The 288,358-nt window shown below is 43.1% G+C and overlaps 4 protein-coding genes across 6 annotated transcripts; 3 read left to right on the top strand and 1 right to left on the bottom strand.

Annotated features, from left to right (window-relative positions):
• Nucleotides 1–47,531: 47,531 nt before the first annotated feature.
• On the bottom strand, nt 47,532–251,957 carry SDR39U1 (short chain dehydrogenase/reductase family 39U member 1). The gene is made up of 7 exons (XM_063457114.1): nt 251,844–251,957; nt 250,526–250,632; nt 248,727–248,809; nt 245,290–245,411; nt 242,682–242,837; nt 241,911–242,481; nt 47,532–47,544 (listed from the first exon to the last, which is right to left on the bottom strand). The coding sequence occupies exons 1-6, from the start codon at nt 251,857–251,859 to the stop codon at nt 242,060–242,062; spliced, it is 906 nt and encodes a 301-aa protein (XP_063313184.1). The 5' UTR covers nt 251,860–251,957; the 3' UTR covers nt 47,532–47,544; nt 241,911–242,059.
• ADCY4 (adenylate cyclase 4) lies at nt 91,233–138,145 on the top strand. Its single transcript, XM_063454827.1, has 26 exons — nt 91,233–91,548; nt 103,914–104,320; nt 107,121–107,318; nt 111,808–111,972; nt 112,207–112,356; nt 113,932–114,077; nt 114,179–114,290; nt 116,672–116,799; nt 117,071–117,229; nt 117,324–117,456; nt 117,905–118,087; nt 118,470–118,513; nt 120,635–120,712; nt 120,799–120,868; nt 121,562–121,659; nt 122,234–122,318; nt 124,039–124,176; nt 126,412–126,504; nt 131,270–131,448; nt 131,576–131,660; nt 132,448–132,606; nt 132,787–132,933; nt 133,107–133,214; nt 133,316–133,430; nt 134,913–135,037; nt 136,591–138,145. The coding sequence occupies exons 2-26, from the start codon at nt 104,138–104,140 to the stop codon at nt 136,741–136,743; spliced, it is 3,234 nt and encodes a 1,077-aa protein (XP_063310897.1). The 5' UTR covers nt 91,233–91,548; nt 103,914–104,137; the 3' UTR covers nt 136,744–138,145.
• LOC134611193 (ubiquitin carboxyl-terminal hydrolase CYLD-like) lies at nt 147,850–167,002 on the top strand. Of its 3 annotated transcripts, none has more exons than XM_063454829.1 (15): nt 147,850–147,970; nt 149,348–149,925; nt 150,818–151,133; nt 154,130–154,195; nt 154,532–154,806; nt 155,892–156,060; nt 160,434–160,575; nt 163,053–163,175; nt 163,342–163,433; nt 163,953–164,016; nt 164,502–164,634; nt 165,048–165,132; nt 165,218–165,336; nt 165,447–165,654; nt 165,869–167,002. In XM_063454829.1, the coding sequence occupies exons 2-15, from the start codon at nt 149,473–149,475 to the stop codon at nt 166,051–166,053; spliced, it is 2,430 nt and encodes an 809-aa protein (XP_063310899.1). In that variant the 5' UTR covers nt 147,850–147,970; nt 149,348–149,472; the 3' UTR covers nt 166,054–167,002. The 3 variants fall into 3 exon arrangements, with proteins under 3 accessions (XP_063310899.1, XP_063310898.1, XP_063310900.1); XM_063454828.1 differs by having other exon boundaries at nt 165,024–165,132; XM_063454830.1 differs by lacking the exon at nt 154,130–154,195 and having other exon boundaries at nt 165,024–165,132.
• On the top strand, nt 194,536–219,248 carry LOC134611191 (protein KHNYN-like). The gene is made up of 7 exons (XM_063454825.1): nt 194,536–195,300; nt 196,467–198,034; nt 203,986–204,116; nt 208,674–208,770; nt 218,470–218,577; nt 218,708–218,815; nt 218,905–219,248. The coding sequence occupies exons 1-7, from the start codon at nt 195,055–195,057 to the stop codon at nt 219,191–219,193; spliced, it is 2,547 nt and encodes an 848-aa protein (XP_063310895.1). The 5' UTR covers nt 194,536–195,054; the 3' UTR covers nt 219,194–219,248.
• Nucleotides 251,958–288,358: the final 36,401 nt, after the last annotated feature.

The following is a 288,358-nucleotide window of genomic DNA, read 5'->3' as shown; positions in this document are numbered from 1 at the left end:
CAGCCCCATCACTAGGCACCAGCCTTGCGGTATGCTACACATAAAGCAAGGAGGTGATCCATATCCCCAGCTCCTCCACACAGCCTGAGTCATGAATCAGAGCCGGAGGCTGTGCTGAAAATAGCTGCTGGAGCTAAAACACGCTACATGAAGTGACTAGCAGGACTGCAACGCTGAGCGCTCTCTTCCAGTCTGTCACCCGGACATTGAGACCCCCTGGTGGGTGCGCCTGAGGCCGGTTGTCCTTGCTGCCTCATGGAAGCCCTGGCCCTGCTTCTGAGATAGAGTAACTTAATCTTGATTTTAGATATTGGGATAGAGGAATGATAGTAACGACACTGGAATTGCAGCAGTAACACACGTGGGCCATATGAGTGCAATGACACAGCTTCTTTCACAAGGATATTTCTTTACTGAGTCAAACAAACTAATAGCTTGCCCTGACGAAAGGAAGCTGCCTCTGAAAAAAAAGCTCTGCAGAGTGCAGTGTATGATAACACACACTAACAAGTGAAAATAAGTAAATAGCACTTAAAACATCAATATGTACAGTCAGATACTCATAAAATGTCTCCAGGAAGTCACCGAACAATATAGCACATTCCTGAAGTGTAAATGTTTTTTTTTCCGGAAAAATATATGTATGATTGGTTTTACAGGAAAGGCACGGCCACATGTATACACATATAAAATATCCATTTAGTAAGTGACTAAGCCATAACTAATGCATACCTTCCAACATTTCAAATGGGCAAATAGGGACACTTTCATTTTAGGGGTGTGAGTGGGGGTGTGGCTGTGGCTGTTCTGAGAAGTTTTAGGTGTTTTACTAATAACAATTTATATAACTAAAATGTAATTTATTACAAGAACAACATATCTTATTTACACTGATTTCTAACTACATCTATTGTACTTTAAAGACACATTACTGTGAACATCATTGCTGTGGAGCTCTGTTATACAATCAGACACACCAACAATATTGAGGTCCAAAAAAAGAGGGACATTGTGCCAGAAAGAGGGACAGAGGCATGGCTAATACAGCATTTTCACCTCTTTCAGAAGTGACTCCTTGTACTAAGACAGCACTGCCCCCTACCTGGATAAACATGTGCACTGCAGCTTCCTTTTCAAATTATGTTACTGTGGAGACATTTGTGAGCATACCGAATTATGTTTGATAGTGTACGTGTACGTTATCTACTATATTCCTGTTTTGTTCACAAACATGAAAATGTGCTTTTAAACTTGGCATTTGCCGTATTGATGCATGATGAAATACTATGCACATTTAAATAAGACAAATTGAGTTTTTCCCTAAAATATAAATTGGCTATTCACTAAATGGTGAATTTTTTAAATTTTTACAATCCGTGAACTAAAAACATAGCTGACGTAGAAAATGTTCATAATTCAAAATGTAAAATTCTATTTAGTTGCCAAACAATTCACACTTTAGTAAATAACCCAATGTACAGTCTGGTTTCTTTGTTAATTAGAGTCCAAACTTGCCAAATCCCATTTCCCTAATGGTTCCCCAGCCCACTCTACATTTAAATCAGCTATGTTACCCCACGCCCCCAAAATGTAAAGTTTTTTTGTAAAGATTAAATCTTCATAAAGACAAGCCTGGAATTTTATTGAAATTCCAACATAGTCAAAAGATATCATAAGACAAAATAGAGACTACTTTGTCATATAGTAAACCCTACGCTTGACAAAATTTGACAAAAGCATCTACCACGGGAGGGTAGAGCTAACAGCCATCATGCTAAGTCACACTCACTGTGAGCTCCGAGAGCTAAGAGTATATTCTGAGAGTATGCAGGGCCAGTTACTAAGATGACAAGTGGTGTATTCCCTGAAGAATAATTAGAATGGCTAGTGCTGACTTCTAAATTCTTGCTTCTTTGCTTTCTTGTTTTTGTTTGTGTCATTGTGTTTTCTGTACAACAAAGCACTTAGTCATTACAGTAAATTACCACGTCTTTTTCTCCAAAAAAGTGTGCAATGGTTTACAATTGCATGGCTCACTCTAAACACCATCAAAATGTATGCTTATTGCAAAACTGTAACAGGGCTGTGAATAACCTAAAAAGGCTGCGGTATAGCTGTTGTCATCTTACTGATCATTTCAACTGATCAGATCAGAGGAGTGTAATATTGGATGGGGAATAAAATAACCCTTTATCCCATAAACCTCTGCAAGGCTGTTGCCTATAAAAATTCTGAGACACTTTCCTGAATGGGAGGGGTCCCTCATATGCAAATGCATTGCTTTAAGTTTGTTAGAATTTGATTTTTTATTTTATTTTGTTATTTTCAATTCAATATATTTATGGTGAGGGTGTGGGAGATATATATATGCCCTCACCATAAAGTGCTTGGTGCAGTAGAACACACAAAAAAACAAAAAACTAATCTTAAAATGCTTCTCTATGGGGCTTCCCAGGTATATCACCCCTCAAAAACAGCCAATATACACAAATACACTGCTCAAAAAAATAAAGGAAACACAAAAATAACACATCCTAGATCTGAATGAATTAAATATTATTCTGGAATACTTTGTTCTTTACATAGTTGAATGTGCTGACAACAAAATCACACAAAAATCAAAAAATGGAAATCAAATTTTTCAACCCATGGAGGTCTGGATTTGGAGTCACACTCAAAATAAAAGTGGAAAAACACACTACAGGCTGATCCAACTTTGATGTAATGTCCTTAAAACAAGTCAAAATGAGTCTCAGTAGTGTGTGTGGCCTCCACGTGCCTGTATGACCTCCCTACAACGCCTGTGCATGCTCCTGATGAGGTGGCGGATGGTCTCCTGAGGGATCTCCTCCCAGACCTGGACTAAAGCATCTGCCAACTCCTGGACAGTCTGTGGTGCAACGTGACGTTGGTGGATGGAGCGAGACATGATATCCCAGATGTGCTCAATTGGATTCAGGTCTGGGGAACGGGTGGGCCAGTCCATAGCATCAATGCCTTCATCTTGCAGGAACTGCTGACACACTCCAGCCACTTGAGGTCTAGCATTGTCTTGCATTAGGAGGAACCCAGGGCAAACCGCACCAGCATATGGTCTCACAAGGGGTCTGAGGATCTCATCTCGGTACCTAATGGCAGTCAGGCTACCTCTGGCGAGCACATGGAGGGCTGTGCGGCCCCCCAAAGAAATGCCACCCCACACCATTACTGACCCACTGCCAAACCGGTCATGCTGGAGGATGTTGCAGGCTGCAGAATGTTCTCCACGGCGTCTCCAGACTCTGTCACGTCTGTCACATGTGCTCAGTGTGAACCTGCTTTCATCTGTGAAGAGCACAGGGCGCCAGTGGCGAATTTGCCAATCTTGGTGTTCTCTGGCAAATGCCAAATGTCCTGCACGGTGTTGGGCTGTAAGCACAACCCCCACCTGTGGACGTCAGGCCCTCATACCATGGAGTCTGTTTCTGACCGTTTGTAGCCTGCAGTGTGCAGCACTGCCCCAGGAAGCACCTCTAGCAGCCATCTAAGGAGTGGCAAGTGGAGTTATCACTAGGCTTTAATGTAAATGCTGCATTTTCATTAAGCTAAAGTTGTTTTGGTAACTATAGTGTACCTTTAACCAGAAACACACTAAAGCGAAACTTAATAAAAAGTCTCTGGGATCTCCTTTCCTTGGGCAGATACAAGGCCTTCTAACCATCCTAATTTAAATGGGACAATCCCATTTTCCAGATTCTGTCCTGCCATCCTAAATTCACTGGTGTCCTGATTTTGGAAACACCATGAAACTGTCCCCAACAAGCATATCACAAATGCATCATCATGTTCAGGGCCCTAAGATCATGCATTGAGAGAACACTGAAACAGCTGTTAGTGGGCTGACCCTAGATGGTTTGTATTCACACCAGGATTACCTGCCAGTAATGTAAGTGGACCCACCCTCTTTCCAGGCAGTTTGCCCCCCTATGGCAGAGCCAATGACACAATCGCATCGCTGGTCCCGGATATTAAGTGATTCACTAATTGGTTTACCCTTAACATGTTTTAGGAATTTAGCATTTTGGAATTCTTCTCAGTAATATGTTCTACGTTTTAGGTGGCTCTATTTGTGTCTTTCACTCCCATTACACGTATTACACTCCCATTACAGGTATAGCTTGGTTTTTGCCCATTAAATTATGCCGCTATAAGTTGATCAGGAAAACAGAAATTCATTCCATAAATACTGTCAGTATTACAGTCACCCTCTTCTTCTATGAGAATTGTGGAGCTAGATACACAGACCGCCTGATTGGCAATGGACTGCACTATTTATACTTATTTCATATTTTTGTCCTTTCTGCTGTGCACTACCTATTAGACAATGCTTCCATGGTTATCAATCAAGGAAATAAATTACAGTAAACATGGAACAATTTTCTGTTATCTTGTATAAGAGAGAGTAATGACATAATTAACTAAGCAAGAGCTTTAATTTGTAATGGAGCACACAGGAAATTAACACTGGTACCAGGCAGAAATTCACTAAACTGTTTTAACTTTTTGTTTGTTTGGTTCCTGGACATGTGCCAAAAATGACTAATTACTCAATGTATCTGTCAACAAAAGAAGTGTGTTTATTCCCTAAAAGTGATGATCTTTTACTAAATGGTTGGTATACGTTTTGCTGATTGGTGGATGTATTTTAAAGTGAATAGAAAATTGGCTAAGCTGGAAAAACTATTAACCCAATAACTAAAAAAATGAAATGGGAAATATATACCATGCAACAGTTCATTATTGATAGTATCACCTGTATAGAGCAGTGGTCCCCAACCCAGTTCCCATGGGCCAGCAACAGTCCAGGATTTATGTATTTCCCTGTGTTTTTTTTTTTTTTTTTTTTTTTAATTCTTTTTATTAAGTTTTATAATAATAAAGGACAAAACTAAGAAGAGACAACAAAAAAGGTACAATACAGTAACCGAGAAAGGTATTACAAAAGAACAACCTTTCTCGGATAGGACAACATCACATAGGGTATAGCAACTTAAGTCATGTATAATAAGCTATAACTCTTCAAGTGCATATAGGTTTGAAATACATTATCGATAAATTGAATCCTTAAAAACAAATACATAAAACAAATACAACTGGTCAGAGATATTAAGATAAAATAACAGGTCAAGAGTTCCGTATAGAAAAGAAAAAAAAAAATTGGTCAGGGAGCCCACAAGATGATAACCAGTACTGGATATCGAAATAATCCATATATACTCCTTAGACACGGAAGGCTACTCACCTGCTTTCTCTCCCTACCAGCGACTCCCTAGAAGTACATGTTTAAACGCACTGCAATATTTAGCCCTAAGGCGCAAGAAGCCTAATGCAAGTGCCCCCCACATCCTACGCCTCATAGCAGCCCATAGGTGAATCTGGGTGTCTTAGCCCATAACCAAAAATTGAGTAGGCTCAGCCAAGTGATGTATAGCCAGCTATGATGTATTGTTTACAGTTACTCACGTGACAAGTTGTATTATTTGCATAAACTCACAAAAATAAAGAATTATAAAAAAAAAAAAAAGAATCCATATATAATCTTTTACATTTGTCCAGTGTTTCAATAAAGCCCTTTAGTCTTATCAATAAGACTCGAGTATAGCGTCAGAATATCAATATTAGGGTGATCGTTCATAAGGATGATCCCTTTTTCCATCTCTAGTTGAAATAATAATTGAGCCTTGACTTGGACTCTGTTGGGGATCAAGGTACTTTTCCAGAATCTCGCAATTAGAAATTTAGTTGCTAATAAACAGTGTATAGTCGCAATTTCGCGAGCATGCTTTATTTCTTCACTCACAATATGGAGAAGGGCAATTTCTGCTTTATGCTCCAATCTAGGGCCTCCAATGCTATATATTAGATTGAATGAAATATTCCACAGAGGCTTAATTCTGGGGCAAGACCACCATATATGGAGCATAGAGTCATCTTGTTGGAAGCACCGCCAACAATTTGACGGATTAGAGTTGGATATTTCTGCTAGTCTAATCGGTACCAAATACCATCTGTACATCATTTTCGTAAAGGTCTCTAGAATATTCAAACAATGAATGTTTTTTTTAGTCATCATAAGGGATTTACACCAAATATCGAATGGAATAGAGATTGCCAAATCAATTTCCCATTTAGTTAAAGCGTTGGGGATATCTGGTATTCCCTTAAGTTTTATTAATTCTATCGCCAGAGAGAACACCTTTTTTACCCTCGAACTTGAAAAGATTTTCCTAAACAGTTTTCCCAATTGGCCATCTAAGACCAATAAATTATCTTTAAGATAGCTCTTTATATGAAGATAGTTAAATATTTCTCTAGAGGGTAAATCCAGCATATTTTTAAGAACTTCAAAACGTTTTAATTGTTGTTCATTATAAAGATCTTTTAACTTATAATTAGGATTTTTATACCAGTTTACCAGATTAATCTCCAACATATAGTGTTCTAAGGAACTTAAACTCAAATTCTCATAAAGTTTTTTGTTAATTTTTAGTTTTTTCTTTATAATATTCCATTCTTTAAGTGTTTGTAATAAGGAGATAGGAAATTGAGGTGGATTCTCAAGCATTTGATTATTCTGACTTGCTTCTCTCCACAAGAGAAGTTCAAGATTATCTCGTCTAATTCTAGCTGATTCAATCTTATACCAAGCTTGATTTTTAGAATCACTTAATTGGAGATTACTGGCATGTACCAGCATATTGGCCTGATATATTTGGGAAATTAAAGGATATCCTAATCCCCCCTGTTGGGCCTTCCTAGATAGGGTATACGTATTAATTCTTGGTCTCTTCCCTCTCCAAATATAAGATGTAATACAACTTTGTAGCATACTTAACCAATGTGTAGATATCGAGAGAGGGAGCATCCCAAAGAGATAAGCCCATTTTGGGATTATATAGGCTTTAATGGTGTTGATCCTTCCCCACCAGGAGATTTCATGCACTCTCCATTCTTTTAATAGGGCATTCGTTTCTTTTAACAATTTCAAAAAATTAATTTCCATAGTCCTTTTTGTATCTGCAGATATAATCACCCCTAAATATGGGAACTCTTTTTCCGTCCATTTAAAATCAAAATCTTTCTTTAATAATATTAGTTTGTCTCTTTGTATGTTAATAGACATAGCTATTGTTTTGTTCATATTTAAGCTATAGTTTGAGACACTACTATAGTTATCAAATTCTTGCATTAAATATGGGAGAGAAACATGGGGCTCTGTAATAGATATTAAGATATCATCTGCATACAAACATATCTTCCATTCATCATCTTGTGTACCCATTTCTCTAATCCTATCATTTTGTCTGATATTATTCACCAAAGGTTCTTTTGATAACACATATAGTAGGGGAGAAAGAGGACACCCCTGCCTTGTCCCATTATTAATACTGAACCAGTCTGAGCATAGATCACAGGTTACTATACGAGCTGAAGGGTTCGAGTATATAGCCCCAACCGCATCCATGAACCACCCCTCAAAACCGAATTGTGAGAGAGTTCTCCTCAAAAACCCCCACCCGACCCTGTCGAATTCCTTTTCAGCATCCACATACAGGGTCAGGAGGGGGGTTCCCTCAGCCCGAGCCCACTCCAGCAGATTCAGAACTCTACGCGTATTATTAAATGAGTGCCTGCCCAACATAAAACCTATCTGATCCTGATGTATAAGTGATGGCAGTACTATTTTTAATCGTTCCGCTAAAATTGCGGCATAAAGTTTAACGTCAACATTGACCAAAGAAATGGGATGATAATTACTCATTTCATAGGGGATTTTACCTTGTTTCAAAATTGGAGTGATATGTTCCCTTAATAGATCTAAAGAGGCAGACCCTTTAGTCGCCATTTCATTAAAGGTGTTTTATTCCAACGGATATACTGACAAAACCTGGACTGTGGGTGGTCCATGAGGACTGAGTTTGAGAACACTGGTATAGAGGATTACGGTTGTTTAAAGATCCAGTCATCCCCATACACAATATAAAGAAATGGTATGAGGCCATGGAAGACTGATATTTAGTGTATGAGTGTAACGCATGGTATGGAGCTACAGAGGCTATGCCCCTAAGTCAATACCAAGATACACAAAAACCATTATGGAGGAAAGCGAAAGGAACTGAACCATAACTCAATTCCTTTTCTAGGGGAAGTTCAAGGACATATGTCAGAAACATCCATATGGGCAACAGGAATCAAATAAAGATGAACCAAATGGAAAATACATAGTACATGTACCAATGAGAATCAGTATAGGAGACACTGACATCGAACAACCATTCTTGAAAGTCAAAGACACACAACAAGGTACTACTAATAATATGCTGGTCACAACTAAAGTACACAATGTCTCAAGAGAGGAGGTGTGTGAGAAAAAGTCTCAAGACAATTCACAACTTGGTTCTGTCTGGTGACCCCAATGAAACGCAAATGGAGAGAATCCAGTATAGAGGTGTTTGATTTGTCAGTTTCTTCCAATTCATAGTATGTTATATGTTTTATGGCGAAACGTAGAGCTTTCGGTATAGGACGTCTTTTTTGTTTTTGCCATTTTGTTGCCATGATTTATGGGAGTTATGGGATTAATTGGATAAAGTTTCCTTAGAGTTTGCAGATAAAGATTAGATACATCGGGGTTAGGGATTCAGGGATTAGGTTCATAGACTTTAACATAGAGGTTATAATAACAGCTCAATTGAAATTGTGAAATATAAAAACACTTTTGATTCAGGGGATCCAGAAAAAATTCCAGATTCCAGTTACAGAAAATGATTAGCTTCATTAATGAGGTGACCTGGAAGGATCATTAGATGCTAACAGAAGCCATTAGATTGAGCTGGAGTGCAACAAACTCAAGCTAAAATATGGTTTTACATAAATTTGATTTTAAAAAAATATTATTTTGGTTTAATTTATACAGAAGAGTACATAAAATGTGTACACACTTTTGTGACGAAACTCCTTTTGTCACCGGATTTTTAGGTGACAAGCTGCCCTTTTCCCCTGGCTGTTGGAGGAGCCTGATTGCCAGCCTCCTGCCTCATGACTATGGCCCTGGGTTGTATGGCCCTTTACAAACATTATTTGGGCTAATGGATTTTTATTATGCTGCTGCTAGCCCTTTAAGAACCATCTGGGGACATACTGTGACTTTTGGGAACAATGCCCCTTTAAGACTATGGCCCCTGGAGGATATTGCCTGTTAAAGACTATTTTAGCAGATTGGATTTTAAAAGGCTTGCTGCCCATTTAAATTGTATTGGAGCAGTTCTGCAGCTTTAAATTTGCACTTCGGATGCAGCCGAAGTGCTGAAGTAGTCGAAGTGGCCGCCATTCGACAAACCAACATGTGGCAGCGGCCATCTTTGTTCATTCGAACGAGGTCAGCGGTATGTGTAGCCAAATCCATGGAACTAAAATCGGCTACACATTTCAACGAACACCGCTGACCCTTACTTTCTCCTACACTGAATTTTCAGCTGCAGAGACTAAGTCCCGTTCGGCAGTTTGAACTCACTGCTATACTAAGCTAAATGCACGAACGGCCCCGTTCATGCATTCGAATGGGACTTAGTCATTTTTCTGTGTAAAATAGACCGACCGCACAGCCCAAATCTATGGAACTGTTTTGTGTAGGAAAATGTGCTTGCAGTCGGTCATAAAGGACTTCCACCTAACTTTTTATGTACTGGATGGATTTGTCTGATTTTTGGTTATGTTTATATTTAAAGTATGCTGATTCTGAATATTTATGTGAATATGATGCATATTTTTAAAGTTACAGTGTATGTATAAAAAGTGTATTTTTCCTGCCTGTGATAAATTACATTAACCCATTGTGTTCAGTAATTATATCACAGGCAGAGGGGAGGGATTGTATGTTTGTGCTGGGTGTGTTTTACGGTGTTCCTATAAATGATTGGTTTTACTGTGTCCCACCCTGTGGGATGTCCCCTTGCATGGGGACTTGCATAAAAGCGAGTTTGTAGTCATTAAAAGTTCAGATCATCTTGGACCTTCATGAAGTTTCGACTCATGTTTGGGGGATTGGAGAACTACACTCTGGGGATTGCTATAATCAATATACTCCCCAGGGTATAATCACTAAGCTCTGCTAAGAGCTTGTTCTTGTTCCTGCTCTCTGGAATTCGGAGAGGTCCACCTACTGGAAGCTGGACCCTGGTCTTGGGTCCAGAGTGGGTGGAGACGGCGAGACCCCAACCATGCTGCGGCAGTTCGTGGGGTCTGCAGTGGTTATGGTGTCAGGCAGAGTGCTTGGAGTCCTCGGAAAGCACTAGGAGCATCCGTCAACAGAAGGTACCCAGTCGGGGTGCCAGCAGTTCCGTTACAACTGCGAACATTTTTTGAATGCTTTGTCTCAGGGTCCCCTCAGTCCCAGTACTATTAGGAATGACAGACAGTCAACAGCAGTCTGAAATTAATGCAGCATGGCTCACAGCAGGGCCAGATCTGTGGGCATCAGATGCGGGCTTGTGTAGTGCCCTGGGATTGGTGGAGCAGAAATAGCTGGACTTGCTTATATGCTTAGACTCTGTATTCATTATAACTGAACATGCCAGAGGTTGGAGTGAGCTGGAGAGCCATCATATTGGGCCAGATCGCATACTAGCCTTCTACTGCTATTTACTTATATAAATAGCCCTTTTAGCCTTTTTTTTTTTTATATTTCTTTATTTGTTGCTGATTTCACTTTCCTTTAATGTTGGCTTTGTTTAAGCTTTATTTAATCTGATTTTAGTGCTTGGCACAAATATTTTCTCCTTCCAAATTAGCACATGTTAAACCAGTCAGGTTCATCCTAGTATTATTATATTGACAATCTCCTGGATTCATGCAGTGTCCGATTAACCATTTGCCACTATGCTATTAACAAACATGGGTCATTAACCTAACTCATCCTGGCAATTTTTTTCTTAGGCACTGCGTCGCTAGGGAAACATCGGTCATTTCCTGTTAATTTTTACTCACGTTCTTGCATGCTAGTACTACCTGTGCTAACCTGTTATTATTACTCAAAGCAATTTGTAATGATTCCTCATGTTATTCTAGCATTCACATTGCTCGACTGTTTACTCTTAAAATCTCACTTTAAAAACCTCATGATCGGTGTATAGTCGCCATATGGACAGTCGGAACCTTGGACAACCCCCCACATGCCTTTCCCAATAAAACACGGACACTAGGGTATATGCGTCAAAATTGTCCACAGCTTTTATTAAATAATAATAATAACCTTCAGCTCCCTATCCCGCCGCTGTGACAAAACGGGACAACTGTACTGAAAACCAAACCCAGGGAGGGTGGGTGGGACAAACTCAGCTAGGTAATAGCCAAACCCCCTTACCCACAAACAGCAATCCCTGCTTGCTTCCTCCTATGCCCACCGCCTAACCCCTGTCAAGGCCCTTTTTCGCTAATTTACGCTTTTGCTACATGGGGCTAAAGTTCACTAATCCTCGCTTATACCTTTCCTATACACACTAATATAAATGTGTCCAGAGAGGTTTTTTTTGCTAAAATCCTTTATCCAGCGACAGAGCTGCGGAGCAGGATCCAGATACAGCAAATGGCTAACAGACCCTGGAGATTTCCTTTGGCCCTGTGTAACTGAATAGTGGTAAGGGGTATACTCTCCCCTCGTATGGAGCATGAGGGTCATGGGGGTGTCAGCCCTCTGGGGGAAAAGTACATTACATTTACATACACTGCTGAGATGCATAGGAGTAGCCAAGTAGCCTTAGACCCGCAGCCCACGGTGTAATTTGTAAGTGAGTGGGCTATTCATTAGAGAGTACCTATATACCAGGCACTGACAGTATGCAATGTACCACCTCATAGCCAGACCACTACTGATTAAGGAGTTTGAAAACGTTTTACAAGGGACTGTAGTGACCATAATGTGCTAAGAGACCAGACAGGACAGGAGTACATTCTGGTTTATGCCCTTACAGACCTCGGAGACTGTTTAAGGCCTGAGTGAGGCAATCTTGTCCAATCATATATGCCCCTGTTAAAATGGAAGCGGGGGCCACTCCAAAGAGGCTCAGCTGGGTGTTATCTATTCACCCCAAGAGGAAAAGGAAGTCACTCCCAGAACCTCTGAACATTCACAAGCTACGTTTCATAGACCGAGCAGTGTGCATTAAATACAACAAGTTCTTGTAATAGAAATATACAGGATGTACTGGGTAGGTTATAGTGACAGCCAATCCCACTCATTGCTATTGCAAGCTGAGTGTATTATCTGGGATTCAAGGAGAATCCACCAGCAGAAGATAGTTTTGAAATGTGGAGGCAGAATGCAGTACACTTGATGGGTGAATGGACCTGTACTGATGCCATAAAATGACAGAGAATATAGTGGCCTGCGGTTCCCAGCTACCGAGATTGTGAATGCACATAAAATCTTAAAGGGAGAGATTGATACTCAGGAGTACCTGCTGGCACTACAAAGAGCATATGGAGAAGTGGAAGATTCTTAAGGTCTTCTATACTACCCTGCAAAAAAAACTTGAGTGGTTGTCCGAATATATAACCCGACTACAGGTGTTTTCAGGGAGGTTGATGGATAAAGACATAGTGCTCCCCGTGCAAGCCCATGTGAAGTTGACAATGCAAGTATTGCGGGTTGCTTTACCTGAAGACCTGGTGTTGGGAATAAAGCAAGATATTTACTACTAAGTTCTAAATTACACATTACTATGCAGTTATGATCCCCTATTTCCTCTTGAACATAAACTGTTACACAGCTCATTAAACACTCAGAAGTCACTTTGAACCTTACCTTGTCTTGTATCTTCCATTGGGGCTACTCACCAAATGGTTTGGGGACAAGGAGAAATACAGAGAGTTGCAAATTGATACAAAAGGCCATGGCAAGGGAAAAGGCCTGACAGAGAAAATTTCTCACTAACACCCGGTAATTGTAACTCTGCGAGCAGGGCTAACCAAAGAAGCCCTAGATTGCATTTCATTTACTACCCAAGTGAAGGAGCTTGAGATTCTCCTCCTCTTGCTACCCTAAATGAAAGTAGGGGAAACCTGCGGATAAAGACAATACAGATGTGGCTAGCCTCAAGAAGAGACTAGCAAAATTAGAACTACAGTCCCAACCTTAAGACCCAAGCATGGCCTGAAGATGGCAGGCCCTCGCTGACTGTTCCAAAGACAACAAAGGGACAGGACATGTTTACTTGCAGACAGCCACAACCTTTTGCCCATGAATGCCCCACCTCATGAGGAGAGAATCAAAATGATCTAGTAATAGAACTCCTGGAAGCCTAGTCAGTCTTCCCCAAGCAAATAAAGAAGAAAATGCGGAAGGTGTTGAGGCTCATGGCTGGCTGGCAAGCCAGAGTTGGGCCCCGGTCTATCATTCAAGTGCTGGTAAATTAGCTCCATGCTAAAACACAGTGTCACAAGTGACTATATTATACCAGTCATTATATGATCATCATCTAAAGCATCTGCCCTTGTTGCCAGCCTGTGGCGTACTAAGGGGGGGGCGGGTGAGGCGGTCCGCCCAGTGTGCCACCAGGTAGGGGGTGCCATGACCCTGGTCTGGGGGCTGGAGGGGGCTGTATGAGCTGTACGACCGCACAGTGCCCCATGGTAGTTAGGGTGCCGGGAAACCAGAAGAGCTCACACACGCAAAGACCAACTGAACTGGCCACACGGAAGGGAAGTGGGGGTGGGGCTAAGCAAAATTGGGGGCGGGACCCACCTGGCAGTGGGGGTGGGGCTTAATACAGCCCTTACCCATTGCTGTTACTGCTGCAAATGGAGGTGCAGCAAGAAGGAATCCCTGCTACTCCACCTAACAGGCTCCAGGGAAGGACTCCAGGGAATCCAAGCACAGGATGCCAAATGCTCTAGGTACGCTCCTGCTGCCAGCTGAGGAGATGCAGCTGTGGGGCGTGGGAGACCAAGCCTGCAAGATTGATGAGAGCATCAAATTTATCCATGAAGGAAGAGGATCAGGAAAAGACAGCCTTTATCTTCCCAATTCACAGATGCCCCAAGCAGTCACTAGAGCCCCAGTCACCCTCCAATGTATCATGGAGAAAACATTTGGGCACATGAATCCTCGAGAATGCCTGGTGTTCTTGGATGATCTCATAGTGGTTGGAAAGACTACAGAAGAGCATGAGCACAGATTATTGAAAGTCTTGGATAGACTTCAAGCAGAAGGGTTAAAATTGTCCTTAGACAAGTGCAAATTCACCAGAAGCTCTGTCACTTATGTATGGCATATAGTTTCCATCCAGGGAGTCTCTACAGACCTGGCTTAAATAGATGCTGTAGTGAACTGGCCCAGGACTGAAAATGTTGGAGAACAAAGGCCATTCCTTGGATTCTGTGGGTATTATCGCAGGTTTATTATGGAGGGCGACTCCAAGATAGTCCGCGAAATACACAACTTTCTTAAAAGCTCCCTGGATACAGAAGATACAACATTCTAAACATTCTTTTGAGGTGAAATGGACTACACAGTGTGAGGAGGCATTCATCACCCTGAAGAAGAAGCTCATAGAGGCCACAGGGCTGGCATATACTGACCCAGAAAGGCTGTATGTGCTCCATGTGGATGCTAGTCTGGAGGACTTAGGGGTGTACTAAACTAGAGTTACACTGAAAGACTGAGATCAGTTGCCTAGATTAATATAAGCCTCACAGGAAGTGAGAAGAACCACTCAGTTCACATGCTAGAGTTTCTGCCCCTTAAATGTACAATAGTATCCAAACTTCTTTATTACATATATGGGACAGAGTTTGAGGTGAGAATGGATAACAATCCCCTCACTTATATACAGACTACAGCTAAAGTGGATGTCATGGGACACTGATGGTTGGCGGCATTGTCAAATTATTGTTTAAAACTAGAAATACAAACAGGGCCCCCAAAATGTTAGTGCTGATGTACTATCACGTCAATGTCCTGCGGTCCCTGGACCTGGAGTTAGTCTGCTGGTATTGGGAATATCCTGGTTGTCACTGATCACTTCCCCCACTACGAAGAAGCATTTCCCACCAAAGACCAAAAGGAGGTGACTGTTGCAAAGATCTTGTGGCAAAATTACTTCTTACATTATGGACTGCTCAATCAGATACATTCTGATCAAGGTAGGGATTTCAAAAGCCGGCTGATAAATTAGTTATTGAGCATCCTCAATGTTAATAAGTCAAGGACTACTCCCTTCACCCAGAAGGTAAGCTCAACCTGAGAGATTTAACAGGACTGTAGCAGACCCCGGGTAATCCGACTGGTTACCTCCTCTAATTTCTCCTCTCAGCCAGACTGGAACTGTTAAACACACAAGCATCCATTCCCCCAGTAACTATACGAAACATAGTTCTGAGAGTCAACTGATTTTATTTTATCAACACACAGCTTTTATGCACTGACCCCTAGCATGGTGTCTCCAACACAACATTACATGGTTTTTCCTCCCAAGAGCCTCTGTGCCTGAGAGATAATTGAGTGAGAAAACTATAACAATTACAGAAAAAAATACACAAAAAAAACAATTCCCCAATAGTACCCTCAATATCAACAGAACACCCCACAAATGTTATATCCCCGGAGAGCCCTGGTCTGAGTGTCCAACATAGCCAAGTATCACTCAGATCTGTTTGGCAGAATTGGATCACCATCGGGGTAAAGTTTTTACCAGCCGGCCACGAGGTGACAGCTCAAAAAAAGTTCCAGGGAAATAGGTGCCCCGGCCGGTCTTTGTTCGATGGTTCCTGTCAGAACACGGTTCAAGGGATTCTTCTGATTTCAGGGAGCGAATGCTCCCCCTGGTCAGTAGTTCCCACCTCCTAAACATCATTCGCATAGCTGGTCAGGAAGTACAACAGGCAGCAGTATAATCTTTACCAGGGTTCATGTGAGTGCCTAGGAAAAGAGTTCCAGGCACTTGACAGCCGGGAGACAAAATGGCCACCATGCTTTTGCCGATTACGTGTATTTGATTATACAAAATGTCCACACAGGGGTAGCATTCATTAATTACTCCCCTTGTGGTTTCGCATTTAAGTTACTGGTGGGAATGTTCTAATGGCGTACAGGGGAGGTCCTTGTTCGGGAGTCGAATACAGACTGTTCGGATACAATAACTCGAGAATGTATAAACAGAAAAAGCCACAAAGACCATTCTGGATATGTTGGGCACTCTGCAGAAAGTAGAGAAAATGGCTTGGAGCCGACATATGGAAGCTCTGATGCATGCCTACAACTGTAACAGTCATGGATCTACAGGATTTTCTTTTTAATGTTTAGTAGAGAAGACTGCTTGCCCATAGAGCTGAGACTGGGAGTTTCTACAGATGGGTTGAGTCCTGCTCCCCATTATCAATATGTGGAAGAACCTTCAGGGAGCCCATAAAATACCAGTCTGCTGCTAAACTAAATTAACAAAACAGGAGGCAATATGATGCCAAAGTAAAACATAGAAAGACACTGCCTGGGGATAAAGTTCTCCTTCGTAATCTGGGCAGGGCCGTTGCAAGGATTTCTGCCTCCCTAGGCAAAGATCCATTTTGCCGCCCCCTCATGTCACTAACTCACTGACAGACACACACTGGCAGAAACACACACTCACTGACAGATACACAGACACACACACTCACTGACAGACACACACACTAACTGACAGACATACAATCACTGACTGACACACACTCCCTCACTGACTGACACACACACACACACACCCACAGAGACACTTGCTAACAAACATACACCCACTCTCTGACAGACAGACAGACACACACTCACTCACTGACACACATTCACTCACTGACAGACACACAAACACACACTCACTGGCATACATACACTCACTCATTGACAGACACACACACACACACACACACACACACAAACCCAGACACTCACTGACATACATACACTCACTCATTGACAGACACACACACACACAAACCCAGACACTCACTGACATACATACACTCACTCACTGACAGACACACACAGACACTTACCATCAGACAGATATACACTCACTGACAGATACACAAACACACACTTACTGACAGACATACACTGACACACACACACAGACACTCACTGACATACATACACTCACTCACTGACAGATACACACACACACACACACACACACAGACACTTACTCACAGACAGACATAAACTAATTTACTGACACACACACAAACACAGACACTCACTGACATACATACACTCACTCACTGACAGACACAGACACTCACTGACAGACACACACAGACACTTACTGACAGACAGACATACACTCACTTACAGACAGACACACAAACACACACTCACTGACAGACATACACTCACTCACTGACATACACAGACACTCATTGACAAACACACACACAGGCAGACACTCACTGACACACTCAAACACTCACCTCCCTGCTGGGGTCCAGTGTGGGGCAGCTCCTCACTCCTCCAGTGCGCCGTTTAGTATTCTGGGGCCGGAATGACGTCATATTCCAGCTCCCGGCAATACAGAGGGCGCGCGAGAGAGGAGTTAGAAGCTGCAAGAACAGCCTCCCTTACCACCTTCCTGCTCCGTTCTCCCTCTCCTCCAGTTAACGGAGTTTTTTGGCAGAGCGGGCACCTGCCATCAAGTAAAGCAGGTGCCTGCTCTGCCTTGCCTAATACAGGTTCGGGGGCGCCCTGAGGTGGCCAGATGGCCAACTCCTAGGCCCCCTGTGACAGGGCTCCTCTCGGGCGCCATGAGGATCGGCCTGCGCTGGGGGCGGCTCAAGAGCCGCTCTCCCAGCACTGTGGCCCCAGACAGGGGGAGCCCACCAGGAATCTTGGAGTCCCGGGTTAACACAAGCTTGCAGATAGATAGAAAGACATATTTTTTGAAGTGGTCTCCAAGTTACCAGGACTTCCTGTTTACAGGATAAAAGGGCCAGAGGGTCACCTCAAGGCGTGGCACAGGAACCACCTGTTAACAGTGCTATACTCCAAAGATGGAGAGTTTCAAGAGAACAATGAAGAAAGTGAGCAAATAGTCTTATCGCAGACTCTCAGGACGGTCATACAGGACTGTCTTGAGGAAAGAACTGAAGAAAGGGTCCTAGAATCCACTGACCCCAATGAAGAATGGCGGATGGTTCAAAAACACCACTCCTACTCCCTCTACTCCCGTAGCCTCCTCTAGATTGGATCCCAACAGTCCTAGATTTGTGCCTGGGATGCCAGAAAGAGACTCTTGAATCATAGGAATGCCAGAGCCTCAAGTCTCTGGTGACCTCCTCACCCAAGTGTCAGGAACTGAAGACTCCCATGCACACCATGGACTTCCTCAAGGAGAATTGAGACAGGGTACTAGAGTATGGCAGCCTCCCATGGTTATTACTTATGATCAAGTTGGAGAACGCACCTATATTTCAATGCCCCAGGAACACTCTAAAATAATTAATTTTATAACATGACAGGAGGCTTCAAATTTGCATAATTTTTCTTTACTCACTCCAAAGCAGCAAAGAAATTCATAAAAAACTGAGAACCAATCAAAAGCCAGTAACATATATTAGAGGCGTGTGTAACCGTAGTACTTCCTCTTTCTTTGCTGCTCCATCACAAGATAAGTACTGAATTTGTTCTCCTACACTCATTCTATTTAGGGTTTAATTGAATAATTGCCATATAGTTTGGGTTCTTTTTTCCTTTTTTCTACCCCCCTTTTCTGTTTATTTCTTATTGGGACTTCCAGCCACATAGAGCAGCACTATTCTGAATCAACATAAAGTTGGTGGGTTTAGGGCCAAGGAATTTGGCCCACTGGCACAGGGTAGACTTTTTGGAGAGGCCTTCACCAAGGAACTCAATAAGCATGTGAACATATTACATAGTTACATAGTTACATAGCTGAAAAGAGACTTGCGTCCATCAAGTTTAGCCAGACTCACATATGTTTTTGCTGTTGATCCAAAAGAAGGCAAAAAGCCTAATCTGAAGCGCTTCCAATTTTGCAACAAACTAGAAAAAATTCCTTCTTGACCCCAAAATAGCAGTCAGATGTCTCCTTGGGTCAAGCAGCTATTACCCCACTAATTAGAAATTATATCCCTGTACCACATCCATGAATAAAGCCCAACACTCCATGTGGAAGGTCTTTCGGGATAACACCTCCAGGAGTGTTTTTCACAGGGCTAGTCGGCAATGGGGCTATTCCAGGGGCTTGGACTGTGGTAGAAGAGGCAGAGGACGTGCCCGAGCAAGGTTCACCTCTGGTAAGTAATTTTTCTTCTATCCCTCTTCCTACTGTTCAGATTTTTTTCCAGAACAGGGCTGACCTTTCCACAGACGCTTGGATCCTGCAGACTGTCCGTGGGTATTAAATAGAATTTGATGAGGTTCCTGTTCAGTCACACCCTCACCTACCAACTGTGGTTCGTGGCCGCCAATGCCCAACTGATAGACTTAGAACTTTGCTCGAAATGGGCAATCTAACCAGTAATGGATGCCGGAGGGTTTTTCAGCAACATATTCTTGGTCAGGAAACAATCTGGGGAGTTTTGTCCAGTGATCAACCTACAAGAGTTGAACGCTCACGTTTTTTACAGGCACTTTTACGATGGAGGGCATCCATCTCCTCTGGGACCTCCTTCAAGACAGAGATTGGTTCACCCGTCTGGACCTCAAGGAAGCATATGTTACTATTCCTATTCACATCCAGAGCCGCTCTTTCCTGTGCTTCCTATGGCGTGGAGGAGCCTGGCAATTCACCTGCCTCCCATTCGGCCTCAGTTCGGCTCTGTGGTGCTAAAGCCAGTGGTTGCTCACCTTCGTGCCCGAGGAATTGGTTGGATCATCTATCTGGACGACATTCTCCTCTTTGGTGGAGACAGGGGAACATTACAATTCCACACCACCTACACCATGCAGCTGCTGGAATCTCTGGTCTTCGTGATCAACAGGCCCAAATCCGCCCTGAACCCAGCGCAGACAGTTCATTCGTAGGGTTTGAGATAGATTCCAGGACTTGTACCCTGCAACTCCATGCTTCAAAAATTGCGTCCATTCGCAGGGAAATCCGCAAAGTGCCAAAACATCCATTCATACCTCTCTGCCTCCTTGCATGGATAGTAGGCCTTTTGTCTTCTTCCATACAAGTGATATTCCCGGGACCACTACACTACTGGGCTATGCAACGCCTGAAGGCTCACATCCTCCGCCGAAACCCCACATATGACCAGCCGGTTCCGGTATCGGATTAAGTTCACTCAGAGCTCCGTTGGTGGCTGAACTGCATGCAGGCCTGGAACGGCCAGGCCACCTTTGCCAATCGCCCAGACTTTGTGTTGGAATCAGATGCCAGATGTTGGGGTTGGGGAGGAACCGATGGCATGGCCTCCAAAGGAGGTGTTTGGACTTCCCAAGAACTTTAAAAGCACATCAATTACCTGGAACTCCTGGCGGGATCTTTGTGATCCACAGTGACGAAAGGGAGATCGAATTGTTACATTTTGCTTTGGATTGACAACATCTCGGCAGAGTGCTATTTCAACCACTTCAGAGGCACCCGGTCTCATTCACTGGCGGTACTAACAGAGGAGATCTTTTAGTACTGCCTCCATCGCAACATCACCCTGATAGTGGTACACCAACCTCACGGCAGATTGTTTTTCACGACACTGGAGGGACGGCAGTGACTGGCAATTGGATCCTCAAGTTTTCGCCTCCCTGGAATACTGGATCGGTCTGTTTCACCTCAACTTATTTGCCTCTTGCAACAACCACCATTTATTGGACTTTTGTAGCTGGCTTCCGGACTCAGAGTGCTTTGCCGTAGACGCCTTTTTGCAGTCATGGCAGAGTTGTGGGGCTTACACCTTCTTGCCCTTCGTGATGATAGCGAGGGTTCTCCACCAGATTTGCCTACAAAGAATGGCGGCGGTGATTCTCCCAACACTGCGGTGGCAGAGTCAGCAATGGTTCCCAGACCTTTTGAAGCTGTCCGATAAGGAACTGCTGGAAGAGCAGATGCTCCTCAGGAATCCGAGTGGGGAGCCACATCCAATGCTCGTGGATGGCCGTCTCCTCCTGGTAGCTTGGAGTCTTTCAGGAGTTCCTGGCGAGTCAGAGATCTATCACAAATGGCTAAAGACCTTCTGTGGGACTCATGGGCACCAGGGACAAGGAAATGTTACCTTTCTGCCTGGCAGTCTTGGACTAATTTGTGTGTGGGACAGGGTCACGATCCCTTTACTGCCTCCGTTTCCACGATCCTGAATTTTCTCTCTTCTCTTTTTTTCCTCTGGGAAATCCTACCGGTCTATTAATGTAGTTCGTTTGGCCATTTCAGCTGCTCATATCCCATTACAGGGGATGCTGGTGGGCCAAGATCCTCTGGTTTGTCAGTTGCTCTGTGGGTTCGATTACAGCGACCACCTGGCCCTAAATATACTCAACTTCGGGACGTTGGCACTGTTCTCCAGTTTTTACATGACTGGCCGACAAATGACAAACTTTCTTTGCGTCAACTCACAGAGAAGTTTACAATCCTTCTTTGCCTGGTGATCCGCAGCTCTACGTATCGTTTCTGCGCTGTGTTGCTACATTGAGGCTGCCGCGACGTTGTGGCCCTCTATGCTGCATCAGTTGATTGACCCGTGTTTTGGTGCACATTCCGTCTGTGGGGCGGCGGCCACCTCTGCTTTCTCGGTGGGTGCTTCCTTGCTCGATATTCTCCACGCTGCAGATTGGACACGTGAGTCTACGTTTCTGACTTTCTACTTCAGACCTTCGTCGAACGCAGCTTTTTCTCTTCTCTCTCAGCATTAAAATTGCAAATAAGAAGCCTCCTGTCATGTTATAAAACTGAATACTTTGCTAGCTTTAGTGTACCTATAATCTTAATTTTTTTTCCAATCTTTTTTTTTTTATTGAGGCATAAAATTATATGGGGTACAGAATGAGAAAGGGGAGACGATAAAGTTTCATACATAACGGGTATAATACAATGCAATTTATATCATCTCTGAGTAACTGTTAGCCTCATTTTATATTAAGAAGAGTAGTTCTAGTAAGTTTAGCGTAGTAGTAATGTAAGTGGTTAGACTTAAGTGAGATATCAAGCAGAGTTATAACAACAGTAACACTATACAGACTAAACAGATAGGTATATTTTAATCGTCGTTACCAAGTATAGTCGAGTCTTAAGAGTCTACAAGGAACTAAAATAAAATACAATGACATACAAAGGAACACTTGCTCATGTGCCTATAGAGTGAGTAATAAAGTTTAAACATTACGCTTTGCCTAGACGCTCTACATACATGCATGCTATGGCTAATCATTGTTTTAAGCGGTAAGTTAGTTTGTGATGTCCGAGCAGGCAGTAACAAAGTTAATGAGTGCTAGAAAATATGATTTAATACATGCTAATCTGAGCTGTGATCATGTTTAAGCATAGCACTTGTCTGAGTAGTCGGGTAATGTTATCTGGAATTGCAAGGCAACTAGGCATGTGCTGAATATGCAATTAAGGTGAAAACCACAGAGCTAATCTTCAGTTGTAACTGGCTGCACCTTGCTATATGTGAGGGAAAACAAATAGATAACGGACTTAATAATAGCATATCAGGCTTTGCGAACCCGGAGCCGGTATGCTGGGTTAAGTCCCTGGTACCCGTAGATGATCATGAGGGTAGTTGCCAATCCGTCCGGCGACTTGGGTGCCCTTTCGGGGTCACCTGGAGGTTTAAGCATGAGTGACTGCCGTCTACCACTCCCGGTTCCCTGGTTTTGAGTACAAATTTTGGCACGTCGTGTTTGCGGAGAGGGTAAGGTGAGTTCAAACGGATGTATATCAGAGTGAGTGTGTCCATTAAGGGAATCCTGTTGCCAGAGACAGTCCATTTGAACTTGCAGGGGTTCGGTGCCATAGTAGTGGGGTACAGTGGTGTGCGCCAGACGACCCCTCCTAGCTCACCCGATGCCCACGTGCGGAAAGTTCTTGATGGCGGTAAGGAATTTACCGGTTGTTTCACCGTTGCAGCTCAGTCGTGTGTTTTTCTTCCGCTCGTGGTCGGTGTCAAATGGAGTAGGGCTTGGAGCAGCGTGTGCGGTTTGGTGGGGGCGAGGTAAGTACACCCTTCAGCCCTGGACCCTGCTGAAGGCCGACAGCTTCGTTCCACGGACCCAGTTTCCGAGTGGCCGGGTCCCTCTCCCTGTGGGAGGGACGGGGGGTCTTGCCGGACAGCCCCTGGCTGCGGCGGTGGGCCCTCCATCTTTGTGGGCGATGTCTTTGGGTCATGCCCAGGTAGGCCAGTAGTGGGAGGTTTGGGCGTTTTCGTGCAGCTTGGCCCGAGGGGGTCCTCCGTGTCCTCCGGCTCACTCCTCTCTGCCCTTCTACCTGAGCTTGTGCTGGTAAGGCGGTGCAGTGTTTCATCAGGGCCTTCCTGAATCGTTGGAAGTGCCTGTCTAACTGCTGCATAAAGTGGTCTACTGAGCTGTAGAGGGTTGCAGTGTGCTCGCTTGCAGTCTCTGTAGGCCAGTGTTCCGTCGTCATTTTGGTGAGTGCAGCTAGGCCCAGGTTATGCTGTATGGTTAGGTGCGGTGTCAGTCGATTAGTACAGTCCAGTGGGGACCAGGATAACCCTCGCTGATCCAAAGGGGGGGGAATGATTTACCGGGGTTTCAGCGCTAGCTTATGAGCCCGAGGATCGGCCGCTTCCTCGTGGCCTGGCCGCGTGTAGGCCTCAAGCCCCCAGTGATGCAATCCAGTGTCCCAGACTCCCCAAAAAGGTACCGTCAGGTGCAGCTTCTTCTCCTGTTTATTAGCTGTGGGGACAGTGATCTGTGAGTGCGGGTTCTCAAGTAAGGAACCCCGCTTTTTGTCTCCAGACATGGGAGCTTGTGTCAAACACGTCTGGGTTGCTTGGCCGCTAGGCTCCGCCCCCTATAATCTTAATTTTAATAATGACAGGAGGAGAATATTTCTCACCCTGTTTCTACTATCTGTTTTTCCCACCCTTCCGAGAGGTTCTCTCACCTCTATTCTCGTTTTCTCTGGATACTCTGTGTGTTTTCATATTTATGGATTGGTTTCCCATGGACTTTGATAATATTATTACTATTTCATTACGGTGGGTTTGTTTCCTGTTGTACCTAGTTAGGTATCATTAGGTGTGTTCTTTTACTGGGTTATAGTTTAACCCCTTAAGGACCAAACTTCTGGAATAAAAGTGAATCATGACATGTCACACGTCCTTAAGGGGTTAAATAATTTGCCTAGTACAGATCAGTCAGGTTACATGCTTCTCTTTTTGTATTTGTATTTACTTTGTATCACACAGCCTGGTTACAATGCTGCCGCCTATCCCATGTGTTCCCTATTAAGGGTTAATAAGTATATAGGGGTGTATATAAAAAAATACCCTTCTCTGTCTCATTAGAGATATCTTTGCCAGAAGCTCAAGGAAGCAGGCTGAAGGGTCAGTGTTAGGACCCGCTTAGGGGGGGTCTGCCTTGACGTTGGCCAATGGCCATTGGAGCAACTAAATGACCTCCATTTGTCTAAATATACATAGGGATTAAGGAGAGAGTGCAGGTAACTTTTTATTTTCTCAAGTTACATGCTTCATATGTTTTCTGCTGTTGTACTAACAATCTATAACATTCTTGCCCTTTCCATTTTGAATCGCTTCTGGAATTGACACTCGAATACATGTTCGGGAGCCGTTCAGCCACACACTTGGTTTCTGTTGTTTCTACTGATTCCGGTTTTCAAGGATGATGAATTGTTGGACTTGTTATGTACCAGACTAGAGGAATTACTACGGTTACAAACGCTTCTTATATATGTTACTGACTTTTGAGTGGTTCTCAGTTATTTTATGAATTTCTTTGCTGCTGTGGAGAGTAAAGAAAGAGTATGCAAATATTAGCCTCCTGTCATTATTAAAATTAAGATTATAGGTACACTAAAGCTAGCATAATCTTCACATTTCTGTATACAATAGCGGAAATGACAAATATCAGAACCACTCTGTACTAAAGTAGACTGCAATACAGTTGTCATTTTTCTAGTTAGGATTGTTAGTGACTATTTTTGTTTTGTTTTTCTGTATGTGTTCTATTTTCAATTTGCCCCTTGGTCAGATCTTACCAGTGGAAGGCAAGGATTTTAAGAGGGGGAGAATGTAGCCCCTGACATTTTTACTCCTGCATCACTGGAAATGTTGAACTTTGGCACCTCACTGGCAGGGGTCATGTGACCAATTCAATCAATGGGGGATCCCTGAGCTGGAGCTCTCCAGAGCAGTGTGAGACACTGGGGGAGAAGGGCATGATGTATCAGTGAAGGTGTGTGAGTCCTACCTGTGGAGTAGTGTGAATCCAGTGTGTGCTGCCAGCTGTACCCTGATCCAGTGACAGAGGTGTGTGGAGCATTGTAAATCCAGTGTGATCTGCCAGCTGCAGCCTGATGCAGTGACTGTGAAGCACTGTGAATCTAGTGTGTGCTGCCAATCTCCAGAGCAGTGTGAGACACTGGGGGAGAAGGGCATGATGTATCAGTGAAGGTGTGTGAGGCCTAGATGTGAATCCAGTGTGTGCTGCCAGTTGCACCCTGATCCAGTGACAGAGCTGTGGATCCAGACACAGCAAATGGTGTAAGTGAATGGTGGTAAGGAGTATCCTCTTTCCCTGTCACAGGGCATTCTATCTTTCACATACAATGATAAAGAGTTACACAGTCCTCCCATGGCCTTTCAGCAACAGCCTTCCTGTGATTACCTTAAACGGCCCCAACACTTCACTGCACCCACCGGTACCCATCAGCCATTAGGGTGAAACCTGAGGGTGGGTCTGCAGGTGGTTTGGGAGGGTTCTGGACCTGGTTAGACAGATTTTGCTGTGTTTAGTCAGCCACTGCATTACTTGCCTTATTTTTTATCTGCCATTATCCTTTAATGCATGTTCATACTGTTTTACTGTTACTGCTCTGTATGGTAGTTATTTATTATGTTCCTGCCTGGGAAACCCGTCCATGGTCTGGATGTTCAGGTGGTCAGGTGGAGGCACTGCCAATTGTAACTACCATATAGCAGTGTCTCAGGATCCCCTTGTATAAAGAACTGAGCATGAGGGTTACGAAGTTGTCAGTCCCCTCGGGCAAGTCCATTACATAGGGAATTGGGGTAGTGTGCTAGTAACTTTTTTGCTTTAGTTTTTTTTTTTACAATTAGCTCACTGGCTGCCAGCGACCAAGTAATTAACCCCTAATCTTTTTGGTTGCTTTAGGATTAGTTCACGTTTCTGCCTGGAGTCTGGTTTCTCTGCAAAATTTGGGCAAAAGGTGGAAAAAAGCGATACTGACAGGGTTATTCACTGCTCTCAGCATTCGAGGTGAATTCAAAGTGAGGTCAAAATAGCTGAAATAGAAACATTCTATATGCTTTCCATTCACTAGTCTGGCCTTAAATTTTAAATTCACTTTACATTCACCTTGAATTCTCACTTTAATAAGTAACTCTGTGATTCTACAAGACTAGTATGTACTACTATGGGAAAAGGTAAAAATAAAACAAATACATGTGTTTCTTCATACATCAATCACAAAATACAATTTGGCTTAACTAGTTTTTAAGAGGGAATTTTTGCCTAAGAAAATAGTTGATCTAAAATGAGAGTGCGTATAAAAACACCCTATGGGGCTGCTTGTTTCATTTCTGTGCAGCATATCAAGTTATTTAGAGCATACAATGATTTGCCCTGCTGCTAACATCCACTTCCACATAAACAAACAGCTAGCCACACTCCACTCCCTTGCCCTCGCCAAACAGTCCTACTTTTCCTCTCTCATTAGTTCATGCTCCCGCAATCCCAGACGTCTCTTTGACACTTTTAATTCCCTTCTCCGCCCTGCTGTGGCCACCCCCCAAACTAACCTTACAGCTGATAGCTTTGCATATTACTTTACTGACAAGATTGAACAGCTAAGGAAACAATTCTCCCCTCCTTGCCGTTCTCTTTCTCAACCACACATAAATCATGCTTTCCCTACCCTTCAGACTTTCTCCCCAGCTACTGAACAAGAGGTGGCTGCACTTCTCCATTCCTCTCGCCCCACCACTTGCCCACTTGATCCTGTCCCATCTCACCTCATCAGATCTCTCTCCCCTTGTCTTGTGCCTATCCTAACACACATCTTTAACTGCTCTCTCTCTTCTGGCACTGTTCCTGCTGACCTTAAACATGCCACTGTAATACCTATCCTGAAAAAAACATCTCTTGACCCGTCCTCCCCCTCGAACTATCGTCCCATATCCCTGCTCCCTTACTCATCAAAGCTTTTGGAAAGACTTGTCTTTACCCGTGTGTCTCACTTCCTTAATTCCAACTCTCTCCTTGACCCTCTTCAGTCTGGCTTCCGCCCTCTCCACTCTACTGAGACCGCTCTTATCAAAGTGACTAATGACCTAATCTCCGCTAAATCCAAAGGTCACTACTCCATATTAATTCTCCTTGACCTCTCTGCTGCCTTTGACACAGTTGATCATTCTCTCCTCCTTCAAACTCTTCAATCACTCGGTCTCTGTGACTCTGTCCTCTCTTGGTTTTCCTCCTATCTCTCCCAACGCTCATTTAGTGTCTCCTTTTCCAAGGATACCTCCTCCCCTCGCCCTGTCTCGGTTGGAGTTCCCCAAGGCTCTGTCCTTGGTCCCCTTCTATTTTCTCTTTATACTGCCTCTCTTGGAAAACTTATTGCCTCTTTTGGATTCAACTACCACCTGTACGCTGATGACACTCAGATATACCTCTCCTCACCGGACCTCTCCCCGGCCGTCCTGCAACGTGTCACTGCTTGCCTCTCTTCCATCTCTGACTGGATGTCGTCACGCTTTCTCAAACTTAACCTCTCTAAAACTGAACTCCTTGTCTTTCCTCCTCCTAATACTGATCCTCCTCTCTCACTCTCCCTTCAAGTCAGTGATATCCACATAAGTCCATCCCTACAAGCGCGCTGTCTTGGCGTCATACTTGACTCTGGTCTCACCTTTGAGTCTCACATCCAGTTTGTTGCCAAGTCCTGTAGGTTCCAACTCAAAAACATAGCCCGCATCCGCCCCTTTCTTACGCAAGATGCTACCAAGGAGCTTGTCCATGCTCTAGTAATTTCCCGCATGGATTACTGTAACCCTCTCCTGATTGGTCTCCCCAAAAGCCGTACTGCCCCGCTACAGTCTGTAATGAATGCTGCAGCTAGACTGATTTTCCTATCCAGTCGGTCCTCTCACACCTCGCCCCTCTGCCAGTCCTTACATTGGCTCCCTGTATCCTATAGGAGTCAATTCAAAGTGCTAACCCATACATTTAAAGCACTGAACAATTCCAGCCCCTCTTATATCTCTTCACTGATCCAGAGGTATGCCCCTCCTCGTACCCTCCGCTCTGCCCGCGACCACCTCCTGACCGCTGCTCGCACCCGTACGGCCAACTCACGCTTGCAGGACTTCTCACGGGCGGCTCCTCTCCTATGGAATAACTTGCCTACTGCCATCAGACTCTCCCCTAGTCTTCAATCATTTAAGAAGGGCCTTAAATCCCATCTCTTCAGGAAAGCGTATGGCCTCCCAGAGTAATCTCTCCCTTACATACCTGTCCCTATGGGATAGTGCTTTGCTCTCTCCTCCAGCTCTGCTTCACTCCTACTTGATATTTCCTATCCTAATGTTTCTAATACCCCACCTCCTATAGACTGTAAGCTCATTTGAGCAGGGTCCTCTTCAACCTATTATTCCTGTAAGTTTTCTTGTAATTGTCTTATTTATTGTTACATCCCCCCCCTCTCAAAATATTGTAAAGCGCTACGGAATCTGTTGGCGCTATATAAATGGCAATAATAATAATAATAATAATAATAATATTAACACCAGTTCTCTCAGTAGAGAGGCAAATTGACTGTACATTGCACAATTTCTGCCAGATGGACACAGCATGCTCCACCTGGACAGCAAATTAGGTTTTCAGCATTGGGGAAATGTGGGTGATGGTAAAGAAGACAAAACAACTATTGAAATGCATTTAAATGCTAGGGATAAAACATTTAGCAATGCTGATGAGATTGCATGTTTGTATTATATGTGTCAAACAAATCTACCATTGACGTTAGCCATCAGTCATATCATAGGTAACTTCCTTCACAAAACCAGAATAGGTTTCTAGATCAGACACAGTGCAGGGGTGAGAAGATTTGTGGAATGCCCTCATGGTGTCTGCCATCTTAACAGATACTCCAAAGAGGCCTGTTGAGTGCAAAAAAACTCCCAACATTTCAACGAGGAAAACTTTAATGTTAGGGTTGTGAGTGGGGAGTGTGACCAGGGACACGGCTGTTCTGAAAAATGTTGGGTGACTTACTAGTAATAATATATGCAAGTAAAATGTAATTGTAGGATAAGATCGAATCATTTTTGTATGTATATTACAAATTTTTTAAAATTGGGAAGGGGAGATCGAACACTGCAAATTTGACTCCTATCCTTTGGCTATTTTCAAGTTAAATAAAGGTTCATGTGTGTTGATTAATTTGTAACACATGGAGATAGGTCGGCACCACGCCTTTAACCCTTTCAGGACCGCTGACGGTTCAGGACCGTCAGCGGTAAAACATGCGTTTGGACCGCTGACGGTCCTGAACCGTCATAACGGTCTGGGGCTACTTACCTGATCGCCGTCGGTCCCACGGCGGCGATCAGTGCTCCACCCGGTCCAGGGGGGTTGCCTGTCTGCCCGGGCAGTCCCCCCTCGGCAGATCAGGACCCTGCGGCCATGTGATCACTCGATCACATGACCGCAATAGGTGTCTGTGTATCTGCCTGCAGGGGGACTGTCTGTGCTGACAGGCAGTCTCCCTGCAAGTGAAAAATCCAAAAAATAAAGTTAAAAAAAAAAAGTGTAAAATCAGTGTAAAAAAAATAATAATAATATGTGTATATATATATATGATATATATACATGTATTATATCTATATATAATATATGTATATGTATCATATATATAATGTCATATTAAGTGTATTTTTATATTTATATATACGTATATTAATATAAAAATACACTTATATTTAAATTACACACGAATATATACAATATATATAATTGCTATATATATGGTATATATATATTATTATAAAATACAAATAATATGTTAATAAAAATAAATAACAAAAAATAAATATAATTTTTAATAATTTAAAAAAAATTATATATACATATGCAATTTTATTCTAACAGTATTTTGATATTGATATATATATATTTATATCAAAATACACTTAGAATGTAATGATATATATATCTATGTATAAATAAATAAATAAAAATAATACGAAATATACATATGTCCACATACATAATTACATAAATAATTTCATAAATATACACGTAGACGTCAAATATATAAATATGTATATATATTAAAATTCTACGTGCATATTTATGTAATATTTTTACCTAATTAAGTAATTTTAATGATTGCAATTTGAGGGACCTGCCTGCCAACCCAGGCCAAAAGTCCAGATAATTTAATTTGCTAGCACTGTGTTTAACCCTGTAACTTTCTATGACACCCTAAATCCTGTACATGGGGGTACTGTTTTACTCGGGAGACTTCGCTGAACACAAATATTAGTGTTTCAAAACAGTAAAACATATCACAGCGATGATATTGTCAGTGAAAGTGAAGTTTTTTACATTTTTCACACACAAACAGCTCTTTCACTGAGGATATTATTGCTGTGATATATTTTACTGTTCTGATACACTAATATTTGTGTTCAGCGAAGTCTCCTGAGTATAACAGTACCCCACATGTAGAGGTTTTATAGTGTTTGTGAAAGTTACAGGGTCAAATATAAGGCTTGATTTTACTTTTTTTTTTTTTATTGAAATTTATCAGATTGGTTAGGTTGCCTTTGAGAGCGTATGGTAGCCAAGGAATGAGAATTAGCCCCATGATGGCATACCATTTGCAAAAGAAGACAACCCAAGGTATTGCAAATGAGGTATGTTGAGCCTTTTTTAGTAGCCACTTAGTCACAAACACCGGCCAAAGTTAGCGTTTTTTGCATTTTTAACACACAAACAAATATAAATGCTAACTTTGGCCAGTGTTTGTGACTAGGTGGCTACTAAAAAAGACTGGACATACCCCATTTTGAATACACTGGGTTGTCTACTTTAAAAAATATGTACATGTTAGGTGTGTTTCGGGGATTTATGACAGATAACGGTGTAACAATGTCACTATTGATACATTTAAAATATATATATATTGAAACCGCAATTTCCTACTTGTATTTACAGGCCTATAACTTGCAAAAAAAAGCAATAAAGCATGTAAACACTGGGTGTTTTTAAACTCGGGACAAAATTTTGAATCTATTTAGCAGTTTTTTTCATTAGCTTTTGTAGATAAGTAAAAGATTTTTCAAGTAAAAGTCCAAAAACATGTTTTTTTTTTAATTTTTCACCATATTTTATTATTTTTTTTAAATACAATATTGGACATAATACAAATAATGGTATGTAAAGAAAGCCCCTTTTGTCCTGAAAAAAACAATATATAACTTGTATGGGAACCGTAAATGAGAGAGCGGAAAATTACAGCTAAACACAAACACCACAAAAGTGTTAAAACTGCTCTGGTCCTTAACGTACAAACATCGCAAAAACAGGCCGGTCCTGAAGGGGTTAATACTAATCTGTTCAATAAGTGTTCAAATATTTGTTAATTTAGGGATGAATGTCCCTTGATTTTTCATTGTTGTAAGTAATGATTGTAGTTGGGAGTATGAATATAGGAAACTCTCTGTAATTGGATTTTGAATTCTAAGGGTTCGAAGATCCCATGGTTCTCTTTTTGTATAAGGTTAAATAATAAGGTCAGGTGTGCTGTACTGCAGTTTATATGATTACATTTTGGGATTAAATATGGTAATGCTGAGATCATTGTTGCTAGGGATAATTGCCCAAACAAGCTAATATGGCCTCTGTATTTGTCCCATATTTTAAAACCAAGTTTCAGTTCTGAAGAGGCTTTATGAATGGGTGGGCAAAATTGAGGTGAAAGCCACAATAGGTCGGTGATAGGGTGTGGGGCTAGAGTTAGATCCTCCTCTCTAAGTCTATTCATTATGGCGGTTCTTTTAATTTGAAAAAGAGAATTAGTGATGCTAAAATGGCGGCATGATAGTATCCCTGGTCATCTAGAACCCCCAGTCACCCAAGCACAAGTGAAGATTGTAGAAACTACAGTCAGACCCATGGTTTCCCCCTTGTCCAAATAAACTTCACTATGTCTGATTTTGTTTCTATTAAAAAGGATTTAACACCAACGATGTTTATGTACATGTACAATAGCCAAGTGTCATATGTTACCAAATTTTTCTTGTTTTTCTTCTCTTATGAAACACAAAACTAAAGTTGACAACATGTAACTCGCAATATCAGAGAGGATTGAGGTAACTAGTGCATCAGTTTAGGGGGCGATGGTGGAGATGTTTAGGCTACCATCCACCGCATGACTATGCGATTGATAAGTTTCTACACTCTGGATACAATGCGTATGTCAATCTTTGCTTGAAGTTACGAACTGTATTTGATCTATGCATGTTATCTCTATCAACATAAATAAAAAATAAAAAAATAAAAAAAGGATTTAGGTGGTGTCAGTGGGAGTGTATGAAATATGTATTGAGTCAGAGGTTGGCTAGACATCCTTATAGCTGCTATTCGGTCAGACTATGTTAGGTATATTCACTTATGTAACTGTGATCTACAGGATTTCCAAACCTTAGTGTAATTAGTAGAGCTCTCTTGCTGATTGTTTGTATTGTTAAAACTACGTATATGAGATGTGTGTTTCCCCACTCAAAGTGGAAACGGGATTTCAGGTTTTCTTACCCAATGCCTGTGTTTTTGAGGTATTAAATGAGTAATACGATAATGCTCCATATGTTTTAATTTCTTCCATCAAATTTGGGTTCTATACATTTGGCTCCATTGTCTGCAATGACGCTGAATTTGAGCTTTCTCAGGCCTTTTACTACTCTTGAAATGTTTAGATTATATTTTATTTTTTGCAGAAATGGCACATATAGACATATAGAAGAGGAGAGAGATGACATCCCTTTCTATTTCCATTGGATATTCGGAAGGTGGTGGATATGAAACCTAATGCAGGTTTGGCACACAGATTTGTATAGAGTGCAAACACAGTAGAAAAAAACTTTTAGAGAAGCCATAAATTTCCAATTGAGATTATTAAATGCTTTCTCTGTGTCAAGGGTCAACAATAAACATCCTTGTTGGAAGATTTCAACATTTGTAAAATTAGTTATAACTTCCTAGTGCTCTCTACTACCCTGACTTCCATGCACAAAAGCTGTAAACTCATAGTAGGTAATAGAGGGCTTAGTCCGAGTGCTAAAAGTTTGCATCTAGGTTTAACAAAGAAATAGGTAAAACGTTTGGTTTTGGCAGTGTGATAATTGTGTCCAGTAGCATGTCACAAGGTAATTTACCTACTTCTTGAGCTTTATTAAAGCGGCACTGTCATGCCGAATCCCGTTTTGTTTTGTTTTTTTTAACCCCTCTCCCGCCTCCACTACATCCAATTGACCCCTTATTCACGCCCCAAATGCCCCTAAGCCCCCCATATTACCTATTTATTAATCTTTATTTTCTGCCCCGATCTTTATTCCGGGCGCCGCCATCTTTGTGTGGGTAGATGAAGTCCCTGTGGGACACGTCATCTGCCCACACTAGATAGCGCTGAGATTCCCGCACATGCCCAGTGAAACAGTTGGACATGCGAACGGGAATTTAATCTATTCATTCATTCATCAGACAGACGAATGAATGAATAGAAAAAGTATCAGTGATCGTTTGTTCGTTCAGTTTATTACAAGGAGGGAGCTACCGGCTCGCAGCTCCCTCCTTGTAATATGCACAGACAGAAGCGACAGGGAGCAGTGCTCTCCGCCACTTCATAAGCCCCCCAGGTCCCCCTCTCACTCTATGGGGGTCAATATGACCCCCATATTAGCATAAAGGAGATTAAAATCTCCCGAATGCCCCTACTCGCTATACCGCAAGTATGGGCATGTCTACTAAACAGTGAGCAGCCTGTGGCTGCTCACTGTAAAATAAAACCCTACTATCTGGCCCCCACTCCTGCGCGGCGGGTTGGGGCCATAAATTACAATGGAGGGGACGGGGACCTACTGTCCAACCCACCCCGGCCCCCACCCTTGAGCAGCGGGTGGGGCCATAAAGATAATGAGGGGGAGGGGACCTACTGTCCTCCCCCCCCCAGGCCCCCACTCCTGTGCGGCGGGTGGGGGCCATAATGATAATGGGGGGGACCTACTCTCCTCCCCCCTGGCCCCCACCCCTGGGCGGCGGGTAGGGGCCATAATGATAATGAGGGGTGGGGACCTACTCTCCTTCCCCCCCCTGGCCCCCACCCCTGGGCGGCGGGTGGGATCCATAATGATAATGAAGGGGGGGAACCTACTGTCCTCCCCCCCCACCCGGCCCCCAGCCCTGGGCGGCGGGTGGGGGCCATAAAGATAATGAGGGGGAGGGCGTACTGTCCTCCCCCTCTCCGGCCCCCACCCCTGGGCGGTGGGTGGGGGCCATAATGATAATGAGGGGGGGACACACCTACTGTCCTTCCCCCCCGGCCCCCACCCCTGGGCGGCGGGTGGGGGCCCTAAGTCAAATTCCCCCCCCCCCCATCAAAGGTGACTAGGGGGCCCTTAGTCACCCACCCCCCCACCCAAATAAAAAGGCCCCTACCTACCCCCCTCACCCTAAATAATAGTGAGGGGGGAATAAAATTACTACCATGTAAAATAAAATTAAACTTGCCATTCGACGTCTTCTTTTTTCTAAAATCTTCATTTTTCAGCACCAAAAAAGACCAAATAAAAATCCATTATACCCGTCGAACTTAAAATAAAAAAAAAATTATTTGGAATTTTCCCACGCTGTGTGAAATGACACAGAGCACTGTGATTGGATGTATTTCAAGCCATCCAATCACAGTGCTCTGTGTCATTTTACACAGCGTGGGAAAGTTCTTTGGAATTTTCCCATGCTGTGTAAAATGACCAGAGCACTAATTGGATCCGGGGTGGGGTCCGGAGAGGGTGAGGACAGTAGGTACCCCCCCCCCCCTCATTATCATTATGGCCCCCACCCGCCGCCCAGGGTTGGGGTCCGGAGAGGGGGAGGACAGTAGGTCCCCTCCCCATTATCATTATGGTCCCCACCCGCTGCCCAGGGGTGGGGGCCGGAGAGGGGGAGGACAGTAGGTCCCCCTCCCTCATTATGGCCACCGCCCAGGGGTGGGGTCCGGGTGGTGGGGAGGACAGTAGGTCCCCCCATTGTAATTTATGGCCCCCACCCACCACGCAGGGGTGGAGGCCGGGGGGAGGACAGTAGGTCCCCCCTCATTATCTTTATGGCCCCCACCCACCGCGCAGGGGTGGGGGCCTGGGGGGGGACAATAGGTCTCCCCCCTTATTTTACTTTAGGGCCCCCACCCGTTGTTTAGGAGTGGGGGCCAATAGGTTTTTATTTATTTTTTTACAGTGAGCAGCCACAGACTGCTCACTGTTTACTAGACATGCCCCTACTCGCGGTATAGCGAGTAGGGGCTGAATTTACTAATACTAAGTAATGTTTACTTAGTATTAGTAAATGTGGCTGAAAGACCAATTTAGGTCTTTCAGCCTTTTAGTAGATAGCTCCCTGATACCGTGGGAATTAGGGAGTTATCTACTAAGCGGCTGCATGATGCAGCCACAGCACGAATTGAATCGGAGTTTCATTCATTCAAATGAAATTCCGACACGAACAAAGTGCCGAATTGCGTTCTGAAACAAACGAACATACTGTTCTCATTCAGTTAGAACGCGATTCGGCAGTTTCGGCCAAAATGACAGGAAGCATCTTGGGAACAGGGGGAAAGGTGAGAATTGTGGGAAAATTGCTCTGACCAGCAGAAATGAAGCACACTTTGCTCCTCCGCTGGTCAGAGCTGGTCAAGCGGAGGAAACCTCCATAAGGCAAAGAGTTCCTACTTTGTCTTATGATTTTAAAGAAAACTATAGCAGACAGGAAGAAACGGAGAACAGATCCTGAGAGAGGGGGAGAAGATGAAGAGATTGAGGAAAGGTAAGTTCGGCATGACAGTGCCGCTTTAAGGACTTGGAGGAGGTATGGTGCCAGAATAGGTGCTAATATTGTTTTTCCCCATTCTTTATTTTTCTCAGAATAAGGATAAAACATGTATTGTACACCTTGATGGCACTGAAGGCAGTGGGTGACATTCTACCTGAAGTTGGGGGCCCAAGGAGTTGTAGTGGTTTCCATAGAAAATGGGTGTGGTTAGAAGTGTTATGTTTGCGAAGTTAAGTAGTAAGGGATATAGCCACGCCCACATGGTGCATTAACAATATTATTGCACCCAGGCATCAGTGACCCTAGTATAGTTGTGTAAATGTTTGTTTATGTGTGTAATGCTGATGTTTGAATGCAGGGGTGTAGTATTGGCATTTTGAATGCAGGATGTGTTTTTTTTTATGTAATATTGATGATTGCATGCAAATGTATATGCATAAATACGTATGCACTGCCACACACAGTCAGGGGCACATTACAATACACAGAAACACACATACACTGCCACACAGATGTTCACAGACATATATTCACAGATTGACTACATATACACTGATATACAAAAACACTGAAGCACATGCACATATCCATACACTGACACACACAAACTCTGACAGAAATGACAAATGCATAAATTGACACTCATAGAAACACTTACCCTCTTTATCTATCAGTGTTTGAATGCAGGATGTGTTTGTGTGTAATATTGGTGATTGCATGCAAATGTGTATTCACAAATACATATGCACTGTCACACACACAGTCAAGGGCATATTGCAATACACAGAAACACACATACACTGCCACACAGATGCACACAGACATAGCTATACACAAATTGACACACATACACAGTTATATTGACATATACTGATATACATGCAAGATTCACACACACAGAGCCACATGTACAGATGCATACACTGACACAAACACTGACATACATGTTCAGATACATACACTGACAGACGAACAGATACATAAACACTGGCACATATGCACAGATATATGCACTAACATACATGCACAGATACATGCACCTTCATGCATGAACACTGTCACACACATGCACAGATACATACACTGATTTACACAAACACTGGCACATATACACAGATGCATATACTAATACATTTGCATAGATCCATATAATGATATACACAAACACTGACAGGCATGCACAGATCCATACAATGACACACACAAACACTGATAGACATGCACAGATGCATACACTGACACACATAGAAACACTTACCCTCTCTGCCAGTACAAATGAGCCTGCTGGTGCCCTGCCTCCATCCCTTGCATGCAGAACCCCACAGCCCCACTTGCACTAGTGGTCCAGTGCTGCAGTTGCTGTTACGTGGCCCGGTGATATAATTTACGCTCTGCAACCCTTTTGGCAACTCTCTATGATATCCTCTCAATGCGATTCCAGCGTTCTGTATTGAATGAGAGTGCTGGTTGTGAATCCTTACTAGCTAAGCACTGGAGCAGCGAGGGAGAGGATATCATAGAGGGTTACCACAAGAGGTGCAGAGCATCAGTCATATCACCGGACCACCATGGACCTGGCTGAGGAATGTAGTCAGGTCTAGACTCTTTGCAGGGTAGCAGTAGGCAAGCAAATTAGTTAGAGTAAGCTGCTTGCAATTTCCATCCCCAATGGGTCTCCAGAGGCGGAACTCCAGGGACCTTTCACAGCTGAGACCTTTGTGACCCTGGTAGTTCAGCCACTGGTTAGTAAGCTTGTATCTGTGTGTGTGCATTAGTACGTTTGTCTGTAACAAGCTTGTGTATGTTTGTGTGTTTCAGTGAGTTTATGTATTTGTCAGTGAGCTTGGGTGTGTAATTAGCTTGCGCTTTTGTGTTGTTGAGCTTGTTTGTATGCATGAGAGTGGGCTTGTTTGAAAAGAACTTATGTGTGTACTGTAGTGAGCTTTTGTGTGTCTGTGAAGTTGTCTGTAGAAGGATTTTGTGTGTCACTGAGTTTGTGCATGTGTAAGAAAGTTTGTGTGTATGTGTCTGTGCCATTAAGCTTATGTGTCAGCAAGTTTGTTTGTGTGTCCGTGTGTCCGATCACATGGGTAGGACATTGTGATGCCACACTAATGTGGAGCATATGGGGCGTGGTTCAGGTGATGTCACACTATGGTGGTATTTATGGCAGCAAAATGTAGGGTAATAACTGCTTGATTCAAGGATAAATCTGACTGCCATTCTGGGGTCAAGAAATAATTTTTTGTCCTAGCTTGTTGCAAAATTGTGCTTCAAACTGGGTTTTTTTTTTTTTTTTTTCCTTTTGGATCAACAGCAAAAAACAGGTGTGAGGAAGGCTGAACTTGATGGACGCAAGTCTCTTTTCAGCTATCTAACTATGTAACTATGTAACTATGTAAGATGTTTTGCCTAGGGTAGCAAAATTCCTTGCACTGGCCTTAAAAAGGACTGTGGTTTTTGATTAAGCATTAAACAGCCTACATTTATTTACAGGAGAGCAAAAGTTTCTGTCCTCTACTGATAAGGTTTTATACTGGACAAAAATCTTCTTACGCCATCAGTGAGCTAAAGGATATATTGTAAAAAGCCACACGATTCTGAAATGAATCCTCTTGAATGTTGTTCTGGTTTTAACTACTGTATAGATTTTGTTAATGTAAACATTTCAGTACTATAATCTTGTTCATTCTGATTGCAGTTGACTAAAATGTTTAATTTAAACTGACATCATCAGGATAACAAAATTTGAGCTATGTTGAAATAGTCATGTGTTCATTGGAGTACTTACAGCTCCATTTTAATTGTTACTATTGAACTTAGGTGTTTTGGGAGTTAAAGGGACTCTCCAGGGAGGAGATTTTACTCACCTCGTTCCAGCGCCGGGAGCCTCGTGAAGCCGCGCCCCCTATTTTAGGCGGGCGCGAGCAGGGAGCAATCAGACGCTTCCATTTGGATTCATGCCGCCCTCTGAAGTGCTGAGCGCACTACTGCGCATGCGCGCGGTGTGCGCGGCCGCGAGCTGAGCTGAGTGACAGCTCAGCTCGCGGTCTTTGCCCGCCCCCCTCCTCCGCTGACAGGCTGGAGAGAGAAGGCGTGCACACAGTGCCTTCTCTCTCCTGAACACGTCAGACGTATTTTAATACGTCTGACGTGTACAGGGCCTTTTTAGGGCCATGCGTGATAGGAAGTCCCTCTAGTGGCCGTCTGAGTGACGGCCACTGGAGGTATTCCTATCAATCAATGTAAACACTGTATTTTCTCTGAAAATACAGTGTTTACATTAGATTGCCTGCAGGGAGCTATAGATAATACCTGAACAACTACATTAGGCTGTAGTTGTTCAGGTGACTATAGTGTCCCTTTAAAGGGTATCTGCATTATAGATTATGGGGACTCTAATTATGATAATTATCAGCCAGGCAAAGCCACAGCCATTCTCATAATTATCAGCCAGGCAAAGCCACAGCCCTTCTGGTGTCCACTAGGATATTGATAGAGCTATAAATGGCGTTGCGATCTTTTCGCCATGATAAATCTCCCTTACATGACAATCCAAAGCTCCTTAGCAGCAGGTAGAACGCAGGCGTGCTTGTGTTTTGTTAATTATTATTATTTTTTTTAAATATAACTCTCCCAACAATACAATAAAGGAAACCTTTTGAAACTACAGCATTTTGCCTTTAACAACCGGTTTGTAAACTAAAACATTTTTCAGTAGCCTGATGAAATCCAGCAATTTCCAGGAAGAATGACACGGGATTACACTTTTCAGGTGATTGATTAGCTAAGATGTGTATAGCAGTAAGTCCTTTGTAGCTAAAACGTTATAAAGATTTCTTGGCTTTTAAAGATACAGTGCAATACATTGCTAATCTCTTTTATAGATTAATTGCAGTTCAGCTACAAAGTACAGGAGATAAGCACCTACTTTTGAGAAACTTGGTTGGATTGCAAAAACTCCCAGTCATGCCGTATGTTTGATGCTATAATGTCTTATAGTGTGTCATATATTGATCCCATTTATTTCTGCGGATTTCTTGCAGCCAATGGATTGTGTGATCTATATAAGATACAGTAAAATTAGCTGATCTACAATATCCATAACAAGAAAGCTTTCTGCAAATATTGAGAAAAAGGTTGATTTTGAAAAGGCTGATTCGTGAGATAGACATAGTGTGGTGGAATCTCGGTAAAAATAAATTTAGTAGGCCGAGATTACCACGTGGCATGTGTACGTGCATATGCTGACGTATCGATCAGTTGGTTGCACGAGGCAAGATACGATCAGTAGTGTACGGAGCATGTGCAAGAATACAGGATGTAGTATTCCCCCTCCTCCATTGTGCTGGACAAGCCATGCGGTCAAACAGGAAGTTAATTCTTATTTGTATTGATTGGTTAAGAGAATGTGCGGGTGGAGCTTAATATGGGAGGAGTTATGTGCCTATATAAGGAGCCTGCACTATTGTCCGGGGCTCAGAACTTGCTGTATTTTGGTGACGTTAGTCCCTCTGAGTCCCGATCGGTGATCCAATAAAGAATCTCTTCCTTCCTGAAGAAACCTGTGTCCATCTCTCTGTGCTTGGCTTCCGTCAGTTTCTCCGGTATCATTTGGTGCATTGGGCCGGGAAGCTCATCGTTCAACGGTAGCTGAGAAGCAGAGGCGTGAGACGGTCTATCTTTGCCCACGTTCTCTACGGCTGCACCCCTGAACTTCTGCGTGGGCCTCCCTTCGTCTCGGCGCCACTGGTCTGTTGTCCAGGAGATCATCGGCCTCTACGTGAGAAGTGCTGGGGTGTCCCCGTCGATGAGTGTGAACTCAGGTTCAGGAACGAGGAGGTAAGACAACTGCTGTTTTAGACGGCAGGACCCACTAGGGGTATACCGATTGTGCGGTAGGCCCAAAGGGGTTTTGAATCTGTGTATCTGCCCCCTCTGTCGGAGGGAAGGAGCGAAGGCGCACCGCTCGATCGAACGCTCTTTAGTCAGACCGTTTGATTTTGTTAGTCAGGCGGGGTCCTGGTGTAAATAGCCCTAGCCGGACACCGGTGTCTTGTCTAGACTAGCGTTCTAGGGTGTATATTACGTTCGCTAGGTCGGAGGGACCGGGAGACTAAGCGGCGCCTGTGTAAATTCGGTTCGCTAGCTCTCAACCTATCTGGGCTAAGTGGGAAGGCGTGTAAATTTGGAACCCACTAGACTTTTGATAGTGCGACTAAGAGGCGCCTGTGTAAATTCGGTTCTCTAGCTCGCTATATGTGGTGCTTGGGCAGTGTGGCTAACCAAAACGGATGTATATAGTTTTAGGTAGTCCATTCAAGGTACTGGCCAATAGTTTAGTTGGGATTGTAAATGTGTTAAAGATTGTTTAGTAAAGTGTATATCTTGTTAGATAGCGCGAGCTCAGCCGTCTAGCGAGAGTGTTAATAGTGTGTTGCTGTATCATAGTGCACGGTACCATAACCCTGTATATTTACTGACACTGTATATAAGTACTAATCATTGTCGTCTAATGCATGTTTCACACCATAACCACTGAAAACACCATAACCACTGAAATCACTGAAAACACCATAACCACTGATAATACCATAACCACTGAAAACACCATAACTACTGAAAACACCATAACCACTGATAATACCATAACCACTGATAATACCATAACCACTGAAAACACCATAACCACTGATAATACCATAATCACTGAAAACACCATAACCACTGACATAACACTATAATTACTGAGCCTTGTGTGCCTTTAGTAACAGTAAATTAGTTTTGAAATACAACTGGATGAAATGGTCAATGGTATAGGACGCTGGAATACACTTTTACCATTTTTGGTTACTGGTCAGGCTCCTCCTAGCCCTGTCCGAAACATTTTGTTAACCAAGTTACTGACCAGTAAAATTAATTTATCCATTTCCACCTACCTCACCACTCCCCGACTGGAACCTATGACTAAACAACCCTATCTAAGTCCCACCCTAACCTGACAAATGACCGGTGCCCTCCAACTTTGACATTTACAAATGCCACTGTAGCTTACCCCTGGTCCACCACACATTGATATTAATGGTCAATTACAGTTGGCAGACCCTGTATTTGTTTATGTCCCGTTCACCATGACTGATCTGTTTAATTGGAAGACCCATAATTCCTTTACGAAAGCCGACGAGTCACCTAGTGCTTTCTATGAGAGATTGCTGGAGTCATATAGATTATATACTCCTTTTAATCCAGAGGCCCCTGAGAACTCTCGAATGAACAACTCAGCATTTGTCAGCCAGACCCAAGGTGATATCAAAAGAAAATTGCTAAAGTTAAAGGGATTTGTAGGAATGTCCATATCACAGTTCAGGTGTATATGAACAGGGAGATTGAAACAAAGCAGGAGGAAGAACGTAAAATGAGGATGAAGGCAGATATGCTAGCTGTAGCCATCATAAGTGTAGAGAGACAGGGAAGGGAGGTGAATAGAGGAGTTGAGAATAGGCTGAGTAAGGGAGGAAGTAGGAATCACTGTGCGTATTGTAGAGAGGAAGGATATTGGAAAAGTGACTGCCCACAGAGGGAATATAAAGCAAGTTATAGATAAGACAAGAGAGAAGGTTACGAGATGGTTACAGAGGTGGCTATAGAGAAAGTCTTGGAGGGAATGACAGTAGTAACAGAGGAGGTGTTCAGGGAAGTAGATACTATTCCCCTACCCAGAGATTAAGGGATAGAGAAGATAGAGATTTTGTCGGTCTGGCTGACACTGTCATGGAAGACTATTGATACCGACTGGGCTCCATCCCCCTTTAGCCGAGTGCAGCCTATGGTCGATGTATCAATAGAGGGAAAGAGGAGCTCTTTCATGATTGACACTGGTGCTGAGTACTCTGTGGTAACTAACCTAGTTGCTCCTCCTTCAGGAAGACTATAATTATGATAGGAGCTACTGGGAAAAGCGCTGCTAGACCAATTCTCAGGAGTCATACTTGTATTCTAGGAGGCCATTTGGTTAAGCACCAGTTCCTATATATGCTGGAGTGTCCAGTTCAGCTTCTAGGACGAGATCTATTATTAAAGCTTCAAGCCCAGATAACTTTTAAACCCAACGGATCAACGTCTCTGAAGTTTAATAGATCACCAGGCATAATATCAGTATCGGTGCAAAAGGAAGAAGAATGGCACTTCTACTCTATAATAACAAATACAGACCCTAAGAGTGATGAATCCTTATTTGACATTTCAAGAATATGGACAGAGAATAATCCTCCAGGACTTGCTCGCAATATTCCACCAATACACATTGAATCAAAGCTTGGAGCATATCCTGTTAGCCTTAGTTAGTACCATATATTATAGAGGGCTAAGGAAAATATACAAACCTATGTGGATAAGTGTGCAAAGTATGACATCCTAAAATTCTGTACCTCCCCTTGGAACACTCCATTATTACCTGTTCAGAAGCCGGGATCAGATGAGTATCATCCTGTACAAGATCTAAACGCAGTTAATAATGCAGTAGTCAATATACACCCAGTGGTACCCATCCCCTATAATCTGCTTGCTTTAATACCAGGTGGGGCAACCTACTATACCTTCCTAGACCTCAAAGATGCTTTCTTTTGTTTCTGGGGTACTGCTGAAAAATTATGTATGGGCATCCACCTTCCATACTTGGTAACTTAACGGGGGATTTGAGTCAGTTGGGAGAAGGAATTACCCGGCAGCAGGTTGTAGAGTTGGGTAAAACTATGGAGGAGGTACAGAAATGGGTACAAGATAGATTACCTGTGAATATTTATCCACCTGTTCATTCTTGCCATCTAGGGGATCAAGTGTGGATAAAAAAATGGAACACTGTTCCATTAGGTTCCAAGTGGAGAGGTCCCTATGTTGTTCTTTTATCTACCCCAACAGTTGTAAAGGTTGTAGAAGTGACTCCGTGGATTCATCACTCTAGGGTAAAAAAAAAAACAAAACAGCGGCAGATTCCTGACAAGCTACCATAGATCCAGAGAATCCTTGCAAGATCCAGTTGAAGCGTGTGACCGAGTTGGATTAAAAGTGTTTTTTTTTGCGAAGATAATATTGTTAAAAGGGAACATCAACAAAGATCTACAAGTGAGTGTTTTTGACGGCCATAATAATGCCTGTCCGCTCACCAACGTGTTATTAAAAGCCAGGAAAGTCTCGAAGGGACCCCTGTGAAGACGAGCAGAACTCCATTCCCTGCAGCCCTTACATCCTGGAAGCTGAGGTGCCATCGCACGGACGAAGACTGAGGATGAAGACGTCGAAAGAAGTGTTTTTGATAATATGTATTTTTGTGTCTTTTTATATTCAGGAAGGTAGAGGTACCAACACTCCTAGCTGTGAGGTATGCATTAAGACTACAAGAACAGGTAACCATATTTCCCAGACCCTAATTTGGCATTCACAATATGAATGTAACGGAGATGTATCAAGATGTAGATACTTAAATATAGAATATAGTGTGTGCCATTTAGGAGTAGGAGAACCTAAGTGCTTCAGTCCAGAGTATCAACCCCGTACAATTTGGTTGACCCTCAGGAATGGAGATCCTCAGGGGACCCTAATTAATAAGACGGTGTTAGAATCCGTACATTCTTCGGGTGTCCTACTATTTGATGCGTGTAAAGCGATATCGAGTGGTAGAAAGCCGTGGAATGTATGTGGGGATCTTAGATGGGAGAGGACGTATGGGTCTAATGATAAATATATTTGTCCCAGTAGTAAAAATAAATATGTAAGTCCTAGATGCCCAAATAAAGACTATAACTTTTGCCCATATTGGTCTTGTGTGGGGTGGGCGACTTGGGGACAGACAGTAGACAAAGACATGATAGTGACTAAGTTGCCGACTAGCCCATATTGTAAGTCTATGGAATGTAATCCCATCCATATACTTATAAATAACCCCGATAAGTTCTTAGACAAATATGGCAATTTATTTGGGTTTCAGATATACGGGACGGGTTTAGATCCTGGGACATTATTGTTTATAGGGATAGAGACTGATACGGTATCCTCCCAAACTCATCAAGTATACCATTCCTTTTATGAAGACATGAGTATAGATAATAAGATCCCCCATAATGCTAAAAACCTGTTCATCGATTTAGCCGAAAGTATTGCCGGTAGTCTTAATGTTACCAACTGCTATGTGTGTGGAGGTACTAACATGGGAGACCAATGGCCTTGGGAAGCAAAGGAGGTAATGTCCGGTTCTGAGGCAGTTGACCAACTAATATCTACACAAGCCGATTATCATATGAGTGTTAGAGGTAAATCTGAGTGGAGATTAAAGACCTCCATCATAGGTTATGTTTGCATAGCAAGGAAAGGAATAATGTATAACACTTCTGTAGGAGAATTAACTTGTCTAGGGCAAAAAGCTTATGATGATGATACAAAGAATACAACTTGGTGGTCGGCTTCAAATGTCTCAGAACCATCTAACCCGTTTGCTAGATACGCCAATTTAAAGGATGTGTGGTTTGATTTATCCATCACATCTACCTGGAGAGCCCCAGCAAATTTGTACTGGATCTGTGGTAAGAAAGCCTATTCGGAGTTGCCACAGGACTGGGAAGGGGCATGTGTGTTGGGTATGCTCAAACCATCCTTCTTCTTGTTACCGATTGAAACAGGTGAGACTTTAGGTGTTAAAGTGTATGATGTGAATCATAGGAAGAAAAGGGGACCCATAGAGATAGGCACCTGGGAAGATAATGAATGGCCTCCCCAGCGTATCATAGATTATTATGGGCCAGCCACGTGGGCTGAGGATGGTACCTTTGGTTACAGAACCCCTATTTATATGCTCAACCGAATTATAAGATTACAGGCGGTGGTTGAGATTATCACTAACGAAACATCACAAGCGCTCAATCTTCTAGCGAAGCATAACACCAGGATGAGGACAGCAGTCTACCAAAATAGATTAGCCTTGGATTACCTTTTAGCAGTAGAGGGAGGTGTATGTGGGAAGTTTAACCTGAGCAATTGCTGTCTTCAAATAGATGACGAAGGGCAAGCAATAGCTGAGCTTACAAGCCATATGGTTAAACTAGCGCATGTGCCTACTCAGGTATGGAAAGGGTATAATCCAAGTAGTTGGTTTGGTAGCTGGTATGAGTGGTTTGGAGGGCTTAAGGCAGTGGTAGGTGGAGTCCTACTGATTTTAATGTTGTGTCTAGTCCTGCCGTGTCTTATACCCTTAGTAGTTAGGTCTGTGCAAAGCCTGATAGGAAATATAGCAGAGAGGAAGGCTGCTGCACAGATAATGGCGATTTATAAGTATAAGGCTTTAGATCAGGGAGAACCAATGCAGGAAGATGAGTGTTAAAAGATTCACATCATATGATAAGTCTGGTCTGGTTCAAGGTAACTTGCGGTGTAAGCAAACCAAGGTTAAGTGATGCCTCAAGTAATTGTAAAATATCAAGAGGCATCAAAGGGGGGAATGTGGTGGAATCTCGGTAAAAATAAATTTAGTAGGCCGAGATTACCACGTGGCATGTGTACGTGCATATGCTGACGTATCGATCAGTTGGTTGCACGAGGCAAGATACGATCAGTAGTGTACGGAGCATGTGCAAGAATACAGGATGTAGTATTCCCCCTCCTCCATTGTGCTGGACAAGCCATGCGGTCAAACAGGAAGTTAATTCTTATTTGTATTGATTGGTTAAGAGAATGTGCGGGTGGAGCTTAATATGGTAGGAGTTATGTGCCTATATAAGGAGCCTGCACTATTGTCCGGGGCTCAGAACTTGCTGTATTTTGGTGACGTTAGTCCCTCTGAGTCCCGATCGGTGATCCAATAAAGAATCTCTTCCTTCCTGAAGAAACCTGTGTCCATCTCTCTGTGCTTGGCTTCCGTCAGTTTCTCCGGTATCAATAGAATTCAGGAACTGTTTGAACATGTCCTTACTTATGAAATCTCTGTAATGTTTATTTTACAATACTTTATTTTTGTAAGTTTAACCCCTCAAGGACACAGCTTCAGAAGCTGGACTTACCCTTAAGGACACAAGAAATTTTTGCATTTTTTGCTGGTTGTGTTCAACCGCATTTTGCATCTCTCTCATTTAAGGCATTTAAGGCGGTATTACATACCGTTTTTAAGGGGCAAAAGGGGCTTTAACTCGATGTCATATATACATATATAAATTCTCATTAATTATTTTAAAAAAAACTAACTGGAAACAAAACAAAAAAAACATTTGTTTCTCAGTTTAGGCAATAATAACGTGTGCATAATATGTCCAGCTTAGGAAAAGTAATTCAAAATAAATTCATTTATTTCTCTTGATTTATAGAGTACATAATATGTATAGGATTTTAGCTTATTTTGAATGTTTACAAAATACAAGGACTAAATAAAATTTTAATGTGAAACAATTTTAGAAGTTGGCATGTTTGTCTTGTAGGTTTAGTAGCCATCACAAGCTCGTAGTAAAGGGAAGCCAAGGTCAGGGGCAAGCAGCATAGGTTCAGGAACGGTTAACAGGCAAACACAGGTCAGGTCAGAAGGTAACAGCAATCATTGATGTAGATGCACCAGGGAGCACAGTATAACTGAGCTGTGATTAGCTGTGATTAGATAGGGGAGAGGTACCCACCTCTCCCATACTATTGGTTCAGTGATCTGGCTCTTTAATTGTTGTGGGACACTCTAACCCGTTAACAGGTGGTCCTCCTGGCGCACACGCGCCAAATTCTCCCCCTGCCTGCTTGTATTAACTGCTTGGCCGTGGCTGGTCTGGGATAGCTGTAGCACCGCTTTACTGTGAATAATGCCGGACTCCCTTCTCTACTGCTGAACATGCTGGGGCCTCTGGCGTGTAGAAAGGAAAGACCATGTCGGTCTCGATATGAGATACTGCGAGGGAGTTCCAGGTAAGTGGGAACGTGAAATTCTCTGCCTTTTTGACACACAAACTGAGTTTGCACGGTATATTTAGCAAATCTTACGTGTGCTACGGTTGTATAATATTTCAAATGTTGCTCAGCTATGTCATCTGAGTACAGCAATACCCCGTATGTACCTTTTACAGTCCACTTATATGTGGACTTTGAAGGGGCACATTTGAGACACAGCCTTTCCAGGTTTTTTTTTCAAACTTTTAATTTTTACGCTTTGTCCATGTCCCATTTTGGAGCAGTTGAGCAGGTTGGTTATTCAAACTACCCCACAACTACATAGCATTTCTTAAAGAATACACCCCAGGGTAATTCAAAAGGCATATTTTGAACCTTAGATCATTTGTTCGCTATTGTGTACCAAGTGTAGTGGTAATAAGCATTTTTTTCTGCCTTTTTAAAACCACACAGTGAACTTTTGCTGTATACTACGCAAACCTTGTGTGTGCTATGGCAGTATAACACTTCATAGGTTGCTCAGCTATGTCATCAGGAATACCCCTGTATGTACCTTTGCCAGGTATATGTGGATGTTTAGGGGCATATTTGAGACGCAGCCATTTTGTTTTTTTCAAAACTTTGAACTTTTACGCTGGGTCCATGTCCCATTTTGGAGTAGTTGAGCCAGTTGGTTATTCAAACTACCCCACAAACGCAGGGCCAGATTAAGACCCCAGTGGGCCTGGTGCAGACAATTATGATGGTGCCTAATTACAGAATCGTATCGACCAAAAACACTAAACAATCATACCTCTCAAGCGTCATATATCTGATGGAGATGGTGGGAAACTCAAAGTATCTTGCAAGTAAATCCATACGCCCTAACAGCAGTGTCCAGTGAAGCAGGAAGCCAATGGGTGGGATAAAAGGGTGGGCCACTTACGCGAATCACGTGACCAGAACTGCCAAAAGGGGCGAACATGCCCTAAAAGGGGGCATGTCTGTCCAAAGAATTGGAAGTCCAGCCTGGCATCAGTGTCCCTATGTATCACAGTGTCAGTGTCCCCATGTCGCCAAGTCCCCTAGTCTCCCAGTGTCTCAGTGTCCCCATGTCCCAGTGTTTCCCGTGTCACTAGATACTAGTGGACACTAAGAGACATGGGGACACAGAGACCAGGGGACACTAAGACACATGGGGGCACTGAAACACTGGGAAACATGGGGGCACTTGTGGATTCAGACATGGGGACACTGGGAGACATGGAGGCACTGGGAGACAAGTGGACACAGACATTTGGGGACTGGGAGAAATGAGGACACAGACACTAAGGACACAGAGACATGGGGACACTGAGACATTTGGGGACACTAAGACGCTGAGAGACATGGGAACACAGACACTGGGAGACTAGGGGAGGCATGGGGACACTGAGACACTAGGGACACTGGCTGGGAGGCATGGGGACACTGAGACACTTGGGGACACTGGGGCACTTGAGGACATAGACATGGGGACACTGAGACATTTGGGGAGACATGGGGGACACTAGGAGACATGGGGACACAGACACTGGCAGACATGGGGACACTGAGACACTAGGGTCACTGGCTGGGAGACATAGGGACACTGAGACACTAGAGACACTGGCTGAAAGACATGGGGACACAGACATTTGGGGACACTGGGAGACATGGGGACACTGGGAGACATGGGGACACAGACACTGGGAGACACTGAGACACTAGGGACACTGAGACACTAGGGACACTGGCTGGGAGACATAGGTCTCCCTAGTGTCTCTATGTCCCAATGTGTATCCAAATGTCCCTATGTCTCACAGCATCCCCATGTGTCTCAGTGTCCCCATGTCTCACAGTGTCCCCAAGAGTCTCAGTGTCCCCAGGTTTCCCAGTGTCCCCTAGTGTCTCAGTGTCCCCATGTGTCCCTTGGTGTCTCAGTGTCCCCATGTTTCCCTGCTGCCTTTCCCCTCATGCCTCACTTCCCTGAGCTGTAGTCTGTCTCTGCAGACTGGCAGCTGCTGTCTGAACTCTCTGTGCTGTGTAGCTGCTCCTCTGCGGATTAGTGAGTAGAGAGAGGCAGGAAGGGATATGCTGTAACTTCCTATCCCTGCCTCTCCCCACATACATTGAGGCTACTATGGTGCTGGTATTGCAGAGTAATCTCTACCTTTACTGAGAAATGTATCTGCATTTGTATTGCCGGTATTACTGTGGTGGCAAACCTTTTTTTTTTTTTTTTTTTTTTATTCGGCCTATTCCATGGGCCTGGGCCTGGGCCCATCAGCCCCTATGTTAATCCAGCCCTGCACAAACGCATATAATTTTTTAACCCCTTAGTGACCAGACCATTTTACATTTTTTTACGTTAAGGACCAGGGCTCTTTTTACATTTCTGCGGTGTTTGTGTTTAGCTGTAATTTTCCTCTTACTCATTTACTGTACCCACACATATTATATACTGTTTTTCTCACCATTAAATGGTCTTTCTAAAGATACCATTATTTTCATCATATCATATAATTTACTCTAAAACTAAATTATAAAATATGATGAAAAAGTTGGAATAAAAACACACTTTTTCGAACTTTGATCCCCAAAATCTGTTACGCATCTATAACCGCCAAAAAACACCCGTGCTAAATAGTTTCTAAATTTTGTCCTGAGTTTAGAAATACCCAATGTTAACATGTGCTTAGCTTTTTTGGAAAGTTAAGTACAAGTAGCACTTTGCTATTTCCAAACCATTTTTTTTTTCAAAATTAAAGCAAGATACATTGTAACATTGATATCTGTCAGGAATCCCTGAATAACCCTACACATGTATATTCAAAATATGGTATGTCCAGTCTTTTGTAGTAGCCACTTAGTCACAAATGCTGGCCAAAGTTAGCGGTTTTCTTTGTTTTTTTATAAAAAAATTATTTTTACATTTATATATGTTGGAAGGTCATTTGGCCTGAATTTGTGGGAGGAGTTATGATCCTATATAAACCCTACCCCCCTACTTACCTTTGTCGTGCAACCATTACGTATTAGATAAATTCTGAGCACAATATATATAATACGTGCGCGTGTATATAATATATATATATTTGTGCTCAGGAAAATAAAGCCGTATGTGTATTGATACCTTATCATACTTGTAGAGGTATATAAAATTCGGCGAAACGCGTCACATACACGTCACTAGAGAGGTGGATCCGGAAGTTGATCACGTGATCGGGACGGACAAAACCAGGAAGTGACTTTCTGTTTGCCGTTTATATGCTTTTATGTGGGTAGCTATGTCAGCATAACCCACCATTCATAATGTAAGAGTTTTTAACCATTGTTTTTAAATAAACTGTGTTTGATTCTATTCAATTGGAGGTCCTGCCTCTCTCTACCCTATATTGCACAGCACCACAAGCTTCCAGTGAATATACTGCTTGGAGTGTTATCAGTGCGGGGATTTTCCTTCTCCAGTGGAGCATTGAAAACCCAGAGCCAGGGGTGATAGGGCTCTGGTACATGTGAGTTTTTTCCCTCATACCCCTCTTTTTATATATTTTGTCTAGTCCAGATAGTCTGCACTATTATTTGTCTCTTTTATATTTACAGACTAGTTTAGCGCGCTTTTTTTGGTAATTATTTGTTTGTATATAAAATTCGTTTGAGGTGTGCTGAAACCGACGTATCGGTAGACCTGTAAATAAAGTGGGCAAAAGATGTATGCCAAAATAATTTATTCAATCAACAACAACTTATTACAACATAATATCATAATGCTAAATGTTGGAATGCCTGTCTAATTCCTTCTCAGGTTGTGGAATGTATCTACAGTAGGCTGTAGATTTCCAGCGCCCCAATGAGTTAATAATATAGGTAGGGCTGTTCCTGTAGGAGGCTGCTGAGGCTGCCCCAATCCTGAAGGAATGTCCGGAGTAAAGTGAGGGGTTGAGGACTAGTCTCATCAACATAATTCTAGCATAAAGCATGAATTTGCTTGTAGTGAGGATGGTGTCTTGTAAGGTAGGTAAAGGGTGATTTGCTGGTAGACATCTAGTGTCTTTACTGGACACCATTTATTAAACGTGGGGTAATAGGGAATTATGATGGTTTGCCCAGGTTGACTTGTCTTGGTATGTAGTAGTTAAAGAAAATAGTGGTCTTCATGTTTGATTATATGAGCAATTTTGATACATGACCTTCATTCTGTAGTATTTATGGTAGTGAATACCCTGGGCCTAAGGAATCCCTAAAAGGCTAAATATATTGCGGCTTTTAAAGTTTGATTGGTCTTGGGTTCAAATGGGGAGTTATCCAAAAGGTCTGACAGTGACCTGAACAAGCTCCCATTAATAGGTAATCTCTGTGGGGTTTGTGTTGTACTCCACCTCTGGATTCCTTTCAAAAAGGTCTTGATTTGGTAAGATGATATGAAGGTCTGTTTGTTTGGGAATAGTGTCAGCATGTGGTGTTTTAACCCTGTGAGGTAAAGTTTGATTGTGTTGTAGGACAGATGTAATTTGAGGTGGCAAAAGGAAGCGAAAGCCGCCAAAGATTCCATTGTAAACATATCTACCACCTGGAAGTACCTAGTAAATTTCACAAAAATATTGAGAGCTTGTTTGTATGCCTGTCTGGTGTTTTCAGATAAAGCCCATTGCGACAGCATTCTGCCGTGCGCTAGGAGTTGGCCTAATCCAAGATGAGCTCTTGAAACTGAGGGGCCGGAGTTGCTACCGTTGAGGCATTGGGATGTAGTTGGAAAAATTCCTGAAAACGGAAGCGGGACAAATGGTCAGCTGCTGTGTTGTGAACACCAGGCACGTGTGTACAACATATAAAGAACTGATGAGCGAGCCAAGTTAACCATCCAACAAAGCTCATGATAACTAGAGAAGGGGACCGGCCTTTGTTAATGATATGACAAGTAGCTTGATAGTCTGAAAAACAATGCACCGTGTGTCCTGACCAGGAGTGTCCCCAGGTTGCTGCCGCTGCCACAATAGGGTAAATTTCCAACAATGCTTAGGTCTGATCAAAGGCTTCCAATGTTCTGGTCTCGGGCGGCCAACTGCCCCACAACCACTTGTCACCACAAACGGCTGCAAAACCAGTAGAAGCCTCCGCATCCGACCACAGTGTCAGGATATTTATATCGGCAGACATTTTGTGCTAAGATAGAAATTAAAAGTGTATATTGCCAGAGTCACTCAGAACAGAGCGGACTCAATTTTGGATTTCAGGCAAGACAGACACAAAATTTCTTGCCTTTCTGTAACTAGCCACTAGCCTGAGCTAAGGAATGCATTATGTAAACAAGCTAAGTGATAAGCAATGAAGCAGGGGGATGGAATGCTCTGTTTAAATGTTAATGGAATAGAAATATAATTTTAAACACATACACTAGTGACAGAGAAGACTAAGTAATTAATTTTACTTTTTAAATCTTACAAGGTCCCATTGTAAGTAAGGGGTGAAATTGAGTTTAGAACTGTCAATTTTAGAAATTACAACAGGAATTGTCGACGCGCTGTCTGGAGAAAATCCAAAGAAACGCTTTGAACTGACAGCAAATTTAAGTTATGGTAGTCATTTTAGATAAGCCAAATGACGTCAAAATCGTCATCAGGAAAAGTTAACTCTTTCCTGGATAGGAAGTTTAATTGGGCAATTGCGCCCTCTATGGACCAAATATCTAAATTGCGATCTGCAGGTTGACCACACCTTCAGTATCCTATTGGTTCTACCAACTAATGACGTACAGATAATCTTTCCCTTTAAAAAGTTAGGACAAAGGGATAGAGGTTAGTTTTTGGGCATTCAGATTCAGACATTCAGAGATATTCAGGACACTTGACTCAAACTCTCTTGGACACAACTCAAGAAACTCTCCTTAACACTTAGAATTTTACTATTACTTTCTAACCAACATCACTCTTCTCTATTACTTACACACCTCCATACAACCAATAATACTCGCATTCAAGTTCCTGGGACTACCTACTCATCTGATGAGAACATCTACATAACTGGTAATTATGCTGGTTTTATTTAATTAATCTAATCTAACTGAACGGTCGCCATTTCTTTGAGCTCCTCGCAGGTCTCACAAAATCTGACAAATATCTCCTTCCTGACACGCCATCAAGCTACAAAACCACGAAAACTGAACACAGGCCACCGTCCCGCATCGACAGATGCCCTTTCAGTACACCCCGGGGAAAAACAAGCAGAAGCGCAAGTCTGGGGCCTACCGCCACCAGACCTAAACTCGTTTCTCGACTCCCTCATCGGAGTGCACAGCACAGGCACTCCGGAGCAGCTCTGGTCACCCCCGCTGCCAGAGAACCCAAATATGAAATGCCGAACACAAAAAACTTGACAGAGACATAGGAGCTATGCTCCAGAAACCCGCAGCCCCGAAGACACCAACAGCAGAGGCCGCCTACGCCACAGCGACGCCACTCCCGAGAACCAAGAGCAGAGACAGGGAAACCGGGCAATCGCCCCACCCTTGGACATCCCTAAGCCTACAGAAGGAAGACAGCATGGCACCGACAACTAGAGGTGACCTCAAATTACTCCTCGCAGACCTCCACAAAATGATGGCTGCCAACCTTGCACGGGTACGCAAGGAAATACAGGCAAACACAGATCGCATCAAGGCCATGGAGGGAAACATCATGGATGTGCAAACTGAAATATCCCATCTCAAGACCCCGGTACAACAGCTCAATACTCACCACCAGGCACTGGCACAACGGCTGACAAACCTCGAAGACCGGCTACGGCGGAACAACATTAAAATATGAGGCATACCAGCGGCGGTAGGAGCTGAAGAACTCCCACACTATGTCAGGAGGCTACTGGCAGCCCTGCTCCCACCAGCGGTGGCCAAAAAAGTCACACTTGATGGCATATTTCGACTCACCAGCATGGCCAGGTCCTCCACCCCTGAGCCGAGAGATGTAATCATCCGCTGCATCTCCGCAAATGACAAAGGCCATATTATGGCGGCAATACGAGGCAAAACTCCACTGCAATTTGAGGACTCCTCAATCAATTTCTTTCAGGACCTAACAAGGGCAACACTGCAGTGGCACAGGCAAATGGGCCCCATCACGACTCACCTCCGGAACAAGGGAGTGCCGTACCGCTGGGGAACACTAGGCACCCTACTCGTCACCCAAAATGGAGCTACCCATACAATCCAGGCACCCACGGAGGCGAATACACTCTACGCGGCCCTTGGGATAGAAGCACCTGTCCTCAGCAATCCGGGAATTACCACGAATGGATCATGGAACCCCGACACGGTGACCCCCTTTGTACCACGACAGAGGAGCACCTCCTCATCAGAGACTTGATCAGGGGACGAAACTGACCCAGCTCACGCACAGATAAGGGACTGAGCCATGGATGAACCTACCGTATATATATAATAATTTCCTTTTTTTTTTTTTTTTATATTTTTGTTGTTGCCCTCGCAAGTTACATAGGGAATTTCTCCCTACCACGGAATACACCGAAACCCTCTCCCTCCCCCACCCCGGGGTTACGGGGAAATACACGCACGGATAAGCTCGCAGCACTCAACCACCCACGCAAGCAACAGTCACAATTCGCAACATAAAGCTGGGACACCAAGGCACAGGTAGAGGTGGGTTGCACTCCTTCTCACAAACCCTCATACACACAACCACCACGCCACTAGAAACACTCTGGGATCTACCCCTTGGTCCCACCCCACATGGGAGCAAACCACCCCCCCCGGAGGCCTCACGATCGACCTCCCTAGTTCTTACACTTACCAATAGACCCACCGGGGGGCAGAGGGCTCAGAGGGATGAGAAGGGAGAAACTGGACGGGTATAACCTATAGAAACAAAGGGGATGTCCCCCGCTCTAGTGACAGTAACTACATGACGCTGCCTGATTGCATACAGTCTACATCCGACACGATTTATTCAGGGGAATCTCCAAACTCTCCCTTTCCCCGCAGGGTACCCCTCTCCACAACCATTCACGAAATCCTGGGCTGAACCCGATACTGCCTAAAAAGACTAACCTGACACAACCCGCTGAACACCCTCTAGCCCTTTAAAATAATATATCTGCAGCACAGACTAAGCTCCGACACCTCACTAGGTAGTGCCCACGGGAACAAAGCTCACCTTACCTTACCTGACCTATCATTTGTATTGCTACAAACGTATGAGAACCCTGACAAACAACTTACTGTAACAGTTAACTCTTCATGTTATTCTTACAAGTTAACCAAAATTAAAAAAAGAGTGCAATGTTAGTACAAGCCATAACTAGAAAATCTATACTGTATCTATGTAATTTTACTCTATGTCTCCTTCAGCATGTACATTCATTCTTGCACTGCAAAAATAAAGAATTTAAAAAAAAAAAATTTTAAAAATCGAATAGCATGAAATATGACTGGATAAATCACGGTCAGATTTCAATATTTAGAAATCTTAGTTAACTAAACAATATATAGTTATAAACATTCCATTCTGCAGGTGGAATTAAGAATAATTATATATTAATGTGATATTATCACGTGTTAGCATACCGTTGTTTTTATCCAGGTGTATTGATTTGCTCTAAAATAAGATAAGATATCATTTTAGGCAAATAAAAATTCGGCTTTTGTAAAAATCTGGTAGATTATTCTTTTGGATGGTTCCAGGAAATGATTAATGAGCTGGTTTGAATGTTCTTTTAATTGAAAATTACATGAGAATATGATATTATATGCCTAGGAAGACCTAGCCAGCATTGAAAGGGTTACTCAGTTGATCTAACTGTTAGCCAAGGTTTTACGACTTTTCGCTGTGCTGTGTGAAGTTTAGCTTTCTGTGTCTGTGAAGTACCCTCATAAACCAGTTGATGCTGTTAGCCATTGGATTGTTTTAACATTGCCATTGTATTTCATACTTATGTTATACTAAATATTCACTGATTATTATCATGCATGTTGCCTAATATTATTATTATTTTATTTGTCACAATAAATTATATCTATTTTTTTTTAACAAATTGTAAAATGTTATTTGTATGGAATACATTTCACTTACATGATAATGATCTCTAAGATCTAAGAGAATTGAAATAGTGGGCAATTCTCAACTGTATAATATTATCATCCCATAAATATCCCCATAACAGCAGTGGGGAATCAGGGGACAGTGGAGGTATGAACATGGATTTCCCATTCCACTGACATAAGAAATTCTGCCACATGCGTAAATCTGCTGTGGCCTGAGAATCCAGCGAAACCTCACTGTCCTCGGAGGGCAGACTAGGTAATAGACATGAAAGCCTAGAAACGAAAGACCTGCCTTGCGGGATGACCCTCATAGTAAAATTTAAGAACCTCAGCAATGACTGCAACTCCTTACGGCTACAGTAACCCAGTTGCAAGTAATCACTAATACTTGCTAGGATACGCTCAATTTTGTCATATGGTAAGCTGGCTTCCATAGTCACAGAGTCAAGTTTAATGCCCAGAAAATTGACTACGGTGTCGGGACCTTCTGTTTTGGAGGGGGAAATCGGGATACCCAAGCTCCCAAACAGTTGTCTGACATCTTGAAGGTTCTGTGGTGGGTTATGGTTACTCTCTGGGAAGAGAAAATCACCCAGATAGTGCAGTACTGATGGATATCTACATGAGTTCAGGAGCAACCAGCATAAGGCCTCAGCAAAGGTGTCAAATATTTTCGGGCTACTTTTTGACCCAAATGTTAGCCTGTTGAAAAAATAATATTGGTTTCTCCACTTAATACCATGTAAGGAAGGGTGAATTGGAAGTAGCTTGAAGGCATTCACAATATCAGTTTTGCTTAACCATGCCACCACACCCGCTGATATGATAGCTTGAACGACATTATCTATTGTGGTATATTGTAAGGAGAATTCTTCAGATGGAATCAACAAATTTAAACTGGGAATGGTGGAGGAGTGAGGTGCTGACAGATCTATAATTAGTCTCTTTTTTAAGGAGTGTTTTCCCATAACAATGCCCATCGGGTTTGTTCGCCAATTAGAAAAGGGGGACGTGGAAAAGGGGCCTATGATAGACCCTTGATTCAGTTCCTGTATTAACAGTGTATCAACTGAACCTGGGTCATTAATAGCTGACTGTAAGTTTTTACTTTCCACGATGCCGGTGGGTAATGCTATGATACCCATGTGGAAGCCATCAGAAAAACCTGAAACCAAGAAATCAACAAACTGTGGAGATGGGTGTGTTGCTAAAAGTTGAGACAACTGAATGACATTTACAGATGTGAAGTACTGTTTGGAATGCAGTTTATTAGGGCACATTGTCTTTGAATGTGCACAGAAACATAGGGTACATACATGCAATAATCTACAGACGCTAAACCCGCAGGCCCCCGCATTAAAATTATTGCAAATAGCCAGTAATTGCTTTACCTAAGGGACTGGAGAGAGCGGGGAGATTTGAATAAAAGTCACAGGGGAACGTACCTGCAAGACTCTGAATTTGAGTTCGTAAGCCAAGTAATTGGAGGTTCAAAGGTTAGTGGTGCACCTGAACGTGGAAGGGAGAATTATGTCTGAGAAAATGAACCTTAAACACCACAGTATCTCAAAGGAGTAATGGCCTACTGGGTTTTGTACAGAATCAATATGAGATTTGAATTCTTAGGACAAGGCCTATGAGTTGTAGTTGTAGGAAAAGTCAGTGAGCCAACGATAGTCTATAAAAACCGTAACAAGACATTCTATAAGACATTTGTATTAACGACCGAGAAGTGACAACGTATAATATGACTTATGCTACTATCCCTAAGGTGATTCCAAGACTTTGTCGTTATCAGTACAAGCCTATTGATATGTAAGCCAGCCAAATCATGCTTTTCCCCGGGAACTAGTGTGAATATTGTATGTTCTAGAATTATCACCCTAGTTCTACCAGTGTAGCCACCGTGATATTTATACTTATACTTTAACAATATACAAGTAGATGTGGCCCCCCTGGCATTGCTAGAGGACTGTTTATTTGTAAATAATATGTATGGAAGGAAGGGAAAGGGGAATATGTTACAATCACCAATCTAACAAACAGATTACCGTATTTTTCGCTCCATAAGACGCACTTTTTTTCCCCTCAAAAGTGAGGGGAAATGTCTGTGCGTCTTATGGAGCGAATATGAAGTTTTACTTACCTGTCTTGTAGCGTTTCTCGGCAGCACAGGGCGCACCGCGGTACTGGAACTTGAATTTCATGTTCCGGTTTCCGGCGGGACTGAAAGGAAGTGCGCACTCAGCTCAGTGTGCGCACTTCCTTTCAGTCCCGCCGGAAACCGGAACATGAAATTCAAGTTCCAGTACCGCGGTGCGCCCTGTGCTGCCGAGAAACGCTACAAGACAGGTAAGTAATTATGGGACAAGGGGAGGGGGACAGTATGGGAGAGAAGACTATGGGGAGGGGAGGGGGGATGAAGACTATGGGGAGGGGAGGGGAGGGGGGGATGAAGACTATGGGGAGGGGAGGGGAGGGGGGATGAAGACTATGGGGAGGGGAGATGAAGACTATGGGGAGGGGAGGGGAGGGGGGATGAAGACTATGGGGAGGGGAGGGGAGGGGGGATGAAGACTATGGGGAGGGGAGGGGAGGGGGGATGAAGACTATGGGGAGGGGAGGGGGGATGAAGACTATGGGGAGGGGAGGGGGGATGAAGACTATGGGGAGGGGAGGGGGGATGAAGACTATGGGGAGGGGAGGGGGGATGAAGACTATGGGGAGGGGAGGGGATGGGAGGGGGGATGAAGACTATGGGGAGGGGAGGGGGATGAAGACTATGGGGAGGGGAGGGGGATGAAGACTATGGGGAGGGGAGGGGGATGAAGACTATGGGGAGGGGAGGGGGGATGAAGACTATGGGGAGGGGGTGGGAGAAGACTATGGGAGGGGGGACACTATGGGACAGGGGAGAAAAAAAATATTCTGAACAAACTGTCCCATAGTAAGAAACACTATGGGACAGTTTGTTCAGAATATATTGTTTTCTGGGTTTCTTCCTCTAAAAACTAGGTGCGTCTTATGGTGAGGTGCGTCTTATGGAGCGAAAAATACGGTAAATCTCAAAACTCCTCATATATATCAGCGGCTGTTAAAGAGTTGTAACGTGAGCGCCTGCTGGCTTGCAACAAGAAACATATTTTTGATTTGTACACGTACCCCAGGGCCAGATTATGAGCCCAGTGGGCCTGGTGCTGACAATTATGAGGGGCCTAAGTACAGAATCTTATCGACCAAAAACACAAACAGTCATATCTCTCAGGCGTTATGTACCTGGTGGAGATGTTGCTGGAGGGATCTATAAGAAAAATCAGATTCTCTTAAAATATGCTAACCTCTCTCTAGTTCATGCTTTCATCTTTCAAGTAAATCCATACCCCCTAACAGCAGCGTCCAGTGAAGCAGGAAGTCAATGGGCGGTGTAAAAGGGTGGGCCACTGACGCGGATCAAGTAACCAGAACTTGGACGAACATGCCCAAAAAGGAGGTGTGTCTGCCCAAAGAATTGGAAGGCTAGCCTGGCATGAATGCATGTCAGGCTGCCTGCCAATCATGCATGCTGGCCAACAGCTCCCTGAGCTTGGCATAAATGCGTCCAATGAAGCGCTCGCTCTATGCTTTCTAAAGACTGTCCCCTAGCACTCACATGTCCACTTGTCTCCTTATCTTCTTACTAGCAGGCAGAAGCTCATGGTATACAGACTGAGACAGAGAAAATGTGGATGTAGTGAGTGTAGAAGAAAGGGAACATGCCACAGTGTTAGAGAGACTAAAGTCAGCATTACCTTAACTAATTTCATTTCAGCTAGTCCACAGAAGTTTTGTTTCCACATATCGCTCTTAAGTTTCCATACTTAAGCAAGAGTATGTGAAGAGTAGTTAGGGTTGCCACCAATCTTGGAAAAAAATACAGGCCTTACTAATTTGCATAACTAATTATGTATGTGTGACATCACATGATGTAAATCACAAGGAGTGACATAAGAGAAAATTCTGTGAAATTACCAAAATACTACTTACAGTTTGATTCTGCTGTATAGATGGATTGCTCCCAGTGTCTCCCTGTCTCCCAGTGCCCCCATGTCGCCCAGTGTCCCCATGTCACCCAGTGTCCCCTAGCGTCTGTGTCCCCATATTTACCCGTGTCCCTATTTCACAGTGTCTCAGTGCCCCATGTCTCCCAGTGTCCCCATTTTGCCCAGTGTCCCCTAGTGTCTGTGTCCCCATGTCACTAGGGGACACAGAGACATGGGGACACTGAGAGACATGGGGACACTGATACACTTGGGGACACTAGGAGACATGGGGACACAGACACTAGGAGACATGTGGACACTGGGAGACACTAGGGACACTGGAAGACATGGGGACACTGAGACACTAGGGACACTGGAAGACATGGGCACACAGACACTAGGAACGCTGATTGACATGGGAACACTGAGACACTGGGAGACATGGGGACACTGAGACACCATGGACACTGGCTTGGAGACATGGGGACACTGAGACACTTGGGGACATTGTGTCCCTTGTGTCTCAGTGTTCCCATGTCTCCCAGATTTCCCAAGTGTCTCAGTGTCCCTATGTCTCAGTGTCTCCATGTGTGTCTGTTTTCTCATGTCTCAGTGTCCCCATGTGTGTCTGTGTCCCCATGTGTCCAAGCATCCTCTAGTGCCTCAGTGCTCCCAGGTCTCAGTGTCTTCTAGTGTCCCCATGTGTGTCTGTGTCCCCGTGTCTCTAAGTGTCCCCAAGTGTCTCAGCATCCCCAGAGGTATCCCTGTGTCCCCATGTCTCACAGTGTCCCCTAGTGTGTCAGTGTCCCCATGTCTCCCTGCAGCCTTTACCCCATCCCTCACTTCCCTGAGCTGTAGGCTGTCTCTGCAGGTTGGGAGCTGCTCTCTGCACTCTCTGTGATTTGTAGCTGCTTCCCCGCAGATCAGTGAGTAGAGAGATGCAGGTATATGCTGTAACTTCCTATCCCTGCCTTGCTCCACACACAGTGACCCCTAGTGGTCGGTGATGGTATTGCAGAGTAATCTCTGTTTATACTGAGAAAAATACCGGCATTTGTATTGCCGGTATTACTGCAATATCGGCACCGGCCAGGCAGCCTCAATAAATACCGTCCAGATGGCAACCCTAAGAGTAGTGTGTAAAAAAACAAAAAAAGAAAGAAAAAGTTATTTTTTTTAAATCAATGGGCCTGGAGCTGCAGCTCCATCAGCCCCTATGTTAATCCGACCCTGACGTACCCCTTTAATAAGTAGAAAATACAATTGGGCTTCTGATTAGCTAAAGTTCATGAGCTACAACCTAGAGCCTAAAGCAACAGAAAGGGAATACAGGGTTAACAGGGATACGAATGAAGTTGTAGAAGCTAGAGTGTTAAAACATGCTTCTACCTCCCTCATTCTGACTTAAAAAATCCCTCAGTCAGAACCTACCCCTATTAAACAGAGTAACACAGTATTTAAAACAATATTGTATCAAGCCAAAATGTGACAATCCGTTCCAGTAACTGTCCATGATGGTACATGACAAGCTAGGCACAGCTTTGCTGGGGAAAATAGTGGTGCCCAGCAAGAGGTATCAAAAGGGAGCGTGCATAGGGAGATTTCGCTGCATGTACCGTCGGTAAAGGGGTTAACACGATTGAACTGTTTGCATGGAACTGCACCGCCGGTATGTGGCAAGCATCAAAAGGGATTCCTTCCCCGCCGTGACCCTGCGTTTGTGGGGGTATGAAAAGAGAGTGACTCTGCCCGGGGGGGTGGAGGGGGTTGGGGGCCCCCCGTTTACGGTACCGTCGTGGTATCACTGTACTGCTGAAATATCTCTGTACTGCTCTGTCGGGTAGCTAGGTGTTTTACCGCTGCAGGGCCTGGTGTCTCCTCACTCACTGTTTACCTGGAAGTGACATCACACGCTCAGAACGGAACGATGCCTAGAAGGAGTCTAGTGCCGATGGGGAGTATTTATATCAGCACTAACCCCTCCCACAACTCCAGGCTCTGCCTTTATATATATATATATATATATATATATATATATACGCACATAATACGTGTCTATGTATGTATGTGTGTGTGTGTGTGTGTGTGTATATATATATATATATATTTGTGTTCGGTGCTATTCTTGTAACGTAAACATATGTATTGTATGGTGTACATTATAGATATAAAACAAGTCGGTTGAAGTGTGCCGAAACCGACGTATGTGGTAGGCCTGTAATAAAGATGGCCCACACTAATTATAAAATAATAAATTAAATTTGAGTAGAGGGAGTGGCGGGTGGGGCCTGCTGAACGTCAGAATCCACGGTAATGCAGGTAAAGGGGGGAGCTTAAATAGGATCAACAAGCCCCTCCCAAAACTCCAGGCAAGCCTTTACATTAGTGTTCGGTGTTATTCTTGTAACGTAAACGTATGTATTGTATGGTTTACATTATAGATATGAACAAGTTGGTTGAAGTGTGCCGAAACTGACGTATGCGGTAGGCCTGTAATAAAGAGGGCAAAAATTAGCAGTATCTTGCCAAAAAATATTTATTGCATAGATGAAACATAGTGCAAAGAAAATACCTTAAGATGACAATTTAACAAAGGCAGACCTCATTTCTAACACAGGTTGAGTTATATACAAAGCAAATGCTGATGACTTCCATTGGCCCAAAGACTTAATTACGTGTATGGGAATATCGTGACTAGAGGCTGTGGAAGCTGCCCCTATCCGAAAGGAATGGCCAGAAAAATTGCTAGCGTTCAGACCTAGTCTGGTCAGTAATATACGTACGTATTGTATGTATTTTGCTGTAGTTGAGACGGCTTTGTGTAGGACTAGCAGCGAGATGTCAGACTGAGGCGGTAATGATTGTAGATATGTATCCAGTACTTTTACTGGGCACCATTTGTTTGAAGTAGGATAATATGTGATATGCACCTCTTTGCCCAGCTGACCTGTTTTAGTAACAGGTAGTGATAAGATATACTGACCTTGTCGTTTAACGAGATAGGACCGTTTGAGGGAGTCTCGTGTGTATTTGTTACCATGTATGGTAAACTCGCCAGGTTTAAGAAAACCGTAATATGCCAAGTAGATGGCTGTTTTGATTACGAGATTTGTAGTGTGTTCAAAAGGGGCAGTATCCAGCAAGTCAGACATGTCTTTAAATAACTGTTTATGCATTGTTAATCTTGTGGTTGGAGTAGTGGTACTGGTTTTCTGTATGCCTTTGAGAATGTTTTTGATAAAGTAAGATGATAAAAAAAACTGGGGTTATCTGGGTATAAGGTATACATAATGATGGTGTTGGATGCCGGCTAAATATAATTTAATGGTGTTGTGTGATAGTTTGAGTTTGAGACAAAATTATGCAAAAGCTACCAGTGTGGAAATGGTAAAAAACTGTGTTCTATTTTCTAACATAAACCTCTCGTACAGTTTGAAGGCTCTATTGGAGGACAGTTTAGTGTTTTCAGATATGGGCAAACTAGCCAAGGCAAGACTATGCCAATTCTTTTAGTCCATTACAAGATCCTGAAAACATGGTGCTGCAGTGGCTGTTGAGGAGGCCGTGGTTAACATGTCTCTGAAGGCCTGGAATTCAAAGCTCTGCAAAGCCTATTGATTGCATTTTTTGATGGAATAAAGATACTTGTTATGAAAATCTGAATTGTAGGCACTATAACCATTTTATCTCATTGAATTGGTTATAGTGCCTGGAATCCTCTGGTGCTATCCCTTAATTTAGTGTAGAACCATTTTCAAGTAGTTTAACATTAAATAAGGGTCTACGGCCACCGACTGCCCAGTTCCCATTGGATTTAGGGCTAAGACATTACATTCTTCCTTCTAACCATACCAATTCATACCAGCAATAAGAATTGGGATGAATTCAAGCAGTCAGCTGACACTCTCAGCCAATCACAGCTGCTCATTGTTGCTCAAGCTAATTTTCCCTAATTAGCCCAAACAGCACAGGTGGGATGGGATGCTGAGGATTCTTGGTTAGCTTTAAAAACAGTTAAACACTGAAAGGATGGCCCTGAGGACCCCAGATAACTGTTTTAATGAGCTGAATAAGTTACATAGGCTGATTGACAGACAGAGAGCCACATTACAAAAATTAGACAGACAGAGACAAGCAGATATGTGAAATATATTGGATGGATGCTAGGATGGAGAGATGGATGGATCAGACCCGCCTAGGAAGGACAAAGGCATAATTTATATTAAAAAAAAAAAAGGCAACAAGAGACATAGATAGATTAGATAGCTAAATAGACAGATAAATAGATTAGACAGATTAGATTAAGAGATAGCATAGTAGATGTGTTAGACAGGAGTAGTAGTCAGATTTCTAGATACATGGGTAAAAAGATGGGATGTACAGATCAGATACACATGATATGATAGATGCTACATTATGATATACAGACTAGTAGATCAGAGAGATAATTCCATTATATAGACACACAGATCATTTCACTGATGATTTCATTGTCTCCTGATAATACAAAGTGTGTCTGTTTTATAATTGACTGCCATGATGCGTATTAGTTTATAATAGAAGTTTTAGTAGTCTGTTTTCTTGCTCAAGAGCTGAAAAAGGTACAAAGATAAGATGCTTATTGCTCGCAGATACATGCTGCTATTTCGTTTTGGTTCTGTTGTGTACAATACCAAATAGTGCAAATCAACACATCACAGTGTTACATCAAGGCATAGCAAGAGATAATTGCTGATTACATGGTCCTGTGCTGTAAATTCAAGCTCATGCAGGGTTAATTTGTGCTGGCAGGGGAAGCGACAGTGATGTAGGGACAGGCGTGTGCTGCTCACACACAATCACAGGAAGGACACGGGGATCATGTACCCCCCTTCCTGCAGAAACATCATCAAGTGAGGGAGGTAGAGGGTGGGGGTGACTCAAATTACATTCTACAGACTTGATTTTTAAATCTAGCAGAACATCTCTCCAGTCTCCACCCTACATATACCATAACTTCTGTAAAATGTGGCCTTTCCAGCATTTAACACTGCAACCTGTGCAGCAAAGGCCTATTATCTATACTCTATTCTTAGATCTTCCTAGAAATCTTTCTTATTAAAGATGTGCAGAGCATCGCCTCTTCCTTTAGACATGCATGCACAGCAGTTATACTTCCTGTTTATGGACTGCAGAGCATTACATAAACAATACCAAGACATGAGCATAAATCGGGGACTGCTGATACTAACTTGTTCACCCATCTGCTCTGCACAGTTTTAAACCTTATACATATTGTTTTGGTGTATATTTTTCACATCCAAAGCATTCTTATAGTGGCAATGTCACGTTTTTTTTTTTTTGTTACCTTATAACCCATTATCATTAGATAATTATTAGATACTTAGGTAAATTAGTTTAGCACTTTAAATGGAACTTTGCTTAAATGACCACTGTAGGCACCCAGACCACTTCAGCTCAATGAAGTGGTCTGGGTGCCAGATCCCCCTAGTTTTAACCCTGCAGCTGAAAACATAGCATTAATGCGAATTCAGCTCCACTCGGGAGCTGATGTCGATGGAGGAGAAGAGGTCACCAGCACAGAGGGATTAAGGTAAGCATATAAATGGTTAATTAAGCATTTATGCACCTTGTAACAGGGCCCTAATCACTGTTTAGGTGACTATGACTCTATAGCGTTAGGAATACATATTTGTATTCCTAACACTATAGTGTTCCTTTAAGCTTCGTCCATTGCAGCAAATAAAGTTAATGTTTCCCACAAGAAAACATAGTCCCTGCTATTTCTTATGTATAATTTAAAAAACAACAAAAAGGGTAAATTGAAAAAAAATAATAATAAAAAAAACAAGGATGAAAAGAAGTACAAAAAACTAATACTCTAAAAACAAAACATGATACAAAGAAACACTTTAATTCCTTTACCACCTTACAGGATTTATTTACTAAACTGAGGATTGGAGAGGACAGACAAGAGCTAGACCAAAATATCCAAACTAAATAAATTCTCAAACTAAGCTTTGCTATGTGTGCCTCAGTTCCCTTGTTAGTTCTCCATGATGTTCACAGGGTTATTTACTGGCAATGATTTGTATAAAAATTTAAATCAAAAAAGCCAAATCCAAAAAAATTCTACAGCAGATCTATTTTTCTAATTTTACTTTTCTGGCCTATAACTTGCAATTTTATTAAAGACCCGGAGGCTCCTATTATGCTGCACTCTTTCTTTATTTCCCTCAGCAGCAAAGAAACATTATTGAAAAAAAACATTAAAACAGGTCTGCCTTCCAACAGGCAATGTCCGCCTAGCAACATGATCATCCAATCAGCGACATCCTTTCCCTATAGCTGGCTGAGTGTTGATGACCATTTCCTCTTTCTTTGCTGCTTTCCCTCAGATAAGTAGTTCTCTCACAGTTCTCCAACTGTGGGATACTCTAATGCTTATTATAATTGATTTACTATTTGTAATATTGGTACTTTAATTGTATGTAATTGTTTTTTGCTATTACTGTATTACTTATTTAATTATATGTAATAGTACCCTGTACCTTTATTGGTACTAATTAGAATCATGTTTCAATACTTCTCCTTTATTCAGGACTTAACCCTGTAGTGGGTGCCCTGATTGCAGGACTTTACAATCCTGGTTACCACTTAACAAATACCCGCTAAATTTTCGCGGGCATCTGACCCGACCGCGCATGCGCGCCCTATCAGGCAAGCCCCAGCGGGAATCCTCCGGTCCGGCTGTATGCCGCGGTCGGATTTAATTCTGACCGCGTTGTCAGCCGCACACCACCTCTCTCTCCCCTGCGGCCGGGTAATTAACAGTACCGCGATCGGCGGTTACCAGCTCTGTCTTTCTCTTCCGCGGCGGCCATCTTTTTGGTTTCCGTCGTCGCGGCGGCCATTTTCTTCTGGATTTTTCCCGCCCTTTAACTCCGGAACGCCCACTCCATCCCTTGATCGGAGTTGGTGTCCAGTATTAGTGGCGGACGGTCCCCCCTTTCTCCTGCTCTCTATTATTTGATAATAATTGTGAGTAATTTGTATTTGCCTGTTTTTACAGTATCGTGTATCTGGTAGTTTTTTCTGGGTTACTTAACCCTGATCTAAACTTAGTATTAAAGTAATTTAACAATTTTCTGCCTGTCATTACAATTGCAATAATGCAATCCCCTAATGATTTACCTGGTCCCTCAGGTACAAAAGCTAACCCTCAAACAGCCTTGGGTTTTCCCCCTGTAGTTTCTGGGGATGAATTGGATTTCCCAGCATCAGAGGAAATTCAGGCTATTATGGACACTACTGTGTCCAAGTCTGTCTCTAAAGCCCTGGCATCTGCCATGGACATTATGTCTTCCTCCATATCAAAATCATTTACCCAAGCATTAAGGCAGGCCCAACAAATGGTCCCTCCGACCGCCATGCCAGTCGCGATACCATCCACTTCTCACCCACCACGCCCCGGCCGCAAAGCCTCGGCAAAAATAAAGCACTCCTCCAAACCAATGATGGACAGAAAAACACCTGTCACAGATGGCGCGAATATTAATCCACCGCGCAAAAGGGTATCTTTTTGGAGAGTCTTTTGTGAAAGACCTGGGCTCATATGTCCAAACATTCACGGCCTTGGACAAGGCACAATCAAATCTAAAGAGGGTGTTCCACCCAAAGGTTTTTGTTGGGGCCGGCAGAACAAGGGGCCGTCTGTCCGGCAGAGTCAATAGAGGCTCGCGCCCGAGCCGAGGCTCCTATATGGGGAGAACCCCCTTTCCTGACCAGAGGTCCGCTCCGACCTTCTTCCCCCAACGAGGCAGACCTTGGGTGTCGAGAGGTGCACGAGGCGCTCCTTCAGGAAGACGTCCTTACGGTAAGCTACCTTCCTCAATTTTCTTCACATGTGGCGATAGGGGGCAGACTCACACATTTTTCCCACGTCTGGGCTCTAATTACGTCAGATGTGTGGATCCTCAAGGCAGTCCAAGGGTATCTCATAGATTTTGTATCCCTGCCTACTCAACTCTCCCCACCCAGGGAGATTGTTTTTTCCCCAATAGACATGACCCTCGTCTCCGAGGAAGTTCGAGATTTGGCACTCAAAGGTGCTATTCAAGAAATCCCTGGTACCCCGGGTTTTGTGAGCAACTTATTTATTGTCCCCAAAAAAGGGGGCGGATCCCGCCCGGTCATCAATCTCAAACATTTAAACACCTACGTAACCTACCATCACTTCAAGATGGAAGGCATCCATTGCCTACGGGATCTGCTCCAGCCAGCGGACTGGATGGTCAAACTCGACCTAAGAGACGCGAACCTCACAGTACCCATTGCGCAGGCACACCAAAACTTTCTGCAATTCACATGGCAGGGAAGGAAATGGCGGTTCCGCTGCCTTCCCTTCGGGCTCTCTTCCGCACCTTGGTGTTTCACCAAGCTCATGAAGCCCGTTATCGCACTACTACGCAGTCGGGGGATTCGTCTAATCATATACTTAGACGACATCCTGCTGTTATCCCAGTCAGTATCCCTACTCCATATTCACCTCGGTTGGACCACAACCTTGCTACAGAATCTGGGCTTCATTATAAATTGGGAAAAGTCCATCCTAGTCCCCACTCAACAAATAGAGTTCCTAGGACTCCTGGTGGAAACGCAAACATTGCATTTACCAACCTCCAAGATGAGAAATATCAAGAAAGAGATAAGACGAGTTCTTACCTTTCCGCAAATATCGCTCAAACACCTGGCCAGAGTGATTGGGCTTCTAGCGGCCTCCATACAGGCCATATTTCCGGGACCCCTTCATTACAGAGCCCTACAGCGCTTACAAGCGTCACACCTCAGAGGCGGCGCCTCATACGAGGATACTCTGACTCTAGACGCAGAAGCGAAAAAAGAACTCCAATGGTGGCTCCTACACATGGAGGCGTGGAATGGAAGAGCCATCTTCGGCTCAGCCCCAGATATAGTCATCGAGTCGGACGCGAGTTCTTACGGTTGGGGCGCACGCTGCGGAGATATCTCCACAGGCGGACGATGTTCGGAAGCGGAATCCAGGCTCCATATAAATTGCTTGGGACTCCTAGCAGGATCCTTTGCGATTCGCAGCCTCTCCCCGACACTGCCCCAGTGTTCAATCCTACTGAAGATGGACAACATATCGGCTGTCCGTTATATCAACCACCTCGGTGGCACAAGATCCAAAGTTCTAGCGAATTTGGCTCGAGATTTTTGGCAGTTTTGTCTGCAACACAACATGACGGTCAAGGCGGAATATTTGCCGGGGTTATGCAACACTACGGCAGATTGGTACTCCCGCCACCTGCGGGACTCCAGCGACTGGCACCTCGATCCCCAAATCTTCCAACGCATTTGGGATCTGTGGGGTCCTCTAGCAGTAGACTTATTTGCCTCTCGCTTGAACTCCCAACTTCCGACCTTCTTCAGTTGGAGGCCAGACCCCACGGCCGCGGCTACGAATGCATTCTCACAAGACTGGTCAACAACCAGGAACTATGCATTCCCTCCATTCGCCCTTATCCCTCGTTGCCTCCTCCATCTACGGCGCCACTTGGGCTGCCTGGTTATGATAACCCCCCTATGGCCCTCGCAACCTTGGTTTCCTCCTCTGCTGGAGATGGCCATAGATCATCCACGACTCCTCCCGGATGCCCAATCTCTCCTCCGGGACCCCGATGGGAACCCCCACCCCCTGATACTTCAGGGTCTCCTCCGCCTCATGGCATGGCTGATTTCCGGGGACCCTGGTCAATCGAGGGAGTTTCGCAATCGACTCTACGACTTCTCGAGGGCGCATGGGCACCCGGCACGAGACAGTCTTACAAGTCTGCTTGGCGCACATGGGATGGTTGGTGCGTGGCACGGGGTGTGGATCCCCTATCAACTCCTGTGACAACTGTCCTGCAATTTTTGACCTCCCTGTATGATAACGGGAAAGCATACAGAACGGTAAACCTCTACCGATCAGCTATCTCAGCCGGCCATACCGGCATTGACGGGGTTCCAATAGGACGACACCCATTGGTTTGTCGCCTTCTAAGAGGCATCCGCTTCGCAAGGCCACCCTTACCTCGCTATTCCTCCCTATGGGACGTTTCCCTGGTACTAACATTCCTGACTAGGTGGCCAGACAACGAGTCTCCATCCTTAAAACAACTCTCAGCTAAACTAGTTATGCTGTTGTGTCTAGTCTCATGCAAAAGAGTGTCAGATGTTCGAGCACTCGATGTCACTGCCCGATCCTTCACCCCAGAAGGAGTCGTCTTTGACATCTCACGGAGGACGAAATCGTCCTCCAGATCGGTCCTGTATCCAGCGTTTCCCACGACACCGATCCTCTGCCCAGTAGCATGTCTTAGGGCGTACGAAGCTCGTACTGCATCTCTCCGGATGGGGTTGGACCCCCAACTCTTCATCTCCTTCCGTAAACCACATGCTCTGGTATCCTCTCCTACCTTGGCCCGCTGGGTCAAATGGATCATGTCCTTGGCAAGTATTGATACCTCCATATTCTCTCCTCATTCAGTTCGCGGTGCCATGGCCTCCAAAGCCTCAATGGCGGGTTGTCGCTTAGAAGATATACTGAAGGCGGCTGATTGGTCCGCAGAATCTACTTTCCGTAATTTCTATTTCAAACCAATTCAGCATTTCGCAGAAGCCGTGATATCACAGCTTTGAAATAGCATAATAGGAGCCTCCGGGTCTTTAATAAAATTCAAGGATTTTACAATTATCATGACGGAAAGTCATGATTTTATTAAAGACACGGAGGCGAGTATTATCCCACCCACCCACCCTCGGACGGCTCAGTGGTGGGTCGAGGTAAGTTTTCAGAGAAAAGACCTCCAAGGTAAGTTCAATTTGACGGTAGGGATGATATCATATATCTACATCGCTCTAGAGCACTATATAATGATGGGACTTTATTGCCATTGTTGTCCTCAGGTTGGTAGTTGCCTCTTACTACTGATATGAAAAGTTATCACTGTTCATGCAGGCATTTAGACCTATATATATGCGGACAACCCATAACTTTCAAGAAATTACCATATTTCTCTTGTTTCTTTAGCGTGACCTGGCTAAAAGACCTCTTGGAATCACGTGCTTTGTTACGAATCGTTTGGTTTACTCTGGTTTCCTGTTCCGAGTTTGAGTTTCTTCGGGAGTCGCAAGAAAGAAAGAGGAAATGGTCATCAACACTCAGCCAGCTATAGGGAAAGGATGTCGCTGATTGGATGATCATGTTGCTAGGCGGACATTGCCTGTTGGAAGGCAGACCTGTTTTAATGTTTTTTTTCAATAATGTTTCTTTGCTGCTGAGGGAAATAAAGAAAGAGTGCAGCATAATACTCGCCTCCGTGTCTTTAATAAAATCATGACTTTCCGTCATGATAATTGTAAAATCCTTGAATTCCCTTGTGTGTATGTAGTGGGCATTGGATGAGATATTCCCCTCAAATCAGCCATGAATTCCCCAAATAACGACAGACACTAAAACTTGGATATAACAGGCCACAGCAATTATTAAAACAACTGAATACTGTATAACGCATCCAAACGTATAAAACTGTACATAGTACAGATCATAAATTAACATATAAATGACGTTGCATAATGTCATACAGTAATGTAACCAAAACGTCCTTGCCAATGTAAAACACCCCTTCCCAAAGGCTCTCACCTCCCCCCTCGGCATAATAAATTCCTCTTCCCTTTTTGGGTTCCCCATCAGCCGTCTTTTAACTCGGCGAGGACACGCCTATCATGGTACCCCTTAGGGTTCACCATAAGAGACAGGGGAGGATGAGACCCGGCCATTATCCCCTTACTCATCTACCTGCAAACCATCTCCCACCCTATCTGGCAAGGACATGCCCCCCGCCTCACTTTGACAGCACCCCGTGCCTAGATCACAAAGGGAGGGTGGGCGGGAAACTGTTGCTGGCCCGGCTCCTCAGTGGCACTGAGGTCAGCTTGATTTGTCACCACCCACTTCCTCACATACCATACTACCACACATAAACAGCCAATCATGTTTCATCCATTCCACACTCATACATGTGCCCTTGTCTGCTCAGCTGCGCACTCTCCCTGGAGCCTGGTCAGTTCCCAGCAGACTCAATTTAGTGAATAACCCTGTCTGTCAGTTTAGTGAATAAACGCAGTAGCTTCTACTACTTACAATTACACAACTATTTTTCTTTAAAATAAGTGAAGGGGCACTGCAGGCATCCATATATGTTAAGTGCAGTGTGTGGTATAGATTACAGTCAGTTATGCTATTTTTACTCAGTCTTTTTTTGTTAATAATAATTAGTTTTGCTCTGTACGCCTACCCTTTCTGTCCCTCCCTTTCTCCAAACCTGCAGTGTTTTTCTTTATGGTTGCATAAATACCACAGTACATAATGTCATGCTTACTACTGGAGGAACATGACTACTGGACTACAACTCCCAGAAACCCTTGCACTGGCTATAAAGTAATACTTAAGTTATCAACTCAACAATGCTGTCCTATTCTCATCTAAACATGTTGATGTTTCATTCCGACACTGGATCATTTCCCTAACATCTAAGCAAGCTTTTTTGTTTTAATGGTTCCTCTTTTTAAAAATATATTAATAAACATTTATCTTGAAGTTCATTTAATTATTTCATGTAAGCAGCAGCAAACTGCAGCAGAAGATAGTTCCATACCGCACACCCAAACCTGAATTATACAGTGTGCTATCTTTAAAGAAACACTCTAACGGGGGGCGGAGTCTGACCGCCGAGCCGCACAGACGTGGGAGAAAGGAGCTCCTGCCGGGCGGGCAATATACCGGGCATAAACGGCGGCTAAACAGCCCACAGCCCACCTAAGGGGCACCACACACGTCGGGGGAACACCCCGCTATCGGAGGATACCTTTTGCGAGCCCGGCGGAGCCACGCGACCGAAAAGCAGGCTGCGGCCTAATAGAGATGGAGTCGGAGAGAAGCTCTTACCGGCACCAAACCCCACAAGACACGCTGAGGGTCTCCTACCCCCCCCCCCTCAGGACCGGCGGGGGTCATCCCGGTCCCCACAAGACAGGTGAGCCGGGTTGGCGGAAGAGTCAGGTCAGCCACAAAGCATGCCGAGACACAGGACCAGCGAGGCACACCTAAAATGGACGCCAGGCGAGACACAGGGAGAGGGAGCACGAGGGTACCCTTCCACCCCCTGGAAACCCTGGACCGACTATGCTTGCACTTCTGTGCGATATTGTGCAGCAGGGGAGTGCCTTATCACCAAGCTGCCAAAACGGTGGCCTCATGGATCCGGCCTCTCACCCGCAGACGACAATATGACATTCCAACAAGGGTCTTCCAGGCGACCTCCCGGCCCTGTGGGCGCCAAAAGCAACCATGGAGGGACACAAAGCCCGGCCACTGGGGCGCAGGCACCGGCTCCCAAGCACAGCCAAGAGAAACCGGCAACATAGGCAGCTCGAGCGCAAACGTCTGCCCCCACACACACGAGAGCGATACGGCTAAGCCAGCCGCACCGAACCAACGCACCCGCGCCCATCACGGCTCAACCCAACGCTCTCCAGCCGTGGATGCGAGCATCGGCACCAAACGAGTGAACACACCACGGATTACAACCAAGGCTGAGCCTCCGACCGGAGAAGCCATCCGAAAGAGAACCAAAGGCCTGATCAGAAGCACCAGAGGAAGCGGTCAAGGGTTACACACCTCCCCGCAAGCCGAGGGCTGGAGGATCCCCTCACCCTGCTGCGCCACAGAGGATCCAATTGGGACACTCATTACAGACGGAACTCTGATAGCCACAACGGGCATTGGGTGAATAGCAGCCAGTCGAGGGGAGGGGGGGATATGCAGAAGCATTAGCTTAGCTAACTCTAACTGCTTACATCACAATGTCCCCCATCGCCCGAGTCCGACCATAGAGGTCCCACACACCCAGCAGAACCTGTCCCAAGTTAACCCCAGCATTTAAGTTACACATGTATCCCCACACCACCAGTTACCATCTCACTCATGTCAGGGCATCCTATAAAATACCAGGGGTTAACCTACTAATTGTTACTGCCAACGGTGTTCCTTTGACTTATACTAGATATTAGTTGCTAACTGCCTGTATAAGCAACCAAAATCATTTAAGTTTACCAGTATTGATGCGACTCATAACAGTAGTAAAGCGATTGAGCACAGTATTGATGTGACTGATCACAGTATTGATGCGACTCATAACAGTAGTAAAGCGACTGAGTATTGATGCGACTGATCACAGTATTGATGCGACCCATAACAGTATTGATGCGACCCATAACAGTAGTAAAGCGACTGATCACAGTATTGATGCGACTGATCACAATATTGATGCGACTCATAACAGTAGTAAAGCGACTGATCACAGTATTGATGCGACTGATCACAGTATTGATGCGACTGATCACAGTATTGATGCGACTGATCACAGTATTGATGCGACCCATAACAGTATTGATGGGACCCATAACAGTAGTAAAGCGACTGATCACAGTATTGATGCGACTGATCACAGTATTGATGCGACCCATAACAGTAGTAAAGCGACTGATCACAGTATTGATGCGACTGATCACAGTATTGATGCGACCCATCACAGTATTGATGCGACCCATAACAATATTGATGCGACCCATAACAGTAATAGAGCGACTGATCACAGTATTGATGCGACCCATAACAGTAGTAAAGCGACTGATCACAGTATTGATGCGACTCATAACAGTAGTAAAGCGACTGATCACAGTATTGATGCAACTGATAACAGTAGTAAAGCGACTGAAAATAGTATTGATGCGATTGATAATAAACACTGACCAAGTTTTATTACAATGTAAATCTACTTTTACTCGACAGTACCTGTTTAACCGACACAGCTTCTAGCCCACACTGACATAAGTACATGTCCCAGACTAATCAAAGGCATAACTCTTGAATCGCTGTTCCTTTTCCTATATAACCTGTGCCAAGCTACTCGTAAGCATGTTCATAAAAACAAAAATTGTGCTGTATTTCCTCTTGCCGCATAATGTCTACCTTAAAATGCGAGTAATTGCTGTTGTGGCATTACTGGCACGCATGTACCTTTTAAGCACATCAAAAATAAAGAATTACAAAAGAAACACTCTAACGTGAGAAACACCAACATTTATTCCTAACGTTAGAGTGATGTATGGGCTATATAGGTTAAATCTCTACCCCTATAAGTGATAAAATAAAGAGATTAACTTACCTCTAGTTCTTTATTTTCGTGCAGAGAAATACAGTATGGTCTGTGATGCCACGACAGCAGGGCAAACTGTGATGGTCATACTGTTATACAATGTCATGGTACATAAAAGCAATGCACATTTTTATATTTTAGTTTCGCTTTTACAACGTAGTTACATAGCTGCCCTGCACAGGACTAGTGATATTAGTTATTAACAAGAGAAACTGTAAGCAGGGGGTGAGTGGTTGCTCAGGCTAGTAATTTTTTAAACAAGCTTAGTCTAAACGTTTAGGTTCTATTGAGTGTTTGAGTATACGTGTGTAACAAGAGTGTGTTACAGGGTTGTAGCATGTGTTATACAGGTTAGGTACAAGCTGTGTAATAGCGACCTGCTCGGCTGTCCTATAATGTGGGCAAGTCTACAACACAGTTAGTATAGTCTGGTGTAGTATAATGGCGTTTATAACTTTATGGTGTGTGTTGTGGGGAAAACATTTGAAGTGAGCCGTGGCAGTGTCACTAGTGTTACAAGCTAGGTTGTTTGCTTATGTAGATTAGCAAGTTTAAGCATTGTATAGCTTAAGACATATGGAGAGTCCTCATGAAGTATACCCCGGCTCAGGCTATGTGTGTGGTAGAGCTAGTCAGTCCCTGTGGGGTCAGCTGATGCCTGCGCTGGAGGTTTCAGATATTGATGCACAGGATACCTCGTTGGTCTGGGTCAGCTGCAAGGGCAAATAGATCTTTAAAAAATTAAGTCGTGCTTAGAGTGTACCTTTAATGTTGGAATTGCGCATTCTAGATTTTAGAATTCCAATAACTTTCAATGTGACATAACTGCAACCCATTGCATAATACCGCATTAAATTAATGTGTTGGGCACCTCTGATTTTTCCAACAATAAACTACAGCTTGAGACATCTCACAAATGTTTCACACTGTTGTTAGAACCACCATAGATTATAGCTTCATATTTTGTTTTGTGGTTTTTTTTTTTCCGGTTTTTGTTTGTTTTTAATTTGGCACCAACTTGTTCAACACTACTGTCCCCAAGGAAAGGCAGGGCAGATAAAATTGAAGATTTCAGTTTTACTCTTGGCTAGCCCTTGTCAGCCTGTGCTGGTCTTTTGCAGAGCACTTGACTTTCAATATGTGTCAGACAGGTCTTGGAAAAATAAAATTAACCTTGCCAGACAGCACTGCAGAATAACACAGAGGGTATTGAACCTTTTCTTACTTCTGGCTCATACAGTTTGTAATTTACTATTTTTTCAATTTTTTTTTTGCCGTGCATAAGTATACAAGCAGGCTTGAGGTGCCCCAACAGCATTCCCCAAGCATATCGACATACATAGAACAGTGGGACATATGAGATATAGTGCACAATTTTATGAATAAGATAGAAAAAAAGCTAGGCATTTGTGTCTAAACTCATGACAAGACTTGAGGCTCAGATAGTAATTCAATGCTAACACATTTGAAAAAAGCACTAGGTATTACCTCAGGCATGAGAACAGGCTATATCACCATACCCACTACATTATGAAATAGCTTGATGTCAAGTAGTGGAAATAATGGACTAGTGAAAAAACATAAATGATGAAAAAACTGAAATGAAACCAATCGCTAGGTGGTTGACATTTGCAAAAATTAACATCACTGCTGTTATCAAGTGGCAGAAGGATTATGCATCAGTCCCCTTTCAGGATCAGCCAACTCCAGTCCGCAGCTTTTTGCCTATCCCATCTACCTGGTCTTGTTTACAGGATCTAGAGCCCCTCCAGGCCTGTGTGAGGGCTGGCATCCATATACCACAGACTTGGGTACCATGGCAGTCTAAGCTTATCCCCTGCAGAGGATGGTTGGAGGATGGTGATGGCATCCTCTGCTTTTCACGGGTAATCCTTCTTCCTTGTGGGCGATGCGAGTCAGGTAAGCCTCTTGTGGCTCTCGGCTTGGGAGGGTGCGCGATAGGTTGTGCGGTTATCGCAACTTGAATGTTGCCCTTTCACCTCCGGTGGCAGTTTGTAATTTTTCAATTTTGTAAATAGACATTACTCTCATTTACTTGAAGGGTCATTTTTGTTATTACTATTATTAGGTTTTGTGGTGGAATCTCGGTAAAAATAAATTTAGTAGGCCGAGATTACCACGTGGCATGTGTACGTGCATATGCTGACGTATCGATCAGTTGGTTGCACGAGGCAAGATACGATCAGTAGTGTACGGAGCATGTGCGAGAATACAGGATGTAGTATTCCCCTCCTCCATTGTGCTGGACAGGCCATGCGGTCAAGCAGGAAGTTACTTCTTATTTGTATTGATTGGTCAAGAGAATGTGCGGGTGGAGCTTATTATGGGAGGAGTTATGTGCCTATATAAGGAAACTGCACTATTGTCTGGGGCTCAGAACTTGCTGTATTTTGGTGACATTAGTCCCTCTGAGTCCCGATCGGTGAACCGAATAAAGAATCTCTTCCTTCCTGAAGAAACCTGTGTCCATCTCTCTGTGCTTGGCTTCCGTCAGTTTCTCCGGTATCATTTGGTGCATTGGCCGGGAAGCTCATCGTTCAACGGTAGCTGAGAAGCAGAGGCGTGAGACGGTCTATCTTTGCCCACGTTCTCTACGGCTGCACCCCTGAACTTCTGCGTGGACCTCCCTTCGTCTCGGCGCCACTGGTCTGTTGTCCAGGAGATCATCGGCCTCTACGTAAGAAGTGCTGGAGTGTCCCCGTCGATGAGTGTGAACTCAGGTTCAGGAACGAGGAGGTAAGACGACCGCTGTTTTAGACGGCGGACCCACTAGGGGTATACCGATTGTGCGGTAGGCCCATAAGGGGTTTAAATCTGTGTATGGAATCTGCCCCCTCTGTCGGAGGGAAGGAGCGAAGGCGCACCGCTCAATCGAACGCTCTTTAGTAAGACCGTTTGATTTGGTTTGGAGTCAGGCGGGGTTCTGTGTAAATAGCCCTAGCCGGACACCGGTGTCTTGTCTAGACTAGCGTTCTAGGGTGTACAATTCGTTCGCTAGGTCGGAGGGACCGGGAGACTAAGCAGACTCTGATGTACATTATCGTTTGCTAGATCTCAACCTATCTTGGCTAAGTGGGAAGGCGTGTAAATTTGGAACCCACTAGACTATTGATAGAGTAGAAAGACTAAAAGGGTTCTGTTGTAAATTCCGCCCTCTAGTTCGCTATATGTGGTGCTTGGGCAGTGTGGCTAACCAAAACGGATGTAGATAGTTTTAGGTAGTCCATCAAGGTACTGGCCAATAGTTTAGTTGGGATTGTATATGTGTTAAAGATTGTTAGTAAAGTGTATATCTTGTTAGATAGCGCGAGCTCAGCCGTCTAGCGAGAGTGTTAATAGTGTGTTGCTGTATTATAGTGCACGGTACCATAACCCTGTATATTTACTGACATTGTATATAAGTACTAATCATTGTCGTCTAATGCATGTCTAACACCATAACCACTAATAATTGTATTGTGACCTTAAATTGTACTTTGACCTATGCTAACCGTACTGTAACTACTATTTGTAAAAGACGATGTTACTGGGGTGTTTTATAGACGGGTAATTCATATATAGAGAATTATAGCGTGGGTGACTGTATAGTTTCGCCAAAGGGCATAATATTGATTACTTAGTGACTGGTGTAACAGCTGTGTGTGCACGGGAATTCCCTGAGTGTTCATTGTGTTATTGTGTACGTTTCACTTGGTAACTGTACCACGTGGTGCTGTTGCCGGAAGAAACGGGTGTGACTGTTGAATAGAGCGTGTGTATAGTATTCGTTGTCAACGACGCTCCATTGATAAGTATGGGCGCGTCGGAGTCAACGATTTTGGATCCCTTAGGTTGTATGGTAAAGAATTTTAAAAAGGGATTTACAACATGTGATTTTGGGGTTAAAATGTCTCCTGTACGTTTGGTCGCTTTGTGCACTAGGGAGTGGCCTACTTTGGTTGCGGCATGGCCGCCACGTGGCAGTTTGGATCCAACTCTGGTACAGCGTGTACACGTGGCTGTATCAGGTAGGCCTGAACTTTACGGACAGTTTCCATATATTGATTGTTGGAGACAGGCCGTAAACGACTCGCCAAGATGGATTCGGATATGCCACGAGGAGCAATGTCGCCTCAACTTGTTTGTCCACTAGGACTACGGTTAGGCCCATTTTGGACACGCCCCCTGAGTCCGAGATCCCTATGCCGCCCCCTTACTTCCCTGTAGAGGGAAGTGATACAAGTACAGGAAGTTCCACCCCCACTCGCCCATTGTCCCCATCCACTTCCGCTTCCTCCTCCAGTTCAGAATCCACCCCCCGCCATACTAAACCTCCCCTTTCGGAACCAACCCCCGTTAGATCCAATTATCCTGATTTGGCGCCACTTCAAACTTCCGGTCAGGCTTCTTCTAGCCCGGCTCGGAATATTTTATTCACCGGCCTTCCCCACAATAGAGCCTCTACATCCCCACGTCTTACTACCCCCCGACCGGAACCCATAACCGACGTCCCTCCACGTAGCCCTATACTAACCCGACAACTGACCGGTACCCAACAACCCAAACATTATCAGATGCCTCTTCGTTTGAATCCTGGGTCAGCCTATCTCGATGCCGCAGGTCAAATGGTATATGCTGACCCAGTCTTCGTATATGTCCCGTTCACGACTACCGATCTCTTGAATTGGAAGACCCACAATTCCTCGTACACTGAGAAACCACAAGCTATGACTGATCTGTTCACCTCGATAGTTCAGACACATAATCCGACATGGGCTGATTGCCAGCAGTTATTAATGACATTGTTCAATAATGAGGAAAGGACTAGGATTAACCAAGCGGCCATTAAAGCGCTAGAGGAAGAAGCCCGTACTTTAAATCAAGCCAATCCAGCAGCATGGGCCGCAACGCATTATCCTAATACCGATCCCGAAGTGATCCCGAACTCTTTAATCCACACTTGGTCTCCTGGGTGGTAACTATGAACTGGGGATAAATATTCACAGGTAATCTATCTTGTACCCATTTCTGTACCTCCTCCATAGTCTTACCCAACTCTACAACCTGCTGCCGAGTAATTCCTTCTCCCAACTGACTCAAATCCCCCCTTAAGTTACCAAGTACGGGAGGTGGTCGCCCATGCATGATTTCAAAAGGAGAGAGGCCCATCCTTCTGGTAGGTGTACTGCGGATTCGTAACAGAGCTATGGGCAAAAGAACGTTCCACTTAAGTTGGGTTTCCTGACACATTTTTGCCAACTGGTTCTTAATAGTTCTATTCATTCTCTCTACCTTACCAGAACTCTTCGGGGGCACTGCTCCACGTTAGTCGACTAAGCACCAACATAGGAAAACTCACGCCCTTTTAATTAATTCTGTTATCAGTCTGCATAGCCTATTTTGTACCTTTAAGAAAATGTCCCGTTTCATTCTTGTTTCCCTCTCCCTATCCACCCTTAAAATGTGCAGTCTAATCAAAATGCTGATCAATAGTTATGTTTCTCTATGCTGTGTGTTAATCTTGAACCTGCATGTGCTGTTGGGGCATCATAAGATCTGCTATGTTATTACCATGTATGACAAAAATAAAGATTTACAAAAAAAAAAAAATTCCTTCACAACAATATGAAAGACTGATAAAAGTCAGACAACGATTACTTCAGATTATTACTGCTAAAGGTACACGCTATTGAATCATAAGGTGTACTTTTCACACATGGCTTCTCCATTATTTGTAGTTAAATAAATCGTGACAGTGTGTAATATGTCATGTGTTGTTGTTCATCTGAGTTTGTATTTACCTAATTTTAAGACCTGCTAAGAAACAGATGATTGTTATTATGTCCTGATATGTAAAACCATAGAATTATAAGAGAGTGTACTTTTCTTTTCCAATGACTGTATATAGATAATGATAATTATATACCTCCCAACAGTCACAGATTTGGTGATTTTGGGATTGTGTCCTTCCATCCAGGGTTTGTTACCTTATGGAGGCAGCAGGGACCAGCAAGAGAACACCTTTGTGCTCAAGGTGTGCCCAGTACTTTTAGAGCATTCAGCTCATGGACAGAGAGTGTACTGCTGATCAATGCCATTGGCCATCATCCAGATGTGCAATAACTTCGGGCTAACACTACCTCTTCTCTTTCACAGACAGACCCGATCTTTGGCGCATAATCTGCTACTACCCTTGTGGTCATACCTTACTGTCCCCTGTTAAATTTCCCCAATGTTTGGAGTTAAGGTTATATGATACTAATGTAACTAATATAACTATTTAGAGTTTATATCTGTTTAATATAATTATAGCCATCCCCAGTCATAATAATATATATTATATACAAAATGCAGTTGGATCCTGCCACATCAGTGCATAGGGATGCATCCAGTTCTAGTGTTCCAATATTTTTGCAGGATGCTTATAAATCTGCATTTTTTCCAGCAGGGTTTGAAAGTACTTAAATTGACACTCCAGACCCCTAAAGCACTTTAGCTTGCTGAAAAGCTTTTTGTGTGAAGAGTGTTCTATTTTTTTATTTTATTTAATTTTTTTGCAAAAAGGGCAAATTTCAATAGAAATTAACACTTTTATAAAGTAACCCCTTAAGGATGGCGGAGGGTGTTCTATGCCGTCCTTGGGGACCCGGTCCTAAACGCCGGCAGGCGGCATAGAACGTCCCCGCCGTCCTATTCACTTACCCGGTCGCCGGCGATCGCGTTAGGGGGACTCACCTGGCATCCCAGGGAGTCCCCCTGCTTCCATTCCGGCCCTCCTGGGATAGCCGTCCATAGCAATGCCAGCAGGGGGAGTTCCTGGAATGATATGTACTCCCCCTGCTGCCTTAAAATAGTAAAATAAAAGATTTAAAAACAGTTTAAAATAAAAAAATATACATTATAAACCACTACGAATTTCTTGTTGTATATAAGCCAACATCACGCACCACAGCCCACTAGGTCATATATGTGTATATATATGATCTAAGTATATATATACACATATACATACATACATACACATAAACTGAATAAGTGTATTTTAATATTAATATATATATATATAATTTTATATATATATATATATGTATATATATATATAATAATAATACCAAAATGCACGTACAATGATATTGATTAAATATATATATAATTATATATAATATAAGATAAATATATAAATACGGTAAAAAATTAAAATAATTAAAAATAAATAATTAATCTATATATATTTGTGTAATTTCATTCTAACAGTATTTTGATATTAATATATATACATACTGAAATCAAAATACATGTAGAAGGAAATAATATATCTATATACAAGTATATACGTATATATCACTATATATATACCTATATATAAATAAAAATAATTTAAAAGAATTATATATATTAATATAATATTAATTATATATATATTAATTCTACGTATATATTTATGTAATATTTTTACGTAATTAGGTCATTTTATTAATTACAATTAATTACAATTAGCGGGACCTGCCTGACAACCCAGGCCGAAAGTAAAGGGAATTTATTTGCTAGCACTATATTTAACCCTATAACTTTCCAAGACACCATAAAACCTGTACATGGGGGGTACTGTTTTACTCGGGATACTTCACTGAACACAAATATTAGTGTTTCAAAATAGTAAAATGTATTACAGCGATGATATCGTCAGTGAATGAAAATTACCCCCATGATTGCATGCCATTTGCAAAAGTAGACAACCCAAGGTATTGCAAATGGTCCAGTCTTTTTTAGTAGCCACTTAGTCACAAACACTGGCCAAAGTTAGCCTTAATATTTGTTTGTGAGTGAAAAATGCAAAAAATAATTTGAGCGCCAATTTTGGCCAGTGTTTGTGACTAAGTGTCTACTAAAATAGACTGGACATACCCCATTTGTAATACCTTGGGTTTTCTACTATTGCAAATGGTATGCCATCATGGGGTTAATTCTAATTCCTGGGCTACCATACCGTCTCAAAGGCAACATAACCAATCTAGCAAATTTCAAAGTGAAAAAAATGAAAAATTTAACATGCTTTATTTGACCTCCTAACTTCCCAAAACACCATAAAACCTGTACATAGTGGGTACTGTTTTATATGTGAGACATTGCTAAATACAAATATGTGTATTTTATTGCAGTAAAAGCAAACAGTATTATTACATTCACAGTTAGAATGTCACGTAGAACTAAAAAAAAATTAAAATTCGTATTTTCTCCCATTTTTTTTTACATTTTATTCATAATAAATTATGTTTCATAGCTAAGTGTTTGATGTTAAATGACCTGTTTCCCCTGAATAAAATGATATATAATAAGTGTGGGTGCATTTAATGTGAAAGAGGTGAATTACAGTTGGACAGACATATAGCGCAAATGCCAGGTTTTGTTTATGTTTTGTTTTGATCACAACGTGTACATTTGGCTCAGTCCTTAAGGGGTCAACCTTGTTAACCTGTGTTTTCAAACAGATAACACATCATGTTCCTTCCTGGTTTGGTTAGTTAAGTGAATCGTAACCCAAGAGGCTGTCAACCACTGAGAGCACTTGCCTTACAAAGACTTCTCATTGAGCTGCACTAGGAAGTCTGTGATTGGACAGTTACAGAAAGTCTGGACAGGGTTAGAAGGGGAGGGTTTGCAAAGGCAGCAGACAAGACAACTGCAGGTTCTGTGTGCTGTTTTTAGATTTACCTCCATTGAAAAAATTTATAATTAAATGCATGCAAGTTTTCATTTGAGGTATATGTACGAAACAGGGATATTATTATTTATTTTGTATTTGGGCAGTGGATTGTCCCTTTAAATTTATTTTATTAAACATATTTTTTTCATGCAGGTTGTGTGAGTCACAGCCAAGGGAGGTGTGACTATGGCAGCATAAACAGAAACAAAATAAATTTAACTCCTAAATGGCAGAGAATGGAGCAGTGAGGCTTCAAGTGCATGATCTATATACAAAAACTGCATCATAAAGCTATAAGCTGTTTTGATGCCTCTTTAAGGCCAAAGCAGCCAAGTTGGAAACATAGCTGAATTGGGGAATTTTTCCAATTTATCTATTTAGATATTCACTTTGAATTATCTTTACATTCTCACTGTAGTAAATAACCCTGCAAATCAATGAACATTGGCTCCTGGCAAGTGAAGCCCTAGGAGCTGAAGAGAATCCATCGGATGCAAATAGAAGCCATGATGGACAGCTTCAGGTAAGTAGAACTCTGCTTACCCTGCACCCCGTGGTTACTGGAACTAAGTGTTGAAGTTACTATCGGGGGTCTTTACAAATTATGGAAAGACCACTGAAGGTGACAGAGCCACTTAGGCAAACATTGTATTGGTGTTTAAAGCTGTATTTTCCAAACCAGTCCTCAAGACCCACCAGCAGTCCAGGTTTTGTCAGTATTTCCATTGGAATACAATAGGGAAATGCATAAATCCTGGATTATTTGGTGGGCCATGAGGACTGGTTTGGTAACCACTGGCTTAGACTGAGTATCCCTTTAAGTAAAAAGTGCACTAATTAAATACCGATACATCGGTGACCTATACATAACCCAAAGGCATTTGGGCGAACTATACAAAGTTCCAGGGGTATTGTGGTAGCCTATGCATACATCCTTGTGTATTTAGCTGATCTATACATATACTAGGAAAGATAATATCACTATGTTAAAGGAGCACTATAGGGTCAGGAACACAAACATATATTCCTAACCCTATAGTGTTAAAACCACCATCTAGCCCCCATGGGCCATCATGCCTCCCTAAAGATAGCAAAATCTTACTTTTATTCAAGCCTGAAGCTCAGAATAGTCAGAACTTGTCTGCTGACATCATCAGAAGTGGTAGCCTGATCAAATCACAATGCTTCCCCATAGGATTGGCTGAGACTGACAAGGCGGCAGATCAGGGGCAGAGCCAGCATGATTCAAACACAGCCCTGGCCAATCATCATCTGCTCATAGAGATGAATTGAATCAATGATTCTCTATGAGGAAAGTTCAGTGTCTGCATGCAGAGGGAGGAGATACTGAATGTTTGAATGCATTTTAGGCAGCCATGACCCAGGATGGATCTCTAACAGCCATCTAAGGAGTCGCCAGTGAAGTTATCACTAGGTTGTAATGTAAACACTGCATTTTCTCTGAAAAGATAGTGTTTACAGCAAAAAGCCTGAAGGTAATGATTCTACTCACAGGAACAAATTCAATAAGCTGTAGTTGTTCTGGTGACTATAGTGTCCCTAAAATCTGTAAATCTCAGTTTTGCACAGCTCATTTCTGAGATTAAAGTGTCAATTGCATCAATGTCAGAGGTATTATAAACCACTGGTAACAAAAGTGTTAAATACATTCAAAGCTGCTCTTTCTCTCACAGTGCTGGCACCGGAAAATTATGCCAATTATTCCACTATTGTTCTGGAGATAGCAAGCCTGGCACCCTGATAATGGCTTACACAAAATAATTGTCTGTGTCCTTCCTACCACATCCCCTCGCTGATGTTTCTTCAAACAGGAAGGGACCCCACCCTAACACACACTTTAATCACAGGCACACAGGAGCAGAGGTCATCCTCCACCTTGAGGGGCAAAGTACAGACGAAGTGGTGTGTACCATTAAGCCATCATGTTCCATTATACTATTTTGGAAGAGGGCACATAGCTAGTGAAAGTTTAGTAGGATGTTTCCTGAATTAATTTGAGATATATGCATTGGACACATGCCAGAGATGCTCACACCTCCCTGTCCCAGGAGTGTAAAAAGCAGCAACGTAATCTAATATCATGTAGAATGCTATATATAATATCAGGTTTATAATATTCAAAACCAAGGAATCATTGGAAAATTACAACAGTTTTATTTATAGAATGTGTTAGTTTTTTCTAGGTGTGTACCAGGCTGTTACTTGTAAAATACAATTTTGCCTCTGTATGTTACTATTGTTATTTTTCCCCCTTTCCACTTCTAGCCCCAACCCACAGTTCCTTCCAGCCTTCTTGCATGTTCTGCTATTCCTGCCCAACACAGTTACCGCTGTTCTCTTTTCATTAGCAGATGGAACAGAGCAGAGGATTCTGGGAAGCAGCACAAGCCTTAGAGCATAGATGGGTTTAATTAGTGGCAATCCCAGCAATGAAAGGAAAGCGACAAACACCCATTGAGAGAGGAAGAAAAGAGGAAGAAAAAAAATAGAAAAACTCAGAGGGAAATGGCCGAGAGGTATGCTGTGTTTAGGCATTAAACCTTATGAGTCCTATAGGGATGGTTTGCTGTACTTCACTACTCCTGTGACCCTCAAAGGGTTAGCTGATAGTAAATTGTGGATTGAATAGTGTTTACATGTTTTCTTATCCTATCTTTTATGCAGAGTTTGAATAGTCTTAGTTATAAATTGAGTGTTATTCATTTAATTCTTCATGTGACCATGCTGCCCCTTTAATTAAAGGCACTTTTATAATGGTTGTTTCCTGGAGTGCAGCAATAAGTTCCATGCAGTGCTGTAGTATACATTACAGGTTAATGAGTGTGCTCTGTGGAAGGTGAAATTGGTAAGGTTTATTTATATTTTCATACTGCAAAACCAGATTGACATCCATTCAAAAAGTAACACCCTCTTTCAATTACAAAAATAAATTAATTCAAATTCCCAGAGGAAGGCTTTTTAGTTGGTTGAAATGGTGACGTAGTGCATTAGGGAGATTCCTAGAAGAGAGTGACATAGTTTCCAGCCCACAAGTAGGAGACAGTGCCAGTAATTTGAGTACCCCCTAATAAGCACAGATTAGGAATTTCTGGTGTTTTTGTTATATATATCATACTGGCAAATTATCAGTCTAATTGCAGTAACATTTTATGTAAACATGTAACCTATCACTTTTTAATTAAGATTTTCTGTGGCAAGAGAATCTTCTGCACTTTGATGGTATACACAAACATATGCACTCCCCTTGTATGCTGGACGAGTTTAATGGTTTTAATGGGTTTAATGACTAAACAATCAATTCAACAGTGAATTGCAAAGTGTACACTCATATATAGGATATGGAAAACTCTCCACCTCAAGCAGCTTTCCCCCAGAATGTAGTAGTTTGCTTTACAGTACACTAATTCACTGTTTAGTTAATAAACCTCACTGGTTTATTTAATGCATGGTGACATTAAATGAAGGAACTCCTATTTCTCCTGCATGCACCATTCCCCTAGTTTAAACATAGATGTTGACGGCAGCTTTAAACCACTTGGCAAATATAGCCTACCCTTCCAAACAGTTTAAGCTTTCAGCCATCACTGACGCTGTTTCTGAATCTTTTCAGGATATCTTGTCACATTCCTGGGCTTTTCGAAATCCCAACCACTTTACTCTGCATTGATTATGTGAGAGGTCCATTCTATCTACCACAACTTTCACCAAAAGGTAAAATGCTATTGTTTTGTTTAAATGCATTCTGATTTAACAAAATTCCATTAATTTGTGGTGGGGGGTGGGTTTGTTGTGTTTTTTCTTTTTTTTCTTTTTCTTCTAAACTAGAGTCTTACAAGTCTAACCATTTCTGCAGGTGCAGGAATGGCTTGAAAACAAATCCTATTAGCTAGCCGTGATGTGTGTGTGTGTGTGTGTGTGTATTCTATGAATGTAAAATCTGGTATTTTTGCTTTTACGTCATCTCCTTGAAATAGTTGTAACTGCTTGCCTGTTCATGTATTGCAGCAGTGAAGGTGTTACTTTTGTTCACAAAGGTTTCACAATAAACCTGCTTTTGCTTTATTCAAGTGACTGCTGCTGTAACGCGTGGTAACCCTATACCTACTGTTCCTTCTTGTTTTGCTACAACTGCTGACCTTTTCAGGGATTCCATCTGCGTTAGAAAGGGTTAAAAATAGACACCAGTGAGGAGAAATACTCAGTCTTTTTTAAAGCACTGACAGGTTTAACCTCATTCCAGAAGCCTCTGGCTGTCAGGTGTGGGGCGCATGTGTCAGTCAGATGATTATGATTTGGACACCCTAAACGGAATCCAATCTGTGCCGCCTTCTCCCCTCCTCTGTCTCTCTCCTTCCTGCCCAGGTGAGAATTGTGCTTGCAAGCAGGGTCCTGGAGATAGACAATGTGTGGTGAAGCCTGGACTGGACTTTGAGCAGGTTATAAACTGGGTGTCATTCCATCACTGAGAGAGAGCGTGTAAGATGTGTTTTGAAAGGACTGATTGGAACTGAAGCAGTGGCATAGAGAGCAAGGAGCTTTCTAGTAAGACGTTCAGAAAGGGGGGGGGGAACACAGAACATTTAGGACAAGTAGCGACTTGATAAACAGAGGAGGAAATATAGAAGAGCATGCAAGAGAGAAGGTTAGAGAAAGAGACCAAGAGTTGATGGCATTTTCCTTTTGGCTCATTTCCAGATGAATCTGGTAATTACAAATCAGCACATATAAATTGACTGCATCTGATGGCACTCTGCCAAGCTGTGTTTGTCTAATTGCATGACTCTAATCAATATTTTACCCTACCTGTCTTACTTTTGTCTGTCTCACAATGTAGGGTCCCCCCCCCCCTGTGAGTCTCTCTCTCTCTCCCTCCCCCCCCCCCTTCCTGCTTATCATTGATTGTCTATTTCACACTGTCCGCCTCCTGCATACCTGTATGTCTCACTGCCTGCCTCCTATCTCTTACCATGACATCGTATTTCAATTCAATCATCTGTACTAGAAATGGGGATATCAGCCGAGTATCGCTACTTAATGATTTCCACCTAGATGGCAGAGCCTTACAAAACATTGTTCTATCCTTATTTCACAGGAGGTGGCAGTTTACAGGTTTACTTTATTCAACTCTTATGTATCAGAAAGAACCACTTTTAGCCAAATACCTCTGTCATATGCCACTGCTGCTTTATTGGCATCCTTTAAAAATGTCAAAAGATGCTCTGACTTGATGATCTTGTGCCCATCCCAAAAAGACATTCTTTGACACGTCAACGTGTGGACAAAACAATGCATAATTATAATTTGCTCCTGTACTTTTCATTCAGCCAGTCCTTCAATATAACGATGCAAACAGCTGCATCTACTGTGAGCGAATATACCCGCGGTAGGTTAGTAATTGGGACAGAGAATTGCACAGCTCTGGAAATAAATTCTGTGGAACTAAGATGGCAAAGTGCCTCAGCTGCTGAAGCACCGTAGCTACGTTCATCCTTTGCCTGTCTTGCAAAGCATGATGGGAGTTGCAGTTCAACAGCTGATGGAGGTACTTTTGGCCATGCCTGCTTTTAGGTAAAATACAGGGAGTTTATTTGGATTTGCAAATGTAAAGCTGCTTCTTGAGGAGGTGTACTGGAGCAACAAAGTAAGAATCATAGACTGAGGAGCTTTGTGTGTTAAGGAATTTATAACTGGTATAACAGTAGACCTTGCAGAGCAGGATGGGGGGTATCACTCAACACACTGCAATTGAGCGTATGGTGTGTAGAAGGAAGGTTGTGTCAGTCAGCAAAAACCTAGATTAGATTTCAGAACAGGATGGAGGAGCGTCTGCAGAGCTGTGTGTAGACTGGAGTGGCACTGGAATTTCTGTGTATGTTTCAGTATTATGAACATAAACTGAAAGAGTTAAACAATGTTCAGGAAGCCACTGGGTGGGTCAGACTTCAGACAACCAGAAATAAAGATGGAAAATGCTAATAAACTCAGCTAATAAGTAATTATCTGCAGGAGCAAGTTCTGAAGACAGGGAAGGGGTACAGACAGACGTGGAGGGTGATGCACAAACAATATTGAAAGCCATACAGGAAAGGAAAGACCGTGCACACCCAGAGCAATGTAACTGAGATGGGCTAGTGAGGCAGAAGGAGGGATGAGGACTAGGGAGGGACTCTGCTTTGAGGATTCAATCTGAAAGGCAACCTGAACGGAAGCTCTGAGCAGAAATTGAGTAGAAGAAGGGAGAGCGTGAGACTTAAAGCTTGCTTCGACATCAAGTGAGAAGGTTTTAAGATACACTGTAAACTGATGTTGTGAAGTCACATATTATATGAATATGGCTAGAATTCAGGGATTCATATTTTACAGTTCTAGATAGCTGAGTTATGTTGTGGGGGTCATAACTGATGCCTAATTAGTTCTCCTGTTAAGGAAGATATCCTGCTTGTTGCTTGGATACAGCTAATATTGGGGTATCGAATAGGAATGATAATGTTTGGATACAACTGATATTGTGTTTATAACTCATGCTGATCGATGAGAATCTTACCTTGGTAAGTGTCTTACTTAAAATTGTAAAGGGCTTTGGTTAAAGGGGGAATGAAGTAAACTTGTGAATGAGGTCGTACAAGACTTTCTGGATTCACTGTATTCAGAATGGATGTATTGTCTGATATATCCGTGTTGTATGTGTGTCTTTGAGCTGGACCTGTGGATTTTTGAAAGGGGAAAATGAAGGAAGGCAGACATGGTTAATGATTTTAAGAGAAGCATGGTTCAGAAGAGGCCATCGAATGATGATGAGGAGAGGTGAGGTTTAATTTCATTGTGAGTAAGGTGACCTGATTCTGTCATGATATTCTATAGATGAAATGCGTTTCTGCTGGTGGCCTGATATGGCTTATTACATTTGACTAGCAGAATAATAGTTTGGTCCTGACATGGCTCGGTGTTATTTGTGTGTACAGTATTGTACTTTTAGCCACAATGTTGCTGCTTTATGTTACAGCTTTTTAACATTCCTCTGCTTTTGTTCTGTTGCTCTGGTACAGGAATAGTTCATTAGGGATATCCTGTTACTGAAAGTGTTTGCTGAAACTACTTTGGCTCTGGAGTAGTCCATTGAGAATATACAGGTACTGAAAGATTATTTGGGAATGTGCTGATACTGATCCTCATGTGATTTTTCAGAAAATGGTTCTGGTTCTCTTACAGGAAAATTTAGATATGTGCTCCTGTTGGAAGACTTGTTTAGTAACCACAAATATGTCTGTGTATTATTATGAAATGATTCATTGGTGCTAACTTAGAACTAGGATGGTTATAAATATTTTTCTACAATAACTATTTAATAGTGATTCTGAAATGACATGGTAATAAAGGGTGTGTGTGTGTGTGTGTGTGTGTGTGTGTGGTTCAGTAGGGGCACTTATTTATGCATTGAGGTGGTTTAGTAAAGATGTTCTATTACTGAAATGGTTCAATGAAGTAGCTGTTATATTGTCACAGTTCAGTGAGGTGGCCGTGGTGCTGGCATAGATCAGTAAGAGTGGTTTCAGTAAGGATGTTGTAATACTCCATTAAACCGTAAGGATGCTGTGGTAGTGAGGTAGTTCAGCAAGGATGCTGGGGTAGGTGGGGCATTCAGCAAGGATGCTGGGGTAGGTGGGGCATTCAGCAAGGATGCTGGGGTAGGTGGGGCATTCAGCAAGGATGCTGAGGTTGGTGGGCATATCAATAAGGAGGATGCAGTGGTTGCTCATTAAGGATGATGTGGCTGTATGGTGGCTCATTAAGGATGTTGTAGTTGTGTGGTCATTCCATATTGATGGTGATAGTGGGGTCATTCAAAATGGATGATGTAGTGGGGGGGCATATCAGGAAGGATAATGTAGTACGGTGAATAAATATGGGTGATTCTGAATCTCTTTTTGTTCATATTGATTCTCTACTACTTGGGGCATTGTTTAGAAGAGATGCGGGAGTGGTTCATGATGGAGTACCCTTTTTAGTTCTAGATTCAACAATGTTTGACTTTGCTTCTAAGCTTTCTTATTAATCAATCATATTAGAAAGACAATTCAGTAAAGATGCTCTTATCCTTAAACGATTTACCAAGGATGTACAGAAATAGATTTTATCTATTTATTTTTTCGTTTTTTTGTTTTTTTTTATATGAGTGCTCTAGTACTGGACCATGATCTTCAATATAATACTGTGCTATTGGTGTGACTTGGCAAGAAAGCAGTTGCACATGTTTAGTAATAACCTTCTGTTTAAGTATGATAAAATGTGCCTGCTTCGGGGGCCTGGCAGCCAAGATGGTCGGTCGCACAATCTAAGAGCTCGTGCACTACAGAGTACAAACACGCCACCACTGATCGACCCCGTAACGCAATCGACTCACGGTGACCAGGGAACCACTCGCAAACTCGTGAGAAACAGAATGGTACCGGTCCGGCACCGATGTGGGGCAGAACGACACAAAACAACCATGCGGCCTACACCAGAGCGGAGCCTAAGGCCTGGGGGGTGACGGCCGAACTCCCGGCACGGGACCCGCTCACAGGCATGAACCCAGCACAACCCTGCTAACCCCCCCTCTGGACCGGCTGGGGATATCCCGGTCCTCGCTGGGGACGATTACCCCCACACCAGCACCTGACCAAGCGACAAAGTCCAAAGCAAAGTGGGTCTGTCCAGGCCCACACAAGATGGCGGCACTGCTACAGCCTACTAAAAAACGCACACTGCTTAAGCTTCCCAGGAACTTACAGGAGTTCTTCGACCAGATCTGCGCCAGCCTGTGGATTAGGGTCCGGACCCAGAGACAGCCCTACAAGATGGCGATCAGAGAGGTGGCGGCGTGGTTCCCCCCGGCAATCCGGCTCCACATGGGCGGGAATCCTCCTCGTACACCCAGAGTGGCCCCCCCGATGGGACAGGAGACCAGTGCAGAGAGAAGCAACGCCAGGGGACTGGGGCACCAGCACTTGCGCACCCAAGCCCCGGAGGGGGTCCCACCAACAAGCCCGATCTACCTACACCCCAGCGGCACCAACCGACACCACCAGGCAAAGAGGTGCCCCACGTTTGAATAGAATACTCATAGCACCGGCCGCGCCACTGACAAGGGGGCAGTGAGGCTAGATACCGGCGAGAGACACGGGCAGAGTTTCCCACAGGAGACAGAACCTCGATCCAAGGGGCCCACGTGCAACGCCAACGGCCCAGCAGAACAGGCGTCTGCTGACAGGGAATATTTATGGGCAGAGGCCTAACCGCCTCTATTAACCCCCGGGAGAAGTACCAGCACCACCGCACAGACACTCGGTGCACCACAATACATTGCCCAGCTGTCTCCTGGACACTTGTATGTACATTTGGCTAGTAAAGGGCTAGGAGCAATGTCTTCGCCATCATTTCTTTGTTTATTTAGTATGCAAGATAGACAGATAGGCACCTTATACACTAGTTTGCAGACCACCACATAATGTTATCTCTGCTAGTTTATCAACTGGACAGCCCCATCACTATGCCTTAGCAGCAAATGTGTCGCATTACAAACAAGCTGCACATTCACTGCCATAAGCGTAACCAATCCAATTATCAGTGTCCCTACCCTAACAGGTTATCCCACACAAGCTAACTGTTAAACAATTACCTGGAACAAAAGCATTAGTCAAGTGATGTTACTAGCTAGTAAAAAATGCATTATCTGTACTGTTAATGCTATGCGGCTTATATTGCATACTGCTTAAAAATGTTTACAAAAAGCATTGTTAAATCTTTCTACTTAGACTTGTGCACATAACCTTACTATACCTAATACCCTTCATGTCAGCACGTAGAAGTACACACAGTATATCGTGGAACCAAACTTGTTATAAATATAAAAATTTGCAAACTCTCATGCCACAACCTAACCTTTGAAACATGCTGTTGTGGCGTATGTGATAGCCTGTAACCACCTGCACAATAAAAATAAAGAATTAAAAAAAAAATGTGCCTGCTTCAGTAAAGGTTCTGTAATGATATTATGGTTCTAGAATGACCCAGTAAGGACATTTTAGTACCAAGATGGTCAAATGTATACTCTGGTCTTGAAGTGGTTCAGTAAAAATACTCTGTTAATGTTATAGGCACAGCTACAATAATTTGGCATTATTTAGTAAAGCTGATCAGATGTTTAAACATTAAAGCTGCCTTGTACTGTGATGGCTCAATAATGATACTAGATTCTAGAATTGTCCATACTCTTCTACAAAGATGGTTTTGTAAGTATGCTTGTGTTTTGCAATGTTTCTGTAAGACTTCTGAGAGATTTTTTTAATAACGATGCTCTTGTTTTGGGATGACGTAGTAACATTCTAGCACTGAGATGGCCAATCACAGATGCTCTGCTACTGATGTGGATCTTCTAGTAGGTGGGACGAATTACCTTTTTCTGATACTGATTTAGTTATGTTTGGAGAATTTGGCATTAAAATGGGTCAGTATTCTGACTGTGGCATCAACATTGTTCAGTGCAAAATATTTTTGTATGGAAAACAAAATGGTTCACCATGGATTTGTTGCTGCTGCCTGCTGGAGTAAATGTTGCGTAGTAAGTTGATTCAGAAGAGGTTTGTTGATACTTAAGTGCAGGGCATTGTGCTGCCTGGGTCTAAGGATGATATGCTGCCCCCTCCCCAAAACCAAGATATACCCACTTCCATCATGTTACGTCAACATAATTTAAAACAAATATAAAACCTAATGGGACACATATAGTCACCCGAACCATTTCAGCTTAATGTAGTTCTGGTGTCTATAGCCTGTCCCTGCAGGCTTTTTAAAAAGGCAGTGTTGACAGTGCTGCCTAGGAACATTTCTAGTGGCATTCACTCAGACGGCCACTAGAGGTGCTTCCTGTGTCAACTGATTCAATGCGTCTCTATGAGAAGATGCTAACTGGAACAGTGTGTGGCATTCGCAATAGCCTCCCAATGCTATTCTTTTTACTCGAACCCCACCAATATGTTCTCACGTGCGAGTGCTCCAGACAGGCGGTAAAGCTGCTGAGAGCACCCTCTCTACCTAAGCTGGCCACATAGAAATCACACCTTTGGCCGAGAGATAATCGGTATGGAGACATGCAAAATGCTCTTAAAGTGCCGTCTGGAGCCATGGCTCCAATGGAACCTAAGGACAGGCCATCCTTGCTTAAGTGATTAATAATGATGATTTGTGATGATTTGGTTCTGGGAGTTTTTTTTGTTTTGTTTTGTTTTTTCAACTCTGATAACAGAATGTTTTAGTAAGCATGAGTTCTAAAACTGCTTCTATAATTATGGCATAGATCAATAAATTCAAAGATTGTGATAGCAGATATCCTGTGTGCTGTAGGATTAATATTGTAATGTTCTGTTGGGACGAACTGTGCAGAAGGTTTTATCATGCTCTCTTACGTGTTGTATTATTACTTTCCATTAAAAGCTATGCAGAAAGTTCCTGTGTTCTAGCATGATCTATTAATACTTGCCATTAGAGTTGTACACAGAGTCCTTCCATGTGCCCAACTCTGTTAACTCCTGCAATTCTTACTCCTTCTGATTTAGAGTGGAAATGGATAGAAATGAGAATATGTACAGTATCTTCATCTTTTTTTTTTTTTAATCTTCTGCAGTACAGGCTCCTTATGAGGAGCAGCAAAATGTTATCACAAGGACACTACTACCCATAATGAAATCTTCAATGTGTTATTTGATTTTTCCACTCAGACATTATTTCACACAAATACTTTTGTTTATAAGTAAAAAATATCTCAGTCATCCTGAATTCTTTTTTTTTTTTTCCACTAAACTCCAAATTCTAGAGAATTGAAATTCTAATAGCAAAGTTTAGAGTTAAAGATCTCTAAAAAATGTATAATCCGTTCCCCTCCCCATCACTAAATTTTGCAGTATGATTTCCCCACTCACTCTCCCCTCCCATAATGGTTATGTGCTTAAACCTAGTGCAGGAATATTTTTACTGAATCATCTGTATTAAAGTAACCTCATGTGTATCTTGATTGAGCAAATGGCAAGGAAAGCCATTCACCTTCCTACTTGAAATAATATTCTCTTGTTTTATGCTTCATTTTTAATTAATCCTGTTTCCTTGCCATTTGCTCAATCAAGATACACATGAGGTTACTTTAATACAGATGATTCAGTAAAAATATTCCTGCACTAGGATGGTATGTTAAAGTGGCTCTGTCCTCTTAAGAGGTTTTTGCATTCTGCAAAGACTCCCTAATTTGACATCTCACTTGAGGTGAAGATACCTAGGTGTACAGAGATGTAATAACTTGAAGCTGTTCCCCATGGGCATCTCCTTGTTTTTTTCTTCCTCTCAAATGCCAAGAGCCAGTACAGCCAGTGCTGTACAAGAGTTCAACACCAATATCTATAGAAGCCTCCATGGAATAAGTGTCGTGATCCATTGGAAGGCGCCTGATTCCCACAGTCCCTAGCAACAGTTGGGGGGAACTGACAGCGAAAGCACCTCCTCATAGTAGTCCCTACTTTGTCGTATATCTTTTCTTTATACACAGTCAATAAGCTTTTATTTTCAAAAAGTGTTTTTTTTTAACAGTCAGTCACTTTAAGGATACTTTGGTACTGATTTGGTTTATTGAGCATTCTACAATGCTGTTCTTCTTCAATACGGATACTCTGGTAATCAGTTCAGTAAGTATACTCTGGTGCTGGTATAGTTGGCAAGGATATATTTGTGTCAGTTGGTTGAAGAAAGGATACTCTCATACCGAGATGGTTCAGTAAGGCAGGGCCTGGGTGTTGGTCAACCTGTTCAGCAGAGGCGGTGAGGGAGAATGCAGGAGATTGGAGGCGGGCAGCCAGCTGGCTGTAAGGAGTGGGGGTGGAGAGGCAGCTGCAATCTTCTTCCTCCGCTCCTTCGCGTGCCATGCAGTGATGCCAGGAGTCGGAATATGATGTCACTCCAGCCCTGGCATCACTAAACGGCACGCTAGGGAGCAGCGCAAGAAGAGCTTGAAGATTTCAACAGCCACACTAGACCCCACTGGACCTCAAAGAACGCCGATCAAATCCAACTCTCTCTCAAAGGTAGGTTGAGGTGTGGGTGTTGCGCAAATCAGTGAGTGTGTTTGTGTAAGTGACGGGCCCCCCTCTGAAAAGGTGTGTTTACTCATGTTTTTTGTCAGTCTCGCTGTGGCTGGATCTGTCTCCATTGCTGAGATAATCACTCTTAACGGTCTCAGCCAAGCCAATGCAGAGACACTTGCGCATGCACTAATCAGCATCTCCTCATAGAGAAGCATTGAATCCATGCATCTCTGTAGGGAGCATTCAGTGCCTCCATGCAGAGCGTGGAGACGCTGAAGGTAGGTACTGCACACTGGGCAGAAGTGGACTATGCTGGCCATCTGTCACTCTGTTAATAGAGGTGTTACTAGGCAGCAATGTAAGCACTGCCTTTTCTCTACATTAAGCTGTCATGGTTCTAGTGACTATAGTATCCCTTTATGAATTGTATTTTTGTCACTTAAATTAAGCTTTGTCAGCCTTTGTCAAGCCCTGTAGTACTCTGTTGCTGGGATAAGGATAATCTGGTAATGGGCTAGTTTAGTGAGTATCCTATGGTGCTGGGATGGTGTGCATATCACTTTTCCCCACATACTGGCAATTGTTCATTAGGCCTGGGAAGGTTTGTGTGGGTGTTTATTTTTTGTGTTGTGTTACTTGATAATGATTTATTTATTACTTCTATTCTGCTATAATGATGATTTGGCATGGATGCATTTCACTCCTATGGCGCTGCTGTTATAATATTTCACAGAGGATATTTTATAGTGGAATCCAGCAGTAATTCTTCTTTAGTAGTGTAATTATTCAGAAATTGTAGTTTGATATTGGGATGATATACAAATAATTGTTATGCCTGGATTTTATCATTGGAATGGTACAGTTGAGGTGTATTAATATTGAAAAAGCTCTGCAGTGTAACATACATACCAGGTGATTATGGTATTAGGGGTATTAGCGTTGTTCTGATTCACTGGTGATGTATTTGTACTGCTTTACAATGTGATATATTATTTATAAACATCCAACAACTGTCCACAAACAAATTAGAAGTGGTTACAAACACCCTGATCAAACAAGCTTCTATCACATGGTGTAAAGTAGCACAGAAGCCAAAGTACAATGACGTTTGCGATTTTAAGATCTGTGTTTTAAAGGGACCTTGAATTGGTTACATTTTTACAGTGCCTACAGTGTCCCTTTAACAAAACCTATTCCTTGCATAAGAGATCTGACTAGTGTAGTATGGTCAGAGCAGAGTGAGAGGACAAATTACGTGACTCGATAATTGGGTAGCCCACTGCAAGTAAAGGTTCTACTTTGTAAGTTGATATGCATAGCTAAACAAGTGGGTTTTAGAAAAAAATGCCAAAGGATTGAAAACTAAGGTAAAGTTTGGAGTAAGGGGCTGAGTTACAAAAGAATGACGTTAACAAATGTTGGGGGTAGGCTTGGAGAACTGGTTAAATTACAATTGTTGGAAGAATGAAGGTATTTTGAGGCGTTTTAGACGCTAATCTCAGAGGATATGTAGTTTGAGGTAGGTTGCAGTACTTTAAAGGTAAAAACAAGGATTTCAAGTTGAATCAAGTATACAGAACGCAAGGATTGACAAAGGGGTGAAGTGGCACACCAGTAAAAGTACACTCTGGGTACCATAACACTTAATCGGAATGAAGATGTTATGGTACGAGGAGGTCATGGTTGCTGGCTTACCATCAGGGTAATGAATGGTTTAACCCAAAAATATCCAGTCTGGCACCTGTCAGCTGTTCCCTTTCACTTCCAATTTGAGACTGAGATTTCTACCAGAAAGCCTCAGATTGGGTGTAGTTTATAGGCTGAGAGTGTTATTCAGATATCATTTTTTTTTTTTATACTTGCTGCCAGTCTCTTAATTAAGGCGTGCAAAGTATAAATATTATTTTACTGATTTATGCTACTTAAAGGAGTGTAGGACTATTCCCCCAGAATAGAGCCTACTTAGTCATTTGTTTGTACCTTGATGTTGAAATGCAAGTATTCTAAACAAACAGCACTATCACACTTGAACACTACATGTATAGCTTGGAGGAAAGACCAGACAGGGGGGATATGATAGAAACATTTAAATACATAAAGGGAATCAACACAGTAAAGGAGGAGACTATATTTAAAAGAAGAACAACTACCACAACAAGAGGACATAGTCTTAAATTAGAGGGACAAATGTTTAAAAATAATATCAGGAAATATTACTTTACTGAGAGGGTAGTGGATGCATGGAATAGCCTTCCAGCTGAAGTGGTAGAGGTTAACACAGTAAAGGAGTTTAAGCATGCGTGGGATAGGCATAAGGCTATCCTAACTATAAGATAAGACCAGGGACTAATGAAAGTATTTAGAAAATTGGGCAGACTAGATGGGCTGAATGGTTCTTATCTGCCGTCACATTCTATGTTTCTATGTTAACAATACCTCTTTCACTTTAGTACTAATCTAACGAATTGTAGCCCAAAACTATCTCCATCATAGACACCAGATAAGAGCAGATCCACTTCTAAAGCGACTGACACCCTTGTGTTTAGGAATACTTACCCCAGATGTCACCATGTTAAAGGGTATCTGCGACTCATGCCTCTGTTTCTCCCACCCACAGCAGTTGGATCCCACCCACAGTCGATCTTTGACTTGAACATCGCTAATATTGAGGCATTTGTAGTCCCTCTCCCTTTTTTGGACTGTTGGAGGTTTTCACACCCCCCTTGGTAAGTTTCCCCTGGCTGAAATATAAGCATTACTGCTTGGCCGCTCGTGGTACACGTGGATAAACCGAGATGGCCTCCTTGGTGGCCCCATCTACACCAACTAGTGAAAATGCATAACGGAGATGGGGAAACCGCCTTTGACATGAAATATGACGCCATATGGGAGAAATTTGGAAACGTATATCTACACCCATTCACTCATCCTCATCTCTAATGCGGCTATGCCAACTCAGGATGCAATTGCATCCCATCCTTCTCTCTCTCTTTCTCAGGAACCCAGTTAGACGATATTCAGTCTGCCATCTAAATCCTCAAGAGACTGTGATTACGCCTTGAAAGGGAGTCTAAGTGGACTTGGGCCTCTGGTTCGCACAACAGCCTGTGCTTGAAGAATTGAGGGGCTGAGGCGCTGGACTCAGCCGATAAAGATATGCTCTCTTTATGGTGTGGCGTGGTGATGGTGCCGTCAACGCTTGCATGAGAAGGCTTCCCAGAGTGGCCTAGATGCAGATTGGCTGAATGTCTGAGAGATGCAATTTATATATATAGATTTACTACATATCAAGCAGTTTCTCTTTACTGTTGCTTTTAAGTTTAAAGTACCCCTCTCTCATCATGCAAGTCAATTATCTGCATAATGAGTCTTCTCTCAGTCAGCTATGTCTTACTTTAAGCGTTGTGTTAGTACATTTAATCTCATTTTAAAGATGCCATATATTTTACAATGAGTCAATGCAGCAACATGCAAACAACTTGGTGCTTGGTATCTTTATCTTTAACACCTACCTGTCTAGCAAATGCCAATTTATTTATTTTTTAATTCTATATTATGGTCTCAGCCATCGTTTGTGTGTGTGTGTGTGTGTATGTATGTATATCTTGATATCATTTTTATGCATACGACTGCTATCTTTCATGGCTGTAAATTTACAACAACAATGAAAAAATAAATGTGCTAGGCTTGGATTTTGAACTTGAAACCTTTAGGTCTACATACAACTGTATCCTGGCAGTGCTATAAAATTCTAGAGCTAGTTTGGACCCTAAAAGGCTGTAGGAAATTGATATTCGAAGCTTTATACTTCTAGGACAGCACAGAGCTAGGAATCTAAAAACAGAATTGTTAAAACTAAACAAAAGCAGGAAAAACATCCTAAAAGCATCAAATGAGAAGTACTTATATAAAAAAAAATAAAAAAAATAAGAAATCCTGAACCTCAAGTACCATACACATAGAGAGAGGCTTTGAATTATCATGGTGTTTGAATACTGCTTTGGATTTATTGTTTGCTGTCATTCTATCTTCCTGTCATTATCCTATCTTTTCACCGTCACAGTCTCATTATTCTTTCCCTTTGCACTCTTTCAACCAGCAGGAGACTAGGATCAAAGGTCCCTTCTGTTCTCGTATCTACGTACCTGCTTGCTTGCAGAAACACAGCTCCTTACCCACCCACTCTTTGAACTGGGTATTCCCAGTTTCCATGGGGTAGGCAAATAGTATGAAGAATTTTCTTGCACGTAAACCTTACAATTCGCTTACCTTTACATAATTCCTGGAAGCAGATGCCTGATATACTGTTTGAGGTACCCTTTGAAAGTCATGGATGGGCATCGCATGGTTCAATTGCCATGTATTTCAGAGTTGGGCTGAATGTTTCATGGATTTTATCTTATCACTTAAAGAACTATACTTTAAGTTCAAACGAGTTGAGGATAGGCAGTGAGCAGTGCTGGGTCTTGCCCTTGGAGGAAAAGTAGGGACTGTAAAGTGATTTACTGCACAGTCGGAGCACTTGCAAAGAATGGTGAGTGGAGGAAGAGAAAGTATAAAGAAACTTTGGGACAATGATTGGTATTGAAAGGTAGCATGTGAATGAACAAAGACTGTAAGAAGAGGCAGCATTTTAGAAGGTGAGTGTGACATGCGATATGGAATGCAACAGAAAGTGAGTGAGAGTATTGGGGAGGCAACTTAGCGAATGTGTGAGAGAAGGGGAGATGTAGTCTCCCTGCCAGCTTCATTTACACTCCCAGTGGTGGGGTGAAGTTGAGTATGAAGGAGATGAAGAAATGAACGGTAACAGAAAGCAAGTGAGAGAGATTGTAGCAGAAGGTTAGTATTAGAGTAAAGGTGAGGGGGAGTGTGAGAGAGATGGGGGTAGTAAGGAGCCCTGGAGTATATATTTACATGTTTAAAACTCACAACCACAAGTAAATCTGTGTTTTAGATGGGTATTCGGTAAGTGCTTAAAGTGTGCAATTCATGGATTAGCCATGACAGTTGGAAATTTGTAAGAGGTAGAATTGGGAGATTTTATTGAGTGAGACAGGTCATGAAAAATGAAGAAGAGTGCATGAGGATTGACATAATGCATTACGAGTGAGTATGGGTTTAGGAACAGAAGGGCCTCATGGGGAGGTAAGCCTGATATAGAAAATCAAAGAGAAGTGATTGTTAGAGGGCCTTAGTGTAATGAGAATGGAGAGGGGCTATGTCAGCATGATAATGAGCAGTGTACTACATATAGAGGTTGGCATGGGATGCAGTCAGTGAAGGGAATGGTTGAGACACAGGCAACATCTGAGGATCATGGAGACTAGCCAGTTTATGACTTGTGTAATGCCTTTTTTTCCAGGGCACTTTAGCAAGATTAACCGCTATTCAGGTGTTAAAGAAAATATTAAACAATTAAGGGTGTGCAATAAACAGAACAGACTAGTAAGACCTTTTAAAGGAAAATGCTTAGAAAAAGTTGACCATTTTTGTGTTTCCTCACATCTATATTTCGTTTTTGTTTTCAGATCTTTTTTGGTCCAGATTGTTGCCATTGCAAGATCTTTCCAGCATGATGACCTGGTCTCCGGTATCCTCTTCCTCAGTACCAGGGCCTCTGTGATGGGTTCTGTATTCCTTTCCATGGTGCTCCATATTAATTGCGTTGTTGGAGTTTTCATACTAGTAACCTGCACAGCCATACTTTGGCATATCTCTTCAAAGGTTGAGAAAGAACGGACATCTAGTACAGATGCCACAAAGCACCAGGGCTCATCTAGGGCACTATCCACAGCGATGTGGCAGTCAAAAGGATGGTGTGTTCTATGAAACCTATTATCGCCTGAGCCAGCAATACCCAGTTATCCTGCTCTTGCTATTCATCGTTCTGGCAATATGTGTCTCCCTCATTGCCACTACTTTTGGCAGTGGGCGGGTGAGTGGAAAAGCTATTTTCTTCTTTAGCATGATTGATTTATTTATTATAAAATTTGTGTGTGTATGCATATATATAGGATATAAAATATTTAGTTATATGATTTAATTTTAGTATGGTGAAGGTTATGTTGGAAATTCCAAAAATGCTAAAGTCTATGGAAGTCAAATATACAATGGTGAAGGGGCTAATGTTGCCAAATAAATAATTGCTACTATCACCCTGTGTTGGTCATTCCATGACACAAATACAGTGAAAGCACAAAAAATGTAATAAATGCAATATTACCACAAACTGAACAATTAGTTTTGCCTTAAAAACAAATTAAAAGGTAAATCGGTGCAGTAAATAACATATTTTTACACCTATGTAATTTAATTAGTCTACTCTACCTCATATGTTTTAGCAGGTTTGGTTTGAATCCCTAAATGAAATCAATGGTGAATTGTTCTTAGACCAGGCCCTGGATATGAAGAAAAATATGAACAAGACACTCTTTTAAACATTTAACATACTTGGTTTCTTTCCGACTTTTTTTTTTTTTTTTTTTTTAAGAAAGCGTTTATTAAATCCTGTTGACAAACATTAATAAGTAATGAACAAGGTTGGTAGTAACCATTGTAGAAGTATTACAAAGTATATAACATAAAGGACAAAATGTGGGTTTGAGATACAAGCACATCATGTTACGTACAGCGAGTTATCGTTTTGTATCATATGGTAAAAGACAATAAACACAATTGGGTGGAGTCGTTGCATAGTACAAGCTGTAGGGTTTAGACCTTAGCACAGTCGTGTGACATATGATTTACAACAAATTATTGTTTGGATCTTTTGTGATCATGCAGTATACAACAGGGTATGGTGGTTACAACTATCTCTGACAAGTAGGTTGGTTGCTCATTGTCAGGTGGAATATCGGGGAGTGTAGTGGCGAGGGGAAGTGGTATTAGATTGGAAAGGGGATATGAAAATCCCCCAGCATCTAAAAGGTTGCGCGGCATACTCGGTCTGTCTGTCTGTGGTATCGATTAACATGGCATCAAGGGATTGAGTGGTCTACTAGTGTAGGTATATGTAGGCCCTGGCGAGAGTGAGGGAGAAGCCGGGGAGGGTGGGCGAGAGGGTTAAGGGATCCTCTAGTAAGGGTGGGTAGAAGTGAAAGTTGTAGTGAGTGGGAAGAGGGGGGTGAGAGGGAAAAAAAGGAGGGGTGGGGGAGGTGGCTGTGTAGAATATAGGGTTTGTTCCCGCCCCACTCCTACGACTCCACCACCACATTGGTTGGCCTTCTGAGTAAAGAGGCCCTGGATTTGGTCCGGTGTTGTGTGGTACTATGGTGTTCAAGTACTATGGTGTTCAAGTTAAGGTCGGCTCCGCTGTTGCAGGAAGTTGCGGGTCAATCTCAAGGTTTGGTTATTTTGTTGTCAGCCACTGTATCCAGTGAAACCAGATCTTCTGGTGCGTTTGTTTCATTCCCCCTGCCATCAGGATGAGTTCCTCTATGCTCCTGATGTCTTCCACTCTGGTGATCCAGTCGTCGGTGGAGGGGACTGAGGTTTGTTTCCAGAAGGTCAGGATGATGCTACGTGCAGCGTTGATCAGGTATGGGTTGATGGTTTTCCAGGTATGGGGTGATGATCTCGGGTCAACGGATGACCCAGGTCTTTTTTACAATGCTTAACGAAGTATGGAAGAGTCTGATTAGCTAGCGGTGTGATCAGAAGGCGATATAGCAGTGAGATGGCATGTGGCGGGGGTGAGGGTTCAAATGTGGTGAGTGGTCTAGCAACCAAGGTTAAGTACTTGATTGAGCATATGGGCTATTTGGTGATGTCTAAATCTCGTCATTTGATCTGGAGGTTCTGATGTAGGCAAATCTGAGAGTGGTGTGATGGTACCATTTGTGAGTATGTGTTGTAGCCTGCAATGTAGTGGTAGTCAGAGGCTGGTCATGATCCGAGTAGAGTAGAGTCTGCAGAACGCCAAGGTTGCCTGTATTTATTTTTTTTAACATAAAAATACATTTATGTAAAAACAAGGTTTATAATTTAAACAAAATCCATAGCACTAATGCGTTTTAATGATAAGTCTTTATCAAATTCCGATTATAGTCCATCAGGGCAATCCTATTTAAAGGAACTCTATAGGGTCAGGAACACAAACAGGTATTCCTGACCCTATAGTGTTAAAACCATCATCTAGCAATAACCTCCTTTAATATAGTAAAATCTTACTTGTATTCAAATCTGCAGCTGTTGCCTCTGCCCTTGATCACAATGCTTTCCCATAGGATTGGCTGAGACTGTCAAGGAGGCAGTTCAGGGGCCAAGTCCGCACAAGTCAAACTCAGCCCTGGCCAATCAGCATGATTGAATCAATGCATCTCTATGAGGAAAGTTCAGTGTCTGCATGCAGAGGGTGTAGACACTGAATGGCAGTAATGGCAGTACTGCCCCAGGAGGCACCTCTAGCAGCCATCTGAGGAATGGCCAGTGGAGTTACCCCTAGGCAGTAATGTAAACTATTAATTTATGGCCTACCAGTACATAAGAGCAGTTGTGAGCCCACAATAAACAAAACACAGCCATATGTTGTAACTACAAAATGTGTTTAGCACTTACACTTCTGTTGCTTTACTCCTGTGGTGTGTGGACAAAATTGCTCTTTCTATACAGTATAGTAAATAACTATACTGTATAGAACGTGTGTTGTGGTGTTTTTTTTTTGTTTTTTTTTAAACCATAAACCATACATTCTGCCACTATTGGTCATTTGACTCTTCATATCTCTTCATTTTCAGACATTTTCCGACAACCAGGGTTTCCTGGTGAGTGTCTTCTGTGCTCTAGGGGTATTCACCATCTTGTTCATCTTGGTATGCATAAAAGCCGTGCTACAGAAGTGTATGAAGACCATAGCTGTAGTTATCTGGGCTTGTCTCGTTACCATGGGCTATGCCTTCATATTCACCAGTGATGTTGTTACTCCATGGGACCAGGTAAGGGGGGGAGGGGGGGGACACCTGCTATATGCAGTTATAAGGCTTGATCATTTCTAACAATCTCTAATACTCTTAATGATTTCTACAACTTTCTTGTTTCTAGCAGATGGTCTTTGTTGGAGATAATTAGTATTTTGTTTTAGGTTTGAGTATTCTCAGCCACAGCAGAAAAAATATTTGCTATAAAAAGGAATTTTGCACATATTTAAATTTCTACACTGTCTTCTTCAGTGTTATAAATTTACTTTGCAAATTGTAAATACCGTATTTATCGGCGTATAACACGCCCCGGCGTATAACACGCACCTCATTTCCAGAAGGAAATTCCAGGAAATTTCCACCTCTCCCATAGTATTCCCCCCCCTCATCCCATAGTGTTCCCCCCCCTTTCCATAGTAATCTCCCCCCTCCCATAGTATTCTCTCCCCCCTCCCATAGTATTCTCTTCCCCCTCCCATAGTATTCCCCCCCATAATATTCTCTCCCCCCTCCCATAGTATTCTCCCCCCCCATAGTATTCTCCTCCCCCCATAGTGTGTCCCCCCCCCCCTCCCATAGTGTCCCCTAGTGCACTTTCCCTCTGTCCCATATTTACTTACCTGTCTTGAAGCGTGGGCCGGCTTCACAGCGCGCACCGCGGAACTGGAACTTAAATTTCAGGTTCCGGTTTCCGGCGGGACTGAAAGGAAGTGTGCACACAATAGTGTGCACACTTCCTTTCAGTCCCGCCGGAAACCGGAACCTGAAATTTAAGTTCCAGTACCGGCGGGACTGAAAGGAAGTGTGCACACAATAGTGTGCACACTTCCTTTCAGTCCCCCTGGAAACCGGAACCTGAAATTTAAGTTCCAGTTCCGCGGTGCGCGCTGTGAAGCCGGCCCACGCTTCAAGACAGGTAAGTAAATGTAGGATATCGGCGTATAACACGCACCCATGATTTTCTCCCTATTTTCAGGGAGAAAAAGTGCGTGTTATACGCCGATAAATACGGTACATAGCAGGTTCAAAAAGTCTTTAAGTCCGCCTTAACATCTGGTTTCTAATAGATTTCCACAGTTAATTAAAATAAAATCTGCATGTTTTTTGCAAATCTAAGGCTTTTCTCAGAATACACTTTTTATTTCCATACCAAAAAAAAGTTGTTTAATGTTTGCCTAATAACCAGTTTAATTTAGAAAACTGCAGCTTTAAAAGACCCAAACCATCCATACCCGGCAACATGAAGGCAATGTAATTTTATTCGGCTCTACCTACCCACCCTGGTTCCTTCAAACTATATAGCATACAGCTCCAGCTGTTTGGAACCACCAGCCAATCGACCCCCTATTACCTTCACATGTTATCAACTGCTGCAGTTATACCATTAACTCTCTCTGCCATCACATACAAATTCCTCTGCAACCTCTTGTCTCATCTCCCAATGTTAACCTTTAGATTGTAAGCTCACAGGCAGGGCCCTCTACCTGTTGTATCGGTCTGTTCTTATTGTGTTTATCTTTTTCCCAATTGTACACCGCTGCAGAATTTGTTGGCACTTTATTTATTTATTTATTTATTTATTTATTTATTTATTTATTACTGGCATTTATAATCACCAGACCCCATTTCCATCTAGCTTATCCTATTAGCATTATTATCTAGTTTATGATGTGTATTAACATCTAAGTTTCTATACCTAATAAAAAAGGTCATTAATAATATAATTATAATAAAATTAACTGTATTTTAAGGGTCCCTAACACAACACACCTCCATCTACTTTGCTGGGCTTACCTGTGCCTGATTCTAACAAACCGCTAACCAAACCCAGGGCTAACAAGTCAGAGGTAACACACAAATTGTCTACCTAGGTAGCAAGTTATTTTTCCATTCCCCGTCATTCCAGAAGTATGGATTTTACAGCTATTTGAGTACATACCATAATCCATTGATCTATGGCCTTGACCCCAACTCCCCATCCAACTACCGCCCTATCTCGCTACTGCCATTTACCTCCAAGATCCTCAAGAGAGTTGTGTACACCAGACTGACTGACTTTCTCGAATCCAACTCTCTGCTTGACCCCCTTTAATCTGGATTCCTCACTGGTCATTTTGTCGAAACGGCTGTGACCAAAGTATCCAATGATTCAATTGCTGCTAAATCTCGCGGCCATTACTCTATCCTAATTCTCCTTGATCTTTCTGCTGCCTTCGATCATCAACAGCATCTTTGCATTCTCCGTAATTTTGGTCTACAGGATACTGCTCTCTCCTGGTGCTCCTCCTACCTCTCCAAGTGTTCTTTCAGTGTTTCGATCTCTGGCTCTGCATCTTCCCCCCCCAACCACTCTCTGTCGGCATCCCCCAAGGTTCTGTCCTGGTCCCCTACTGTTTTCTATCTAAACTGCCTCCCTTGGTAACCTCATCAGCTCCTTTGGCTACCGTTATCATTTCTATGCGGATGACATGAAAATCTACCTGTCCTCTCCTGATCTCTCTCCGCCCATCTTGACTTGTGTCTCTGACTGCCTCTCTTCGATTTCCAACTGGATGGCTGCTCACTTCCTTAAACTCAACCTGTCCAAAACAGAACTTCTGGTCTTTCCTCCCTCAAGTGTTACTACTCCCGTGTCTGTCTCCCTCCAAGTCTACGGTGCTACCATCACCTCTAGCTCGCTGCCTGGGTGTTCTTTTTTACTCCAACCTCTCCTTCACCCCTCATGTCCAATCAATCGGCAAATCCCATCGCTTCTATATCAAAAACATAGCGCGCATGCGCCCCTATTTAACCCCGGATGCGGCTAAGGTGCTGGTCCATGCTCTTCTTTATCACCTTGACTACTGCAATACCCTTCTCAGTGGTCTTGCGTGTTCCCAGAGTGCACCACTGCAATCTATAATGAATGCAGCGGCAAGACTCATTTTCTTGTCCGCTCGCACCTCCCACGCCTCCCCGCTCTGTCAGTCCCTTCATTGGCTTCCAGTTAGATATAGGGCTCAATTTAAAATTCTGGTGCTTGCTTACAAGTCCCTACATAATTCTGCTCCAACCTACCTATCCTCCCTAGTATGTCCCGTCGAGGCCCCTATGCTCTGCCAAAGACCTACGTATATCCTCTGTCCGTACTCCCACCTCTAATGCTCTCCTCCAAGATTTCTCCAAAGCTGCACCTCTTCTGTGGGACTCCCTTCCCTTCTCCGTAAGACTTTCACCCAGTCTCCACTCATTCAAAAATTCATTGAAAACTAATTTCTTCAAGAAAGCATATCAATTAAACTGTTAGCAGGTTTTTATCCCCCACCCCCATGACTCCTCTCCTGCAACTGTTAAAATTACCTACTAAGCCCTCAGTGAATACTTTTCTAACAACCTACTTCATACTCCTACTTTTACCCTTTGTGTCACTATACTCCACTCCCTCTAGAATGTAAGCTCATTGAGCAGGGCCTTCCACCTCTCTCTACAATTACATGTGTTAGTCCACCCACTGTACAGCGCTACGGAATCTGATAGCGCTATATATATATATATATATATATATATATATATATATATATATATATATATATATATATATAATAATAATAATGGCACCAAACTCCATTGGGCCGGCTTGGACTGTGCCAACCCCTTACCCACCCACCCAGCTGCTTAGCTGTTATTACCTTTCAGAGTCTCTGCTTTTTCTTATCCCATTTTTACAAACTACGTCTCTCCAGAAAAAATACACAGATTTAGCTTTCATGTACCAACTTTTGGCATTTCATTCACAAATCACACCAGTGAGTCGTTTTGTGGTAGATTTGACAGGTTGCTTGTTACCTACATGTGTTTCAAGAATCCTTTGTAAATGGACATTCATTGACATTTTCCCAGCTAGTCAATAAATAATTATTTATACCTCTTTCAGCGTCTAAAGAGATACCTGGAGAGCAGCCAATAAAACACTCACATATGCACACCTGCTGTCACATACAATGTTATGGTCTGTAGGAGTAGGTCTCCAGCAAATAATAAGTAATTAGTTAGTTACTTTCCCTACTAGACATTTTTCTCTGACATTTTTCTCTGTTTTTATTTTTTTATGTATTTCTTTTCTCATCATACTACACTGAAGACTTCCTTCCCATTTACTCTGTCCCACCAGATCCTTTTCAATCCATTACAAGTCTTCTCTGCCTCTTTTTTTTTTTTTTTTTTTTTTTTTCCATTCCCATGGATGCCTGAGACGTGTTTGAGCAACGTCTGCATGTAATATTTTATTATATTAGGGAAAAAATAAAATGGGAACTGGTGATATTCTGTATTTACTATTTCTGGACACTACATACATTTATAATATTATTTTAATATACTATAATCTATAGGGTTTTTTCCTCTCATATGTAGATGCCTTAATCTCTTCTGTGTAACAAACCTGAAACTGTATGCAACAAAGAGGCAAATCTTGACTCTTGAAATTAAGTTTGAACAACTTTTCTGTTATGTTTTCTTTTGTGTGTAGGTTTATTGGACACTGTTTGTGACTATAAGCTTATACACCATGCTCCCTTTATGCATGAAAGGGGCTATTTTCGCTGGAGTCTGCTGTTCTGTGTCCCACATCATCGTGCTGAGCATTTATGTGTCTTTAACGCGTCATCCACCTGCGGGGAACTTTGCTGTGCAGGTGAGAAAAACATTAACCAAACATGTTTTTGGTTTTATTATTATTATTTTTGTAATAATTAATAAATATAGCTTCATACCATCAATAATGTATTTACAATCATCCAAATGACTAGATGTTAAAATGCCTAATGACTGCTATTATAAGTCCCAAATGCTGTCCATAAATCACTTCTTGTATAGGAGAAAGGTAGTCATGCCTGCTTTCTTTCTTCTTTTTCTCCCTTATTGACAGATGATTGCTGATGTTGTCATCTTGCTGTGTGGAAATGTTGTGGGGGGATATCACAAGCGTGTCACTGAAAGCGCCCTGAAGGATACCTACCATGAAGCCATCAACTTCATTAATTCTCGACGGAAGCTGGACTCCCAAGAGAGACAGCAGGTGAGCTGTAAAGCGGGTCTAGTGGGTGACACCAGAAGAGTTGTCTCTAAACTGAATTGAGCATACCATGCTTACATACTGAATTAGAAGAATAAAATTGGAGGGGAAAATAAAAATGAAGAGGAAAAAGGCTGAAATCGAGAAAGGGGCCAGTGACTGAAGTTTATAAAATTGCACAAAGCAAAAAATCTACCTGATAATAAAATATAACTTATTATTCCTTTTTAGATGCAATAATAATAAGTTATATTTTAGCTATTATAAGACAGATTTTTTGCTTTGTGCAATTTTCTAACATTGCACATTGAATCTTGGGCATTTCCATCCAAGATGGAACCTAATTGTAGGCCATGAGCACAGACCACTTCCTCTGAATGTTTTATACTTACAGACAGAAGATGATGTCCAGATAGGAGGGTGATATTAGGCCCTATTTCTATGACTTTAAATAATTTCAGACAGCTCTTGACCACTGAGGCTGCCAAAGTGAGTACTAGCTCTTATACTAGAGTCTACTAGAACAGGAGCTGTGAGTTGCACTGAATCCTTTTGGAGATTTCGAACCTCTTCACTGCATTAGAATTATAGATTAAATTGCTAATTACATGACACTATGCCTGCAGTGTGTGGATTTGAAATATACCGAAGTTGGGGGCTGAACTCTTAGGGAGTTACTTTACCAAACCATCCAGTGAAGCCACCAGTGCTCCTCAAAAACAGTGTGTGATCTAGTACCACTGGGGCTCTCAACAAGGCATTATGGCATATCAGGTATTCAAAGGTCAGCTTGAAGTGCATCGGAGACCCAGAGTTGTTTTTCAAACTACTTGGGTTACACCCACAGGCACCCTCTTCAGTGAATGAAGTGATGAGTATTAATGGCGACCCTGACAACTCTGAAAAAGCCATTAGACCATGCACTGAAGAAGCTGAGAGGACTGAGACTTGGTGAAAAAAGATGGTAGTCTGATCAAACCATTGTCTTGAAACCTCTCCAATCCACAGCATAGTGACATAGTTTGACTAGAACTCAAAAGGTAATTGTGCTATGACCCTCCTAGAGATGCTATGCAGCTGATTCTATGCTGCCATGATAGGCTATTTTTTCTAGTCTACATGAAGAGACTAGTTTTCAATAATATACAGATTTTTATCACACTTTTACAGGAGACCCTTATGATGATGCAGCCATATGGTTTAGTCTTTAGTCCATGTGGTCATGTTGAGTATTTCGACTTCATATTTGTTTAAAAGACTATGGGATGTTTGATACTAGGGATACATAAGGCATAATTGTCACTGGAATTCTCAGGACCCTTATTTATAATAGCTAATAGTACATAAAAGCATGTGTTAAAAGCTATATGTCGAAGTCAGATTATTATTCAGACTCCGTTATTGAGGAGCATTTCATATACCACACAGCCTTGGTTTGATGAGGCAGGGGTTTACACCAGCAAATGCATTTACTCTATCAAGGCATGTGGATTACAGTGCATTAAAACTTTATTTTTATTTTTTTGTATTCATGATCTGGAGATCTAACTCCTACTTCTAATGAATTGTTGCTTCCAGGAGCACCTGCTGCTATCAATCCTTCCCCAGTACATTGCTACAGAAATGAAAGCGGAGATCATAGAGAGACTAAAAGAAAAGAGACCAAAACCGGAAAATACCAACAATTTCCATAATCTGTACATCAAGAGACATAAAGACGTAAGGTGAGAGACACATCATCTAGCCTCCTGCATGCCCCTATTATGTGATGGCCATGAGGTATGATACAGTTAAATAGTACCATTGACGTGTTCTTGCTTTGCAGCATTCTTTATGCAGACATTGTGGGCTTTACCCTACTCTCCAGTGAATGCTCTCCTAAGGAACTGGTCCTCATGTTAAACGAGCTGTTTGGAAAATTTGACCAGATTGCAAAAGTAAGAGACCATTAGTTTGGCTAACTTATGATGCTAGCCATTGATATTGAATAAGGGGAATAAATATACATGGGCCATTCTCTTCTCATATCACTTTAACTATGTTTCTAATCCCTCCCTACATTTTTTTTTCTATTATCAGGGCTTTATTTAAAGTATATTCTCTGCACACTGCTGAAAGCCATCACACGCCAGCATGTATAGGAGCTGCTGGTCTGATTTTTGTAGTGGAGTGTGCAATCAACATGATGTGAGTCTGTTTCCTATCCTGCCAGCTGGCAGAGTGCTTGGTTGAATGTATGTTAAATTGTTTTGAATTGTTTGAGAGTGATTAGTCCTGAGACTTTTGGAAATCATGTTAGCAACCTATGTAAATCCTACATACAGTCACGCTTGAGCAGCGATGAGCATTTTGTCACACTATAGCATTCCAAATGTATGAAGCCGTGCACTGGAATCTGAAAAATGGGCAAATGTTAGTTTTCACTAATTACATGTTTTCTGTCATTTTGTTCTACATCCAAGGTGTCAAATTGGCAGCAGCAAATTCTGCCCCCAAATTTGGGTTAGTTTGGTTCCTTCACTTTAATCAATATTCACTATATTTACAAACAGCTGAATTAAATATTGCAAACTTAATTTTAATATAATTGAGCCAAATCAAACCTTTTTAACTGGCCCAATTGGCAGCATGTAAAGTTGGTAAACACAGGACTAATACAAGGGGAAAAAGGAACTAAGGTCCTTCATAAATAAAGCATGGCTTCCTCCTGGTGGCTAGGGGTTTCCTGCACACCTCCAAATTAGATTGTCATGAACATTTCATTTGTAACATTTCATTCAGACTCTCCATTGAATTTCTCTTTTTTTTTCTCTCTCTCTATCCCTCTGTTGCAACACCATAGGGTTTTTTTTTCCATATGCCTTTGTAGTTTGGGAGGGGCAGGAAAATGAATCTTGAATATTTTTCTATTCTTAGGGCATTTTGAAGTCTACAATTGCAGACTTGTATGTGTGATAGTTTTGTTTTAATTCCTAATTAATAAGTATCTGACCATGTTTAATTTCAAATAATCTAGCAGATGAGAAAACTGTAGACTTGTACATCTTACAAGGTTATTTTCTTAAAGGGACACTGTAGGCACCCAGACCACTTCCACTCATTAAAGGGACACAATAGTCACCTCAACAACTTTAGCTTAATGAAGCAGTTTTGGTGTATAGAACATGCCCCTTCAGCCTCACTGCTCAATCCTCTGCCATTTAGGAGTTAAATCCATTTGTTTATGAACCCTAGTCACACCTCCCTGCATGTGACTTGCACAGCCTTCCATAAACACTTCCTCTAAAGAGAGCCCTATTTAGGCTTTCTGTATTACAAGTTCTGTTTAATTAAGATTTTCTTATCCCCTGCTATGTTAATAGCTTGCTAGATCCTGCAAGGGCCTCCTGTACGTGATTAAAGTTCAATTTAGAGATTGAGATACAATTACATCTGTTTGAAAGTGAAACCAGTTTTTTTCTTCATGCAGGCTCTGTCAATCATAGCCAGGGGAGGTGTGGCTAGGGCTGCATAAACAGAAACAAAGTGATTTAACTCCTAAATGACAGTGAATTGAGCAGTGAAATTGCAGGGGAATGATCTATACACTAAAACTGCTTTATTTAGCTAAAGTAATTTAGTTGACTATAGTGTTCCTTTAACCCCTTAAGGACCAAACTTCTGGAATAAAAGGGAATCATGACGTGTCACACACGTCATGTGTCCTTAAGGGGTTAAAGTGGTCTGGGTGCAATGTCCCATCACTCAATCCTGAGCAAGTAATTATTGCAGTTTTTATAAACTGCAATAATTAGCTGCTAGGGTTAACTCCCCCTCTAGTGGCTGTCCCATAGGGAAATCTAATGCACCCACTGCCATGCATGCGCATTAGGTCTCCCCTGCCGGCTGACGTTAGTGGGGGAGGAGCCTGGGCAGAGCCGAACCAGCGCTGAGGGACATCGATGCTGTACTCAGGTAAATGATGGCGGGGGTCCTTAACCCTCTCTGCACCAATGGGAGGGGGGGGGGCTTGACAGAGGAGAAAGCTAAAGTGCCAGGAAAAGTTTTCCTTTAAGTAAGAATTGTCAGAAGTGGAAAAGAAAATTTAAATTGTAAGGCAAATCTAGCCAAAAGGGAAGAAGCATAAATGACTCTAATAATTGTTTTTATATTTTAGCATTAAATTTGAAATTCACTTTATATTCCTGTCAATGCTCACTTTAGTGACACCCAACCGTATCTCATTATCAATAGACCTTGTCTATGTTTTTTGTTCCTCTTTATGAATTGTTGCTTCATTACACGTACTGATCAATGATTGTACCTTCTGCCACTTTAGGACAATGAGTGTATGCGCATTAAGATTCTGGGAGACTGCTATTATTGTGTATCAGGTCTGCCTGAATACTTGCCAGATCACGCCAAGAACTGTGTTCAGATGGGATTAGATATGTGCCAAGCTATCCGGTGAGCATCTAGTTCTTTCCGTTCTTAACAAAGCCGTAAACTTATTAAAACATGAAAACAATACCTTGACATACTGATTCTATGCTCTACTCTTTGTTTCTTTCTTCACTGTATTTAGCAATTGTAGATGATTCCACTCACACTTTTTGTCTTGGTGAATATCCACTAATAAAGGACATGATCGTTTTTGCTCCCTTGTATTACACGGAGTACATTTTGATAAAATGTGCATGCTGCATTTGTTAAAGCTGCCATTGCTCTGCCTCTCCAGGAAGTTACGTAAAGCCACTGGTGTGGATATTAACATGCGTGTTGGAGTACACTCTGGCAATGTTCTCTGTGGTGTGATTGGGCTCCAGAAGTGGCAATATGATGTTTGGTCACATGATGTAACACTAGCAAATCACATGGAAGCTGGAGGTGTCCCAGGGTAAGGAATTGAGACTCTGTGCTGATTATTAAAAACCTTGATATCTCCTCTCTATTGCTCCTCATTTTCTGCCATTATTCTACTCCTCATGTAGGAGAGTCCACATTACAGAGGCTACCCTGTCACACCTAGACAATGAGTATAAAGTGGAAGATGCAACTTCAGCACAGAGAGACCCCTATCTGAAAGAAAATAACATTAAAACATATTTGGTTATTGACCCAAGGGTGAGTCACAAGTAAACTATTGTTCGTATTAGACACTTAACGACTTGAGAACTCTTTTAAAAAAATTGTTACTGATATTTTCCTGTAAAATTTTCAATGTTGTCTGCACATCCTCATCTCAAAACATAGGAACCTCTCCTTGCTAATTTTTTTTTTTGAGGGGGGAAATGCTTTGCAAGAGAAGCAGGTATCTGCTGTGTGACTAGACAAGTAATGTCTGATTAGTAATCCTGCTGCATAGTAATATATAATATTATAAAATACTAATGGAGGGGCGGTACTCTTATTTGTTTCTAATCTCCATCACATGCAGTTTTGTTTTCTTTAACATTTTATTGTCAGAAAGTACATTTCCTATCTTCTGCAGCCATTTTATGTAAATACTTTTTTTTCATATATGAAGATGCACACCATATATGTAAAGCTTACATTTTGTCTTATTATTTAGGCTACTGATTGTGAAGGTGAGGATATTCTAACTCAAAGACAGTCAGACAGTCAGGCCCCCAAAACGAGGGCTTCTGTCCGTATGACACGCTATCTGGAGTCCTGGGGAGCAGCTAAACCATTCGCTCACCTCAATCACAGGGACAGCCTGGTCCCAGAATCCACAAACACATCATCAAATCGGGTAAGGAGGCATGCTTACAGGGCAGTTTGGCCTTGCCATGTATGCATTTGAAAATGCAAACAAATGAGCTTTTCTCCTAATTTAGTCTTAATGATCTAGCAAAAGGCCCGTATTGCAATACAAGCATCTACAGCTCATTACAGTAGTTATGTTTTTTGTGGTGGTGGTGGTGGTGGTGGGGGTGGGGGAGGTTATTAAAGTGTTGACTTCTCTTAAAATAGCATTTATGTAAAATAAGGGTGTAGAGAAACTATTAACCTGTAAAGCACTTCAGCAAGCTGAAATGCTTTAGGGATTTGTGGTGTTACTTTAAAAAAATAAACAATGTATACTATTTTATTATTATTTGCATTTCTGTCCTCTCTTTTTTTGAATTCTGCAGGACCTTGCAATGTATTCTCTACCAGCAGTGGGGAACCAGGACAAGTAGGGATAGTAAAATGTTTTTCTACTTCTGTGTGCTTCATAATTCATTCCTGTTGTCTCTTGTCTCTCTCCCAACTTCCTCTGACAGTGGGCTATGGATCTTCCTGCAATTTTTCATTGTGTGACTATTGCTTTCTAATCTGTATGTTGCTCTAAGAACTATGTGTTCATTTCTCTGTTCTCCTCTGCGCTTCATTGTGTCCATATGTTTATATACCATGTACAGGGCCAGATTAAGAGCCCAGTGGGCCTGGTGCTGACAATTATGATTGGCCTAATTACAAAATCTTATTGACCAAAAACACTAAAACAGTCCTACCTCCTAAGCGTCATGTATCTGATGGAGATGGTGCTGGAGGGAAACTCATAGGACGCAGCTATGAGAAAACACATACCCTATGCTAATCTCACGCTTTCATCTTTCAAGTAAACCCATACCCCCTAACAGCAGTGTCCAGTAAAGCAGGAAGCCTAAGAATGGGGTAAAAGGGTGAGCCACTGACACAAATCACATAACCAGAACTGCCAAAAGGGGCAAACATACACAAAAAGGGGACACCCAGTGTCCCAATTTCTCCATGTCTCCCAGTGTACCCAAGAGTCTGTGTCCCCAGGTCTCCCAGTGTTCCCTAGTATCTGTGTCCCCATGTCTCTCAGTCCCTTAGTGTCTGGAACCCCATGTCTCCCAGTGTCCCCATGTCACAAGGACACTGGGGGACATTGAGAGACATTGGGACACTTGGGGACACTGAGATACTAGGGAACACTGGGAGACCTGGGGACACTGAGATTCTTGGGGACACTGGGAGACATGGAGAAATGGGGACACTGGGTGACTTTGAGACACGAGGGGACACTGGGACACATGGGGCACTGAGACACTGTGATGCATAGGGGACACTGTGATATAAAGGGGACACTGGAGACTTGATAAAGACCTGGGTATAGGTCAAAACGTTGCAGTGTTCAATAAACCTGCTTAAATCTATCACAGTGAGTGCCTGAGATTTTTTTCTTTCATACTAGGGGACACAGACACTTGGGGGCACTGTGAGACATGGGGAGACTAGGGGACACTGAGACACACCAGGGACACTGAGAGACATGGTGCATTGAGACACTGTGATACATAGGGGACACTGTGATACATAGGGGACACTGGAGACTTGATAAAGACCTGGGTACAGATCGAAACGTTGCTGTGTCCTATAAACCTGCTTAAATCTATCACAGCGCGGGCCTGAGATTTTTTCTTTTATTCTAGGGGACACTGAGACACTAGGAGACATTGGGACACTAAGACACTGGGAGACTAGGGGACTTTGGGAGACTAGGAAATACTGAGACACTAGGGACACTGGCACACTATGGACATTGAGAGACACCAGGACACTGGGAGACATGGGGATACTGAGACACTGGCTGGGAGACATGGGGACACTGAAAGATTAGGGGACACTGGGAGACATGGGGACACAAACACTAGGGACACTGGCTGGGAGACATGGGGACACTGAGACACTAGGGACACTGGCTGGGAGACATGGGACCACTGTGTCCCTAGTGTCTCAGGGTCCCCATGTTCCCCAGTGTCCCAATGTCTCAGCGTCCCCAAGTCTTGCAGGCTCGGAACTGTTGTCTGGACTCTCTGTGCAGAGCTGCTCCCCCGGGGATCAGTGAATAGAGAGAGGCATGAAGGTAGATTCTGTAACTTCTTATCCCTGCCTCTCTCCACACAAACAGCGACCCCTACTGGTCGGCGCTGGTATTGCAGAATAATCTCTGTTTATAATGAGACAGACATTTGTATTGCCAGTATTACTGCAATACCGGCTAGGCATCCTCAAATACCTGAGAAATACTTCTGAATAGCTGGCAACCATAAGAAATACATGAGAAATACCTGGCAATTCTAAGAGTAGTGTGTGTAAAAAAAATAAAAAAAATATATATTTTATTTTATTTTTTTTAAGCAATGGGCCTATTCCATGGGCCTGGACCTGGAGCTGCAGCTCCATCAGCCCCTATGTTAATCCGGCCCTGACCATGTATCATTTCCCCCTGACTTGTACTTCTATTCTTCCTCTCTATCCTGTTAACTTTTTTCTTTTTCTTAAACAGGTCGCGCTCTCCCAAAGAGACAAATGAGCCAGGGAATGACAGCCTCTTTCAAATCTTAGAGGAACTCAACTCACAAAGGTATACATTTTAAAAAGAGACCTGTTGAGTGATTCCTCTCAATTTGTACTTCGAAAATAACTGGCATACCCCTTTGCTTCTTACAGGCAGTGGAAGAAATCAAATGACTTCAACCGTATTACTCTGTATTTTAATGAGCCACACATGGAGAAGGAGGTACGGTTTTCATCAGGTTTTTTTCTGGGCCTAGTACGGAACTGCACATTACCAGGCATGATTACACAATGTTAGATAGTCCCTTATTATATACACACAAGTCATCTGCTCACCGAGCCATTACCCTTTCCTCATCATTCCCTAAACTTGACCAAACCCTCATAGCTGGTAACAAGTGATCTATACAATCTTCTAAAATAGTGCCCTGTGCCTATCCTAATAGAGATAGGGTTGGCAACTATGAAGCAGATAGGCAAAACTGGAAAAAGGAAGACATTCTATAGAAAGAGAAGAAAAAACCTCAATCGGATAATAAAGAAGAAAGCAGGTTTTGATCACTAGGCACGTATGGGATACATAATAAAAGATCAAATTCATAGACTTTATATGAGAGCATATGGGAATTTAAATAGAGCAATGGGAGGAGTTTTGGAGAGTTTACATGAAATGAAGAAATGTGGTATAAAGGTATGTAGAGAGGAAGTATAAGGAACATTGCGAAGTTTAGTAGCAAGATGTTGTATAGAGCAATATAGGGCGTTAATACAATTGGAAACCATACTGGCAGCAGCAGTAATAGGATATATAGGGTGAAGTGATATAAACAGCTGCAGTATGCATAGGGTGAAACACTGTAGAAAGCAACACTTCAACCTACAATTCCACCTGATCTGGCATGGTTATTTTCCACAGTACCGACTCTCAGACCTACCATCCTTTAAGTATTACACCGCATGCTGCTTCTTCATCTTCACTTGTAACTTCACTGTCCAGATGCTGGTGTCTCACAAGTAAGTGAATCTGGTTCATGCACTCAAAATCACAATTTTGTCTCCCCCAAGCATGAGAACGGGATGATTTATCCATTCATTAGCAGTGTAACACTTTGGGGATATTGACTACAGCAGGATTGTTATTCCCCCCTGCTAGTTAGTAGTTTTATAGCCTATTCTGGTTAGTAAAGTGACCTTACATATTTTAGAATGTAATGTTTTTGCAAATACTGCTGTCTGATCGAAGACTTGAAGCAACCATTTATTCATAAAATCAGGATTTGAGGAGAATTGATAAAGGAACTTCACATAGCTGAGCTAAACAACTCTAAACAACTCTTCTCTTTTTCCTGCTTTGTTTGTCTTGTTTCCTTGACAATTCTTCAGAAGTCCTGGGTTAGCATAGAAATTTCGTTAAATGTACCTAAACATTCTTATTCAATAAAGTGACAGTAACACATTTACTAGCCGGTCAATGCGCCCTCTGTGAATTTTTCTTATTTTTACGGGTATCTTTCTTATGATTGGACATGTATAACAGCTGATTTGTCTTTGTTCACTTACTGTGTCTAAACTTCTGTTGTGACTTTAGAAATGCAGCCCTTGGGATCTCGTATGGCATCTCCTTCTTCCTCTTCCTGCTTTTTCTCTTCACCTGCTTTGCTGGAGACCTTGCTGTAAGTAGTTTTTACATACACGCACTTTAATCTTGCTTCCCACATAATGTTTCTTTTATATGCTTCTGACTTTGGTTAAATATGTACCTTGAAGCTAGTAATAATGTCTAGACCTTAAAATGTATTTGGAAAAGATAAACAAGCTAAATTTGCCCTTTCTGGTTATATACTTGGATATGATTATTGTAAAACTAGTGATCATGGGGAAAAAACTATGTAAGATAATAATGACAATATTGTGATCATGTCTAACCTCATCTGCTAACTGGAGTACAATGGATTGCTCGTAATGGCCTAACTGGGCCCAAACCTAGGGCAAACGCCTATCCCAGTGAATTAACCTTTTGGGTTGGATGGACTGTAATATTTTGTGTGCATTCCTTAAAATGTGCTTTTTAATAAGTATTTTAGCATTAACGTTTTCATTCTTATCTGGCAATTAATTAAAATTAAGTTAATGACTAGAAGTATGCATAGCTCCTATACGGCTTCAAATGTATATGATATGTATACACAGTGGATGAAGTTTAAAAGGAGAAATGAAGTAGATGTGTCTTGAAAATGTGACTCTTGTTGAAGTGTGCCTCGATGAGATTATTGATAAGATACTTCTGCCACAGCAGAATTGATAATACACAAGAAATGTACAATATGTACACTGTTCTGAAAATTGTTCAGATCGGTTTTGAACACACTGGCATATCAATGTCTGTTTAGAACACAGCAAATTAGTGCCACACTTCTCCTTTTTATTCATCACTACTGTTAGGAATAAACTTTTTACCTCTGACGTAATTTTAAAAAGCTGTGGGATCTCCATTTTATGTGACACTAATTTAAAAATTGCATGAATTAGAGAAACACTATAGCCCCTCCAGCCCCACCTTTTCCCCCTAAATGTAGTAAAATATTATATATATATATATATATATATATATATATATTCATTCACCGGCAAAAAAACTGGTTCATTATTTTTGGAGTATGATAATTTGGAAAACGCTTTTCAATTATCACTCTGCTCATCTTCAATTCCAGCCAAACTTCACAAAGCATCAGACAAATACCAGAACTGAATTGTGATCAGGGCCATCATTTGATACACCTAAAAGCTGCAAACTCAAACAACATTAAAATCAGATCCTAGATAGATGTGTGGGTTAGTCAGAATTATATGCCAGTTATGTTAGTGTTTATTCTATACAGACCGTAATACTTTAACCCCTTAAGGACCAAACTTCTGGAATAAAAGGGAATCATGACATGTCACACATGTCATGTGTCCTTAAGGGGTTAACTTAAGGGGGTTCTGTCATCTCCAGTATATGCATTCCACAGAGATTTCATAAATACAATAAAAACAAAGATGACCACCTTCAGTTATCTGATGATCCACATGGTACACAAAGACCCTTACAAAATTGGGTACAATAAGTGATCAAACTTTTGTTTATACTTTGCTTAGCCAGCTGATATGATATTATTCTCAAGACTGCTGCAATATAGTGCATGTAAAAGATTATGGAACCTGCAATTTTCCATTTTTTACAGGTTCACTTTTAGTGCACCAGACATTCATCCTTTTTCTAGCAGACTGTGACTTGCTTTCATTCTCTTCTACTTATTTTTTAGTTACTGTCTTTAAGTTAATGTTAGTTCATGCATAGTGTTAATTCACAAATGTGAATTGTAAATACTGCCTGGGATGTCTTTATTACAGCGCTGTATCTTCAAAGGACCTCAGCTTCTGCACTGGGTTCCCTCCCTCTCCATTGCCATTTCCAGCCGGCCATGTCTTAGAGTTCCACTGGGCGTTCTCACAATACTCACTGTGCTTTTCATGGCAGTGTTTAACCTGGTAAATGTGTTTTGTTTTGTTGTCATTCTGTATCTTCATCTATAGTATATTTTATATATGGGATATGCTTTTACTCTTTATTTAGCATGTTTCAACTTTAAAGAGTGTTTTTCCACATCTGGGTCAGGACTCCATACCGGGTTCCAGAGCTGCCTTCAGAGATCTTGGGGCCTTTTACACAGCTCAAGGCCTAGGACCACATGGCTCCCCTAAGGGCCGACACTCCCATTCCAGCACCATCTTGCAGGCATTCTGTCCCTGTCCCGTCTGTCTTAATGTAATGAGTGTAGCTATAGGGGATGTAGTAGGTGTGTGTAACTTGTGTACATGCATATTAATATAATATTAATATTTGTATATATTATAAAACCAATACTTCATATAACAATAACCTTTATAACATATACACATGGAAAGAGTAATATAATACATGCATACATACAGAAGCGTAACTAAAAAGCACCCGGCCCCAGTGCGAAAATGCCCCCCCCCCCCCCCCCCCCCGATACTCCATGTGTCTCATTCTCCCCCTTGACAGCCCCTACAGGTGTCTCATCCCCTGCCTGTCCCTCCACTGTCTCATTCCCACCCTGCCACTCACACATTCTTGCACACTCTCACAAATTAATTTAACTTTTTTGAGGTCTATCCAGCCTCGCTACATTTGAGAGAGCTGGTCTGGGTCCTTTCCATTGGGCTGTGCTGTGACCGCTTATTTCTCCTCCTGGCGCTGTTTAGTATACCGGGGCTGCAATGACGTCATATTCCGTCTCCCGGCATCACAGAGGGTGCGCGAGGGAGGAGAAAGGAACTGTCAGATCAGTGCTCCCTTTCCGCTGCCTGCCTCCTGTCCTCCCCTTGGTATATATCGGCAGAGTAGGCACCTGCCATCCAGGTATGCAGGTGCCTACTCTGCCTCACTGTCCATGCAGCAATTCGGGGATGCCCCTGTCACTTCTTCTCTCAATGGGCCACAGTTGCAGGGCAGCCGGGCCCCCTGGAGTGACTGCCACTGGTCCCGTTATATCTTTCCCTTACCAACAGCCTTCCTGGACTGGCACTGGGTCTACAGCGTGTCCCCTACACACCTAAATACACAAGTTTCTGCCACTGAGCAATGACTATATGATCTATCCTGGCAACCTGCAGCTCTCAGCATTGCAAGGACAGGGGAGGATCCAGTGCCCGTACTTATGAGTGGTGGTGCCATACAATTGCATGTAATCCCCTAATCCTTGGATGTTAGAAATCGTATTTGTCTGGATAATCTTAATCCCAATACGCAGAACCCAAGTAACCAAATAACAGGATACCAGAAAACCCTATAACATATTACTGTACCTTAGATTGGCCAGATTTAACGTAAAAAAATAGAATAAACAGGACAGGCCGTGGTCCAGAGAAAGAGTTACATAGTGAGACAAACCAAGGTCAAGCATAATAGAAGTCAGAATAGTCAAGGTATAAGCCAATAACATAGTTGAAAAACCCACTCTCAGATTTACCTGGAATGGAAACCACTTCAGGGCACTGATCAAATGCCTAACCAAAGTTTAAATAGCCCTGAGAGGGCTCTAGTTCACTATTGGCGATCACATGCAGTTGGAACTTGCGTGCCTTATACGTGATGACGTAGGAATATCCTACTCTTAAGTGGAGCTCTTTAACCCCTTAAGGACCAATAGTGTGGCAACGCACAGAGGGTAAGCGCAATCTGAAACTGGTATAACCGTATTATGAGGCACTTGGTACCGATGCTGGTGCTATTTTCCTTTAAATCCATGGCAGTGTAAGGAGATTTTGTCTTCTACCACACCAAATAGCTGAAGGCCCCCTGCTGGTGGCCCTTTGCAGCCCTGATTTCGCCCCATATACCTGAATGGGCTGTAAGTCCCTGATGGTGGCCATCTTGGGTTATCTTGAAATTTCATTGGTAGGAACAGGTACATCAGACAGCTTTGCACAATAAATAAGTTTCTAGCAGCAATGTTTTGCCCAGTGCATTGGAGTGCCTATTCTAAAATTGAAAAATAAATTGTCGAGGTAATGTCATTCGTGTCATGTAATAAAAGTCCCTTTTTAGAAAAATAGCTTAAACTTGCTTTCAATATTTTTCTTATTGTCTTTCCAACTGTGTCTTATTACTCCTTGTTGTCTGTCCTATAAACCTCTTTGTTTATGCTGTATACTAATTTCTGATATGTTATTTTTTTATTTATTTTTTATTCACTTCAGTTTTTTATGCCATATGACTCCTGCTCGGATATACTGCTCAATTCATCACAGTCTTCTTCTTCTGCAGAACCTCAGTCTCTGTACAGTCTGCCGGTCAGTATCCATTAATATAATCTACCCAACATTTACCTACAGACCAAATGCATTACTTAAAGTTCATTGTCATGAAAAATGTCATAATTGTGAAAATAAGTGAATATTTTTCACAAAATCTGTCCTGATTTTGTCTGTGTGCATAGGAATGCACCTGAATGTCTATCGGATTTCAGCCTGTCCAGATACTACAAGACAACTGAAATCCAAATTTGGACGCTGAATATCCGGTATATTTGCTCACTGGCAGAGCGAGCAATAATACAATATCCAGTTCCAGATCTCCCTATAGAACTCACCTACATCCCAGCAGGTAGGGTTTTCAGTGAAATAGTGAGTGGGATGTGGTTTATATTTGTAGTAATAGAAAAGTGACCTGCCTCTGGTTTTCCCTATGTCCCTACCAGTTTAGTGATGGGTGTGGCCTAAATTATAAAGACGAAAGGGAATATATACTACTGGTTCACTGCCTCATGTTCTTCCCCATTGGCAGTATAAGGGGCTTACATTCCAATACTAAGGGGGAATGTCCAACTTGTATTTTACCATGTCTCTACCCGTTAATGGCAGTGGGTGGTTTCAATGTTAATTGGGTGAACCTGCCCAAAAATAAAAAAAAGTTAAAAAAGGTAATCAATCATTAGAGCACTTAAAAATAACACATTTCTCTAAAGTGCTTAAAACGTGCCTTAATCAAATCAAGTAGTGGATCACCTTTAAAATGATCTACTACTTTTATGTAATTTAAAATGTTTATTCAGTGTAAGCCATACAGTTATTTCTCACATTCACAAAGTGTAATATTAAAATGCAATATCAATTTCAATATGCATATAGCATCACAATTGGTGATACCAATCTTAATAGAGCCATTATTTAAAATGCATAAAATCAATGCGACCCAATTCTCCCAACTTCCATAAATTACCGAAACTTTAAAGAAACCCTATCGTTGGGAATATATGTTAAAATAAATGTTTTTCTGATTTGTGTATAAAGGGATACACAGGGATTGTAGATATCGGCTAACTGAATTAAAACTTGTGGGTTTTTATTTGATTTGTAGTGAATTATATTAGGTTGTTTGAAGTACCTTTTATACATTAATTGTGATTGTTTTTGGAACTACCTCCCCATGTGCCGCTAAACTTATGTGGGCATAGGGACTGTCTTTCATCGATCTTTAATAGATCTGTTACACCCTTAAGGCTGGCTGAGCTGTAGCTTTAATGGAGAAAAATAGAACTTCCCGAAGACAGCATAGTTAAACAATGGGCATCTGTTAAAATTAAAGGGACTCCCCTGACTCCTAAAGCACTTAAGCTTGCTGAAAAGCATTGTGTGAAGTTTATCCTTCTTTTTTTTTTTTTTTTATTTATTTATTTTGTGTGAAAAAAGTGCAGATTCCAATAGAAATTGGCGCTTTTAAAAATTATACTGGTTACACCCCCCTCCTGACTAAAAGCAGACAACCGGTCCTGTTACTTCCTGGTATGGTTAGCTTATTTGCACTGAACTCAAAAGGCAGCAATTGCGCAAAGCACCTGCCTTGCAAAGACGTCTCTTTGAACAGCATTAGGACGTCTGTGATTGGATAGCCACAGGAAGTCTGGGCGGGGTTAGAAGGGGAAAGTTTGCAAAGGCAGCAGACGAGATCTGCCGTTTTTTTAAGTTGATTATCGATATACCGACAATGAAAAAAGGCATAATGAAATGCATGCAAGTTTTCATTTGGGGGTATCTCTACTAAACAGCGTTTTTTATTTATTTTGTATTTGGGCAGTGGAATGTCCCTTTAAAACACAAAAAATTAAAAAATAATAATGTATGCAATATAAAAAAAAAATATATATTCTGGCATCCTAATGATTTCCAAGGACTTGCTAGAAGTGACTTTTTCAGTTTCCCTGCCTTTTTTGTCAAGTTATGTTTTTTTTCCTTGTTAAAGTTCCACAAGAGACACCCAGACCACTTCAGCTCATTGAAGTGGTCTGGGTGTAGTGTCCCAGGTCCCTTAATCCCGCAAAGCTAATGATTTAGCTTTGTGGGGTTACTCCACCTCTAGTGGCTGTCTACAAGACAGCCACTAGAGGGACTTCTGGGTCCTTAGGCGACTTTTGGTCACCTGACGCTGGACGTCCTCACTCATGAGGACAATCAGCGTCACCGGAATCCCCATAGGAAAGCAATGTTTAATGCATTCCTATGAGGAAATCCTAATAAGCGTACGGCCAAGGCGGACCTGAGCAGCGCTGAGGGATATCAGCGTTGGACCCAGGTAAGTCACAGAAGGGGTTTTTAACCCCTTTTGTACCGCGGGGATGGAGGTGGGCACTATAGGAAACTATAGTGCCAGGAAAACAAGTTTTTCCTTTTAAGCATAGGAAATATACTAAGACAAAGTATTGGTTTATCTTTTGACTGTGAAAATGTCAACACAGTCTATGTGCATATATTATCTTTATGAATTACTCATCAAAGGGGTGGAGTGGTGACAGAGCCATTAATAAAAATATATATATATATTTATTTTTTTTTTTTAAATAAATGTTACTATCCGTTATGTAATCTGTAGCCACTGTTTATTTTCTACATTTACAAAATTCTTTCAAGTGCTGTAAGTCTTGATAAAGAGTGACCTCTAGAGTCTAATTGGTGAATAGCACAAAAGAATAATATTTCTAAATGTAATCTCTGATCTCCCCAATTGCTTTACAATCATTTTCTTTCAAATAACACACAACTGTTTCTTATTCAAGCTTGGCAATACAATAATAGGTGATGGTACATAGGCTAGATTTAGTATTTATTTCATATGCTAATTTCCCATCTTGGCATTTTTATGTATTTTGTATTTTTATTTATATAATGAAGCTGCATCTTGGGTCACATGTTTCTATCTGATCTGACAGTTTCCTGCGAAATACATTCTTTCAAACGCATTATATGGAAATTGTGGATTGATACACTAACCTCACCATGTTTTAAATCTAAAAATGGTGACAACATTTGAATAGATGAAGCCAATCAATATATTTTGAATACGCTGTACCAAAGTTCTGATAATGTGCACCTATCAAACCCTGATAATTTGTAAAGCTAATCCAATTGTGGATATCCATCTTTCCCTGGCAGCACAGGCTGTTTAACTTGGGAGCTGGAAAACTAAACAAATGTTTGTATACACCAATACTTTTCTCCATTTATTGCTTCAATGCTGTGCTGTGAGTTAAACATTTGTATACTCTTTATCAGGTATATTCCCAGAACTGTGATCACTAATACTATTCTGCAGAAAGTCAGCAGATACAGAGTTGGATGCCGATTAAAACCAGAAGCCTGGATATATTTTATTTTAACCAGACTGCTATTTCCTGTGTTCCTTTCATTCATATGTATATGTGGTTATGTGGGATGGTAAACCAACATTTTGATTAAACCACAGCTTGCTTAATTTTGTTAAAAAAAATTTCAACAGAAGATTTTAAACCACAGTCTGCAAAACAGATATAAAAATGATTTTGAAATAATAGCATACTAGGGGGAAAGATGGGTGGAGGGCTCTTGGCAATGTTTCAGAGGTGAAATAATTCCAATCCTTCACGTTAAATGAAAACTTAATACCCTTCTATAACCTGATTCATTGGCGGAGATAGCAGTGGCACCACTTTTTATGCTCTCTTCCTGCCTCTATTTAATTCTCAGGAGGTAGGTGGAACATATGAGCCCACTAACAGCAGGATGTGTGGTTATTTAAAATGCCTAAAAGAAGTAGACCTTTGCTTGTCATGTCTCCATCACATATACATTTCTACAAATAGCTCCTCTAGTTTATGGGTGCCCCAAGGGTAGATCCACAGACGATGTAGAACTACAGCTCCCATGATGCTTTGCATGCCTTTAGAATGACAAAGCATCATGGAAGCTGTAGTTTTACAACATCTGGCAATCTACATTCAAGGCACTCCTGTTCTAGTTCATAGCAATTGGCAGCCTTTAATGAATTATAAAAAGAATGCCATTTTTTTTGTATCTTGACTGTAGCTACTGTCTGATGTGACAAAGGTTTTTCCTGAACTAAAATCACACTTTTGGTGTCATAAACTCCAATTTAGGCTATTACCTGGTGTTATTTAATGGAAGGAACCTGTGAGGCTGCACCTAGGTCTCCTGAACATAATCCCGGTTCTCCTTTCACATTTGCACATTTTGGTCAATGCAGGCTATATGAAGCCTTTGAAATAATTAGCAAGGCTGATCCCTGGTTGAATGCAGTGGTCCAGAAGGGAAAGGATGATAGCTTGCTGAAGTGCTATTGATGCAGAAATAATTTAACTTTTTTCATGACAGGGCTGTTGTCACATTACATGGGTTCCAGTACAACTTGTATATCTTGCCTGTCCCTTGTTTCCCCATTTTTCCCCTCAGCCTACACTTCCCACTTTAATGTATTTCCCTCACCTCTATTCTATTACCGGTTTCCTCCTTATCCCATACATTAGCAATACTCCTCTATTTTACATCATTCCCTTTAATTGGTTTATAGTGATAGGCCTCATTGCTGCACAAGTTACACTGCTGCAGCCAGTGCTGTAATGTTGCAGAGCATAGCTGCGTACTTTGTGTCCAAAGTGAATTAACATTGTTTGTCATTGTTATCTGCATCTGTATGTAATAATGACCTTGTTATGAATGTGACTGTCGGATAATACGGTGCTATATTGTATATTCCAAGTAACTAATCTTTGCTGTTTTCATTTTACAGTATTACATGTACTGTTGCATTCTGGGACTTCTGGCCTGCTCTGCCTTCCTTCTTATGAACTTTGAAGTCAAGCTGATACTTCTGATTATTGCTCTTGTGATCTACAACGTGATATTCCTGAACATACACAGCTGGGTGTCGGAGTGTTACATGGAATGGCTGAATCAGACAGATCCTAGGTATTGTTGAAGTACACCCATCTTGTGATACTTGTGACCCTTTTAAGGGATGTTTTCATTTGATAAGGAGGGTAGCACGAGAGGTCCTATATGTAATAATTTATTACATTTTCTTTTTCATCATTAGACCTGGAGTCCTCAAAGAGCCAAAGTTTATGGGCAGCATTGCGTTATTCATCTTCTTCTTCACCTTGCTGGCCCTAGCTAGGCAGGTAAGTGACAGACATCAGCTTCAAACTGAACTCCTAATAACATAAATGACCGGAATAAACAAATGGCACCCAATAATAATTGAATTATATAACTAATGTCAAGGCGAAAAATTATCTTGGTGGCAGCATAGGGGCCAATATTGGGTGTGAAAGAGCCATATCTGAAAGGATTTTAACAATCGCAGAATTTGACCAGCAATTCTAATTTATTAAACAGTTGGTGTTTTTTTTTCTCTGAAACACACACACAGGTCTGTTCTCTAAAGCAGGCTTCCCAAAACGCCAGCCCTCCAGATGTTGCTGAACTAAAACTCCCATGATTCTATGAATGAAATAGGCTGAGAATCATGAGAGTTGTAGTTCAGCAACATCTGGAGGGCTGGAGTTTGGAGAAGCCTGCTCTAAAGTGTGGATAATTGGTAATTAGTGCATTTGAAATTCTAGGCCAAAATAGAGAGAAATTGAAAAATATCATATTATATTTATATATATATTGGCTCTTTTGACCTAAAATTCACTTTACATTTCACTTTAAATTCCCAACAATCTACATTTAAGTAAATAACTCTTACAGTGCTCTGCATCATCCCAACAGCAGAGTATGAGGGACAATACCTGGTCCACATACCATGTGTCTACTTGATACATAAACACAAACTCCTATACATTGAATAGATAGCCAATACTATCCGAATAACTCACGACTAAGTGCCTATTGCTGCATATGTAAGAACAAAAAGGTCAATGTTGGATTAACTTGTAATTTTTATTTTAATCTATTTTGTAGAACGAATACTACTGCCGCTTAGACTTTTTATGGAAAAGAAAGTTTAAAATGGAACGAGAGAGAATTGAGACAATGGAAAATCTGAACCGTGTATTGCTAGAAAACGTACTGCCTGCTGACGTGGCTCAACAGTTTATTGGACAGAACCTTAGGAATGAGGTAAGTGGTTACTGTAGGAGGTGAATGTCTTATTAGATATGTTTGAGGTGCACGATTCCAAGCGCCTTCTGTAACCTGACTTGAAAGCGTGTTAGACAGCAAATACTTTTATATTTGACTGATATTCTTAATTATTATTTTTCTTCGGTGACGAATATCTAACACACTCTGTTCTTTCAGGATCTATATTACCAGTCGTACGAGTGTGTCTGTGTTATCTTTGCCTCCATTCCTGACTTTAAGGAATTCTATACTGAAAGCGATGAGAACCGTGAAGGCCTAGAGTGTCTACGGCTGCTGAATGAAATAATAGCAGATTTTGATGAGGTAAGCATTGGGTGAAGCGGTAATTGTTGACCAATAACATGTATAACTGTATTTCAATTTCTAGGAGGTTATAATGGTTCAAAATGGTTACATCGAATCATGAGCACTTGCAGCCCTATTTATGTGTCGGGAAAGTCACAGATTTTTCACATTATTTGATTTCCATTTGCCAGCTTCTTTCAAAACCCAAGTTCAGTAGTGTGGAAAAAATAAAGACCATCGGCAGTGCATATATGGCAGCCACAGGATTAAACGCCACATCAGGGCAAGAAAACCCACAGGTATTGTATATGTCTCTGTCCATATATCTGTCTTACTATTACAGTCCAAACTTAGCAGCACCTACTTCTAATTGCCACGGAATCCTCTTAATTGCTTACAGGATGGTGACCGAAATTACAGTCATATTGGTATCATGGTAGAGTTTGCAATGGCTCTGATTGGAAAGTTGGACGTGATCAATAAACACTCATTTAACAACTTCAAACTTCGTGTAGGTGAGTGACATTAAAATTGCTGCTGTGTTTTGTAAGGAGATCTAGTTGACGTCTTGCATAATGTAGTGGATGTATATCGTTCTAATAATCAAAATATTTTCTTAAGATATTCCATTGTGTTAAAGTATACCTATTACCCAAGTCAATGACCTCAGCAAGAGCAGATAGGAATCTAGTCTTCCACCCAGAGTATAAAAGGATTACTCCAACCAAAAACCAATGTTTTTTACATCAAGGTGTTTTTTACATCAAGGTTTGAGTAACCTTTCCTATCCTTCAAATAAATCAACTTCAAATAAATAAAGCTAAAACTCACCTCCATTCCAGCAAACTTATTTCCTTAGCTATAGTTTCCACAACTGACATTCTCCTCCTGGAAGGGCGGGGGGGTGGGTGGGCTTAAGGGAGAACCTGGGCAGTATGGACAGAGGGAACGTGCCACCATTTGTTGCCAGCCACAAGCCTACTGTGCGTGTTGACTTCCGTACGGACTTTAGCTAGCCTAATACTCTTGTTCTAGGCTAGATAATGCCGCTGCTGTAGTTGGAGTTACTCATCTGGCGGCAAAGGGGTTAAACGGTATACAGACTCCAGGCATCATGACCACTTAAAATCACTGAAGTGGTCATGGTACATGGAGTAACTCCTTAACCAAACTTGTAATGTCATTGCTACACTGCAGGTTGGAATTTATTGAATGATACAGTGGACATGTTTAATATAATTACAATTATGAGGCCATGTCTAACCTTAAAGGGACACTCCAGGCACCCAGACCACTTCTGCCCATTGGAGTGGTCTGGGTGCCAACTCCCACTAATCTTAACCCTGCAACTGTAATTATTGCAGTTTTTTATAAATTGCAATAATTACATTGCAAGGTTAACTCCACCTCTAGTGGCTGTCTACTAGACAGCCACTCTCTAGTGGCTGTCTACTAGACAGCCACTCTCTAGTGGCTGTCTACTAGACAGCCACTAGAGGGCACTTCCTTGTCCACAGCACAAGAGCTAGAGTGTTGCTGGACGTCCTCACGCTTTGTGAGGACCTCCAGTGTCTCTCTTTTCCCCATAGGAAAGCATTGAAATGTTTTTTCAATGCTTTCCTATGGGGAGCGCTAATGCGCAGCGCATTAGGTCTCCCGGCCGGTGGGCAGGATCAGTCTCGCCCACCGGCCGACGCAATCAGAGGGTGGATCGGCGCGGAGGAAGAAGCAGCGACGTGGGACATGTCGCTGCCTCTGGTAAGGTACTGAAGGGGTTCTCACCCCTTCAGCAACCGGGGATTGGGGGGTGGGAGGGAGAGGGGACCTGCAGTGCCAGGAAAACGGATTGTTTTCCTGGCACTGGAATTTCCCTTTAAGACTAAAAGAAAATTTGCCATTTGAATTGGAATTTTGTTATTGTCTGCTAAAAAAAAAATTCAAAATAATCTCTGTTAATTTAGGCATCCTTTTGTGTCGCTTCTCTCTCTTTCCCCAAGGTATTAATCACGGACCTGTTGTGGCTGGGGTTATAGGTGCACAGAAACCACAGTATGATATATGGGGTAACACTGTAAATGTTGCAAGTCGCATGGACAGCACTGGAGTGCTGGGTAAAATTCAGGTAACATCTGATGAGAAGATGTGTAAAATAATTTCTTCCAAGAATAGAATCGCTATTATTTTAAACATTGTTACACAGGAAATGCATACACATTTTAGGAAGACTTTTTTTTTTTTTTTTTTATTCAATATGCGTGCAATACATTATTTTTAAAAAAAATTGACAAAAACTGAAAAATTTTATTACTTCATCATACTGCACAGATACTTTTAATCAATACAAGAGCTGCTGTCTTAAATCTTTTGGCAGATAAATCATTATTTAGAACCCCATTGGTCCAATTGCCATAGTGTAGTCCAAAAAAATACTACTCTGGAGAAAAATCTGTTGGAGAATTAATGTGCTAAGATGATTTACTTTTAAAATTGCCGGCACATTTTAGAGGTAAGTAGAAATGTGGATTTCTGGAGCGAATTATTTGGTTTTTGTACCTGGTGATACAGAGAAAGATTTACACTAAAATCAAATAATTCTCATGTATCCTTATGATCTTCTAAAAAAAAAATAAAAAAAATTCTGTTGATTATTCCATGAGTTAGATAACAAGCAAAAGGCCAACTTCTGCTCATACCACAAAATAATTACTTTTTCATGTTGTTACATGTTAATTATGACCGATATGTAGTATGGGGAAGTGCACTTACTAATCAGCTGCAGGCAGCTCTTTAAATATGGCCCAGTGCTGTTCAAGGTTGATCTTATCACCCAAAATATTAATTTGAAATAAAAATCATCTTTGATTCAGAAAATCCCCAGACACAGAGACACTGATATCTGTTCAGGGATTTCCACTGCTCTATATTGTGGCTGAGCTGTCTCAGGTCTCCTCTTAACCAGCTGCAAAAAAAAGGTACAGTGTGTATTTGAAGTGCTGCACATAAATGCATGTCATTTCTTCCATGAGAAAGCATGAGAAGCTGCTTCCCCAAAATCAGTACAATTACAATTGACCGTAGTAGTGAATGATGGCACTACTCAAAATGCGTAATCAGCTTTCCATTCATTTACTATAGCAAAATGGATGCTTTTTAAAAAGTGTACAATCCATTTTTTTTTTTAAATTCATTACATTATATGAAATGTCAGTGGTTGTGTTTGTCATGTCTATTTAAAATTCAAATTCTGGGCCTATATTTCAGCCTAGACCTTAGACAGCAGAGACAGTTATTTATTATTTTTTTTTTTTTATTGGAATTTAAGTAAATGGAGAACAGATACTGGAGCCTCAGAGGCCCAACAATAAGCTGCCCTGCAAAATAATTAAATAAAACCAGTCATGGACTTGATCATTTTGATAATTATATAGTATATCTTTTGATTAGGCAATGGACCTAGTTGCTGTAGTAGTTTAGTCTGTCTGTATGGATATCTTGGAAGGTGGGATTAAAATGACATTCCAAAAATTGTATATGGTCTGTCAAACTGTTCCTGATCATTTTGTATTTTTAGAATGTGGCAAGATTCTACTCAGAGATTATTATTAATTTCATTCAAGAGCTTTACAGTACAGAATGCACAAATTACAAGGAGCATGTCTTTTTTACTTTCCACAGGTCACTGAAGAAACCAGCAAAGTTCTACAGAAACTGGGATACACCTGTGAACGGCGAGGAGTCATAAAGGTCAAAGGAAAAGGTCAACTCTGTACCTATTTTGTTTCTACGGACATGGCACGTTCGAGTTCCCAAGGCAATGTTTTGAACTAGATCTCCGTATTCTCAATTTAAAAAGAGAGGCTTTCTTAGGACCATACTGCCAAACTGATGATAGAAAAATGAGGAGGATGGTGGTGATTTAGTATGTAAGGCAGAAAACACCCTTCTGATAACTGGATTGCCTGCTATCTATCGAAGTCCTCTATAGTCTGGCAGTTCCAGGCATTTGCATGAAGGATTGAGAAGACCATACTTAGTTGCTGTATGGAAAGAGGAATGTTTTGTGCTGATTTGTGGCTGGCCCGCAAGGTAGAAACTGGGTAAATCCAGGCATACCATTAAAAGGATAACATGGCCATTTTATTATTCTTGACCAGTAGATCTATGCTTTTAAGTGGTAGCCATAGAAGTGATATGTTGGTGGGCCGGATCCTATCAAAACAGTAATATGAACAATGGGATGCACAGGCAAACTGGAGGCTATTGCAAATGCTCTAGTGGGCAACATCGGAGCCACAACACTCCTGATGGATAGTGCTGTTGTAAAGGAACAAAGAAGACTGCATCGGGGTATGACACATCTACCAGATGCACAGAGAAGAATGTCGTCATAAAGCACAAAGAGAAGCACGAATTCTGCTTTTCCAGCTTACATTCTATCCATGAGGTCTGTAAACTAGCAGAGGTCAAACTCAGTGACTGTTTGGGATAGTACAGTATGGTAGTATCACTTCCAATTGGCAGTCATGCAATGTCACAAAGTATCAGCAAGTTGCTGAAATAAAGTATCCAATATCCAGAGGCAAAGTGATGGGTTCTGCAATGACAGCTAAGCTCAGCAGTGCATATTGTGTTTATATCCTGGGCTACAATGTAACGTGCAGCTTTAACAAAAAAAAAACATCTGATTTTCCAAAAGAGGAAGTGAGCAAGCCATGACTGGCCCCACACGTCATTTACAGAAAAGGAAGGTGTAATCTATATACAAAGCAGCTCTCATCACTTGACATTGTAATATATATTTATATATACACATCCATGCCGCGCCCATTGTATTTATTCATCACAATAAACTCTTATTATTAAACAATTGTGTTTCTACATACAAGGAACTTTGAAGTAAAAAAAAATGGCAATTTCCCTTTGGTTATTCTCATTGTATCGTAATGATTATACTTGGCCTTCCAACACTTAACTTCATTTATATTCTTCTTTTTAAATAATATCTTTATTATTATTATGTTTGAGCTGGATCTCGGGATCCAGGTACTGCCATTTTTTGTTCTCCACGGTCCATAATTTCTGCAGTGTTCCTTTTGTTTTGAATGATGGATTGCAAATGAAGTTGGCACTTGCAATAGAACTTAAGCTCCACCCATTGCCAAAGACCATGCTCTTAATAAAGGATTTCCTACGTTATCTTTCTTGGGTATAAAGTAATGCTAGTGTGATCTCGAGGGACAAATGGATCAAATAAAGTTTTAACTACTTGACAATCATTTTGGCAGATTTTTTGATGGTACTGGTAGGTCACTTGTTAAACATAAATAAATTTTAAAAAGTGCCATGCTTGTCTGGTTTACCGCTAACCATTTTCTTCTCCTCCCATTGATTTCAGTGGATTGAAGCCCTACTCACTTGGTGTTTCACACATTCATTTTATTAAAAGTGGCTTGGGGTGTTAAATTCCTGAATGTCCAAAATACCCCTGAAGGCAGATAGGAGTCTGGAGAAAAAGAACGAAAGAGTGACACATTAAAGCACACAATTGCAATCAAAATTATTCAGCCCCCTCGTTTAAAAATCAGTTTATTGTCAAAATTGAAAGAGCTTCATTTTTTTACAATGAACAAATTAAACAAAAGCAACTAACTAAAGTTAATGGAAAAAGAAAAGTCCTGCCCTCACTCCCATCACTCCTGGGTGGCAGCAACGACCTCAGTACACATCAGCTGCAATAGATATAGTAGAAACCAAAGGAAAACAAGTTACCTGCGCTCTCTCCTTAATCCCTATGTATATTTAAACAAATGGAGGTCATTTAGTTACTCCATTTACAATGCTTTCCTATGGACGCTGGCGTCTTCTCACTGTGATTTTCACAGTGAGAAGCACGCAAGCGCCTCTAGTGACTGTCAATGAGACAGCCACTAGAGGCTCTGGAGGCTGGATTAACCCTCAGTATAAACATAGCAGTTTCTCTGAAACTGCTATGTTTATTAAAAAAAGGGTTAATCCTAGAGGGACCAGGCACCCAGACCACTTCATTAAGCTGAAGTGGTCTGGGTGCCTAGAGTGGTCCTTTAACCCCTTAAGGACCAAACTTCTGGAATAAAAAGGAATCATGACATGTCATACATGTCATGTGTCCTTAAGGGGTTAAACAAATGGAGGTAATTTAGTTACTCCAATGGCCACTGGAGGGAATGCCCGCTTGCCAACATCAAGGCAGGGCCCCTTAGACGGGACCTACTCTGACCATTCACCTTGCTTCCTTGAGCTTCTGGCTAACTAAAGTTGCCTATTGTTTGAGATTTTTATTTTTTTACACTTACCCCCATTTCTTTATTTACCCCAGTAAATGCTCCAAAAATATTGCCTAGATTTGGGGAAGAAAGAATTATCATAGTAACCAAAACCATGACGGCGCCACTTTAAAAACTACTTTTTCACAATTAAATAGTTTTCTTAAGGCACCACAATTGGCCATAGTGTTTCATCATCACTTAATTACAGATTTACAATCTAAGAGCTCTAATGCCACAAACATAACTTATATTTTTTGTTTTGATGTGCTTTGTTAGAGAGGAACTTTCACTTCTGCAATTGTATCTTTTTTTCATTTATTTGTTTTCTTTCTTTTTATTTTAACTTCCATACTTTGCTGGCAATGTTTGTAAATTAGTTTAACTCTTGCAGTGCTGCATGCAAGCCTACATACAGAATTTCTCATTATGTGCACCTGAGGAATTGATACAATGATAGCACCATGTAGAAGTGCAGCAGAGAGAAGTCCTTTTTTTTTTTTTTTTTTTTTTTTTTTTTTTGTAAATTACCTACATTGCTCAATTCACCCCAGTTAACATTTAATTGGATGAAGCAACTTGTCTGGAAATGAAAGTTCCTTTTTAATTACATTGTTTTCCTCTAACTCGTCTTTTAAGCTGCATTTTTCAGAGGTCAGCAAAGCCTTTGATTGTTTGTTGTAGTGGCAGCGATGACAGTGTGCACCTGTTTCACCCACAGGAATAATTATAATTAGTTTGCGGGGGAAAAGCATGGGCTTATGGTTTATGTATAGCAACAATGCCAAGATGCTTCATTCAAGGATAGATAACATTGTTTCACAGCACGGATTGTCTGGAATTCACCAAGGAATAGCAACATTTTAGTATCGGAAAAGTTGTGCAATTTCTTATGAATATCTTACATTTTAACGTTTACTGAATAAATGTGAACATTGTCAGGACTCCCAAAACCTTCTCTGTGTATGCTTGACATTAAAATATAGAGCATTTGTTAAAGGACCACTATAGGCACCCAGACCACTTCAGCTCAATGGGTCTGGGTGCCAGGTCCATCTGGGTGCCAGGTCCACTAGAGCCGCTTCCGCGCTTCTCACAGTGAGAAGACACCAGCGTCCATAGGAAAGCATTTAAAATGCTTTCCTACGGACTGACTGCGCGTGACTCCTGCGGCGCATGCACATTCAGCGGAAGAGGGAGGAGAGTCCCCAGCGCCGAGGGAGCCCGGCGCTGGAGAAAGGTAAGCCTTTAACCCCGTCCTCCCCCTAGAGCCTGGCGGGAGGGGGGCCATGAGGGTGGGGGGACCTATTAACACTATAATGTCAGGAAAACAAGTTTGTTTTCCTGGCACTATAGTGGTCCTTTAAAACCAACAACCAGCAGAAATTGCGGCTAAAAATACCAAGTTTCAGCCCACCCCTGTATTTACTGTCTGTCCGCTCCTCACTTGTGTTCACTGACACAGACAACCACTTAAATGGGTCATTTAAGCACCATAACCACTACAGCTGCTGTAGAGGTTATGTTGACAGGAATTCGCTGGTGCCATCCAATGGGAAAGAGTGCAACCATTTCTGAAAGGTTTTACCTAGGTCATCCAAATGCCCACAGTTCTAATCTTCTGAATATCACTAAAATGGACGTTCTCATTCTGCTTTAGCTATAGAAATTTTGTGCAACTTTTCCCATCCGTTAATATGAGCAAGTAGAATTGTTTGAGAGTTTGTAGTCGTTAAAGGGACACTATAGTCACCTACAGTCAACTACAGCTTAATGTATTTTTTCTAGTGTGAATATTCATTCCCTGCAGCCTTTTTGCTTTAAACTCTGCCTTTTCAGAGAAAATGCAGTATTTACATTGCCCCCTAGGGACAATAGGAGATGCTGATTGGCCAAACCGGCGGCCCCGCCACGCCTTCTTGATGATTTCAGCCAATCCAATGCTTTTCTTATGAGAAAGCATTGGATTGGCTGAGATTGTTGGTCAAAGAGGCTGTTCGGAAGGCGGGACCTGCGCGGCAGTGAAAATAAGGTGAGTTTTTTTTTATTACCTTTTAAGAAGCGTAAGGGGGAGGGAGGGGAGGCAAGCCATCTAAATGATTGCTTTAACACCATAGGATCATAAATACACATTTGTGTTTCTGACCCTATAGTGTTCCTTGAACTTGTCTTTTCCATTTTACACCAAGCTGAATTAAGTTGAGTGAGTTGTTCTATCAGTATAGTGTAAAATTAGCATTTTTCAACTCCTATTGAGCTTTACGAGAGCCATTAAATCTTTTTGGCATTTGCTAATTACAAGTCGTTAAAAGTTAGGATTTGTAGCATGCAAACAGCCGGTAACAGTGCCAGCTATTTTAACGAATACCGATTGACCAGAAAGTCATTTGGATAAGCATGGAAACAAGTGCTATGTTGCTGCTTGGAGGTTACGTTGCTGTCAGCATTCAAAGGGCTATCAGTCTGCACGACTAAAAGATAGGAACCACTCTGAAAGCAAACTATATTAGAAATGTTAAAGCATCGCTCTGAAACAACACTCAAAGTACTGCTGTAGTGGATTTGGTGCCACAAGTGCCCTGGATTTATACCATGGTAAAAAATCAAAATTTTTTAGTACAGTTTAACAAACTACCTTGGTCCTACAGGAGGAGCTTAATGTGCTTGGTATGTTCCTTTAATTCATTGAGTGCATTGTTAATAGCTGTTGCTAAAGTATTTGTAAACCTTGAAGATATGGTGTATATTACAAAGTACATTAACCCCTGGGCAATACATTAATTATGTACATCCTGCCAGGTATCGAGTGGATTGCAAGCGGTGTTGTTGGCTAAAGTAAATCATACCATTCAAGGTAAGCGATCATCCGTTTCCATCAATATATATTAGTGTGTACAAAAATAGGCATAGATTTAATTAGTAAGGATTGAAAATAAGTAAATGCTAGTTGTATGTCCCTAACAATTTATTTTCCAGCAAATTATATTATTGTTCAATTGGCTGCAACAGTCTAAATATAAATATTTGTGGGAAGAGAATAATCAGTTTAAAAATAAAGTAATAAATGGCCGGGATTTATCCACTGAACCAGACTATGTGAAGAAATTACCAAAAATGGGAAAATAACTTTAGTAGGACATTTTTTCTGAATTGACTATTTTGGCCTAAAACTTGCAAATACCTCATCTTTCAGCGCGCACACAGCATCGTGAACCAGAACATTATGGGAGAAGATGGCTCCTCAATTGATTGGTGACCACACTATCTGTGGGTGTCCAACACACAGAGACTGCTGTGCATGATTAAGGCCTCATGGACAAAACATGTTTTAGTTTAATAAAACTTCTAATTTTTCCACTACTCTGTGCTGCTTGTGGACCTTATAGTATTGGTTTGGGGGTTTTGTAGACCTATACTACAGGGCTCCTCTGTACTTCTCTTGTGTGAAGAGCACTACTTTGAAATTGAATTTGTTGAGGCTGTACCTTTACCCATTGCATATTAACATATTATAGAAAACACTCTCGGCACCATAACCACTTAATCTCAATTAAGTGGGTATAGTTCATGGGGTCCCATGGCGCTGTCTTTCCTTCTTGTGTTAAATCATGTTGAAGGAGTGTATTTCTGCACCCATCTACATTGCTCTGCTAATTCTAGACCATAAGCTTTAGCAGCGAAGGTGCGGCAGTGATGAGCTGAGTGTCATTTGACCTGGTAGCCCATCACTGCTCGAGTTAATGTTTCTGCTTTAGCAGTGTAAAAGAGAGGTGGAAGACCGATATCAGAAGAAAATACTTCTGTGATATACTATTTGAAAACCATTTAACACAGACCTGCACAACTTGACAGTAGGAAGGAGCCCAAATTAAAATAGGCTAAATTTTTTAGGGCTGCAGATGGGTTTTTAGTGCCTCACTTGCCGAGTAAAGGTATAAAATTACAAATAGTAAAAACACACTTTTTCTCTCTCTTCTCTCTGTCTGCCCAATTTTCTTAATACTTGCATTAGTCTCTTATATCTAGAATAGTGTTATGCCTATCCCACACATGCAGCTGGAAGGCTATTCCATGCATCCATTACCCTCTCAGTAAAGTAATACTTCCTGATATTATTTTTAAACCTTTGCCCCTCTAATTTAAGACTATGTCCTCTTGTTGTGGTTTTCCTTCTTTTAAATCTACTCTCCTCCTTTACTGTATTGATTCCCTTTATGTATTTAAATGTTTCTATCATATCCCCCCCTGTCTCGTCTTCCTCCAAGCTATGCATGTTAAGATCCTTTAACCGTTCCTGGTAAATTTTACCCTGTAATCCAAGAACCTGTATTAATATTCTTCTGGATATAAAAAGGCCACAGCACCTGACCAGTCCCCCACTGAAAAGGGTACATAAGGTGGCCCTAATTGCAGGAGCCATCCAAAGGCCCTCCTTAGTGTATGGGCCGCATGTTGTGCAGATCTAGCTCAACACAAGAAGGAAAGATGGTGCTAGAGGCCTCCATTCTCACTTCATTGAGACAAAGTGGTCATGGTACCTAGAGCGTTCATTTACCATTAGGTCTGTGCTAGGGTGAGAAACTCGGCAACCAAAACCTGTTAATGGGCAAAGGAAAGGAGAAGGAAGGCTGCACTACTCTTTTGTTTCCCCACCACTAGGCACCAGGAAGGGAAGACAATGGATTTTCTCTCTTTTGACTGTTGAGCCCATGGTAGGTAACCAGAGCCCCATGAACCCCATCAAAAACTCCAACACCTACCAGCCGCGAGAGGTGCTTCCTCTGCAACAACAGAGTTTAACTCAGTTATGTAATGTTTGATGTCCAGGAGGACGAGCGTATTTAAATACAGCTCATGGGGAAACATTGGATTTAAAGGGACTTTCCAGTGCCAGGAAAACGGTTTCACCGCAGGTCCCCTCTCCCTCCCACCCCCCTTCCCATGTTGCTGAAGGGCTTACAACCACTTCAGTGACTTACCTGTATCAATGAGGGACATTGGCGCTGGGTCAGGGTACGCCCACGCTCCTCCCCTGCTGACATCATTCGGCGGCGGAGACCTATTGAGCATGCGCGGTCGGCAGCGGGGGAGACCTAATGCGCATTAGACCTCCCCATAGGAAAGCATTGAATAATGCTTTCCTATGGGGATTTCAGCGACGCTGGAGATCCTCACATAGCGTGAGGATGTCCAGTGACGTTATGACACACTTTTCGTGTTCTATGAACACGGAAGTTCCTCTAGTGGCTGTCTGATAGACAGCCACTAGAGGAGGACTTAACCCTTCAAGGTAAATATTGCAGTTTATGAAAACTGCAATAATTACACTTGCCGGGTTAAGGGTAGTGGGAGTTGGCACCCAGACCACTCCAATGGGCAGAAGTGGTCTGGGTGCCTGGAGTGTCCCTTTAATGCTTCGAGATAAGGAGTGTTTGACTGGATGCACGTGTGAATCTTGTTCCCAGTATTCCTGGATGAGAAGCATTGGATCGGACAAGAAACCAGAAATCAAAACCTCCATTATGACATTGCGGGAGGTGAAGCGGACGGCAGCACCAAGTGAACCTCTATGCTGGAAGAAAGGTAAGTAAAATTACTTTTTTCCCCACTAGGAAACCTTTTTTCCCCACTTTTGAAAACTGGAAAACAGTTCACTAGCTGTGACTGCAGTCAAGACCATTTAAAATCTGCGAATAAAGGATGAGGACTTTTTTCCACGATACGTTACAACTGTCCTGGACCCGACAGAACATTCCCGATATGGGAATCCCATCAAGCCCTTTTTGGAATTTTTCCCCAAAACTCCCCATAGTGCAGTATACACTGACAGGGTAATTTTTTTCTTCTCATGTGAAAGCATTTCAGGAGAGCTCAGCCCACAGGCTTTAACAGCTCATGTGTACCAGGCTGACCTACCACTCTACATGAGGCCACAAACAATCCCATTCCATATAATAGTAGAACTGTAATAGGAATGTTGCAATAAATAAATAAATACGGTTAAACATTCAACTGGAGACTGAATGAATCCCTCCTGACTGACCCTGTCACAGACCAAGAGGTCCGCACACAAATCAGGCAATTTTTCTCAGATAGTGACACAGATGATACCACCCCAATGCTTCAATGGGAGGCCCATAAATGCTCCCTGTCACGGCAAGGGTGTATCATTTATTGCTTCACCCTTGGAATATTATCTTTTAATGTAATTTGTGTAGTAAATGGCACAGGTTGCAGAGATGTTATTGCTGAGGTAAACAGGGGTTACATCTTTTGAAGCTGGGACCCCCCACAGAGGTCAGTTGAAGGCTCCCAGACTTGGTGTGATCTTCCCTGGGTGAAGGGGGATTATTATTACGCTGCCTGTGTTTTCTTATTTTCTTTCCTGACTACCAGCGGATATACCGTGATTATACTGCTATTCCGCTACAGTGAGTAATTAGGACTTCTGTATTTTATCCTTTTTGTTTTTATCTGTTGTTGGTATAAATAACTTGTTTATCATATATTGTTATATGCACTGTGACTATTCTTTGTTCATAATAAACATTCATTTATTAAGTTCTGCCTTTGTCTGGTTAAGAATCACGTTACCTGAAGAGACTAGTTAGTACTTTTTACAATTCCTTAAATATTGTACTAAGTAATACTTGGTGGGATAGTAATAGTTATATTATTATGTTTAAGTGTGGGTGGTGTTAAAAATAGGGATTTTGTCATTATTTCCTGTCTAGTGAAGACAAATAGTGTACTTTAACCCTTTCACCATCACAACTACGTCACGCACACTCTTGGAGTAGGGTGCGTTCGTGACACTCCCTGCAAGGTTTTCTCATATCCAAAAGCTCGGCAGTTAAAAAGGAACGGGCAGCACACTTCCACTACTTACTAAAAAAAAGAAATACAAGACTTGAGGCAACACACAAACGGGCGGAACGCTTAACTGACTGGCACAAACTGACTGTTCTACGAAGGGATCTCGCTGTCCTCATGAACCATTCTTACCAAAGAGCTTTCATTCGCGGTCCCTCTTGTACAAAACCCTGCAAGTCCTTCACACTATCATCCCATCTATTGATGAGCGCTGCTGGAGATGTGGGAGAGAGGTGGGCACCCTCCTACACCTGTAGTGGAGCTGTACCCGGATACGTCCATTCTGGAAAAAGATCTATAACATTATTCAAAAATTCACCCCTCTTTGGCCCAGCACCACTGCTGCTCCACCACACCAAAATCCAGACTTCAGTCTATAAAAAGTCATTGACAATTAGAATTCTTAACGTAACTAAGAGTCTGATCCCCCTCTTTTGGAAACAGGAGAGAGCCCCACCCCTTACCCTCTGGTTCTAAATGATGGAGAAGCTACGCTCCATGGATGACCTCACCTACCAATCGAGTGGCAGATCACAGACGTACTATGATATCTGGACTCACTGGCTTCTCACTATGGAGTCCGCTGACTTGCAAGCACTCATACAATGGACCCTGAGTTACATTTGTGAGCAGAAGCATGACAGGCCAATATGGGGGGTCGGTGGGGAACAGGGACCACCACCTTAAACTCCTCCCCCTTTCCTCCCCCACTCGTTATCCCCCTCTCCATCGTTCATAACATGCCTTCTCTAAGGCAGCCCGATACTACCCGCCTCTCTTCTCACTCCCCCTTTTACCCAATCAAGAAGGAATCAGGATACGTACCCGATAGAGGGGGAACCCCAGGACACAATGCCTTAAATACACTGCATACCACCAGTACAGAACGAGAAAAGGTTAGATGCATTGTACAGCGCTACGGAATCTGATGGCGCTATATAAATAATAAATTAATATTAATAATAAATACAGAGTATATGTCAGGCTGGGCATTACTGCATCTAACTTAGTTCCATTTGTTACTTTGCTTTCTGTTTGAGGCCCGGGAGCCATACTGTTATGCACCAAATCATAGACCTGCGAGTCTACTATATATTGAATCATCACGTTTACCACCAAACTTTTTACTCGAGACCTGCGCGTCTCATTGTATTGTTGCAAGACTTCCCTGCATACTTGCTGTTACCAAATGAGAAATCCCAATAAAAAACTATATTTACAAAAAGATAAAAAATACAGTTAAAAAGCTAAGCAACTGGACATATTGCTTCACAAATAAATGAATATACACATCACTCATTTCTAAATGACAGTTAAGGGATGCCACGCATTATGTGGCATTTCCAGTGGAAATGTTAACATAAATATTGATTTTATTTTATTTAGTCCGGTTTGCTAATATTTTGCTGATATATACTTCCTGGGTGTAAATAAATAAGTATATATTGTAGAGCGAGGAGATAGTTATCACACAGGCTGTTATTCTAGTCATAATATATATATAATTCGGATTGGAAAGGGTTTACAGCCTGTATAATAGCAATAAAATTATGACTAAAATTCTGATAGGAAGAAGTTAACAACCTGTGTGATAACTATCTCCTCTACAGTTTTCTACATTTAGCCCGGGACTTTCCCTGCCCCGCCCACTCTAACCGATCCCGCTTTCCTATTGGTTCACTTGGCCTCCTGTCTGTACGTGATTGGTTGTTTCTGCCTGCCAGCCAGCCACTCCTATCCCTGCACATTTCCTGGTTGTAAATTCCGATTTGACATAACTTTGGTTCTGAGAATGTTTGGTGTTCTACTTTGATGGCTGTGTTATTGTGTGCTGTGCGCATTGACAACATAGAGTAACCTCACCATTTTATGGAGCACAGGTAAGTAGTGATCTCCCAATTAATGTGTGTGTCTGTTTATTGACCCATGTGGGTGGGTATCATGGGGAGAGTCCAGCCGGCTGGCATTAACACAGGGCTTGTAGGAAGCAACATGCAGTATGTGCTAATAGGATAACAACATTCTAGCCATAATCTGAGAGATTAAACATGTGCCCAGTGTGGGGGCAGCTCTCAGAATGGCAAACTTTAACATGAGTAAACTGTGATCCATCAGGCAGTGTGAGGAATCAGGTCGGTAATAGATAACTCTGCCTGGCTAATAAAATACAGCGAGTTGTATATATTTTATACATTAAGTTAGAACTGTAGACATGGCACAAGCTTCTCCTTATTTAGAACTAATGGGTCGTGTAAAAGCCCATTCCAGATTCGTGCTTTATGTGTGAAGTTTGCAAAACCGTGCAGATTTCAGAAGAAATTGGCACCTTCTTAAATGAATCTTGTTGCACCCCTAACTGTCAATCAGACAACCATTCTGTCACTTCCTGGTTTGGTTAGCTAGGTGGAGCTAAACTCAAGAGGCAGCAATTGCTCAGGGCACCTGCCTTACAAAGACTTCTCATTGAGCTGCATTGGGACATCTGTGATTGGATATCCACAGAAAGTCTGGGGGTATATCTACCAAATAGTGATTTTTGGAGGTGGAGTGTCCCTTTCATTACAAGTGCCATTAATATATTTATGTTGTATTACTGAAAAGACTAAACCCTTAAACATGTAATCAAGCTCTACTCCCTAAACTGGGAATTCTCAGGTGGGTTATAAATCTTGTGCCAAGATACTTGAGCTGGAAAAATGGTGTATCTGGAAACTGATCCCTATTTGACTATGCTCCCCTAATATTTTTAATTCCATTATATGCATATCACTATGATCCAATGTAGGGGTGATTGTACCAGAAAACTGCACAGTCTTCTGTCGGTAAAGGGTCACATTATTTGTACATGGTGTGAAAGTAACCTGCGTGTTTCCTCCAGGCTTCCTTGCTGCTCCTAGTCTCCTCCACAGAGCTAACATTTTAAGGTTATTATTGGCTGAGAGTTTCAGCAGACATTGTCTGCAAGTGAATGACCTGAAAATGCAAAATGTACCTAGCTAAACACAAACTGAACTTTCATTTTAGCCGTATGGGGAAGCATAGAAGCAGCATGGCAGGATCCATGTAAGTGTCAAGCCATTTGCAAATGTTTTGATATGTTATGGGGGACTCCTGGCACCATGACCACTACAAGGGGCTGCAGGAGTTTTGGTGCATAGACTGCCCCATTAATGCAGTCTAATATATATTTGTATATCAGTGTGCCACAAACATTTGTACTTGTTGGTTGATTGATTGATTTTCCCCTCCCTTTCTAGAACACAGTGCAACACAAAGTGTGAAACTAAGAGAGACTTTACATTTCTGGACCTAGCTGAATCATCCAGTTTTATGGTAGATCTGTCTCCATAGGTTTGTAGGAGATTGGCGAAGAAAGAATAAGATGGCGTCTATGCGATATTATTTGGCAACCCATGATTTCTCTGCCCTGCCAGAATCTATTGATGGGGTTTATGAAACTGTGGAGAAAGGAAGCATGCTAACACCAGTTGATGCTCCACCCACTGCCATTATCCGAGTAGATGATCCAAAACACTCGCCCACTCCACTCTGGCTCCGAGTTCAGGAAACACAGAGAGTGGTCGGAGTTGCAGTGGAGTCAGTGATTGAGCTAGACCCTCTGGTGGGTAGGATACTGCTGGCAGTGACGGACACAGAAGAACGTTTGGCATTCTTCAGAGACCGACGTAGAATGAGGGAAGTGATTGAATTAAAACCAAGGGACTGTGTCAGGGTGCAGGTCACCTCCTCCAGTGGGCGCAAGGAGAAGGGTGTGCTACATTACAGAGGACTTGTAAGCCACCGGCAAGGGATTCTCTTTGGGGTGCAGCTTGTAGTAAGTATTTGTGATATTTGTAGACAATCACTTAAAAATACAATGGATCAGATAATTTGAGAGAGTGAGTTTTTTTTTTTTCTTCCTCTCTCCCCTCTCCGCTCAAATAGATGTGTATTCATTATAACTTTTCTCTTTTTAAAGGAACACTCCCAATCCGTTGCATCTCATTGAATTGGTTCTAGTACCTGGAGTCCCCTGGTGCTGTCCCTCCATTCAGTGTTTTCCATTTTCGATCAGTTTAACACTGAATGCGGGTCCTTGGCCACCCTGCCCCCACTGGAAGTGTGGCTAAGACAGATTATAAGTGTCCTTCTATCCATACCAATTTAAAACCGCAATAAGCACTGTGATAGGCTTAAAGTGGTCAGTTACTACTATCAACCAATCACAGCTGCCCATCGCTGCTCAGGCTAATGCTTCCTCATAAGCCCAAGCAGCACAGAGGGGATGGGCTGCAGGACACTCTCATTTAGCATTAAAGCATTGAAAATTGTTTAACACTGAGTATAAGGACAGAACCTGGTGACTTCAGATACTATAACCACTTCAGTGAGATGAAGCTGTTACAGTTCTTATATTGTCCCTTTAATCGAAATGAAGTTGATATGGCAGCAGGGGTGCCTGGGTGCTGTCTTAACTTTAGAGCTTTGAGACCAATTTGCCAGCTCCATGCTATGCAATAGACTTACAGGTTTATTTACTAAAGTGATAATAGCTGGGAATTCAACATGAATTTCAAATTGAAGGCCAATGTAGCCAAACTGAAATTTGACCGTAAATTTGAAATTCACTTTGAATTCCCTGCAATTCTCACGTTGGTGAATAACCCTGTTAATGAAAGACTAATTGTGCTGCCTTTGTGTTCCTCCTGTCCCACCTTTCTCCTCAGGGCTCAGCAGTTGGTAAAGGATTCACAGATGGTTCATTTCTTGGACAGCGGTTCTTCCAGTGCAATGAAAATTGCGGGGTTTTTGTTCCAGGAAGCAGGCTGGAAAGGGAGCCAAATGAATCTTCAAGTCGAAGAATGAGAAATGTGGAAGAAAACAATGTGGAACGGCCAGAAGAACATGTGCGAGGTCCCAGGAGAACCAACACTAGAGCAGTTGAACTCCCTGTAGAGCCACGACCAAAGCAGTTGAATTTCCTCTCTCGTGGAGTCAGGCAACAGAGCCCTCCGCGAGCTGGAGAGAAAGAACAGGATAACGGTAATATTATTATTGCTGGTATTTTGTTTTATATGTGTAAGTCACAGTTAGTTTTGGAACAGAGTGCACTATGGGTTACATACACACTGACATACAGTGATTGCTGCGTGAAACAGAAGTTGTTGCGGTTTAAACTTACACTGCAGGATATAACTCCCTCTCATTGTTTGTCCACTATATACCCAAGTCCTAAAAATAAATCTAAAATTACTTCAGGTACCAGTCCAGAGGTACTTGTTATCCCCAGCAATTACAACCTTCTGGAGTGATTTTTGTTTAACCCCTTAAGGACCAAACTTCTGGAATAAAAGGGAATCATGACATGTCACACATGTCATGTGTCCTTAAGGGGTTAAAGAGACACTCCAGACCACTTCTGCCCATTGGAGTGGTCTCGGTGCCAACCCCCATCACCTTTAACCCTGCAAGTGTAATTATTGCAGTTTTCTATAAACTGCAATAATTACCTTGCAGGGTTAAGTCCTCACAGGCACTAGAGGGACTTTTGGGTTCTTAAAACCTGAAAAGTGTTTTAAACGATGCTAGACATCCTCACGCTATGCATGAGGACCTCCAGCATCGACCAGAATCCCCATACTAAAGCATTCAATAATGCTTTCCTATGGGGAGGTCTAATATGCGCGTGGGCGCGCGTGCTTGACCATTGCCGCTCATAAGGTCTCCCGTGCTGGCTGAGAGGGACATTGGCGCTGGATTCAGGTAAGTCACTGAATGGGGTTTTAACCCCTTCAGCAACATGGGATGGGTGGTGGGAGGGAGGGGAGCACTGCAGGAACCTGTAGTGCCAAGAAAACTGATATGTTTTCCTGGCACAGGATAGTCCCTTTTAAACTTGGAATTAGTTGACATCTGTCATTCAGTCATAGCTTTCCTATTCAATTAATTTGGAAATTTGAGCATATCCTATAAAAGCTCCTTCTCTGTATGGACGTATAGAACATATAGTTCAGCAAATGGACGTAGTTTTGTTGGTGTGATGAATGAAAATACTTTGCTAGCCGACAGCAGCTGCACCTTGGATACTACCCATTTTGTGAATGTAGCTGTAGGCAAGGCTATGGTTCATTATTTTAAAAGGCAAAAAGAGCCTGTTCAAGAAGTTTGTGTATGGCAGAGAAACCTCCTACACATTGACACGGGAGATGTAATGTCTGTAAGTGAGGGTAAGCATTTAGCAGCAGACGGTTTTACAAATTGGCTGCAGTTATAAGACCATCCATGCAGAATCAGTGAGACGGCACACCTTTTGTACGTAGCATAGGTGGTTATGGTGCCTGAATTTCAAGGTAGATGTCGTGGGATTTTTCCCTTTAGAAAGAAAGTATACAATGGTGTTTTACGTAAATCCATACTACAAAATTTTATCTCCACAAGAAGGGAACTGGTAAATCGTACACAGCATGTAACAATAACGGGCTTTTGTTACTTTTAGGAAGTGGGATATACCGTACTTTTAATGCACAATCTTAGAATGTCTGTGTAAGAAATAACCCCCTTATTTATATTGTTGTATCCTGACTTTTGGCGGCTAATACCCTGGATATCCGAGTGACTGACTGATCTCTTTTAGAATTCCAATCACTGGTGCAGTAAAAGATCTGTCGGTTATTGTTCTGGGCTGAGGCATTTAACAGCAGTGGATTTTTAAGATTAATCTCTCTATAACTGTCACATCAAGGGGAAGCTAACACACACCTAGAGTAAGGCTGATGAATGTATGGGTCAAAGGTCTCTGTAAGAGGATATTTCTGTAGCTGTAATCTATACTCTCATGGACTGTCATTCTGGTGTTCTCCCTCTAGTGGTGGAGCCCAAAAATATTTGCTATTTGGCCATAGTGTCAGCTCTCCATTTCAAAAATTTTATTTATAATGTATTTTTATGACTGTTCTTTAAGTGCAATATATCTGTTTCATATAAATGGTAGCCTTATAAAATCAATTTAGTTTTAAATCAGATTGCAGGAGAAATGACACCGAATGTGACTGCAATCATAACAGAGAAGCCGATCGTTACGAGTACTGCACATAAGCTGTATATCATTAGTGCCCTTCTTAGAAACTGAGAGCTGGATTAATATTGTCCAAGGCCCTAAGCAGGATGCCAAATGTGTTGCCCCTTCTAAAGACCTGGGTTCATTGACCATGTGTTCATGAGAGTATGTGCTAGCTGGGTGGTGGGGGAAGAGGAGGCTGTGTGTGGTGGCTGAGTGTTGTGGGGGGCAGGCTGTGCCGTGTGTTTTGGAAGGCCTCCTTGCACATCTTTCCTTTTACATTTTTATTTAATTTGCCTCCTCCTGCTTAAATTTTGGCATTGCCCACTCCTTCCGATGTGGAAGCATTTTGGCTTTTACCTTCATTGGGTGCAGTGTCTTTAAGTTTGTCCTTCTCGTCCTGGAGTTTAGCCCGTGCCTCAGATCGATGGCTGCTGTACTTTGTCATTGAGAAGTGCTGGGATTGTGAGGGATCTCATACAGTGATCTGCACCCAATAGAGGCACAAACCACAATACTTCTTCGATCCACTGAAGTAGGTGTTAGGCCGAGCAGGCTGATCTTTTGATCTCCCTGCTAATGCAGGGAAGGCCCTCTTACTATCAGTCAGCACTGCAGGCAAAGACAGGGACATATGTCGTCATCTAGTGGGTAATCCAGCTCTGCTGAGTTCCATTTTATTGGACAGAGGTCGTCATGCTGGTATATCAGATTGCAGTGAGGAGTCTGTCCAAGCTTAAAAAATATATCCATGTAAAATGTTGGTTTCCTTCTTTTTTCAGAAAATAAAGGGGGAAAAAAGGCAAAGCACAGTTACCAATATCATTCTTTGGAGAATCGCATGTTAAAGCCTACATTATATATTTTGGAACAAAGCCATTTTTTTTTAGATCTTGTTTTTGTGCCTCTGATATGCATATCTAGTGTTTATCTGGATACTAGATTTCAAGGATAGAATTAATATCTCATTGGTTTTCTGCAGAGCTTGGACCGGTAGGGGAAGGAAGGAGTGCTCAGCGTGGTGTACCAGAGGAGAACACTATACAGGGTAAACCCGATGAAATAAAAAAATTGTTCCAAGGGTACAATGCATAGGTTAAACATGTTGCTTTGGAAGTATGAGAGAAAAGGTAAAAACAAGTCCATATGAAGAAAAAAGGGCATACTGGGCATTGTGTAAGGTGACATGACACAGGGCAGTTATTAGATTAATCTGGCTCCTATATCAACACATATGTGACACTGAATCAAATCCTTGGCATGCAGAACACCTAAATAGTCACAAACTGTTATATTTATAGATTGAGGATTCTATTCAGTGTGATATTGGAGGGCTGCAAATTGGGTGCAAAATTTGTATTAACTGTATTTGTTTTTCTTACAGTGGAAGAGGAACCTAAACCTTTTAATACCCCGCTGGAGATATCGGACTCTCAGCCTTCCTCTCATTCTTCTCCTGAAGATCATCGACCACCTTCCAGTCTTTACTGCCCCCCTAAGAATGGGGACCATACTAGTCTACTGCCTGAAGCAACATTTCCAATGCAAGGTTTGGAGCTGAATTCAATGGTTGAAGTAGATGACCCCCCTATCTATGGGGTGATTCGTTGGATTGGGCAGACCCCAGAATCTGCTGAACCCATAGCTGGGCTTGAAATGGTAAATTAAATCTGGTCTTCTTAAGCAGCAATTGAAACACAATATTATAATGTAAAATATTTAAATGTGTTGTGATGGATGGCCTGATTTGCTTGGTGCAAGCCACAAGCACGCAAAGCCGTTTTTGTGATTGTTTTCCATCTCCATAGGCATCTCTGTATTTTGTATCTGTATTATGCATAGAGAAGTGTGTGTCTGTATATACAGCTGTGGGTTAACAGAGGGTGGAGCAGCTTGCCAGGCAGGCATAAAGTATAGTTGGGTATGAAATGTATTTTGTGGGTGTAATAAGTGCAGGGACTGATTAACAGCCAAACTGTATGCTAATGAAATTGGAGATGATAAAGTGGGCTAATCATGACCACCTGCTGTGGGAGCCAGCAAGTCTTTCTGCTAGAGCGAAGGGCTGTGTTGATGTAACCAGAGATGGCTCTGAAGGGGAAAGTGGGTACAATCAAGAAACCATTTGGTGTCAGAGTGGATTTGCACAGGGAGTGGGAAGAACTATTGTAATCACTTTGTAGCTTTGTATTTAAAAAAAATAAAATAAAAAAATTCTGTGCCCTGTTCTGTATTCCCATTGGTGAAAGTTTTTTGTGTGTAATATTTATTTTACTGTATGCTGTGATCTATGTACGTTGGATCTGGATACAATAAACTGAGTCCGAGTTCTGTTTGGGTTGTCAAGAAAGAAGCTGGTGTTGTCTCTTCCTTGAGGTCTCACAAGATATGGCTATTCATTGTCTTCATTAGAGTAATTCCTAAGAAGAGTATTGCCAGGAGACTAGATGGATAGAATATCATATAGTAACCAGATATAAACTCAGTATATCCTGCATACGCTACCAAAAATGAGTCCTAGCATTTAGATGTGCAAGTTATGCAAAAAGAATACCCACGGACAATCTATTAGGCTGTATCATCATATGTGTATATGTATGTAAAAGCAGGAATACCTCCTCCTTCCTAAACTACTATCCTCTACAAGGGCATATCATCTCAAAATTAATTTCTGTTCTATTTACCAAAATTAGTTTGTTACCTATCTCAGCACTCTGTGAATCTTCTCTCCTTTGTTTCCTTAGGAAGAAGAGATGTCTTCTGGCTGCACGGATGGCATGTATAGAGGGAACAGATGTTTCGAGTGTGGGCCCAATAAAGCACTATTTGTCAAACTGAAAAGTTGTAGGCCTGATTCTCGATTCTCTTCTCTTCATGGCCGAGTAAATCAAATCCAGCGCTGTAATTCTATTGGTGAGTATGTTTACCGTCAACACGTACAGATATTTTTGGACAGTCATAACTGAGTTATTCTATTATAAGCTGGAATGATACTTGTAACAGTTCTCAGTTCTCTTCGGCTTATATCCCTCCTCAAACTAGATAACCAATAATGCAAGGTACAAGGACACCCTCTATCGCAACAGGGGGACACAAACAAGAACAATGGAGTACCATCCTGCATCTGCACCTGGATCTGTGAAATGATTTAATTAGGAAAATTACCTTTATTCAGTCACCAGATATCAGGGTGCCCAAATAATAAAACATACAAAAATCCTCACTTAAATATAAGTTATACATAGAAATCGTACATCCCCGGAATAGTCTCGTTCCCGCAAGCAAAGTGTTCACTAAGCACCCAGATTGGATGTGCCTAGCCCACCAAATCGTTGAACGGGGTTAGTACGGACTGAGGTCACATCCCAATCCGGCATGGAGATCCAAGTTGCCGCGGCTAAGTGACTGTCATCGAAATAGTCTTCTTCATGGAGAAAGGCAGTTTCCCCTAGGTACATGCTTAGATATGAGCGATATAGCACCACCCCTTAGACCCCTATTGCTACATATGAATGCAAGTAGTAAGGTGAGAACATTAAGACAGGTAATATTTCGACATTGCCATAGTTATACTGAGACAGGTGAAGACTATTTAGGTCAAATTTAGAGAGTCCCCTTGTGACTGGTTAATTCATGCCCTCTGTGGATTCAGCTTGTTCACCCTGTTGTCCGGTGGTCTGCCTGTGTTGCGGCTGCTGCGGGGCTGGTTTGCAGGTGCTGCACGACATACCGGGAGTGATGTGCGGCATCCGGCTCGCTGGACCTGGACCCCGATGTGTCTAGAGGGTGGCGTGGTGCGGAGTGGGGGCTGATGGTCCCTGCTGTTTGGGCAAGTGCTGGCTTGGCTTGCTGTGCCCCTTTTCCCGCCGCTAGTTGCTGTTCCATCCCCTTACCGGAGCCGGGAGCTGAAAGAGAGTCACCTGAGGTAGGTGTCCCGTTAGGGTGCCAGGATGCGTACATGCGGCTGAACTTTGTGAGTGTCTGATCATTTGGTGCTGCTGAACCACGTTGGTTGCGGCGTTTGTGGGGTGGGCATCTTTCATGCACTCAGATCTTGGGGTTAGGCGCGCGGTCTCTGCCATCTTAGAGTCTGCATCTGGTAGTGCTGCTAAGCCTTGGTCTCAGTCGTAGTGGTCGGGGCTTCAGGGTGAGGACTGGGATCACCCCCGATGGTTCCTCGAGGGTTTAAACCCCAGGCTGGACACTGTTCGGCGGGATAGCGGGGCGGCGGCCGTCCGCTCCACTCACCGCCGGAGTAGGCCTCAACTTCAGCATTGAAGATTTCTCCACCAGGGGACTAATACTCGTCGAGCAAGCCTCACCCTGGGTTCAGTGCACTCTACTCGTCGAGGGCCGCCGTTGCTGGCCGGTATTTTTGGTAAAAGTCGTAGTTTTGTGGCTGAATGGCTTAGTTTTTGCTGGAGCTGGTCTGTCTTGCGACCGTCCAGCTCTGCGGTCCGGCCCTGCACCGTAATTAATTATTTTGAGTAGCTCCTGATTGTACATATGAGGGATTACCAATTGTCAGGCCTGGGTCGATGTGGACCCCACACACACTATCTGCTATCTGGTACTATAAACCCTGGTGCCAGGTAAATCGCTTGACTTCTAATCCTCCCCTGTTGTAATAGCCCTGTCTCGGTATACTTGGAGGTACAGGTCCTCTAACACCCCCTTTCCAAATTCTGCTGGGGTATAACACGTTTGGAAGCTTCAGTCACAGTCAAGAGGGAAGGGGCAGTTTGTCCTACCTCAGTGTCCAAGTTTGAGCTAGCTTGGTAGAACAAGCCTGTAGTCAGACGGTGAGTGAACAGGACTCCTCAACACTGGGCTGGTGAAGGCTGAAGGTGAGCTGGCCCAGGTCATTACCTTGTAAGACTTCTGCTGGATACACCTTCTTCATTATCCCGACTGGTGATGATGTTGGTGGTTGTCAGCGGCAGCCTGGACAAGGTCTGCCTCGTGTTGTATCCCCCACATTTCTTCAATGGGTTGTGGGTCAGATCCAACTCAGGTTTGTGGCTCTTTATGGGAAAAATGTGCAGCTGCTCGAGGGACCAGTGGGTGGGGCTGGAGGAGCCCATTAGGTTCAGTTTCTTGAAGGTAGTCCGTGTGCATATGCCCATATTGCCGGCATACATGGCACTGTGGACCTTGTTGGTGTGGGGTGGCAAGCCCTGGGGATCTCACCAGGGGACAAGCAGTGCAGTGCATAACTGCAACCCCTAAAAATAAAATATAAAGCCATGACGTCACTACCTTAAAGGAACCATGTCATCTAGGCGATCCAATGCTGTTTGGGCTTGCAGAGATGACGTGGACCAATGGGAACTCTTTTGAGCCTATTTAAGGCTTGTTTTAGCCTCCATTCTTTGCCCTATGGTTTCTGTTCCCTTGTGATTTTCTTGTGTTTTGACTTCGGCTTCGTTTTTGACTCCTGATTTCTGGTATCCTGACCCCAGCTTTGTCTTGACTCTGAATATTTCTGTTATTCCTGTCCTTGATTTATCTTCACCCTCTTTCTTGTTGTATTCATATGTCAAGTCTGGCCATTCTAAGGCTCGGTAATAGGTCTTTCGGATCCACCTTTTGTGGGTTTCCTCTTGCAGCCTCAGTTAGGATGAGCAACCGCCGGTCCTGCGGCCATTCCTGTACTTCAGGTGACACATTATTGTAAAACTGTTCTAGTAGGATTAACTGCAGCGCCTCCGTGAGACTATTTACTTGGCAGCGCTTTGTCCAGTTTAGGGCTGCACGCTGCATCCTCCAGCCCACTCGACATAGGAGTCTTTGTTCCTGCAATTTAGGTCCTGGAAGCGCAGGTGATATACCTCAGATGTAATGGCATATCAGGCAAAGAGCACTTCTATGACCCAATCATAGTTCCTTTAATCTACATCAAGGATGGTCGGGTAAGCCTCTGTTGCACATCCTGAGAGTTTCCCGGCCAGGATTGGGACCCAATCCACCGGGTCACTATCATGGAGGGTACATTGACTTTCAAAATCTTGTAGGTAACCACCAGGTATGCACTCGGTCTCCACAAAGAGTTTAAATACGAGGTAAGTTTGGATGGATCATTGGAGAGATCAGTACTACTTCCCTTACCTGCCTCATCCCTTCCAGCCAGACTTTGAGCTCTCTGTCCTGCTCTGATTTAATAGCTTCATCAAAACATGTTTGGGCCATAGAATACCATTTGCAATTTCATCTCCCTCTGGAACTCTGCGTCCTCTGAGAACGAGTTGGACGAGGCTGTGCTGGCTTGGTGCCCCTCCATTAACTCCTTGATGAGGGTAGACTTGTGACTAGCTGCCTGCTCTCTTGTTTCGAGCACCAGATGTGACAGAGCTCAGTATCTGTCTAAAGTTCTCTTTATGCTACAGAAAGTTGCTCTTCTATCACCATTCTCAAACACTAGATGACACGTGCAGGGTACAACACCTGTATTTATAGGGACAATAGCAACAGGGGGCCACAAACAGGGTTGCCTCTGGGTCAGTGAGATAATTTAATTAGGCATAGTTAACTTTATTCAATCCTCAGACACAAGGGCACCCAACTACTTAAACATACAAAAATCATAACTGAAACATAAGTGGGGTTGTGTTTTTTTTTTTATATATATATTTTTATATATACAAATCATACATCCCCTAAATAGGTCTTGTTCCCCCAAGCAAAGTTTCCAAAAAGTGCCCAGATCTGATGTACTTAGCCTGAGAAATCATTGAATAAGGTTAGACCACATCACATCCTGATCTGGCGTGGAGTTCCAGGCTGCCGTGACTAAGTGTCTGTTTTTTGTTTTGTTTTTTCGCCTCCCTTTTAAAAAACACTCTCCTGGGTATTAAATTCAGGGAGTAGGAAAGGCCGGTAGTTTCACCAGAGCTGGACCAGGCTGACTTTGAGTACCAAGAAATCGCCGCTGGAAATTTTGTTCCTGGGACAGTTTTTGTGGACTGGAGATGGAGCACTCACCATGGTAGGAGCTTTAAGATGGTAGAGGATGGCCACAGGTGATTAGCTCTTTTGCAGAAGTTTTAATTTAGGTGTACTGCACAAGTTAGTCATGGTGCAGGATCCGCATACTTTGAAGGTATAAATGTGTTAGAAAAGTGGGACAATATTCTAAAACCTCAGCACTTGACGTGGAAAACGGTGAGCTGTTCCTGCTATTACTATTGGTTCCGTGGTAAATTGGCTCTAGTTTTCAGTTATCCACACTTATTAATCTTCCTGATTTGCCTTTGCACTGCTGATGTCCTCTCTTTCTGTGTTTTCAGCATTCCAGGACTATGCTAGTAAGTGTGTTGAGGAAAATACTCCCCCAGCTGAAGGAAATGAAGCAATAGAACTTCTGACCGGTTGGAAAAAGGGTATCCAGGGACACTGCAATTCCTGCTACTTGGACGCAACCCTTTTCTGGTAAGGAACGGCATGTAATCTCTTATATAGAAAATAGCACTCCAAGGACTTCATAAAAGTATGGTGAAAAAAATAACTTGGCTTTTATTCAGCAACTGCCACAAAGTATCAACGTTTCAGTTCTAGTGCAGAACTTTCGTCAGGATCCTGACGAAAGTTCTGCACTAGAACTGAAACGTTGATAAAAGCGAAGTTATTTTTTTCACCATACTTTTATGAAGTCCTTGGAGTGCTATTTTCTACTTCCCTGTCTATATCATTTGCTTTATCAGCACCGGGCTTAAATATAAGATTACAGGAGTGCAAGTATTTGGACTTAAAAACCTAGCACTCAGACAACTTTTAAAGCACTTAAAGGGACACTATGATCTAAATTTGCAATAAATGTCCTTGGATGTCTTCTTCTGCAGCCTCCTTGTGACCTTCAGCTCACAATGTTGGATGCAAGACATAGGCTAAGAACACAGTGGGTGAAAAGGTGGCATGGTTAAAAAGGCAGGCTTCTGTGGCAAGACAATTTCAAACTTCTTCTTCTTAAATATTGAAGGGAGAGAGAGTGAAATGCAACAGAAATATGAGGCCAAAACCTATCAAATGAGCTTTAGTTTGTTTTGGGGTCCATTTTAAATGAAATATTTTACCCAAAACACACATTTAACATATTTATTTTCAAGAACAATCAGCAATATGTTTCTTCTTTTTAAAATAATCACATAAATGGTTTAATATTTACTTTTTGTTTTGAAATGGTAAAACCTTTACATATTTAATATCTGTTTGACATGAATGCAATACATGTTTACATGGGGTGGAGAGGGAAATGCTGTTTATGGCCTTGCAATGATAACTGCTGTCAATGTGTAACTTAAGTTACCTATTCAAAAATAACAAAGTGTTTTGTTATCTATGTATTCATACATGTCTATATGTTGTGGGTTGTGTGCCATCTGTTATTTCCATTTCCCAACTATCCCCTGTGTTCTCAAATATAATAAAAATCATGCTTATAGCTCCCAGTGTAGTTTTAAGGGAAATATCTCTTTGAACAACTTAGTTCATGTCTCTCTTTTTTAGGAAACATGGAATCAGGTGTCTCTTTTGATGTTTCTAATCTGATATATAATTAGTATTTAACTATTTTTTTTTTTATTTTTTTTATCTGGCTCCTTAGGGGTGATATTGGGTATTCTAGTACAGTGCTCTATTTCTACAAGATTAAGGCCTGAAGGGTGAAATGTTTTATGTTCTGTCCTTTTGATCCAGTAAAATCCTGACTGATGCACTACATCATGATGCCTATGGATTATGTCTGCTGATCGGTAATAGTGTTAAGCCATACATGTGTTAAAGGGACCCTATAGTTACAGAACCACTACAGCAAAATGTATTGATTTGGTTCTGAAATCTATACCATGGCACTGGTGCCTAGTAACACCCACTAGTAGTCCACACTCTACAAGGAGACGCTGAACTGACTCAATGCATGTCTTTGAGGAGATGCTGATTGGTCGAGCCTATGCATAAGCCTCCCAATGCTTTAATATGGTATTGGATTGGCTGAGATCATTACGATTAATTATCTCCGCCATGAAGGCGGGGTCAGCCGCAGCAAGACTTGCACAGTGGTGGAGAAAAGATTTAATCTTTTCACTGCACAGAGTAGTAGGCCAGGTACCTAAACTGCTACACCAGCACTATAGTGTCAGGAATACATGTTTGTATTCCTGACACTATAATGTTCATTTAATTCCTGCCTGCAGTCATTCCATGTGCTGTATTGAGCTCTGGCAAAAAAAAGGCCTCCTTTTATATAGTACACGATCTTCTTGCAGTTTTGGGTCAACAACTGTTTCTAGATCTAAGTTTTAACGGATGGTGAAATAAAACATTACTTTGAAATTTAAGTAGTGAATTGTGTGTACATTAATATCACTAGTGTTCCTGTGTATCAAAATCAGACCTGTCCTAATTTAATCATACCTCTTACCTTGCTTCCCACTTGACCAGATGACCAGCATCCAAATTTTGACACATTGTCTGTAGCAGCATGGTGTATGCCTCAGAAATATAACCTAAACATCTAAATTAACCTAATAGAATTTTTTTTTTTTTTATGACCTGGACCTACCAGCAAATTTCCTTTAAAAAAATGTCACAAACTGACTAAATAAGTATCTGTTTCTAGGCATACACTTTATTCTTTAGTTTGGCTGGGTGATTTTTTTTTTTTTAAGCCAGTTCCAGCCACCACAATGCTGCCTTGAGTAAAAGGGCATTCTACAAAACAGCCATCTAGGAGGTGGAAGATTCATTTTAGACTACTTGTGCCAACTCTGGATTTAAAGATTTGTTATGGCCATCTTTTTATATATGGATTGCATGTATCCCTTGCTGTTCTGAACTGGAGATAACGTTAAGATGGTATAAACTGTTAAAATATAATGTAGCTACATTGATCCTATGTTACTATTTTTCAGCATGTTTGCATGTTCCTCTGTTTTGGACACCATGCTCCTTCGTCCAGCAGACAAGAATGACAATGATTCATACACTGTAACGCGGGACCTGCTGCGCACTGAGATTGTGAACCCACTCCGAAGGTGAGTGTCTGCACTAAAAAGGATCCCACAGAAGAGAGCATGCTGTCTTGCTTTTAAGTTATTTATTTTAACATTGTGTAAATCGTATTTTTATATGTAACTTTTTTTTCTTTTTCTTTTTTTTCACAAACCCATATTTGTGACACTGTGTTAATACTATTACCAGGAATGGTTATGTATGTGCCACCAAAATCATGGCCCTGAGGAAGATCTTGGAAGCTGCAGGGAGGAGTACAGGGTTCACAAATGAAGAAAAAGGTGAGCAAATTGTACGAATATCTGAAAACTCCAACGTACAAGATTAGGATGTTTACAAAGAATGGTATACTAAGGCTGAAACAATAAGTAGTATTCATTCATAGATCATATATCGTCTATAGGCAATATATTTGGAGTGTTTACAATTGGTGTGATCTTAACATGCTAATATTCTGTGCCATTGCATACTGTGCAATGCCTTAATTTCTCCCTCCAATTATACAATTTAAAGGAAAGATAAGATACATTTATATAGATGGGAACAAAATCTACCATTATAAATATTCTGAATGCTTGACTTGCATACAGTACTGTATAATTAATACAATCTTTATCATCTTTACTTGTGTTTTTAAAGAAATTTGTATCAATAAATGTAAATGTAGTGAAATGAATATCAGTTATGAACTTTTTTTGGTATATAATCATTTGGAAAAATCCTCTGATATGAATTTTGTGTACTAGACTTGTGGTTTTTACCCAGAATGCTTTGCTTAAATCTGTGTGATCTTTGCACAGATCCTGAAGAGTTTCTCACCAACTTGTTCCAGGTCCTTAGGGCAGAGCCTCTGTTTTATATCAGGTAATACCAACCACAGCCATCAATAGCACAACATGATTTACCATTGCCCATGTGTTCATTTGGAATTCTTGTCCTTATATTATTTTACACCATTTTGATTTCTGATATTAAAGTGGATCTGTCCATTTCAGAGTTTTTTGCATATTTCACAAAGAATTAGACCAGTGTGGATCAAGTAAAGGGGTGCTGGGGAGCTTGGGTTTTACTTAATTCCGGCTGTGCCTTGCTGCCACCGCCATTTTCATGCTGCAGGTCTCTTCGGCCTCAGAAAGAGGAGTTCCTCTGGCTTTATCATAAGACAAAAATAGTCCCTCCTTTTGTCTTAAGATAACTTTTAAATGGTGTTGGAATTTCAGTGAAATTCTAATGATCAGTAATCCATATTTTATAAAGATTATAACTTGAAGACTTACTGAAAAGTGACATATCCACTTTAAATATTCCTTGTGGAATCTAATACTTGTGATTTAATTCCATCAATCTAGAATATCTAAAAAGAAGCCTCAGGGATGTCTGTTCTACCAGATATTTATGGAAAGGAAGCTATCTGTGAATATGCCCAGTGTCCAGCAACTCTTGGAGTGGTCAATGGTCACTGGTGACCTTAAGTTTACAGAGGTAAAAACGTGCATACTGAGCTTTAAAGAACACACCCAATGCCTCACATTCACTTCTCCCCACCTTGTCGTTGCCTCCCTGCCAAACTCTGGCCTTAATTTTATAAATACCCAAAAAGAGCTCACTCATAGGACTTGTAAATTCGCACTCGCTCTTCATGTGCATTAGGTCCTGCCATCAGAGAAGGTGGCAATGATACAGGTACTAAAATAAAAGTTAATTTAACCCTTTACAGTGCAGGAGTGCTGAGGCTGTGAAACACTTTAGTGTTAGAAATACAAAGTTGTATTTCTAACACTAAAGTGTTCCTTTAAGTAGAGATTTTGTGCACCAAATGAAGTACTCTTTAAGTTGGCAAAATGCCTTATTGATATTTATCATTCTTGTAGGCCCCATCCTGCCTTATTATCCAGATGCCAAGGAATGGAAAGAACTTCAAGATGTTTCCTACCATCATTCCAACAGTAGAGCTGAATATCACTGACCTGCTGGAAGACAGTAAGTGATCAAAATTTGTAATAGTTATGATTAAAAACCCGTGTTGGTGTTTGCAAACTAACCTTTCCTTTATATTTGTCTCAAGCCCCACGGCAGTGCTGCATTTGTCAGTCCCTGGCGGTGGTGGAATGTCAGGAATGCTATGAAGATGTTGGAATCACTCCAGGACACATAAAGCAGTACTGCGACATCTGCAATGCACAGGTACCACATTTTTAGTCTTAAAATGCAAAGCCATAAATAAATAAAATCAGGTGATCTTAGGATTGACCTAAGGTGTATATGGGTATTACTACAAAGTTTCTTCTGAACAGGTTCATCTTCACAAGCAGCGCAAAGGACACCAGCCTAGGCAGCTACATTTTCCTAAAGATATCCGTGGACAAGTCATGTTTCAACGACAGAGCATGGAACTCTTTGCTGTGTTATGCATAGAGACCAGTCACTATGTGGCTTTCATTAGGCTCAACTCCCAGAAACGTCCACTTTGGGTCTTCTTCGATAGCATGGCTGATCGAGAGGGTGGGTTATTATGTTCTATAAACCTTTTCTTGGTTTCATTTAATTGGCTATCCAAATTATGCCTTCCCTCAGATCTGTACTTTTGAATATATAATTTATTTTCTTTCTCCTAAACCCAATCTCTCATCTTCTCTAAGTCTTATTGCTCTAACCCTCTTTAGTTTTGCCACTTTTACTTTAGTCAGTGTTATTGACAATTTCAGTCTATTTGTAGGTGGAGAAAATGGCTTTAACATCCCTCGAGTTACCCCCTGCCCAGAGGTATCAGAATATCTTGAAATGACTCCTGAACAGCTTCAAAAAGAAGACCCAAAGACAATGCCAACATATGTCCGCCGTCTCTTTTGTGATGCGTATATGTGCCTGTACTATAGCCCTGACCTCAGCCTTTACAAATAGGTGCTATGTCTGAAAAAAGGCAGGAAGAGAACACTTGGGGGTTTCAAATTAACTTTCTATTTTGTTATTCACTAAACTGGAATTTAGGAAATTAAATCTGAATTGCAAAATAGCCAAGCTTTAAGTAGAGCGTAGGTGGAATATTTTTAGTTTACAATTCTGTATGTGCACTGTGGAAAAACTGGAGTCTAAATGTCTAAAATGGTACATTTTGGTCCATGGATCTCTAAAATCATTGTATATACTTACCTGTGACCTCAATGATTTTTTTTTATTTATTTTTTTTTAGCCCTTGTTTTGCTTGTCTTTGGTTCAAGGAAATAATTAGACAAAATCAGTTTCTACATTCCTCTGTCAGGTACATCCTGCTTACGTCCGACTTTGGTCAAAAACAGGGTAGAGAAATACTTCCCTTAACCAGTAATCAGCAACTGGTTTCACTGCACATATGGTTCCTGTTTTCAATGATGTGCTGCATTTAGTGCTTTTCTTGGACCAGTTGGCAGGGCCAAAATGTAATTTATTGGAGGTTTGGTGCAAGAGAACAGAGGTTTACTGAAATCAGATCTCACATGTTATTCCATGCCAACTCTGAGTGTTAGAAAAGTCTGCAATAAGACACATTTTTAAGCTGACTTTTCATATTCCATAACACTGAATAACTAAAATATCTATTAATTTTATGTGGAATATGGTTTTTACAACCCAACCAAGGATCTGTATCCAAAACTTGGCCGGACATCAAATGCTACATGGTTTTACTGTTTTTGAGCAGGCTCAAATCCGTTTTCGTGTACACTCTAATCATGTATACGTTGTAATGTGTGCAGTTTGTTTGTATAAAATTAATTATACCAGTTGACATATTTGGAGTGCATCACAGGAAGTGTAATTGCCGCAGGAACCGCATGGTTGAGGTGGATGTGGGGGAGAGAATTTTTTTTTTTTTTTTAATGGTACTAGATTGTTGACTGAGTGAATTCTGAGTGACTCCTATACCAAATGCATTGTGAAACTGTTCAAATATGTACAAAACCCGTTGTAATAAATATATTTTTGTAAAGAAGTCCGATTGCAACATCTATGTGACTGTTCACCATAAATTACTTAAAGGAAGTTATGAACATTCTCTGATTAATTGAGGAATAGAGCCTACCTCTAAAGTTGTTTCCTAAGAAGAGTGGAGGATATCAAACAGTCGGTTTAGGAGTACCAACAGTAAGCTATATTGGGCCTACTAAATTCCGTCCAATTGGAATAGACCAAAGTCAGCTATTCTCAGATTAGACGGGTTTAAATGTGACCACTGAATATTGGTCATATTAGGGACTTTTATTGGAAAATTGCTATTCAGCTCCTTGTGTTAGACTTAAAATGATACTGCTCCCACCAGATACAAAATAAATATCCCTGTTAAGTGTGTGTGTGTGTGTATATATATATTTAAATGAAAACATGCATGCATTTAATTCAGCATTTTTTTTTCATTGGGTGTATATCTAAAACTGGCATGAAAAAGCTAAAGATCTTTTTTCTGAATACCTACCTTCTAACTCAGGCCACTGGTTGTCCAATCACAGACTTCCTAGGCAGCTCATTGAGACCTCTTTGTATGGCAGGTGACTGGAGAATGCAAATATATGAAATTAGTAAATAATTCACATTTAATATTTCAAATAATGTATTGGTTGAAGATTGTGTTGTATTTTTAGGGATGGGAGGAGGATATTTGTGAGGGTATATGTGTGTGTGTGTGTGTGTGTGTGTATAGATATAGATAGATAGATATATATATATATATACAAAACGGCTTAATGGCATGTTTTTATTCTTGTAGAACATTGCTATGAGTTTTGTTGAAGTTCGCCGGGAACATATAATATTAAACATAAGCATCCTGAAGCGCTCACAAGGTCTCATACTAGATCATTTGGTGTGCCTCACAGGTGTAGTAAGGTTGTATTCCTGTGCATGAGTAACCACTTCTTTTCTTGCCCCAGGAACCTAGGAATTGCTTGCCTGTGCTGGATAGTGCTCAACATTAACTCACCTTTTTGCTACTTTCTGATGTCGAAACTAATGTTTTGTCAAAATGCTGTGTAGACCTACACAATAACTGGGTGTGCTGTAGAACACACGCAACTTTTTCTAACCTAAAAACAAGATTACTTTTGGTCACACTTTCATCTTCTGTAATTTAAGATTTATATTTCTTACACCTTATCCATGTTCAGGGCACTTAACAAATATTAGTGATTTATAAAGGGTAAACAATAAAAGTAACTAAAATATACTAGAATACACTTTGCTTTTCTGTATTGTAATTACAGTGTATATATAAAAAACGTCGTGCAATACAGTGACCTGGATATGGCTATTTTATACCTGATAAAAAACATTTTCTATTTTGCCTCCGCTGTTAAGTGATGTATTTATTTTTTTTAAATTATGAATACATTGCCAGTGAAACATTTATATCAACCTGCTTACTTTTTATTCATTATCATCTCCCCTGACTCTTCATTACCTAAGTATGAAAAAAAGATCTACATCCTACCTACAAGGACGGAGAACACTAAATGTTATTCACTAAAATGAGAATTGTCAAGCATTCAACGTGAATTTCAAATTTAACCCCTTAAGGACCAAACTTCTGGAATAAAAGGGAAACATGACATGTCACACATGTCATGTGTCCTTAACCCCTTAAGGACCAAACTTCTGGAATAAAAGGGAATCATGACATGTCAGACATGTCATGTGTCCTTAAGGGGTTAAGGGGTTAAAGGGACACTATAGTCACCCGAACAACTACAGCTGATTGAATTTGTTCCTGTGAGTAGAATCATTACCTTCAGGCTTTTTGCTGTAAACACAGTCTTTTCAGAGAAAATGCAGTGTTTACATTACAGCCTAGTGATAACTTCACTGGCCACTCCTCAGATAGCTGTTAGAGATCATTCCTGGATCATGGCTGCCTAAAATGCATCCAAACATTGTGTCTCCTCCCTCTGCATGCAGACACTGAACTTTCCTCATAGAGAATCATTGATTCAATTCATCTCTATGAGGAGATGCTGATTGGCCAGGGCTGTGTTTGAATCATTCTGGCTCAGCCCCTGATCTGCCTCTTTGTCATTCTCAGCCAATCCTATTGGGAAGCATTGTGATTGGATCAGGCTACCACTTCTCAGCAGGCAGTGGGCAGGTCTAAAGGAAACCGAGCCAGAACTAGCAGCTTCATACTTGAATACAATACATACTTGAATTTTTGTTAGGGAGGCATGGGGGATGAGGGTGGCTAGATGGTGGTTTTAAGCCTATAGGGCAAGGAATACATGTTTGTGTTCCTGGCCCTATAGCGCTCCTTTAAAGTGGATATGTTAATTTCAGGGGTCTTGCATATTTCACAAAGACCCCCTGATACAGACAGATATTAAAGCTGTAGGTCGTCTTTGGCTCCAAGAACCATATCAGTGCTGTCCTCTCACTCATGCGCGAGAGTGCAACACTGCAGTCTATGTAAGGTCCTACTGGATCCTTTATAGACAAATCCTGAATTCTACAGCTATCATTTGTGACTGTTGCTGGGGTTGGGAAAAGATGACAGAGGAGCTCTTCCTTTTGGAACAAAACTAAGCAGTCTCTTCTTTGTTTTATGTCTTTGGATGGCATTTGATTTACAGTGAAATTCCAATGCAGTCTTAATTAGTAGCAGATTGGCTTTTAGACCAGCTGACTTGAAGAATTAAAGGGACACTATGGGTACCCAGGCTACTTTATCTCTGGATGCAGTGTCCTTGTCCAGAGGTAAGACAGCCTCTTGTCTACTAGACAGCCACTAGAGGACCTTCCTGCTTGTTTAACTCCATGAAAAGATGCTCGACATTCTCACGCTTTTTTATTGATTAAATGCTTTCCTATGGGGAAGACCTAATGGCACTCGCTTTGCATGCACATTGAGTTTCCCCTCTCGCAATGACGTCGCAGGAGGCAGAGACGGAATAAAATAAGTATTTAAAGTTTTTTTTTAAAGTGGCACTTGCCTAACTTACCGTATATACTCGAGTATAAGCATAGTTTTTCAGCACATTTTTTGTGCTGAAAAAGCTCCCCTCGGCTTATACTCGAGTCACTGTCTGTATTATGGCAACTTACATTGCCAGAATACAGACCAGGATCGCCGGGCATATTACAAGCCAGCGGTCCTGCTGGGGGCCGGAGCGAGCTGTTACTTACAGCCTTAAAGGTAAGTAACAGCTCGCTCTGGCCCCCCCACTGCACAGCCCATCCACTGGACCACCAGTGAATGTTACAGCCCCCCTCCCTAGAAAGGCAACAAGCAGGGTGGGGGGACTAAAAATAAATAAATTTAAATAATTTAAAAAGGGGGGCGGGGCCGAACCGCCGAGCTGGCTGGCTGCAAGTGGGACCAGCTCCCGCAATCCAAGGCCTAACAGGCAATAAAACTCCAATATCTGGCACAAAACCGACCGACAACGGTGGCCCTCAGCGGGCGGAGAGCCCTGGTTCCAGGGTGAGGCTGGCCGATCAGGCTTCAGTCCCCTGGAGGAGGAATCACTTTTGAGGCCTGCTCTGGAGGCGAGCGGGGCGGACAGCCGCTGCCCTGCCGCACGCCATGCAGTACTTCGAGTCAGGCCCGCGGGGAACCGGCCCCGTACCCCCCCTCTGGACCGGGGGGCTGTTCCCGGTCCCCACTCTCGGGACCCGACAGCCGCAAGCTCGACAGGCGAAGCAACAGGGCCGCTAAGACCCACGCTCCAGGCACTGTCACTAAGATGGCGGTGGCGAGGCCAGAGCCTCTACAAGGTACCCAACGGCAGCGGTAAAATGAGCGGACTGAACATGCCAAAGGTACAATCCCCGACTGCAACCACCCACTTGCACACATCCCAGAACCCCAGCACGCCACCCACCTCCACTAACACTGCACCCTCGGAGGTCCCCAGCTGGGCTCCGGCATTTCCTCCCTCTGAACGGAGAAACAAGACGACCCACAGAGGCATCGGCAGCCTGCAACCACCGCCGCACTGGGAGGCAAGCCAGCATGTGGAAGCCGCACTGGGAGGCAAACCAGCATGCGGAAAAGCAAAGGAGCCATCACCCACATCCCTGAAAAGGAGATCCTCACATGCGACTAGAACATGGAAGAGACTCTACCCAACGACTGGCAGCAGACAGGCCTCCCTGATATAACACACCAGCAGCTGCGGAGGACGTCCCTTACTCACCTAACAAAGGACTTTTTCAACCAGAACTGTCCTGTCATTCACCATCTCAACCTCAGGGACTGTGTCATTCACTTACGAGATATGCTGCCTGGGGGTATATTGCACCCAAAAGCTTGCCTATAGATCACATTGTGAATAGGAGCGACCATTTTGTTGACCTTACCAGCCTGTCTTTATATAACTGTCATTAGTTAGAATTGCAAAAGCATGGGTGATCTTTGTTTCAATACTACTACAAATGCTGGACTTGAATTGGCATATTTAACCCATCACATTGAAGCGACTTACCTAGCGACTGACACAATGTCTGATATGTGACCTAACTGCTAAGCGACTGTAGGATATGACTAGTTAGATAGCCTGTTCAAGCGTGATCATGCCTAGGGCCCGAAGCTAAAGCGACAACGATTACTGCACTTACTAACCTTAAACCACTGTTACCAAACGTCTGACTAACTCATCTTAGACAGCCAGCATGTACCTAGCCTGTTTTATCATATATTGTTTTAAAAATATGTGCAAATCTTCTAAATGCTTAACGACGGATACAACTTTTGTATGTTTATATTACCTAGGAATGCTGTTGTGGCATTGCAGTCAAGTGAATGTTATACATGCACATCAAAAATAAAGAATAAAAAAAATAAATAAATAAATAAATAATTTAAAAACATTATATGCACTGTAACGGATCACCTGGCACCCCGACTTGGTACCTCCGTTAATGGATGCTCCTAGTGCTTCCTGAGGACTCCAAGCACTCTGGCAGACACCACAATCACCGAATCCGAGAAACATATGAACCTTCTCAAGCCTCTGAATGCTGTAGACCATTGAATAGGAACCATACGAATAGGCTTGTACTCCTAGCAGTCAACTGGAACAGCATACAATAAATCCTTCCCCCAATAATGAGACGACACATCACTTTGAGGGTAAAACAGGAACTCTGGACTGGCTCATCCAGCCTGGCTTTTATTTCCAACTCACACATACAGGCCACACCCAGGGGGAGGCATAAAAGAACCAATGACATAGATGTTACCTCCCACACATCCCCTCCCCTTAGTGTGACACATAATCCCATTATGCATACAGTGTAACATATACTTTTACACAACTTTCATAACTTTAAAACCATACATCACATTCACATAAAAATACATATCCACAATCAATCCATTCAGGGGAACAACATATTAAAAAATGGCATGAATCCGAGCAGGGGTTAAAAAGTTACTAAAAGTATCTTTTGTTCCTTTCTGGCTGGCAGAAAAACATCCCCACAATGCACCCTGGTTTCCTCCCTTCTGCCCTGGAGTTAATTGGAGAAGTAATCCAATTACCCAGGACTAAAGGCAGACTCTATTAACCACATGGTTGCAAAACAACATAAAACACTTTAAAATACATAAAGTCACATTTACACATAACACACAGACATTTCACCTATCCCCAGATAGCTGGGATCTGCACGCACAAAACTACCGAATAGCGCGCAGATCCTACTCACACAGTACAATTGCCATGGAGCTAAAGTCTTTCCCATAGTCTTTCATTATATAGATAGGCTCCATGGTATGGCTATCTGGGGTATCACATTCCCATAAAGTCTGGTCCATAGTCCAAAGGCAAGAGGCGGGCAAGCAGCCCCCTCCAAGGACACGTGGCGAGTTCGGTTTCGCCACACTTCTCCCCTTTACCCCCCAGACTAACAGGGTATCTGACCTCCTGCCGGTCCGTGCCCTGGTTAGTCCAGCAACCCACCCATGAAGCACAAACAGCAGTACCTCCCACCCACAATAACTGGTTACTACACCTGGGTAGAGGAGAACTTTGTCCAGGTCCAGGTGCCTCACCACGGCTGTGTGGGGGACTGGTAGTCTGCCTTGGTGGGTTGCTGAGTGGGCAGAGACCAGCGGTACTCTGCCCTGGTGCCAGCGCTACCACTGAAGTAGCCTGATTGGAGCCTGGTTGTGGGAGGGGGAGACCGACCGTCTCTCCTCTGGGTACACAGCTCTGCTGCTGGAGACAGACTGTCTCCCCTTTGGCTAAACAGCCCTGTCGTGGGGGGGCAGGACCGACCGTCCCTACCCCCTGTGCTGGAAGTGCAGAGACCACTGTCCCATCTGCACAGGTGTGGGGCTTACAGTCTCCCCCTGGTACATTAAGCTGCCGCTGGGGAGAGGTGGTAACCAGCTCCTCTCCCATTAGAACACTCTGCCGCTGGGGAATGGAGACTGGGCTCTCTATTCCCTGTACATTAATGATCCGCCGCTGGGGAGAGATGGTAACAATCTCCTCTCCCATACATACTTCCCGTCTCTGCGGAGGGAGACCGACTGTCTCTCCTCCCAGCACAGAGTCCTGCTGAGGGGGAAAGGGGGCTGGGCTCTCCATTCCCTGCTGGATACTCTGCCGCTGGGGAATGGAGACTGGGCTCCCAATTCCCAACAAATCACACTGCCGCTGGGGAGGGAGGACGGCCCCTTCAGCTCCCTGTAAATTGGGCGCAGAGACCACGGTCCCATCTGCGCTGGTGTGGGGCTTACTGTCTCCCCTTGGTGTGCTAAGCTGCCGCTGGGGAGAGGGGGTAACAAACTCCTCTCCCTTACACACTTTCAGCCGCTGGGGAGCAGGGCTGACCCTCTGTACTCCCTGTAGGCAGGGCGCAGAGACCACGGTCCCATCTGCGCTGGTGAGGGGCTTACTGTCTCCCCTTGGTGAGCTGTGCTGCCGCTGGGGAGAGGGAATAACAAACTCCTCTCCCTTACACACCTTCAACCGCTGGGGAGAGGGGATAACAGGCTCCTCTCCCTGCACCGTAGACTGCCGCTGGGGAGCAAGAACGGCACCTTCAGCTCCCTGTAACGCACACTGCCGCTGGGGATCTGGGCCGACTGCCCAGCATCCCTGTAGGGCCGGTAGAGAGACCGCAGTCCCATCTCCACCTGCCATCTGTGAGTCTTCCCAGGACCAATCCGTGAGGCCTCTCAACATTTGTGAGTAAGGGCCACCTGCTTCCCCACCTGGCAACTCTGGCTGCTGCTGGGGATCTGGGCCGGCTGCCCAGCATCCCGGTGGAGAGACCTTGGTCCCATCTCTACCTGCCTGTTGTGGTTCCTCACAGGACCAGTCTATGAGGACCCCCACTTCGGGTTCTTCCCGCCGCCTCAGGGAAAGACGGCTAACCTCCTCGGATGCAGCCTCTACTCGGCTGCTGTAACGCTCCTGCTGCTGAGCATACTTCCTCTCTTTCGCCAACCGGAATTCTCGGTCCAGCCTTGTGTTTCGCTCGGCCATGACCTGGTTCCAGATCACCCGGCGTGTCTCCATGGGTATATCATCCCCATACTCGGCCACTCGCTGCCTCACCTCGGCCAGCCAATCATCTCCAGAGCCAGAACCTTCCATACTAGTCTGCTCCCAGGGGCGCTGCACGAGTGCTAGCGTTGCCCTCAATTTGTAAATCCAAACAGTGTCTCTGAGCTGCTTTACCTCGCACTAGGACGCCATCCCACCGCTTGCCACCAATGTAACGGATCGCCTGGCACCCCGACCGGGTACCTCCGTTAAAGGATGCTCCTAGTGCTTCCTGAGGACTCCAAGCACTCTGGCAGACACCACAATCACCGAATCCGAGAAACATATGAACCTTCTCAAGCCTCTGAATGCTGTAGACCATTGAATAGGAACCATACGAATAGGCTTGTACTCCTAGCAGTCAACTGGAACAGCATACAATAAATCCTTCCCCCAATAATGAGACGACACATCACTTTGAGGGTAAAACAGGAACTCTGGACTGGCTCATCCAGCCTGGCTTTTATTTCCAACTCACACATACAGGCCACACCCAGGGGGAGGCATAAAAGAACCAATGACATAGATGTTACCTCCCACACATCCCCTCCCCTTAGTGTGACACATAATCCCATTATGCATACAGTGTAACATATACTTTTACACAACTTTCATAACTTTAAAACCATACATCACATTCACATAAAAATACATATCCACAATCAATCCATTCAGGGGAACAACATATTAAAAAATGGCATGAATCCGAGCAGGGGTTAAAAAGTTACTAAAAGTATCTTTTGTTCCTTTCTGGCTGGCAGAAAAACATCCCCACAATGCACCCTGGTTTCCTCCCTTCTGCCCTGGAGTTAATTGGAGAAGTAATCCAATTACCCAGGACTAAAGGCAGACTCCATTAACCACATGGTTGCAAAACAACATAAAACACTTTAAAATACATAAAGTCACATTTACACATAACACACAGACATTTCACCTATCCCCAGATAGCTGGGATCTGCACGCACAAAACTACCGAATAGCGCGCAGATCCTACTCACACAGTACAATTGCCATGGAGCTAAAGTCTTTCCCATAGTCTTTCATTATATAGATAGGCTCCATGGTATGGCTATCTGGGGTATCACATTCCCATAAAGTCTGGTCCATAGTCCAAAGGCAAGAGGCGGGCAAGCAGCCCCCTCCAAGGACACGTGGCGAGTTCGGTTTCGCCACATGCACACACTGCATTCATTGTATACACACACTACGCAAATACACACTGCATTCATTATATACACACAAACACACGCACTGCCTTCATTATATGCACACACTGCATTCATTATATACACACACTACGCAAACACACTGCATTCATTATATACACACTACACAAACACACACACTGCATTCATTATATACACACACTGTAAATAAATATTCAATTAATGTAATTTTATTGGGATCTAATTTTATTTAGAAATGTACCAGTAGCTGCTGCATTTCCACCCTAGGCTTATACTCAAGTCAATAAGGTTTCCCAGTTTTTTGTGCTAAAATTAGGGGCCTCGGCTTATATACGGGTCGACTTATACTCGAGTATATACGCTACCTTTTCCTATTGTTTCCACTTCTCTTCCACGCTCAGAATCTGTTCTTTTCTTGGAAATTATTGACTGACTGCTCACAAGAAGATGTCCATCATATGATGATAAAGAAGTATTCTGTTTCTTGAATAGCAAATTCTGCAGTTTCATATTACATGCCCTCTTTTATTGTCATAATGCTACAAGCATTCTACGCTACTGTGGCACTTATGTCTTAAATTGCATAGGCTGCGTATTTGAAAAAAAAAGTTTATAATAAACTGGTAAATACATTTTGTGGATTTTTAAAGTTATTGATGTTCATGTTCCGCGATGGAGAGGTAGCTCTCTAATTAAGCAAGTTAGGTGTCCATCTTAAGGCTCCGCCACACACATACAGTCCCAGACAAAAGCATACACATGGGGGGCGGGGCCGGGCCGCCGAGCCGAGCGGCAGCCATCCATGCCGGCTCCGGCTCTGAGCTGCTTAAATATACCAAAATATTCAAAAATAAGACACCAAAAGCATACCTGGAGTAAGGGAGAGGCACAGGAGCAAAACGCAGGGACACCTGCTAAGCCACAGCCGCGCAACCCGAGTAACCGGAGCAAGCTGAGTCCAGGAGGCCTACACGCACACGGCAACGGCAGGAGCCACGAGACCAGATGGCTGAGAGAGAGAGAGGGGAAACCGGACCCGGCCCCGCTTCCCCCCCCCTCGGGCCGGCGGGGGTGATCCCGGCCCACGAGTCAAATCTCCGGAGACTGGAGGCAGGAGTGCTGCAGAGCGGGGAGCTCACCCCCACGCCAAGATGGCCGCTGAAAGCACACGCCGCAAGGAGGGAAGCGAGGTTGCCTGGACCCCCGGTGTGACAAATCCCACGGCTGGACCCCTCCAGGCGGCTGAATGGACGAAACGGAGCCGGCCTGTACCCCAGGATTTGGTGGTGGTCCAGGGAGGGATGCCCCCAACTTTGCGAGCCCTGTGTCGTTGGGGCGAGCTGGACCCCCGGCGGACCGGTAGCCGGGGAGGCGAACACCGGCGACAAGTGTGAGACCGGAGAAGGGTGAGGCACCTAGGGGCTGGAGCTCCGACGGGGAACTGTGGGAGTTGGGGAGGTGCAGGGGACAAGGGGCCGAGGACTTTTCAGGGGTGGGAGTCTGCCGGACTACCGACATCCCTGAGTGCCCACAGCACTGCAGTGCACCCGATTACACGGCCGGAGCAGGCCTGGAGGGGGAAAAGAGGGGGACAGATGCACCGGGGGTGCTAGAGAGACCTTGCACTGACCGGCCAACTGGATAAATAGGGGCACACCTGACATCAGCATTCCAGAGGCCACAGTAGAGAGCAGCCTGCACCGCTACAACCTATCCTGCCAGGCACTACTTTGCCACCTCCAGCGGAGAGGCTCAATTAATGCCGCTATACAGCTCTACTTCACATGAGCACTGTCCCAAGCAAAGGATAAATAAATCAACGAAGGACTGACAAGGCTAATGGGACTGTTTCTTGATACTCCGTTTGTGAACCCGTTCTCTCTGCAATTTTTGTTTTTTAGTTTTTACTTGCTTTGCTTATTTGAAATCAGCTAGTTATGGTCAAGCTAGCTCAAAATGCCAAAGGAATTCATAGTATTCCCATAGTATTAGCGATTAAGGATATATAGGCATATGTTACCCAGCATATCAGAGTTTTAATAGACTAAGTGATATTGACACATCTAATTTGAAGTGTGTATATACTTACTGAACTTGCGCAGGGTAGCGCAGCGAGGACATGACGTTATGTTTTTAAATGACTACCATAAGCTCCACATGTTTCCTATTGCCTATCTACCTGCCTGAATACTACATTGTATATGCTATGCTATACCTAAGAAACCACACGTGCACGGACCAACCAATGCAAAACACATACACAAATCAGCACACAAAGCACTCGCACAAACCAGTACACAAAGCACTCGCACAAACCAGTACACAAAGCACTCGCACAAACCAGTACACAAAGCACTCGCACAAACCAGCGTACACAAAGCACTCGCACAAACCAGCATACACAAAGCACTCGCACAAACCAGCATACACAAAGCACTCGCACAAACCAGCAAACACAAAGCACTCGCACAAACCAGCAAACACAAAGCACTCGCACAAACCAGCAAACACGAAGCACTCGCACAAACCAGCAAACACACAGCACTCGCTCCAACCAGCTAACACACAGCACTCGCTCAAACCAGCTAACACAAAACACTTGCACAAACCAGCTGACATAAAGCATTCGCTCAAACCAGCTATACAGGATATGACAAATCCGCTTCTGCGTAAGCGACGAAATGTTTGCACCTTTATTAACCAATGCTTATGCCCCTGCGCGGGCAACTACTTGCTTTATTACAAATCAGATTGCTAAATGCGTTTATATTGTGAAAACAATAAAAATATTCAAAACAAAAGCATACACATGCTCACAGAGACATTCACTAACCAGGATACTTACTCTCAGACACATACTCTCCGGTACATACACAGGTTGACAATGCTAGACACACTGAGGAATACACCAACAACAAGAGACCCTGCACACTGGTTCCACACTACGATCCGGCCATCAAACCAAGAGGTGCTCCATACCAAAATGGATACTGCAACTCCAGACAATTCCTGAAAGAAGATGAGTATAGGCAACACTCCTGGATACTGATGGTGCAAGCTTTATTCAAGTTACCCCACTAAACTAATGCGACACTCCGAAGTACACACAGCCAAAAACACATTGTGACTATATGTTGGTATATGTCAATGTGTGCATCAGTGTGTTTGTGTATGGATATGCGTGTATCAGAGTGTGTATATGTGTTCATATAAATCAGTGTGTATATCTGTGTCTATAACTACAATGTGAAGTTATTGTATAGGCAATGCTAAGGTAAAGGGGCAACATAAATAATATTTATAATGTACATACACATTCATTACATGGCGTAACACATATAAAAAACATATAGGCTAATCTATATGTGAAAGGATTATAGAATATGGGTGGAAAATGCCTATCATACCGTTTTCTTATCTAACTTTATTATTTGATAAACTATTTATTTTTTTTAAGTGTTTTTAATTTTTCTTTCCAATAACCCCTTTACACATGCACTTATGTATACACAACTGTCAGGCTGTGCAACAATACTCCACAATAACTGCAAATTAAATGTGTTTGTCGCAAATTAGAGGGACACTACAGCCACCAAAACAACTTTAGCTTAATGAAGTGTTATGGTGTACAGATCATGCTCCTGTAGTCTCACTGCTCAATTCTCTGCCATTTATGAGTTCAATCACTTTGTTTATGCAGCCCTAGTCACATATCTGTGCAAGTGACTTCACAGCCTATCTAAACACTTCCTATAAAGAGAGAACTAATTTTTAAACTTCCAAATTGCACATTCTGTTTACTTTAGAAATCATTATCGCCTGACCTACAGGAGCCTCCTGTGTGTGTGATGCAAATTATATTTTTCTCATTTACCTAAATAATTGATGTAAATAACAGTCAGCATAATTCTCATGTTATCAACTATTAAGAGTACAATTCAAATTTAATTGAACAAACCTCCTAATGATAACAGTATTTTTTTTAAACATAAAAAACTTACAATGCACTGTTCCAAATTATTATGCACAGTAAGTTTCAAAACACTTTATAGGTTGTAAAGAACTGAAAATTGTCATTTGTTGTGTTTGCAGCATATTTACTGAAATCAAAAGCTATTTCAATCAAACTTATAACAACATTTTAACTTTTTAAACATTTTAACAGGTCACGTTACATTTTAACATAGGACCCCTTATTTGATAGCAGCTTCACAAGTCTTGCATCCATTGAACTTGTGAGTTTTTGGACAGTTTCTGCTTGAATTTGTTTGCAAGATGTCAGAATAGCCTCCTAGAGCTGCTGTTTGGATGTAAACTGCCTCCCACCCTCATATATCTTTAGCTTGAGGATGTTCCAAAGGTTCTCAATAGGATTGAGGTCAGGGGAGGATGGAGGACACACCATGACTTTCTCTCCTTCTATCCCCATAGCAGCCATTGATGCAGGGGTATTCTTTGCAGCATGAGATGGTGCATTGTCATGCATGAAGATGATTTTATTATAGAAAGCAAAGTTCTTCCTTCTGTACCAGGAAAGAAAGTGGTCAGTCAGAAACTCCACATACTTTGCAGAGGTTATCTTTACACCTTTGGGGACCCAAAAGGGGCTGACCAGCTCTCTTCCCATGATTCCGGCCCAAAACATGACTCCACCACCGCCTTGCTGACGTCGCAGCCTTGTTGGAACAGGGTGGCCGTCCACCAACCATCCACTACTCAATCCATCTGGACCATCCAGGGTTGCACAGCACTCATCAGTGAACAGGACTGTTTGAAAATTAGTCTTCATGTATTTTTCTGCCCAATGCAGCTGTTTCTGCTCGTGAGCATTGGTTAGTGGTGGCCGAATAGAAGGTTTATGCACAGTTGCAAGACTCTGGAGGACTCTACACCTTGATGTCCGTGGGACTCCAAAGGCACCAGCAGCTTCAAATGTCTGTTTGCTGCTATGTAATGGTATTTTAGCAGCTGCTCTCTTAATCCGATGCATGAATCTGGCAGAAATCTTCCTCAATGTGCCTTTATCTGCACGAACCCGTCTGTGCTCTGAATCAGCCACAAATCTCTTAATAGTGCGATGATCACGCTTAAGTTTTCGTGAAATATCTAATGTTTTCATACCTCGTCCAAGGCATTGAACTATTTCACTCTTTTCGGCTGCAGAGAGATCCTTTTTCTTCCCCATATTGCATGAAAATGGTGCTCTGCTTAATAATGTGGAACACCCTCCTTTAATAGTTTTTCCTTAAATTGGGCTCACCTGGCAATCTAATTATCACAGGTGTCAGATGTTGTTTTCAGTGATCAAAAGAGCCCTGAGACACAATGCCATCCATGAGTTAAAGGGACTCTCCAGTGCCGTTTTCCTGGCACTGCAGGTCCCCTCTCTCTCCCACCTCCCATCCCCGGTTGCTGAAGGCGTGAAAACCCCTTCAGTCACTTACCAGAGGCAGCGACATGTCCCACGTCGCTGCTTCTTCCTCCGCCGCTGCTCCTCCCCTTCATTACGTCAGCCGGCGGGGGAGACTGATCCCGCCCACCGGCTGGGCAGACCTAATGCGCATGCATTAAAGGAACACTATAGGGTCAGGTACACAAAAATACTACCATTTAGGTGGCTTGTCCCCTGTTATCCCGCTGAAAGGAAATAAAACTTACCTTATTTCCAGCACCGCACAAGTCCGCCAGCGCTGGCCTGCCCCAAATACACCTCCTTGCTGGCATCACCAGAATTCAGATTTTTAGCCAATACATGGATGGATTGGCTGATATCGGCAAGAAGGCGGGACCAAATGCCGGCTTGGCCAATCAGCAACTCCTCATAAAGATGCATTGAATCAATGCATCTCTATGAGGAAACTTCATCGTCTCCGTGCAGAGCGTGGAGACGCTGAACGGCGGTGCTGCGCCTCAGGAAGCACCTCAAGTGGCCATCCGAGGAGTAGCAGCTGGAGGTATCCCCGGGGGCAATGTAAACATTGCCTATTCTCTAAAAAGACAGTGTTTACTACAAAAAGCCTGAAGGGAATTGTTATACTCTCCAGAACATATACATTAAGCTGTAGTTGTTCTGGTGACTATAGTGTCCCTTTAAAGATATGCAGCATAAATAACGGTTCAGGCACTCCAGGATAACAAAAATAGCAACTTTATTGGGGCAAAAGAAGCAACATTTCGACTGTACCGGGTGTTTATCAAGCTACCATATCAATGCAGAAGTGACATATAAATACAGGGATCATTCACAGGAAACATAATTAAGTGAAAAAACAGTAGTGAAATTACAAATAAATAAGAGTTTAACAAAAACATATATATTAGCCACTCATGGATCTGTATTTAAATGTCACTTCTACATTGATGGAGAAGCTTGATAAAGACTCGGTAGGGTCAAAACGTTGCTGCATTTGCCCCAATAAAGCTGCTATTTTTGTTATCCCGGAGTGCCTGAACCGGTACTAGCTCTCTGAATCAAGGCTGCAAGCCTACCATTCAATATAACTACAGCTCCTTATACACACACACAAAGCAACCCCTATTTCTTTTTCACAAGAGGTGTTAGTGGGGCCTCATGTTTGTGTTTCGCCTAAGGCCTCATCAAGTCTAGAGCAGCCACTGCTTCGATGTTACAGCATGTTTTGAGGACTGGGACATCTGAAGTGTGAGTACTCTAAGGCTAGTTTAATATATAGTAAGGATTGCTTTCAACAAATTGAAAGTTTTCAACAATTAAACTGAAGTGGAAAATCTTCTAAACTGTGGATTGATGAATGCTCATTCTTAGAAATATAACTGCCCTAAAGGGAGGAAATAAGTGTTTCTTTAGCTCTGTAAACATACCTAGGTTTGAGTATTGTATGGGTTTCTATGAATGGTGGAGTTAAATTCTAAAGGAAGAGTCTAGCACCCTACCATCTTAACAATCCACCAGCCACTATAACTTTAACCATTTACCATCACTAATGGTACGGGTGGAGGGGGGAAAAAGACAATACACAAATATATCTATAACATAATCCATACTAGATACGTCTTGATTAAACTCTATTTTCATTGCAGTAAAAATGCAGATATTCATAAATATTTATGAAAAAGATATTTGAAAAAAAAAACCAAAAACCTCAAAAGTGACAGGCCACTATAAATAACAAACAGAAATTCTTAAAGGAACACTACAGTGCAATGTAGTGGTTAGGGTGCAAGGTGTTTCAACCAAAGTAGTCCAAGCGTTTTCTAATGAATTGACTTCTTACGTTTTTTGGACCTTGGACCCGAACACGGATATATCACTGTATGTTCGGGTTGGAGTTCGGTGTTCGGCGATTTAATGATGCGTTTTGAAAGGCTGCAGGGCAGCCAAACAACAAGCGTTTGACTCGTGTGCCCTTAGAAGCCATCACAGCCATGCCTACTAATGGCATGGCTGTGATTGGCCAGTGCAGCATGTGACCCAGCCTCTATATAAGCTGGTTAATTAGTATTATTAAATTATGCTACACCGCGAGTAGGGGCATGTCTATTAAACCGGCTGTGTAATTTGACTCAAAACTCTCTCTCAAACCAATCAGAGTGTTGTTATCAGTCAAATTACACAGCGTGGGAAAATTCCAAGGAACTTTCCCACGCTGTGTAAAAGGTCACAGAGCACTCTGATTGGTGGATTTCAAGCCAACCAATCAGAGTGCTGTGACAGGTAAATGTAGAGACTTACCTGTCAGTCTCTTCATTTACCTGTCAGAGCACTCTGATTGGATGGCTTAAACCCACCAATCAGAGTGCTCTGAGCCTAATTGCAGGGCGGGGCAAGGCTTTATAAGCCTTCCCCCGCCCTGCAGAGCTCAGTCTGCGCGAAGCCCTCCATGGGTGACAATTGATTATTTATTTATTTTTCGCTCATTTTTTTGCGTCGGTTATTATGGATTTTTATTTGGCCTTTTTGGGGGCTGAAAAAAGAAGGGTTTAGAAGAAAGAAGTCATCAAATGGTAAGTCTACTCTTTTTTTTTTTTTTACATGTATTTAGATAAGGGTCCACCCATATTATTTTTAGGATGAGGGGGGTAGGTAGGGGTTATTATTTGGGGGGCTAGGGGGTGACTAGGGATTTGGGGACCCCTAGTCACCTGCAGGGGGTTACATTATTATTTAGGGCCCCCACCCGCCGCTCAGGGGTGGGGGCCGGGGGTGGGAGGACAGTAGGTCCCCCCCCTTATTGTTATTTAGGGCCCCCACCTGCTGCGCAGGGGTGGGAGCCGGGGGGGAGGACATTAGGTCCCCCCCCAATTTTAATTTATGGCCCCCACCCACCACTTAGAGGTGGGGGCCAGGGGGGGAGGACAGTAGGTCCCACCCCTTATTGTTATTTAGGGCCCCCACCTGCCGCTCAGGGGTGGGGGCCAGGGGGGAGGACAATAGGTCCCCCCCTTATTGATATTTAGGGCCCCCCACTGCTCAGGGGTGGGGGCCAGGGGGGAGGACAATAGGTCCCCCCCCTTATTGATATTTAGGGCCCCCACCCACCGCTCCGGGGTGAGAGCCAGGGGGGAGGACATTAGGTCCCCCCCTCCACATTCTTATTTAGCAATAGTTTTTTTTTTTTTTTTTACATTGAGCAGCCACTGGCTGCTTACTGTTTACTAGACACGCCCCTACTCGCGGTATAGTAGGGGCTGAATTTACTAATACTAAGTAATCTTTACTTAGTATTAGTAAATTTGGCAGAAAAAAACTATTTAGGTCTTTCAGCCTTTTGGTAGATAGCTCCCTGATACCGTGGGAATTAGGGTTGTTATCTACTAAGCGGCTGCTTATTTTATGTATTTTATGTTATTTTAAGTGATTTCCCTATCCACATTTGTTTGCAGGGCACTTGTCCTACTCTTACCCCCATTTTACTTCAATTTGCAGCCCTCTAGCCCTTTCCAGGACTTTTTTAGAGCCATTTTTGTGCCTAAAAGTTCGGGTCCCCATTGACTTCAATGGGGTTCGGGGTCGGGGTCAATGGGAAAAAAATCTATGCCAGCCCCATAAGTCACTGCGCCATATATTGTCGCATGTAATATGTAAGGCTATGTCTTGCCACCCCAGATGACTGAGTATTATATATATATATATATATATATATATATATAAATATATATATATATATATATATATATATATATATATATATATATAATATATATTGCTATTTCTAATATAAAATATTGGTGCTTTCAGAGTAAAACGTTTAATTAAACAGTAAGTATACTCACATGCAGACACAGACAATCTCATTGACACACACAAGCTCATTGATACACAATCTAAATATTTACGTAAGCTCATTGACATAAAACACAAGCTAACTTACTAGCAGGCACACACACACATGCAAGCAAGCTCACTCACTAGCAGGCGCGCACACACACACACACACACACACAGCTTAATGTAGTGGTTCTGGTATCTATAGCCTGTCCCTGCAGGCTTTTCAAAGTAAACACTGACTTTTCAGAGAAAAGGCAGTGTTTACATTGCTTCCTAGTGACACCTCTAGTGACAGTCACTCAGACGGTCACTAGAGGTGCTTCCTGTGTCAGTGCTGCACAGTGTGCAGGGCCTACATTCAGGGCCTCCACGCTCAGGAGGAGCTGAACATTCCCCATAGAGATACATTGATTCAATGCATCTCTATGAGGAGATGCTGATTAGAGTAGTGTTTTGCAGCCAATCCTATGGCAAAGCATTGGATTGGCTGAGATCATCAAGCTTGATGATCTCAGCCATAGAGGCAGGGCCAATCGAGGGGAGACCAGCATGGCGTGGGGGGAAAAAAGGTGAGTAAAAACACTATTTTTAAACACATCTGACAGACACCCCCCCCATGATACACACATATACCCCATGACAGACACACACTATTACGCACAGACACCTTGACAGACACACACACATACCATGACAGACACACACACATACACACATCATGACAGACCCACACACATACACTAACACTGACAGACTGACACACATTATTGCTACCTGTGGACGACCGGCGAGGGGGTTGTGCAGGGCAGACAGCTGGGTGTGCTGGAGGCCTCAGCCGGAGCTGTGCTGGCAGCTGCAGATGGAGCTGTGCTGTCTCTGCTCTGCTCCCCAGCATGCAGATTAATGAGACCGGGGCCGGAATAGGACGTCATATTCCAGCCCCGGTATCATTAAGTAGCGTGCGAAGGCGGGGGAGCAGAGCAGAGACAGCACAGCTCCCCCTGCGACCGCCAGCACAGACAGCTTCCCCTGCGGCCACCAGCACCGACAGCACCAGCCACCAGCACCCTGCGGCCACCAGCACACCCAGCTCCGGCCCCAGGTGCCAAAGGTCCACCGGGAAAGTTCACGGTATCCAGGTGGGCCAGTCCGGCCCCGCTTCATACCGGCTTCTCATAGAGCCAGAAGCTAGAGCTCAAATAAAATATAATTTTACTGGTTTTATTTATTTTGCAAATTATTTTTCTATTCACTCTAACACGCTTTTTAGTGAACAGACCTCAAAGTGTTATATATACTTAATTCATACATTTGCCTGCCACTGATGATAATCATCAATGCTGCTGTATATATGTACATAAGACAACTCCAGCCAATATGATTTCCCTATTAGCAGCAGAGTAAGGACCACTGGCACTAAACTCAGACGCTTGTATACAAGACAGAATTATGCGTAACTCTCTGTGTACGTCCTGTATGTACTTCCTGTCTGCCCACACAGCCCTATTTTTGTAAAAACTTTTTCTTTCTGTTCTTTTTTTTTTTTTAGAACACGGGAGAATTTGGCCTGTAGCTAGCATCACATAGAAGTGAATCACGAAAAGTATAACGAATATTAGCAGTAATTTTAAATGACAAACTGGGCTTAAACCATGTGAGAGTTACTTAGTAGACTTTAGACATAGACTTTTTGACGTAATGAATCTCTAGGGGTTTCTCCTGTGTGTAAGAAATTTCATTTTCATTCAGGTTGTCTACTAAAAATGTTTGTAGGGGTTATTCCAACTGGTGGGCTGCTAAACAGAAACTGGCGGCTGCCCAAATGTGGCCCTGTAACTGCAGAGATGTTTTGTGAACTGTGGCGAAACCGACCTCGCCACGTGTCCTTGGAGGGGGCTGATTGCCCGCCTCTTGCCTTTGGACTATGGACCAGACTTTATGGGAATGTGATACCCCAGATAGCCATACCATGGAGCCTATTCATATAATGAAAGACTATGGGAAAGACTTTAGCTCCATGGCAATTGTACTGTGTGAGTAGGATCTGCGCGCTATTCGGTAGTTTTGTGCGCGCAGATCCCAGCTATCTGGGGATAGGTGAAAGGTCTGTGTGTTATGTGTAAATGTGACTTTATGTATTTTAAAGTGTTTTATGTCGTTTTGCAACCATGTGGTTAATGGAGTCTGCCTCTAGTCCTGGATAATTGGATTACTTCTCCAATTAACTCCAGGGCAGAAGGGAGGAAACCAGGGTGCATTGTGGGGATGTTTTTCTGCCAGCCAGGAGGGACAAAAGATACTTTTAGTAACTTTTGAACCCCTGGTCGGATTCATGCCATTTTTTAATATGTTGTTCCCCTGAATGGATTGATTGTGGATATGTATTTTTATGTGAATGTGATGTATGGTTTTAAAGTTATGAAAGTGGTGTAAAAGTATATTTTGAACTGTATGCATAATGGGATTATGTGTCACACTAAGGGGAGGGGATGTGTGGGATGTAACATCTATGTCATTGGTTCTTTTATGCCTCCCCCTGGGTGTGGCCTGTATGTGTGAGTTGGAAATAAAAGCCAGGCTGGGTGAGCCAGTCGAGAGTTCCTGCTTAACCCTCAAAGCGATGTGTCGTCTCGTTCTTTGGGGGAATTGGATTGTATGCTGACTGCCAGGAGTGTAAGCCGATGTCTGCTTTTCTTGTTCAGCTGTTCCAGTTCGGAGTGTTATTTCGTATCCAGTTCGGGAGTTTGGTGTTCTGCAGTAGCTGTGCCTGTCTCTAGGAAAGGGGATTATCGCCTAAACGGATTTTAACCCCTTGTCTGATGAAACGGTCCGTTACATGAACCTATGTATTATTATTATTATTGCCATTCATATAGTGCCAACAGATTCCGTAGCGCTTTACAATATTACGAGAGGGGGATTTAATTATAAATAGGACAATGACAAGAAAACTTACACAAACAAGCTTACAGTCTATAGGGCGATAAAGGAGCCCACAAATAACTCTTTTTTAGAGACTTAAAAAATTCACATCAGTGCAATGCTTCATGTGCATAAGACAGAAATGGAAAAATTCCATAAATGTTGAAATAGATCAGTGATTAAAACAAAGACTTCTTAAAAAGTGGCAAAATACCCTAGTTAAAAGAACACATTTATCAGCATGCCTTACTCACTGCTAAAGTTTCTGCCATTTAAGAGTTAATTTTGTTTATGCGTCTTTAGTTACACCTCCCCTACCTGTGACTCAAACAGCCTCCATGGAAAAACAGGTTTTATTTTCAATCAGATCTTACAGCACAGTGTGTGTAATTCAGAAAGAAGTCCCTTCTCCCAAGCTTTGTTAATAAAACTGTAATCATTAAGCGAGCAGGAGAAAATCAATTCTCAATGAAACACACTGCAGCGTTAAGGGAAGCTAAAACATTTAGCTTTTTCAGGAAGTGTGTAAGGAGACTGTGTGAGTCACATGCAGGTGTGACTGGGGCTGCATAAACGTAGACATTGCTGTTTTTACAAATAAAAAAAAAAAGAAAACAACTGGACCACTGCAGCCATGCCACTTCAGTGAAATTAAGTAGTCTTGGTGACTCTAGTGGTCTCTTAAGCTAAAGATGTTTTGGGGCTTAGAGTGTCCTTTCAATATAATCTTTATTTTTACCCCAATTCAAATATATATATATATAATTGATTTTTTTTTAGGGCCTACCTAACCCATTCCCTCTTTCTGACAACCATTTTTATGGACCTACAGTTGGTTTGTTAGAAATTGATTATTACAAAAAAATGTATACAATGGATTTAAAAAAAAGAGATGGTAGATTATAATAAAGATTATATTACGGTTTTCAAAAAAATGTTGATAACAATTTTCTTTTTAACAGGTTATCTAGTTTCAAAAATATTCATACGCATTGTGGGCATTTTGAGTTGCATTACTGAAAATAAACTTTAAAAAAAATCACAGATTAACAAACTTGATTTAAGAAAAAATTCTACTTTTTTTCCGTTTTGTTTTCCATGTTTTTTCATGCTTAATAGTGATTTCAGAATATATGTGTGCCTGGTAACAAACAATATAGTTTATGCAGACACTTTTTGCAAACACAACTTAACCCCTTAAGGACCGGACTGTTTTTGCGATGTTGTACATTTGCGACCAGGCATCTTTTTACACTTTTGTGGTGTTTGTGTTTAGCTGTAATTTTCCGCTCTCTCATTTACTATTCCCATACAAATTATATATTGTTTTTTTCAGGACAAAAGGGGCTTTCTTTACATACCATTATTTATATAATCTCATGTAATTTATTTTTTTTAAAATGAAAAAATATGATGAAAAATTGAAAAAAATACATGTTTTTTGACTTTTATGTGAAAAATCTTTTACTCATCTACAAAAGCGAATGAAAAAAACTGCTAAATAGATTCAAAATTTTGTCCTGGGTTTAAAAATACCCAGTGTTTACATGCTTTTTGCTATTTTTTTGCATGTTATAGGGCTATAAGTACAAGTAGGATATTGCGGTTTCAAAACATACATTTTAAAAATGTATCAATAGTGACATTGTAACACAATTATCTGTCATAAATCGCTGAATAACACCCCACATGTACATATTTTTTTTAAAGTAGACAACCCAGGGTATTCAATATGGGGTATGTCCAGACTTTTTTAGTAGCCACTTAGTCGCAAACACTGGCCAAAGTTAGCGTTCATATTTGTTTGTGTGTGAAAAAAGTAAAAAACTAAATTGAACGCTAATTTTGGCCAGTGTTTGTGACTAAGTGGTTACTGAAAAAGACTGGACATACCCCATTTGCAATACCTTGGGTTGTCTTCTTTTGCAAATGGTATGCCATCATGGGGGTAATTCTCATTCCTGGGCTACCATACGCTCTCAAAGGCAACGTAACCAACCTGGCCATTTTCAATGTAAAAATATTTGACCCATATATTTGACCCTGTAACTTTCAAAAACGCTATAAAACCTGTACATGGGGGGTACTGTTATACTCAGGAGACTTTGCTGAACACAAATATTAGTGTTTCAAAACTGGAATATGTATTACAACAATTATATCATCAGTAAAAGTGCTGTTTGTGTGTGAAAAATGCAAAAAAAGTCACTTTCACTGACAATATCATCGCTGTGATATGCTTTACTGTTTTGAATCACTAATATTTGTGTTCAGCAAAGTCTCCCGAGTAAAACAGTACCCCCCATGTACAGGTTTTAGGGTGTCGTAGAACGTTACAGGGTAAAATACAGTGATAGCAAATTAAATTATCTGGACTTTCGGCCTGGGTTGGCAGGCAGGTCCCTTAAATTGCAATCAATAAAATAACTTAATTATGTAAAAATATTACATAAATATGCACGTAGAATTTAAATATATATGCATATTTATATATTTGAAGTCTACGTGTATATTTATATAATTATTTATGTAATTTTGTCTATGGACATATGAATAGTTCGTATTCTTTTTATTTATTTATATATACATAGATATATATACAATTTCATTCTAAGTGTATTTTGATATACATATATATATATATTAATATCAAAATACAGTTAGAATAAAATTTCGTATAGATATATAATTTTTTTTACATTTTTATTATTATTTTTACATGTTTAATTTAATTTAAATTACTTTTTATTTGTATTTTATAATAATATATATATATATACAATATATATATAGTTATTATATATATTATAAATATACGTGTGTAATTTAATTATAAGTGTATTTTTATATTAATATATGTACATATTAATATAAAAATACACTAAGTATGACATTATATATATGATATATAGACATATATTATATAGGTATAATATATGTCTATATATCATATATATATATACACATATATAATAATATTTTTTTTTATTAACATGTACCTTTATTTTTATTTCTGATTTTACACATGCAGGGAGACTGCCTGTCAGCACAGACAGTCCCCCTGCAGGCAGACACATGGACACCTATTGTGACCATTTGGTCGCCCTGTTGGGCGATCACATGGCCACAGGGGTCCTAAACCGCCATGGGGAGACTGTCTGGGCTGCAGGCAGTCTCCCCACAACGGGAGCACCGCCGATCGCCGCCGGGGGAACGACGGCGATCGGGTAAGTACATCTTAAATTTAGGACGGTTCAGGACCGTCGTCGGTCGGCAATGGAAAAATGCCGATGACGGTCCTGAACCGTCCTGCGTCCTTAAGGGGTTAAAGGATCACTATAGTCACCAGAACAACAACTACAGCTTAATGTATTTGTTCTGGTGAGTGAAATCAGTCCCTGCAGGCTTTTTGCTGCAAACACTGCCTTTTAACGGAAAAGGCAGTGTTTACATTGCTGCCTAGCATGACGTGGAGAGGCTGAACTTTCCCCATAGAGATGCATTGTATGTAAAAATCACACACACACAAACACACACACACACTTATATATATATATATATATATATATAGCTTGGTCTTCTCTGCCTCCATGCTGTTCAAACTGTTGTCTCCACTCACATGGTCAGATAAAAGAGTCCAGGGGTGAACTTCTTTGCGTATCTGCTCCATACAGCTATACTAGAACATTGTGTAAGAAGTGACCAGTTGGGTAGGTTGGGTTTAGGTCCAATCTGCTTTAGAGACAGGATGGCTTTGAAAAACAAATGCGTGCATGTTTACATCTAGATGTTAATTACTCTGACATTCTGATCTCCAGATAACATGTTTGAAAAACTGGTTGGCAGGAAGACTGCTGGAAGGATGTCAGCTGTTGTTGTTTAAACTGAGTGCTATAAAACACAACTGAAAGCTTTGATAATGATCGCACTGTTATCAAGTAGATGATCCCAAGTTGTGAAACCAGTCACATACACAGAAAGTTATATACAATATCGCAGCGTCTTGCGTATCAATTTCTTGCAAGCCTTGTCATTTCAGACAGATTGCACTAGGAGTTTGCTTTGTTGTATAAACGTTGATTAACATCTCAGACATTGTATGTAGTCAGTTCAACTGTGATTATTGTAACATTGGATTCAATGTGCTATAATGTATCAGTTGCCATAAGCAAGTCTAATTTTAAAACGAGTCTGCCTCACATCAGAACAGAACTCTGATCCAGTTGCCATAATCAAGATTGCCTTCTGAAGAACATTATCAACATTTAATTCTCCACATTTGCCCTCCTACTTCCATACGCTCATAACCACACTCTCCTGTGAACCCAAACACCTGTTTCATGCTTTTAACTCTCGTCTTTGCCCTGTTGTGCCTTCTCCTAACTTGACCACCACAAACTTTGCAACTTACGTCACTGAGAATAGTTCTACAATCAGGGAAGAAATCTCTCACCTCTCTCCATCTCCTACCAATTTTTCCCCCATCCACATTCCCTCGGCTGTCCTATGCTCATTTGCACCCGCTACAGCAGAAGAGGCTTCTGCTCTGCTCCTGTCCTCCCGCCCCACCACCTGTTCCCTCGATTCTGTTTCCTTGTATCTCATCCGCATTTTGTCTCCTACTCTTGTTCTGCCTCTCACTAAAATTTCCAATCTCTCCCTCTCCTCTGGCATATTTCCTCTACCCTTCAAACATGCAACCGAAACCCAATTCTGAAAAGCCCAACCTTGACCCTAATTTCCAGTCCAACTACTGCCCTATCTTGCTACTGCCGTTTGCCTCCAAGTTCCTTGAAAGAGTTGTGTATGAGAGATTGACAGGCTTCCTCGAAGCCAACTCTCTGCTTGACCTGATTCAATCTGGGTTCTGCGCTTGTCACTCTGTTAAAACAGCTGTGACCAAAGTATCCAATGATCTTATCATTGCAAAATCTCGTGGCCACTACACTATCCTAATTCTCCTTGACCTTTCTTCTGCTTTTTACACTGTTGATCATCAACTGCTTCTTCTCATCCTCTGTAATCTCGGACTACAAGATATTGCTCTCTGCTGGTGCTCATCCGACCTCTCCCAACGCTAAATCTGTGTTTTTTTCTTTGGCTCTGTATTTTCTCCCTAATCCTTCTCTGTTAGTGTTCCTCAAGGGTCGGTCCTTGGTCCACAATTGTTCTCAATTTATACTGCCTCCCTAGGTAAACTCATCAGCTACTTCGGCTTCCAGTATCATTTCTATGCTGATGACATGCAAATTTACCTGTCCTCCCCTGATTTCTCACCACTCCTCTTGACTTGTGTCTCTGGCTGCCTCTCTGCCATTTCCAACTGGATGGCTGCTCATTTCCTTAAACTTAACCTGTCTAAAAGAGAACTTCTGGTCTTCCCTCCCTCACATGTTGCTACTCCCTTGTCTGTTTTCCTCCAAGTTAATGGCACTACCATCAGCTCTACATCACAGGCTCGCTGCCTAGGTGTTCTCTTTGACTCTGACCTCTCTTTCACTCCTCATGTCCAATCAATCGCCAAATCCTGCCACTTCCATCTCACAAATGCACTTTTTGTATCACACAGCTTTGTTACAATGCTGCCACCCATCCCACATGTTCCCTATTAAGGGTTAATAAATATTTAGGGGTGTATATAAAAAATACCCCTTTGTGTCTCATTCGAGATATCTTTGCCAGAAGCTCAAGGAAGCAAGATGAATGGTTAGAGTTAGGACCCACCTAAGAGGTCTGCCTTGACGTGACAGGTGGGCATACCCTTTCATGGCCACTGGAGGTAACATTTGTTTTAAAATACATAGGGATGTGGAAAAAGAGCGCAGGTAACTTTTTTCTTTGTTTTTTACTATATGTATTTTGGCTGATGTGTACTCTGGTCGTTGCTGCCGCCCAGGAGTAATGGGAGTTTGAGCGCAGGACTTGTTTCTTTGTAAAAGTTGATACCTGATGACATTGTATTACAAAAAAAAAGTAAACCTGAGATCAAGAAAAGTAAAAAAAAAAACGGGGACACTCTAAAACAAACAAACAAACAAACAAACAAACAAAAAATAGTCTGACCTCACCAGGGTAATGCCAAAATAAATACATAAAAATATTCTTCTTTATGTATTTTGAACAAAACACAATCATAAACAGCATCAGGGGAAATAGTAGGACAGACCAGTCTGACACGTTTCATGTAAAAGCATGCGACTTGAAACGCGTCAGACGGGTCATTTCATAGTGTCGGTTTCCCACAACTCCCAGTTAAGTCACTAAGCTAATACTCTTTACAGAAGAATGCAAACACAAGTTATACTAACACAATGTATAAATAGCATGTATTTCACTGCCTTCAGCACAAGATCATTTAGGTTCTATGTAACTGACAACAAACTGTCCTTCGCGTCTGAAAAAAACAACATTTCACAGCACCTCCCCTATCTGAGCTAACCAAATGGAATTCCCCTCATGTCACATATAGGAACTTCCCATTATTAGTCATCGATGGGGAGGGGAGGCACGCAAAGCCCCAAAAATAAAAAAAATAAACTAACGCTGCGTTCGAAAACAGAATAATAAGGAGGGAGTTGGAATGTTCGATGCTGAGCACCGGAACACGTGTGAGCACACTGTCAGGGGTATTAAAGCAATCTGAAAGAAAGGTGATATTCGAAAAATAACAAATACAGCAAGTTCCGGGGTAGGTGAGCGTCATATGGGGGCAGAGAGTGGTAGGTAGATGGTTGGGTAAGTAGAAACGAAAGTAAATGCAGATCTGCAGCAGGTAGACAGAGTGTGGGCTAGCCCGAGGAGGAGCAGGTCAGGAACTAGACCAAAACAAGGAAGGAGGACACAGAGAGGGCACAACCTGGGGAACTTCATACAGAGAATCCTCTATGGGCACCAGGGGGAGTACAAGAAGACTGCTGTAAAATATACTTCTGCTTTCCAGATATAAACAGTCCGCATGCTAGGGGGCAGAGCAGATGTCCCTTCCCTCCCAGTGTACTGAACCTGGGGACATTTGTTGCTGGCAGCCATGCCCAGGTCTATGAGGGAGCATGCGGCCGGAGAAGACACTAGCCGCAGCGTGGACGAGTTTGCCGTACCGGAGGGCTGTGAGAGGGAATTGCGAGACCAGCAACCTCACGTGGAGAGGTTATTCGGAGTCACCCTGAACATTATAGGGGTCCTCAGCCAGGCGGCTTTCCCTCTGCAGGCTGGAGGATGTCAACAAATGTGGCTTCAACTCCAAGGAGACGAGAGAAATGTAAAAAAGGCAAAGGTGAGATATAGGGGTGTTTGGGAGACAGGCCTGATGTAAGAAAGGCCGTGTTTACATCAAGTTAAAAGGTGTGTATCTGGAGTGTAATCACAGAGCGCCCTATTAGACTGTGTACATGAATGCATAGAATCCACAGAACACTGTGTAATTGTGTACATCCTATATAAATAATCCCCGGCCACTCCATTACACTATGTACATCCTGCACACTGGGAATGCATTGGAGTTTGTTTCTATTTATGTACCATTCTTGGTTCATCTGGTTCGGTTTTACACATCTATCTTGCACATAATACCATACCAAGGTATGTAAAATGTACATCACAGACCACCTAAGTACATATTAAATCTAAACACAGAACACTTCATTAAAATGTGTATCGACCCATAATTTAATTCCAAATCCTCTTTATTAGACTGTGTATGAGGCCGACCTATTAAACTGTATATGTGTGTGTATATATAAATGTATGCTAGCACTCAAGGCCTTTAAAAAAAAAATATTCTTTATTCAAACATAAATCCAAAAAACAATGGTCAACATTTCAGTTTATCAATGTTCATACATTTGGCAAAACTTATGGAGCTTGGAGTGTTAATTTCAAATTATATATACACTCACTTCATCTTGTTACTAGACTTTTCATTTGTGTTAACTGTGTGCATAAACACATGAACCTAAAGAGCGTGATGATTAATTTCAGAAGTAATTCAAAGTTAAGCAGATTTGTGAAAACTGTACAGGAAAACGACATAATTATTTGCCAAATTTAAAATGGCAGCATGTATACATATTTGTAAATATTTGTGACTTATTTTAATTAACCAAAACCCCTGGTCCAAGGGAATATTCATTGTTCTATGTGGAAGGTTGTTGAGTATCTGCTTAGTAATTGTACATATTTAGTTGGAGTCATGGAAACACATAAAATTAGACTTCATAAAGAACCAAACACAAGACTTCATATTTGGCTAAGCAGGTATTAGAATAATATGTAGCAGAGCTTTACTATTGCCTTTTCTGTAACGGTGAGATGTATTTTATTTACTGTTTCTTTAAATGTTTAAGGTTTAACTTACATAGGTGTCCAATACGTTATTGTCAATTAAGTAGTGGGATTCAAAAGAGAATCTATATTTAAGATATAACTTTTTTTTCTATTTAGGACTATATTAAAGGGCTATGCACTCCGGAGATAATAGAAGACATCAACTACCCGCGTGACATGTATTGTATCTTTGTTGGAGCCAAAGGTATCTTTCTTGACTGTTTAATTCGAGCAACATCAGCATGTGTAAAACCTTTAACTCCTGGACGTATTAGGATATCTGGCCTAATTGAAGGAGTAGTGATGGGCCAGAGCAGAGTCCATGCTTTTTCTGAAAGCTATCCATCCAACTCCACCCCTGAGGACAAAGAAGCCCAGTTTAAACGGAATTTTAAGGATCTCGTTGAGGAATATAGTGATAATTATGCATTAGATCTTCTTATTCTCCCAACTTCAGTTAAGCAACAGCTTCTTGATCTAGTACATGAAGACAGTCTCAATGGAATATTGCAGAAAAAAGTAACTGAGGTAAAGCCACAGCATGGATATTATGACAACCAATCAAACGTAGTTGAGGAATTTGATCCTTTCTATAATGCACAGTTCCATAAACCTCAGAAGAGTGAACATGGTCTAAAATCAAATAATACGTTGAGAACAGAAGCAAAACCTAAATGTGTTTTACATCAGAGAGCTTGTGAGCCTCGTCCATATGTTGAAGTAAATGATAAGTGGGATTTAAGTAAACAAGAAACTAATCCAAATGGACTGTTTACCAAGAAAAAACCCACAATTGAGATGACTGAAGACTTTTGGGGCTATCCTGAAAACAAAAAGTTTGATGAAAGTGAAATAATTGGGTCTGCTAATGAAGAGTTTGAGCAAATATCTGGATTGCTGGATACCATTATGGGGAGGGATGAAGGAGATCAAATGTCCCAAGGCAGCTTTTCATTAGACACTCAGGAAGAATTCAACATGCTTTTGGATTTCTTCAAAACCATGGGATATCAAGAAGCTATTGTTCTAAAGGTACTGTCAGAGAATGGAATACAGGAACCCTCTAAGATATTGGACAAGGTTAAACTTGAGCAGTGTATCAGCAGTCAGACAAAAGAAATGCCAGATACCCAACCTCTACAATTGAATACCTCCTCAAGTAATGATGAGGATAATTATCTTCTGGGTGTAGTGAAATCAGCTGCTAAGACTTGTGGATACTCTCCAAGTGAAATTGTGGATATAGGCGATGGTTCTGTGGCAGGCCTGCTTAGGAAACTTAATGAGAAAAACATTTTTGATGATGACAGAAGCTCATCTCCTTTTCAGAGACCAGTAAATCTAGAGCCTAAGCAGTTGTTTGAAGGAGTTTCTAGTGTGCAACCAAGGACAAATCCAAACATTTCTCAGCCAGAAATGGTGATGTCAGACTTATTAGCACAAAAGACAGAGCTCGAAAACCATCCAGTGGAGGACCTATTTCCTGGAGTTGCCCATCAAGATGTTGGAGAAAGGGATGGAGCCAAAAAGATGCCTAGCAAGGAAGGGCAAAGTGTCCCTGTGGTGACTGGAGCCCAGAGGTTTAATGAAACCATACAGAATCCATTCCAACTCAATTTAAGAAATGAAAAGGGGAATGATCAACTGAGACATATTATAATAGATGGCAGTAATGTGGCCATGATGTGAGTAAGAAGGGAAGATTGTAAAATCCTTAATACGTGGACTTTGGGGGTTGTCATATCCTGCAATATCTAATTACCGCAATTTCATTCTGCACATTTTTTCTTAAACCATGAGTGTAACATAAAGCTTACATTTTCTGATTCAGAACTAATTTAAAAGGCGTACACAATATTTGTGTATCATTTAACTGACAAATTTTTATGAATCAGAAATGTAGGCCTTATTTTTTCACTAGGGCACTGTCACTATGTGTAGATAACCAACAATCTAAGTATGGTTCTACACATTAGATCACTCTAATTTTCACTTTCCTTATTTTTCACCTCATCACACTGGACATGTTGCCTGGGAGCAGCTAACTATATTCTCTTAGACTTAGTACTACAGTCCTGCAAGCTGTTTCATTTCCCCCCGGTTCTTTTCATATAATATGGGTAAGATATACTGAGAGCCTTAGACATTACAAGTAGGTCTCATTACAGTTATCTAGCCCTCATATGGATGGGTATGTTTGCAGTTTTGAACTGTTGATTATTTGCAAGACTACTTTTTAATCCTGTTGGCTCTATTTAGATAATTCCACAGACGCTAGCTGTGGCCTATAGAGCTTTGCAACTAAGTCTGCTCCCAGCCTTAAGACCAGTGTTTCTAGTCAACACTTTACTTAGCAACTTGGAGCTAAGCTTATCTGCTGTCTGTAGCTATCAGAATTGACCTTCCATGATTAAAGTCTAATATCTGTAGCTTTCTTAAGACAAATCTATAAAGTACCCCATTGACCAAGATAGTTTGAGGTGAGCCATTGTGGCGAGATTTTTTACCCAATTCGGGTATTTGACCACCTATTTTGTTATTTTTGCTAAAGACTCTTTACGGTCCTATCATTAATTGATTTGGTAATCCCATCTTTCCTACTCCAGTACTAACTATAGACCTCCAGATTTGGTATCCAGATGGTCTAAGTAAATTCTTTCACTAGCCACTAGAGGTGGAGTTAACCCTGCAAGGTAATTATTGCAGTTTATAAAAACTGCAATAATTACAGTTGCAGGGTTAAGAGTAGTGGAAGTTGGCACTCAGACTACTCCAATGGGCAGAAATGGTCTGGGTGCCTGGAGTGTCCCTTTAATAATTCTCTGTGCTGGAAACATGCAAATGCATGCAACAGCAGTTTTTCTATGCTTCTGAATGAGCAGTGGTACAGGTCATTCAGAAGCTGGCAAGTTAGGCATGTCCTAGCTTAGTGCGCCTGCCACTTCAATTAGCTCTGTGCAGCTAAAAGAAGAAGATTAAAACTTTTGTAGCTGTCTGTTTCTCGTCAAAACATAAGATATTTCTGCATCCAAATATAAAAATACCAATTTCTATTGAACTCAGCCTTTTTATAAAATGTCAGGAAAAATGACAGACTCCACATACATTTTGCACTTCAACAAGTTGAAATGCTTTGTGTCTGGAGTGTTCCTTTTAAAGGAACACTACAGGGTCAGGAACACAAACATGTATTCCTGACCTTAGTGTTAAAAACACCAGCTAGCCCCCTAGCTTCCTCTTGCCTCCCTAAATATAGTAAAAACCTTACCTTTATTCCAGTCTGCTACTGCTGACTTTTCTCCTGATCTGCCTGCTTGCCTGACATCATCAAAATTGGTGATGTGATCCAATCACAATGCTTTCATTTGGAAAAACAATAAGCTGTAGTTGTTCTGGTGACTATAGTATCCCTTTAACATTGCTCTGTCACCTTCTGGGGTATTTGCATATTTAGCAAAAACACCCGATGGTGATATCTCATGAATGGCGTGCAGGGGAAGATAGGTTTTACTAACCTGAATCTGTTCCCCACGGGCGCCGCCATCTCCATCGGGAGGTCCCTCTTCAGCTCCTATGGGAGTTCTTATTGAAGTAATGGAATACATACCACATTGGTTCATGCCAGGTATTTGTAGAAATCATTGGGAAATCTCTGTGACCTCAGCAGTGTACTAGTCATTCTCATCCCATAGGCAGTATACATAAATACATTCAGTAGAAGGTAAAACCTTATGCTTGGCTTCCAGAAATTCCAACCCAGTCAAGAAATACACTTAGACAAAGTAGGGACATGACACATCTAGACACAAGAGCTAAGGATGTCTCGAAGTATTAATCCCATCATTGGCTGCACGGAATTGGCTTTTTTCTATGGAGAATGCCGAATCTCATAGGTGTTCTGGTATTTTGGTAACCTGTCAAGCCCATCTTGTACTGAATGTAACAATATCACATTTTCTTTTGGTTTAACATTAAGGGTGAGGTTCACAAGTGTGAAGCAGTTTAGGGATTGTTATTTAAAATATTTTAGTGTCATTATATAATTTTTTTTTATTTTTCTATTGTGCAATTACTCTTTTAATATGACGAATATTTCAAAGCATTCTATACATGGCAGGGATGGGAAATTCCTACGGCTGGGACAGGAAATGTTGGGCGCCGGGCAAGAATATTTATTCCCCCTTTAGCCCCACCACAGGCAAGCAGCAGGACTGACATGGCAGGCCAGGGAGCATGTGGTTTTAGCCTCCATCTGTTGCAGTCACTTATGAGCACTGGAATGTGAGGGAGAGATTACCGTGGTTTGCACCTGATGGAGATGTAAGCTACAGGCTCCCACAAAAAGTGTGTCTGGGCGGCGCTACTTTCCTACGGGGCAGTATTTCTCCTATTTCTCTTACTGTCAGCTCAGTGGAGCTGCATCGGGCCCAGCAGCAGCATTCCCATCTGCTCGCTGCTAAGCTTCCCTCTTGTTCTTGGCTCACTCCCTCGCTGCAGAAAAATGCTAAGTTGCAGTAGTTTTATGCAGTAGTTTTATCCCTTGCTGGACTACCAGGGATTTTTAAAACCCATGGTGGACTACCAGATATAGCCCACCCCTGGACTACCAGTGATAATAGACTACACCCCTTCCTGCAATAAAGTAAGCTGGAGGGGAAGGGGCAAAACACACAATATTATTACCCACATTATACACAGCCTATACCCCCACATTACACAAAGCCAACAAACCCAACCACACGTTACACACAGCCAGCGGACACCGCACACACTTATTACACAAAGCACACACATACTAAACACAGCCTGCGCACACACACAGACACCAGACACACTATGAACACAGTACTAGTAAGGAAATAGGGGGAGATGCTCTAGATAAGGACCCCAGTATTTCTAATTAAACTTATTTTGTGGGTCAGGACAAGTAACTTGTCAAGAAGGACAAGGTAATTGGGTTACCACTTGAGTGGACAAGTAGATTTTTTAATTTCCACATCCCTGCCTGATATTCACATTTTCAAATATTTAAACCCTGAGGCACTATAAAGGGATATTGGAACAGATATTCTAATATAACAGCATTTGGAAAAAAATTAAAGCAACATGGAACAAGCACAAGATGGTGTGTGATTTGCTGTTTCTTACTGGACCTATACATTGCTTGCCGCCTGTACTGCAACTATAAAAAGATGCCCACTGTCAATAACAATACTTGGTTGTGTTGTGGCATTGAAATGAGATTCAATAGATATGAAAGTGCCAGAAAATATTCCCAATTTTTTGACACAGCTTGCAAGGAAAATGTAAAATTCTAGCCCACATTCTATTATTTCTTCTAATCATTTGTTTAGGTCAGGGATCGGCAACCTTCGGCTCTGCAGATGTTTTGGACTACACCTCCCATGATGCTTTGCCAGCATTATGTGTGTAACAGCATTATGGGGGATGTAGTCCACAACATCTGGAGAGCCGAAGGTTGCCTATCCCTGGTTTAGGTTATCACATGCTCACGGAAGCCTCAACTTTGTAAGCTCATCCTCTTCAAGGTTTGCTGAAATTTGAGTTTATAGATGTCCTTTCGCACATCACATCTTTTGAAAACCCCAATCTTAACTGCTCCTTTGTACAGTGTTTTATCCATTAAGCCTCCTCCATATAATTTACATGTTAATAGCAGATGTATTGCACAAAAGGGCCAATATCTACATAACATAACTCATATACCAGAATAGCACAAACAATATATTTTAGTGTACTGTATAATACTACTAGGCAGGCCTAAACGTCTTATTTTTCTTCCCCAATTCATTCAGAGATGATACAGTAAACAGTATTTCAAATACAATAAGATTACCATATATAGTTGCATTGCATAATACATCAGCATAATATGCCAGACTCAAGCAATATTTTCTACTAGACACCTACTACTAGAGGCATTTAAACCTTGCAGTGAAAGCATTGTAGTTCAGCTCATGTGATGTGACAAAACTTAATGGTGGTAGCTCTGCTGTTTGTCAAGTTTTGTTAGGGCATAGATACAACAAAAATTCTTGTTCTTGGGTGGAACATTGGATTAAAGATAGACTACAATGAGTTGTCATTAATGGTAATTCCTCAAGCTGGACAAAAGTAGTAAGTTGTGTCCCTCAGGGTTCTGTTCTGGGACTGCTTCAGTCTGGTTGTCTGTCAATGAATGTGTATGTTTAGGTCACCAGCCCCCTCCGATCACATGGGAATGATGCTTTTACTCATCTTTTTACCAGCGCTGTGCCGGTCTTGCCAAAGCTGGCCCGCCTCCATAACTGAGATCATCAATTGCCAGTCAGCATTTCCTCATAGAGATTCCTTAAATCAATTAAAAGCATTCTATGAGGAATGTGCAGCGCCTCCATGCAGAGTGTGAAGACGCTGAATGTAGGTGCTGCTGCACATGCTGCAGCACTGAGATAGGCGACACTTTAGTGGCCATCTGAGTGACAGCCTCTAGAGATGTTACTAGGCAGCAATGTAAACACTCTCTTTTCCCTGAAAAGGCAGTGTTTACATTGAAAAAGTCTGCAGGGACAGGCTATAGACACCAGAACCACGGCATTAAGCTGTAGTGGTTCTGGTGACTATAGTGTTCCTTTAAGAATTGTATTTTTGTCGTTAGGGGGAACAAAACTGGACCCTAACTTTTTTAAATGGATCCTAAATTGAAAGCAAATTTGTCAAGCCCTGAAGTATTGTCCTATAAAAAAGGGCATTAATTTTAAAGGTAAAAATATAATTTTGCCTCTTTATAAATCGCTGGTAAGACCACACCTTGAATATACTGTGCAATTTTGGGCACCTGTTCTAAAGAAGGATATTATGGCACTAGAGAAAGTGCAGAGGCGGGCTACAAAATTAGTAAGAGGAATGGAAGAAAGGTTACATTTATATTGGTTTAGTGTTGAAGAACGACGCCTCAGAGGGGATATGATAGCATTATAAAAATATATTCAGGGCTAATACAAACCATTGTTTGGAAATCTATTCATGAACTGGACTATACATAGAACACCAGGTCACACATCTAGGGATGAAGAAAGGAGATCTAACCTAAGGCAATGGAAAGCTAAGAACAATAGGGATGTGTAGTCCCATACATGAAGAGGTTGTTTTATTACAGCTTCTTGATCCAAGGAGAAATATGACTGCCCTTGTCTTGTTGCAAAATTGGAAAGCGCTTCAAATGGTTTTTTTTTTGCCTTCTTTGAGATCAACAGCAAAAACAGATGCCTTGATGGCCACATGTCTATTTTCAGCCTATGTAATTGTTTAACTGTAAGACAAAGTATTGAACTCCTGTGGAATATTTTCAGTGTGTCGGAATTTCAGTGAAATCCAGTCTATGAGCATTTCCCAAAATATTTGATCCTTATGAAAAGCTTAATATTTTTTTTTTTTGTAGGGGGCGGGGGTGACAGAGCCACTTAAAATTTGCTTGACTTAATTTTTGCTCTTTGCATTGGGTGTAAATAACCTCCCTTTTTCCCCAAATTACTCTATTGATTTTTATTGTATTTGAAAATACATTTTACTAGTATATTACTCGATTGAATAGCTAAGAAAAAATTCTTACCTTGCTTTCCTATTTTTCTTTTAGACATGGCCTGCGTTGTTTTTTTTCTTGCCGTGGCATTGCATTGGCTGTGCAGTTTTTCTGGGACAGAGGACACCGCGAGATCACAGTGTTAGTCCCCCACTGGAGATCGAAGAAGGATAATAAAATTAAAGGTAAAAACAGCTCAAATATCGTAACTTATGCGTACTGTATAGTATTAATGAAGGTCAGCAGTTAGGTCCACAAAAGGCAAGATGAGTGGAGCTGGGAATCCTCATGTTTGGGGAAGTGAGTTGTCCAGGTTGCAGTCCCCAGTGTCCTATACTCTTGTGAATTCTCATGTTGTATCACCAAAACACAGCCATTGTGATACATTGTCATATTCTGGAGCCCATGGTGTGTTAGTACACACAGTGCAATTTTTATTCCTTGAGTCATACATACAGATTTCATTTAAGAAAGATACAACACATCACATTGAAAACCACATTTACAAAACTGTATGATTTTGAAATATGGGGGTAAGGGGGAGGGGGAGTGACGACTACTAAAAGAAGTGTAAATTAAAGGTACACTATAGGGCCAGGAACACAAACATGTATTCCTGACCCTATTGTGTTAAAACCACCATCTAGTCCCCTTGCTCCCCCCTTACCTCCCTAAATATATTAAAATCTTACTCAAGTAGCTGCTGGTTCTGTCCCTGTCTGCTTCTGACCTGTCCCTGTCTGCTGACATCATCAGAAGTGGTGGTCCGAGCCAATCACAATGCTTCCCCATAGGATTGGCTGACACCGTCAAGGAGGCAGATCAGGGGTAGGGCTAGCACAAGTCAAACACAGCCCTGGCCAATCAGCATCTCCTTATAGAGATGAATTGAATCATGCATCTCCATGAGGAAAGTTCAGTGTCTGCATGCAGAGGGTAGAGACACCAAATGGCAGTGCTTGCCCACCGTGCAGCAGTGCCCAAGGAAACACCTCTAACAGCCATCTGAGGAGTGGCCAGTGAAGTTATCACTAGGCTGTAATGTAAACACTGCATTTTCTCTGAAAAGACAGTGTTTACAGCAGAAAGCCTGAAGGTAATGATTCTACTCACCAGAACAAATTCAATAAGCTGTAGTTGTTCTGGTGACTAGAGTGTCCCTTTAAAAAAATAACAAGAAAACAAAACAAAACTGCTGCATAATCCAGGATAGTGAGTGCTGCGATCTTGAGTTTTTCTGCAAGTAAAATCTTCTTCCTGTGATTCCTGCATGCATTCATATGAGCTGTGCTAGTGCATATTAGGACTTTAGGAGGGCTGGAAGTAATAAATTACTACCATTTTATACAGCATTCAATAAAAATCTGAATGAAGAAAAGTCAAACAAATTGCAAACTGTCAAAATTTGCACTGCCTTAACAAATGACAGTTCCTCTTTATGTAACCACAAACTGACAAATATTCATTATAGTGACTGTGTTTGTCTCCAAGCACACATGAAAATAACCCAATAGGAAGAAATATACTTCCCTCTTAAAAAGCAGTGGGAGAAGAATAGCAATTTGCATAGAACTTTCAAAAAGATAAGCCTTGTATGTTTACGACATGAAGTGAAACTAATGGTGAATATGCTTACTGACATGAAAAATTAAATGTGTACATTACTTTCTGGACCAATAATAAAATTACTCTGGTGGGCTTTTTATTCATTTATTTATTTACCGTATATACTCGAGTATAAGCCGAGTTTTTCAGCACATTTTTTGTGCTAAAAAACCCCAACTCGGCTTATACTCGTGTCAATAGTCTGTATTATGGCAATTTGCATTGCCATAATACAGACAGGGGCTGTGGGGGCTGCAGAGATGTTACTTACCTGTCCTGCAGCTCCTGTCAGCTCTCTCCTCCTCCGCGCCGTCCGTTCAGCACCTCGGTCAGCTCCCAGTGTAAGTCTCGCGAGAGCCGCGGCTCTCGCGAGACTTACACTGTGAGCTGACAGAGGGAGCTGCACGGACGGCGCGGAGGTGGAGAGAGCTGACAGGAGCTGCAGGACAGGTAAGTTACAGCTCTGCCAGCCCCCCTCTCCCCCCCACTGAACTGCCAATGCCACTGGACCACCAGGGAAGGAGAGCCCCCCTCCCTGCCATGTATCAAGCAGGGAGGGGGGACGAAAAAAAATTAGTAATATTATTAGTAATAATAATTTAGTAATATTATTAGTAATAATAAAAAAATAATAGATAATAATACAAAAATAATAATAATTAAATTAAATTAAAAAAAATAATAATAAATAATAAAAAAAAATTAAAATAATAAAAAAAATAAAAAAACATTGCCCACCCCTCAAGGCTCTGCAACACACACACACACACACACTGCATTCATACACACGCTGCATTCATACACACGCTGCATTCATACACACACGCTGCATTCATACACACACGCTGCACTCATACACACGCTGCACTCATACACACACGCTGCACTCATACACACACGCTGCACTCATACACACGCTGCACTCATACACTCACACTGCATTCATACACACACACTGCATTCATTATACACACACTGTAAATAAATATTCAATTAATATTTTTTTTAGGATCTAATTTTATTTAGAAATTTACCAGTAGCTGCTGCATTTCTCACCCTAGTCTTATACTCGAGTCAATAAGTTTTCCCAGTTTTTTGGGGTAAAATTAGGGGCCTCGGCTTATATTCGGGTCAGCTTATACTCGAGTATATACGGTATTTATTTATTTTTAAATCCCTTTGTAGCAAATGGTTCAGCAAAAAAAAAATATATATATAAATATATATTTATACCATATTTTGGATAAACATTATATTAAGAGTTACTTTGTTTAATTTATTTTGACAATCCTTATTTTGTTTTTAGTAATTTAAACAAGTGTTAGAACATTTTGGGGGGCGGGAGCCTTTTAAAAAATCAAACCTCTCACGTATGTGCACAATGAATTATGATAAAAACAGTTCAGAAATAAATACAATGAAAGTTAAACGTAAACTATAGTCACCAAAACAACTTTGAAGCAGTTTTGGTGTATAGAACATGCCCCTGCAGTATCACTGCTCAATCTCAGTCTCTTCCTTATATGATGTATATCAGTTTGTTTATGCAGCACTAGTTACACTTCCCTGCATGTGACTTACACATCCTTCCTAAACACTTCCTGTACAGAGAGATCTAATGTTTACATTTCCTTTATTGCAAATTCTGTTTAATTTGTAATTTCTTATCTCCAGCTCTGTTAATAGCTTGCGAGACCTTGCTGGAGAGACCTTGCTGGAGCCTCCTGCACGTAATTAAAGTTCAATTTTCAGAGCAGGAGATAACTTTTAAAGATTGAAAATGAAACATTTTTTTCATGCAGGCTGTGCACAGCCAAGGAAGGTGTGGCTAGGGCTGCATAAACAGAAACAAAAGTAACTTAACTCCTAAATGGAAGTGAATTGAGTAGTGAGACTGCATGGGGCATGATATAGCCCAGGGGTAGGAAAACTTTTTGTAGTACTCTGCCAAAATAAGAGTTTGAAGTCTCTTGGTGTGCCGATCCTCTTTTTTTAAATTGAGGGGTATAGGGTGGCGTATTGTGCTTGTGTTATTTATATGTGCTGCTGTTGCTTTGTAATGTTGTATGTGTGCGTCTGTGTGCTGTTAGATCGTACAGTATATGAGTACATGAGTAGTTTGTGAAATTGTATATGATACCAATGAATATAGGCCGTGTATGGGGGCTTCTTGTGGAATTGTGTGTCTGGATGATATGTCACATTGTGTGTATGTGTGGGGCTGCTTGAGGTATTGCATGTGAGAGGCTGCTTGTGGAGTTGTGTGTGTGTATGTGGATTTTCAGTGTTCTTGTGGTGATTTGGTGTTTGTGTGTGGGCTGTTTGTATTATTTGTATGACGGTGCAGCTTCTTTTCCAGCTGTGTATATCTAGGAATATGGGTGGCTTCCCCTGGGTCCAGTGGGGAATGGGCTGGCCAAATATAGATCAATGGCAGGAGCTGCAATAACTTCTGCGGGCTGCTCTACTCCAGTGTGGATTCCCATCCACAGGTTCTTGGATGAAGTGATCCAAGATTACTTCCATTAAGTGGTGCAATGATAAAATTGATACTTGCCCCTCACCACTCAGTTTGCACTAAGGATTCCTGATAGGCCAGAGCCTGTTTGGCTGTGGCAGTCTTCAGTGTCGTGCAAAGACACCTCGAGTGCCATGCATGGCACATGTGCCATAAGTTGCCTACCCCTGATCAAGACATTCAAACTGCTTCATAAAGCTAAACACATGTTATTACTATAGTATCCCTTTAACAGAGTACACCACTGTGACAAATTCTGTAAAAAACAAAAAAGCAAAAAAATAAATAAAACTGTTCCCAAAGAGATAGACGAGTGTTCTAAATAGATAAGACAAATGCTTTAATAGTAGTGTGAAGAAAATATAGGTAAAGGAAATATGGAAAGACTAAAGTGAAGAAGAATATACAAGAGTGTAGGAGAGAGGATTTGTTTTAAATTACATTCTGAATGTAACTAGTAAAACAAAGAAACTAGTTATCACCAGAAGCTGTTGCAATAAATAATGTTTTGGTTACATTTCCTGCCAAGAAATTAAACTGTAAAAATAGGACATTTCACCTTAACGAGAATTTCCAAGATGTTAAACATACAGCTTTTACCTTTCTTTTCCTAATGTAGAACAGCATTTCTTAACAGAGCTGAGCAAGGTTGGGCTTCTCTCTTTTACTCCATCCAGACAAATTGAGGGGAAAAAAATCTGTTCTTATGATGACAGGTAAGAATCATTACTTGCATATTGAATGAAAGCTGATGAATGCATAGACAGAGAAAGAGAGCTAGCACTATATTTGTACACTCAATGTTAAAGAAACACTAGGGTGACAAACTCGCATACATTCCTACTCTTCCTTTGCTCCATGGGAACTGCAATTTTGTAATTCTTTCTTTTATTGAGGCACACGTGAATAGGGGTACAGAATGAAGAAGAGGGGATGCACTTTGTTTGTACAAGATGGGAGCATGATAACATAATGTAGCGTCTCCTATGCATGACAGCCTAATTTTATATTAGTTGAACTTTCACAAGTATTAATAACAGGTTTAGCGTAATAACTGTTAAAGTAAAACAGGATTACATATTAGGCGTGGTTTACATCAAGCAGATAAACATAAGCCGGTTCAGCTGTCTCTAGCTAGTAGCAAAAACAAACAAGTTAAACTGATAGCAGGATTTCTGTATATGTTCTGGGACTTACGTATCCTCATGGAGTGCAGTCGCAAAAAGGGTTAATGCTGGTCAGCTGTGTAGCCTGTCCCTTAGTAGGGAGGCGTGTTAGGGATGTATGCTGTAAGAGTTCTGGAAACCTTAGTGACATATTGCCTAGTCGTCAGAACATGCAGTGTTACGTTGGCAAAGGTAGGCATATGCACCATATGCGTATAACGGGTTAGTGGGGGTATGCATACGAAGAAGCTGGGCAGAAACAATATGGGTCTATCTGCACTGTGGCCGTAAATGGTATATTTTGGTTCCTTCAGTTTGTGGAACATAGCGTGGCATATATAAGTACATAAACAGTTCTTAATAGTATACACATCAGAATGTTGGCAGGGTCATATCTTGGTTACTGCTCTGATTTCTTTTTATAACATGCGGCATAAAATTGTTGTGGCATTGCCATAAAAAACAAAAACATGTAAGCACTTGGGTATAGCCCTATGTCCGCAAGGGCACAGAGAGCTGACTTTAGCCTTGAGTCACGGTAAGGTTAGTCTAGTCTCGAGGTCTGTGACTAGGCGAAAAACAAGGGAAACTGGGGCGATCGCCAAGAAGGACAAATCCCGATATAACATTGGGCATGGCTAACTGTTTACTATGAAACAGCAGCGATGCATAGCATGGATGGACATTTAGGCCCAGGAGGCTGGTCAATAGAGGGGTTTAGCCTGGGAGCCAAGTTGCCTTGCGGGGTTAAGTAGCTAAGTGGGGTTACTACATTTATGTTTTACGCATCACATGCTCACGGGCATTCTCGCTACGCCCCCTATAGTAGAAGCTAGTGAAGCGTTAGCATTACCCTTAACAGTGTAGGTATATAGGGGAAGCCGTGCACATATGTGGCTTAGAAAGCTAGAGGGGCGCAAGTTTAAAACGTAGATACTGTATAATAGAAAAATAACATCTGGTTTGATTGACTTGATGGCATCAGATAGTTACCGCTGGATCAGTATGTGACGTCCTAGCAAGTAGGCATCAAAGCGATAGCATAATATCTGAGCAACACGGCTAAATCTAGTGCATTACAAGCAGTGTGGGGTTCTATCTGCCGTCACTTGTAAAGACTGTGCTATAAAAGGGTTGCAATTGCTACAGTGATCATGTATATTGACTAGAAGGTGTTGCGAAGAACATAATATCTATTGAAATTTCAGACATCAGCACGAAACATAACATAAAAGACTGGCATATTCACGTGTCATATGTACTCAGTTGGGTGGCAGCTAAACATTCGTTTTCAATACATGATTATAAATCAACTCCTATGCGTGGCTGGCTTGATAGTTGTCTATGGAGACCAGTGGAGAGCCTTCGCTGTGTTGGGCCGTGGGTATCTCCATGGTCGCACTGAGTGGCTTGATGAGGAAACATGGAACATATAGTACCTTAAGGGGTAGGTCCTAAAAAAAAAAGTTAAAAAAAAGTAAAATTGATATAGAATTGAGATAGAATTGAGATATAAAATTGAGATAGTAAAAATGATAAGTTCACAGGCTCCTGTAGGCCTCGAAGGGTCCCATCTGGGTGGCAGTAGAACTACCCTTTCCAGACTTGGCAATCTCCCGCAAAACCATGTGGTGGGTCCAGGGCCCGGACAGGTGAGTTTCTCTGCGTCTCTATGTCGTGACTGCTGAGTATGCGTCCGGCGTGGAGCTTTGGGGGATGAATGGTGTGACCCGGTCTGGGTCCCATGTATGGGTGCAGTTAGGGGAGCTGTTATTGTCCCTGTGGTCACTCCAATCGGAGGCAGCAAGTCGTGAGGTAGGTCCAGGAGCCGGAGGAAGGCCAGGGCATCACTGATGTCCTGAATGCTGTGCTGGGTTGACCCACGTTGGACCGTCAATGTCCTGGGTGCCCGCCAGCGGTAATCAATCTTGCGGGCACGTAGAATCGAGGTGAGTGGCCGTAGCGACCTACGCCAGGCCAGGGTGCCACTGGACAGGTCCGAGTAGAGTGTTAGGTCCATGCTTTCAAGGTGAAAGGGGGTCTTGCCTCGGAGGGCTGATAGGATCGCTACCTTATGGCCGCTGTTGCTGAGGGTCAGGATGACATCTCTCGATGCCGTAGTCGGAGCGTTTGTCGGCTTAGGGACTCTGAAGACCCTCTCCAGGGTGATTGTTGATTTCTGACTGCGAGGCAGTATTTCTTGTAACATGCGCTGCATTAGAGAAGGCAGTTCGGCCTCTGCTATGTCTTTCCGGACTCCCCTGATTTTAATGTTGGAGGCCCGCCTGGCGTCCTTGAGCGCCGCAAGGCGATGTTCGTATTGCCGTTTTTGCTGTTCCAGGGCTTGTACCATGTGTTGCATTGTGGCAACATCCTGGGCCTGGGATTGTGAGGAGCTCTCCAGTTTGGAGATGCGGCCTGTCAGGCCTTTCAGATCTGCACGGAGTGCTGTAATGTCCTTGTGGAAGCTGTGTTTCAGGTCCGCCAATAGTGTCTTCAGGACCACTATGGTGATCGGCTCTGTGTTTTTCTCTTTGTCGCAACGCTGTGCCTTTTGTGGTGGGTTAGGAGGCTGTAATAGTCCCCTCTCTTCCTCGTCGGACATGTCCTCGGAGAAATCTGAGCACCCATTGTGCTGAGCCGCCATGATTGTGTCAGAGGCTCCACGTGTCTGTCTCCACAACTTTCTGATCGTAAGTCCCGATGTGGGCTTATGTGGTATCATTTTTTTCCCCTTTCTCCCCATTAGTGCTTGGGGTGGTTGCTTGTCAATTGGGTTGTGAAGGGGGGGGGGGGGTATTTCACGCTTTTTCCCTGTTTAAGGCTCGGAGCCCTCTTAGTGTGCGTCCGTTCGCTTCAGTGTTCAAGCTCCGCCTCGGGAACTGCAATTTAATCTGGTCTGGAGTACCTCTTACACGAAAAGCCTTCATCAATAATCATATTGCTTGCCTACACATTATGCTCCTCTTTATAGGGGTCATAGGGGCTCTCTACATTCCATTATAAAATGTGTCACTATGATAGGTGATCACCATTACCATAGTGTTCACCTGTAGATTAGAGGGTCATGTGACTTCTTTGAAATGAGGGGTGTGATGCCCATCTAAGACAAAAAAGTGTGAGTCGGGGATTCTTTAACAGCCACCATCCCCATCCATAAAATACTGTCCTAATGAACAGTGAGATAGATGATCAGTGTTTGTAATGGTCCTGACCTGCATCCTAAGAGGACAAGATTCACCTCTTCTGAAAGGGCCCCTGATACTATTAAGGGGAATTTTATCCCTTTAGATTAAACAATGCTACCCTCCCGAAGGCAACAATGCTTCTTTACACATGTTGCAGGTGGGACATGTGACCCTTATGAAAAGGCAGAATCTCTTGCCCCTCTACGTGGTGACATCACATAATTTCTTCCCCATTACGCCTTAGATAGTCATAAATGCAGCATAGATCGCTATCATGCAGCAGAAGGAAGCGGGGTGGCTGCAGGGAGACCCCCACCGCATGATATAATACTTAAATTTTAATCCCTGATGGTGGAGGGTTGCAGATTCCTAAATAAGTAGAGTCAGAATACATGTTTGAATGTTTGTAGAACCTAACGCTATAATGTGCCTTTAACATTAAGCATATGTCTGCTGTAAATACAATGCTTTCCTATGGGGTATCGGGTGATGCTGGATGTCCTTATGCATAGCGTGAGAACATCCAGTGTCAGTTAGGCGATCAAAAGTCGCCCAACAACCCGGAATTCCCTCTACTGGCTGTCTGGTAGACAGCCACTAGAGGTCGAGTTAACCCATACAGGTAATTATTGCAGTTAATTAAAATGAGATTCGATGAGCTGCAGTGTTCTAGGTGCCTTTAGTGTCCCTTTAAGGACCAAAGGAATGTTTGCATTGTTGCTCTGTGTGTTCAACCGCAATTTCCATCCCAAAAAGGGCTTTAATTTTAAAGTGACATATAAATATATAAATTCTCACTTGTTTTTAAAAAAAAATCACTTATGGGAAATATATGCATAATTAGTCCAGCTTAAGAAAGGTGATTATTTTTGGTAATTACAGATCACAAATACAAGGAGTAAAATAAAATGTCATTGTGGAATGATTTTAGGATTTTATATTTGTCTTATAAATTTAATAGCCATCACAGAAAACAAACTTGCCACAAAAAATTATAGAAATATATTAAGTAGACATCACAAGCTATTTACCATTTTTTGATTTTTCACATTATTATGTAGCCATTTAACTGTCAATCTCTGCTAATTATTGTAGTAAAAATTAGTTGTGTTTTTTTTTTTATACACACATAACAAGGATATTGTGTTCAGCTACAACTTTTGATTACAACGATACTCCAAATGGATGCCTGACACTATCCTGTGAAGCTACAGCACCTTATAATAGACTGAACATTTCAGTTTTTAGAGTTTGAATTTTTATAGATTCGTTTGATTGGCCAAAATGTTTCATTTTGGGCCATTATAGCAGTTTCAATGTTGAAATTACCCCACGAAAGCCTACTATTTGGGAAAGTAGACACTCCAGGGGATCTCATATTGTGTTTATTGTGCCTTCGCGTGCTGACATTTTTTCACCAGTTTATGTGTTTTTTTGCATTTTTTTACATTCTCATTTCAATTTAATTTCTGAAATCTGTTTTTTTTTTTTTTTTTTAAAGATGGCTAGATACAGGCAAAAAAATAAATAAATAAAAAAGGAGGTACCAGGATATACCAGCATAAAATCACGTCACATATAATTCTGATTGATAGAGACTTCTCACTTTAAAGTATTCAGGAAATAGTCAGTGCTAAGAATATAGCAAGACACAGACTAAAAAGAAAGTAGTATCATGATATTTCAGCAGAATAGGCAGGGGTGATAGCCATTACATGTCACCTATAATTCTGTCTGATAGAGACAGCTTATTTTTAAATATTAAGAAAAATAGTACATGCATATGTATTCAGATCAAGGCAATACACATCAACACAAGATACTGAAAACAGAGCATCTGCACATTTTTTGTTGCTAAGTAAGACAGTCATACAGGAGATCATATTAGCTTACTAGTAACCACCGAGATGAGCTAGTCATAGGTACATGTGAGTGTACTGCATTAGTAAGCAGGAGAGGTCAACAAAAAGAACAATTAAACAAAAAAAGAATCTGACTAATAACATATACACTGGGAAGATTCACAAGTGGTGGCATTTAAAGTAAACAGGGTAAGAGTAATACTGATGATTATCCACTTGGAGGCCACACTTGTCAAAGATAGAGCATAAAAGCTGAAAAACTGAGGCACCATGCACAGGCATGCAAAACAAACAAATTTGAGCCCCCGAGCAAAGATGAGTCAGCCTATGCCCCAGATAAGGTGCCTGTAGACTATCTCTCTGCAGATTGGCAGATTGGTATGAGTGGCGTTTAACAAAAACTGAGTTTTCCCATCTGATTTGCAACCTTCCAGCATGGCTGTCAAGCTCTGCCTCCTGAAATCCAGTATGTGCCACTGTGATCAAACGCCCCTTAATTATGCTCATGAAACTCTTCTTAACAAGTCCATAACCCCAATGTCTTTGAAAATACAGAGCTGAATGTATAACCTACCTATTGCAGTTTTTTTTATTTTAATTACACTTTTTACTTTTAATTAAATGTTGCATTTCTATGCTTTTTTTTTTTTTTTAAATCTTTTGTATCCCATTGAAATTAAATAATCTTAAATATACTTGGCAACATGTCCTGAGTAAAACAATACCTTATATGTATACCTTTGCAAAGAAACAATCTTAATCTTAATCCCAGTCTAAATCCTAAACCAAACCCTAATCCTAAATCTAATAATAAAACTAACCTTAATCCTAAACTGTACCCTAATTCTATGTCTAACCTTAATTCCCAATCACCAGATCCAGAGAGAGTGTCATGCTTGTAAAGAAAGTGGAAGTGGACACAACTGCAGATTTAATTTGGGAGTATATCTTTAAAAGAAATAATTTGCTAGCAATTCTTGGAGAGCTGAGTTTTCTTGTTTACTTATAATAACACAAATAAAAACGTCCAAAATTAATCATCAGGAGGGCAACTGGAGTGAAATAATTCATTTGCAGAAATGCAATGTTTAGTAGAGGGTTCCCAAAATTAGTTGGAGCAGTAATTAATAACCAATGAATTGAAACAAGTAGCAACTTCTGCAAATGTATGGTTTAAGCAATTGGATACAAGGAATAGTCTTAACAAGCAGCAAGCGGAAGGAGAATTGAATCAATATAATATGGCTGCAGGGATGATTAAATGTAGTTTGTATGAGGGGGCGGGGCCGGACCGCCGAGCTGGATGGTCGCAGACCAGATCAGCTCCTGCAATTCACACACGTTTAAGCCTATAAACTATGTAAAACAACCTGAATACCGATCAACAGCACTGGTCTTCTGTACTACGGGGACACTGGATCCAGGGTGAGGCTGGCTCACCGAGCTGCAGTCCTCTGGAGGTAAGGCCTTCGACGATCAAGTTGGGGCCTGTGCCGGCGATGAGAGGGGTGGACGGCCGCTGCCCCACTATCCTGCCCGACGGTCCCCGACCAGAGGCCCAAATCCGGAGGGACCCAGCCCTGTCCCCCCCCCCCCCCCCCCCATGGACCGGTGGGGGTGATCCCGGTCCTCACCCAGAGGCTAGGCAGCCAGAGCCGAAAGACGCCACCGCCACGCTCAAGGGCCCGACCGCACTACACAGGATGGCGGATGCCATGTGCGCCGGAGCCAGCAGAGGGGAATGCTCTACAGCGGAGCTCAGATCATCCAGCGAGGCATCCAGACACGGGCCCAGGGGGTCAGAGGAGTCCGGGGCCTTCCTTCCCTTCATCTCAGCCCAACCGGCGATATCATACCCGCCCACGCAACGAGCCAAGCTAAAGGAGGGCAGCTGCGGAGGCCTAACCGGACCCACAGCGGCTGCTGCACTAACAGACCGGGACCCCGCTCAACGATCACCCCTGCCTGTAACTAATGATCCCGCCGCCGAGCGAGGCACTCTCACAGCAGGGCTGACCACACTCTTGCCCTACGCACTCCCTGCAGAGCGGCAGCCCCGAAGAGGGCCAAGCAATGACTCCCAGCAGCAAACCAGAATAAGCAACGCCCGCACGCCAATCCCGGAGTACACTCACCTCCTGATGCCCAAAAGAGGTAAACCTAACCAGACAAGGAAGCAGCCCACAGAAAGCCAGCGAGGGACCCAGAGACGCGCCTGGAGAGACATCGCCAGGGCCCCAGCCTTGAAAGACACTAACACCCTGTCACAGCAGATCAGGCATCGGCTGACCATGTGTCCGCCACCACCCCCGAAGCATCGAGCCAGCCATGTCGATGGTCTTAGGAGCGTGTGCCAGCTAATGAACTTTCGATCAGCCAGGGTGATATTTTATCTGTAGACTGTTGTTTAGCCTCAGCATGTTTATATACTAAGCCTTTGGGTATAGCTTACCGTACAAATCTTGTCACACACCCAATAGACATGCATTCAAACTATCAGCCAGCATTACACAGCATAACCGTACCTAAGCCTGTTCCACACTATGTTCAACTATGTACTGTACCTTTAATACTTATACATCACACTAATGCCATCTCTGTTATCAACCTTTGAAACACACACTGGCACATAAGCGAGCCGCCAGCTAGATTTCAGATACATCACAGATAATCTAGGGTTAACCTGATATCAAAGCGCAGCAGTTTAATATGCTTTAAGAATGCCGTAACGTACCAATTGATTGATGTCGGATGTAAATACCCATCATGTATTTAACAGGTTTCATCGACTTTAAAAAAAAAAAAAAAAAGTGTGCTTCACATCTGAATGTCATACAGCTGTTAATGAATACTTGTTTTTAAAATGTATGCAAATGCTGTTGTGGCATTGCTGACATGCGTATTTTATCTCAAGCACAGCAAAAATAAAGAATTAAAAAAAATAAATGTAGTTTGTATTAAGTAATATAATTACTTGGAACGCTTAGCGAAGTCCAGGCACTTGAGAAAGGTAGTCCAAGTCAATGGAGTAGAGAGATCAGCGTGGTGAGTTAGAAATTCCAAGACAAATCGTTGGACAGAGTAGAGAGGTAAGTAGAGGAGTCCGGGTCAAGAGTGGAGAGAGCAGCGAGGTAAGGTCGGTAATCAATCCGGTTCGGTACACAGTAATCAAGAATATAGTAGCTTGGTCTGCAACAATCTGTAAGTAAGAACTAAATTGTCTAAGCATCTTACCTAAGGTGTGGTTCCCTTTTGAGGTGTAGAGGATAAGCGCCATTAACGAAGGGCAGAGTCTGAGGATGAGGAAAACCGGGAAGTAACTCAGAGGAATCGGTTGCAAGTAAGAACTTATAGAGATAATCACTGTGGCTGAGCTTGACTGGTCAGCTGCAGAGTTCTCTATTGATTTAAAGGTCTATATGCAGTGCTGATTTTTAGCACTGCTTGCAGCTCACTTGTCAGTCTGTGGCAACTAAAATTGGCCTCAACTGACAGAGAGGACACCAAGGTATCTATTGATACCTGGGATCCTAGTGTGAGCAAGGATTAAAATTACCCCATTGAAAGAGCTGCATAACGATCTCACTTTGAGCTCTGCCTGCAGGTCACCTGTTAGTCTGGGGACACTAAAAATGACCGTGCTGATATAAAAAAAATACCTGGGGTTCCTTGGTACCAGCAGAGATTTAATCCCTGCTGGTACTTTTACTGCATGACTGCCTATGCTGCAACTGCATGATGGTGTAGAAGGTCTCTGATTCACAGTTTACCTGGATTAATTTGGTAGATTGCAGTGGATAATTAAGTGGACCTTCTCTCTGAATTTCCCAGATATTTCTCGAATGATATTCCTAGTGGGTAAACCTGACAGTCTCCAACAGAAAAATTGCAGTTTGCTAAACATTACATGTTAAGCAGCATGGCACAAAATGACTTTGAACAATGATCTATTTACTCTACATTGTGCAGGACAAATTGAATCTTACCCTACCTTCTTACGGTGACATCAAATAATTCACTTATGTAATTCTAGATGTTGGGGAATGAAGAATTAATGGGACTCTATACGCACCTAGACCACTTCATCTCAATGCAGTGATGTAGGTGCCATAACCATGCTAAGAGTTGTATCTGGTAATCTGGTTCAATGCTTTATTTTTAGATTATTAATGTAGCATTGATCAACCCATTCCCTACAGGTTCATGGTGAAGTTAGCGGAGAAGACAGATGGTGTGATTGTCACAAATGATAATTTACGAGACATTTATGCTGAATCCGATGCCTGGAAAAATATCATCAAGGACAGGTGATGATACTCTTATGTCTATTTTTTTCCTGTTTCTGTTCTCTCAGGTGTATAATACGATTAAAAAAATAATAATTATTATTATTTTATTTTTATTTTTTGTAACAATGGATTTCATTGAACATTACAGACTACTGCAGTACACATTTGTGGGAGATATATTTATGGTGCCAGATGACCCCTTAGGACGAAGTGGACCACCCTTGGACACGTTCCTCTGTAAAACTACTCGACAAAAGTAAGTATTACATTTTAACTTTCAGCAATAATCTGTGACATCTATGTGTGTAAATACGAGTCTTTGTAACTTAATCTTAATTAATTTAGAGGCAAATCTAAAGGTCATTCATTTGCTGGTCGAAGGATATCTCGCAGCCCACCCAAAAAATCATCTCAGACTGAAGTCCTTAACTATCGGGATCGAAAACCCCCTCATGGGCATCGACTGGAAAAAGAGACTGATATCCGTCCCAAAAAAGAAAAAGAAAGACTCAGGCATGAACTGCTGCAAATTTTTCCTTCGCAAAACGCAAAGGTGGATTTTATCCTCCACCGGGAACCATACCTGAATGACCTCAATAAACTCTCAGAACTTATTGTTACACTCGAGTTTTGAACTACTTAACCGAAGGGACTGTGATGAGAGGCATCACGTTTTCATCACAAAATAGGAGAACATTTCATCCTTTCTCCCCGTACATGAAATTCAAGTTATGTCAACAAAAATGTTAATGTGAAGAATAACTGGGTCAGACATTCACTACGAGTGTCTTGAAAAAGATATTCATATAAACATGCAGACTGGCAAAACAATATAAACCAGCTAAGACAATATATGTCATCATAAAATACACTAATCAACAGTTTAAATGGTCTCTAAAGGAGTTGTTAGCTCCGAATTATAGTGTATATATTATATACAGCAACCATTACTCACTTAAATTACCCAAAATTGAGCCAACAAAGAGGTAAGAAGGCATTACTTGTCAAACATGTACAGTACAGAAACCACTGTGAGCAAGTAGTACAGAGGGTTGTTCAAATTTTAATGATTTATATATTAAATGGTTTTATAATTTTTTTATTCCGAAAAAAAAAAAAGGTTCTTAAAATTGATGAAAAACTCATTACATCAATATGATAAAAGGATGATTAAATAATGACATGTCAGAAGTCTATTTATTACAAAATATGTTTTGTGTTTTGTTTTTTTACTGGCAATGTGAAGAGGTCCAAAGAACCAGTTAATTTTAGTTGGAATTATGAAGTTTATCAAGAGCACAGAGACACATACAATGTTATTCAATAAAGTTAGAATTGTGAACGTTCAGCCAAGAAAGCCAAATTAGTAGCCAAAGAAACATGTCTTAACTTGGTTGTTTTTCCACGTTGGCTACTTTTGGTCTACAATTTCTAATTCCTTATTTAAAAAGTAACCATATATATGTAAAAGGGAAAAAATATTTTTTCAATTGCATATTTCTTTTTTTTTCTGTTGAGGTGTTATGCAAGTCTGTTCTGTGGTGTTTAAACGTTTAAAAGGAGAACTAGTAGGGAAAAAATACAGTTTAATCTTATGATTTAAAGAGGGCTGCCCTTACACAACTCAAGGCCTGGGCCCCTGGGGCTTGCTCCTGAGTCTGCCCATAGTCAGTCCACAAGGATAAGTAAAGTGGATGCAGTGTGTGTCAATAGTGGATGCAAGGTGTATGTGTAGAGTCCCCCATGTGCACTTCCAGGTTTGCATCAGGCAGAGGCTAGCATGGAATGATTGGTAAGTCACTTTGTTTTTTTTGCTATATATTATGGTTATGACTGTATCACTGTTAATCTTGAGAAAGACCCCAAAGGGGCTAAACATCGATTGGGACAGATGTAATTTTATGTTGTGAATAAATACACTGTTTGTTTGGAAGCCCTTTGGGTGCAACCTATTACTGGATACTATATAATCTGCATTGCACCCCTTCCTGCCCCAGGTGCCAGTTTATAGAGCTATAGTTAAACCTTACACTGCAGAGAGATTACCTTTGGTAATTGGATATCCCATGTAAATTGGGTTAAATTAATAAAAGCATGTATTGGATTGTCAGAATAAGACCTACAATGGGGGAAATTGACATTGTGGTAGGTTTATGCAGAGTATGATCATTTTTTAATTCTTCCTGTTTTTAATAATTTTGTAGTCTTTAAGATCAGTCTGACTACACTCTTGGTGTTTTTTTATTTATTTTTTTGTAAATATGATTTTTATTGAGTAAAAGGTTCATAGTGAGACTCGCAGGTCTCCAATTGCATTTGTATCAGGTAGTCAGGACACAACGTGTGTCAGAGCAAGATAAAGGAATAGACATTTGAGAAATCATAAACAGTTGGGCGCGCAGGCCCTCAGTATCGTTGGACTCGCAGGTCCCTAGTAGGTTTCTCTAAGTCACCAGGTTATAAGTTAAATGTTGGCTTCCACTATGCCATTTTTATTGTCGTAGTTACATTTTGTCAGCACAATATTTCTTTGAGACATTACAGTCCTGTCTGGGTTCGCTAGTCCCAGATTGCAGTTAAGTGTTGTAGTTAGTTCACAGCATGTGTAGGGTAAAACAGAGAGCATACGTTCGGGCACGTACGCCCACATTATTACTGGAATCATATGTCCCTGTTTGACACATGGTATCCCTTCACAGCCAGTTGGTTCTGTAAACAGCTATATCGCGTACCATGTGTCTTATCTGTGTCTAGCATAGTTTTAAGTGGCAATTCCAGATTATGATGAACATGGTGTTATAGTGATGTGTGCGTTATCTATATTGTGGGACAGGTTGATCTTTCAATGAGATCGTACCCTTTTCCATGTCCGTGGATCCCCACCTCTCTAGTTGGTGATCCCGGAATAAGACGGGGCTGGGGGGAGTAGGTACAGGTAAGGAAGGAGGGATGGGTCAGTCCTCGGTCCCTGTGTCAGTGGGCTGTGTGTCCCTAGGTATGTGTGCAGTCAGCAGTGTCTGAAATTCGGGTGTAGCGGTTGTCAGTATCCAGTGTGTCCATATATCGAGGTACGTCTGTTGTTGCGGGCCAGCCGCGTGCATGGTAAGATCCTCTATGGCTCTGAGGTCTTCCATTTGGGTGAACCATTTGTGTATGGATGGGGTTTCTTTTTTCTTCCAGAACTGTGGGACTGTCTGTTTTGCAACGTTGAGGATTCGAATCGTGAGTGATTTTTTATATTTGGGTATCGGGGTTGTCGTGTGATGGAGTAGCATGGCTGCCGGTTCCAGTGGTGGTGGGTTATCTGAGAATCGGGATAGTATTGTGTGAATAGCGCGCCAGAAAGGCTGTACGAGGTCGCAGTCCCACCATATGTGTATGAGAGTACCTATTGTCTTGCCACATCTCCAGCAGAGACGAGTCTCACTGGTGTGTATGTGGTGTGCCGTGGCTGGTGTGTAGTACCACCGTGTAAGTAACTTGTAAGCCGTCTCTCGGCTTTTGCTAAAAACCGAACAGTGATGTATGATGTTGCACATCTTTTCCCATTCTTGGGTGCTGAAAGTTTGGTTTAAGGATTCCTCCCATTGCCCCATAAATTTAGGCAGTTCCCCTGGGGTTTGTGACTGGAGGAGAGAGTACAGGTGTGACACCCCGTGTGGTAGTGGATCTGGGTCTGTGCATAATCTTTCGAAAGTCGTGAGGTCTCTGGTTAGAGCTGCTCCTTGCGGGAGGAGTCTCACGTAGCTGCGCAATTGTTTGTATCTAAACTGTGTGAGGAAGGGTTGAGGGTTCTCCCCACACATCTCTGTCAGGCCCTTCAGTCCTCGTCTGGTGCAAATGTGTCTTAGTCGTGGTAGAGGGTCTCCCACAAGGGCCCGAAGGGCTCGCGGGTCTAGACCCGGCGGGAAGTCCATGTTGTGTGTGAGAGGTAGCAGTGGGGATGGATATGAGGATAGGGCATGTCGGCCCATGCTCCTCCGCCACACCGTCAGCGTGGCTTTGGTGTAGGCTGAGTATCTTCCCTCCCCCTCTTCCCCTTTCGCGGTTAGCCACGGGAGAAGGGGGGCGGGCACGCCCGCCATGTCCTCCTCCGCCGTTTTCCAGAGCTTGGTGACCCCCATTTTGGACCACTCCATAATGCGCTGTAGGTGACATGCTTTATAATATAGTGTGAAGTCTGGCAGGGCTAGTCCCCCTTTGTCTTTGGGTTGTGTGAGTAATGTGTATCTTAATCTAGGTCTCCTGCCATCCCACACATACGCCCCCATTGCTCTCCTAAGTGTCTTGAAGAAGGAGGTTGGGATCACTATGGGTAGAGCCTGGAAGAGGTATAGCAACCTCGGCAAAAAATTCATTTTTACCACTTGTACTCTACCCAGCCAGGATATGTAGGGGAAGGCCCACTCTCTTAGTTCTTTCTGGAACTGGAGTAGTAGTGGGGCGAAGTTTGCCGCGTACAGATTCGCTGCCTTCGTCGTTAACCAGGTGCCAAGGTATTTTATTTTGTCTGGGGCCCATTGGAATGTATGGCTCTGTTTTAGTTGGGTGGCCCTCTGTGTGGGCAGGTTAATATTTAGGATACAAGATTTTGAGAAGTTGATTTTCAGTCCCGATATTAGCCCATACGTGTGAAATGCCTGCAATAGGTTCGGTAGAGAGACCTCGGGATGAGTTATAAAGAACAGTAGGTCGTCCGCATATGCGGCTATTTTGTGATGTGTATCTCCTGCTTGGATTCCCTTGATGTCGGGGTGGTGTCTGATAGTGTTGAGGAAGGGTTCCAGGGCCAGAACAAACAGCAATGGGGACAGAGGGCAACCCTGTCGTGTGCCATTATAGATTGGGAAGGCTTCCGTAAGTGCCCCGTTTACCAGGACATGTGCCGTCGGTTGGGAGTATAGGGCTTTGATCCAGCCCTGGAGGTGTGGTCCCATTCCCATGTGTGCCAATGTCTGGAACATATACTCCCAGCAGACCCGGTCAAAGGCCTTCTCCGCGTCCGTGGACAGCAGGAGAAGGCCCTTGTCTACCCCTGTCGACCTATGCATGAGCGTGAGGGCTCGGATCGTATTATCTCTGGCTTCTCGTCCCATCACAAACCCCACCTGGTCCGCGTGGACCAGTCCGGGTATGTGTGTCTGGAGTCTGGTCGCCAGGACTTTTGCCAGCATTTTGAGGTCGTTATTGATGAGGGAGATAGGGCGGTAGCTCCCACATTGTTCCCTATCCTTGCCCTCTTTAGGGATTATGGTAATGTGTGCCGTCAATGTTTGCTTGGGGATGTCGTGTCCCTCACTAATTGCGTTGAACATGGCCAGTAACGGGGGGTATAGGACATCTGCATATCTCTTATAATATTTAATGGGTAGTCCGTCTGGGCCTGGGCTCTTCCCCACTTTAGAGTGTTTGATCGCTAGAGCTAACTCCTCTATGGTAATGGGTTCCTCTAGTTGGTTCACCGCAGTTGTCGGTAAACTAGGGAGTGCATGGGATTGGAGGTAGTCGTCTATGGAGGAGCGGAGCTTGTGGGTGTGTGTAATTGATTGTGGTCTCGGTATGGAATACAACTCTGCATAGTATGCTCGAATGACCTCTTGTATCTTTGTGGGGTGTCTGTGTAGGGTCCCGCCCTTGTCTCGTATGCGGTCGATGTAGGTGGCCTGGCGTTTTTTATTGATCATGCGTGCTAGAAGCTTCCCACTTTTATTTCCGTTTATGGCAAAGAATGCCCTATGGCGTAGGGCCTCTCTATAGTGTTGAGATTGTAGTCAGTGTAGTCAGTTCTCTCCGTAGGGAGAGGAGCGTTGCCTGATGTGTGGGGAGTTGGAGGCGTTTATTGAGGTTGTCTAGGTGTTGTATTTCAGTCAGTATTGTGGCCATCTGTGTCTCCCTCCGTCTCTTCAGAAGTGTGCTTTTTTGTATGAAATGTCCTCTGACCACACTCTTGTGTGCTTCCCACCGTATGGTGGGGGAGGTCTGATCGTTATTGTGTGTGAAGTAGTCTTGTAATGTCGTTTCTATCTCTGTCGCTACCTCATGATTAGCAAGTAAGGCTTCGTTCAGTCTCCACTTGGATACCTTTGGCCGGAATAGGGGGGATTTCAGAGTGATGGTCACCGGTGCGTGGTCTGACCACGACGCGGTACCTTGTTCGGCTCTGAGCACTAACGGAAGGTGGTACTGTGTCATGAAGAGGTAGTCGATTCGGGTGTACGAGTTGTGGGGGTAGGAGTAAAAGGTATAGTCCCTTTCGTCGGGATGTTGCGCCCTCCAGCTATCTACCAGTTGTGCCTTGGCCAATAAAGTTCTGATTGCCGTGATATGTTGTGTAGGGATATGGGAGTGTCCTAGGGAGGAATCCCATTTAGGGTCCAGGGCCACATTTAAGTCTCCCCCTAGTACCATGACGCCCTCTGTGAAGCGCTGGAGGGTGCGAAGTACCCGAGCTATAAAGCGATATTGATTGCGATTTGGGACATATATGTTCGCGAATGTGTATACTGTGCCAGCTATCTCCCCTTTAATAAACGTGTAGCGGCCTTCTGGGTCTGTCAGTACTCCTGACTCTTTAAAAGGGATGTGTTTGTGAATGAGAATTGCCGTACCTCTAGATTTGCCTCCCTGGAAGTCGCTGTAGTAGCCTATAGGGTAGTGGTGGTTAGTCAGTGTGGGTCTCGACCCTTCTTGGAGGAATACTATCGATGCCTTGTGGGTTAGGAACTCTCTCATGGCTCCTGACCGTTTTTCAGGTTTGTTTAGGCCTCTGGCGTTAAGGGAGAGTATCGTGATAGGTGCTGGGGCAATAGACATGGTCAGTGTCTTATGGTTGGATGTGTTTGTGGTCTGTCACGTCAGTCAAGGGATCTTAGGTTAGGACGGGGATAGGGTATAGGAAAGTGTGGGGTAGCCGGGAGAGGGAAGGTCTGGGGCCATATTACACAGTCCCGAAAAAATAATCGCTGAGTGTAGCGATTTCGGAGAAGAGCGTCGGGGGGGCAGTAAAACCCCCTCTCCACTAAGGGGGTGGAGGGGTACCGCTCACCTGAGTCTTGTCGCTCGCTCCAGTAGGGCCGTCGAAGGAGTCCAAGAATTCCTAAGTGGGCAAAGCCCAGGGGACCAAGTGCGCTCGCAAATCGGTCGTCGCAGACCACCGTGGTCTCTCGGGGCTCCACCCAGTCAGGAACTTCCGTCTCCCCGACTTGCGGCTCGATCCATCTAGAATGTAGCATATGTGTTAACCTCACCAAAAAGTAACAGTAATTAAAACATGGTATTCAGCCATAACATAAACAGTATAACTTAACATAGCTCCCCTGTGTGCCTTGTCTGAGTAGTCCAGTGACAGGCCTGTCTCCCCATCCTCTCCCCCTTTTTTCCCCCCTACCTCCCTCCTCCCCCGGGCTTCGGACTACAATTCGTGGTATAAGAGTTTTACCCCCTATTATAATCCATGATCTACTCTTAAGATAGTTGTGGACCTTGCCCGCCCTCCTCCCCTCTTCCAGCGAGAGGCCCGGTGTGGTTCTTGCCCCCTTCCACTGTTTTTGGGGGGGTTCCAGATATCCCCTCTGGGTCCTAGTGTTCCCATCGCCACCCACCCTCCTCCCTCCCTCCTAATTCTAGCCCATGCAGTGCTTGCTGTGGAGGGGGGGTAGATGAACATTCAGTCCGTGGTAGTGTGCCAGTTGAGTGTCCTTAACTTCAAGGGCGTGCATGCCCGCTGCATCCGGAGGAGGTGGGGGAGAGAAGAAGATAGAAGGTACAGGATCAAGGCGTCACTGGAGTCAGAAAGCAAAGAAAGTTTGTTTGTGGGGGGGTCCCAACATGTCCGTACAGTCAAAGTTATTTACTGAAGCTGGTATTTGCCTGGTAGTCTTTCTTGCTGGGGGTATGATCCCAAGAATGAGGAGACCCGCGGTGTTCAGTTAGGCGTCCCTGCCGGTCTGATCGTTTGTGTGCGGGGGGGTCTGATTCGTTGAGGCCTGGGGCCTGTGCCCTGCTGCTTGGGGCCGAAGGTGTAAAAGTTCAGTGGATTTGGCCATTGCAGTGATTCTGGTGGCAGGTGGAGCTCCCTCTGGAGTGCTGCGGCGTCTTCTTCACTTTGGACCGTAAAGGGGCCGTTGGGCGTTGCGACTTGTAGGCCCGTGGGGAAGCACCAACGGTACCTCATGTTGGCAGCTTGTAGTTGTCTGGTTAGGGGTTTCATCGCCCTCCTGAATGTTAAGGTTGCAGGGGATAAGTCCGGAAACAAGTGTACCTCTGAGCCCTCTAGTAATATTTTGTCAGCGCCTCTGGCCTTGCGGAGGATCTCCTCCTTCAGGGGAAAGCTCTCCAGGCAGCAGATGATGTCTCTGGCTGGGCCTTCTGGGGGACCCTGAGGCCTCAGTGCGCGGTGTGCTCGCACAAAGTTTATAGGTGTCTGGAGTGGCCGGGCAAGTAGTTTATTGAATAATTCTGATAACGTGGTCTGTATCGGTGTTCTCCTGTCCAGCTCCTCAGGTACCCCTCTTAAGCGTATGTTTTGTCTCCTTCCCCTGTTGTCTAAATCCTCTATGTGTAATGCCATTTGCTACAGTACCTTATTGTGGGTTTGCAGTTTGTCTGTGTTCGCCGTCTGAGCTGCTGCCATGTGGTCGCTGTCTGCTTCTAGCTGGGCCACTTTCTGGCTGAGGCCTTGAATCTCTTCACGCAGTGCATGCAGTTCATAGGTTATGGAATTGCGGAGTTCGGTGTTCGCCGTTTTCAGGTCTGCCTTTGTGGGTAATTGTTGTAGCAGCGAGATCAGTTCTGGTGTGAATGTGGGGGAGACCTCATGTGTCAGCTCCCCCTGCGGTGATCGCGGGCGGGAAAGGCCGGAGGCCGTGGAGTCACTCGAGGCCTGTTGATCCAGGTCCGCCTGTGGCACCAGAAAGTGCTTCACGGATGGGGTTGGGTTGCCTTTCGGAGTGTCCACTGGCCGCTGGGCACTTGATGTGCGGTGAGTTTTCCCCATTTTAGGCTTTAGGCTGTGCTGTCGGTGAGGTGTTGTGCTGAGCCTGCGGGGAGCTCACGGATTAGGCTGCCATCTTCTCGGACCTCCAAGCCACGCCCCCTTGGTGTTTTTTTTTATTCTTTACTTCAGGATAAATGCCTTGCTTTATTTGATAAATGTTTCCATTTATTACAAACTTTTATTCAGATAGTGCTTAAAGATCGGGAAGCTTGACGACCCCCAGAGCCCCCTGCCAGACTCCACCCATGGCCCCACCTCTGTCCTGCCTTTGTTCTCATCCAAGATGTACAATTTTTACATCAGAGTTTTTTCCACAAAAGGTTTGACAGTGATGATAGCTCTGCTACAGAGGAAGAGCCTGACTTCTCTGACTCTGAGACATCAGCTTTTAAACAGCCCTTTGGAGAGATTTGTGTAGCTAGATGCAAATGAAATCAATTCTTCATGAAGTACAAGACCATCGATTTTTAGAAACAGTTGCAGAAATGACATCCAGGTGTATTTTTTTTTTTTTCAAGAGAAGCCACTATTTCATCAAAATGGTTAGGGTCAAAGCATGCAATCAGCATGTAAAGTTTGCCATGAGTGGCAAACCTGGTTTTCATACTTTCCAAAACTTTCCCAGATGGCACCGTAGAATGAAACTTCAACGTTGTTTTGCTGGTTTGCAGGATCTATACATCATGCTGAGCTAAGTTCAGTGAAAGATTTACTGATTGCAATGTTCTCGACAACTAGTTTTTCATTCAGGTGGTAAAAAAAAAAGCAGGAAGGGATTCAGCGCTTATCCAGTACTGGTGCAGTCCAGGGGGCAGCTTAACCACCCAATCCAGGGTCTCTCTCACAAGCTCTGTAAGAAATGATTGTAGCAATGCAGATATGTGGAAGAAAGTCTAGCATACTGCACTATGTACCTTAGATTTTTCCCACATATCCGCAAGAAAAGCTATTACTACAAGAATTTTCTGCAGAGTTTGTACTCCGCCATATCCTTAGGCAGGATCATTCTGCTCAAGCGGACAAGTTGGAGCTGTACTTAAGCTCCTAAAAAGTTATATATACATACTTCAAGGACACTCCAGATGCTACACCTCCCCTTCTGATAAATTAAACTTGTTGCAGATTCATAGACTCCCAAAAGTCTCTTGAAATGTTTGCTAAATGGTTTGTAGCATCCTGAATCACTCACCACACCTGCATAAGGGACTGATAAGCAAACTGACACTGGAGTAGTAATGTCAAATATTCTTATAAATGTAAAAGCTGCCAGGATGGTCTCAAAAGTTATTTTTTTTTTTTAATTCTTTATTTTTGTAGTGCTTAGAGTAACATACATGCTTATGTCGCCACAACAGCAGATACAAGCTATTGGAATATTACAAGATAATCAATGACATGGCAAGCATTAACAGCACAATTTTTGAGAAAGGTCAGGCTAAGTAGAACTGTCTATAACATAGGATTAATCTAGGCTGATAACTACGAGGGGTAGGTAGACATTTCATATAATAACAGTAGCATGTAAATATGAAGCATAGTTTAAGCCTGCGAGATCAGTGATGCCCCTAGGGCTGATTGTATGTACAGGTGTCGCTATGGTGTGAGTGTCTGTTGCCCTGTGCCAAATATGTGACAAGATAGATTTTCAAGGAAGTTAAATGACATAAAAGCAAGGAGCACTATGTGAGTTGGTTACAGGCATATTCAGTGTGAGTGTGATATGTGATTATGTACAAGCGATTAACTACCACTGGGTTTTCAGGTGAGGCAGAGACATTACAGATAACAATAATGATAATGCAGCGCAGTCATGTGGCTCAGAACTAGTTCACAGAGGGCTAATGGAGCTGTGAAAAATGAGAACTAAAGGCCCAGACTCTGCGCACCCTGGTGATGCCAGGTTAAGTCACCCAATGCCTCTTGGCGGTCAGGTTCTAGCTGCTCTTCTACGTGGGGTTAAGTCTAGGCATGTGTCGGTAAGAAATTCTATCCGGCTTTTAACTGCAATGTGATCCTGCTAAAACCTGCATCTCACCGGTAGAATCAGAAGGTGACAGTCATGGCCCTTTGCCAATATTTGTTGATTGTAAAACAAAAGTGTGACATCGTTATTGTTTAACTGGCATGGCAGGAATGTGTTAAAGCATTTACTGGCAGTTGGCAGCTTGTGAAACTTAGTTCTGTTCTATTACATTGTTGGTTGTAAATTAAAAAAAAATAATTTCTATTATTTGCGTATATCTCTTGGCTAACAGAAACAAAATCAACTATGACAAGCTAAGACCTAGCAATAAACATATAACAACTAAATCATGCAAATCTGAGCTCTCCCTGCTTTCAGATGATCACAGCCTGAAAACAACAAATTGCTTTAATATCTAGTAACTGTGATGTTATCATGTTAAGTCCAGAGTTCCGTGTGGAAAGAGTCCTGTACAAGGAGGTACCTGTGGGCTGTGGGAGATCAAGGCAGCCCATCTGGTGAGAGCTCCGGTCCATCAGCCGATTCCACTGTGGTTGTTGCTGTTCGCTTGTGGATAAAGTTTGTTTCTCGGGTTTGCCTTAATATGGTAGGATGAGGGACGCCAAGCTTGTTGCTTTAGGTGGCTGTCTCAGGAGTCTCTCATGACCCTGACCTTGATTCTCGTTTGGAGCTGCATCTTGGAGGTGTGTTTGCGCGTTGGCAGCCTGTTCCTCCGTTTGAGGGCTGTTTGCCGCGGTCGTAGTCGCTCAGGCCCACGTGTTGGCTGGGGGGGTCGCTGCCGGCGACGCCATTTTCCCGTTCGCTTCCCCCTGTGAGCTGTACCTCGTGGTTGGGAGTGTGTTCTGGGTGGGTGCTCTCTCAGGGCTTGTGCCTCCGCTTGCCTTTCCACCAGTTTCCTCCCCGCTAGCCTCCCCGCCATCTTGGCCCAGAATCGGGCACAGATTTTATCAAATTCTATTAGCCATGGCTCTGCATCCATAGGCTCCTGGCGGGGAGCCCGCGTTGCGGCGTTTACTTGTAAGGTAGGCATCTTGCCTGGTAGGCCGCAACCACCGGAGTTTCTGGTGCTTGTTAAGGTTCGCCTAAGCGAGTCAGAGGGCTCCAGTGGGGAGATCAACTCTGTAGGCAGTGGAGTACGGACCGGGATGTCCTCCCCGGTCCAGGGGGGGGGGAACGGAGCTCTGTGTGGTCCTGCTGGGAGAGGGAGTCCGGGACAGGAGGTCGGCCGCCACTCCCGCCCGTAACCCTCGCTAGGCCGCAACCGCTCGTTAATGCTTTTGGCAGCCGGCATTCCGGTTTTCTGGACCGGAACACTCCAGTCGTCGTCTGTGGCGGGTAGAACCCTTTTTGGGTCCAGTTGTGAGCCGCAGGAGTCTCGATTCGTCGCTTGGGTGAGCATTGTGCTTGAGAGCTCCTGTGAGTTGCGACCATCCGCCATGCTGGCCAGGCCCCGCCCCCATGTACCTAAGTTTTAATTTAATATTAGTGACGAACAGAATTTCTAAAATCAGAGGAACTACTTACATTCTTCAGAACAAGGATGAGGTCACAATATAATGCCTCAAAGTGTTTTTTATATGGTTCCGCAAAGTTTCCGAAGTAAGGCTCTGGCTTTGTTTGACCACTAAGTAGTACCAATTTTATCAAGTCTTAAAGGGACTATCCAGGCAGACGATTTTACTTAATTGGTTCCAGCGCCGGGAGCCTCATGAAGCCACGCCCCCTATTTCGTCAAAATGACAAAATAGGCAGACGAGAGCAATCAGACGCTTCCATTTGGAAGCGTCATTGCTCCCTTGTGTGCATGCGCGGCTTCGCCGCACATGTGCACATACTTCATAGGGCGGCAGTCATGCCGCCCTATGAAGTCCTGAGTGCACTACTGCGCATGCGCGTGGCCGCAAGCTGAGCTGACAGCTCAGCTCGCGATCTTTGCCCGCCCCCTCTCCTCTGCTGACAGGCAGGAGAGAGAAGGTGCACACACAGTGCCTTCTCTCTCCTGCACATGTCAGACGTATTTTAATACGTCTGACGTGTACAAGGCCTTTTTAGGGCCCTACATTATAGGAAGTCCCTCTGGTGGCCGTCTGAGTGACGGCCACTGGAGGTATTCCTATCAATCAATGTAAACACTGTATTTTCTCTGAAAATACAGTGTTTACATTAGATCGCCTGCAGGGAGCTATAGATCTCACCTGAACAAATACAATAAGCTGTAGTTGTTCAGGTGACTATAGTGTCCCTTTAAGTAACAAACTCACTGCTGGAACACAGACACTGCTTGCATCAATTATAACTATGGCTGTCTGACAGCTCCAATGATGGCCAAGTAATGTGCACGGCTCTTCTCAATGTATATAACTTTAAGGCAAACAGAGTTAATCCTTCCACGCACTGTTTGCATTAAAGTAAATCCAGGCTCAGCCAGAATCCTCATCCGCTCCCCTCTTGGGTAATTAGCCCGAGGATGGCGTGGACATCGCGTGTCGGACTCAAGTGGCTGGTATTCTGTCAAATAATGGCGGAAATTAAGTGTTCTGACCATGTCCGAAGTACCAGACCAATCAGTCCGCCCCTGGCTTAAAGAACAATTAAATAAGTAAACATGTACTCGCCACCCACCCCAAGAATCCACCTGTAGCATAAACAACCTACATTAACACAAATGTGTACACTCTCACATATTTAAAATCTGTTTCCAGAGCAAAAGAAAAATACATTTGTTCCTTCTTGGTTGCTAAACTAATACAAATTACTTCACAGACAAATTGTTGTATGAAGTGCAGTCAATAACTGCCACTACACTTTGAACCAAGTTATAACCTTGTTCTGGAAACTGTGTCTTACTCAAGAGGGTCTCACACAATACTATTGAGAATCTATTTCCTGTTGCAAGGTGATAAAGGCTAGAAGTTAAGGTACTAACCCCCTTGACCTTCCTAACACCTACTCTAACCGCAATCCCTGAACATTCTAAGTGGTCGGCTGGGTGACCACCATTCGTATGGACAAACACGAGGTGGTGGCCATCTTGTTGTGGCAAACGCTTCCAGCGGGGTCTGGTCATCGAGTGCATGGAACTATTATTGGACACTCAACGGCCCGAACACCGCTGAGACTTCCACCCCCACTTATGTTCGTTCCCATTCATCCGAAGAAAGCGGCGTTCGGTGAAACCAAACTCCCGAACGAGGGGTACACAACTAGCCTTCTCACAAACGGTTCCTTTCGGTATTTCATTGTGTTTGGAATTCCCGAAAGAAACCGACCGCACAGCCGGAATATCTGGAACTATTTTGGGCAGGAGCCTCGTGTGTGGTTGGTCAGAAAAAAGACTTTCATAAAAATCTTAAACCCCTGAACCGATCTGGGTGATTTTTAAATATGTTGCTCCCCCAGATCGGGGCTATCAGGGGATATAACTTGTGTGGGGATTATGTGAGTTTTGGGGTACTTTTGGTTTACCTGTAAATTGTGTTCTTTTTCACCTAGAGATAATTGAGTTAGTACAGTATCTGTCTCAATTATCTATCAGAAGGGAGGGATTGTATATGGGAGAGTCATGCATTTGAACATCATTATCATTGGTTTGTTACTTTATTGTAGTTCCCCACAAGGTGCATGTAGGAGTGCCCCTTGCATGGGGAATTGCCTAAAAGGCCAGCGTGGCTACCAATAAATCGGTTCTTGCTTACCCTCATCATAGAGTCTCATCTCATGATTGTAGGGACCAGCTATACCTGCTATAATCACCAGCTCTTGTAAGAGCTATGCTATCCTGGGAAATCAGAAAGCATTACTCTGAACAGGGGGAAAAGAATGGCTCAGTCGATGAAACCCCTCATCCTTTCGGGCTAGCCGCCACAGATGTCATGTCACACACATGCAGATACACAGACACCGACTGACACACATGCAGATGATACACAGACAGCAACATGTCACACATGCAGATACACAAACACACTGACACACAGACACAGTGACACATATACACAGAAATACACTGACATGCAAATATACAGACACAAATACACATACAGATACATAGATACAAACACTGACACACCTGCAGATACACAGAAACGATGACACACAGATACACACATTATAGTTAAAATTTACATATGTTTGACCACCCTCCTGTTTCCTACCATTTTGAAAAACTAGGGTTCAGTCTGCTTGCTGAGGTTGTTGGGTGTTATGGAGGCAGACTCTCTCTGGTCGTGCCCACTCCTCTCGGTCTCTTCCATGTGGCTCTTTTATCCGGGATAACACTTCTCACCTTCTCCAAGTGCTGTGATATTGCAGGGGTCCAATCACACTGTTAATGAGCAAAGCGCACAACCAGGCTCCTAATGACACGCCCATCAGGCAACCCTATGGGTTGCCTCAGTGTGTGGGCACTGGTGCAGCCATACCAGCCGCACTAGAAGTAATTGAGTAATTGTATCCCAGGGCTGTCCTTACAGTGCAGTCCAACTGCAACTGTTCCTCACGAAACTGGTCCACCCAGATCAGGTAAGATTCATCCCCCACAGACAAGCCTGTGATAACACGAGACAGACATATGACCTGATCTGGGCAGCCACGCACAGATATATCCCCACACTGCTTCTATCACTATGGCCATATCTATTTGCAGCTCTAACGAAAAACGGCTTCAGTAGATCATTCCTGGAGGCAATACGTAGCCTATACTCCAGTCCGTCCGCACGCCTTCTTATACCAAACGCCCACCCTACCCCATTCCGCATATACAACAGCACGAGACAGGGCTGCCCCCTCTCCCCCTTCCTCTTTGCCCTATCCCTGGAGCCTCTCTTGCAAAAGATACGAAACGACCCCTGTATCAAAGGTATTAGAATAAGACAGGAAGAATACAAAATAGCGGCATATGCGGATGACCTACTACTGACCATGACCAAACCCATAACCTCCCTACCCCCTCTCCTAGACGACTATGGCAAAATATTTGGCTATAAGCTGAACCTAGATAAGACAGAAGCAATGCCAATCCAAATCCCCCCCCCCATTTACGCTTAACACTGCAAAAGACACCCATTTCGCTTCCAGGAAAAATGCATCCACTACCTAGGTATATACTTACCAGTAGACCTACAATCCATGTACCGATTGAACTACCTCTCGCTGCTGGAACTGGCTAATAAAGACCTGCAGTCCTGGCAAAAATTGTCTGGCTAGGCATACTGGCCTCGGTGAAAATGAACCTGTTTTTCCGGTTCCTATACTTGTTTCAAACCCTCCCAATCCCAATATCACAAACGGACGAGGGATTTCCCCTCGTTGTACCTTTTGGGTACCAAGACAGGACAGACCCAGGGTCCCCCCAACCACACCAACCCTGGCGACATCTATACAAATATGGGACAGGACGACATGCGAACACAAGATCATTAATACACCCTCACCCCTAACCCCAATACTGAGGAACGAACAATTTGCCCCGGGTATGACACCCCAACACTACGCCCACTTCGAAGATAATGGCCTGCTATTTTTTTCGTAACCACCAACTACTCCCGTTCTCTGATCTACCACAAAACACTCCCTTCAACACTTTCGATCACTTCCGATATATCCAGATCCGCAGCTTCTTGACCACCCCAAACGTCACAGCAGCTGCAACTGCAAAGCTTACTATATTCGAGAAAATGTGCCTACAAACTCCCATACAAAAGGGTCAAATCTCCATTCTATACAACAATCTGACACAAAACGCCCCCTCGGAAGCCTTCTCATATGTGGCTGCCTGGGAGAGAGAGCTGGGTCCCACGGGGAACCCATTGTACTGGTCGGACATTTGGAAGGCCACTGCATCGATCACGATATGTGTGAGTCATAAAGAGCAGGCATATTAGACTTTGCTGCATTGGTATCTTACCCCCAGAAGACTCAAACAAATGCAACGATCGGATTCTGACCACTGCTGGAAGGGTTGCGGAGAGAGGGGCACATATATCCATATGTGGTGGGAGTGTACCCACATACCCCAACTATGGAGAGAAGTTGCCAGTCTCTACTCCAGAGTACTACAAATAGACCTCCCCCTAGATCCATGGATCTGGCTACTGTCTAAACCCCACAAGGAACTGACCAGGGCACAAAATAAATTGGTTGCAAAAGTAGCGCTGGCAACAAGGGGAACAATAGCCACACACTGGGGCAGCACGGAGATCCCTGCGATCCCGGAGGTACAAAGGAAAATAAGAGAAGCCATGGATATGGATGAATTGTCCGCACTTATCCACGATAACATCAGGTCCTTCCACAAAATCTGGGACCCACGGGGCACCGCATTAAATTAAGGGCTGTGGCGGGCACCGAGCTGGGCGAAGGGGGGGACATGGCACCCCTCTCTACCCCCTTTTCTCCTGTTCTCACCGCTCCTCTCTCACATTCTCACTACATGACAAGATCATGGTAAGACCTCCTACACCTGATCAGTAGACATGGGTGCGCCAACGGAGACACAACACTTGGTTGGATAGAACTATGGGGCCCCAGAACCGCTACGCATACGCACCCACCACACGCCACTTATCCCAAACTCCAAAGATGCAGCACGGTCACAGCATAGAATGGCACGTAGCCGACCAATTGGGTGCACTGGATATTTCTCCCCTTAAAACAAAGAACCATATCATAAGGTTTCAAAGTATATACACTAAACCCCTTCTGACTTAGTAGTAGCCTAGCTGTAGGCACGAGTATACATGAATAATGAGAGACAAGTTATATTACTCTTGTGACGAAAGCAACTTCGCCACTGGTTTTTGGAGAGGACTAATGGCCAGCCTCTTGCCCTGTGACTATGGCCATTTTAATTTATTTTGGCTGAGAGCCTAATTGTGCCTATTGGGACTTTAAACATTTGGTTCTTCGAACTCCCGAACAGTCTAAGAGGCCGCCATTCGAACACGTGGTGGCGGCCATCTTGTTCGCATGGGCTAAAACCACGAATAGACTTCATGGGGACTTAGCCGCGAATGCCCTGGAACTATTTTTGGCATGAAAACCTTGTGGTTCCCGGTCGGTCCTCCAGCTGCACTTAGCCGTGATTCTATGGAACTGTTTTGGGCATGAAATCATGTGTTCACCTGGGCAAAAATATGACTTCCATAACATTTTTGAACCCCTGCTCTGATCTGGGTGATTTTTGGATATGTTGTTCATCCAGATCAGGGCTATCAGGGGATGTGGGGATACGTGGTGTTTTGATGTGTTTTCCAGATGTTGTAAGAATGTATGTTTTTCTGCTTAGAGTTAATTGAGTTAGCCGATTGTCTTCGTTAATTGTATCACAGGCAGAGGGGAGGGATTGTGTACACTGTATGGGAGTATCTGCATGTAATACTCTGTTTTTATTGGTTTGTTAATTCTGTGTCCTATGCCCCACAAGGTCCACCTGGGCATCAACCTTGTGGGGAAAAACTGTATAAAAATTCAAGCTGTTCAATAAACCATCAGACCTTCTTACCCTCAACTCGCAGCCTCGTCTTGTGTTGTAGGGAACTGCTATATCACAACTGGATTCTAATCACTGGCTCTTCTAAGTGCTGTTCCTGCTTCGCTCTCTGAAGGAAGAGAGGTTCACCCACTGGAGCCTGGTCGTAGGTCCAGGGTGGGTAGGAGATGGCGAGACCCCAACAAAGCTGCGGCGGTTTGTGGGGTCTGCAGTGCTTATGGTGCGGTTCTGATGGTCCTTGGTAAGCACTAGGAGCATCGATTGACGGAGGGTCCATCACATTTGTAACGGAGTTCCCTGTACCCCTGGCTGGGTACCTCCACCAAGGACCGCTTCCTAGCTGGAACGGGACAAACCGCCACACTTCTGCCCTCAGTCGCCGTGGCTTGACTGAGGTCCTGGAACCGCCACCTCCTTCCTGGAACCGAATGGGGAATTAGCTCTGACACCCCCAGGCACTGGACGACACTCAGTGCTGGGAGCTCTGGAACTGAATGGGGAATTAGCTCTAGTCCTTGTAACATATCCCCCTGTTTTGCGTTGGATCTGCAATATATGTTGTACCAGCCTCCTACCATGTTGCCTGGGAACCTCTACCTTTTGTTTTCCTGCCATCATCCACATTGCCCTGCACCTAAGGACAAAAACTGTTTCTGGCCCTTTAACTGTGTTGTGCAAAGAATGGGTACGTTTGATATGGCACTTCGGATACAGCCGAAGTGGCCGCCATTAGACAATCGAACACGTGGTGGCAGCCATTTTAATGCAGTCGAACGCGGTCAGCGGTGTGTGCCGTCAAATCCCTGGAACGGAAATCAGCCACACATTTGAACGAACACCACTGACCTGTACCTTCTCCTACCCTTCGACACTGCGGCTGGAGACTAAGTCCCATTCAAAGATTCGAACACACGTTCGGATGGGACTTTGTCATCTTTTGAATGTGAAATAGACTGCCACTCAACTAACAACCACCGCGGACGTGTAACCTCGTTTTTCTTCGACACTTCGACAGTAGTCGAAGTGCGTTTGACTATTCGAACGCCGCCTTCGGATGGGACTTTATTTTTCAAGGCAGAAATAGACCGACCGCACAGCCTGAATCTGTGGAACTGTTTTGGGCATGCAAACAGGCGTGCGGTCGGTCGGTCCAAAGAGACTTTTTTAACACCTCTGGAACCACTGAACCGTTTTGTACGAATTTTGAATATGTTTGTCCCCAAGTTGTGTTGTTCATAAAAATATACGTTTTATCCCTGTGTGATAAAAAAATCATAAAGTTATAAAAATGCATAAAAAAGTATAAGTTTTAGCTTGGAGATAATTGAGTAGATACAGTAAGAAACTCCCAAGCAGAGGGGAGGGAATCTGTGGGATGTAACTGTTGTCTGATTGGTTGATGTCTAATTGCCTGTGGGCGTCTCCCTTGCATGGGAGCACTGCATAAAAGGAGAGTACCTGCCATTAAACATCAGTTCTACTTCACCCTCAATCTAGAGTCCTGTCTCTTATTGGGGGAATTGCTATATCACTACAAGGGATTGCTATGCTCTGCATGCTCCCTTGGATAATCACTTCTAAGCTCTTTTAGGAGCTTGTTCCTGCCTTGCTCTCGGAAGGAGTCTACAGTGGTTATGGTGTCGGCTGGAGTGCTTGGAGCCCTCAGAAAGCGCTAGGAGCATCCTTCAACGGAGGTACCCAGTCGGGGTGCCAGGTGATCCGTTACAGTCCTTACAATGATTTTCCCTGTTGAATCCCCTGCAAGTTGGAACAGCAGACATAGGAGTAAATCTTCTCTCCCTCCAATAACAGGACGACACACAGTTTTGGAGTGTAAGCTGGAATCGCAGTTTAATGGAGGCACACTGTCTTTTATACAAGTTTCCCCACAAGGTTACAGCCCAGGTGGACCTTGTGGGGCACAGGACATAAAATCAACAAGCCAATAAAAACAGTGTTGTACTTTCAGACACTCCCAGATACTGTACACAATCCCTCCCCTCTGCCTGTGATACAATTAAGATAGATAATACAATAACCTAATTATCCACAGGCAGCAAAAGCACACATTTTTATAAAGTCCCATAAATACCCCAAAACATAACATATCCCCATTAAAGTCACATCCCCTGGGTGAACAACATATCCAAAAATCACCCAGATCGGTTCACACTTTTCCTGGAAGTCATAGTTTTGACCGACTGCAAGCATGGCCCCATGCCCAAAACATTTCCAGGGAAATCAGTGCTAACAGTTGATCAAGTTTGGTAGTCTTTTACAGGTTTCCCTGCAGGGCCCAAAGTCTGTGGGCAGGAGGCTGGCAAGTGGGCTCCTCCAGGTGCTCGTGGCAAACTGACTTGGAGAGGGGAGTTTGTCACAACTCCCACAACCACTAAAGTTAACAACTTCTACTGTTGAAGGATAACTAAAAAAAATTATATTACAAGGAGAAAGTGAAAGGGAACCTCGGAAACATGTTACATGAAAATGAAATATTGGAATAATGTTCTCATGTTAAGATGTACCACACCACCGTTAACATGTATTGTAATACTGCCTATCCTATTAACCTCTTTACTTTGCCTTCTGTAACGTCCTACACTGTTGAACAAAACTGGGGAAAAAAAAAAATCATAAATAAAGAATTTATAAAAAAAAAAAAAAATGCAAAAAACAATTATGAACGCTAACTTTGGCCAGTATTTGTGACTAAGTGGCTACTAAAAAAGACTGAACATACCTCATTTGCAAAACTTGGGTTGTCTTCTTTTGCAAATGGTATGCCATCACAAGGGTAATTCTCATTCCTGGACTACCATATGCTCTCAAAGGCAACGTAACTAATCTGGCAAATTTCAATGGAAAATCAAGCCTTATGTTTGACCCTTTAAATTTCAAAAACACTATAAAACGTGTACATGGGGGGTACTGTTATACTCAGGAGACTTTGTTGAACACAAATATTAGTGTTTCAAAACAGAAAAACGTATCACAACAATATCATCAGTGAAAGAGCCGTTTGTGTGGGAAAAATGCAAAAAACTTCCCTTTCACTGACAATATCATCACTATGATATGTGTTACTGTTTTGAAACACTAATATTTGTGTTCAGCGAAGTCTCCGGAGTAAAACAGTAACCCCGATGTACAGGTTTTAGGGTGTCATAGAAAGACTTTTGGCCTAGGTTGTCAGGCAGGTCCCTCAAATTGCAATCAATAAAATTAATTATGTAAAAATATTACATAAATATGCACATAGAATTTAAATATATATACATATTTATATATTTGAAGTCTACGTGTATATTTATGAAATTATTTAAGTAATTATGTATATGGATATATATTTTGTATTTTCATTTATTTATATAATATATAAATATATTTTATATCAAAATACAGTTAGAATAAAATTACATAATTGAAATTGTATTATTTACTTTATTTTTTAAAATTTACTTATTTATATTTTATAATATATATATATTATACACACACACGCTCGTAGTTTAATTCTAAGTATTTTTATATTAATATATGTATATATTAATATAAAAATACACTTAGTATGACATTATTATCATTACTGCCATTTATAGCGCCAACAGATTCCGTAGCGGGGGGGATTTAACTATAAATAGGACAATTACAAGAAAACTTACATTGTATGCCTTTGGCACTATTCTGTAAAGCTGCAATGCCATATAATCGACAAGGCTCTTTTAGTTTATATAGGTAGAATTTTCATAGATGGATTTGATGAGCCTATGTCTCATTTTGGGGTATTATAGCAGTTTGACTGTTCAAACAAAGGGCTTGCATTTGATAAAGCTGTAATTTTTACACCAATTTATGCCAATGTTTGTGGTGAGGGGGGGAAAAAAAATAGCATTTTTATAAACATGTAGCATTTTTTTAGTATTTCTTATACTTGATATGTGCCACTGTCATAAAATCCCCCAAATTATGCTCAGTTACATCTTCTGAGTAAAACAATATGCCCAATGTATGACCTAGACACTTTTTTGTGAAGTTACAGTGCTGTAAAAGAGACGTGACAAGTTCAGTTTTTAAGTGTTAATTTTCATGGAGGGTTTTGATGCGTCCGTATCCCACTTTAACATGCTACATATTCATCCCAGTGTATTTCCAAATGGCATATTTTAAACCTTGTCGTCGGATAATTGTTCTGCTAGCTTGTACCAAGTGTAGTGGTAATAAGCATTTTCTTTCTGCCTTTTTGACACACAAAGTGAGTTTGCACAGTATATTTTGCAAATCGTATGTGTGCTATGGCAGTATAATATTTCATTTGTTGCTCAGCTATGTTTTCTGAGTACAGCAATACCCCCATATGTACCTTTGCCATGTATATGTGGATGTTGAAGAGGCACATTTGAGACGCAGACAGTTTATTTATTTATTTATTTTTAATACAGAGGCAGACCAGAGGAGCGTTAACCCCGCGATCGCCGGCACCGCAATCTGGGGTTAATTTTAGCGCATGACGGACCGGGTCCGTCATCTGGTGTTAACTGCTTCCCCAGCATGACTGACCCGGTCCGTCATTAAGGGGTTAAACAGCATTGAAAGCAAACCATTCCCTTTTGGGCAGGGTTATTTACTAATCTGTGTATAGACAGGAAATCAAAATGAATTTCACATTTTAGGAAAAAGTTAAACTGGAATTTGTTTTGGTCTTATTCACTTTGAATTCCTAGCAATTCACACCATATTGAACTCTATTTTGTGGGTACACCTAAAGTAAGTTCACTCAAGTGCAATTTACAAAATCAAATAAATGTATTGTTGAACTTTTATTTATGGTTTAATTTAAGTGAAAAAGAATTGTTACACAATTGGTATAGGCTCTGAGGTGAAACAATTACCGGTATATGCTAGTTACCCTTAACTACTGCATGCATTCTATGTATCAGCTATAGAAGCCAGCAGTGACCTAGCAGTATGGGACACAGCTGCCTACCTATAAAAAAGAAAAGAGCTTATCTCTATTACATATCTAAATCCCGTGTTATTTACTCAAGAGTTCTGCAAGTGCAGAGTTGAGGTCTGGATATAGGAAGGTGAATCCTTTTTGCAGTGTCCTTTTTGGTGTAACCCTCTGACCCTCCAAAAGCATTACAGCTCTTTCATTTCCCAGAAGAGCCTGGATGGCAAACGCTGGAGCAGGAAAGATAGCAGGGCGCTTCAAGGCTTTGCTCAGTGCTCTAGTGAAGTCAGCATTGGTATCTGAAATAGAGGAAGGGGACACGGCATTCAAAACACCCCCGTCCTTTCCTTCCTGCTCTATTGTCTGACAGAGTAGCCGGCATAAGTCATCAATGTGAATCCAAGGAAAAGGCTGTTGCCCAGAACCCACTGGGCCTCCTAAACAGAGGCGAAATGGCCACAGCATGGAAGGCAAGGCACCACCATCACGGCCCAACACCACACCTAGTGGGAACAGGAAAGGAAACATAGTCAGATGGCATTTACATATCCCCATACAAATAGACAATGTTGTAAATTCTCTCAAGTCATCACACTTATATCTCCACTACTCTCCACGACACAGGAGCAATCCACAACCCGATCAAATGCAAACACTTGTCCTCATATGTTAAAAATGATTAGCTTACTAAGAGTTAACTCACCTGAGCGGATTATCACCAGCTGTGTTTTGGAATTACGGTCAGTGATGGGTAACTGTGCTGCTGCCTCCCAATCTCTCACTAACTGGGATAAAAAGTCTGCATCCCCTCCAGGACTGTCTTCTGAATATTGCTGTGTCCGACTGGGAGGATAATACCCTACAGTATTAATAAAAGCAAAGTTATTTCTTGGACATAGTATAATGCCTCCAAAGTTCCAGGTACTAACAGATTATGTCCAGCAAGTACAAGTGAGAAAGTACCATTGAATAGTGGTTTTCATTCAGTGGATTTTTAAAGTTTACGATGCTACATTTTAAGAGAGTATGTCTACATTTGTAATCCAGGAAAGTTTAATGTACTCACAAGTCGTGTAAATGGTTCCAAAAAAATAAATAAAAAACCACATCATTTGAGCAATTTTTCCATCACAACTTATGTCTTTATCACAATTTACACATCTATCATACCAGCACCGTTTCATTTCTAAATCTAAACCCATGCTTTGGAATGAGTTATTTACAGAAATGTATGCCATTGCTAAGCCCATGTATAGGAATACATGTTTTTCAGATCCATAAAGGGGTTTTATTTTTCTATGTAGAGATTATTTTATAGTCACAAACACACAGAAAAAAGTGACCATGCACTTATGGTTGGTCTTTTCATGCTCTGGTGCTATAATTTGCCACTATGGAACACTAAGGGAACAATAATACTTTAAACTTACATTCACTTTATAAAAAGATCTGTCAACTTGTGAGTTTTTTATAAAGGCAGATTCTAGATAAAAAGTTGCCTTTATGGTGCATTTTGAAAATGTATAAATAGACAAAACTATGGAACTACTGAAGTAACCACATTTCATTGCTGACCACCAAATGCACTTTAGCATCATTACTGCGTGTGCAGTCGTTGAAGTACATTTCTTGCCACAGACCATTTGTTTTCTCTCTCTCTATAATGGTAAGCAAATACAGTATGTTAACTTTATCTGCTACAAATTATTAGTCACTAAAGAAATGCACGGTCATCTCACTTTTGTTTGCTCAATAGGGTTGAACGGTGTACTTTTAATTAAAGCAACTGTCATTTTGCAGGTTTTGCATAATTATTATTATTATTATTATTGCCATTTATATAGCGCCAACAGATTCCGTAGCGCTTTACAATATTTTGAGAGGGGGGGATGTAACAATAAATAAGACAATTTCAAGAAAACTTACAGGAATAATAGGTTGAAGAGGACCCTGCTCAAATGAGCTTACAGTCTATAGGAGGTGGGGTATTAGAAACATTAGGATAGGAAATATCAAGTAGGAGTGAAGCAGAGCTGGAGGAGAGAGCAAAGCACTATCCCATAGGGACAGGTATGTAAGGGAGAGATTACTCTGGGAGGCCATACGCTTTCCTGAAGAGATGGGATTTAAGGCCCTTCTTAAATGATTGAAGACTAGGGGAGAGTCTGATGGCAGTAGGCAAGTTATTCCATAGGAGAGGAGCCGCCCGTGAGAAGTCCTGCAAGCGTGAGTTGGCCGTACGGGTGCTTTTTGTCTCTCTATTTCTTCTTATATGTACTTTTTTTCTAAAATTTCAGCTGAGATTTTTTTTTAGTTATACATAAGAAAAAGTGTGAACTACATTTACTCATGAGGAATGTGATTTGTCAAACGTTGGCCATTAATAAGCTAGCTAATCCACAATCCATCAGTCAAAAGAATACCACAGAACGACAAACTGTAGACTTCATGGACAGAGGAAAACAAAATGGAGGCACCCAGGTATTAAGATTCGACAGAAGAAAGAAATGATAATAAATATAAATAAAGGTAAGCAGCAAAAAAGGGGAGTATGATGATTACGATACAAAGAGAAGGGTAGGAAAACTGAAGTAAAAGAAAAACACACGGCAGAGCAGTTTTAAGAGAACATTTCAGCAATTTGCTCACTTGCCATGACTGTAACCAGTTCTTAAAGGACCACTCTAGGCACCCAGACCACTTCAGCTTAATGAAGTGGTCTGGGTGCCAGGTCCTTCTAGGGTTAACCCATTTTTTCATAAACATAGCAGTTTCAGAGAAACTGCTATGTTTGTGAATGGGTTAAGCCTTCCCCTATTTCCTCTAGTGGCTGTCTCATTGACAGCCGCTAGAGGCGCTTGCGTGATTCTCACTGTGAAAATCACAGTGAGAGCACGCAAGCGTCCATAGCAAAGCATTATGAATGCTTTCCTATGTGACCGGCTGAATGCGCGCGCAGCTCTTGCCGCGCGTGCGCATTCAGCCGACGGGGAGGAGAAGAGAAGGATCGGTTAGTGCAACTCTAGACCAAATGAGATGAATTATAAATTCAGCTATTTGTCTTAACATTTGAAGATCTTTGTGACTCCCAGTTTAATGAATAAGTCCCAATAAACTTACTTTAGAAGAAAAGTAAAACTAATAGCCAATGTGTTTTACATTAAAATACATTCAAAAAGCACTTTCTTTGAAACAGAGGAACAAATACTTTTAACACTTTCTTTCCTTTTGACTATATATGCTACTTTACATATGTTTGGCAACTACAGTGTAAACAATGCTTATTTGTATTACTTAAATGCTAAACACACCCACTCCAGTAACCAAGGTCCAAGATCGTGGTGGGTTGTCAGACAAACTAATTGCCTTAGCCAGAGTCTGTGTGGTTTCGATTCTGCTGGATATAACTTCATTCTTAAACTGTGCAGTCCACCTGCAAGTCAGAAAAAAAAAATATGATGAGGGTATATAGCAAATTCTGCAGCAAGGAACAATAGAGCTATAATCTGCCTGTAATTGTAGCACAAATATAAAGACGCTAGAGCAAAACTGGTTGTCATATTTTGATACAGACTTTCATGTTTTAACCCCTTAAGACCGCAGCCAAATGTACAAGTTGTGAACCAAAAAAAATGTAAACAAACCACAGATTTTGACTATATGTCTGTTCAACAATAATTTACCTCTTTCATATTAAATGCACCCACACTTATTATATATCATACTTTGTAAAAAGTATGACAGCAAAAATATCGTCAGTGTAAGTGCCGTTTGTGTGCGAAAAATTCAATAAATTTCACTTTCCCTGACGATATCATTGTTGTAATAAATTTTACGGTTTTGAAACACAAATATTTGTATTCAGCCATGTCTCCCGAGTAAAACAGTACCCCCAATGTACAGGTTTTATAGTGTCTTGGAAAGTTATAGGGTTAAATATAGTGCTAGCAAATTAAATTCCCTATACTTTCAGCCTGGGTTGTTAGGCAGGTCCTGCAAATTGTAATTAATAAAAGGACCTAATTATGTAAAATTATTACATAAATATATATGTAAAATTATTATATATACACGTGTGTGTGTATATATATATATATATATATATATATATATATATGTATATAATTTTTTATTTATATATAGTTATACATATAGTGATGTATACGTATATACTTGGGTATATACATATATATATTATTTCGTTCTACGTGTATTTTGAGATATATATATATATATATATATTAATATCAAAATACAGTTCGAACGAAATTACACACATATATTTTTAATTATTTTTTATTTTTTTTATTTTTTTTACGTATTTACATATTTTTATTATAATATATATATATATATATATATATAATTATAATTATGCATATATTTAATCAATATCCTTCTACGTGTATTTTGATATTAATATATATATAATTATATATATAAATATTAAAATACACTTAGTGTATGTGTAAATGTGTGCGTATATATATATATATATACACATATATATATATATATATATATATATATATATATAAAAATGAGTGTATATTTTATTTGTAACTTTAATTTTTTTTTTAACAGGGGTTAATAGGGGAGGAGAGGGGCAGAGACAGTGTCAGACAGTGATTTTACATCACTGGCTGACACACAGGATCAGTGATCACAGTGACTGGCTGTTACTGTGATCACCTCCTGCAGATCGCGGTAATTGGCCACAGGGGGAGTGCCTGGGTGGCCAGGCATGCCCCCCACCGCGATCTGCAGGGGGATCCTGCCTGCAGTTACTATGGGTCAGCCAATAGGCTGACACATAGTAACTCTGATCGCAGTGACAGGCTGTCTCTGCATTCAGATCGCAGAGACAGCCTCTCCCTGCGATCATACTCTGCAGATCGCGGTCACTGACCGCAGGGGGACTGCCTGGGGGGCCAGGCATGTCCCCCGACCACGATCTGCAGAGTGAAAATGCGGCCGGCTCCATGTGTCAGCCGATTTTACATGGTAAATACCGATCGCAGTGACAGCCTGTCACTGCGATCGGAAGCTGCAGACCGCGGTCCCCAGGCACAGGGGGGCTGCCTGGGGGGCCAGGCATGCCCCCCGACCGCGATCTGCAGCGGCCATGTTCCGCCGGCCACGTGGGGGGTAAGACCGCCCAGGACGTACCATGCCGTCCTGCGGCGTTTAGAGCCGCCCAAATAAGGACGGCATGGTACGTCCTGCGGTCTTAAGGGGTTAATAGACGCTAATGTGTAGTTAGCACATAAGGAGTTTCGCTGTTCAGTGAAACCTCGGAACTCGATCTTAATCCTTTACAGAAGGCTGTTCGAGTTCCTATTTGTTCAAGAACCGAATCAACATTTCCCATAGGAATTAATGTAAATTTGATTAATCCGTTCCAAACCCCCAAAATTATAGCATTAATTTGAAGACTGAATGGAGCGGTTTGCTGACAGGATGGAGCTCTATTTGAAGACTGAATGGAGCGGTTTGCTGACATGATGGAGCTGTTTCCTAACAAAATGGAATGGTGATGCGTCATACTAACGAGGTACCAATGAGTTTACCAACGAAGTTACCATAGAGGTGAATGCTGCGTAATGTGTTCGGGTACCGAGGATCATTTGCGTACCAAGAATTGTTCGATGAATGGGACCTTTTGAGTTCTGAGGTTCCACTGTGTGTGTGTGTGTGTATATATATATATATATATATATATGAAATGCTACTAAATTTTTCCTACTCAGTTGTAGCCACAGTGGACTACTTTAGCCTGAATTTTGTAATTAGGTTTTAATATATTAAAAATTCACTGAAATGTGAATAAGCCTTACTGTCTCAACTGACTTAAAGGGACACCATAAGCGTTATACCATATGATGCTTGGTGTTCGCTGGTTGTGACTCACTGTTCACAAACCATTTTTATATGGTTTAACATAGAATAAAGGTCCCCTGTTGTCCTCTTATAGAATGTAAGCTCGATTGAGCAGGGTCCTCTTCAACCTATGGTTCCTGTAAGTTTATTTGTAATTGTCCTATTTATAGTTAAATTCCCTCTCAATATTGTAAAGCGCTACGGAATCTGTTGGCGCTATATAAATGGCAATAATAATAATAACAATAATAATAAATATTAGCCCCACTGAGAGCATCAGGTAAAGAATCATGGCCACCTACTTCTGGTAACGTGCAACCCCACCTTAGCTATACCTCCAGTGTGGGCCAGGCTGCAGAAGACTTTTTTAATTGTCAGCTGCAGGCAGTCCCAATAAAGGGCATTAAGGGAACAGATTTTGAAAGGAGACAATCTTTAAGAATAACTTTAATAAAGTTATATCCTCAAAAGAAATGAATGTGCACTCCAAGCACACCAAAATCACTACAGTGCACTGTAGTAGTTAAGTAGACAATCCGATTTAGAACAGTTAAGAAGTCAATCAGATTTAGAACAGTTTGACTTCTTACCTGGGCTCCACAGGGAGCTTCTGTAAGCTCTCTGCCCGAGTTACGTCCAGCGGTGCAGGGCTTAGCTCCATGGCTGAATGCGATCTGCTGACGCTCTCAGCAAATGAGCTAAAAATCACCCCAAGTACTCCTGGCCCCATAACAGCTACAGCTTATTTACCAGGTGACCGCAAATCACATCCCTACTAATGAGTATGTTCAAATGGTTATATTTGCCTGAATCTGGCAATTGTTTTCTGTAGCAGAAGAGAGCCAATACTACGATAAATGAGCCTCACCTTTTTAGAGGATTCAAAACATTCTCTCCAGCCAGGTTAACAACAGCATCACATGGTGGAATCCCTTTCTTGGACACATCATCCTATTAGATCAGGAAAGGAAACACACATAAGACAGAGACAAGTGGTGGGTCTATTACATCAGGTGTCTGGCTAAGCACACTACTGCTCATATCATGGGTTGAGAGCATTCTACCAGTAAATCAAACACTGTTAACTCATTTAGGGTGTTTTTTTCTTTTGTTTTAGATAAGTAATCACAAGAAGAATTGAGTCACCTTCTTTGGAAAGAAGGAGCTTAATGTTCCATATACGCCTTCTAGCCGTGTCATCATGCTGAGAATGCACAATCAACAATAAGATCTCAAATTGCTTGACTACCACAAACAGATTAAGTAGAAAACAAAATAAACTAGATTTATAGAGAGTTGTGTTTCTTAATAATTGCAAAAACCTGCATTGACCAAGTCATACAAAACATATTTAAACTTTGGTCAATATTACTCTTCACCCACTAGCAAGTCAAAAAAGAGATTATAACACTGGTATAACATTCTGGAAAGCATTATCAAGACTGAACGTGTGGTTGAATATTTTTGTTCCCACCATAGCGTGCTCATTAACTATACTAATAGGTTCAACCATTATTAAAAAAATGGTTCTTCCAAGGTTAGATTTTCCCCTAGCAGGAAATTATTTGGAACTCAGAGTCACTATTTAAATGGGAAAGTGATTGAAGTCCCATGTTCCCATCAAGTTTGATTCATTTTTTTATTCTTTATTTATGTTGACAGAGATAACATGCATAGGTCGAGTACATTTCGTAACTCAAACAACGATTGACATACACATTGTATACAGAGTGCAGTAACTTGTCCATCGCATAACCATGCGGCGGATGGTGGTCTAAGATTCTCCGCCATTGCCCCCTAAACTGATGTATTAGTTACCTTAATGCTCTCTGATATTGCGAGTTATGATTTGTCAACTTTAGTTTTATGAATGATAAAAGAAGAAAAACAAGAAATATTTGGTAACATATGAAACTTGGCTGTTGTACATGTACATAAACAACGTAGGTGTGTGCCCTCCAACTGCCGGGAGCCCATGACTGGGGTACCATTAGATCAGAGTAAGCCACAAAAGAAAAAGAGTAGGTGTAAAAACATCCTATGTACATGTGAGTGGACAGGAAAAAAAGACTGAAGATATAGGGGAGGGAGCTCTCTTTTATTTGTTTAATTAGGAGGTGTCCCTGTCCAATTTAGGAGTGGTAGAAGCTATACCTAAAAATGTATTCCATCATAAATGTATTCCTACCTAATTATTAGACTTAGTCTTTATATGCATTTAAATTTATTATGCCTATTCCCCTTTAGTTTATTAAAAATTCTCCCTTTTTGGTTTTGTATTTATTGTTATATGGCTTATACTTCCCTCACTTTTATTATTTCCCCCCCTTCTCTTGATTGTGTCTACCTAATTTATTGGTAGTTCTCTAGTGGGCAGCATTGTTTCTTCTATTCATTTTTTTTTAAGCTTTAATTTTATGTATGGCGGGATATTTAAACTGTCTTATTAGTTTGTTGTACATTCCTATGACTAAGGTCCAAAAGGTCTGTAATGTGTAAGGAACTGGTTTCACAACTCCCCCACCTGTGTTATTTGTGATGCCAATAAACATTTATAGGAGATATATACTATGACATCTTGTACATTCATATTTTTGAATTTAGTATAAATTTGGAATTCTGTTTTTAGTGCAGTATTACTTCGTATTGTTCACATATTAGTCTTACCCAAGTAATCCTCTTCTGACCTGGTTGACGGGAGATTATAGTAACTTTGTGACCTCGTTTGTAGAGTAAATTTGATAGTGATTGTCCAATGAACCCACCGCCTCCTCCTGCAGTAAAAAGCAGGGACAAACTGATTACATGGTCCCAAAGGTTATCTAGAAGTTAAACTTTGAATGGCCAAGAACTAAAGGACCACTAATTGTATCTCAAAGTGGTCTGAGTGCAATAGCCCTGTAGTTATACCCATTCAATGTAAAACCTTAGCATTTTGTATATAGGAAGCACTGAATTCAATGCTTTCCTATGAGAAGCATCTGATGGGTGTGTGGTGCATCACGTCCCCAATGATACTCCAGAAGGAACATTGGAATGGACAACCGCCTAGAGCAGTGGTTCCCAATGCAGCCCTCAAGTACTCCTACGAATCCAGGATTTAGGGATTACCTTGTTGCGTCTTAAAGTGTTTTTTTCCCACCTTTTTCTAAAAACACCTTAAACAACTGGATAATACCTAAATCCTGGACTGTTAGGGGTTATTTTAGGACTGGGTTGGGAACCACTGGTCTAGATGGATGCATTATGCAGAGAGGGCAGCAGCACCAAGGGATTCTTGGCGTTGGAAAAAAAGGCAATACATTTTTTTTTTCCATTATCCAAAATAGGGGATTGGGCACTATAGGGTTAGAAATACAGGGTTGTATTCTTAACTCTATAGTGTCCCTTTAAATGTTTATTCACAGAAGCCGCCAGTGTCCAGAATTGGTTAGCAAAGCTCTGTAAAATAGGTAGCCGAGCAAACACATATCTGCAACAGGACAGGTTAAGTGCAATTAAAAATATTTAGGTGCTTTCACAGTTACAACAGATAGAACATAGTACAGACTCTAAAAATGAAATCTGAACAAATCTGTGGCTTGCATTTTTTGCCTTGAAAACTACTTACAGGCAAAGCTTTGCTCAAGTGTCAGTAAAAAGTCATATTCAAGGTCAGGCTGATTTTTACATAGATGTAGGGGAAGAGGGATAAGCCTACACAATGCACATAGTTATCATGAGGAAGTACAGTAACATACTGAAAATCCTGAGTTGCATAACTTTTGCCACCATTACATAAACAGAATTCCATCAGAATCTCTGTGACAGAATACTAAATAGAATAGTAATAGAACTGTTTTTGCTGTTTCCAGGAGTTTAACTGACTGGACATAAGGCGAGGTGAAAGATAAAAAAAAAAAAACCGTCCTGAGAGTGCATTGAGTCCAGTGTGAGCAGTCACCATGTGTAACCAAACTGGCAGTGACCACACAGCTCATCTCACCTATAATAACCCTCATCGCTGCAGCAACGTTGGGATAACCATAGAGTAGGACGAAAGATAGAACGGATCTGGAAGACTTGTTACTAGTCAAAGAGCCTGCCCATAACCATAGGAGAAGAGAAAGCAGAGAGAGAGAGAAAGAGCGTCTCAGAAATCATAGAGGTAGGGTTTAAAACAGAAACCAGTTTGAAGCAAAGTAATAGAAATATACATGGAGTGACCCCTGGTGGTTTGCTTATGTAATTGTCAAAGTATTTTTTTTTTTCAATTCATTGAAGTGCATTTTGACATGTTAGGGTTTGTATGGTTGGTAAAAACACAAAATGCGATGAAGGAGGCTGCTTTACATTTATTAATGATATATTCAAAACGATAGTAACATAATACCACAATAGGATTTAAAACATTTTTATGCAACAGTTTATTGATATATTCATATATTTATTTTCAGTTTATGTACAGTATTTGTACATAAAGTATTTGCTCCTCTGCTGATTTTGAACGTTTGCCCACTGACAAAGAAATTATCAGTCTATAATTTTAATGGTATGTGTATTTTAACAGTGAGAGACAGAATAACAAAAATGTTTTCTCCAGAAAAACGCATGTCAATAAGTGAAATAAGTATTTGACCCCTTCGACTACTAGTACTTAGTACTTGGTGGCAAAACCCTTGTTGGCAATAACAGAGGGTAGACGTTTCTTGTAGTTGGCCACCAGGTTTGACACATCTCAGGAGGGATTTTGTTCCACTCCTCTTTCCAGATCCTCTCCAAATCATTAAGGTTTTGATGCTGACGTTTGGCAACTCAAACCTTCAGCTCCCTCCAGAGATTTTCTATGGCATTGTGGCGAAAGCCATTTCGCCACTGGGTTTTGGAGGGGACTACTTGCCAGCCTTTTACCCTGTGACTATGGCCCCTTTAATTTATTTTGGCTGAGAGACCCTAATTGTGCCTATTGTCACTTTAAACATTGGTTCTTCGAACTCCCGTACAGTCGAAGTGGCCGCCATTCGCCATTCGAACAAGTGGTGGTGGCCATCTTGTTCGCATAAACTAAAACCGCAAATAGACTTCAGGGGGCTTAGCCACGAATGCCCTGGAACTATTTTCGGCATGAAAACCTTGCGGTTCCCTGTTGATTCTCCAGCGGAACTGTTTTAGGCATGAAATCCTGGGTTCGTCCTGGGCAAAAATATGACTTTCATAACATTTCTGAACCCCTGATCTTATCTGGGTGATTTTCTTGTTCACCCAGATCAGAACTATCAGGGGATGTAACATTTATGGGGATATGTTATATTTAGGGGTACTTATGGTACTTTATAAAAATGTGTGTTTTTTCTGCCTGTGGACAATTAAGTTAATGCATTAAAGGAACACTATAGTCACCTAAATTACTTCAGCTAAATAAAGCAGTTTTAGTGTATAGATCATTCCCCTGCAATTTCACTGCTCAATTCACTGTCATTTAGGAGTTAAATCACTTTGTTTCTGTTTATGCAGCCCTAGCCACACCTCCCCTGGCTATGATTGACAGAGCCTGCATGAAAACAAAACTGGTTTCACTTTCAAACAGATGTAATTTACCTTAAATAATTGTATCTCAATCTCTAAATTGAACTTTAATCACATACAGGATGCTCTTGCAGGGTCTAGCAAGCTATTAACATAGCAGGGGATAAAAAAAAATCTTAATTAAACAGAACTTGCAATAAAGAAAGCCTAAATAGGGCTTTCTTTACAGGAAGTGTTTATGGAAGGCTGTGCAAGTCACATTCAGGGAGGTGTGACTAGGGTTCATAAACAAAGGGATTTAACTCCTAAATGTCAGAGGATTGAACAGTGAGGCTGCAGGGGCATGTTCTATACACCAAAACTGCTTCATTAAGCAAAAGTTGTTCATGTGACTATAGTGTCCCTTTAACTACCTTAATTATATCACAGGCAGAGGGGAGGGATTGTCTACTGTATGTGGGAATGTTGTTAATTGTTACATTGTTTTTATTGGTCTGTACATTTTGTAATTCAGTGTCCCATAAGGTCCAGAGGGTGTTCCCCTGGCCTGAGGAATTGTATATAAATCCAACCTGTACCAATAAACCTTCAGACCTCTTCACCCTCAATACTGAGTTCTGTCTCTTATTGTAGGGAGCTGCTATATCACTACCAGGGATTGCTATACTCGTTATACTCCCTTGGATAATCACTAGCTCTTGTAAGAGCTGTTCCTGTTACGCTCTCCTGGAAGAGATATCTTTCCCACACAGTCCTGGATAGCAGCGGTTGGTCCAGGGTGGGAGGAAGATGGCGAGATTCCAGTTAAGCTACGGTGGTTGCGGAGTTTGCGGTACTGATGGTGTCCGGTGCGGTGCTTATAGTCCTCGGCGTCCGCTAGGGAGCATCCGTTGACAGAGGTGCCCAGTCGGTGTGCCAGGTGGTCCGTTACAGGGGTTAAGGTCTGGAGACTGGCTCCAGGACTTGAATGTGCTTCTTCTTGAGCCACTCCTTTGTTCCCTTGGCTGTGTGTTTTGGGTCATTGTTATGCTGGAATACCCATCCACGACCCACGGGAAGGAGGTTCTCACCCAAGATTTGACGGTACATGGCTCCGTCCATTGTCCTCTTTGATGGGGTGCAGTTGTTCTGTCCCCTTAGCATGTCAACCCTAATCTGTAACAAGGTGATCGAAGAAGGAGGCAAAGCTATTAAACTCCATTATATCATTCATCAACAAGTTCTCTGTGCTAAGCATCTCAAATATGATCATGTTATGAAACCGGTGCTATTAAGACTATTAATTTTATTCGCTCTAAAGCACTGTGCCACCGCCAGTTTAAACAGTTTCTACTGGACATCCAGGCTGAATACGAAGATGTTTTATATCACAACAATGTAAGATGGCTCAGTCGGGGGTCTGCACTGCAGCGTTTATACTCTCTCGGAAAGGAAATCTGAGAATTCTTGGAAACAAAGGGAAAACCGATGCGAGAACTATCTGATCCTTTTTGGCTGGCTGATTTGGGTTTTTTAGTTGACATAACAAAGCATCTGAATATACTGAACACGAGTCTTCAGGGGGAAAATACAGCGGTGAACCAGCTTTATTCACACCTCAAAGCCTTTGGAACAAAGCTGCAACTTTGCCAAAGGCAATTGTCACAAACACAGGCCAATACCATACATTTTTCCGCATTGCAGGAAATAATGAACAGGTTTCCACAGGACAATATCAGTGCGCAAACGAGCAGGTATGCAGCAGACATCGCACCTCTGGCTAGGGAGTTTAAACTGCACTTTCAGGATTTTGCTGCTATTGAAAAGGAGATCAGCCTTTTCTCCTCTCCATTCTCTGTTGACCCCAGTGATGCTCCAGATCAGCTGCAGCTCCAGCTCACTGAGCTGCATTGTGACAGCTAGTCATGCAGTCGTCACCAACAGCTCTCTCTTGTGAACTTTTACCGCAACTGGATAAGAGCTGGTTTCAAGAGTTTCGAACGTTGGCTAAGAAAATGCTGAGGTTGTTTGGCTCAACATATTTGTGTGAGAAGACATTCTCTGCTATGAACTTTAACAAAAACCGCGTGAGGACAAGACTAAGTGACTCTCACCTGCATGACATTTTGCAAATCAAAACCACTACCTTTGAACCAGACCTTGTCTATGTGCTGCAGTCCAGAGCTCAGTTTCACCCTTCACATTAGTGTAGGCAAGTTTTTTTCTCAATTGAGATGAATACATTGTAAAATCTCAGTTAATATCAGTTGGTCTAAATCAGGTATAAAGATATTTGGACACAACATGTATACTTGGTGTTGTGTTCCTGATCAATTTTTTTTTTACTTAAAAGTTGACAGACAACCTTTATTACCAATAATATCTAATGTACTTTACAATGTTCCTGACATATATTTCAGCTTCCTGTTTTGTTTTTTTCATCTGGCCTTCAGATATGAAAGGCAGAGCGATTTAACACCTGTTTAGATTTGTCATCCATAAAATTTTAATGGTTCAAAGAATGTCAGACAATATGGTCGGCCCTCAAGCATGTTCACTTCATCAAATCTGGCCCTCTTTGAAAAAAGTTTGGACACCCCTTCTCTACAGCTATTACTCTTTAAAGTGACTATTTACACACTACAGAATTCAGTGGTGTATTTTGGATTATTGCTGCCCTAGGCATGACGGAACTCTGGCACCCCCTAATTTTAATTTGCCCAACCCCTTCCTGCCAAGGCTACAACTCTTCCTGTTAAAAACTAACACACGTTTTGACTGACAGACACACACTGACACACACATATTCACTGATCTGATACAATCTCACAGACATACGCAATCATTCAGGCACATACTGACAGATGCACACATGCACTGGCAGATACGCACACTCACTGTCAGACACGCACAATCACTCAGACACACACATTCACTGACAGATACACACACATTTACTGAAAGAAACACACACACACTCACAGACAGAATGATAAATATACACACACATTCACTGACAGACAGACAGACACAAATTCACTGACAGACACACACACTCATACAATGAAAGACACTGACATATATACACACACTTTCGCTGAGAGGCACACACACAGACACACACACAGTCACTGACAGACACACACACAGTCACTGACAGACAAACACACATTCACTGACAAACGCACACACACACATTTTTTCCCAGCACTCACACATTATTATTTATTTTTTTTAATTTAAATCCATCTAGCCTCCTTACTTTTGGGAGAACTGGGTGGATTATTTACCTGGGGTCCAGTGGGCCTGCTGGACAGGCAGGCAGGCAGGTGAGTGGCCAAAGTAGGTGGCGAGGGAGCTGTGATCTCCCTGCTCAGCTCCCTCGTGCGCCGCTTAGTGATGCCAGGAGCCGGACTTACATCATATTCCACCACTGCGGGGTGCGCAAAGGAACTGAGCAGGAAGAGCTCACAAACCAGTGCTCCCTTGTCGCCTTCCCAGAACTGAACTGGTTGCCTGCCAGGGCGGGGCCCAAAAGTGGCCAGCTCTTATGCCCACATAAAATAAGGCTACCAAGGCATTTGCCTGGGAATTTGGGGAGGAGTTTTTTGTTGCCCCCCTGGAAAGTGTCGCCTAAGGCAAATGCTTTCTTAGCCTCGCGGTAAATACAGCCCTGACACAATTTCATCAAATGCCACAAAGAGTTAATGGCTGCTGCTATTTACAGCCAATCACTAAGTAGTGGGAAATGGCTTACATTATTCATTATGGGAGCTTCTAACTGCTACTTAGTGAGTGTTTTCCAACTGATTTCCAACCCTGTCACTATTCATTACCAGTTGCCACTTACCCACAAAATTTACCCACAGGCCTCTTGCCAGGTGCAAAGAAGTTAACAGCAAACTACCAATACATCCTATTGATACCGGAGAAACTGACGGAAGCCAAGCACAGAGAGATGGACACAGGTTTCTTCAGGAAGGAAGAGATTCTTTATTCGGTTCACCGATCGGGACTCAGAGGGACTAATGTCACCAAAATACAACAAGTTCTGAGCCCCGGACAATAGTGCAGGCTCCTTATATAGGCACATAACTCCTCCCATATTAAGCTCCACCCGCACATCCTCTTAACCAATCAATACAAATAAGAATTAACTTCCTGCTTGACCGCATGGCTTGTCCAGCACAATGGAGGAGGGGAATACTACATCCGGTATTCTTGCACATGCTCCGTACACTACTGATCGTATCTTTGCCACGTGCAACCAACCGACCGATACGTCAGCATATGCACGTACACATGCCACGTGGTAATCTCGGCCTACTAAATTTATTTTTACCGAGATTCCACCACATTCCCCCCTTTGATGCCTCTGATATTTCACAATTACTTGAGGCATCACTTAACCTTGGTTTGCATACACCTCAGGTTACCATGAACCAGACCAGACTTTTCTATGATGTGAATCCCTCAACACTCCTCTTCCTGCATTGGTTCTCCCTGATTTAGAGCCTCATATTTATATATGGCCATTATCTGTGCTGCAGCCTTCCTCTCTGCTATATTTTCTATCAGGCTCTGCACAGACCTAACTACTAAAGGAATAAGACATGGCAGGAGTAGACACGACATTAAAATCAGTATGACCCCGCCTACCAATGCCTTAAGCCCTCCAAACTGCTCATACCAGTTACCAAACCAACTACTTGGATTATACCCTTTCCATACCTGAGTAGGCACATGCGCTAGTTTAACCATATGGCTAGTAAGCTCAGCTATTGCTTGCCCTTCGTCATCTATTTGAAGACAGCAATTGCTCAGGTTAAACTTCCCACATACACCTCCCTCTACTGTCAATAAGTAATCCAAGGCTAATCTATTTTGGTATACTGCTGTCCTCATTCTGGTATTATGCTTCGCTAGAAGATTGAGCGCGTGTGAGGTCTCATTAGTAATTATCTCAACCACCGCCTGTAACCTTATAATGCGGTTGAGCATATAAATTGGGGTTCTATATCCGAAAGTACCATCCTCTGCCCAAGTGGCTGGCCCATAATAGTCTATAATACGCTGGGGAGGCCATTCATCATCTTCCCAGGCGCCTATCTCTATGGGTCTTCTTTTCTTCCTATGATTCACATCATACACTTTAACTCCCAAAGTCTCACCTGTTTCAATAGGTAACAAGAAGAAGGATGGTTTGAGCATACCCAACACACATGCCCCTTCCCAGTCCTGTGGCAACTCCGAATAGGCCTTCTTACCACAGATCCAGTACAAATTTGCTGGGGCTTTCCAACTAGATGTGATGGATAAGTCAAACCATACGTCCTTTAAATTGGCATATCTTGCAAACGGGTTAGATGGTTCTGAGACATTTGAAGCCGATCACCAAGTTGTATTCTTTGTATCATCATCATAAGCTTTTTGCCCTAGACAAGTTAATTCTCCTACAGAAGTATTAAACATCATTCCTTTCCTTGCTATGCAAACATAACCTATGATGGAGGTCTTTAATCTCCACTCAGATTTACCTCTGACACTCATCTGATAATCGGCTTGTGAAGATATTAATTGTTCAACTGCCTCAGAACCGGACATTACCTCCTTTGCTTCCCAAGGCCATTGGTCTCCCATGTTAGTACCTCCACACACATAGCAGTTGGTTACATTAAGACTACCAGCAATACTCTCAGCTAAATCTATGAACAGGTTTTTAGCGTTATGGGGGATCTTATTATCTATACTCATCTCTTCATAAAAAGAATGGAATACCTGATGAGTTTGGGAGGTTACAGTATCGGTCTCTATCCCTATAAACAATATTGTCCCAGGGTCTAATCCCGTCCCATATATTTGAAACCCAAATAAGTTACCATATCTATCTAAGAATTGGTCAGGATTATTTATAAGAATATGGACTGGATTGCATTCCATAGACTTACAGTATGGATTGGTAGGCAACTTAGTAACAATCATATCCTTGTCTGCTGTCTGTCCCCAAGTTGCCCACCCCACACAAGACCAATATGGGCAATAATTATATTCCCTATTTGGGCATCTTGGACTTACATACTTATTTTTACTACTAGGACAAATATATTTATCGTTAGACCCATACGTTCTCTCCCATCTAAGATCCCCACATACATTCCACGGCTTTCTACCACTTTATATCGCTTTACATGCATCAAATAGCAGAACACCCGAAGAATGTACGGATTCTAACACTGTTTTATTTATTAGGGTCCCCTGAGGATCTCCATTCCTGAGGGTCAACTAAATTGTACGAGGTTGATACTCCGGATTGAAGCACTTAGGTTCTCCTACTCCTAAATGGCATACACTATATTCTATATTTAGGTATCTACACCTAGACACATCTCCTTTACACTCATATTGCGAATGCCAAATTAGTGTCTGGGAAATATGATTACCTGTTCTTGTAGTCTTAATGCAAACCTCACAGCTAGGAGTGTCGGTACCTCTACCTTCCTGAATATAAAAAGACATATAAATAAACATTATCATTAGCACATCTTTCGTCGGCTGCATCCTCAGTCTTCGTCCGTGCGATGGCACCTCAGCTTCCAGGATGTAAGGGCTGCAGGGAATGGAGTTCTGCTCATCTTCACAGGGGTCCCTTCGAGACTTTCCTGACTTTTAATAACACGTTGGTGAGCGGACAGGCGTTATCATGGCCGTCTAAACACTCACTTACCAATCTCTGAAACAATAAAATTTGTAATCCACAAGGTTTCCTCGTCACTCCGACTGAGTCGTGCGCTTTAACCGGATCTTGCAGTGATTCTCTGGATCTGTTGTAGCTTGCCAAGAATCTACTGCTGCTGGTTTAACCCTGGAGTGATGAATCCACGGAGTCACTTCGGCCACTTTTATCGCTGTAGGGGTAGACAAAAGAACAACATAAGGACCTCTCCACTTAGGCCCTAACTGTACATTATTCCACTCTTTAATCCACACTGGGTCTCCTGGATGGTAACTATGAACAGGGGGATAAATATTCACAGGTAATCTATCTTGTACCCATTTCTGTACCTCCTCCATAGTTTTACCCAACTCTACAACCTGCTGCCGGGTAATTCCTTCTCCCAACTGACTCAAATCCCCCCTTAAGTTACCAAGTACGGGAGGTGGACGCCCATACATGATTTCAAAAGGAGAGAGACCCATCCTTCTGGTAGGTGTACTGCGAATTCGCAACAGAGCTATAGGCAAAAGAACGTTCCACTTAAGTTGGGTTTCCTGACACATCTTTGCCAACTGATTCTTAATAGTTCTATTCATTCTTTCTACTTTACCAGAACTCTGAGGTCTATATGCCGTATGAAGTCTCCACTTAATACCAAGCATATGAGTCAGTTGTTGTAGGCACTGATGAACAAAGGCTGGACCATTGTCCGATCCTATAGAGCAGCGTAGTCCATATCGGGGTATTATTTCTCGTAGCAGGAATCTCACAACTTCTCCTGCTTTCTCTGTACGAGTAGGACATGCTTCTACCCAGCCTGAATAGGTGCACACAACTACTAGTAAGTAGCGATGTCCACCAGATTTAGGCATAACTGTATAGTCAATTTGTGGATCGGACATAGGGAGTCCCCCCATATACTGAACTCCTGGTGGTTTTACTGGTCCTTGCCTTGCATTATTTTTAGCACACGTTACACATCTTCGTACAATGGCTTGAGTTAAGTTGGACAATCTTGGTATGTAGAAATGTTTTCTGAGAGATTCTTCTGTACTATCTCTTCCAGAATGTGTCCCGTTATGGACAATTTCTACCGCTAGTGATGCTGGAATAACTATTCTCCCATCTTCTAACTGATACCATTTGTTCTCCAGGTACTTTCCAGGTTCAGTCTTTAACCACTCCTCTTCTTGAGCCATATAAACTGGAGTCCATTGAGACAGTGGAGTCGGTATAAGAGCAGCTATATGTTCCACATATTCCTGTCTTCCTGATTCAGCTGCACGCTTAGCTGCATTATCTGCCATCCGGTTTCCTTTGATTACATCACCATCTCCTCTCAGATGCGCTCGACAATGTATAATACCGACTTCTTTCGGTTCCCATACTGCTTCCAATAGTTGTAGTATTTCAGCTGCGTACTTGATTTCTTTGCCCTCTGAATTCAATAGTCCTCTTTCTTTAAACAAAGCTCCGTGGGCATGAGTGGTTAAAAACGCATACTTGGATTCCGTGTAGATGTTCACTCTTAAACCTTCAGCCAATTGTAACGCTCGTGTTAGTGCTATCAATTCTGCCTTTTGAGCTGATGTTCCTTTTGACAGTGGCCGAGCTTCTATCACCTTGTCTATCGTTGTTACTGCATATCCTGCATAGCGAATCCCTTCTTTCACATAACTACTGCCGTCTGTATAATATTGGACATCAGGGTTCTGGATGGGAAAGTCACGAAGATCTGGTCTACTTGAAAATACTTCATCCATCACCTCCAAACAATCATGTTGACTTTCTCAGTAGGTTGCGGCAAAAGGGTAGCTGGATTTAAGGTATTGACAGTCTCTAAATGCACTCTTGGGTTTTCACACAACATTGCTTGATACTTGGTCATACGGCTGTTACTGAACCAATGATTGCCTTTATAATCCAACAACGTCTGTACTGCGTGTGGGACTCGTACATAAAGTTCTTGACCCAGAGTGAGTTTATCGGCTTCAGCTACCAGCAGGGCGGCTGCAGCTACGGCTCTTAGACAAGGTGGAAGACCACTGGCCACTGCATCCAGTTGCTTAGACATATAGGCAACAGGTCTTTGCCATGATCCCAAGTACTGTGTCAATACTCCCACAGCCATTCTTCTTTGCTCGTGTACATACAGGTAGAATGGTCGGGTGTGATCAGGTAGACCTAATGCTGGGGCACTCATCAAAGCCTTCTTCACATCTTCAAATGCATTTTGCTGTTCTTGAGTCCATAGGAAGGGGTCGTGTTCTGTACCCTTGATAGCTGCATACAGAGGTTTTGCCAGTATCGCATAACTGGGAATCCATATCCTACAGAAGCCTGCTGCCCCCAAGAACTCTCGCACTTGTCTTCTATTCTTGGGTATTGGTATTTGGCACACAGCTTCTTTTCTCTCTGGCCCCATTATTCTTTGACCTTCAGAGATATGGAATCCCAGATATTTGACAGTTGGCAGACACAACTGAGCTTTCTTCCTAGACACCTTGTATCCTGCCTTCCATAGAATGTGTAGTAGATCGTGTGTTGCTTTCTGACATATTTCTCTTGTGACTGCGGCTATCAACAAGTCATCTACATATTGTAATAATACACACTCTCCTGGGATGGACTTGAAATCCAGTAAGTCTTGACTTAAAGCTGAACCAAATAGGGTAGGCGAATTTTTAAACCCTTGGGGCAGTCTTGTCCAAGTCATCTGGCGTTTCGAGCCCGTTACAGCGTTTTCCCATTGGAAAGCGAAGATACATTGGCTTTCTGCAGCAATTCGGAGGCAAAAGAAGGCATCTTTGAGGTCTAAGACTGTAAAATAGGTAGCCCCGCCCGGAATTAAAGCAAGCAGGTTATACGGATTGGGCACAACTGGGTGTATACTTACAACCGCATCATTGACTGCTCTCAAGTCCTGCACAGGGCGATACTCATCTGTACCGGGCTTTTGAACAGGCAGCAATGGGGTGTTCCAGGGGGAAGTACAGAATTTTAGGATACCATACCGTATGAACTTATCCAGATAAGATTGAATATTCTTCTTAGCCTTCTGCGGGATATGATATTGCCGTAGGCTTACTGGATAAACCCCAAGTTTTAGTTCAATTCGAATAGGTGGAATATTGCGGGCCAGTCCTGGTGGGTTGTTCTCTGCCCAAACTCCTGGTATGTTGAATAAGGATTCATCACTCTTAGGGTTTTGGCTAGTCAACGCTGTATAAAGTCGCCACTCTTCTTCCTTTGGCACGGATAATGTCATAATACCTGAAGGTCCATTAAACTTTAAGGATGTTGTTCCATTTGGTAGGAACGTTATCTGCGCTTGTAATTTTGATAGCAAATCACGTCCCAGCAATTGGACTGGACATTCAGGCATATAAAGGAATTGATGTTTCACTACGTGGCCTCCCAATGCACATTGTCGACTTTTAAGAACCGGTTTTGCAGCACTTCTTCCAGTTGCTCCTATTACGGTGATAGTTCTTCCAGGTGGAGGAGCAACCAGATCAGTCACCACCGAATGTTCAGCACCAGTATCAATCATGAATGCACTCCTTTTTCCCCCTATTGATACTTCGACCATACGCTCCGCTCGGCCAAGGGGGATGGAGTCCGGTCGGTATCAATAGTCAGCCAATCCTACAAAGTCCCTATCTTCTCTATCGCGGGACCTTTGCGCTGCGGGATAATATCTGTCTTCCCTAACACTACCTCTGTCATTACCATTACTCCCTCTGGGACCTCCTCTACCTCTCGCTCTACCTCTAAAGTTTCCATATCCTGCCCTGGGTGGGTCTCTCTCATACTGCTCTCTTTTTGGACACTAGCTTCTCCAATGCCCTTCTTCTCTGCAGTATGCGCACTGATTCCTACTCAGGGGTTCCCTATTCCACTTACTATCGCCTCTATCCGTGCCCCGTCTATCTACGCCTGCGATCGCTACCGCTAACATATCCGCCTTTTTACGCATCTTGCGCTCTTCCTCTTTCTTACTCTCTGATTCCCTATTCATGTAAACCTTATTAGCTACCTCCATTAGTTGGGTGATGGACATTCCTACGAACCCTTCTAACTTTTGTAGCTTGCGCTTAATATCTCCATAGGCTTGGCTGACAAAGGCAGAGTTTACCATTCGGGAATTCTCAGGGGCTTCCGGATTAAAGGGGGTATACAAACGGTATGCCTCCAATAATCGGTCATAAAAGACACTGGGCGGTTCATCACTTTTCTGTATCACCTCAGCCGTCTTAGACATATTTATAGCTTTCTTCCCTCCGGCTTTCATGCCAGCAATTATAGCGTCTCTATAGGCTTTTAAATGTACCATATCTGCGCCATTAACATTCCATTCAGGATCAGCATTAGGATAATGGGCTGTGGCCCATGCTGCTGGATTAGCTTGGTTTAATGTACGGGCTTCTTCTTCCAGCGCTTTAATGGCCGCTTGGTTTATCCTAGTCCTCTCCTCGTTGTTAAACAATGTCATTAGTAATTGCTGGCAATCAGCCCAAGTAGGATTATGCGTCTGGACTATCGAGGTGAACAGGTCGGTCATGGCTTGTGGTTTGTCAGTATACGAGGAATTATGAGTTTTCCAATTCAAGAGATCGGTAGTTGTGAATGGGACATATACGAAGACTGAGTCAGCATACACCATTTGACCTTCATCATTAAGGTATGCTGACCCGGGAGTCAAACGAAGTGGCATCTGATAATGTTTAGGTTTTTGGGTACCGGTCAGTTGTCGGGTTAGTACAGGGCTTCGTTGAGGGGCGTCGGTTAGGGGTTCCAGTCGAGGGGTAGTAAGGCATGGGGATGTGGAAGCTTTATTGTGGGGAAGGTCAGTGAATAGAATATTCCGAGCCGGGCTAGAGGAAGCCTGACCGGAAGCTTGATATGGCGCCAAATCAGGATATGTGGTTTTAACGGGGGTTGGTACCGGAAGGGGAGGTTTAGTAATGAGGGGGATGGATTCTGAGCTAGAGGAGGAAGCGGATGGGGACAACGGGGAAAGGGGTGTAGAACTTCCTGTATCACTTCCCCTTGAGGAGAAGTAAGGGGGCGGCATAGGGATCTCGGACTCAGGGGGCGTGTCCAAAATGGGCGTAACCATGGCCCTAGTGGACAAACGAGTCCTGGCCACCATGAGGCGACATTGCTCCTCGTGGCATACTCGGATCCATCTTGGCGAGTCGTTTACGGCCTGCCTCCAACAATCAATGTATGGAAACTGTCCGTAAAGTTCAGGCCTACCTGATACAGCCACGTGTACACGCTGTACCAGATTTGGATCTAAACTGCCACGTGGCGGCCATGCGGCAACCAAAATAGGCCATTCCCTATTACACAAAGTGATCAAACGTGCAGGAGACATTTTAACCCCCAAATCACATACTGTAAATCCCTTTTTAAAATTCTTTAACATGCATCCTAAGGGATCCAAAATCGTCGAGTCCGACGCACCCATACTTAACAATGGAGCGTCGTTTCCAACGAATACTATACACGCACTCTATTCAACGGTCACACCCGTTCCTTCGGCAACAGCACCACGTGGTACAGTTACTAAGTGAAACGTACACAATAAAACACTCAGGGGGGCGTGGTTTCGGCTCCGTCTGAAATGGCCGCGTGAGAGAAGTGCTCCGCTCACCTAAACCCCCGATATAGCGTTTTACAGCGGCAACTCAGCTTTCATGGGGCGCACTAAATGCCCTGAGCATCCCCAGACCCCAGGGAACCCCCAGCAAGGCCCCCTGGACAGTTTCTTGCAGCCGCAGCCCGGGGCGAGCGGCGACTCCACGACATCCAAGATGGCGTCGGCCCCAGCACAAGGCCCGACACATGCAGCCCTGGAGAGGATTGAAAATTCCCTCCGGGATCTAACAGCTGTTATGGTCACTAAAACTGACCTCCAAGCAGTGGCCACAAACCTGCAGGATGCCTTGCGGACGGAGGTGGCTGGGCTCCGCGCCGAACTCACGACGCATGCAGGCCGCATTACCGCGCTGGAGGAGGCGGATGTGACTATGACGACCCGCATAACATCCACGGACACCGCGGTCGCTAGGCAAGGCGAGATGATCCTATCTATGCGCCGCCACCTCGAAGACGTGGATAACCGAGGTAGGCGATGTAACATCCGCGTGCGCGGTGTGCCGGAAGCCGATGGGACAGAGGAGGCTGCGGACACTCTCAGGGAGCTCTTCCATTCCATTATGCAGGTTACACCACCACCACCAATCCTCTTTGAAAGAGCGCATAGGGCACTGCGCCCCAGGAACGCAGAGGACGGCCCGAGGGACCTCATTTGCTGTGTGAGCTCTTTCCCGGTGAAGAACGCCATCATGCTGAAAGCCCGGGAACGAGCTTTTTGGCCCTTTAGAGGGGCCCAAGTTGGGCTTTTTAACGACCTGTCTCCTATCACCCTGGAGGCCAGGCGAGCACTCCGACCTATCACGGCAACATTGCGGGAACACAATGTGACTTACAAATGGGGCTTCCCCTTCACCCTGATGGCACGACACCAAAACCGGTGGATTACTCTGAGATGGCCTGAGGAAGTTCCGCGTTTTCTGGGAGAATTGGGCCTTCCGCCTCAGCCAGTCACCAACTGGATTTTGGGCCCGTTGGGACCGGCACCGAGACCACAGAGAGAACCCAGACAACGATCGGCTGGAGCTTCCTATGCCCCCCGGACTGGAAGACACCGGGATCCGACATCCCCGGAGGAATAATCGCGCTCCCCTGAACTTTCCATGGTACAACGCCCACGACTCTAAGCGATGAACCCCTGATGCTGGATGACAACGGTTTCCGCTCTGATTATCTCTGGATGAGTGAGTTTCACACGACAGACTCTGAGGTACTATGGGGCCCCCTCTTTTTCTTGGCATCTTGGGAGGGGGGTTATATGGACTCTGGACTGGGCCCTCCACCGCTGTGATTCCCGTAATTAATTGCCTTATACTATGGCATTCCTGGTCCCATGATTTGTGACACTAACTGCATGCGTACATGTTGAACCTTTGGGTGGGGGGTTTGGGGGGAGGGGGGCTGATGCGGACTGTTCCCTACGAGGTTCCTCTGTGAACAACACGGACTTGTGGGCCACTGGTTCTTAGCTGGGCACTGGGATTGATGTGGGTCCGGGGTTAGGGGGAGCGGGGTGAGGGTTGTGGGATATATTCCATGCCTCCGCACTGTCTGCCGCTTTCCATAGAGGGTCACATGTTGATGTACTTAATTGCATATTACCTCAGGTTTTAGTATGTACAATTGTCAAGATGGATGGCCTGCTCCACACCCATACCCTACTCCTGAGGCCTACGTACCCATAACTAACTTGTGGGGGACCGGCTTGCGGCTCCTGCCCCACTCCTTTCTCCCCCCCCCTCCCTCCCCCCCCCTCTTTCCCCCCCTCCCTCCCCCCCTCTCCTTCCCCCCCCCTCTTCCCACCCCTCTTCCCCCACCCCCTTCTCCCCCTTTCCCCCTTCCCCCCGCCCCCCCAGCCCCTTCCCCAGGTATGCGCAGCAGACTCCCAAGCCCTCTGCCCAGACACGCGCATGGGATTGCAGGGATATCGGACCCATCTGTTCATCTCGGGGTATATTCGTTTGTTAAACCCTCATCTGGGAGCGCTCCCTTTAGCGCGTGTGTATTCCCCCCCCCCCGCTTGCCCCCCCCCCCTCTGGTGCGGGGCGAGCTGGGGGGGGAGAACCGTGGTGGGGGAGCGTATTTAAATGTGTTAACACTGTTTTAAGGCTTGATAGCCCTGTTTTGCCGTATTACGTTTTACATGGATCACTACGTATGCACGTGGTTATTTTTAGGTTTTGCTTTCCATAGACTCATATTCCCCCTCATGACCCGGGGATTTGACATATGCAAAATGTTCATTAATCTACAATGTGATCACTAGCCGACCCGTTAGGGGCGGACTAATAGGATAGGTGGGAGGACTAGAAGGAGGTGCTCTATGCTGGGGCTGTACCTGGGAAAACGGGATAGCCTTGGAATTCACTGAATAGCCTGGACACTTATATTTATTGCCTAACCTACTTAACGATTACTGTCCGTGGGCTCCTTCATCGCTAATGCCCAAACGACCATTCACATTGCCCACTAGCTCTTAATACGGGGGGTGGGTTGGGGCGGGTGCTGACTATCTTCTCGTGGGAAATCCTTTGAGCGGAGCCCGAGCCGTGCTTCCACACATATACACTCGTGCTAAAAGTGGTGCGGCCGCGCAACGGGTACTTTAATCTCCTGGGCTGGTACCGGAGTGAAGGCCCATTGACGCCGGCTGCTGCACGAGACTACCCTCCTCCACCTTGGTGGGGGGTGTAGATTTGGGATAGAACCCAAATTCTGTGAGGGTATCGACAATAGGGATACTTACCTCCTTTTAATCCCCTTACAGATGACTGAACCTGTATCTCGGGCCCCTGGACGAGCCTGCCCCTACACTCACTTTATCTATCTCTGACCTCCTCTCTCCCCCCTACCCGTTCTCTCACACCCCCCCCTCTCTTTTTTCTCCCTCTTTCTTTCCTCTTCCCCCTCCCCCCTCTCCTCCTGCATTGGACTACCGGGCGTGTGGACTGGTTGCTCTTCATTGACCCGCATTCCCGACGATACTGAGCACTATGGCCTACCGCACAGCGCCCCTGAAGGTTGTCACGCAGAACTGTAGGGGACTTAACATCCCCGAACGCAGTACGCACCTATTGAGGGAACTACAACGAAAGCGGGTGTCAATCGCCCTGTTACAAGAAACACATTTTAAGGAAGGGTCACAACCCAGATTACGCAACCGACACTATGCTACCAACTACTTTTGCAATCATCCCGCATCGCACAAAACCGGTGTAGCCATTCTAATGGCGACCAACCTGGGATTTGAAGAACTGGACCGTGTACAGGACTCAATGGGGAGGTACCTCTTCCTTAAAGGGGTCATCGCGGACAAGATCTACACCATAGCCTCCATTTATGTACCTAATAAGAGGCAAGCTCCTTTTCTCCGCAACGCTCTCCAACAATTAGAGGACTTCTCCGATGGAATCCTAATAGTAGGAGGCGATTTTAATGCCCCGCTGGACCCGACGTTGGATTCTTCCACGGGTCACAGCTGCATATCACAGCGCCATATTAGGTCCATTAGACAATCACTAGAGGCCCTCAGATTGGTGGACTGCTGGAGGACATTACACCCCTCGGTGATGGATTTCACCTACTTCTCGGCGCTCCATAACCGATATTCACGCATTGATTATCTTTTTCTCACTCAAGAGGGACTATCTTGCCTACTTGGAGCCGACATCACCCCTGCTACCTGGTCGGATCATGGATCTGTTGTCATGGAATTGGCCTCCCCACTCTACAAACCAACAGGATGGACCTGGAGACTCAATGAGGCCCTGTTACTAGATGTGGACACGAAGGACCAACTACATCAGGCACTAGAGCAGTACTTTAGGGAAAATGACACGACGGATGTCTCCCCGATCTCGCTCTGGGAAGCACACAAGAGCGTGATCCGCGGGACATTCATACGCATCGCCTCGCAAAAACGGAAGGCATTCATGTCCGAGCTGACTGAGCTACACCGCACCATCTCGGCACTGGAGCGCAGTCATAAGAGATCCCAACTACATGCGGTCTATGGAGAACTGATGGAACATCGAAGACGACTTAAAGCCCTCCTCTTGAAGAGACACCTCAGATCTGTACAACGCTCTAAGGGCTTCTACTATGCCCACGCCAACAAAGGTGGCAAGTACCTTGCACGACTGCTAAAAGGCCCCATGCCCCATAGGCAAATCCGACAGGTCCGCTTGACCTCCGGGGAGATATCTCCCTTCCCGGAGAAGATTGCGGAGGAATTCAGGCAGTTCTATGAAAAACTGTACAATCTGTATCCGCCTAAAGGGGAAGCTGAGACTGTGAGGCACCGCTCGATGATTCAGGAATATCTGACTGAAATGGGCATTCACAGACTGGAGCAAGATTCTGCGGCACTCCTGGAAGCTCCAATTGGTATTGAAGAAATAGCTGCAGCCCTGAAATCCTCAAAGACCGGTAAGGCACCAGGTCCAGACGGCTTCTCTGTGGGGTACTATAAAAGTTTCTCCGACATACTTTTACCGCGACTCACTGACGCCCTCAACGCAGTCGGAGAGGGGGGACATCTGGGGAGGGAATCAGTAGCTGCTACCATCTCCGTACTCCTGAAACCTGGGAAGGATCCATTACACTGCGGCAGTTACCGCCCGATCTCATTACTCAATGTGGATTCCAAACTGTTCACAAAAGTCCTGGCTACCCGCCTCAAATGCCTTCTACCCGAGCTGATTCACGAGGACCAGACAGGGTTCATACCGGGTAGGGAAGCCAGAGATAGCACCATGAGATTATTCGCCATCCAACACCATGCTAGGAGACATGGGACCCGATTGATGCTTCTCTCCACGGACGCGGAGAAGGCGTTTGATCGGGTCAACTGGTCATACCTTATGGAGATGCTGAGATGGCAGGGATGCGGTGAAAGACTCCTCTCTTGGATATCTGCACTGTATATGGACCCCCGAGCAACTGTGAGAATCAATGGGGCCACGACGACAGAACTCGCGATCCGTAATGGAACCAGGCAGGGATGCCCGCTCTCACCGCTGTTGTTCGCACTCTACTTGGAACCCCTCTTACAAGCTATCAGGCGAAGCCCAGACATCAAGGGCTATGAATGGGAAGGAGTGCACCATAAGGTGGCGGCTTACGCCGATGACCTCCTCTTTTTTGTCCGCAATCCCCGAACAACACTACCTTGCCTCCTCACAGAACTTGACAGATTCGGACAACTATCTGGATTCAAACTCAACATCCCTAAATGTGAGGCACTAAACATCACACTCCCCACAGAGGAGGCCCGCTCCCTGGAATCGCAATTCGCGTTTCGCTGGTGCTCCAACAAAATGAAGTACCTAGGCGTCTGGGTGACTACAGACCCGGAGGACATATACGACTGCAACTTTACACCCCTCCTCAAGAACGTCCTGATGGACCTCTCCAACTGGTCCTATCCACATGTTACATGGCACGGCAGAGTTGCCGTACTTAAAATGAACGTCCTACCAAGGATCCTCTATCTCATGCAAACAGCGCCCGTTGCCATTCCAGAGTCTTTCTTCTCGGCCCTAAAATCGGGAGTGCTTAAATATGTCTGGCGAGGTGGTCGCCCTCGACTTCGACATGACATCCTGTGCCGACCTAGGACGCAAGGCGGCCTAGCGCTCCCTGATTTTAAAAAATATTATCAGGCCGCGGTAATGCAACGTGTTTTAGACTGGCATGTAACATCGGCACCCAAACAATGGGTGACCCTGGATAGGGGACTCATAGGTTCAACGCTGGAGGCCCAGGTATGGGGGAGTGCCGGAAGACGCATCGCTCCGACTCGCATTGAGGGACTGGTCTCTCAGACCCTAATTGGTTGGCGAACACTGAGGAAGCAGGAACACATCTCTCCAACGCCTAGCCCAATGCTACCGATCACACACAATGAAGGGGTAGGAGGTGGGCTCCCAGCGGGAGCATGGCCCATCGAGAGTGAACGTGCATATATACCCATACATACAGTCCTCGCTGATGGGAAACTACGGGATCTCCCATCGCTGCTTGGAGACAGGCCCTGGACCCTTCTCTCCCAATTCCGTTACATGCAGCTGAAACACTTCATTGCCTCCATCCCACACAATGCACGGTTGCGCAGGGACCTCACATGGTTCGAAAGACTCTGTGACCAAGGACTAGATCTGGCCCACGCAATCTCGATGCTCTATCAAAACCTATTGGTGGGGGGCACTCCCGCACCGATGGCGTTTAAGCGGCAATGGGAGGGACAGCTGGGGAAGGAACTTACCACCCAACAATGGGAATCCGCGTTGCTCTGGCAACATAAGAGCTCAATGAGCTCTTATTACCAGGAAATGAATTACAAGCTGATATCCCTGTGGTACCGGACGCCGGCACTACTTCACCGAATTTTCCCATCAATTCCACCAGTGTGCTGGAGATGCCAGGAAGAACGCGGCACGGTACTACATATCTGGTGGGAGTGCAAACTCATCACCCCATATTGGATCTTGATCAGGAACGAGGTGACGCTCATCCTGAGAGACATACCTAATTGGAATGCGGAACTAGCCCTGCTACACGCCTCTACACAGCCCATACCAGTGTATAAAAAGTCGATACTGCGGCACTTGCTTAACGCCGCTAAGGCCAACATTCCAGCACATTGGAAAACGGATACGGTGCCAACTAAACAAGAATGGATTCACCGGGTCGAAGATATTCAGGGGCGGAGGAGGCACACGCCACCATCACAGGTCGAAGAACCAGGCACACCGACATGTGGATGCCCTGGTTTTACTATATTGCTCAGTACCGACAAGATGGAGACAATCAGAGACACACGGCGCATGCACCAATGCTCCCCTCCTCCTAATCTCCTTTCCTTTCTTCTCCTCCCTCTGATCGCAGGATCTCGAGGGGTCTGAGATCGAAACTGGACAGACTGGACTTAAGCTGATAGGTGGAGCTCCGTGACAACTGACAGAATAGGAATCACTGACTAAAAACCTACGAGTTAGGACTTGACATTGGACAGAAGACTCTGAGGGTAGAAATCGCCTTCAGGGACACTTACTGTACTGGACATTCCACAATCTGAATACGCTCTGATCCAATTCACTAGCATTTTGACATATGGACTGACAGAAACCCTACACATGCACACGCAACAGAAAACACCGCCCATGACAGGAGTGATCAGAGGCTCTTAGAACCATTAGGTGACTCAGCGATGTTGAGGTAGGGATGATCGGTGAACATGTTTTGGGCTCCGCTTTGGATGGGTATCGCATGGGAGGGGTCAGCACTTGCAATGGGACTTAGTTTTCTACCTTCAGTCTGAGCATTTGACCAATTAGGGTGGGGGCGTCGGGACATGGAGGTGTTGTAAGATAGGTCTTTCATATACCTTACCTACCGGGGGGTACTTCAGCATCACTGAATAGATTATATCTCTCCCCGATGTACCCCGGATTACACCTGGGACCCTACCACCAACAATCCCACATATGTGGAAGACTTGCTGGTGTCATTGCCCATACTCTATCTTCCGCCCTTTGCTGACCCGACCCCACATAGCTCTAAACTCGAGACTCACTGGTCTCCCTACCCTGAAACTATATTACACCCCGAACCAGCCTCAACTATCTAAGGTAGTAACTACCTATGTGACATATCCACCCCCTGTCCACCATAGGCAAGCGTCAACTGTAATCCATGTCTAGCCAGAATTACATCACGCCGTGAATAAATACTCATATACACGCAAATACTACATGACGGCGCTCAAAATTGATTCCTGATCTCTGCTCCCACAGATAAAGGGAAGTAACCACGGAATTTGTCAACCTAGGTCAATACTTTGTTTACCTGATTTTGTGAAGTTTAACTGTACTACAATTGTTTTACTCAGACTGTTCTGATACTAGAATATTCTATGCTGGCCTTATCTTGTTTTGGAAACTTTACGTTTTTGCTTGGCCTGCGAGCCACTTATGTTGATTATATCATCTCAATAAACAGATTTACAAAAAAATAAAACACTCAGGGAATTCCCGTACACACACAGCTGTTACACCAGTCACTAAATAACTGATACTATGCCCTTTGGCGAAACTATACCGTCACCCACGCTATAATTCCTATATATAAATTACCCGTCTATAACATACCCCAGTAACATCGTCTTTACAAACAGTAGTTACAGTACGGTTAGCATAGGTCAAAGTACAATTTAAGGTCACAATACAATTATTAGTGGTTATGGTGTTAGACATGCAATAGACGACAATTATTAGTATTTATATACAGTGTCAGTAAATATACAGGGTTATGGTACCGTGCACTATAATACAGCTACACACTATTAACACTCTCGCTAGACGGCAGAGCTCACGCTATCTAGCAAGATATACACGCTACTAAACAATCTTTAACACATATACAATCCCAACTAATCTATTGGCCAGTACCTTGATGGACTACCTAAAACTATCTACATCCGTTTTGGTTAGCCACACTGCCCAAGCACCACATATAGCGAACTAGAGGGCGGAATTTACAACAGAACCCTTTTAGTCTATCTACTCTATCAAAAGTCTAGTGGGTTCCAAATTTACACGCCTTCCCACTTAGCCAAGATAGGTTGAGAGCTAGCGGACCGAATTTACACAGACGCCGCTTAGTCTCCCGGACCCTCCGACCTAGCGAACAAATTGTACACCCTAGAACGCTAGTCTAGACAAGACACCGGTGTCCGGCTAGGGCTATTTACACAGAACCCCGCCTGACTCCAAACCAAATTAAACGGTCTTACTAAAGAGCGTTCAATTGAGCGGTGCGCCTTCGCTCCTTCCCTCCGACAGAGGGGGCAGATTCCGTACACAAATAACCCCTTATGGGCCTACCGCACAATCTGTATACCCCTAGTGGGTCCGCCGTCTAAAACAGCGGTCGTCTTACCTCCTCGTTCCTGAACCTGAGTTCACACTCATCGACGGGGACACCCCAGCACTTACTACGTAGAGGCCGATGATCTCCTGGACAACAGACCAGTGGCGCCGAGACGAATGGAGGTCCACGCAGAAGTTCAGGGGTGCAGCCGTAGAGAACGTGGGCAAAGATAGACCGTCTCACGCCTCTGCTTCTCAGCTACCGTTGAACGATGAGCTTCCCGGCCAATGCACCAAATGATACCGGAGAAACTGACGGAAGCCAAGCACAGAGAGATGGACACAGGTTTCTTCAGGAAGGAAGAGATTCTTTATTCGGTTCACCGATCGGTACTCAGAGGGACTAATGTCACCAAAATACAACAAGTTCTGAGCCCCGGACAATAGTACAGGCTCCTTATATAGGCACATAACTCCTCCCATATTAAGCTCCACCCGCACATCCTCTTAACCAATCAATACAAATAAGAATTAACTTCCTGCTTGACCGCATGGCTTGTCCAGCACAATGGAGGAGGGGAATACTACATCCGGTATTCTTGCACATGCTCCGTACACTACTGATCGTATCTTTGCCACGTGCAACCAACCGACCGATACGTCAGCATATGCACGTACACATGCCACGTGGTAATCTCGGCCTACTAAATTTATTTTTACCGAGATTCCACCACACTATAGGAAAAATGCATGTTAACTATGTAGCATTACATGGAAACAAATGCAAAGAGCATTACGATTAAATAAAGGCCAATGCATGCTCAGAATGAGCTTTTTTATTGTCAAGATGTGGATACTGTGGTAACAACATACACACAATGCGCTAATCCGTGAGCAGTCAGCCAGTAAAGTAGCAAAAAGGTTGGAAAACAGTCGATAATTAGTAGCCGCCACTGACTACCAGCAGTTCTTAATAGCAATAGTTTTTGATTTAAATAGTTTGTTCTACTTCCAATATTTTGCTCTCAGCATTGTGTTGATGTGTTAAAAGCACCCTATGAGAAAAGGGTAGCAGAACATTCATAAATAAAAAATTCTGCCGGTAATGTAACGTTTTTAGGTGCCGCATTCACTTTAAGTACTATGGAACAACAAAGGAAATGACTAAAAGGGAAGCGGTGAGGTAAATCCCCTATTCTGTATGTAATGTGGTGTCATATACAAAGTATTTCGTATTTATAGTTGCATTCTCAGAATCCAGTGTTAGTGTACTTTCAGGTTGAGGTGATAAGATTTTTTTTTAAATGTAACGTGTGATTTTTTTTTTTATTATAGAAAAAAATTTGTAAAATCAAAATCTAAAATATAAATGCTGTTACAGAGGGGAACTGTCTCTAACCAGGATTATATATACATACACACACATGCACAATACAATGGACTCAAGTTCAATATAATATAACCAGGATTTTTAACATTATGATTTCTTATCCCTATATTTAACAATTAAGTATTTGTGAGGTGTGAAAAATAAAATTAAATATAAAATCAACAGTTTTCCTGTATCTGGACACCTCAATCTTTGCTCTCTGTTAAAGGAACATTATAGCATTTGAAATATGAACATCTATATTTAACGTTATAGTGTACTCCTCCCTTTTTAGATTCAGTGCACCATAAATTAAATTTCAGGACAGGCACTAGAGGTGTGCTTAGTCCTGCAATCAAAAAAATAGCAACATTTGTCCTTGCTTTGCCTTGTCTGAAATGGATTATGATGTAATATGCTAAATCTATAAGGGAACACTCCAAGCATATCATCTCAACAGAGGCGGCTCTCTAATTAGGCGGTTTAGGCGGCAGCCTAAGGCCTCGCACTGGCTGGGGCCTCGCGGCCGCCTAAACCACCTGAGGGCAGACTGTGTCAGGTCCTCGGTCAGTGACCGAGGACCTGACACCAGGAGGGGGCCGGCGGCTTGCCCGGTATACCGCCGGGTGCGAGGCCCCTCCTGGCTTCCCGGCCAGCCACCGCAGACACCGGTCTGCAGCTCCGCAGTGAGCAGAGCTGCAGACCATGTGTCTCACGAGAATTGGCCAATCAGAACGTCCATGGCAACGCTCTGACATCTCGCGAGATTACACGGTCTGCAGCTCTGCGGAGCTGCAGACCGGAAGCAATGGCCACAGGACCCCTAAGGAGCACACTGGACCACCAGGGAGTAAAGGTAGGCTTTCTCTCACCCCCCTCAGCCTCACTACCCCCCACACCACCCTCAGCTTCACCACCCCCCACCACCCTCAGCCTCACTACCCCCCACACCACCCTCAGCCTCACCATCCCCAACCACCCTCAGCCTCACTACTCCCCACACCTCCCTCAGCCTCACCCCCCACACCACCCTCAGCCTCATTACCCCCCACACCACCCTCAGCATCACCACCCCAACCACTCTCAGCCTCACCACCCCCAACCACCCTCAGCCTCACTACCCACCACACCACCCTCAGCATCACCACCCCCCACAATGCCCTCAGCCTCACTACCCCCCACACCACCTTCAGCCTCACCCCCACACCACCCTCGGGGGTGGTAAGGCTGAGGGTGGTGGGGGAGTGATGCTGAGGGTGGTGGGGGGTAGTGAGGCTGACGGTGGTGTGGGGGGTAGTGAGATTGGGGGTGGTGATGCTGAGGGTGGTGTGGGGGGTAGTGAGGCTGAGGGTGGTGGTGGGGTAGTGAGGCTGAGGGTGGTGTGGGGGGTAGTGAGGCTGAGGGTGGTGGTGGGGTAGTGAGGCTGAGGGTGGTGTGGGGGGTAGTGAGGCTGAGGGTGTTGTGTGGGGTAGTGAGAGTGAGGCTGAGGGTGGTTGGGGGTGGTGATGCATCCCCCTCAGACTCACTACCCTCAGCCTCACCACCCCACCACCCTCAGCCTCACTACCCCCCACATCACCCTCAGCATCACCACCACCAACCACCCTCAGCCTCACTACCCCCCACAACACCCTCAGCCTCACCCCCACCACCCTTAGACTCACCACCACCCACACTACCCTCAGCCTCACTACCCCCCACCACCCTCAGCCTCACCCCCACCACCCTTAGCCTCACCAACCCCCAAACCAACCTCAGCCTCACTACCCTCACACCACCCTCAGCCTCACTACCCTCAGCCTCACCACCCCACCACCCTCAGCCTCACCACCCCAACCACCCTCAGCCTCACTACCCCCACCACCCTTAGCCTCACCACCCCCCACACCACCCTCAGCCTCACTACCCTCAGCCTCACCACCACACCACCCTCAGCCTCACCACCCCCAACCACCCTCAGCCTCACTACCCCCCACACCACCCTCAGCCTCACCCCCCCACCACCCTTAGCCTCATCACCCCCCAAACCACCCTCAACCTCACTACCCCCACACCACCGTCAGCCTCACTATCCCCCACACCACCGTCAGCCTCACCCCCCACCACCCTTAGCCTCACCACCCTAACCACCCTCAGCCTCACTACCCTCAGCCTCACCACCCCACCACCCTCAGCCTCACTACCCCCACACCACCCTCAGCCTCACTACCCCCACCACCCTCAGCCTCACTACCCCCCACACCACCCTCAGCATCACCCCCACCATCCTCAGCCTCACTACCCCCCACACCACCCTCAGCCTCACCACCCCAATCACCCTCAGCCTCACTACCCCCCACACCACCCTCAGCCTCACCCCCCCACCACCCTTAGCCTCAGCACCCTAACCACCCTCAGCCTCACTACCCCCAACACCACCCTCAGCCTCACCACCCTCAGCCTCACCCCCCACCACCCTTAGCCTCACCAACCCCCACACCACCCTCAGCCTCACTACCCCCACACCACCCTCAGCCTCACCACTCTCAGCCTCACCACTCCACCACCCTCAGCCTCACTACCCCCCACACCACCCTCAGCCTCACTACCCCCCACACTACCCTCAGCATCACCACCCCAACCACCCTCAGCCTCACTACCCCCCACACCACCCTCAGCATCACCACCCCAACCACCCTCAGCCTCTCTACCCCCCACACCACCCTCAGCCTCACCACCCCCACCCCCGTTAGCCTCACCCCCCCACAACCCTCAGCTTCACCACCCCCCACCACCCTCAGCGTCAACCCCCACCACCCTCAGCCTCACCCCCAGCACCCTCAGCCTCACTACCCCCACACCACCCTCAGCCTCACTACCTTCAGCCTCACCACCCCACCACCCTCAGCCTCACCACTACCAACCACCCTCAGCCTCACTACCCCCACACCACCCTCAGCCTCACTACCTTCAGCCTCACCACCCCATCACCCTCAGCCTCACCACCCCCAACCACCCTCAGCCTCTCTACCCCCCACACCACCCTCAGCCTCACCCCCCTTAGCCTCACCCCCCACCACCCTCAGCTTCACCCCCCCCCACCACCCTCAGCGTCAACCCCCACCAACCTCAGCCTCAACCCCCAGCACCCTCAGCCTCACTACCCCCACACCACCCTCAGCCTCACTACCTTCAGCCTCACCACCGCACCACCCTCAGCCTCACTACCCCCCACACCACCCTCAACCTCACCCCCCACCACCCTTAGCCTCACCCCCCCACCACCCTCAGCTTCACCACCCCCACCACCCTCAGCCTCAACCCCCACCACCCTCAGCCTTAACCCCAGCACACTCAGCATCACCACCCCCCACCACCCTCAGCATCACCCTCACCTCCCTCAGCATCACCACCCCCAAGCACCCTCAGCCTTACTACCCCCCACACCACCCTCAGCCTCACCCCCCACCACCCTTAGCCTCACCACCCCCAAACCACCCTCAGCCTCACTACTCCCACACCACCCTCAGCCTCACCACCCCACCAGCCTCACCACCCCAACCACCCTCAGCCTCACTACCCCCCACACCACCCTCAGCCTCACCCCCACCACCCTTAGCCTCACCCCCAAACCACCCTCAGCCTCACTACCCCCACACCACCCTCAGCCTCACTACCCCCACACCACCCTCAGCCTCACTACCCTCAGCCTCACCACCCCACCACCCTAAGCCTCACCACACCACCACCCTCAGCCTCACTACCCCCCACCACCCTCAGCCTCACTACCCCCACACCACCCTCAGCATCACCACCCCCAACCTCACTACCCCCCACACCACCCTCAGCATCACCACCCCAACCACCCTCAGCCTCACTACCCCCAACACCACCCTCAGCCTCACCCCCACCACCCTCAGCCTCACTACTCCCCACACACCACCCTCAGCCTCACCAACCCCCACACCACCCTCAGCCTCACCACCCCACCACCCTCAGCCTCACTACCCCCCACACCACCCTCAGCATCACCATCCCCAACCACCCTCAGCCTCACTACCCCCCACACCACCCTCAACCACCCTCACCCTCACTACCCCCCACCACCCTCAGCCTCACCCCCACCACCCTCAGCCTCACCACCCCCACCACCCTCAGCATCACCCCCCCACCACCCTCAGCCTCACTACCCCCCACACCACCCTCAGCCTCACTACCCCCCACACCACCCTCAGCCTCACCACCCTCAGCCTCACCCCCACCACCCTCAGCCTCACTACCCCCCCACCACCCTCAGCCTCACCACCCCCCACCACCCTCAGCATCACCCCCACCACCCTCAGCATCACCCCCACCACCCTCAGCCTCACCACCCCCACCTCCCTCAGCTTCACCACCACCCACCACCCTCAGACTCAACCCCTACCACCCTCCGCCTCACTACCCCTACCACCCTCAGCCTCACCACCCCCCACCACCCTCAGCACCACCCTCAGCATCAACCCCCCCTCACCATCAACCCCCCTCACCATCAACCCCTCCTCACATCAATTCCCCTACTCACATCACCCCCCCTCCTTCTCTCATTACCCCCCCTCCTTCTCACATTACCATCACCCCTCTCACATCACCCCCCACACCATCACCTCCCTGTCACCATCACCCCCTCTCACCATCACCCGCCTCTCCTTCTCACCATCACCCCCCCATACACACAACACACTTCAAGCTGCTACCCCATACACATAGGGTCTCAGACAAAAACGCAAACATGCTCACAGGGACATACATTCACACACAAGGATACTCTGTGTGGAATAGGCCCATTAAAATATATATATATATATATCTTTTTTTTTTTTTACACACTACTCTTAGGTTAGCCATCTGACTGTTATTTTAAGGCACAGCCGGTATTTGAGGCTGCCTGGCCGTGATGGTATTGCAGTAATACCGGAAATACAATATAAACGGAGATTACTCTGCAATACCAGCACCGGCCAGTAGGGGTCACTGTGTATGGAGAGAGGCAGGGATAGGAAGTTACAGCATCTCCCTGCCTCTCTCTACTCACTGATCCGCGGGGGAGCAGCTACACAGCACAGAGAGTCCAGACAGCAGCTCCCAGCCTGCAGAGACAGACTACAGCTCAGATATGTGAAGGATGGGGGGAAAGGCAGCAGGGAGACACTGAGACACTAGGGGACACATGGGGACACCGAGACACTTGGGGACACTGAGATACTTGGGAACACTGGGAAACATGGGGACACTGAGACACTAAGGGACACTGTGAGACAAGGGCACACTGAGACACATGGGGACGCTGTGAGACATAGGTAGACACATTGGGACACGGAGACACTAGGGACACAGTGTCTCCATGTTTCCCCATGTCTCCCAGCCAGTGTCCCCTAGTCTTCAAGTGTGTGTGCCTCCATGCCTCTCAGTGTCCCCTTGTCTCCCAGTGTCCTCTTGTCTCCCAGTGTCCCCAAATGTCTGTGTCCCCATGTCTCTGTCACGATTCGGGGAACCCAACACGCTAACACACACACAGACACACACACAGAAAGTGTGCAGTACCGGTCCTTAGAGTGGCCGGGTTGAGCACACGCAGAATAGTCAGGAGACAAGCCGAGTAAGGGGAACCAGAAAACAGAATAACGAGAAACAAGCCAAGGTCAAAGGGTAGGAGAAAGTCACAAAGTCAGTATAACAAGCCAGAGAGTACGTAACCAGTAAGCACACGTTCAGAATCAATACTATAAAGCAAAGACCACAACAGGGCAGGGAGGAACAGGAAAGGTAAGTATTTAAACCAGAAGGTTAATTCTGATTGGTTAATTTCCAAACAGAATTAACAATCACACGTGGGAGATATCTAAACCTCCCACTGTGATTGAGGCACTGTGCCTTTAACGCCGGGTCAGGTGACTGACCCCGGCTTGTAACAAATTGGGCAGTCTCCCAGCGTGCAGCGTCATGCATGCTGCCGCCGGGGGACCCGGAAGAAGACGCGGGCGGCACCCGTGGCTGGGAGGATGCCGCCCGCCGAACACATGGCAGGAAGGGGACCGCGGACGGCTGGAGGGTGAGTGCCCACGGGATCCTGACATTACCCCCCCTCGAAGACCGCCCGGAGGACGGGAAGCAGAAGGCTTCAAAGGAAACCGGGCATGAAAGGAGCGGACCAAAGAGGGAGCGTGCAAATCAGAGCTCGAAACCCAGGACCGCTCCTCAGGGCCGTACCCCTTCCAATCCACCAGATACTGTAACCGACCCCTAGAAACACGAGAGTAGAGAAGGGCAGCCACCTCGTACACGTCACAGGAGACCGCGCGAGGGGAAACGGGCCGCCCGAGGGGACGAGAGAACCGGTTACACAGCAAGGGTTTCAAAAGAGAGACGTCAAACGTGTTCGGAATACGCATGGAAGGAGGCAGGTCAAGGGAGTAGGAAACGGGGTTAACCCTACGCAACACCTTGTAGGGACCCAGAAATCTGGGAGCAAATTTCATCGAGGGAACCTTGAGACGGAGGTTCCTGGAGGACAACCATACCCTATCGCCCGGAATATAAGAAGGGGCCGCAACCCTACGGCGATCAGCAAACCTCTTCTGAGCAGCTGCAGAACGAGACAGCGCAACATGGACCTGATCCCACATCTTCCGCAAAGAGTCGAGGTGCTGGTCCAAGGCGGGCATTCCCTTGTTGGAGAACGCACCGGGAAGGACAGAAGGCCGAAACCCATAAGCAACCTCAAAAGGACTTAAGCCAGTAGACGAGTGAGACACCGTATTCCTGGCAAACTCAGCCCACGGAAGTAGGTGAGACCAGTCGTCCTGGTGCGCATTAGTGAAGCAGCGCAAATACAATTCCACAGACTGGTTAGCACGTTCGGCTGCACCATTAGATTGCGGGTGATAGGAGGAAGTGAACGACAAGGAGACCCCCATCTCAGCACAAAAGCCCCTCCAAAACCGAGAGACAAATTGAGGACCCCTGTCAGACACGATATCCTGAGGAACCCCATGCAAGCGGAACACTTCTTTGGCAAACACCTGAGCCAACTGAACCGCAGAAGGAAGCTTTCTAAGCGGAATGAAGTGCGCCATTTTAGAGAACCTATCCGTCACAGTCAAAATCACCGTCTGACCATCAGAAAGAGGAAGGTCTACAATGAAATCCATGGATAAGTGGGTCCATGGTTTCTTTTGCATAGACAGAGGCAAGAGTAGACCCTGGGGTCTCACATTAGGGGACTTACACTGCGTACAGACCCGACAAGCCTGTACAAAATCTACTACGTCCTGCTTAAGCGAAGGCCACCAGAACTGTTGAAGGAGGCCCTTATAGGTTTTGGTTACCCCCGGATGACCAGCAGTTTTGGCGGTGTGAAATAAAGTTAACAGCTTTTTTCTGTCCTTTGTTTTAACATATAGTTTACCAGCCGGCATCTCAGGGGGTGCTTGGGTTTGGTATGTCTTAATACTATCAAGAAAAGGAGATGAAACAAGCAAACGGGTAGCAGCTATTATCTGAGACGCAGGAACAATAGGTACAGGAGTCAGGTTAACAGATTCTAAAGGTTCATGCTGTCGGGAGATAGCGTCAGCTTTGGCATTACGGCAACCAGGTCTATAGGTAATAACGTATTGAAAACGTGAAAGAAATAGAGACCATCTAGCCTGCCGGGCAGATAACCTTCTAGCGTCAGCTATATAGGAGAGGTTTTTATGATCAGTAATAACCATGATTTTGTGTCTGGAACCCTCTAATAAGTACCTCCATTCCTTAAAAGCTAACACAATAGCTAATAGTTCCCTGTTCCCAACATCGTAATTCTTTTCTGGATCGGACAACCTTTTTGAAAAGAAACAACAGGGATGGAGGGGTTCATCATGCGATAACCTCTGTGACAGTACTGCTCCCACACCTGATTCAGAAGCGTCTACTTCCATAACAAAGGGAAGAGAAGGATTAGGGTGGTGCAGTACTGGAGCAGAGGCAAATGCCTTCTTGAGAGTTTCGACGGCCTTAAGGGCTTCGGGAGTCCAAACCCTAGGGTGTAGACCTTTTTTAGTCAGCTTCGTTATAGGAGAGATAAGGGGTGAAAAATTCTTTATAAATTTCCTATAATAGTTGGCAAATCCTATAAAACGCTGGATAGCCTTAAGTCCTTGGGGAAGTGGCCAGGACAGTATGGCTTCCAATTTAGCAGGATCCATACTGAAACCCTGTTCAGTAATTATATAACCAAGGAATTGCACCGAGGTTTGATCGAACAAACATTTTTCTAACTTACAGTAGAGTCCGTTCTGTAATAATTTCTTGAGCACCATCCTAACATGATTATGGTGTGACTTCAAATCAGGGGAATACACAAGTATGTCGTCAAGGTACACCACGGCACAGACGTGCAAAAGATCCCTAAGGACATCGTTTATGAGGTCCTGAAACACAGCAGGTGCATTACACAGTCCAAAAGGCATGACCAGATATTCGTAATGCCCACTGCGCGTATTAAACGCTGTTTTCCACTCGTCATTCTCCTTTATACGGACGAGGTTATAAGCCCCCCTGAAGTCTAATTTGGTGAAGAACTTAGAACCTTTCACACGATCAAACAACTCAGTGATGAGGGGGATAGGGTAGGCGTTTTTAATCGTTATGTTGTTCAGACCCCTGTAGTCTATACATGGCCTCAAGTCGCCCTCCTTCTTTGCCACAAAAAAGAAACCAGCACCAGCAGGAGAAGAGGACCTTCTAATAAAACCTTTACTTAAAGGACCACTCTAGTGCCAGGAAAGCATACTCGTTTTCCTGGCACTAGAGTGCCCTGAGGGTGCCCCCACCCTCAGGGACCCACTCCCGCCCGGCTCTGGAAAGGGGAAAGGGGTAAAAACTTACCTTTTTCCAGCGCTGGGCGGGGAGCTCTCCTCCTCCTCTCCGCCTCCGTTCCTCCCCGTCGGCTGAATGCGCACGCGCGGCAAGAGCTGCGCGCGCATTCAGCCGGTCACATAGGAAAGCATTCATAATGCTTTCCTATGGACGCTTGCGTGCTCTCACTGTGATTTTCACAGTGAGAATCACGCAAGCGCCTCTAGCGGCTGTCAGTGAGACAGCCACTTGAGGATTAGGGGGAAGGCTTAACTAATTGATAAACATAGCAGTTTCTCTGAAACTGCTATGTTTATAAAACAATTAGTTAACCCTAGCTGGACCTGGCACCCAGACCACTTCATTAAGCTGAAGTGGTCTGGGTGACTAGAGTGGTCCTTTAAGGATTCCCGTATGTACTCCTCCATGATCTGGTTTTCTTTCTCAGAAAGAGGGTAGACCTTACCCCTAGGAGGCATAGTACCCGGTAACAGGTTTATGGCACAGTCATACTCCCGATGTGGGGGTAGTTTATCTGCCTCCCTTTTTTCAAAAACCAATGCAAGGTCTGCATACACAGAAGGGACAGAAACAGAAAGTGGTTTAGCCGTGGGCACATTGAGTGAACAAACAGGACGTACATGAGCCATACAGTCTCGTTGACAAGATTCCCCCCAGGAGAGTATATCTAAACAACCCCAGTCAAGTACCGGGTTGTGCTTAACTAACCAGGGGAAACCCAGAACGATGGAAGCAGTAGGGGAGTCAAATATTTGAAAGGTTAACCTTTCCTTGTGCAAAGCACCCACAGACATAATGATTTCTTGGGTCTCATGGGTCACCAGAGGTTTCTCAAGTGGTATACCATCTATGGCCTCAACGGCCAAGGGTGTGGCCTTTTGGATCAAAGTCAAGGCTGCGGTTTTGGCAAAGTTCTCATCCATAAGGTTGTCTGCCGCACCTGAGTCGATCAAGGCTTTAGTTGTTATGGTGGTTTTATTGACCAAAAGAGAAACCGTAATAAACGGTCTGGAGATGGACACATGAGGGGACAAAGTCATAACACCCGAGGCCGACCCCTCTCTAGGCCTTAGGTGCTGTAGTTTCCCTGTACCTTAGGGCAGGCATTACAGTGGTGCCCCCTCTTTCCACAATAAAGGCATAACCCCTCCCTTCTACGGTACGCTCTTTCAGCCTCAGTTAACCCCGTAGCGCCTAATTGCATGGGTTCAGGGGATGGTGGCCTAGGAGCGGGTAGTGCTAGTAATGCAGTACTGGGTAGAGCAGGTAACACCCGTGTATCCAGCCGTCTTTGACTACGCCTCTCTCTAATACGGTTATCAATAAGGATCACATAGTCTATAACATCATCCAAAAGAACAGGCAATTCCCTGGATGCTATTTCATCCAGTATGTAAGCGGCCAAACCCTCCTGAAAGGCTGTTACGAGGGCGTCATTGTTCCAAACCACTTCAGCTGCTAGAGTGCGGAATTCGATAGTGTAATCCGCTACAGATCTATTACCCTGTCGTACCCTAAGCAGAGCTTTGCCAGCAGAAGCAGCCCTACCAGGTTGATCAAATGTGCGTTTGAAAGCGGTCAAAAAGTCTGCAAAGGACATTGGGGAAGCATTCTCCCACATGGGATTAGCCCATGCTAAAGCTCTCCCTGACAAGTGGTTTATCAAAAAGGCTATTTTAGATCTGTCAGTGGGATAGGAACGTGGATTCATCACCAAATGGATGTCGATTTGGTTGAGGAAACCACGACACAATGCTGGGTCACCGCTGTAGCGATGTGGCGGCGTCATATGCACTACATGAGCAGGAACGGGTACCGGAGTGGGAATGGGCTCGGGCACAGCAGCAGCAGCCTCCTGAACGGCAGGCTGCAAGTGTGCAGTACGAGCCAGTATGGTTTGCAAAGCTTGAGCAAACTGATCCATACGGTGGTCCAAGCCATCCATTCTAGCCTCCTGATTAACTAGGAGCTGTGGTATGTCAGCAGGTTCCATTATGGCCCTGTTGTAATGTCACGATTTGGGGAACCCAACACGCTAACACACACACAGACACACACACAGAAAGTGTGCAGTACCGGTCCTTAGAGTGGCCGGGTTGAGCACACACAGAATAGTCAGGAGACAAGCCGAGTAAGGGGAACCAGAAAACAGAATAACGAGAAACAAGCCGAGGTCAAAGGGTAGGAGAAAGTCACAAAGTCAGTATAACAAGCCAGAGAGTACGTAACCAGAAAGCACACGTTCAGAATCAATACTATAAAGCAAAGACCACAACAGGGCAGGGAGGAACAGGAAAGGTAAGTATTTAAACCAGAAGGTTAATTCTGATTGGCTAATTTCCAATCAGAATTAACAATCACACGTGGGAGATATCTAAACCTCCCACTGTGATTGAGGCACTGTGCCTTTAACGCCGGGTCAGGTGACTGACCCCGGCGTGTAACAAATTGGGCGGTCTCCCAGCGTGCAGCGTCATGCATGCTGCCGCCGGGGGACCCGGAAGAAGACGCGGGCGGCACCCGTGGCTGGGAGGATGCCGCCCGCCGAACACATGGCAGGAAGGGGACCACGGACAGCTGGAGGGTGAGTGCCGCGAGCGGACTGCAGCCTCCCCTCGCAGCCGCCCGCGGGATCCTGACAGTCTCCCAGCTAGTGTCACAGTACCCCCATTTCTCCCAGTGTCCCTATGGCTCCCAGCCAGTATCCCTAGTGTATGTGTCCCAATGTCTCTCAGTGTCCCCATATCTATGTCCACAAGTGCCCCCATGTCTCCCAGTGTCCCCATGCCTCCCAGCCAGTGTCCCTAGTGTCTTAGTTTCCCCAAATGTCTGTGTCCCCATGTCCCTGTGTCCCTAGTGTCTGTGACCCCATTTCTCCCAGTGTCCCCAAATGTCTGTGCCTCCAAGTCTACCAGTGTCCCCATGTCTGTATCCACAAGTGCCCCCATGTCTCCCAGTGTCTCAGTGTCCCAAAGTGTCTCAGTCCCCCCATGTCTCCCAGTGTCCCCAAGTGTCTGTGTCCCCGGGTCTCTCAGTGTCCCCATGTCTCTCAGTGTCCCCTAGTATCCTGTGACACAGGACACACTGAGACATGGGAACACTGGGAGAAATGGGGACACAGACACTCGGAGACTATGGGACTGGGCGACATGGGCACACTGACACTGTGATACATAGGGACACTGATGCCAGGCTGGCCTTCCAATCCTTTGGACAGATATGCCCCCTTTTTGGGCATGTAAGCCCCTTTTGGCAGTTCTGGTCACGTGATTCACATCAGTGGCCCACCCTTTTACCCCGCCCATTGACTTCCTGCTTCACTGGACGCTGCTGTTAGGCGGTATGGATTTACTTGAAAGATGAAAGCATAAATTAGATAAAGAGATTAGCATAGAGTATGTGTATTCTTATAGCTGCATCCTTTGAGTTTCCCTCCAACACCAACTCCATCAGATACATGACGCTTGAGAGGTATGACTGTTTTAGTATCTTTGGTCGATATGATTCTGTAATAAGGC

The sequence above is a fragment of the Pelobates fuscus genome, chromosome 5 (genome assembly GCF_036172605.1).
Source record: "Pelobates fuscus isolate aPelFus1 chromosome 5, aPelFus1.pri, whole genome shotgun sequence".
NCBI classification, from domain to species: Eukaryota; Metazoa; Chordata; class Amphibia; order Anura; family Pelobatidae; genus Pelobates; species Pelobates fuscus.
This window is presented reverse-complemented; position numbering and strand designations above follow the sequence as displayed.

Excerpts from the sequence above, each read along its gene's own strand:
- ADCY4 (XM_063454827.1), top strand. The coding sequence starts at position 104,138 with ATGCCACAAAGCACCAGGGCTCATCTAGGGCACTATCCACAGCGATGT. Across the intron at positions 121,660-122,233 it reads CAGATGCTGGTGTCTCACAA|AAATGCAGCCCTTGGGATCT; the intron begins GTAAGTGAATCT and ends TTGTGACTTTAG. Across the intron at positions 122,319-124,038 it reads GCTTTGCTGGAGACCTTGCT|CGCTGTATCTTCAAAGGACC; the intron begins GTAAGTAGTTTT and ends TCTTTATTACAG.
- LOC134611193 (XM_063454828.1), top strand. The coding sequence starts at position 149,473 with ATGGCGTCTATGCGATATTATTTGGCAACCCATGATTTCTCTGCCCTG. Across the intron at positions 149,926-150,817 it reads TCTTTGGGGTGCAGCTTGTA|GGCTCAGCAGTTGGTAAAGG; the intron begins GTAAGTATTTGT and ends CTTTCTCCTCAG. Across the intron at positions 151,134-154,129 it reads AGAGAAAGAACAGGATAACG|AGCTTGGACCGGTAGGGGAA; the intron begins GTAATATTATTA and ends GGTTTTCTGCAG.
- LOC134611191 (XM_063454825.1), top strand. The coding sequence starts at position 195,055 with ATGCCCAGGTCTATGAGGGAGCATGCGGCCGGAGAAGACACTAGCCGC. Across the intron at positions 195,301-196,466 it reads GAAATGTAAAAAAGGCAAAG|GACTATATTAAAGGGCTATG; the intron begins GTGAGATATAGG and ends TTTTCTATTTAG. Across the intron at positions 218,578-218,707 it reads AAAAATATCATCAAGGACAG|ACTACTGCAGTACACATTTG; the intron begins GTGATGATACTC and ends TGAACATTACAG.
- SDR39U1 (XM_063457114.1), bottom strand. Across the intron at positions 248,810-250,525 it reads GTCAGAAGAGGATTACTTGG|GATGATGTGTCCAAGAAAGG; the intron begins GTAAGACTAATA and ends CTGATCTAATAG. Across the intron at positions 245,412-248,726 it reads GTTTTGAATCCTCTAAAAAG|GTGGACTGCACAGTTTAAGA; the intron begins GTGAGGCTCATT and ends TCTGACTTGCAG.